This window comes from Ambystoma mexicanum, chromosome 1p, assembly GCF_040938575.1.
Source record: "Ambystoma mexicanum isolate Mex_15411 chromosome 1p, UKY_AmexF1_1, whole genome shotgun sequence".
In the NCBI taxonomy this organism is placed as follows: domain Eukaryota; kingdom Metazoa; phylum Chordata; class Amphibia; order Caudata; family Ambystomatidae; genus Ambystoma; species Ambystoma mexicanum.
The window spans coordinates 822146658-822435015 of NC_090921.1; the positions used below are offsets into that span (position 1 = coordinate 822146658).

At 46.4% G+C, this 288358-nt stretch overlaps 1 protein-coding gene across 2 annotated transcripts; it reads left to right on the top strand.

The window, feature by feature from the left end:
* Positions 1 to 31561: 31561 nt before the first annotated feature.
* HJV (hemojuvelin BMP co-receptor) lies at positions 31562 to 220047 on the top strand. 2 transcript variants are annotated; one of them, XM_069652501.1, is made up of 4 exons: positions 31562 to 32349; positions 182699 to 182881; positions 189837 to 190339; positions 214426 to 220047. In XM_069652501.1, exons 2-4 carry the CDS (start codon positions 182785 to 182787, stop codon positions 215089 to 215091), a joined length of 1266 nt encoding a protein of 421 aa, XP_069508602.1. In that variant the 5' UTR covers positions 31562 to 32349; positions 182699 to 182784; the 3' UTR covers positions 215092 to 220047. The 2 variants fall into 2 exon arrangements, with proteins under 2 accessions (XP_069508602.1, XP_069508599.1); XM_069652498.1 differs by having other exon boundaries at positions 31562 to 32345.
* The last annotated feature ends 68311 nt before the right edge of the window (positions 220048 to 288358 follow it).

Genomic DNA, 288358 nt, shown 5'->3' on the forward strand with positions numbered 1-288358 from the left:
TTCGAAAACGGGGTACACTGCAGCTGGGGGAGAAATTGCAAATTCAGCCACAAGTGTGAAAAATGTAGCAGGGATCATACCAGCGTCAAGTGCACCAGGGCAGCAACAGCCAGCAACAGAAGCAACTAGAATCTGGGGGGAGAAGGGGGCCTCTCCTGTTAAGATTGAAGTGATGGAAAAGTGGCTCCAGGCATTCCCAGATCAAGAGACCGCCACTATGATTAGAACTGATTTTCAGGAGGGCTTCAACATTCCGTTTACAGGACAGGGATCACAGAACACCCCAAAAAATCTGCATTGGAAAACAGAAGGATAGTAAGCGAAAAAATCAAGAAGGAGGTAGAACTAGGGGGAATTGGGGGTCCTTACACACTCCTGCCACTCAGAGACTACATATGCTCACCTTTGGGGCTAGTGCCAAAGAAAGAGAAAGGGGAATTCAGGCTAATTCACCATCTTTCATACCCCAACAGGGCATCCCCTATGGTAAATGATGGCATCCCACAAATGGAAGCAACTGTAATTTACTCAGATTTCCAAGAGGTGGTGGAAGTAGTCAGAAAGGCAGGAAGAGGGGCATGGATGGCAAAGGCAGACATAAAATCAGCTTTTCGACTATTGCCTGTAAACAGGGAGTCACAGAAATGGCTGTGCGTGCAATGGGAGGGAAAATATTTCATTGACAAATGCTTCCCCATGGGATGTGCCATCTCATGTGCATACTTCGAAAAAGTGAGTTCATTCCTACCGTGGTCGCTCACCAAAGAGATGAAGGAGGCCAGGGTGGTCCATTACCTGGATGATTTTTTTTATTCATAGGGCCGCATGGATCAGGACTGTGCAGGGCTTTAAGTGGGGTAAGAAATCGAAGGGGGGCCCTCATTGGGGGCGTGGCTTGTGGGAGGGGCATGGCCTAAAAAGTACGCAAATCGTAAAGGTATGCATACAAATATATATATAAATGTTATATATTTTTATGCGTACCTTACTATGGTTTGTGTACTATGCTAAAAAAGACCCTATTAATAATTTGTTTATCACCTTGGATGTGGAGTCCCTATATTCTAACATCCCCCAAGCTGAGTCATTACCCATCATCAAATTCTTCCTGGACCTGAGAAGTGACCCTCAGTTGGTCCCCAGTGAATTCATTGTTGACTTACTTGAAATCGCTTTGTCCAAGAATTACTTCAGGTTCAAGGAGAATTTTTACTTACAAGTTAAGGGAACTGCGATGGGTGCTGCATTTGCCCTTAACTGTGCCACCTTATTCATGTGGGCCTTTGAAAAGGTCTCCATCTTTGACGACTCCAACCCGTTTTTGAACTCTATTCGTTTTTACAAGAGATACATAGATGACATCATTATTTGGGACAAAACCAAGGGAGACTACGACCATGACCATTTTTTGACATGGATCAATTCGCAGAATGATCATCTCCGGTTCACTATGTCCTCTAGTAATACTTCCATTCCATTTTTGGATCTCAAGCTAAAAATTAAAGACGGAGCCATTGCTGTAGACCTTTACCGTAAAACTACAGACCGCAATACTATCCTTCATTTTGTTAGCTTCCATCCACAATCTTTAAGAGAAAGTATCCCCTATGGACATTTTTTACGAGCCAGACGTAATTGTACTGACAAAAAAGATTTCATTTCTCAGACTAATACCATAGAAGCTAGATTATCTCAGAGAGGTTATCTCGCACCTTCTAAGACAGTCTCATAAAAGGGCGAAACATCAACACCGCAAAGTATTATTGGCCAAAAATACACGCGATAATCTGAATCAATCACGCATGGTGTGTGCTATGACTTATAACACACACCATGCTACCATCAAGAAAGTGATTGGTAAACATTGGCATCTCCTGCAAATGAATATGCCAGATTTGGAACCTCCTATGTATGCCTTTAAAAAAGGTAGGAATCTCAAGAGTTGGCTTTCTCATGCAGATAGATCGCAGGCTCCACAAGAGGCCAAGACGATAACTGAGATGTGGGGTATGGATAAAATTACAGGCCATTATCCATGTGGCCAATGTTGTAATTGTGGCTCTACTTCCGCAACCAACACTGTTACCATCAATCATAAGGCATGGAAACTCAAGAACCATACGACGTGTAATTCCAAAAATGTCATATATGCTGTCACCTGCCCATGCGAAAAAACATATATAGGGAAAACATCTAGATCCATTAAACTTAGGATTTCAGAGCACAAGTCCAGAATTAGGACCCGAAATTCTTCTTCTCCATTGGTTGCTCATTTTTTAGAGCATTTCCACAATTGTGAGGATCTTCGATGGTGGTGCCTGCAACGCATAGTAAGCTCCGATCAATTCGCTACAGCAAACAGACTTGCTGCACGTGAACATTGGTGGATATACAATACACAAAGTCATACCTTGGGCTTGAATGCTCAGGAAGAATGGCAATCTGTATTTAATAAATGTATTGATTTTGCTGTATTTTCTTGTTATATATTTCCCTCTAAATTAATAAATATTCTTTTCTCAAACTATCACATTATTTACCAAGCTGTACATTCGGTATTTTTCATTGATGGCTTCTGTTGTTATTCTTCTTTTTTAGTTTCTGATTGATATGTAGATCCTAGATCTTGCACTTTTTTTGTGTCGTTTATACATTCTAACATGGCGGCCAACTTTGTTCGCTGGATTAGACTAAGTCGGTACATCCACTCTAGTCAATATATTCTCCACCTTTACCTTGGGCAGACTACTATTGAGCATTTAGATATAGCTTTTTCATTGCCCCTCCCCCGTGCTCCATTTGGTGTAGGTCACGCCGTATGTCGTACGTGCGTGGCGTATATCGGGATGGAGTCGGCTCGCGCCGTGGGCAGTCCGGCACTTCCGGCTTTCTCTGCGCTCAAGTCGGGACGGAGTTCGCTTTTATAGGAACAGGTAAGGTTAGAGACTGCTTCTCCTAGTACGTGACGCACAGTGCAGTGCGGTTTCTTGCGTGAATGTTATTCCTTTTGCTCGCAGTCTGTAACACCTAGGTGTGGGTTCGTTAGATATCTCATGACAATGTTGATTTGACACTGTTATTTTGAGCCTTTAACTGAGCCTTACTTTGAGCCCCATGTCAGCATATTAAGCCAATTGTTTATATGTGAATGCTCTTGGCACATTATTCTAAACTGGCTATACGTTAGTTACGCACGCATATGTGAGGTGCACGCCGGAGCCGCCCAGGGACTTTTGGGTGATCCTCCCATTCATCTATTCTTGGTGCACATTACGGGTTCTTTTCATTTTATTTGATTTTATTTTGACCCAGCAATCTGTTCCCATCAGGTTACACTGAGGATACTGGGGACACAGTCCGGATATGTGGTCCATCTGTTCGCTAGGTACACACTTTGTTACAGTGGCTACTGCAGTCCTATTATAAACGGAGTTACCGCCACTGCGCATCTTTTTTACGCCAAACAGTAGGAGACAGCGACTTTCGTTTCTTGTATGATCGACCAGTTTTAGAGGTGAGTATGCGCCTCTCCCTAGTCGGACTATTTTCATTCATATTCATTTTTGTTGTTGTAAAGTTTAGTTCAGTTGAGTTCATTTTCCTTTATTATTATTCTATTCTATTTAAGGTTCCTTTATTGACATCTCCGACAGATTGTGTTAGTTTTTGTTTACTCGCCTAATTATATCACGCGTGTGTTCTAGCCCTACATCATTTGTTGGCCAGATTGATCTCTTTCAGACATGTGGACTTCACTTTAATTCTGGAACAATGTTTGACCATTCTTCTGTTGTTTTTTGACACTTTTGCTTTTCAGATCTTATTCATTTGAGATCTTCTTCCAGTGTGGCTGAGCCGCTATCTCCTGGATTTATTGACAGGCATTTGGGACCAGCCCCCACTCAGGGTTGATATCATGGTAATTACCTTTTCTCCCTCTTATCAGATGACATGTCCTAACCTATATATATGGATACAGTGCTTCATGTTCAGCTTTTCAGATCACCATCTTTTTAACCATTTTTTAACACTGTTGTTTATGATGTCTTTTCTCTTTTTTGATTCCTTCTTATAATTTCTTTACAGGAACACATTGTTCTTGGTGTCTTATTATATACATGAAAGGTTTTTAACTTGAATACGTTCAGAAAAGTATCTTTTTTGATGAATTATCCGGAAAAGATCTAGCCTATGGGAATGCTATGTCCTGATGAAGATGGATTCCATCTGCATGCCTTCGCAAGATGTACTTCTTCCATCGAAACTACAAATCTTTAATGATGCCATGCTCACTTCACTGTGGTCATCCCTGTATGACATCGTAGTAGTTGACGTACAGCATCCCTAATTTGTATTTCCATGTGTATGTTTTTTATATATCTGTGTGTATTTACTCTGGTATTGAGTTTTGTTTCTGGTAATTGGTCCTCTTGTATTTTGGATCATGACAACTGATTTGTGTTATTTTTGAGGATTTGTATTGTCTAGAATGTGCTATTAATATACTTTTGCTATTTGCGCTTTCTAATCACCATTGGGCGACTGTTAGCTCTCCATTGGAGTGATCTCCTTCACTCTTCTGGGGTTACCTTCTAGCCTCCTTTTGTGTTGATATTCAGAATTATTGAGATTGATTAATTTCTTGATGATTCGTCGTAGAGGCTCATGATTGGTACCAGCACTTTACCACTGTATGCACTTTATTCCTTAAATGGTATGATTGAACTTGTTACATTGCACAAGTATTGTAAACTATTTAATCTTTTTTAATGGATTGAAATAAATAAAATTTCTACTAACATGTCATTCTGTATTATTATGTGTTGACTTCTGTATGGTGATCTGTTTAGTGACCAGGAGCACAGTCTCCAGTTTTGTTATGGTGGGACGATGTTCTTGAAGTAAATATGTATTTTGTTTCCGCTGTCTTGACCTCTGTTTACATTGTGTACTATGCTAGCCATCTTTTCTAAACATAGAAATACGTCACATGTTTCTATGTTTAGAAAAGATGGCTTGCAAAGTACACAAACCATAGTAAGGTATGCACACAGATATATAACGTGTATATATATTTGTGTGCATACCTTACGGTTTGCCTAGTTTTCAGGCCATCTTTGTAAACATTTCGGGTTTATAAAAGATGGCTTTGAAAGTACACAATTCAAGCCATCTTTTATAAAGCTTTGACAACGGACAAAATTGTCCGTCGGCAAAGCTTTATAAAAGATGGCTTGAATTGTGTACTTTTTAAGCCATCTTTTATAAACCTCGAAAAATGTCGAGGAATCCCCAGGTTAGCCGAGGGTTAAAGACGCCTCGGCGACCTGGGGAAACAAAGGGACAGTAACTGCCTCTGGTGACCCCTCGTTCGAGGGGTCACCAAAGGCAGTAACTATTGCTGACGGAAGTGGCAGCCAGGCACAGGATCGCTGTGGTTGGCTGCCATTTCTGTCAGCTACCATGACTTCATGGCAGGCGCATCTCCCATCGCGGCTGCGGCCGCGACGGGATAATGCATCCCGCCAATGTTGCAGAGGTACGGGGGGGGGGGCCCGGTAGGGCCCAGGCTCAGCCCCACTTTTAGGAGACGGTCGAACCCAGCCCAGGCAGGCCCCGGCCCACTTAAAGAACAGGGACTGTGTAAGGCGACCCTAAACAAATTTATAGAGCTAACAGGTGAATGGAGCTTCCCGGTGGCAGGAGAGAAAACAATGGGTACAACACAGACAATACAGTTTTTGGGGATAGAAATCGACTCAAGGGAGGGTGTATGTCGGATCCCGGAAGAAAAAGTGGCAGACCTCTTGAAAACAATAAATGACCTAAAGGGAAGGAACAAGGCCACAGTGAAAGAATTGCAGGCACTGGCGGGAAAGCTAAATTTTGCAGGAAGGGTCATACCGCAAGGTAGGATTTTTTCGAAGGAGAATCGAGCTAAGAACAAGAGGGGCCAAGTTGGGTCATCACAGAGTCAGGATAGGAAGGGGAATCAAGAAGGACATGGAAGTTTGGGGAGAATATCTGAGGTTATTTAATGGATCGGTTATCTGGCGCTCGCCTATTAACCAAGAGGGAAGAAGAGTGTTGTTCACAGACGCAGCCGGAGGTTTCGGCTTGGGGCAATACTAGGAATAGAGGGGTGCGCAGAGGAATGGCCAAGGGCATGGCAGGAAGCAGCTTGGACAAAGAATATCATGCTGCTGGAGCTTTTTCCAATTTGGGTAGCATTATGTGCATGGGAAAGAGCTGAATAGCAAGGAAATGGCAGTTTGGTCGGATAACATGGCAGTGGAGCAAGTATTGAATAAAGGGAGTGCATCATGCCCACTGGTTCTGGAGCTAATGAGAGCCATCACAGTCGTATGTTTAAAAAACAATGTATGCATAAGAGCAAGGCACATATCTGGTGAAGCAAATGTGGTGGCTGACGCCTTGTCTCGTTTTCAGTGGGACAGATTCAAGGGGCTGAGGCCGGACGCCAAGAAGGAAAAAACGCCCACACCAAAAAAGGCATGGGTTCCACTGAAAGCACTGGAGGAGAAGGAAAGGTTAACCATGAGGTTAACTTGGAATAAAACAGGAAAAACCACAGGAAGCCGTACGGGTCATAGAAAACCTGGCCAGGAATGCCCTAACTTACAAAACGGGTAAGCAATAGGGAAAACATGTGAAAAATGTATTGGTTGAAGCAGGAGTACAAGATGTGGGGAAGGTTACAACAGCTAAAATGTGTGAATTCTTGGAAGGGGCTTTTTCTAAAGGGAAAAGGAAAAGTTGGGCGGCAGCACATTTAGCCGCAGTTGCATGCACCGCAAAAATAGCAGGGGTAGCAGACCCAACCAACAGCCCGTTGATAAAGTATGCAATGAAGGGCTGGGCAGGGTTGGAGGGAAAAAAACAGATAGTAGGAGACCTCTGAATTTTGGGAAACTGGTGGTACTGCTAAAAACGCTGCAGGACACATGTAGCAGCGAGTATGAAACAACGTTCTTTAAGGCAGCATTTGCACTAGCATATTACGGGGCCTTCAGAATAGGGGAGCTATTAGCCCGGAATACAGAAGCAGGGGATGGCCTGGCAAGAGGGGATGTTAGTATGGGATCCAAAGGCATGTCCCTAATACTGAAGAAAACTAAGACTGACCAGGCGGGTAAGGGGAGAGCGATAGACCTCAACTGCATCAAAGAGAAGGACCACTGTCCCAGGTGCATCACTCAAGCATTTCTCGACATCCGACCGGATGTCGGAGGACAACTGCTAATACACAGGGACGGCAGCGCACTTAGCAGGTACCAGTTTCAAGCAGTCTTGAAGAAAACAATTGCCAAGGCAGGGTGGGATCCGGCAGAATTCGGGACCCACTCATTTAGAATAGGTGCAGCCACGTCAGCATGGGCGGGGGGCCTGACAGCAAAGGGCGTAAAAAAGATTGGGGGATGGAGGTCACAGTGTATTAAAAGATATGTAAGGGAGGAACTGATATGAACCTCTCTCACCCCACTACTACAGAGACGGGCCCCTACAAATCGGCGTGGATTGTGGGGCATTCGTTCGTGACCCAGGCAGGCAGGTGGATTGAGGAGATCGAGCAGGGACTCCACTTCAAGAAGACAATCACGTCCTGGTGGGGCCTCCCGGGCATGCACTGGGAGGACATTCATGACAGGTTGTCATGTCGAAACTGATATAATATTGTTTCGTCTTCATTGTATATGTTGGCCTATGCCCAGTCGCTTGGTGAGAAAATCCGTATTGCAAGGTTGTGACCTTAAGTTAATCAAGCCTCCATTTTAGGTTAGACCGCCATTTTGGTTTATCGTGAAAAGTCACCCTGTGGCCTAAAATGGCCGACCTGTGTCCTCTTGTTTTCACTTTAACCTCTTCAACCTCTGTAGGCGAGTTAATGTCCAACCTGCCTGCAGGCTATATGTTAGGGTCATGTGGACCTTGTCCTTTCTTGGCCTAGGGATCAGGGAATTACTTGAATCGGCGATGTTAACCTACAAGTATACAAGAACAATAATGCTATTTAAACATGATATGCGAAACATCTGTTTGACCTGCATTGAAGCAAATATGTAGAGAGTGTTAAGTCACATCCAGAGAATAGTAGTACTTGTTAGTAAATGTATTAAGAAGTAAACCACATGCACGAGATATGTAAATTAGGAATGAACCTGGCGCGAACCCTAGCCCTGTACATGATTAACTCGTAAGAGGCTGGACATCGTTACGAAGAAACAGTATAAAATATGCTGATGTCCAGCTAGAAATCACTGCTCACATTGAACCTGCTGGTGGTCTCTGTGAAGTACTGATGGCCAAATAGCTATTTGTGTACTTTGTTTTGTAAACTGTTCAGTGTTGCAATAAAGATTCTGGGAATCTTTACAAGCCTGTGTTGGTGTATTTCTCTTTGCATGGTGTAAAAGCCTTAATATTGTATTTTCTGATTCCACAGTCAGACTTGATCGGTTTCAGAGAACCCTCTGAATACCTGGTCATACACCTCGGGGGCAACGATCTAGTCAGCACAAGCAGGGGAAAATTGCAAAGAGACATATGTGAGTTGCTGCAAGACATAGCCCACTGCTGGTGGAAAACTGAAATTTTAATGTCAGAAATGATACCATGTAGAATCTGGTACGGGGCACACCAGAGGCAGGCCGTGGAAACAGCAAGGAGGAAACTGAACAAGGCAGTGAAAAAATACTGCAGGAGCACAGGCTTCCATTTTATAAGGCATGGTTTTTCCCAGAACAACCCTGAGATGTTCCATCAGGATGGGGTGCACCTGTCCAACAAAGGGATTGCTGTTTTTTCAGACAATATTTTCAGGGCACTAGAGGAGCGGGGATGTAGATAGGGGTACTTTTGGGGGGAACCTGAGCGGCCGGGGCAACGCCTACTCAGGTGTGGTGGCACGTGTCCAGGAACAGATGTCTGAGGGTAACAGACTTGCCAAGGAGAAGGATGGCATCTCCAAACCTGGACACAGTGTGCCCAAAAGCACACATGTTGTTATGTCATTTTGGTTGTGTATTTTCTGTAGAAAATAAATGCCTACCGCCAATAAATTTTCCACAACAAAACTGTCTGCAATTCATTCCAGAATATAGGAGGTAGGAACCTAGAGCAAGGGGAAGCCCACACTACACAGCCTATGCCCCAGGCCCCGGGTCATACAAAGTATGGTGCGGTGGAGGGCCTGGGGGGTTAGGCACAGGGTGGGGGGCGATATGGCGCGAAAGCACAAGGGCAGGGGCAGCCAGGTGGCACCCCACCCCAGTGGGGGCCAGGGCAGCTGCCAACAACACCAGGAAAGTTGTGAGGGGAACCAGAAGGGGGGCCGGGGAGAGCCGGCCCCCCACGGGAATAACAAAGGGCTAAGGAAGTATATGTAAGGCCCTGCAAGGAGGAGAAGCACAAACCAGGTAAGAAGCTCACCTCGCTCGGGTAAGCTTCTCAGACCTGGAAGGGAGAAGGAAACGTTTTACCTTATTCATTGCAGCCAAACTTTCGTTAGCTGGGAGAGCGGGGAGAGAGGTTGGTGAGATCCGACAGCCAAACTTGCGTTAGCTGTGGGAAGGAAGCGCTACGGACACCCACCTCATTGTCCAGCTGTGAGCAGAGGCGGGCCTGCAGGGAAGACGTGCCGCGGCCGGGAGCGGACCGAGGAGCGGAAGGCATTGACGCGTGGCTCGATAGCCAGGAGGCATACGGAAGGCGGCGGTGGACCCTTAGGTAACGCAGCAGCGCCACTAAGAAGGCGATCTCATGGAAACCACTTTGTAGGAGGCTCGCCGTAAGCATAAGGCAAGTGCGAGCGGGACCCGGAACAAGAACGGAGAGACCGGCGAGAACCATATTAAGCACCGCAGAGCAAAACAGAACTTTACAAGCAGCCGCACCAGCCTCCACTCCCCAAAGGCGGTCGATGGAGGGGAAGGAAGTGGGGTCCGCGAGGTGGGGCCCGGGCTTCGTGATCAAACACAAACCTTAAAGGAGCAGGGCATCGCTAACTAGGAAATAACGAAGGGAAAAGATTTAAAGGGACAGCAGCCTGTAAACACGGTACAGGGCAGGTACGGAAGGTATTTACTGTGTCATTGCCACAAAACCTTAGGCTTCTCCCTAGAACAGGAGGATCCTCTCTCGGGAGGATAGCTCATGGGCAATGTGCTCGCCTTGGAAGCAAGATGACACGGAGCACCATAGATTCGATCCCCAGCTCCGTGCTTAGAATAAATACCCTATCATATCATAAAAGTAACCTATCATAACACAGTAGCCTTAAATTTGAGATATTGCTGGTTCTAGCTGCTACTTAAGAGACATACACATGAGAAATATTCAGCTTCTTGCCAATGCATGAGCAGTTCATGATAGGAATCTGGATGGGTGCTCTCCCAGAACCCTGGCTACATGAGCTCCAGTCCTCTCTGGGGGTGCTAGAGGAGTTACCATGTCTACGGCGCGGCCATCAGCTTGAAGAATCAGCATCCCAGGTCATGCTGCAGCCTAGCAAAGCTCAATCTCTGCCCAGGCCCTGCACCTCAAAATGCCATTCATCATGTATGTCTATAGGTCCTGTTATCGGGCCATCACCCCCAGGTCGCTCTAGAACAATTTAGTAACCTACCAGTGTAGGATCCCGGCTCATGCCGGACGTGAGTGAGGTCTATGTTTGTGCGGCCGTTAACAGTTCTACTGTGAGAAAATCCTGATCTAATTCAAAATGCTGTTATGGACCTTGTTTGCCCAACTATTTTTTCAGTTTAATACATTTTTATTGAGATTTAGAGAATGAATTTTGCTCTGGTACGAGCATGGGCACATTTCTGGGGGCCAGGACAGGGGGAGCTGGGTACTTGTTTATACATGAGGGGGCCCCCCCTTACGCTATTGTATTACAGCTAGAATAATTGTAGGAATTACATACCGCTATGAACCTTCAGGTATTTGATCACTGGTTAGTACAAGTCTCGGAACAACTACACAGAAGCAACGCATATTGCAGAAAATTGGTCGGTTCCCTTGCCCCTGGTCCGGGGGAGGGGTGCTATGGCTGGCTCTACCAGAGGGGGTTCCCAGGAAAGGGAAGGAAACAGCGCGCATGGGGCGGGGCCGGGGATGGCAGCAATACCTGGTGATCAAACGGGAGGATAGGGGATTTATGGAATGGGGACGCCACAACAAGGGAAAACTAATAGTAACAGCTGTACTAGGGTAGTGCAGGAAACAGTAGTGATGAAGGAGATGACAGCTCAGTTTGGGCCTGTCCAGGGACAGGGGTTTGGGAGAACGGTATAGCGAAGGTGGCCAGCCAACAGCTGAGGGACAAAGCCCTCGTGCCAAAGGGATGGTGGGGGCCACTCCGTTGTGTGTTGCATGGCTCACCATGATTTCTTTCATCCCCCAGGGTATGCACAAAGGATAAGAACCAGCAAGCCAGGAATAATCGCAATTACTACAGCAAACGTTCAGATTTGGAAAAAAGTAACAGGGCCACAGAGCAGCAAGGGGACTGGGCGGGCAGGCAACGTTCAAGGGCAGGGGTTGGGCTACTGGGATTCGCTCGACCAACAAATATTGACAATTTTGTATTTCCTATAGGTCGCCATGTCTCATTCGCAAAGCCCGGACCTGAAGATAGTTGCAGGCACACAATGAGAAGAAGGGCTAGTAGAGGTGGAGACAGCCTTTTCGCCACCTCAGGGGCAGACAATGAACGCGGAGGCATGGGCTTGATACACAGTGCAGGCCAGATCCATAGGTTGGGAAGTTGCTATGGTCAGGATGGGGGCCCCTCAGCCAGCCAGCGAGACTATGACCACACAAGCTTTGATCTCCCCTTCCCCTAACACCAGCTCCGACTCGCAGTCATCTTCCAGTGTGGGGCAGTCCATAAGCTCGCACAAAAGACAAGCAAAAATGAGAGGTGGCCCCAGGGGAAGAAGGACCAAGGAGGAATTGGCTGCATTGACTGCCCACATGGTAGAAGGAAGAGATAGGGAGGCGTGACATCGCCAGCTGGGGAGCGGTCTAACAGATCGGGCCCCCTGGCCCCGAACTATGAGGCTCACGAGGACGCAGGGCCGAGCAAATGGGTTGGGGCTCCGCCGGCGAAGGGCCGTAGCTCGGATGGTGAGATGGTGAGTTGGACTGGGGCACGAAAATGGACCTAATAATGGAAGTACTGCGCAGGGGAATGCCCGGGCACGAGGGAAGGGGACACTGACAGTGGAGGTGGTGACAGGTCCTAGTAGGGTGTGGGCATGTACAGGGAAAGCAACGGAAAAGGGCAGAGGCCCCAGGGCAGGTATGGGAGATGGGATCAGGCTAGGGAAGAGGGGCCCACCCCAGTAGGCAGGCCAGCAGAAGGTCTCCCGGCTATCACGGAGAAAAATTATTTGTGCTCGCACATACCTGATTGCGTGCAAAAAGAGATTGCCACAGGGAGGTTTATTGATACTTTTTCATTATTGGAGCATGAAACTAAAGGGTATGACACTCTCCAAGCCAGTGGGGGCAGGGAAGCTGTAAAAGCCAGGAGGAGGGTGAAGCCTGAGGAGAACCTTCAGAACTGGTTGGCAGGTTTTAGAATAATGGCACAGATAATAGTGCAGAAAAAGCCAGACCAAGGGCCAGCCCTATATAATTACAGCAAATGTGTAATTGAGGAGCATAGGAAGTGGGGAGGGACAGTTTGGCTTTTGAGGGATCAACGGTTCAGAAAAATGATGGAAAACGACCCAAGCTTCAGATGGGAACACAAGTTGGTGGACGATTGGTTGGACCCCAGGCCATTTTCAGCAGACACACTGCTCACAAGGGGAGCTAGCTTTACAGGGCCAATGATGGAGGACACGCGCACGGTGGAGCAAGCACTGCCAGTCGCACCGAAACTTGAACGCAGTGCGGGGTTCCAGACAGATACCGGCGCTGGGATGGGGGGTGGCAAGAGGGATGCAAAACGCACAACAAAGCGTGTACAAAGGAAGAGGGGGCTTAAGCAGTCAGGGTCCTGAGCGCTCTCCCTACCCGTGCATGCCGCAAAGTTTTGTCGGGGGCCAGGGGCAGGGGCCAACCCTTGGCCCCCAAAGGATGGAGCCAGATAAAATCTGTAAAAAAAACAACAACAAAAAAAAAATTAAATGTGCACAACCAATGATTGTGAGTGCCCAGGAGGCGGTCTGTATGTGTACTAATAAAATGTTATCTCTCTTTCAGGCAATACAGTTCGTGTATCATTTGACCTGAGGGAGCACAACGCATACCCAAACAACGGGTTAAGGGTGTCCCGGCAATGTGGTAATGAAAGTTCACTGTATTTGGAGAAGTGGGAGGGCCTGCGGGTAAGGGGTGGATGGTGCAGCGGCGGACACCAATATTGGGGGGAGGATGAAACAATAGGATAAAAGGGATTTACAGACCCTGGGTTATGGGTGTCCTCGGCTCCATGGGTCCATCGCCCATTAAAATTCAGAACCTACTTCCCTGGTTGGGCCGCTACCCCTTAGAGCAGGAGAGGAATACCTTGTTGAAAGTTTTCACCATGGGCTTTGTAATCCCTTATGAAAGCCCCCTGTTGCCGCGAAGAGCGGAAAACTTATCAGCCAAGGCCTTCCCGGAAGTGGTACGGGACAAGATTAACAAGGCACTGGTATTGAGTAGGGTGGCAGGTCCTTATACTGCCTTATACATAACTTGTCCCACCCGAGAGGAGACTCCGTCAATGACTGGCTGGATGAAAGGGTATGTGCAGTGTCTTATGCATCCTTCCATCAAGCTGTCAACGGGGCCAGAAGGGCGGGCAGGGGTGCCTTACTGGCGAAGGTAGATATAGAGGCGGCTTTCAGATTGCTCCCAGTCGACCCCGACAGTTTTCACCTGCTGGGATTTCAGTTCATGGGGGGCATTTATGTGGACAAATGCATGCCAATGGGTTGTAGCATATCTTGTGCATACTTTGAAATGGTCAGCTCTTTCCTGGAATGGGTCCTAAACGAGTTGGAAAGCAGGGGTGCCAAGACTCACTATCTGGATGATTTTTTGTTCACTGGGGAACACGGCTCGGACGTCTGTAGCTCCTTAAAGGACAAGTTCCTTGGACTTGCCACAGAGCTGGGCGTGCCTTTGGCAGCGGAGAAGACTGAGGGCCCCTGCACCCGCTTGACTTATAGGCTTCCACAGGAGAAGGTGGTGGAATGCATTGCCCACATTGACGCAGTCCTGAGTAGCAACATGGCGCCATTGAAGGTCATTCAGTCACTGATTGTAAGACTGAATTTTGCGGGCAGAGTTATCCCGGCAGGGCGTGTCTTTGCAAGGAGGCTGACAGAAGCTACAGGGCAGGGGTGCAAGGGGTGGCACATGGTGCGCTTGACCACAGTCATAAAAGATGACTTGCGCATGTGGAGGGGGTTCCTGTCTGATTTCAATGGGGTTTGCTTATGGAGGGCCCCTTGGGTTAGCGCTAACGAGGCTCAGTCATTTACAGACGCATCTGGCAGGCACAGGTTTGGGGCCATTTTGGGGTTCCAATGGTGGAACTGCCAGAACGCATGGGTAAGAAAAGGCTGGTGCACGAACATCAATGTGCTAGAATTATTCCCCATTGTAGTGGCCCTGCACCTCTGGGCCAAAGATCTGGCCAACAAACGCTAATAATATGGTCAGACAAAATGGCAGTGGTGGTAGGAATAAACCCGCAGGTGGCTCACTGTCCTGCTACCCTGAGCCTGCTACGTCAACTGGTGAAGATAGGCCTGAAGATTAACACTTAGGTCGGGGCTTGGCATATTCCGGGTGTCTTTAACATTGCAGCGGATGCGCTTTCTCGTTCGCAGATGGGACGATTCGGGAAGGCGCTCCCAGGAGCATACGAGAGGATGGTGCCGTTCCACGGTGAGTGGTGGAGCCTAGTGTCTTGGAAAATGATATGAACGTCTTAGCAGCCAGGGCCCTGTCAGGGGGCTCAAGGGAAAGGTACAGAAGGGGCTTCAGGACCTTTCTAGAAATCCCAGGAAACGGAAACGACGAGGATTGGGAGGTTAGGGTTCAATGCTTCATTCTCTGGGCCAGGAATAACCACAAGTCAAAATCCTGGCGGACAGGGCACCTAAGCGCAATCGCGTTCCACAGCCATCTAGCAGGCAATAGCAACCCGACCAAGAGTTTCCTCATCAGGACGGCTGTGAGGGGTTGAGACAGGGAGGAACTCCCCAGCAGGGATGACAGGCGCCCCATACATTTCAACCTGTTAAAAAAGATGCTCATAGGCCTACACCTGGTATGTTACTCCCCTTACGAGTGTCTCCTGTTTAAAGCCTGTTTCACATTAGCCTTCTTCGGAGCCCTGCGCCCCAGTGAGTTGATCCCCCCGCTCCAAACACGATAGAGAATTTAAGGCCCGACTAAGGGAAGACATAAGCATCTCAGAGGGGTCTCTGGGTGTGTGGATAAGGAGTTCCAAGACAGATCAAGGGGGCAAAGGGAGAACGCTGTCCCTTGGGTGCTTGGGGGAGGATGAATTTTACCCAGTTACGTCCATGAGCGCTTTCCTGGGCTCCAGGACATGCGGCCCAGGTTACCTATTTGCACATGAGTAGGGCTCCCCCTTACGCTATTCCAATTCAGAAAGGTAATGGCCACAACCCTAGCAGGCATCAAGGGCACAGAAGGTCACTACACGCCCCACTCAATCTGCATAGGGGTGGCCAGAACAGCCTACCAGGAAGGTATGGGAGAGGATGCCATAAAGAGAATAGGAAGGTGGGACTCGGACAAGTACAAGCTGTACATCAGGTTAGAGGGGGGAAGAAAGGGGCATGCCACATAAAGCAATGTTCAAGGGCACGGGGTTTGGGTACAGGAGGAGGGGAGTCACGCTAGGCAATCAGGCATTCATCAAAACACAATTCATCTCTCCACAGATCACAAATCGGTGTGGGTCATCGGCCACTCATTCGTGGCCCGGGCTGCAGAGGGAACTGTAAAGGAGTATCAGGACACTCAAATGGGTTTTTTACAGACACAAAAGGAGGCAAGAGATGGGATGAGTTGTGGAGGGCGCTGAACAATTGCAGGCAGTACGACGCACGGCCAAACAGAATACTGATCCACCTAGGGGGAAACAACCTGGTGTCCATGGGGAGAAAGGGGTTACTGACAAAGATGAGGGCGTCACTGACTCAGGTAGGGAACAGTTTCCGGGGCACAGAGTTATTATGGTCTGAAATCATACCCAGGCAATCTTGGCGGGGCGCATGCTCACAGAGGGGTGGAGGAGTCTAGGCGGAAATTGAACGCAAATATGGGAACATTTTTGTGTAGCAGGGGCCTGGGCTGGATCAAACAAGCATTGATCAATTTAAAAATGCCGGGTTGCTTTGGGACACACAATGTGCACTTGTCTGAGGTCAGGGTAAGGGTGATGGTGGCAGATTTGAAGGACGCGTTGGAGGGGGTGGGCTGCACATAGATGTGAGTGAGGGGTACAAAGGGGGAGAGGGAACGGCAGGACGAGTTAAAAAAGGTTTTACAATAGGCAAATGAATCAAAAAAATGGCCAAGCTGGGCCCAAAACACCCCCTGCCCCTCTTGGGGGTCAGGGGGGGCTCCAATACGGAACCACACGGTCAAGGGAAGACCTTTTTCCAACACACAACTGCCAGGACAGTTGGCCCTCCTGCAATGGAGTACAGACTAATGGAGCGACAACCTGCAAGGAACGCCGTCACGCAAGGGTGACGGCCAGGGACTGCAGTCCTCAGCACAAATCATCACGGCACCGGTGGAGTCTGGAGGGCCAGTTTGTCTGTTGCGAACTGAATGAATGGGGGTAGAAGAACAGTGTCTGGCTTATAGCGGGGGGGTTTTGTGCAGCACAGGCGACCAGGTGACTGAGGGGGAACTCACTGATGGCGGTTGCCTGCCCCCTGCTGGGTGATTGACAGCCCGGCTGTGTGAAAGGGGTTTTTTCGCTTAAAAGGCAGGTTTCTTGGGCTAGAAGTCAGAGAGTCACCACTGGAACTACAAGGGACCGAAGAGAAGCGGAGAGAACGACGGCTGCTGCAACTACCCCGTCCCGCTGAAGCCCTGCTGCAGTCCTGAGCTATCTTCGCTTCAACGACTCAGAGAAGATCCAGTCCGGAGTCTTCTTCCCTTGAGCTTGGTGGGGATAACCAGCTCATCTTCCACAGCCAGAGGATCCTCTTCCTTGGTCGAAATCGCTGCACGCTGCTGTAGTAGTCCGGATAGCCACATGAAGAGCCTCTCCTTTTTTTTTTAAGGAGTGCACCTTTTATTCCTTGTCGCTGCTGCCGGCTTCATCCCTGTGTGGTGCAGACCCCCTTCCGACGTCCTCCTTCACAGCGAAGCTCCAGGAATTGTGGGTCTGCGGGAAACCAACAGGAATAACTGCCAGGGCATCAGCTGCACCATTGGAACAAGGTACTGTGTTCTACTTGAGGAAACTGCGTGAATCCCTTTTCTTCATTTCCAAGGCATGTCCTTGTCTTCCTTCTTATAACTTTTGCTTCTGAACATTGACAATATCGAAGTACTTTTGGCTACGTTGAATCGTGAACTGTCTGACTGTGTGATCTTCGGCAACAGGCCCTGGTGTCTTTCGACCCTGGCTCCGGCCCTTTGACTTTTGAACTCCTGTCTCTGAGTGTTTCTTGATTCTGCCTGCCTAACCAAAATATTGCCTGTGATTTTTCCCTCCAACCCCCTCTGGGTATCTCAGGTGCTAAGTGTGTTTTTGCCCCGGTAGCATTTCATGTCACGGATACGCGTTTATTTAGTAGACCTAACTGTCAAAAAGTGATCGCAATCGTATTCATGGTAACATGTTTTGTTCGTAACACTGGTTCATTCAACACAGGGTACTTACCCTGAGACTTACTGTACACAGTGAATTAGTTAGTTGTAGTATATTTAACGTGTGGTTTTTATTTGAGTTTAATAGAAGTGTTGTGTTTATAACGAATGGTTTAAAAATAAATGTACTTATATTTTTTTACCTGAAACGTTGAGTCAGTGTTTGCTTGAGTCACAGTAATTGTGGTCCCTTTGTGTAATCTCTGCTACTGCTCATATACTCTTGAGATAAGCCTGGCTGCTCCGCCACTGCTACCACTCTACATAGTAGTACAGGCTTGTACCAAAGGTAGAACTTGTATTGCCACCTGTAGTCTTAATTGTGTGTAGTGGTCCCTAAGGGCACTGCACAGGATTTCTGCCTAACAGGATCTAGCAAGGAGGTGGAAAAGTTGGGGGGAGGTAGATTGGGGGAAGGGGAACCTGGGATGCTGGGTCGGCTGGGGGGGGGGGGTAGGAGGAAAAAATAGGGCAGTTACAAGGGACCGCTTAAGGAGAACACTAGGTAAGGCCTGGGAGGGGGATGCTTGGCAGCTGGTGGGTAGTGGCCTAAGAAGAGCAGGGGGGAGAGCTGGGGAGGACCTTTTAAGCGGTGGGTACGGGGAGTAGGATGGGGTAGGAATGACTTTGGGCTCTGGGGGGTAGGTAGCTATGGGTGGGGGGGGCTTGTGAGAACAGGAGTGCGAAAAAGGGGAACGAGGGGGCCTAATGGGGGTGGGACAGCTAAGGTGGTTTGGTGTTAGGGCAGCCCTGGGTTTCGACGAAAGGGGGGGATTCATGACAGGCTAAAGGTAAACACGTAGGGGGAGCCAAAGCGGTAGGAAAAGAGACCACCAAGGGATAAGGGGAAGAAGAGGGAATTGAGGGGAAAAGGGAATCATGATGAGGGCAAAAGAATAGTGGATGGATCCTAAGAAAGGAGAACAAGAAAACAAGTGAAAACGAAATGGAAATGAAAATGCACTTAAATAGAAATGGGAAAAGAAATGAAAAGAAAATGAAAAAGAAAAAAATGAAAAAATTAAAAGAAAAATTAAAAGAAAAATGGCCAAAGGGTAGAGAGGGACGGATAAGCAGCGAAACAGAACACCTGTCAGTTAACTCCTAACTTTATGTATGTTAATAAAGCTTGCTGCAGCAATTTTACTTCTACTCAGTCGACTGGTCATGCCTCTCATTTGGGCTGCAGGAGGGGGTAGGGGGGCTCACAGGGAGGAAGGTAGCGGGTTCGAAATAGGGGGAAGCAGGGTGTGTGTGTGTGACCAGCTTATGTGATGTGCCCCCACTGAGAGTGTTGGCGCAAAGACCCTCGCTCAGAGGCTGACCGGCCCCCGCAGGGGGCGCTAGAGGGACAGCCTACATAGCGGGCTGTCCCCTCTGGCCACCCCCTTCCGGTTGCTGGTCATGCCTCTCCTCTTCCTCCCCCCCTCAGCGAGGCGGAAGAGGCATCCCCGGGGACCTGGCTTCCGGTCTGGTCTCCCGGGAACACTTATAAGGGCGGGAACTGCTGGCCATCAGTCTCTTGCCCAGCAGCTCCTGCCTTGTGTGAATCGTGCCCTAAATCGGTCGTCGCAGAGGATTGGTAAGTAGGGGAGGGGGACAGGGGTCTGCTCGCCGGCCTCCCCGTCAGCTTGAGCGGACCCGACTTGAGCAAGGGGTATTCCAGCTACCTTTTTCTTTGCTCCGCTGCAGTGGACGTTAGGTGGCCGTCCGTGCCACAGGGCTGGTATTGAGAGGATAAATTTTGTAAATCCGATGGCCTGCTCTAACTAGGATGCAGGGGGGAAGGCGTTTGTTTGTAATATCATGGCTGCCGTGCCGATATTATGGTTTTCAATGGTTTCTCTTTCGCGTATGAGGGTTGGAAGAGTTTGTTTTATTTCGCGGCCGCTAGTGCCCGTCTATTTCCGAGGGCGGGAGCAATGGTTGTGCTGTAAATATGTATCAGGGGCGTTGATTCATGGCCGCCGCGCCATGTGTTTTGTCAACATGTGCATTTTGTTGTTTTGATGGGTTTAACAACGTGTACGTATCAGGGGCGGTGATTCATGGCCGCCATGCCATGTGTTTTGTCAATGGGTGCATTTTGTTGTTTTATGGGTTTAACTACCGTTTATGAGCTCGCTCTGCGGAGGATGCATGTGTGGGGAATTTCAGACGAAGCGTTTCAGGGCCGCCGTGCCACGTTTCATTTTACATGCTGCAAGAGGTCTGCACTAAGCAGCGAGCCTAATGGCCGCCGCACCCCGGTGGGGTTTAGGGATGTGCAGGTTGGGATAGAATGTGGTGCATTTTGCTGTAGCGGCTCGGGATCCAGGGTGTTTACACTGCATCACTCGTGCACCCAAATCCACATACCTCACCCACCCTCCCCCTCCACTTGTAACGTGCCGCGTCTATTTTCCTCGAGGGTACGAACTATTGACGTTGGTGTGTTGAATGTGTTTGCACGGAAAATTAGCTCAGTGGCAACGCGCTTATCTTGGAAACAAGACGACAAGAAGCACCACAGGTTCGATCCCCGGGTTGCACTCAAAGTCCGCGCTTATAAACAACCGACTATCACACGCATTATAAATGCCCACGGGCTGTGTGAGCGCTTTTTAAATGGCCGTATTCCGGAATAATTTTGTGGTCTGGGGTGCGGGTGGCGGACAATGCATACAAAATATGAATAGCCGACAGTAGCCGTCGCACGTAAGGTTTAGATGGCAGGATAGTCACCCTGCCAATACGTTAAAGGTTTATTACGGCGACTATGCACGCGGTAACCTTGAATCATGGGGATCAAAAGAGGAACGGCCACCGGGCTGCTTCAAGGGGTTGTGCATGTTTAAACTGGATAAGGTCTTCAGAGATCGAGAAATGAGCACCACCCGCCTGGGGAAATAATAAACAGCGCTCAGATACCCGATGGTTCTTAGCGCTATACAAAGGCAAAATTGTGTTTTGGGGGAGGCTTGGGAAGAGTACACGTGTTACATTAGGGGCGAGGCCGCCGCACCTCGTGGGGGGTATTTGCTTATTTCGCATATAACGCAGCTAGAGAACACGGGTGGCGCAGGTTTTTTTAGGCCGTTTTGTACCCGTGTTCTGGGCTGCAATTTCAGGTGTTTGGGGGATGTTGGGGGTTTTCGGGGCATGGACAGTTACACCCATTGCTTCTTTCTATCTGCCAGTTGTGGCTTGGTGTTTTTTGATTGCCTTGCTTTTTTCTTTGGGGCCAATATATTTTCCTTTATGATCAGCATGTTTTGTGGGCCTGTTATTTGTTAAAGTCAGCCCAGATGAGGGGCTGTGAGGTTGACATGGCATCACGAATTATGAAGGCGGGCGATCCTCAGGCGCCTTTTGTATTATGGTAGGAGTAAAATGCTTAACTGCATGGTTTTAATTTTTTGAATACAGGTCAGGCAAAGGAGTAGCGGTTAAGAGGATTTTAAAACTATGTACCGAGAAGAAAGAAGAGTGGTAAGGTACAGGCCAAGGAAGAATGTCTTTCAGCAAGTTTGTGAAAACAGCCGTTTGGCAGATGCACTTTATTAGGTACAGCACTGTGTAGTGCAGTAAGGCCGGGTGGTCACGAGAATTTTTTCCATCTTCAGCATAGGATGTCTTGTATTTGTATTTGTATTTATTTTATTTGTATAGCGCAGACCAGGCCCGGAGGCTACCGGGCGCATTTCTTAAGGCAATGGTTACATACGTTGCATAAAATGATGATATATCAACAATAAGTGAGGCATAGAAATAGACATGTGTAGGTGGTACATGGAAAGTCAAGTAATGCATCCTTACTGATATTATTGCAGCACGTTTTAGTAAGAATCTTAGGCATTGGAGGAGGCGAGCCAACATTTGGCTTTGTGTTTGAAAAGGTTGAAGGAGGGGAGGTTTCTGATAGTCAAGGGGACAGTATTCCACAGTTTGGCTGCCAGGACTGGGAAGCTAGACCCACCGGCTGTTTGGAGCTTGTATCTGGGTATCGTTAGGCTCTGATTCAGGGTAGATCTAAGTGATCGGACTGGAGTGTACATCGTGAAGAGAGATACGTGGGGGCCAGATTGTTCAGGCATTTGTAGGTAAGGGCAAGCGATTTTAGTGAGATCCTTTGGGTGACTGACAACCAGTGAAGGTTCTTCCTGGTATCCGAGATGTGTGCAGATCTGGGGATATTGAGGGCTGCCCTGATGGCGTTATTTTGTATAATTTGGAGCTTGTCTAGGTTACACTGGTTAGTGCCCTGGTACAATGCATTGCAATAGTCAAGTTTAGACATGACCAGGGTCCTAGCCAGGGTAGTGCAGTTATGCGAGGAGAGGAGAGGACGACAGGCTGTGATCAACTTGCAGGTATAGGCGGCGGCGGCCGCAACTGCATTGGTTTGTCTGTGAAGGGAGAGGGTGGAGTCAAAGTAGATTCCAAGTGTTTTTGTGTCTTTAGAAACTTTAGTTATGTTTCCATAAATGTTAAAGGAACTAAACATAGGGTTCAGTTTGTTTAGTCTTTGCTGAGTACCTAAGATGAGGAGCTCTGTCTTGTCATCATTGAGACAGAGCTCATGTTGGGCCATCCAAGTTTGAATGACATGGTAGACATCGTTCAAGGCTTTTGAGTCTAAAGTGTAATCACCCGTGATGGGGATGAGTATCTGGGTGTCATCCGCATAATTTGTGTAGGTAACACCCAGGTAATCAAGCACATCGAATAAGGGTTTAGTGAATACATTATAAAGGGTGGGGGAAACGCACGATCCTTGGGGGACTCCGCACGGGACTGGTGCAGGGTCAGCCGCAGAGGTGGGCGAGAATACCCTCATCTGTCTGTTTGCCAGGAAGGATTGAATCCAGTTTGTGGCCATGTCAGAGAAGTGAGCTGCAGTTTTCAGGTGGTGACAGAGGATTTGGTGATTAACCAGATCAAAGGCAGCAGATAAGTCTAGTAGTAGTAGCAAGGCTAGTTTACCTTTGTCTTTGATATCCTCGATTTGGGTCTTGAGATCAAGGAGGGCTGTCTCCGTACCATGCTTCGGTCTGAAGCCGGATTGTCTCATGCCTAGTAGGTTGTTTGATTCCAGATAGTTCTGTATCTGAAGATAGGCTGCTCTATCTAAGATCTTTAGCAGAAAAGGGACCGTTGTGATGGGTCTATAATTGGTTGGAACCTCCGGGTCTAAGGTGGGTTTTTTTAGGAGAGGGATAACCCAAGCATCCTTTAGGTTATTGGGGACCACTCCTGATTGAAAGGAGGCATTGATGAAAGAGGTTATAAAAGGAGCGAGGTCATGAGCCGACTCCTTAATGATTGGGGCTGGACAGGTGTCCCCTTGGCAATTTGAGGGTTTTAGATTGCGGATGATTTTTTCAACCTCCAGAACGGTGAGTGGTGTGAAGCTAAACGGCACCGGGGGGTCGAGGGTTGTTATTTTGGGTGGCCTGGTATTGCTAAATGAAGGGGTGTGGAGGGTGTTTTGTTTGGCGTTGATTTTGGCTTGTAAGGTGGATATTTTGTTAAGAAGGGCATTTTGTATGTTGTTGCACCAGGTGCTGTCCTTAGTGCACGTGTCCGGTGCAGGGGAGGGAGATTCTAGCTCTTTAAGGATTTTGAATAATTCCCTGGTGTTCGATTCTGCCTGGCATATTCGTGTGTTGTATGTCTCCTTTTTGGCTTGTAATATGGCCTCCTTGTAATTAAGAGAGGTGATTAGAAGGGAGGCTTTGTTAGCAGCACTGGGATGGCTTTTCCAAAGGGCTTCAGCTTTGCGCTTTTCTTTACGCATCGCGTTGAGCTGCGGGGTGAACCAAGTGTTCAGGTGGGATTGTTGTTTAGCTTTACGGATTTTTAAAGGAGCTAAGCTCTCAATGGCATTTGTCATTAGGCTGTTATAAATGTCTACTAGGACAGTGGGGTCCTTATCCTTCTGCTGTGCAGCAAAGGTGTTCAAGCAAGGGAGGATAAGAGGAAGCAGTTTCTCCCTGGTGATATCTTTTTTGTTTCTGGTAGGTATAGCGGGGGCTATGGTAGGTATGGGTTGGGGGTTGGTGGCTGGAATGAGGAAGGTAATAACATGATGGTCCGACCAGGCGCATGCATCATTAGAAGTGACATTGGTGTTACAGTTAAGGTCGGCTAGCCAGTCGAGCGTTCTTCCTTTGATGTGTGTGGGATCACGAATACGCTGCTGGAAGCCTAGGTTGGAGAGGGTGGTGTCTACTTCAGTAGCCATGTGGTCCTTGGGATCTGAGAGACCTAGGTTAAGGTCTCCTAGTAGCAGTATCTGAGAGTTGGGCTTGGTGTTAGTCGACAGGGTGGATGCAACCTCATCTGTGAATGAACCTAATGGGCCTGGAGGTCTGTATATAAGGTGGAGTGTTGCTGTATTGGTAGGAGAGAGTGATAGTTTCACTGAGAGAGATTCTGCAGAACTAAATTGTATGAGGGGAGCAGCTCTCATAACGATTTTGTTGCTGTGAATAAAGGCGACTCCACCACCTTTCGACAAGTTGGAGTGGCGGTCGTTTCTGATGATGGTATAACCCTTGGGTAGGGATAGAGCGAGGAGAGGACCAGAGGCGTCATGTAACCAAGTTTCGGTAATAGCTAGGAAGTCCAGGTTCTGGACCGTGATGAGGTCAGCGATGTCAAGGGCGTGTGCTGTGAGGGATCTAGCATTGATAAGGGCTCCCTTGAGTGCTACGATAGGTAGGGTGGATGGTGGAGGGCTAGGCGTTGCTGTAGGGATGGGTAGTGGAAGGGCAGTGCGATTGTGCACAATACTAGGTGGTCTAGGAAGTCTAGTTCTAAGTCTGCTGTTCCTTTGTTGTACAGTACATGGGATGTTTGGGGTGGGTTTGGTGGCAAAGTGCTTGAGCCAGAGGGCTGGGTGATTGAGGTAAGGGTTTGATATAGGCACAGGATGGTAGAGCATGATTGATGAGCGAATAAGTAAGATCTTAGTTATACTTGTGCGGTGGCTATCGGCAGTGCAGGCTGATAGTCCTAGGAGGACTATACATATAAGGATAATGCTGGCAAAGGTTTTTGGCTGCATGTCGCAACTTGTATTTCTCAATGTGCCGAGGATATGGCTATAAGGGTTCAGTGCAGAGTAGTGTACCTCAGGACAATAGGCACAGTCCAGGGGCATCTATATGCGAAATGGCACAATTAGACAGCTAGCAACAGTGCAAGTCAGGTAGGTAGGCACAGTACAGGGACATCTAGATTCGGAAATGGCGCAGTTAGGCGGTTAGCATCAGTGCAAAACGGTCAGTAAGCACAGTACAAGAATAACTAGATGCGAAATGGCACAATTGGACAGCTAGCAGCAGTGCAAATCAAGTGAGTAGGCACAGTACAGGACATCTAGATTCGAAAATGGCGCCGTTAGGCGGCTAGCATCAGTGCATAACAGGTCAGTAAGCACAGTACAAGACAAGCAGCAGTGCAAATCAAGTGAGTAGGCACAGTACAGGACATCTAGATTCGAAAATGGTGCAGTTAGGCGGCTAAGCAACAGTGCACCACGGTTTACTCGGCAAAGTAGAGGCATCTAGGAACAGGGTGGCATTGGATAGGCCATACAGGATATACTTGTAAATAATGGGGATGTAAATAAAGGTCTAAGGAGAGGTGCACGTAAGGGATGCACGAGGTTCAGTCGTGGGAGTACAGGACGTGGTCCATAGTAGTTGTAGCTGTGGGCGAGTGACAAAGGTGACAACGAGGTGATTTGGGGGGTGAGGTGCTGGGCATGGACAGCACATACATGTGCAGCCGTACGGGGCGGCAGCGTTGGCTTACCTGGAGCGGAAAGGGCAAAGTTCCTGGCCCCTGGCTCCTATGGCTCCAAACAGGCACCCAACAGGCCTTAGTATGGCCTTCGTCGTGGCCGGCGTTTCCGCCTGCTGGCGGATGCAGGCCGAAGAAAAGTGAAGATGCGGCCTCGTTGTGGCGCCGCGATGCGCCCGGAATTGCGGGGTCAGGTGCTCCGTTGGGACAAGGTCAGGCAGGCCTTGCTCCGTGTGCCCGCACTCCTGGAACTGGATTCTGGCTTCGAGGGGGAGGGGGGGTGCGAGGGGCTCCTGCCCTCTACCCTTGCTGCAGGTGGAGGGCTCACAGGAAGAAGTGGCCAACACCCCGGGTTCAAGAGAGGAGGACGAAGGGGCCATCTGGGCGTTATTCCAAGAAAGGATGCGCAGTGAGGGGAAGGGTTGGGCTAAGAAAGTGTTAAGAAACTGTTAGCCAAAAAGCAACCAGCGCAACCCAAACAATTGGTGGTGGAGGCCCAGATCTGTCCACCCCCCATGGTAAACACTCCCCCCCCGTGCGCAATCACACTAAAACCCTTACCTGCCAAGAGAAAACGCCAGCAAAAAGGTAACAAAACAACTGAAATGTTGCAGGTGGCGCCTACGGTGCAAACAGCGAGCTGGCGCAAGTTAGGTCAGGGGCTACAGCCCTGCCACCGGTAGCAGCGGCAGGTATTGCGAGTGTGAACGAAGCGCAATTGTGTCCCATAGCACCTCCCATGTTACAGGTTTCGGTTGAGAAGTCAGGTGTGACGCCATCAGTCGGTGGTGCGGTAGGTAATGAAAGGTTTGGGATGATTTTGGAAGAATTATTGTTGTTGGTCACGGGCAATGGTGGCCCTGCTGCAGCAGTGGCTACCCTACCAGTGGCAAGGAGCGTGTGGGAGGGTACCAGTGCGAGCACTACGAATAACATTCTGCCCACTACACCCGCCCTCCCTGCCCCTACAACGCCCCCATGTCCCATCATCAGCACCCCCATCCCTCCGCTTGCCTTACCCTCCGAGCCTTTAGGAGCGGAACAGCCTGTGACAGTTGCCCCCTTGTTATCGGGCAGGTCATCCTTAGCCTGGCATATACCCCAGGACATCAGAGAGCAGGTATGGGCCAGGAAGAATATTGATATATTGAGCCTTTTAGCAATAGAAGATGCCGGCCCTAATGTCACGTTAACTACTGAAGAGAACAATAAGAGGCACCGGAAGTATCATCCGGAGGAGAACATCGCTAACTGGGAGAAAGCGTTTGATATAATGTCAGTTTTGATGATGGAAAAGAACCCCCGAGCACGGACCAAGTTTGGTCAAATACAGGGAATCAATTGTAGAAGAAGCTAGGCAGTACGGTTCTACAGGGTGGATCGACTATGACAGGAAGTTTAGACATATGATGGAACACTGCCCCACAATGACATGGGACCAGAAAATGATGGACGGTTGGGTCACTTTCATGGGGGGTAAGCAAAGGAAGAGTATTGTCTGGACTGATATTTACAAAAGCGGAAAGAAAAATGAGTACGGTAAGCAAAACAATGGTGGTAAGGGGCAACCCTTTCACAATGCCCCCCAGGGATGGGGGGGCAAGAGTCGGGAGCTACAGGATCTGGTACCTCGAATGGACCACAAGAGGATAGGAAGGGAGCGAATAGGGCATGCCGGTTTTTTGATAAAGGCAGCTGTAACTGGGGTCCTAAGTGTAAGTTCAGCCACGAGTGTGGAAAATGCGGGGGAACCATCCCTTGGTCAGATGTTTCAAGCGAGAGGGTGCCTCCGGGGGCAGGGGCCAGCGGAAAGGACAGTAAGGCTCACATCGTCACCCCTCCTCCCCCGGCAGCAAGCACGGCAACACGGAATTTGGATTTGTCTAGGAAGGGTTCCTCCCCAGTCAATTTGCAGGTTTTAGCTGATCATCTAAACCATTCCCCCAAACAGCACGAGAGGGATTTGCTATTTCAGGGTTTCACCAAAGGATTTGTTATTCCTTACAAGGGTCCCCTCACCTGCTGCTTTGCTAAGAACTTACCTTCAGCGAGGGATCTGCCTGGGGAAGTCGATAGGGAAGTAAAGAAAGAACTAGAACTAGGCAGGATTTCTGGACCATTTGATGCCCCCCCCTCCCCAACTTCATTGTGTCACCTCTTGGCATAGTTCCCAAAAAGGAGAGGGGTAAGTACAGGCTCATCCACCACCTTTCTTACCCGAAGGGCGAGTCAGTGAACGACTGGTTGAGCCCCGAAATATGCTCTGTTCACTATGCTTCTTTTGACCAGGCTATGTTGGTGGTGGCCAATATGGGAAGAGGGGCTTTGATGGCCAAGGTGGATATTGAGTCTGCATTTCGCTTATTACCTGTGAATCCAGCCAGCTTCCATTTGCTGGGTTTCCAGTGGAAGGAGGGTTTCTTTGTAGACAAATGTATGCCATGGGGTGCTCAGTGTCCTGTTCCTTTTTCAAAACATTCAGCACGTTCCTTGAATGGGCGGCACGCAGAATGGAGCAGCGGGGGGCAATGGTTCATTATCTAGATGACTTTCTATTCTCTGGCAGGGAAGGGTCCGAGGACTGTGCAATAGCAATGTCTGCTTTTCAACAATTGATGGGAGAGTTGGGTGTTCCCTTAGCTCCTGGGAAAACAGAGGGCCCTTGCAGGGTTCTGACATTTTTGGCATTGAGATAGACACTGTTAAGGGCACTTGTAGGTTGCCCAATGATAAAGTAAAAGGATTGAAGGAGGAAATTGTGAATAATTTGTCAAAAGACAGGACCACCCTTGAGAAAATGCAGCAACTTCTGGGAAAACTGAATTTTGCGGCTAAAGTAATCCCGGCAGGCAGGGTTTTTGCACGTAGGCTGGCCAGGGCAATAGCTGGTGTGGTTCAGAAACAACACCATATTAGATTAAGCACTGCCCTTAAGGAAGACTTAAGGATGTGGTACAGATTCTCAGACAGCTTCAATGGGGTGCAAATCTGGCAAACCCTGTGGGAAACCAACACTGAACTACAATTGTTTTCAGATGCTGCAGGAAGTGAAGGTTTCGGTGTAATCCTAGGGCCTGAGTGGTGTGCTCAGAAGTGGCCACAGCAGTGGCACAAGAAAGGGAGAACAAAGAACATAATGGTCTTAGAAATGTTCCCCATTGTTGTCGCACTGTTGTTATGGTCTACGGTTTTGGACAACAAGAGGGTTCGTTTTTGGTCAGACAACAATGTGGTAGTGCAAGCCATTAATTTACAGTCCGCATCATGCCCTGCAATGTTGAGCTTGCTCAGGAAACTAGTGGAAGTATGTCTGTATCACAACATTGAATTTAGGGCTCGACGTGTGCCGAGCACTGCTAATATTGCTGCTGACGCTCTTTCTCGCTTTCAGTGGTCCAAGTTCCGGGATGCCCACCCGGAGGGCAAGCTGGAGGGAGCACAGTTCAAAAAGGAGTGGTGGCAGCTGGTGGTGTGGACAGGGCGCTCGCCGAGTTGAGTGAGCGCTCACTCACGCCCGGAGTAAGATGTAGATACCAGCAAGGTTATGGTAAGTTCAAGAACGTGATCTCTCATCTGCAGGGTGAGAAACTGACTGTGGAGGAACAGATATGCGCCTTTGTGGTCTGGGCACACACAGAGGGCATGTCAAAGAGTTGGGCGGCAGCACATTTAGCAGCAGTTTCATTCCACTTCAAATTGCAAGGGAAAGGCGATCCCACAAAGGGGTTTTTGGTGCGCTCTGCATTGAAAGGCTGGGCCCTTTCCGAGTCAAGGTCTAAGGATTTGCGAAAACCAATTGACTTTGGGTTATTGGTAAAGTTGTTGTCCACATTACCTAGCATATGCTTCATCGAATACGAAGTGGCGCTATTCAGGTTGCCATTCGCATGGGCCTTTTTTGGGGCATTTAGGATTAGTGAGCTAGTTTCTGCATCCAAGATGGACACATCTGGGAGGGCCATTGCTTTGGGGGATGTATCTCTGTTGCACAAAGAAACGGGCGAGGGAGTAGGTATACTATTAAGGAAAAGCAAAATGGACCAGCAAGGAAAAGGTTATAACAGTCTTACACGGGGCACCACTTGCAGAATGTTGCCCAGTACTCCTTTTTAAGCTCTTTGTACAGTTACGAGCCACCAGTGCTGGCCCCCTGCTAACTCACGCCAACACTTCCCCCCTTTCTGTATTCCAATTCCGCAAAGTGCTGGCAATGGCATTGAAGGCCTTGGGCATCCAGGGTGAAGGTTGGTCCAAACATAGTTTTAGGATAGGCGCAGCTACCACAGCCTTTCAACAAGGCATGTCCCCTCGGGCGATCATGAAGGTAGGGAGGTGGGAGTCGGGCCGTTATCGACTTTATGTCCACCCCCAGCACAGTGCATGCCCAGAAGAATACTAGATACCAAGAGCACTCAGGGGCCAGGGCTGGGAATGGGGTCAATTTGGATACAGGTGAATCGGAAAACTTATGATATGGTATGTTTTTCCCCACAGATGATGCAGTGTGGCTGATCGGCCACTCATTTGTGACACGGGCAGAAAAAAGGGCTAGGCAATGGACGATCAGACAAAACTTGGGATTCAAGGGTACCGAGTGTGTGTGGCTGGGCACTCCTGGAATGAGGTGGCATTACTTGCTGCCGGCCATTCACTGGCGATTACAGTGGAGGCGTGCACCAAGGTGGTTGGTGATTCATTTGGGGGGCAACGATCTGGCTAAATTGGGCCGTGGACGCCTGCTCGCCCAAATACAGGTGACTTTGCGCATTGCAGCACATGAGTTACCAGGCACAGAAATATTCTGGTCAGAAACGGTGCAAAAGCGGGTGTGGAGAGACGCCATCTCTCTGCCCGGCATGGAAAAATCCAGGAAGCGCCTCAACAGAAGTGTTTTGCGAATTTCACCAAAGCAGAGGGCCTGGGCTTTATAGGCCATTGCTGCTTGAGCTCCTTGTCTTCCCATTTTGATGCAGACGGTGTACACTTATCTGACAAAGGCAACAATGTTTTCCTGACGGCTATATTGGGTGAGCTAAGGAGGGCTGGTGGCAGATGAACTAATGGTGAGTATTGTAACAATACGGATGCTAAGAGAGAAGTAAGGGCCTAAGGTTTGGGGGCATTGATGGCAGCGTGAGCCACCATCAAAGCATGGCGGAGTATCGGGGCGGTCCTAGCCAATGAGGGACTTCACGCTGCAGCGGCTCGGGATTGGCCGGGCTCGAGCCGATCCCTCGACGGGCACTGACTCCCTTCCTTAGGGCGATAGGCCAACAATCTCCTGGTCAGTGCCCGAGTGTCCCACTGGTGTACCAGTGTAGCTGGAAGTAACCAGCGGTTTTGTCAGTTTGGCCAGTGGCTAAAGAGGTGACAGGGTTCACCCGTATCTGACTGTGTTGTAATGTGGCTGGGACCGTCCCAAGTTGTCTTGCTCCTAATAAACCTGTGACCTTGTGTTTTCCAAACTTTAAAAGTTGTCTGTGTAGTCATTTCATTGTGTTATTGTACTGACAAAAGGAGGTGGGGATGTCCAATGGGGATCTCTCCGCTATGGTATAAACCCATGGTACACTGAACCCCAGTCAATGACCACACAGGTGAAACCCTGGGAAACTGACCATGTCAACTTTCCATCCCTTTCCTGGACATTTACCTGCATGTTACTAGTGCTTGGGCAGACGAGCCCTGCTCTTCTGCCGGGTGAGCGGGGCCTGATTGAGCTTCCCGCCTGTGAGTACATCTGTCTGTGTTAGTCTTTTTTTAGCGCCCCCCCACCCCCCACCTCCAGGCCCCGTTCATTCTCCCCACCCCCTGCACGGGGCCGGCTCTGGTTGGGACTAAGCAGAAGTCCAGCACAGAGAATGCGTGCACCCGTTTGCCTGCCCAGTGTAGCAGTTGTCGGCTGTGGAGCAGGTGCCCCGGTCTGTTGATTTATCTGGGCAGTGTCATCTCTGGAGCCCCACCGAGAAAGGCCTCACCCACCCTCTAGAAAGCAAGAGGGTGGGAAAAGGCGAGGGGAGCAGATGGGCTGACAGCAAGTCCCTGGAGCACAGAGGCCGCGGCGTTTCTTCAAACCTGGGCAAACTCTGGCCTGAGTCCGACCCAGTGCAGGTCATCGCCCCCCGCCCACGCCACCGGCTGCAGCGGACCCTGCTTCTCGCCCACCTGCCTCGCACCAGGCCCCCGTCCCGGAGGCAATCCAGCAGAGTCATCGGACATGCTCCCAATCTTCAGCTGGACTTCCAAGGACTGAGTTCGCGGATTCAAGCGCCGATGACATCACTCTCTCCGCGGATCTGGAGCAGTTGTTCCGCACATCTGCCGGGGACCTCTGGAGACTCCACTCGGGGATTACAGCGCATCTGGCAAGGCGGCCTCGGCCGAACGCTGGCCAGGCTGTGCGCGCGCGGGGGTTGGGGAACCTTCCAGGGGGTTCCGGTGAATAGTACATAGCGCCCCGACCGTGCACTCTTGCAGAGGTGTGCACCATCAGCGTGGCTTGTCGGCAACCCCTGGTCCGCTAGAGTTCCTCCTGGCAGGGCTTCAGCGCTTGCCAACCGAAAGAGTGGCAGAGGCTGCAAAGAGGACGTGGGATGGAGCAGGACGGCAGAACTGCAGAAATGGCCGTCGGAGGTCGGTGACACTGGGCAAAGAGCACGACCGTAAGTATGTATTCAGCAGTTGTAGTAACTTTTTTATGCTGAGCCCCCACCCCCCTTCAATAAATATGTTGTTGCCTGATGCATTTTGACAATGGGTGAAGGACCGGCTACCCAACACCTGTTATTTTCAAAACGTTTAGGGGTACAAAGTGTGCCCCTCTGATCTAAGCTACTTGCTGGCTTTTCAAATGTACCATTCATTAAAGATAATCTGATTTCATATTTATGTAGCAGGAACCTGAATTGTGCACGCGTCCCCTGGCACTTTTAGTGAGGGGTGCTATTTTACCGGACTAGCAATGGCGATGCTGTGCAGTGGGGGACTACTGACCCCTCTGGCAGGTAAACAGCTCCTGCGCAGGCAAACTGCCTGCTATGCAGAATACCAATACCATGGCCACTTCCCCCTGCGTTCATTTCTCGTGTGGAACTAGAAGCAGAGGCGTTGCTAGTGGGGGGCTAAGGGGCCTATAGCCCCTGGTCTTTTGGTTGTAGCCCCGGATAGAATCTCAGGAGCTACAACCAAAAGGCTAGCTAGCCCCCAGTCTTGACAGTTTTGACATTAGCGTAGCCCCGGGTCTTTTTCAGACCTAGCAACACCCCTGACTAGAAGACTCGGCTTATGAAGCCACTATCTCCGCTTGTTCAAACTGTGTGATCCTGGACAACTGTGCTGCTGGGTCTGTGCTCCCTCTTCTAAGCGCGTTTTATTATTTACCTGCTGCATATCGGAATTCATTGGCTAGAATATGTGTACACGCACGTAGTGTATACAGTTCTTTGCTAATTCTTATCCCTTTTGATCATTAAGGAACTTATTTTTTGTGTGAACGTCAATGCTTTCCACGGCTGATTAGAACATGTCAGTCTTCCCCCCTAAAATGTCGAAAGCGACAGTACTGGAATGCCTTACTGCAGAAGCGCGGGGTGTTTTGAAGGACAGGCCTTCGCAGGGGCTATTTGGCACAGTGTGTGTGAGTGCGCCCTTCTGCCGCGAGCATACCGGCCCCACAACATGCAACGGGGAGTCCGTACAGTACATGCCAGTAATTCTCCACAGGCCCAGGGACAGCTGGGCTTCCAGGACTGGGAGAGCACCTGCCTTTGCCCGCAGGGCTGCTCGCACCCTTTAAAGGGACAGCTCGCGCACAGGGCTGGAGGGGGGCCGCGCACCACAAGAAAGGGAGTCCAGGGCACCATTTATACATGTTTGTAAACGGAGAAACATTCAAGTAATGATAAAGTAAGAGAGATCATTCTAGCAGAACTCACATATTTAAGCAAAAATAGTTGCATTTATTGGTAATTTTATTATTGTAAAAAGAGAACAATTCATACATGGAACATTGGAATAAAATGGAGACATGCAGAGGTGCTTAGGGCAATTGCAACAGAAAATGAAGAGAAAAAAACGTCCAAGGGGACGCAAATATTTAGATCAGTCAGAATATGACTACATTAAATTCATAAAAAACAATACCTTTATAGGCCGAAGAAAAACACACACTCATCCACCATATTCTCAACCCCAAACACTCACCATCATGTAGACCTCAAACACACTTCATCATAGTAATTCACATCCAAAAACAAACAACCTAATCATAAAATGTGAGAATAGAAAATCACAACAATTTGCTGGTACATATATATATATATATATGTATACATATATATATATACATATATATATATATATATATATATATCCCAGCTGGCACCACACATTTAGGAATTGTGCGCCTATACCTTAAACCACATGGCATTATACAGATTTATAGCCTAGGGACATCATTTCACCACAAAATATATACCAAAACGAAGTTCATCTTTCAAATACTACTGCCAACTCGAGTTTCGGCCCCATGGTGTAAATGATTCTTATTGAAGACACCCGGCCTTCATCAGGGCAGACACAAAACTCTTTGTTGGTGGATGGAGTATTCGTGTCTGCAGTTTGCAATCTTGACCACTGTGAACATGGATATTGGAGAACTGACGGGTCCAGGGACGGGAGCAACTACCCCACACTCACTCGGGCCGCAAAGGGCACCAAGACTGGCAATGTACATATAGGTACACAAATATCAAGCCTATAAAGTAAGCGCACCACAGTCATCTCACCGAGGCGTAACATGCTACTTCAATATTACAATCTCAATGGCAGGCGGTCTAGAACAACACCAGGAAGAATGGAATTTCTCTCAATAGACAAAGCCAACCTGGGCTTCTGTTACCTAAGGCAGGGAACTACCTTCTACCTAGTCTACGCCAGTCCATGTCAGCGTCCCATGCCACCATGGTGGGACCGACCAACTTCCAGGTGCTTGCCATTTACATATTGCAAAAACTCCGGCATGTATCCTTTGTCCCTTCTTAAAGGCATTGCAGCCTTTGCTCCTGTCAGCGCAGGTTTTAGCCACCTATATCGCAGTCTCCCTTCTACGACTTTCGCCGCATAGACAGGTGCCTTCACACTACAGCGCAGTTAGAGGCTGGACCCCGTCAGGACCAGTCTCGATGGTCTGGCCCCTTTCAAGGTTTGTTTTCTCACCTATGAAACACTCGTCAACCCGAGTCATTTGAAGTCAAACTCAGATTGTGGGAGGTTCTCCTCTTTTCAGAACAGAGACCTCCTTAGACGAGTGTGGCGAATTGACTCCTGCCCTCCAGGAGTACAAGGATGAGCAGAAGTTAAAGCGCTTACTCAGCCCTCACTCTTCAACAAACCAAGAGCCAACCCGGACTTAAAGGTAAAATAGGCACAGTTAAGAAATATACCTCCCTTGCTGTTTGTGGTAACGTGGACTGGGAGAAGGCTTTACTCTCAAGAGGGGTGTGAATGTGGTTCAGTAGCACCCCAAATAGCAAAGTAGAATAGTCCAAAATAAAGGAATGCCCAAATCAAGGTTCTATACACAATATACACTTTAATCAAACACACCATGTACAATATTAACTAACTGAAAAAAATTACACAAAAACCACCCCTGAGGAAAGAACACAGAATATGCAAAGGTAGCTGATACTGCATTCTGGGTAATGAGGAAGAGGGAGACAAGGCAATTAAAGACCACAATGTTCAAAAAGGATATGTTCTTGGCTGTAAAAGGGATAAACGTCATCTAACCAGTCTCTAGGGTGCAGAAATGGACCGGGCGGGAGCAGTTAGCAGTCAATAGTACATTTTTGTGGTTTTTGGTGGTGCAGCAGCACCGAATTAGACTTTTTGGCACTGTGCAAGCAATTTAGAGATTGGTAGAGTGTAAAAGGCAGCATCAGGGTGTGCTGGTCTAAATGTGTTGAACAATTTTTGAAACATGGCTCTAAGCAGTTAAATGGCAAAACACTAGGCTCCCGGCTGTCTCTGCATTCAGGGTGCTGCAAGTCTGAATCCAGGGGCCCAGGGACAAGATGAGTCCTTTCCTTTTCTCTTGTTCCTAAAAACGGGGGAGGCAAGCACTCAAGGGCAGGGATCCTTCAAAACGATGAGGCCCTGGGTACCAATGTGGCTGGCAGAGGCACAGGCCTTGCTCCAGCAGCAGGTCACTTCTCAGGTTTGTGAGAGTCCCACTGCAGGGACTCAGAGACAAGATGGGTCCTTGTACTCGGGCTCTCAAACACGAGGGAGGCTGGCCCCCAACTGCAGGGTCATTCAACACTGTGGGGTCTTGGGTACCGCTTTGCCTGGCAGAGAAGCAGGGCTTGTTCCAGCAGCAGGTTCAACTTAAGGGACAGAGCACACATCTGCCTTGGAATGCCTGCCTTCAACTCACAGCTGGAGGACTCTCTAAAGGACTGCTCTCCCATCAGCATCCAAACATCAGTCACATTACCTGGATTCAGTTCTTGGTGGGCTGACGCATCAGATCCAGGTTCGTGGTGGCCCTGGCAAGCGGGCATTGAGTAAAGTCGAATGCGGTTGCTCTGTGTGGTTGAACAGAGGTGGTTCAAGTGATGCAGGTCCGGATGGTCCCATGAATGCTTCACAGTTGGCAAGGCCAGGTCGGGATGGTCCCTTGAATGCTTCACAGTTGGCCAGACCGAGTCAGGCTTTGCCCGCTGGGAGAAGTTGGCACGTGACACTCCAGCAGTTCGAGTTGGCAGGCAACTGTCACTGAAGTGGTGGTTGAGGGTGCATCGATGTGCAGTCAATGTAGCGGCGGTCCTCGGGCTAGCTGGGCTGAGTTGTGGTTGTTACCCACGGATAAAGTCTGCGAGAGACCCTCCAGAGATTTGGTTCGGGTTCCGCCGTGGAGCAGACACTTCGAGCCTAGTAGGTGATGTGCTTCGCTAGGACACAATGCAGTGTCAAGCTAGTTTAGATGCAGTGCAAAAGTTCATCTGGTTGGAGGACCGCAGACCCCAGCACCAGCACCCTCACTATTGTTCAGGACGTGGGAAACACGGAGCGACCGGTTCGGTAAAACAGGGAGCTTCAGCTGGTCTGGCTTTTTATGTTGCTTTGAGGCCTTCACCAAGGACTCGAGGACAGGCTTCTCCAGTTCAGGGTCTGCTCGTGTGACACAGACCATCTGTTTCAGAATGGTTGACCCTGATCCACAGCACTGGTCACTCCCAATGTTCCCTGGCAGTGGTTAGGGGACAGACCTTCCTTCTGTCTTGGGCAGCTCCTTCATCACCTCCGGCGGAGGGCTTTAGACAGTGCAACTGACCCAAAGGAAATCCAGGTGAGAATGTTAAGAAGGTCTCTTCGGCCTTAAAGGATCCTTGAGGAACTGAGGTAATTCTGCTGAAGGGGCATGAGAATCCTTCTTTTAAGGGCGCAAGTCCTCAGGTGATTGGTCTAAAGCTGACCTGCTTTAGGGGACCAATCCCCGCTCCTGGCTGGAGTGGAATTTGCCCTGTTGATCTTGCAACAAAAGTGCTTTGCTCAAGAGGAAGTGGAGGAGACAGAAAAGGGAAAAAGAGACTGTGATTAACAAGTTGGTGGACGGCTTCTTCCAGTGTCCAGAACACTCCTGCCTATCCTACGCCTGCACCCTTCTCCCTCACCGACAACAAAGACCTTATATGCAGCACCCTGGTGTGAGACTACTCCTCCTGAATGGGTGTGCTCCTTCAATACCTGGGCCCAGGACAGCTGCCTGCTCCCCAGCTGTCTCTCGGGGTTACCAGCCCTTCAAAAGAGAATCGAAGAGAGGCTTGGTGCCCTGGGTTTCTATCTTGCCATGTGGCAGTATCGGCATGTCTGACCCGAATATACATTCCTTTCCACAGCAGAGCTAAATCACAGGAGTTGACACACGTACAATAACAATTTGGATGTGTCGTCCATTATCATAAGTATCGCCCTGCACTTTGCCTAAACTAAGGCATCGCTTATTCCTAGTGATTACCCTGCCATCATCATGGGGGACTCATTATCATAATAGTTTGTATACAGGGGGCATATCTTAAATGTTTCTGCAGTGACATAGTAGTCGCTGTGGCAGTCGAGTGGGCATCTTTTGACCTTTGAACCTGCTCAGCACCACGAGCAGTGTGGGTGCTGCAGATCAGGCTACTGATGCAGCAGGGCACAAGTGCACTATCTTTTAGCATGAGTTGCGACAAAAGGGGACTTCATTAGCAGATTAACCCTTTGGAGAAGGAATCACCAGCATCATTTTATGTACTAATAAAAATTGAAAAAGCCAGGGCTTTGCTCCTTTGACAGCTGGCAATCCCTCACAGTGATGCATATAGCTGGGGCTGCAAGGGAACGAGGGAATGGAGCGTATCTCACGAGGTAAGCGCGTGCCTCACACCTGGGGCCAGACCACCATTCACAAATTTCAGCCCTTCATTATTTTTCAATAATGCTTTATCATTCGAAGGTGGCATTATGCTCGCTGTATAATTATCTGCCGCAAGTTATTGCCTGAGGCAAAAGTGGAGGGCTATAAGACAGGGAAGGGTAATTACTTCCATGTCCCTCTGCCTCACCCTAATCTTTAGTCATACAGGCCTTCTCCCTTCTTAAGAGTGATTTCAACCTTTTTCTACCAATCCAAATCCTTTTTGGCCCCACCCCTCCTTCCAATATGGAGGGGGCCTGGCCAAACTCCTGTTTTCTTTTATTCTGCCCTCCCCATTGAGATTCCCAGAGACCTGCAGGGATTGTCTCCTATACTGGTTTTCAGTTCGGATCTCACATCTAACCCCTGCAGAGACAGTGGGATGTCTGAAGTCAGGATGGGAGGGCCTCGTAGTGAACTTGAGTTGGGTATTGCTCTGCGAGACCCAAAACCTGCCTCCCCCAATAGAGGGCTCAAATGGCAGTGTGGTTGACTATGGCGGCTGCGCTGGAAGGAACAAAGCAGATCATTAGGACCATTAGCATCCATTCAACAACCCCAGAGATACCCTCCTCACTTGGCTTAGTCCCATGCTCCAGAACAATGGATTTCCCTGACAACAAGTAAGCCCTTTGTAATGGCGAGGACAGGCAGTGGAGGTATCAGGGCAGAAGTGAATTTAGAGTACAAAGCAGGCAAACCTAAACTGACTATCCTCCACCACAAGATGTTATCCCGGCGGTTAGTGTGCATGTCTGCCTGCATTAAATTTAAAGATCTGGCACCCACCCCAGTTTGAGGAGGGCGCAAAGAAGGGGTTGCCTCATCCTGGCTATCTGTAAAAAGCTGCTTACATAATGGAAGGACCCATAGAGGATCGTGATCTCCCATTTTCTGAATAAAATCTACCCTCTGTCAGGGAAGAGGATAAAATCCCCACTTCACTTGTGGTCAGCTCTCTCCTGTTCAGCCTTACAGGATATCCCTCAATGACTTTAGATGAGGCGGCAGTGCACGACCACACCAATCGAAGGTGTATTCCTCCCTACAAAATCCTTTGCAGTGGCCTACATCTTCTTGCGCACATGTAGCAACACCACTAAATCACTGTTGGAGGACTACCAAGATCTTTATGGCTAGTTGGTAGAGGGATCGGATTGGTCCATTTTTATCATAAATATGCACCAAAATGCTTAACTTTTCCCTACTAATGCTTATGATGGAGTCAGGGAGGATGCACTGGCCATGGGCTCCTCCATAGCAGCTAGATGACACAGATTGAAAGATGGATGGTGAACACAAATCAGTGACTCTACACCTACCCTTCCAGGAAATGAGGCTTCTTTACAAGGAGCTCAAGGAGAAGGTGGACATGGTCCTCAGAAAAGATAAGCATGCCGGAATGCTATGCCTTAAATCATCGCCCCATTCCTTATGCAATTTGTCAGCTCATCGTTTCTCTACAATCTAGTGCTTAAAGAGATCAAAGATGTGGTGGTAGCGCCTCTTGTTAAGAAAACAGGCCTGAATCCAAATGTCCCCTCTAATGTGATAGCGATTACTAACACCCCGTTCCTACTTAAAATTGTAGACAAAATAGCGGCTACACAAATGCAGGATCATCTTGTAATATAAGAATCTCTGCATGCAAAATAGCCGGGGAACAGTTGGAAACATGGGACTGAAATCACACTCCTGGATCTGTAAACACAGATGTTAGGTACTATTGAGGAAAGTAAAGCTGGGATGCTAATCTTCTTGGACTTATCTGTGGTATTCGATTGACTTCACCACAGACGCCCACTACATAAATTGTCAGATGCAGGAAACTGTTCCAGAAACGCCATTGAATGGCTGAAATCATTTCTGAGTGACAGAACTTGAAGGGGATGCTACTTCGGAACCAATTCAGTTAGAATATGGTGTACCGCAGGACGCATGCTTGTCATCTGCGCTTTTTAACATCTATATAAAGCCGCTATGTGACCAGATGGAACAGATGGGCCTCGTCTTCTCTAATTACGCAGACGACATCCAAATGGTGATTGCCCTTAGTGGATCATGTGAAAAGACATGTACAATCTGAATAGAACATATGGCTCTGTGGAGAATTGGATGCAGGACAACTGGATGTGTCTGAACAGTTCAAAAACCGAGCTTCTGCTATTTGGTTCAGCACAGGCCAGGGCTAAATTGAAGCCAGAATGCTTTGTTTTTGACATAGAGGGAAGTTCAATCCCTGTGTCAGATGAAGTCAAAACTTTAGGGATCCACGTGGATGCCTCAGTGGGTGCCACAGACCATGTTGAAGGTGTTCTGAATAACTCACATTATTGTCTCAGAGTCTTACGGCAAGTTCAGCCATTGGGGATGCGTAAAAACTGCAAAACACTAGTAAGAGCTGATAATGCCAAGGATGGACTACTGCAATGCCCTGTTGGTAGGGGGTAGCAAAGAATGTCTACAGAGAATACAAGTAGTGGAAAATGATGCAGTGAGAATTGTATGCAATATCTCAAGTAGAAATCACATCACAAAGACGCAAAAGGAACTGCATTGGCTCCCTGTGACTGCGAGGGTACATTTCAAAGTCCTCGTACGAACCCACAAATGTATATACGAGTAACAGGCAAATCATTACGCTCAAGTACTACACAATGCCTCTCGGTCTGAAGGGTAAAAAGAACTTGGGTAAATGAAAGATCATTCACTGTTCTAGCGGCAAAGGTGTGGAATTAATTGAATTAAGGCAGGAGAGAAAACAGGACACTTTCAAGCAACAGTTGAAAACCCTGCTATTTAAATAAACTGCCGGCTATTTGCTGCATGTCCCGTTTCAGAAATCAACACGTTTCTGTGTGGCACCCTGATTCCCTAGGGCTATGGCACGGTAGAAACAAATAAAAATAAAATAAAAATTCATGATCTCAACCTCAGAGGTCTAGGACTGTTCAACCCACTCCCACCATTTTGGAGGAAAAATGCTGGGCAAAATAGGTCTGTTTCAGGAGCAAACATAGTATGCCCATTTATTTCAAGGAGAACCCAACACTATCTAAGAACCAGTGCTCCTGACTGGACAGGATTCCTCAAGTAGGAGCCAGATTGCAATGATTCTTAGACATCTGCTTAAGGGACGTATCATACCTCAGGGTTCTGAAATGGATTTGTCAAAGCTACCAGGTGAGTCTGTAGTCACATCGTTAAGCCATAGAACAGGAACTCTAGGAAGACCTCCTACTGATGCAAATCTGGTCATTGCTCTGGGCAACCCGCCAGACTACCGGTTTTTAGCCTGCCATGCCATTACAGAAGAAGAAAGATCATTTGCAAATCAACTAGACAATCTCCAGAATTCCCACTTGCCCCAGAGCTAGAGGCTGCATGTCTGCGGCCTCTAGGTCTGTGGGAATTCTGTAGATTGACTGGTTGATTTGCATATGGTCTTTCCTAAAGACAGAAGGGTGGTTTGGCTTCCAGGCAACAGATCGAGAGTCTGTACAGGGAGGAGGGAAAACCTACTTATCTCTATAGTCCATGGTCTGGACATTGCTTGGAGTACAGGTGTTCAAGATTGTCACATCTTGGGCACATGACCACCTAAAGCCTCTTCTGTCACACCTACAAAGATGTTGGGGCTCAAGCTATCAAATTGCAATACATGTATCCCGCTCCATATCTCAATAAGACTTAATCTCCGGAGTTCGATGTTTGAAGAATTTGCTAAAGGGATTCCCCCTGAGGCCCAAGATCCAGTAGTTCTACCAACAGGTGACTACTCCCTGTCATGGTGGTCCTTCTTGTGTCCCAATTTAACTCATAGTCGATAGCCTTGCACAGAAGCAGCAATGTCCTTTTCTGGGGACTAGGGTTCTTCACTCCTGAGAGCAGCAGTGAAGCAGTCATTGTCATGACAGAAAAAACCTTCACCCTAGCCTATGTGAGCCATCAAGTGGGCACAAGGTCCAGAGTCCTGTAGAAGACATCTCGGTCAATGGGCAGTTCGGCAGAGAGAAGCCACCTTACCCTCACGGCACAGTTCCTAGGCTGATGGGCCAAAAACCTGCTGCCTGGAGAATGGATGCTCTTTCCTTCCTGTGGTTGAAAACTCATCTACACTGCTATCCCCTCCCCCCAATTGCCTTGATTTCACAGAAAATCAAGGGACAGCAAACCCTGGATGATTCCTATTACCCATGGCCTAGGAGTTCTTGGTTTCCCCACCTGGTGAAGTTGACAGTCACTCCTCCCTTGGTTCTCCATCAGGTCCCCCCTGGCATGAACCCTCCTGGATAGCTCTCAGCTTTTAAAACACTAACAATGGATTGGATGGCCTGGTTATTGGGAAAGCAGGATTGAGATGTTGGGGCTGGGGGGATGGACTGTCTCGTTCCATTCAGGGCTCTAGCAAACCTTCAGCTTTCTGGTCCTACAATCACTAAAAAGGATGGAATAGATAGGCTTAGAAAGGACAATGCATAGGCTCACAGTGAGGCACAGGATAGGATCAGAAGTGGGGCATGTGACAGAATATCCCACGCTTTCTTAATTTTTTTGTATAAGATGATGTGGGTAATTCCAGAAGAAAAATTCCCTTGAGCTCTATTGGGAATACATTATATCTCAAAGCCGTCAGTCATAGAAGTAAAGACCGTGATCGCCAAGGCAGAGGAAAACTCTGCTCTCTAAGCATCCCCAGGGAACATTGGCAGTGACACCGCTGTGAACTGAGGCCTCTCTATTGCCTGTGTACTGGAACCAGGATCCTGCTTCTTGGTGGTGAAGGACCACCATGTAGGTGCAGACAACCTTCCCGGAGTGGAAGTGTATAACTGAGCCCTAGTTTTGTCAACTGATATTCTGGATTTGTCCTCCCAGCTACTGAGAAGCCCAGAAGCAGCTTGGAACAGTGTTCACCACCTCAAGACATCTTCGAACTGGCTAAACTCACTTCAAACTGTTACAGGAGCTCCAGTGCTGCTTTTGGTACTCAATGAACTTTGAAACACTTACTGCTCTTTGAGCCACCCCTAGTCTGTCTCAACCCATTGAACTTGACTGATCGACTCGACCCAAATGCCAGTTCAACTCCATGGAAGCAACCGACTCAAACTCTGACTCCTGGAAGCCATCGACTCGCTTGTCTCGAAAGCCAACTCTACCCAGCAGAAGCATCATTTTGCCTCAGACTCAACTGATGCCTCAAACCAGATGATACCATCAATTTGACCTGTCTTGAATGCTAACTAGATCTAACAGGAGCCAGCACCTCGACTGAATGCTGACTCACCAAGAAGAAAGCACAACACAAAAACTTGACCTTGCGAAATACTTAGAAGTCTGGCTCTATGCTGTTGAGCCCTAAAGACAAGATACAGGATGTATTTGAAGAGGCCCATTCCCCTTGGTCTCCCTTAAAGGACCATAGGGATTTTTAAGCTGTTCATGCTTTTTAGACATATCCTTGTGCATCCTTTCCCATCAAAGTCTGTATTCTCTCTTTTTCCTTTAGTGTAGGGTCTTCAGTTGTGTGTATTTTGTTTGTTTTTATTAAATGGTCTACTTCTCTAGAACCTTGGTTGGACATTCTCTTTTTTTTGGTACCACCATACTGTTGTCCATGTTGTAACTGCATCAGCTCACACCCCTCCTGCAGACTATAGCCTGCCCTCAGCCAGCGCTACCAAAAGAGGCAAAGGAGGTATACCTGTCGGGCTGTGCTTGTTTCACCTTAATGCTTGGGATCTGTGACAAATCCAGAGAATTCATCCCCTCTCCCCAAGGGGGAGCCACCAAATTTGGGACTAGGGAGGTGGGTTCGCTAAGCTTAACACCCCTGAGGGGACAGGGCAAGTGGGATCCCATTGGGATGACCCCCTCTTAGAGGACAGGAACTCCCTAGATAGGGACCTATGTTATCCTCTCAGAAGCACCACCCAGAGTGCCAAGCGAAGATGCGGACAAATCCATAGAACGCACTACAGCCCCACTTGGAAGCAGAAAGGCCTGGTGCCGCTGAGCCTTGAGCAGAAGAGTATGTCGGCTCAGGACCGAGAAGTCGCATTCAGAAACAGATACGGGATACCACATGGAACAACACATTGAAGGGAACTATGTCTCCAACCATCGAGGACCCCAAGGAGAAAGCCGAGGCAGAGAAGCTGTGCCGCCGCACACGAACGCCTGCCAGCCCATAGGAGCACCACTCAGAACTTGCAAGTATGCAGTTGCTCCAGGAAGCTGAGTGGTAGGTAGAAGTTCCCACAAGACCTCACGGCGGAGTGAGAGAAAGCCAATCCCAAGGGAGAGTGACAGCAACCAGACCCCAAGACAGGGTGAGAGATAGACCTCAGGACAGGGTGACAGAAAGCAAACCCCACGGCAGGGGTGAAAGAAACCAGACCCCAAGGCGAGGTGAGAGACAGGCCCCACGATGGGCCAATGTGAAGAACCGGAGACCCAGGAAGAGGTAACAACCCAGAAACAAGCAATTGGAAATAGTACAGCAGAATTCCTAGGTGAGGTGCCCAGCGTAAATCCCTGCTATGGACATAGGAAGCCAGAGGTGTCCCAAAGACTCAATGCTGATCTGGGACTTGGACAGCGGAAGAACAGAGATTATCTCGGCACTGAGGATAAACCCCTAGGAAGGGTGCAATCCTACAGGGGAATTTTGGTGTCCTGAATAGAGCTGTACAGCGGGGCATGGAGCACCTGTCTATTGAGAGAGAGACAGAGGCATTGTGGTGGGGTCAGAAGCCAGCCACCACTCCTCTGTTTGGGCAACTGCCCTGAGTATACTTTTTTTTTTGTTAGTACTTGGGTTATTTACTTTGTATAAAGTGGTAGGGACAGAGGTCCGTAAAGAATAGGTTTCTGGATGGTGGACTTTAATTAATTTGTAAGACTTACTGATGAGCGCTCTTAGTTTTCCTTCCTTTCCTTTCTTTAGTTTAGTGCCAAGGGGTTTAGGGCCAGCTTAGGTTTTTGACAGTTTAAAAATGGAGTACCGCTTAACCAAAAACATTAGTTTGTCCGTCTCCTGATTCTGACTTACCACCGCTCACTGCGAGTTTAGTAGTTGTGTGCTGCGGAGTAGGCAGTTTAGACACTAACCATCCCTATACTCCTGCAGAGCAATGGCCATTTTGACAAATTGTAGCATGAAGGGTCAGAAGGGGAGTACAGCATAGGCTGAGAAGAGGGCAGCGCAAAGGCCCTTAATGAAACCGCAGCTTTCCCAAGACCAAGAGACGTTTAATTTCTTTAACTATAACCTAGCCTTATTATTAGATCACATATATTATTATATTAGCCTTCATATATTATTATATAATATAGCCTTATTTTGACTCCTCAGGCTCTTTCCTGTGATCAGCAGCATCAATAAAGGAAATTAAGTGGCCCAAGTAAAGGTCCAGGTGGAGAAGGGGGAGACTTTGAGGATGTCCTGTTCACGGATATGTCTATCGTCACTCTAAGCTGGTTCAACAGGATATCTTTCAGGTAGAAAGGGCACCTTTCGATTAAGACTGCCCCAAAGCATCCAGTCAAAATACATGTCTGGGTTGGACTCGCCAAGTAGGGCCCACAGCCCATGACTTTTTTTAGTGTCATAATAGACATGCCTTTCTTTCAAAAGGACATAATTAAGCAAGGGCTGTTGCCGTATGCTAGGTGGCATAACCCGGAGGACAGCTGTAAATTACACACCATTCAGGGTAATGGCAGCAAGTAACTCCGCTCACAGCGCATCAGTGGCCGGGGCCAGTGCATTACGCTTTGGGTGCTTCCACCACCATTGAACAGAAAGGAGCCACCTCATGGCCACCTCATTCCTTGTTATAGAGGACAAAATGGCAGCGGTTGGGTCTATGCAACATTCTATAGCAGTTTGACCCCTAAACCCACCGATTGGTTGGTATTCCCATCGAATCTTGGACTTTCGGCTTTGCTATCAGCATGCAAGTGAAACAAAACCCAGGTGCTTGAGTCCCGTCAAATTATTCCCCACATTCCCAATTAGTCCATCATCTCTCATCAGTCTGGCCATGAGCCAACATTTCCAGGCTGTAGTTGACCTTGTAGCTTGCTCTCTGTTCTGGGACATTCAAGGGAGTGTAAGCACATCACTATCTTCATCCACAGCCTAATAAAAAGCCCTTATTTTTTACTTCTGAATCACGTGCGAAGAGACCACAGATTTGTCAATTTCAACCTCTTGTTTACTGCTATTTGATTCAATTATGCTGGGTGTCATTGCGCCTCTTGGCCGCTAGAGACTTGCTTACTCTGTCTTGTATAGGCTTTATGCACTCAATTGTCCAATACATGGCTCATGCAAATGTTTTCTTCTTCTTTAATCTAAGAGAAATATCCCTCACGTACATGTCTTATCCATCCATCTGCCTCCCTTTAGGCCTTGCAGCTATTCTTTAAAAATAGCATTCTTGCTCTCAGGTCAACATAGACGCCTCTTCGTTTTGCACACAAAGCTGTTGTCGAGCCTCTCCTGACTCTGCAACCCTGGTCTGTCTCTGAGGTAGCTGGTTTTAGTCTTAGCATGAGCCTGTGTTCATTTTACAATTATGGCCATGCAAGCCACGTTATATATTCCTCTATAGCAATCTTCTACATGTCTTACCTACTTTGTGTTGCTGCGTATTTACACTTATTGGTCAACAGATTACTTAATCTTCTCTTGTATACATGATTACTCTTATTTTGTATATGTGTCTCTTGTCACTTCAGTTAACATTATCACTCTTAAGTATTTTCATATTGTTTCAGTATGTCTTTGCACATCTTCATGACATCACTCTGCCTTCATCAGATTTCGCAGAGTGCTCCGTGATGTCCAATGGTGCGTGCTGATATCCTTCCATGCGATATCCTTCCATACTCTCAGTGCGAGGATATATTTGATATGGTTGTCTGAGTGCATATTGTCTTTCATTCACTCGATGCGTTATAGGGACAACACATGGAGTCCCATGTAGGGCTCTTCTCCTACTGTTCCAATATGATGGTGGTAAGAGGGTGGGAGTTAGGGAAAATGCATGCACCTGCTCCTCTGAATTCACCCGTCTGGTCAAGTCCACTACCACATTCTCCTCTTCAATCTCCTTCATCTTCTCTTCATATTGTTGCTTCTTTGGGATCCATATCTTTGTCACTCCCCTCAGGGGACCAGCACTCTTTATATGTTAATCCACACTCCAGGTCATGTGACAGCATTCTCCTGATTGTAGACAGAATATCCAACGTCCTACATATCTTTTATTATCCTTGGGGTAGTAGAACCTCTTTCCCAGAGGTGCAAGGGTGCTTTTCTTTATATTCTCATGGTTAGATCTGCTCACCAGTTCCAGCATCTATATCAATCATTATCTTCATCCCAATAGCTTTCTTGGCTGTCTTCTGGCACTTTCCCAAGATGATCCTTATGAGACAAATTCCTAGCAATACCAACACTAGTAATGCTCCAGGTATTTTGAAAGCATTCGCCAACCAGGTTGGAATCCATGACAATAGAAATGAGAACCAGTCATCTCCTGCTCTCATCAGCTTCATCTTCCATCTTTGTATGCAGGGTCGTCAACATAGTTATTGGTTCTGTCAGGGTTCCATTTTCTCCATCATTAAATGGTGTGAATGTGCAGCAAGAAGGCCCAACCTTGGCACACACGCCTCCTTCCATTACTGTAATTATGTCCAGAACATACCTGTTCTGGAGAGTCATCAGCTTAATGGCTCTCAATTCTTCTCCGATTGCATTAAATCCTTTTCTTGTTGCATTGATCGTCTGTAACAGCGCCCATATGGTGATCTGCAGCCACTTGGCGTTTACTGCAGTCTGTAATGCTGGCATAAATATAGATGTCATTACCATTACCGTCTTGTTGAACAGTTTATGCTCATCTGGAATGTCTTCATAGGCCTTTATTGATTTTGACGAGAAATAATTTTCCCTCTTCAGCCGGCTGAGGTTGAGCAATCTCTTCCTCCTCTGATGTTCATTCATTTTAGGAAATCCATCAATGTTGTATCACTTTGAGGAATCACTAATGCTGGAACATGTATCCCCGGGGGGCCCCCTGAGGGCTGTTTGCTCTCGTGCTGGAACCGCTGTTAAAACGACCTGTGGAAGTTAATAAGATTGTTAATGGTGTAATTATTGGCTCCTTCCCTCAATACCAGAAGCAGCTACATTAGGAGTGGGGCGCACGCCTCCCTGGAATGCTCTCTGAGTGCTGTTTGCTGTCTGCTGTCATGCTGGACCCACTGTAAAAACAACTTGTGGAAGTCAATAGGGTGCGTAAACATTCAGACGCTGTAACACTTAACTGGAGACAACCCAATAACCTATTGACATTTGGACTTACTTGACGCTGTTAACAAACCTTACAAGCCTTGCCTTTTATCTATTGTTGCTAGTGTAATTATTGCCTCCTCTCCCACAATACCTGAAGCAGCTACATTAGGAACCCCGCACACGCATCCCCGGAGTGCTCCCTGAGTGCTGTTTGATGGCTTGAGGGTGAGAGAGCTGGAAAAGCAGTTGTGCATTACACCACATAGTATTCTATTATATTGAAAATCTGTGCACAGAGTTGGTAATTGGTAGGAAGCTCAAAGTGAGTAAATGCTGTGGGCTGTGTGATGTCTGATCTGTTTTGTTAATGGCAGGAATCGTAATAGGCACACACTCTGTAAACTGTAAAGAGAGTAAACCCAGGAGACTTCTATTAGTATTCATGGAACACTTGATGTCTAATTTAGGAGTTGTAGGTAAAGTAATCGACAACAATATTCTGGGCCTTGGGCTTGAGCTTGAGACTGCATCAGAGAGAATGGTCTTGGGTCTGTGCCCCGGTGCGACACCTTCCTATACAGCAAAGTCTTCTCCTGCATGTGCATACCCTTTGTGGCATCGTAGAACTTGTGTTCCTAAAACCATTTCTACTCCTGGTAATACGAAGAGGCTGACTAAAATTACTAACCACTATTCCAAACTGGGGGGCCTAAATGTAATTGAGGAGGAAATAGCTGTACACAAGATTGTGTCTGAGCTAAATGTATCATTGCAGTGCCTTGGATCTGAACTAATTGAGAGGGATATTAGCTCTGTTATTGCTGCTGATACCGTATCACCTCAAACATGTATGTTGGTATGTTGGAGATTGAATATGTCGACCCTGGTATAGATCCCTGCGACAAGAGCTTGAATTGTTCCTAAAACGATGTGATGTTGACACAGGGTACATTGAAGGATGGGAATGTCTCAATTGATAAAGATGGAAATGTGTGTATGGCAAAAAAAGATGGAACCTTTGCAGTTGAGTCGGTAGATGACCACTGTTTGTGTGCTAGCATAGATACATTTGTAAGTACAGAAGGTATGATAACTGATAAAGAAAAAGAAAGTGAGGTTTTGGGGTCTTCTGTAACTATAACCTCCACTCCCTTCTATGAGCAACAAGAAACGTGCCAAGACTCGCAATTTGCTTTAGATGTGGCACAGGGGGATTTATCAACTGATAGCTGCCAGATCCCTCTCTTGCCTTTGTTTCCTAATTCCATGCATTTACCCTGCAGTGGGCCTAAAATACAAGAAGAGGTGTGAGTGATGAACTCAAATTTAGATGTCACAAATGACTGACATTAGTATCACTAGCATCTCTTCCGCGGCTATGTTTGCAGTGTTTGACAATTTGCTCATTACACTTGTTGAAAGGTCTGAGCAGTTGGAGAATAAGCTAGATGTGCAGTTCCTTCTATTGCATACAAGTATTAATCGAGGCAGGAAGACCCTTGAAGATCAGGGAACCAACACAAATACTAACACTACTCAACAGTATATAGATGAGGATAAAGAGGCTGAACAGGTACCTCCAATGCATCAGATTGACATCCTCCAGAGATGCATGCCTGTTCTAACACACAAACTCACATCGCCAAATGGCGAGGAAACTAGTGTCCATAGCAAAGATAAAGCTGCTGACTCGGTTCTATCCAAGGAAAATCTGTTGAAAAATGGATGAAAACAAAAATTAACATTTCACAAGCTATAATGCATAGTAAAAAGAATAGATCAAGCATTAATAATATGTGTATCATTGCTGGAGACAATAATGATCTAAATCTTATCAAAGTAGTTACTCGATGAGTAGTGCATTACATCAAATGGAAAGAGGGGCAATCAACTAGTGCAGAGGGACAATGTTGCTGATAAAGCTATCTAGGTCCATTACTGCGAGAATTGTCCCTCCCACCCCCGAGAGGAGTGAAATCCACGAGTGACAATCACAATTATTTGCTTGAATGTGTTACTGAGAGTGTGAAGTCAAGCATTAATGGTGGTATACCAGTGGAGCAGACCAGCGCAAAGCATACAAAAAGAAAAAACGAGACTGCATGCTCGCTTAAAGGACTGTGTGCTGGAAGATGTTCAATGTCCGTTTGTGGGAGGGGACGATTTGGTGGGCACTGTGAGAAACCCAAAGGTGTCTCCCTAGCTAACCCCTGGGTATCTGTCATCCAGGTGGCCGGGAAACGGCCACCTCTATTGGATCCATTTCCTGGGGGTGGACCAGTGAGGATCACCTGGAGTGGGGGTCCTTGGGGAGTGGGAGCAGGACTCTGATGGGTGAGACGCATTATCCCTCTCCTTCTTTTGACACCTTTTCCTCATCCTACCACGTAGGACATTCCAAAACACTGTACCCCCCCTTTTCCCACACAAACACTTTTGCACAAAAGGCAAGACAACAGACTAACGCCAGGGCCGTTTTCCTGACATGTCCCAATACCAGGGTCAGGCAAAGTCAGGCAATAGACCTGAATCACGCACACCTGATGGCCCTTTCCCTTCCACACAGGGATAAAAGGTGGAGCACAAGACGAGTGAGACAGACAGCATGACGAGGCAGCTATCCAGACCCAGCAGTTCAAAAGGAGGATAAAGGCAGCAAATATCAAGAAGCTGACAAGGAGAGACGCGACTTTGCCCCTTTCGACTCCGACCCGCAAAACCTCTGCAGAGGGAATCATAAGGCCGTGAAGAATTGCGCAAGGGTTTTTGTAACAGATGTCAACGGTACACGGAGCGTATCTACACTGAGAAGCCAGAGCGAGGGGAAACTCCTGCTACCATGGTAATGGCCTTGACTCCAGATACAAGGAAAGCCAAGCAGTTCATCACTGCCAGTGAGTCGAAGGGAGAACCAATAAGAACCGAGCTGTGCTGAATGAAAGTTGCAAAAGGGCATGTGAAGAAGAGTTCAAAGAACTGTATAAGTGTTAAGGGAAGATCAGCTGCAGAGGGAACTTGCACCACGTGCGTGATGACTCACGAAACCCTGGTCGATCCCATGCCGAAAGACTACAGATACCAGAAGGCCATAGGAGAGCCGCCAAGATAGGTCAAAGTGGTCATATAGGAGGTTGAGCAAAATTCCTGTACAATCGAAAGTCTTTGACCGACAAACTGTTGAGGAAGTAAGGTAAGCGAATCCTGCATGGTGAAAAGTTAACACATGTACTGTATACCAGAAGGGTCGGCAAGAGTGAATCCTGCCAAGAGAAAGCTGTTTAAAAAGACATTGAGATTTGTGAAAGCGAGAAGTATTATGAGTCAACGGGAAGGAAAGTGTACCCCTTGTCAATTGAGATCTGAGCCCAGTCGAGGGAGTTCCATGGGTGAAATACTAACACCCAAAGATCAATAAGAAAGGAACGGTTTTTGTGAAATCGTTAAAAGCGATATTGTGAAGGGTCTGCGCCTGCAAGAAGGGGAACCAGGGTTGAAGTCGTCACCCAAAGTCTATGTAAAGCAGAATTGTTTGTTTGTTGGATATATCTGGCCTCGAAGGAAAGAGACTTTTTATCATTGAGGAACCTGATAGCTGGAACGGAACTGCTAGCTTGTGCTAAAGAGGCTCAAGGTTGTGCTGTGCTCCAAAGTCCCACCTTGTCCGTGCTTAAAACATGGGGACGGGAGACATCAAGACAATCGTATCCTGACTTATTTGAACACAGTCTTCTTTACTTGGATAGTCTATCCCACACTCTTTCTGTAATTAGTGGTAAGGAATTGGCAATAGGTTTTTCTTAGTATAGGCCTCTTTATTTTGACACAACACCACCAAGACTACCTTATTTTTCATTTGATGGTCAACGCTTGCTCCCATCTTAAATTTAGGTTTAGGTTAAGCGTTATTTTCACCTTGCATTTATAGTTCAATAAACACCCTTAAACTGTGATCACTTGTGTCTGTCTTTACTGTTGCCACCATGAGTACCTTACATATGGTGTCAGAGTGGGCTGTGACTCAATTGAAACGAATTGGGGAACCCTACAAATTCAAAAACATAGTCAAAGAGCCTCTAGCCCTTCCATCACCACCAACTAATCAAGAGGGTTTGACATCTGTAGCAGTAGGGAAGTCTTGGTTTTGATACCCCCTCTGGGGTTTTACATTTGATTAGCCCCAAATTCTGGCCTAGCGTGAAAGTTCAGCATAGACGCCTTAGTAGCTGTTATCAATCCCGACTTTAGAGGAGACATGAAGTTTCTCTTACAAAACCATGGCGAGATCCCTTCTGAGGTACGTCAGTCGGATCAAATTGCCCAGTGGATTTTGGAAAGAGCTCTATTTCCTCAGTTTAAAGAAAGTGAACCAGATAAAACAGAGAGGAGTAACTTAGGCTTTGGGGAAGCCGATGAGTCAGTTGAAGAAAGGTGAGAAGAGGAACCCACCATCTATCCAGAGCTGGCCTTCGCCCAGCAAAATGATCCAGTTCTCGCTGAAGCATTTTTACAAGCAATACCAGAAGTAGAAAGCTCATAGAAAGTGAGTCCTTTTTTCTTTATAAAACAAGGACTGCTTTAAAGAAAAGAAAACTCCCTAGAGGGCATGGTAAAAATACAATTGGTAATACCCAAATGCCACTGAAACGTTGTACTGGAAATTGCGCATTCCCACCTTACCGGGGGGCATTTAGGACATATGAAGTTGGTCCAAGACTTAGTTTGCACTTACATGGCAAAGGCTCAAAGCCAACAAAGGGCCACTTATGTTAAACAATTGAGTCTAAGATCATTCTCTATAGTACAGAAAGTACTGGTCCTCTTACCAACCTCAGAGAACAAACTGGTCTCAAATGGCACGAACCTTACGAATTAGTAGCGAGAATGGGAACCTTCGCATTCAGAGTAGGCCAACCGGATAGGAAACAGAAAATCCAGTAATATCACTTAATCTCTTGAAAGAGTGGAAAGAGAACCCGTCAGCCACCCAGGGCAAAGTACTGGCCTGTCTGGTTTCCGCAGAAATAGATAACTTTGATTTAATTCCATCCAATTTTATATACTCAACACCAACAAGACTTAAAGGATGTAGTAATTTCATTACCCGATGTATTCTCAGAAATACCAGGGAGAGTAAAGAATAGATGCCACTATATCAGAACACCTAAAGGTAAAGTGGTACACTTAAAACCATATCGACTTCCAGAAGCCCGTAAGCAGATAGTGATCGAGGAAGTCAAAACATGTTAAAAGCTAATATTATTGAGCCATCCTAAAGTCCATGGTCCTCTCCTCTCTTGTTGGTCACTAACCTGACCCTTCCTGGAGATTCTGTATTGACTTCTGTTAAGTTAATTTTTTATTTTTTATTTGATTGGCTGATTAAATCAACCTTTCAAAAAGAAACAAGTTTCTTACAGCATATTTCTTACACAACACACCATGAAACAATTACAAAACATTTACACAAATGAAATCACTAATCTTCAATTATATAAAACCTTATTGATGTACAAACTAATTAAAATATTTTCAAACCAAGAATAAGTCAGTTTTAGACAAATTAACATAAATAATACATAACACAGAATTATTGTTAAAAGAAGTTCAAACCTGGAAATCCACATATAACAAATGCACAAATCTCTTATAACACAGAGTCATATGGCAAAATTGTCTTTATGAACTGTGTGAGTGCAATGTGGATAACAGTTCGATTGCTTGTAATTAAAATATTCCAGATTTCAAAAGAAGAATGATCACACGATAATTGCAATAGATTGCGAAAATAAATTTCTCGCAATCTGACAAGAGCAGAGCATTCAACAACTAAATGCATTAGGGTTTCCACTTGTTTGCTTTTTACAAAACCGACAAAATTGTTGGTCTTTAGGAATTAATCCACGTCTTGCCAGGATTTGATTTGTTGAATGCGAATTTAGACGTGATCTTAACATTTCTGCATGTACAAAGTTGGATGGGCACTTTATAAGATAATGGGCCATTTGTTTGAATTTTTCAGGTGGAAAAAGATTTAAGTCATAATCCACATATTTTGTACACAATTGATGTGTTATAGCCCAATTGTGCCAAGTTAAGTTAATGCCATATTAGACTTTGATGCATATCCCATGCCTAGCATTGACGACTTAATTGAAAAACTTGGAGCAGCCACCTTTTTATCTACCTTAGATTTAACCAAGGGATACTGGCAAGTACCCGTCTATGGACCAGATAAGAAAAAGACTGCGTTTTCAATGCCGTTAGGATTATTACAATTTAAAGTCTTACCCTTCGGTCTACACGGTGCACCAGCCACTTTCCAACACCTCATGGATAAAATCCTTCAACCTTATTCTGATTTCTGTGGAGCTTATATTGACAATATCGTCATTAATAGCAAAACTTGGGAGGACCATCTCTTCCATCTTTATACCATCATGAAAGTCCTCAGAAACAGGTTTTACTGCTAATCCAGATAAGTGCAGATTGGCCCAATCAGCTGTAAAATATCTCGACTTCTTCATAGGGAATGGAAATGTACAACCTCAACATGAGAAGGTAAAAGCTGTCTTAGATACACCAACTCATAAAACTAAAAGAGATCTTAGAGTTTTGTCGGGTTAATAGGGTACTACCAAAGATTTATCCATAACTTTTCGGACAAAACAGCCCGGCTGACAGATAAAGTTAAGAATGCCGAACCCCGGAAACTTCAGTGGAATGACGAGGATGAGATATTTTATGACACCTTGAAGCAAATGTGTCAGAACCCAATCTGAAAGGTAGTTGACTTCTGTAAAGAGTTTGTTTTACAGACTGATGCCTCCATTAAAGGATTAGGAGCCGTCCTATCCCAGGTTTGCGATGGTTTAGAACATCCCATTTTGTTCACCAGCCGCAAGCTGTTCCCACGTGAACAAAATGACTGTGTTGGAACTAGTGGCCCTGGTCATCAAGTGGGCCACTATCCATCTTAGTTATTACCTATTAGGACGAAAGTTCACACTCATTACAGACCACTCACACCTCGTTTGGATTAGCCAATGCAAAGAATCCAACCATAGGGTCATGCAATAGTTTCTAGACCTACAACCTTATTGTTTCACTGTGGAACACCGAAAAGGAAAAGATCAGGGAAATGAAGATTTTCTCTGCGGGTTTCCCTGTGAAACAAATGTGGCTACATCGCATGAGGAAGGGTATGTAAGAAACCCTAAGGTGTCTCCCTAGCTTGTTCCTGGGGATCTGTCATCCAGGTTGCTAGGATACGGCCATTGCTATTGGCTCCCGTTCCTGGGGGTGGACCAGTGAGGGAGGATCACCTAAATGGGGGGTCCTTCGGTTGTGGGAGCGGGACACACACGGGTGAGATGCAGTATCCCTCTCCTTCTTTTGACACCTTTTCCCCATCCTACCGGGTAGGACATTCCAAAACACTGCCCCCCTTTTTCCCACACAAACACTTTTGCACACTACGAAAGAAAACAGACTAACACCAGGGCCATTTTCCTGATGTGTCCCAATACCAGGGTCAGGCAAAGACAGGCAGTAGACCTGAATCATATAAAACAAAACCGGTTGTTGCCAAACAGTAGCCCTATGATGCACTCCTTGGAGGACCTATAGTCCCAATAGATTCAATGGTCTAAATTATGGGCTACCCAAGTAGGGTAAGCCCACGAGTGGACCACTACAGTCAGCAGTATAATGTATTGACAGTTACATTTTTTTAACATACATTTAAATGATCACAGGCCATTAAACCAATTCCTATTCAATAAGAAGCTTCAAGAGCCAGAATGATTCAAAGAAGATAACATGTCATCTATTTTCATAAGCAAAAAAGAATCTTTCTCTCATCAGAATTGGAGATGTCACAGTACAAGACATCAAAAGATTGCAAAAAAAATTAAAGTTCTGTAAATAGAAATACAGTGTTATTTGCACCGTTTGTTCCAACATATATCAAAACATAATGACTCATTGAATGAAAACTTGCGTTTACAGCATGCACACGAGTTTATATAGTGGTCCACATCCACTAAATTTTAGATAAATCCAAAATATCTCCTTTTAGATTATAGCAATGCCGACATGTTTTGGACTCTTAAAGATCCACCTTCAGGGCAAGTGAGATAATGGTTCCTACGTCTTGTAGTTTACTCTGTGTGTAGACACCTAAGGGGTTAGAAGTAGAACAACTCAGTAAGGGGAATCTTATGAGTAGTACATAAATCTGTACAGGTACCCACTTGGGGGTACTAACCATCTAACTCATACGATAGTGGTGAAAGAAGGGTCATATCTGTTTAGAAAGAAACATCTTTGTATAAGCCTTAGTGTAGTAACCAGTGTGAAGTTGTAATAACACATCAGTACATGTAAGGCCATAACGGGGTAAGAATTAGAAAAGACTCGCCCAGCTGTGGAGGCAGAAACAACAGCAGCCGGGTAATATCAACAGAACGGTGAAGGAAGCACTGTGTTCACTGGTGCGGGTAAAGAAGTAAAGGTCAGATTGATTTTTACATAAGAGGAAGAACAAAGCTTACAACCTCACAGGAGGTAAAGTAACAATCCCACAAGGTTACTGTCAAAGAAGGTATTACTTAGGGTTTAAATCGCATCACTGTGTAAACCTGATAGTAGCTCATGTGGGTGTCAGACTCCTCACATGTCAAAGATATTTGCTAAATCAACCACACTTGTATTATCCGAATACAGTGTAGGTAGAATGTTAGCAAAGGTATACTGCATGCCTTCATAATAAGGAAAGTAATTCACTATACATGGTAATTAGAGCGGTAAAGGTCAAGTGAATCTCGGGGTGAGGGTCCCCATTATAGTGAGATCGCTACCATAAGCCGCTGTAGAGTTACAAAACCAGTCTATGTGAGCCGTTGTAAAGCATTGCTTGCGTAAAGGTATATCGAGTGGCAATAGTCTAAGACAGGTGTAGCCTGCGTGCGTGGCTGGAATAATCAACGGGGCATGCAGAATGTCAAAGGATTGTACGGCACTTACCAGAGGAGCACGAGGGATCTGAGCCGACCGTCTGAGACGTATGGCCCGATTCCTTGTTGTGTATAAGGTCATCATTACAGCCGCGTGCGCATCAGTGCCACGTCGGGTGTCCACCATCTTGGTGTGGGACAACGCTGTCCTAGGTAACTAGGAAAACCTGAGAGGTCGGTACCTGCAGATTTGGTCCCACAATCACTCGTGATTGCAGAAAGGATACATCAAGGAGTACAAAAATAAATAGGATAAAAACAACCCTTGTCATCAGTTAAGAAGTGACCTGATTAGGAATTATAAATAAAAGATTACAAGATCGTATAGAGGACTCCGAACTCAGCACAAGTCTCGGCGTGTCCCCTAAGTCCGAAGTGAGTTCTGCCCAATGTCTAGTCATGACCAGACTCACATTATGTAATCTCTGTCGAGCGGGTCAACAACCCCAAAGGGATTCCGGGTGTGTCTACCCGGGTGTAGTAAAGTGAATAGGTAAATGGCAGGCAGTGGGGCAAGCTCGCAGACAAACTTCTGCAGGGTGCCCCATAGCTGCTTGGAATTTGGGGCTAGTGTGGGTATTGTGAAGAAATCTAAGGGCAAGGAGTAGGGCAACAATGCGGACAAAGATCCACGGGGTGTCCCACTCCTGCTCGGGTTCAATGAAAAGTATGTAACATGGCTGAAGGGCCTATCTCATAATTAGCCATTGTTAACTATTATCAGGTCAGTAGTAAGTGTCCAGTTCAGTGTACATCCTCCTCCACTCATGGGGAGACAAGTACAAGTTTACTCTCGGGTCCCGGCCCACTCACAGTCTTCACATATCGCTCTACATCGACCGTAAAATTGAGAAAGAGCAATTAGCTCAACATTACTCCTCATGGGAAAGACCCACTAACAATCTAGTAACCACATTGTATAGCCCAGAATTTGACCTGTTGAACCACCAGGTCTGGCACAATGTTCCCGTCAGCCTTATGTAGAGCACATAGATACAGAGTGTCGCCAGGTCAGATGATTTTGTACTCAAACACACTAGTGCATTAGACAAAACACATTAGATCAAAGTCACAATTCATCCCTCTCAAGCTGAGTGAATCCAGCAAGTCAACCCATAGGATCTCTCTGTTATGACTATTATGGTTGTTTAAGAATCGACAACAAATTTGTTCCAAAATACTCTGGAAAAGAAGCAAAGACCACCTACCTGGGATCTTGCAGGATGAACAGGTACCCGAAGAACCCCTGGTGTTTCTACGAATAGGTGTGATCCTTTGAAGAATAAGAGAAATTCTCCTGAGGATTTCTCAAAGGACCTGCAAGAGCTTGTCCTCAGTGAAACCCTGAGGGAAACCCTCGTGGGGAATAAAACCCTTGAAGAGCTGCTGGGGTACGTTGTTTCCCTGTGAAGACCAGGCGAGGAAAGTTGATCTGGGTATTCTTCTGGCTGATTTCCTGCTGATTTAGGCGAGTTGTTTTAGTTACTGGGCTACATGTAGTAAGTAAAAGAAACACAGTTAATCCTGATAGTCTGGTGAAAAAAAGAATACCTATAGAAAGGTTTTAGAAGCTTACCATGCGTCTAACAGGAAGAGTGCGGAGAGGTAAAGGATCTCCGTTGGAAAGTAAAAGGTAAGTGATTCTATAATGGTAGAAAGAGAGAACCCATAAGATTAGGATAAATGAATATAGTCCTGAAATAGCGGGATGGATAAGGAGGTAACCCTACCCTTTCTCTTTCAAGTCTTTTTTGAGCCAGCCTGAGTAGAAAAGAAGCGTCCAAAGAATTCCAACAGGATATCGCTAGAAAGGAAGGATGAAGAATGAAGAGCCGAAGTCTGATCACCGAAAACAAGATGGACCACAGATTGTACCTAGGAACTCACTAGAAGGAGGTATGAAGAGGATTCCGGTTCTAAGCGTGCTTAGATGAAAATCCGATCCCGGAAATGAAAAAGAAGGGTTCCGTAATACCTTCTGAAATCAAAGGGAGGAGAGGAAAACAAGAACGTGAGTATGGAGTAGAGGAATTGTTTGGAAGAGAGAGCTTTTCGTAATTCTAGCAAGCGGACTTACGAAGCGTGTGCCGGCTCCTGTGAGAGTAGCAACGCCTCTTCCTTCTGAAGTTGCTGGGTTATAAGGAGGTAAACAGGAAGTTAAGGTGGAAGATTGAGAGGCTTCCTGGGAGAGAACAACTAGCCTGTGCTGTGCGTTTGCGATGGTTACCGCTGCGGCGGCCATCTTGGAATTGGTTTCCTCAGGATCACGGAGTGGGCGATTTCTGGCTACAGAATCGGCGGCCATGTTGGATGTCGGGTGGAGGATGAGAAACACATTTGGAATCATCACAGTATGCCCCTTTTTAGACCTGCTTCCTCCCGGTTTAGACGGGTGTTTGAGGTGAAATTTCTTAACGAGGCGAGGAGCATGAATTGCAGCTTCAGGTTCCCATGTGCGGTCGGCAGGAGAATATCCCTTCCAGTCCACAAGGTACTGTAGCCGACCCCGATGATATCTGGAGTCACAAATTTCTTTAACTTCATATTCTGGTCCGGTTTTACACATTTCTGGGGGAGGGCGAACCGAGACCACAGGATGAAAAGTACTTCGATTGTCAGGTTTTAATTGTGAGACGTGAAAGACCGGATGAATCCGGAACCAGGAGACCGGAAGTCGGAGTTTAAAGGCAGCTGTACCAATAGTTGAAATGACCCGAAATGGACCAAAGAATCGTGGAGAGAGTTTGGATGGTACTAGATGGCGAGGAAGGAACCTAGAGGATAGCCATACCCAATCTCCTTTTTTAATCACTGGAGCTGGGGTTCTGTGTCGATCTGCAAAATACTTTCTTTTGTTTTGAGAATTTTGTAGTGCTGTCAAGGCTGAACTATGCCCGTGACGTATCTGAAGCATTAGAGAGTCCACATCTGGAAATTTGGTTTCAGATTTCTTCATAGTGGGGAAAGATGTGGGGTTGAATCCATAAGTACAATTAAAAGGAGTTGTTTTAATGGCAGAATGGTATGAGTTATTATATGTGAACTCGGCCATGGGTAGAAGTTCTTTCCAGTTGTCTTGAGCTGCTGATACATAACTTCGGAGATATCCTTCCAGTGTTTGATTAAGTCTCTCGGTCTGGCCATTGGATTGGGGGTGATAGCCGGAACTGAGAGCCCGAGAAATACCAAGATGGGAACAGATAAGCTTCCAATATCGTGAGGTATACTGTGACCCTCTGTCAGAGATGATAGTTTCGGGTAAACCATGTAACGTGAAGATGTTACTGATAAAGATGCGAGCCATCCGTGCTGCCGATGGTAATCCTACAAGTGGAGTGAAGTGAGCCATCTTAGTCAGGGTATCGATGGTTACCATTATAGTGGAGCAACCCCCGGAAGGTGGGAGGTCAACGATAAAATCCGTTGATATTATCTGCCAAGGGCGAGAGGGTAATGGCATCTTTACCAATTCTCCAAGAGGTGCTTTTCGAGGAACCTTGGTTTGTAAGCAGACAGGGCAGGATCCAACATATTCTTTGACATCCTTCCGGAATGTCGGCCACCAGAAATAACGTGACATCAATTCCAGAGTTGATAGGAACCCACGGTGTCCCGCTGTCAATGAAGAGTGACACATGTCCAAGACTTCTTTTTGGAGGGGTCGAGTGGGGATGAAAGCTTTATTTCCATGAAAATAGCAATCATCAACCTTGGTCAAGGTCATTCTATTGGCACGTGATAATTGGTCCTTGGTAATGTGTCTAGATTGAATCTTGAGTCGTGACAAAAAATCTGATGTGGTTTGTAGCCCTGAAGCCGTAAGGGGAAAGATGGGTTCTGCTTTAAATGGTTCGTTGGGAAGGTGTTCCTTGCGTGAAAGAGCATCAGCTTTTGAATTGTCCCTTCCAGGGATAAATGAAAAAGTAATTCTGTATGGAGAAAAGAAATGAGCCCAACGAGCCTGGCGGCTATTGCAGGTTTGTGCATATTGAAGGATCCGAAGGTTATGATGATCCGTCCTGACTTCAACTGGATGTTTGGCCCCTAAGAGTAAATGGCGCCATTCTTCAAAGGCTCGCTTGATGGCAAGGAGTTCTTTTTCCAGAACTGTATAGTTCAGTTCAGCAGGGGCAAGTGTCTTGGATAAATACGCTACAGGGCGTTCTTGATTAGAATTATCAAGTTGAAGCAGAACAGCACCTAGGGCGTACTGAGAGGCATCAGTTTCAACAATGAACCTGCGGGATTGATCCGGTGTCAACAGGATAGGGGCTGAAGTAAACAACTCCTTAAGTTTGTTGAATGCTTGATCTGTAGTAGGGGACCATGAAAACTTTATTCCCTTTTTGAGCAGATTTGTCAAAGGTTGGGTGAGCCTTGAAAATTCGGGAATAAACCTTCGATAAAAATTTGCGAATCCAACAAAGCGTTGGATGTCTTTGCCGGAAGAGGGAGTGGGCCAGTTTTGAACTGCAGAAACCTTTTCAGGGTCCATTTCCATTCCTCTGGCCGAAAGAACATATCCTAGGTAGGTAACCTGAGTTTGATGGAAGGAGCATTTCTCTATCTTGCAATACAAATGATTTTGTTGGAGCCGCCGTAACACCTCTTCAACATGTTTCTGATGTTCTTGGACATTGAAAGAGAATATCAAGATATCATCTAGATAGACGACCATATTGTGGAGTAACAGGTCTGCAAAGATATGATCCATAAACCTCTGGAAAATAGCCGGGGCGTTGGACAAACCAAAAGGCATTACTCTGTATTGAAAATGTCCAAACGGAGTTCGAAATGCCGTCTTCCATTCGTCACCCGGTTTTATCCGGATGAGATGATATGCACCCTTGAGATCTAATTTGGTATAGATGTTGGCCCCTTTGACTGCTTCAAGGATGTCGGGTATTAATGGCATAGGGTATTTATCTGGAACTGTGATTTTGTTCAGTCCACGGAAATCTATGCACGGACGGAGTTCCTTGGAGTTTCTTTTAGAAACGAAAAACAGAGAGGCAGCAGCAGGTGAAGTGGATTCGGTAATCAGTCCATTTTTTAGATGGGTTCTGAGATATTCACGAAGAACCTCCTTTTCGTTCTCAGACAAGATGTACATTCGTCCAAAAGGTAATGGCTGGTCAGGAACCAGCTCAATTGAACAGTCATCCCTACGGTGAGGGGGTAGTTGAGTGTATTCTGAGACAGAGAAAACTTCCTGGAATTTATGATAACATTCTGGAAGACCAGAAACCTGGTTAAGAGAGGTTACCCATTGGTTGTTCAAGGGTACTGGAGCCGAATCAACCCTCACCGTTTGCTGATTCTTGACACAATGGGTGATACAGTATTCAGATCCCAGAAAGAAAGATCCAGCTGTCCAGTTAATAAACGGGTTATGTTTCTTTAACCACGGTAATCCTAGAATTACCGGATGATGGGCTGTTCGAATAATGTCCAATGTAAGAATCTCTTGATGAGTTGAGATGATCATCATGAAGGGGTTGGTATGATCCTTGATGGGCCCGGAAATCAAGGGACTACCATCCACACTTTCCACTGGAATGGGCTCTACCTTTGAGGACCTAGGAATACCGTGTGAAATGGCCCATTGATCATCAATAAAATTTCCGGCTGCTCCACTGTCCACTAGAGCTGGTATGTTTTGAAGCAGACGATTACCAAAAGAGAAGGATACCATGAGTACCACCATCTGAGAATTACTCTGACTGGTACAGAAGGATGAGAAGGATGTTGGAGAGGAACCTTGTTTACATGCTGGTTCCCGTACCGTGGTTCCTCTTACGGCCGGGAGCTGGCGTTTCCCGAACGCCTAGGTGGTGTAATTGGGCAATCCTGTACCATGTGGTTATTCGAACCGCAGTACATACATAAACCCAAGGTCCTCCTACGGTTTCTTTCTTCGGGAGTCAAAGGACCTCGAGCTGTTGTACCCAATTGCATAGGTTCATCGTTAGACTGTGAACGGGAAGAAGGAGCGAACGTAATTCGTGTATTCCTTCCCTTCTTTCTCTCTAGTACTCTTTCCTTCATGCGGTAATCAATTTGCATTACCAATGCAATGAATTCAGATAGTGTAGTGGGGCGTGGGACCCGAGACACCTCGTCTTTGAGGTCTTCAGATAATCCCCTTCTGAAGAGTGTGACTTGAGCGTCATCTGACCATGTGGTTTCACTTGCCATCTGCTTGAATTTGGTTATATAAGCCAAAATGTCTAAACTTCCTTGTTTTAGATCTAGGAGGTGTTCCTGTGAAGCCACACGAATCTCTTGACGGCCAAACATGGTACGGATGCTATTGCAAAATGCAGTATGAGAATCTAAAATGGGATTATTGTTAGTGATTAATGGTGTGGCCCAAGCCAGTGCTGGTCCAGTCATTTGTGCGACCATATATCCCACACGATCTCTATCGGTATGAAAATACGCTGCTTTAAAGGCAAATTGCACAGTACAGGAGTCTAAGAACTCCTTAACCTTATGCGGGTTACCATCAAACTGTCCTCCAGGTAAGGGTCCTGGAGGAACTTCTGAGCAGTGTGGGGTACGAGGGGCTGCAGCCTGTTGGGCCGTTTGCTGTTGGAGTTGTCTTAAGGAATTATTCTCATGTTTTAACTGCTGTACTTCAGTAGTTAAGGATTGAACGGCAGCAATCAGCTGTTGGATTTGCTGTTGCTGTTGCTGCTGTTGTGAATCCATGATTTGTGATTCTTATGCCTCTTGCCCAGCGTAAAAGGAACAAATGTACACTCGGGCGTTGCTAACTGTTATGACTATTATGGTTGTTTAAGAATCGACAACAAATTTGTTCCAAAATACTCTGGAAAAGAAGCAAAGACCACCTACCTGGGATCTTGCAGGATGAACAGGTACCCGAAGAACCCCTGGTGTTTCTACGAATAGGTGTGATCCTTTGAAGAATAAGAGAAATTCTCCTGAGGATTTCTCAAAGGACCTGCAAGAGCTTGTCCTCAGTGAAACCCTGAGGGAAACCCTCGTGGGGAATAAAACCCTTGAAGAGCTGCTGGGGTACGTTGTTTCCCTGTGAAGACCAGGCGAGGAAAGTTGATCTGGGTATTCTTCTGGCTGATTTCCTGCTGATTTAGGCGAGTTGTTTTAGTTACTGGGCTACATGTAGTAAGTAAAAGAAACACAGTTAATCCTGATAGTCTGGTGAAAAAAAGAATACCTATAGAAAGGTTTTAGAAGCTTACCATGCGTCTAACAGGAAGAGTGCGGAGAGGTAAAGGATCTCCGTTGGAAAGTAAAAGGTAAGTGATTCTATAATGGTAGAAAGAGAGAACCCATAAGATTAGGATAAATGAATATAGTCCTGAAATAGCGGGATGGATAAGGAGGTAACCCTACCCTTTCTCTTTCAAGTCTTTTTTGAGCCAGCCTGAGTAGAAAAGAAGCGTCCAAAGAATTCCAACAGGATATCGCTAGAAAGGAAGGATGAAGAATGAAGAGCCGAAGTCTGATCACCGAAAACAAGATGGACCACAGATTGTACCTAGGAACTCACTAGAAGGAGGTATGAAGAGGATTCCGGTTCTAAGCGTGCTTAGATGAAAATCCGATCCCGGAAATGAAAAAGAAGGGTTCCGTAATACCTTCTGAAATCAAAGGGAGGAGAGGAAAACAAGAACGTGAGTATGGAGTAGAGGAATTGTTTGGAAGAGAGAGCTTTTCGTAATTCTAGCAAGCGGACTTACGAAGCGTGTGCCGGCTCCTGTGAGAGTAGCAACGCCTCTTCCTTCTGAAGTTGCTGGGTTATAAGGAGGTAAACAGGAAGTTAAGGTGGAAGATTGAGAGGCTTCCTGGGAGAGAACAACTAGCCTGTGCTGTGCGTTTGCGATGGTTACCGCTGCGGCGGCCATCTTGGAATTGGTTTCCTCAGGATCACGGAGTGGGCGATTTCTGGCTACAGAATCGGCGGCCATGTTGGATGTCGGGTGGAGGATGAGAAACACATTTGGAATCATCACACTCTCTCTGTAACAATCTTCTTTGGATGTCTCCCCCTTTATTCCCCAGTTTTATCTGCTCAAGAATTACACATTTCAGTTGACCAACCGTGTGCCTTGCCTCAGCAAAGTGCATGGCTACAGGTGATTTCTGATTTTTGGTACGAATGTTTGATTTGTGCTCCATCCACCTCGTTTTAGCCTTTCTCGCTGTCATACCCACATAGTAATAACCACACGGGCATTTGAGTCCATAAATAACGTTGGTGGAGTCACAGGTACATGAGTGTTTAAGCCAAATCGGTTTCCCCGAGTGTGGGTGTGTGATACTGTTGCTTAGTATTATGTTGCCACAATTTTGGCAATTCTGGCATGGTAGTGTCCCCTTGAATTCAATTTTTCTTGCGGGCACAGTGGAGAGCTCTGCTCTCACCAGACTGTTACGCGGTGCTTTACTGTTTCTATATGAGAAGGTGGGTGGATGTTGGAACAATTGCTGTAGTTGGGGGTCCATTTGCAGCACAGGCCAGTTCTCCTGTATTATCCTTTTAATTCTCCCACTCTAGGTCGAGTGTGTGGTTAAATAGACCAGAGGTTCTCCCATTTCTGGAGGCTTAGGTGTTAAGTGTCTCTCTGTCTATCGATCTTGCTTTCCCTGCAACACGAGAGATGAGTGTGGGGTTGTAGCCTCTCACTCTGAATTACGTCTGCAATAATGTAGATTGGTATTCGTATTCAGTGGTCTCATTGATGTTCCATCTGTAGTGGAGGAATTGGCTCAATGGCACACTATCAATAGTTCTTTGGGGATGAAAGCTAGTCGCTAGTAGGAGACTTTTTCTGTCAGTGGTTTTGGTGAAAACTCTGTTTTCCAAATTCTGACCCTTACTGTAGATTTCAACATCAAGGAAGTTGATCAATGATTCACTGGTTTGTGTGATGAATTAAATTCTCTGGTGCATTTCGTTCATCATGTCAAAGAATCTCTTTAACTCATCAGATGATCCAGTCCAAATGCCAAAGATGTCATTGATGTAGCGGACAATGATGGAAAGATGACACATCCATCTAGGTAAGGAGAGTATGTGTTCATATTCCAGAAAATACATGTATGTATTCGCATAGCATGGTGCCATAGCGGCACCCATACTTGTACCTGATATTAGTAAAAAATGGCCATCTTAAAACTTAAAAAAGTTATTCATTAAGACAAGTTTGAGTAAGGTCAGTAAAAAGAATCTATCTCCCTGACAATTGTCAGATCTTAGAAATAGCCATTCTACAGCTTGCAAACATGCCTCATGCACTAAATTAGTATAGAGTGAGGTCACATCCATAGTAAATAGTATGTCTATACTCTTAGCAAATTGGATGCCCTTGAGTTTCTGTAAAAAGTGCACGGTACTCTTAATTTACGTTCCGGTGTCTTGAAACAGTGGCTGTAGGATCCTATCCAAGTATTTAGCCAGCTGTTCCAGAAGACTCTCCATGGCCGCAATGATGGGGCAGCCATGTGATATTATGTGTGTTGTGTGTATCTTAGGGAGTATATAGAATACTGGGGTGATGGGGTGTCTATTATCCAGAAATCTCGGAGTCTTCTCCGAGATAACCTCTCTGCTATCAGCCTCATCCGGTGCCTCCTGGATAAGGGAGCAGACTTTCTCCGTAGGGTTGAATACTATCTCCCTGTAGGTTTCAGTGTCCATATGTTGGTGTTCAATCTCATCCAGATAATCTTGTTTGTCCATCAATACTAGAGCTCCCCCCCTTGTCCGCGGGTTTGAAGACAATATTCTTATTGTCGAGTAGACCTGAATCACGCACACCTGATGGCAATTTCCCTTCCCCCAAGGGATAAAAGGTGGAGCACAAGACGAGCGAGGCAGACAGCATGACGAGACGGCTATCCAGACCAGGCAGTTCAAAAGGAGGAGAAAGGCAGAAAATATCGAAAAGCTGACAAGGATAGACGCGACCTTGCCCTTTTCGACTCCGACCCCCGAAACCTCTTCAGAGGGAATCGTAAGGCTGTGGACAATTGCCCAAGGGTTTTTCAACAGATGTCGATGGCACACGGAGCGTGTCTCCACTGAGAAGCCAGAGTGAGGGAAACTCCTACTACCATGATACCAGCCTTGACTCCAGGAAAGCCAAACAGTTCATCACAGTCAGTGAGTCAAAGGGAGAATTTATCAGATCTGGGCTGTGTTAAATGAAAGTCGCAAATGGGCATGTGAAGAAGAGTTCAAAAAAAGTTAAGAAGTGTTAAGGGAAGACTAGCTGCAGAGGGAACTGGCACCCCGGGGTGCTGACTCGAGAAACCATGGTCGATCCCATGTTGGAAGTCTACAGATACCAGAAGGCCGTAATAGAGCTGTCAAGATAGGTCAAAGTGGTCTTAGAGGAGGTCGAGCAAAATCCCTGTACAATCGAAAGTCTTTGACCAACAAACTGTTGAGGAAGGAAAGGGAAGCGAATCCCGCATGGTGAAGAGTTAACACATGAACTGTATGCTGGAAGGTTCGGCGAGAGTGAACCCTGCAGAGAGAAAGACATTGAGATTTGTGAAAGTGAGAAGTATTGCGAGACCAGGGGAAGGAAAGTGTCCCCTTGTCAATTGTGATCCGAGCCCGGTCGAGGGAGATCCAGGGATGAAATGCTCACACCCAAAGTTCAATAAGAATGGAACTGTTTTGGTGAAATCGTTAAAAGGTTCTAACTCCAAGGGGATAATCTGTCCTCCTTCATCATCCATAGGGATTTCTGGTCTGAACAAAAACTCAGGTGTTCTTAATACGGTTACCTATCAATTTGGGTAACCACAATAATAAAATGGTCACTCAATACAAAAATACTTCTGTCTCTAAGGGAACTCCTCGTAATGCCTTCTGGCCTGTAAAGGATGATATCAACTCTCTCACATTCATATAATGTATCCCTGGGCTGCAACACACTATTCCATCATCAGTAAAAGATATTGTCATGTTAAGTTTCGTCATTAATTCACGCCCTAATATGTTAACTGCTGTTTGCCTAGAATATAATAATGGCATTGGCATATCGCGTTCTCCTATATAGATTAGTAATTAGTCTGTGAAAGGAACTAAGCTCATCACCCTAGAGAATCCCTGAGCATTCATGGCAGTAGCCGACATTGGACATTTTCCCTCACGGACACAGGAACGAGTTGCTCTGGTGTCTACAAGAAATGAAAATGTCTTGCCTCCTATCATCACCATGACTCTTGGTTCTTCTTGGGGGTCAGGTGTCACAGATAGTACTGAACACATCAGGTCGCTCTGTGGGCTGTCCTACCGTGGATACAAATTCATCCCTGTACCTGGGAAAGGGTTTCCTCCTACCACAACCACACTCCCTAATGTGGGTGTGGTTGCATGCTGGACTCCTGTAGTCATACTCCATTGTGGTACCATGGCCTGCTGTGTCTGCGCTTGCTAAGAAGTCTGTAACTGTTGTGTTTGCATGGGTACTTGCTGCCATTGCCCTTATGGCGATTGCATTTGTAATGGCGCTTTCTGTATTTGCTGTGGTTGCAGTGCATGTGCCTGGGCCTGTGTGCGATATTGGGCATAATACTCCTGTGGTTCTGCATTATACTGCAGAGCATAGCCCATCACCCCCTCTTGGAGCTTGCCAATTTTCCTGCATGCCTCCTCTGCTTCTACATGTTGTGGATATGTGTCCTATTCTTCTGCAATTCCAACATTATTGCAGCTGTTCACGATTAAATCCTCTGCTTCCCTCAGGGGTTTGAAATCCACCTAGTCCTCCTCCAATAGGCCCATTCCCACGTCCCCTTGGCCAGACATTGTACCCCCCTGATCTGTGTGATACACTGTTGTTTTGTGGCACTGACTGCATCTCCTGTGTCACCCCACATTCATTACTTGTCAATACGGCTCCGTCTATGGCTATTTTTGACAACTTTTTCTGAACTAACTTCACTTCCTCCTGCTTCCAACTCTCTGCCTTCTTATTCTTCTGCTACAACCATCGTCAGTGATGCACGATCGCCAATTGCATTTCTGGCCATGGTATTGCTTCCATTCCCAACTGTGCCGTTTCACTGGGTCGGGCAGTACCAGACATAAAATGTGGTAAAATAATGTCACTGTTTTATCCTATGGTTCATGTGTCTCAAGGTGCCATATCTCTTGAATATCTTGAATATAAGGGACAGGGTTTTCAACCTCCCCCATTTTCCTAGTCATCATCGCACCCATATCTGATGTATTGGATATTGTACTCTGAGCGTCCTTCATACATCTGTTATGCAATTATTAAATGTTGCTCCCTCCTGTGTCGTATTGTGTGCAGTCACACCTGTGTATCCTGCTCACTTCCAAATGTCATCAACTCCCTCTCCTATAATAGCTGCTAGCAAGCATTTCATGTCACCTCTTGCTAACATCATTCCTGATGTCATTCTCTCTAATTCATTAATCCATTTTCCCACAGCGGAAGTTAAACTCAGTAATTTACACCTTAAATTGTCTTTATCCATTTGTAGCCACAGTATATATTGTGGTTGTCCTCCCCTTTCTCTAATAATGGGAATTGTAAAAATCCTGGTCCGTAATCATTCCTGCCTACACTTCTTATTTTCCAGGCGGGCTAGTCTCACCCGTCTGTCTCCATCCTGGTAGTGCCCTTAATCTGCTTACATAAGGCAGAATAAATCCCTTGCACTGCGCGATTGTGCTTGTGGTCGATCAATATATCGTGTTGATTCTGGTGTTCTTTCTTTGGGGTTCTCTTAATATGACAATTTTACCCCTTTTTTTACACTCCATTCTTTTGAATATCTGCATGCGGCTTCGACGCGCTCTGTTTTTCTTCCCTTTCTTTGACTGATATTAATATGGCCCAGCTTGTATGACTGTCATCTTTTTCCGCATCATCAAGATCTAGTATACTTAAAGACAGCGTTCTGTGCTCGTATGTTATGGTGTCATCTGACCTTCCTCCCATTTGCCTTGATAGAGATCCTTCAATATTCTCTTGGGTTTTATACCCTTCCTTACCCCTCATTTGCCAATATAAATCACCAATTATTTTCCGTAAGTCTCCTGTATCTCGCTTGTCAGCCCATGTTAGTATTCTTGGTACTCCTTGCAGCTCCCTAGAGGGCTATTGTGACCTCTCTTCCTCAAATTGTTCTTGTGCTTTGACCGGCACTATACTTCTATGACATAAATAATCTATATCATCATCTTTTAGCCCCCTACTTCTGTTAATTTATTTCTCTCTTCCTAATCTCCCACAATTCATCTTCCTCTTTCGCCTTCTTTGCACCCTACATACTTTCATTCTTTGCGCTTCTACCCTCTCATCTCTCCTTTTCATTCCTCACCTCGTACCTTCTTTGTTCGTCCCTTCGCTTGCAATCTCTTTCTTTCTCTTCTTTATATGATCTCTCTTCTTCCTTTTCCCACACTTCTCTTTCTCAAACCCCATCAATGACCTTATCGTCCAGCTTAAGTAATATTTGTCCTACCATCCATTCATTCTGTACTATTGTTATTCCCTTAACTTTATCCCTTATTTCTTTCTGGTTCCTTGCTTCTTCTTCTTCCTTCATCCGTCTATCTTGCATATCCTTCCTCACATCACACTTTTTACTTTCACAGCACGTTGATATATATTTGCGTTCTATGCTTTTGCTCTCTTCCGGGTTATCCTCACTGTTCTAAGCAAGGGCTGGTATGTCGGATTAACATAACACACCGCTGCTTTCAATTCCTTTTTCACTCGAATACATTTTCCATAACTCTAACACAGGCAACCTTTTCTGTAATTTCTTTCCCTTATATGTGGCATGCAAATATGTCATCATAAGTTGCGATACTGTTTTTAACAACAAACTTGCCTGAGGCCATGGCATAAGTGTCTTATTAGTCATGCCTCTAACCAACTCTGAATGATATTTCCTTATCTTAGCTGTGTATCTTGGCAATGTCCTGCATAAATGTAAAAGAGGAGTGTCTGCCATTATGACAAGTCGATTTCGACTGTTCATACTTACCCGACCTTGTATTCTTCTCTTCATTTTATCAAATACACCACACTGATCAATTTGAGCAGGCACCATAAACCGCTGCTTTTTTATCCGAAAAATGAACTATGTATATTTTTAACCACTTTCAAAATCTTTGCAACAATGTTTTTGCAAATGTATCTCATCTCACTTTTACTCCATCTTGGAGTTTGATACGCACTCTTCTTGTTGGCCTTGCCTCACACATCCTTAACACCCCTATTTGGAGTATTTTTAGTGCGTACCCTTCCGTCCCCTTGGAACCAGTAATCGAGGTATCTATTTCTCTTCTTTATAATCCCCAAAAATCCTGTTACTTTTATATATATATACATATTATTTACAAAACAGTCCCTCCCCCTATTTTTGCCACTTTCAATGTTTTACTTATGTCCGTGGATCAGCTCGAGTCTCTCAGCATCGACAGTCCCTCAACTGATCAGTTTGCTTTCTGTCCACGGGCCACCTGCGGGGACTGGACAGGAATTTCGTTAAAGGGGGACCAGTCAACCGTATCTTCTTACACTTGTTTTTGCACACCATTCTCCACAGGAAGCTCTGCCGTCTTCTGGCTCAAGGAGGTAGTAGTTTATCATCCAGAGGTCTGGGCATGGGTTGATTAGACCTGAACCATCCGCAACGCTACCGAAATATGCACTAGCACCTTAAAGCATCCCTTGTGCTAGATGGAATTAACAATAAAGATCTCAGACCAAATAACCGGACAGACTCAAAGAATATGGCAAAGCACTACTTTCTTCTCAATTTAATAAAGCAGGGCAAACTGGCAGACATCAGACTGATGCTTGCACACTCCCACACAAACTTGATTACACAGAGGTTGTATATGCCAATATGCATTATTTATGGCATCATCCTATGTGGCAAACTGTAAAACCTATTGACGGGAAGGATTGGTTAGGGGAACATATCTAATTATAGAATACATAGGAGTTAGTACACCATTGGCTTTCTCTTATCGGTAAGACACGAATACGTATAATAATGGTTACAGCGAACAAAATGACAGTGGATTGGTCTATGCAACATTGTATAGCAGGTTGCTCCATAAACCCACTGATTGGTTGGGATTCCCACTGATTGGTTGGCATTCCCACCCAACCTTGGACCTTCGGCTTGGTTAGCAGCATGTAAGCTAAACAAAACCCAGGTGCTTGAGTCACATCAGATTACTCCCCACTTTCCCAATCAGTCCATCATCTCTCAGTTTGACCATGAGCCAACGTTTCTCATCTGTGGTTGACCTTGTAGCTTGTCTTCTGTTCTGCAACATTCAAGGGAGTGTAAGCACATCACTATTTTCATCCACAGCCTAATAAATAGCTCTTGTTTTCGACTTCTGAAACACGTGTGAAGAGACCACAAATGTGTCCATTTCGACCTCTTATTTACTGGTGCTTGATTCAATTATTCTGTGTGTCATTGCTCCTCTTGGCCTCTACAGACTTGTTCACTCTATATTGTATAGGCTTTATACACTTTTAATTGTCCAGTACTTGGCTCTTGCAAATGTTTTCTTCTTTAATGTAAGAGAAATGTCTCACGTCCATTGGCTTATCCGTCTGCCTCCATTTGTGCCTTTCAGCTATTCTTTAAAAATAGCATCCTTGATCCCAGGCCAACATAGACTCCTCTTCGTTTTGCACACAAAGCAGTTTTTCCAGCATCTAGCATGGAAGGCGAACCCTGGTCTGTCTCTGAGGTAGCTGGATTGAGTCTTAGCATGAGCTGGCGTCCATTTTCCAATTATGGCTGTTCTAGCCATGTTATATACTCTTCTATAGCAAGCTTCTATATGTCTCATCTACCTTGCATTGCTGCGTATTTACACTTCTTGCTCAGCAAGTGACTTCATCTTCTTTTGTGTACATGATTACTCTATTATTTTTGTTGATTCTCTTGCCACTTCAGTTAAATCATCACTCTTACGTATTTTCATATCGTTTCAGTATGTCTTCGCACATCTTGTTCATGACATCACTCTACCGTCATCAGGTTTCACTCAGCGCTAGATGATGTCCATTGGTGCGTGCTGACATCCTTCCAAACAATATCCTTCCACTCTCTCAGTGCAAGGATACATCCGATACGGTTGTCTGAGTGCATATTGTCTTTCAGACACTCGATGCAGTATAGGGACAACACGTGTCTAGGGCTCTTCTCCTACTGTTCCATTATGATGGTGGTGAGGGGGCAGAAGTTAGGGAAAATGTGTCCACCAGCTCCTCTACAAGTGCATACAGACATGGAGTTTAACCGTTTCCTAGAATTCCATTTTTAAGTGCAGCCAGCAACCCTTGGTTCCTTAATCAGAGCCTACTGCCATATTTCATCCCGGTTTGACTTGGGAAAATGTGCAAACAACTTGCAACCGGTCAAGGCAGTAGCAGGCACTCTTCAGGAGGTTAACATCTCCATATCAATTGGGAATCCACAAACCCAACCTTATGTGACAGGGCGAGTAGTCTGGCCTTGTCAAGAGGGGGAAAAGAACACTCTGGTGTGGGGAAGGGGAATGTGGAGAAGAACCTGAAGTCAGCATTCAGGTCAAACACAGAATCAGACCAGAGGGCCCCAACCTGTTTCATCTCTCGGCACTTGCTTACTCCCCTAGAGTACCAACAACTGACTAGAGTAGGGACAGATAGGCAGTCTCTGACAGAGTTAGAGAGCCAGCATCTTAGGGAATCTTGTAGTCTAAGCTACATTTAGGCAGTAGGGGTTTCCATTCAGTACCACTGATTGAGACATACAGGTGCGTCAGGGAGCGATCCCAAAGGAGATGAGAGAGAGGGACGGATCTAGGGCCCACAAATTTATAATAAAAACCATTGGAACTGTCCTTGGGTCTCAGAGCACTTTGTGTGCTATCTGTGACACAATAAGTGACAATCACAATGCACTGTCCTTTTCAAGACTGCAATCGCAGTATCAGTTTGTGGATTAAACTTTGACCATATATTGCTTTTTGTTACTGACCGTGAATTTAATAGCAGTGTAAATGATAGTTAATACGTTGATGCCCCAACATATATCACCATGCATTTAGCTTAAAAAACCCTTTCACAACAAAAGTTAAAAAGAAAAGGAATTGAAAAAAGGTGGCACAAACTGTTTACCAAGAGGGACGGCCCGGCACCTGGGTCATTTTTATCATTTGATAAAAAACAAAACTGGCATTGCTTGTCAAGGGGTGCCGAGCCTGTGCTTGTCCAGCATTGTTACACAGAGTCAGCAGCCTTGGCCTGATCTCGCTGCAAAGGTAATTCTGCATAATCGTAGATGAGCGCCGGAGCATTCTCATGCCTCACACGTCAGGCGAGCCTTCGGAAGCATTTGTGGATACGGAACTAAAAAGGGCTCCTTATATAAGCCTGCATCAGCTTTGAGCCCATATACCTACAGAATGTATGTTTTTGTTTCATATGTCAACGGGTAAACAAAAGCAACAAAATAAAAGATACAATGCCAATTCAAAAAGACATTGTTAGAGGTGGTATTTGAAGCCATCACTCACAATTGCTTATCATTACGAGGCCAGTCTCCTAGCGACTTCACAATCCAGGACCGCATGCAGGAAGTCCATAGAAGCATAGCTAGGTGTTAACACACACTCATAAGTCTCCATAGGCTTGTCTCGGCCAAAATATTGAACGCACACAAATTGATTTCCATACAGTGTCACACCATGGGGAGAGTAGACAGGTGTAGTTAGTTTCTTCCGACACATCATCAGTGATGGTAAAAAAAAAAAAATCAACCAATGGTCACTTGCTGACGCAACGGTTCTGGTTTGTGGCAAAGGATGCATCCCGTGTTGACCAGTATAACACATTCCGAAAAAAGGTACTGTGACAAAAGGACTTCTGCCCCTCAGGAGTACAAGGACGAGTAGTGCCCATTCAGTCCTCTTCTACCAAACAAGCGAAATCCCAATCATAAAGGTGAAACAGGCGCAGGTAGAAAAAATACCTGCTTCGCCTTTTGTGGTAATGTGTGCCGAAGGGGTGCAAATGTGAAACAGTAGCAACTCAAACAGCAAAGTACAGCACTCTAAAATAACAGTATGTCCAATCAAGGTTCAATAAACATATATATTTTCATTACTTTAATTAAACACACCATATGCAAAAATAACTAAACAGAAGATCACTACACAAAATCCATCCCTGTGGAAAGTACACAGAATATGTACAAGATAAAAAATATGTAATCTTTGTAATGAAACAGAGGTAAAAAGCAATAAATAACAAAATGTTTGTAAAAGGAAATGATCTATTGGACAAGGGGGCGGTTAGGAGTCAATACCATCTCACTTTTCCTGCCGGCTCAGCAGCATAAAACCAGGCTTCTTGGTACTGTGCAAGTTTGTATATCAAGAGAGTGCCAAAAGCAGCAACGGAGGGTCCTTGTAGTTTGAATATGTTGAACGGGCTCGGAATGCATCTCAAAGCAGTTTAGGGGCAAAAATACAGGCATGCTGGCCAATCTGGCGCTAAAGTTGCTGTGAGTCCCAATCCATGGGCTCAGGGACAAGATAGTTCCTTGTTCTCCTCCCAAACTGTGGGGAGGCTGGCAAACAACGGCAGGGGTCTTCCACCTCCCGTGAGGTCCTGGGTACTGATGTAGGTGACAGAGAGGTAGATCTTGCTTCAGTGTGCCCTGGCAATGGTTAGTAAGCAAAGGCAGAGCTTGCCTCTGCCTTGGAACACCTGCCTTCACCTCACAAATGGACGACTCTGGAATAGACTTCTCTTCTAGCAGGGCCCAAACCATTCTTCTAGAAATCCATAGATGAATTAAAGAAGGAGTGGAAGACCCCCCTCGTTTATAAGCAAAAGTTCACAGGTTATTGGACAAAAGCAAGACTGATTTAAGGGGTCCAATCCTTGTTCTTATGACAAGTGGGCTTTGCACTACTGCATCCTTCCCAAAGTGCTTTGTACTAAAGGAAGTGTGGGAGACGGGAAGGAAGGAGAGATACAGAGAGAAACAAGATGGTTAACCCCTTCCCCACTTGTGCTGAGCTGCGTCTGGTTAGACTAACTCCACCCAATTCTAAGACCCATAGCATCAAAGGCCGTTCGAATGCAACACCTTAGTGTGAGGCTAGTCCTTATGCATAGGGTGTGCCTTTTGATTCCGTTTTTAGAGGACAGTTCATGCTGAGCACTTCCTGGCCTGACGGGTAGTGTTAACGAACCTTACAAAAGGAGAGTCAGAGTCTCTTGTCCTGCTGGCTGGCAGGGATAGGCAGTCTGAATACAATACAAATAGCCTTACCCATCTGAGCTGGGTTCACAATGTTATCACGTATATGGATCAGGTCACATGTGGCTTTTATCATGTAAACCCTCCACTACCTTACCACGTGCATATGGCTTATAGTTTCAGATCACCAATCATAGAATTTGGGACAGAGTTGCAAACCTTAATGCAACCTGTGCACCTGGCTGTCACAGGAGCTGTCAAAACAGGGCACCTATGACCTCTGAACCGGATCTCTGCCACTGCAGACCAGGAGGACTGATGCAGAAGGGCACAGGTGTATTATGGTTTTGGCATGGTGCTTACTGAAAGGAGGACCTGATTAGCAGACCACACTTTCTGAGATGAAACTACCCATATCATTTTTATTAATGAATTATCATCAAAAAAGTCAGGGCGTGTTCACCCTTGCCAGGTGGCAGTTCCTCACATCCACATAAAAAACAGAAATGTGGGCGGCCACCAGGGGGCGCACGGATGGGATTACTTTCCATGTAGGCTCCGCGCAAGGGTCCCGAAAGGTGGATTGAGCCCCCACCACGAGACCCCCCCGGCCACAATTTCGGAAATAAGCGTTGAAAGTGTTCAGGACATACTGGGATAAAACCCGGATTGAAATGGAGCTTTTTTTCGTGGAGAAACCCCCTTTGCAAGATTGGGCGCGCAAAGGAAGGGCAGGCCTGCAAGATCCCGCCGCGCCCTCCTGCGACCGCAGAGCCGTGATACGCGCGGAACCAGGGAGAATTCAGCGACGCACACCGCTCCCAGGGTCCACCGACAAGTACAGGCGGGTACGCACTCCCCCACCCCCGTGTGCCGGGGACCCGGAGGGGGCCTGACTGGGCACCGGGTGTGCCCGTGGGAGGACTGCTGTGGAGCGGGCCCAGTTTACGCGGTCTCCGCTGTCGCTTCATGTACGAAGGTGCTCCCCGGTCGCTCCATCCGCTCGAAGCTGTCCCGGCCCTTCACGTGTGGACTCTCCTCCCGCATCACAAACAGGGAAGGCGGCGGGCCCTCTCCCGAGTCGCAACTTGGCTGGGGGGCTGCGCGGGGCACCTGGACCCCGGAGAGAATAAGCAAGCCAATGCGCCTCGGGTCCTATTAAGGGCGCTAGAAGATCTTAAACAGGTCACAAAAGAGGGTTGGGCCCCTGACAGTCAGGGCGTATGCCCTCCTCGGAACCCACGCATACTCCTGAACTTACAAGATCCGGCGACGGTAACCCGTCGGGGGTGCGCTGCGCAGGCCTCAAACTGAAATCTCTCTTCCTTGGGTACTGCCCCGGAGCCTCGTGCTGTCCTACACCACCCAGTTGGATAAAGCAGGAAGATCCAAAGGGCAATTTGTTACATAAGAGGGGCTATCTGTTATTGGAGCTTTTAATAACATCCCCCATCACGCTTAGCCACTGGAGGACAAAGCCCATATACACAAGCGTATACTTCTCAATAGACCATTCTGGAGGGGCTTTCTGTGTATAGCTGTGACCCACGCACCTCGCCACTGGGGTCCCGCCACCCATGGACCTTAAGGGCAAATTGGCGAAATATAGGTTTACACCAACCCACGAATCCCTGAGGCCACCCGCCGAGTCCAAGATGTCGACTATAGGATCTGACGCCGCTGCCACCAAGTCGAGAAGCATGAGAGCAGATATAGGCAGCAAAATCGATAAAATCCCACAAAGAATGGACATAATGGACGACAGCCTTGAACAAGTTGAGCACAACCAAACCTCTCTGAACACGTTGGAGGCACAAATGGATCACTGCATCGCAGAAATAGAACACAGGGAAGAACAAATACGCCTAAAGGTTGACGATCTCAAAAACAGGGAGCGCCCTAACAACATTTGTGTGTTCGGCGTGCCCGAAAAGGAAGGTGTCATGATGCCCGCTCCCGGGGAGCCGGTTCAAGCCCAGCGTCCCCGAAAGCGGACATCCAGTCCCCAAGGAAGGACCCAGCAACCCCATATAGGGGCCCTTTGGACAGTGTCCTGGCGCCTATGGCGTCAGGCTCATTATGGGAATGCTCGGGTGCACTTACCTGATGCAGACCATGCTGCAGGATCCCGGCCTCCTTGAGGCCTGAAAGGAACTACTTTACCTGTGGGACTAATTTACCATCCGGGCGTGGTCAGGGAAGGATACATACCTTATTGGAGGAAGGATACATACCTGGAACTTCTTCCAAGGCTATTTAAACCCCACCCGAACAGCCACACGTGCGTCGCGTTGTTCTGCATCTAGCAGCTGGACGCTCACCGTGTCTGCTCCTGCATCCTGACTTCTGCCACGCCTGCCAGCATCCTGGATCACCTGTAAAGGAAGAGAAGAAGAGAACAGAAGAAGGAAAAGTCCTTACCTGCTAAATCCGCATCCCGGAGACATCTCGGCGACAATCCTGAAAAGAAAGACTTTAATTTAAAAGCTCATCGCGTCGATCTCTGCAGCGCCGCATTCCACTCACCTTTACAGAGCGCCTCCATGTTCAGCAGCGATCATCCAGATTCGCAGTCACGCCCCAGCGCCTAGGGAGAAAAAGACCATAACAAAAGGTGAGAGAGGGAAGGGAATAAGGAAAGCTAAATCTCCATGTTAAAACTTACCTGTTGATTCATTCCCTCTTCATTTCGGGTCCGCGCCGCATCCTGGCATTCCGGACCCTGGCCCCTAAGGGGAAAAAGAGACATCAGCGTTAATGAGCGAATGAAAAGACATTACCAAAAAACGCTCATTAAAGACTTACCTGATTTCTACAAGGATTTCACCTCTCATCTCGGGTCGGTGCCTGTTCCCCGGCATTCCGTACCCCGGCCCCTATGGGGAAAAAGACACTAGCATTAGTACATTAATGCATGGACACAAGGGGAACCTCTTATCAAAAAACTTACCTGGAAGCCAAGCAAGTTTGGTTCTCACCAATCCGAAAATCCAGTGAAGTAACTGGACACCAACGCGCCCCTGCATCAGAAGCAGGATGGAGAGCTTGTCCTTCCAGACCCTAAGGTGAGACACTACGAGAAATCACAGAAGGGTTTCAAGGAGGGTGAGAGGGGAAAGTGGGAGGCCGATTGCATTACCCCGCAGACAGTTAATCCCCTATTTTCGTCTACAGAAGGATACTTCTGCGAGCCAGACAAGCCAGATTTGGGGGCCCGGTCCAGTCTGTCTTCCGAACCCTGCGCATCACCTTAGAAGAGGTCACAGCAGCGCGAACCAGGCCAGCGCCTCCGTGGGAGTCAGGTGAGCGTAACAGAAGGCGAAACCGACCTTGACCTAAAACAAACCCTACACGCCATTCTTAAGCTCCTATTTAGGGATGAATTAGTGGATGAACCCAAAATTGACCGCATCCATAGGGCTGGAGGCAGACCAGGAGGCCCGAGATCAATACTGGCTCGTTTTCACAATTACACGGACAGAGCTAGGATCCTAGAAAAGGCCAGACACGCACCACAGCTTTCAATGGGCGAAGCGAACCTCTCAATCTACCAAGATTTATCATCGCTCACGTTGGCAATGAGGAAGAAATGCTCCCCAATTACACGGATGCTATATGACAAAGGTATCAGGTACCGGTGGGGTTATCCATTCTCACTCACCTTTGATTGGGAGGCCTCAACAACGAAACTAGTTTTGGAAAAGGACATTGCGGACTGTATAGCGGACCTGTTGGGTCCCCAGGGAGAAGGGCCCTCCCTTGCTGAATCGAAAGGAGGTGAGGGTGAGTGGCGTACTAAGGGCCCGCGGCGCAGGAGGATTCAGGGATCCAGAAAATTCCGGAGAATGAACAATTCACAAGACATGGAACATTGACCCGGATTCCACGCTGTCACGTTAAGCTGCATGTGGCAAAGGTACAATGGGGTGATTGGTATGGATGAAGCTGAGCACTCGGGCGCCGCCCACAAGAAAGTGGAGGGTTTTCGGTATGATGGTGGGGGGAGCTCACGCGCAGCATGCGCCAACGGTGCACCCGACCCCAGGGTCAGACTTTAGATCTAATTGTTTAATTTCTGTTACGCATTCGACAAACTGGGGCCTGCATGTTTAGGGTGCCTGGGTGGAAATGTGGGGTAAGATGGACACTGGAACAATGCCTAAGAAGGGGGTCAGAATTAACACTTGTAAGTTGCTTTTGCGGTGTTAAGATTGCACGGTTGGGGGCTCACTGTTAAATATGTTTACGTTAGGATAGGACCGCTTGTTTCGCGGTTTCCATTGGTGGTCCGAGGCCGACTGGGTGATGTCAACCTGGACGGGTCAGACGCTGAATGTTGGGGGGATAGGGGAGGGAGGAAAGGGTGGGCTGGGAAGAAGACACACGATCCATGAGAAGACGGACCTGGGGGGCGGAAGTACACAAAGTGGGACCGTGAAGGGTCAAAGCGCGAATTGGAAGGGTCTCTCCTTGGCCTCTTCAGGACTCGCGGAGACCAGACGCACGAGAAATGAACCATGCATTGCATTATCGAGCACGACACAGACCATGATGCAGACGACATGGTCGCTTAAGCACTCACATGACACTCAAGATGGCGCCTATACTCTCTAACGACACACTACGAATATGCACACTTAATGTGAAGGGATTAAACTCCCCCACGAAACGATCCATGATAGCCAGAGAATTCAGGAGGTCAAACGTAGATGTTCTTTTTCTGCAGGAGACACGATACCAAAGGGGGGAGGAGAGGGTGATTCCATCACATGAAGTGGGCCCTTCCTACTGGAGCTCTGGTATGTCAAAAAAAGCGGGAGTGGGGATTTTAATTTGCAGGGGCCTTCGGATGTCGACTCTTGAGGCTTGGTCAGACAAGGAAGGAAGGGCTCTCGTGGTTGTGGGAAACATTTGAGGCACAATTGTCACCCTAGCCACGCTCTACACACCTAACCAAGGGCAGAATAGGTTCCTCCACAAAATCACTGAAAAGGTTTTTAGCATGGCCAAGGGACACATAGCGCTAGGTGGAGATTTTAATACATGGATGGACAGCTCTGTGGATAGACAGACTAGGTCCGATGCACACGATCCACCCATCTCCCGAGATGAGGCTGAAATCAAATTAACCCTGGACCTATATGGCCTCACTGAAAGTTGGCGCCATTTGCATCCAGCGGATAGGGGCTTCACCTTTCACTCCCTCATGACACACTCACACGCATTGACTACATTTTCCTCTCCGATGGCCTCCTCCGAATACTTCGCGCCGCGAATATACACCACACGGCATGGTCGGACCACGACATGGTTACGGTGGACGTATGCTGGAACGACCTGGCCCCTCGGAATACTAAATGGAGATTTAATGACTCCTTATGGGCAGACTCGGTTTTCAAAGAAACTCTTGAAACTGAGATCGACCAATTCTTCGCCACAAATGACACGGGAGAGGTTGGGAAGACGTCCGTATGGGAAGCAGCCAAGGCCACTTGGAGGGGGGTGCTCATTAGGGAGGGGGCCCGAAAAAAAAGAGAACGTGCCCTGATAGAAAAGAATATTAGGGAGCAGCCCAAAAGTTAGCACAGTCCTCCCCCTGTGAGAGACCCAAGTATCTTGCCGAAGCTAAACAGCACAGAGAGGAGCTGAAAATACTTATCGTGGGCAAAACAGCTCAAACCCTACAATATCTCAAACAAAAATATTATGAAAAAGACGACAAGGCAGACGCCCTCCTGGCGGCTCGTCTTCATACACAGAAGGCAGAGAGGTGGGTCGATCTCATCGAGAGGACTGACGGCACCCTCACAGACACGACAGCAACATCCCCGAAGGCATACAAGAAGCATTTGCCTTCTTTTATGAGGACTTATATACATGTGACCCTCCCCCTCCTCCCGAGAGTATTGACACATACCTCGAAGAAGTGCAGATCTCCACGCTCACATCCGTGGAGGCCGAATCCTTAGACACACCAGTCACAGAAGAGGAAGTCACGGAAGCCATAAAACGCCTGAAGACGGGAAAGGCCCCTGGGGATGATGGTTTCACCCCTGGGTTTTATAAGACATTCTCCGCACTCATTGCCCCCTTCCTTGTATCCTTGTTCAATCACATCTTTGATACAGGCTAAGCCCCCCTGTCCTTCTCTCAGGCCCTGCTCCCTGTCATTCCAAAGGAGGGTAGAGACCCCAAATATTGTAGCTCCTATCGCCCCGTCTCTCTTCTCAACATTGATGCTAAGGTATATGCTAGAGTCATTGCGGCCCGGCTTGAATCACACTTACCTCGGCTAATACACTCCGATCAAGTTGGCTTCATTATTGGGAGACAGGGTGCGGATACCATGAGGAAAACACTTCACCTAATTCATGAAGCACAGGGAATGGGTGGGGATCCGTCTCTAATGTCATTGGATGCCGAGAAGGCCTTTGATAAGGTGTCATGGGACTTTTTAGAAAGGGTTTTGGTCCGTAACGGGCTCGGGCCGATGCTCCGCCGCGCCATCAAAGCACTGTACACATCCCCCACAACATCAGTAGCAGTGAACGGGGGCTATTCACACTGGTTTCCCTTGGAAAGGGGAACAAGGCAAGGCTGCCCACTGTCGGCAATACTATTTGTACTGTCCCTTGAGCCGCTGGCGCAGAGGTTAAGGAACGATGGTAAGGCTAAGGGAATCATAGTGGGTGATCACGAGTATAAACTAGGCCTCTACGCTGATGACATACTACACCTAACTGATCCCCTGAATTCTGTCCCAGCTGCGATCGATATAACCGAGGAATATGGCGAACTGGCCGGCCTGAAAATTAATACTGGAAAGTCTATCCTCCTCCCAATTGATAAAAGTAGAGACTCTGAGTCGGAGCGCTTTGCCCCTCTAGGAGTAAAAGTCAGCCTCTCCACACTCCGATACCTAGGCATCAATGTTACACGCGACTTGGATTCCCTATATGAGGCTAACTTCCCCCCTCTGTCACTTGTCCTTCAAAACGACATCCAAAGGTGGTCCAGACTCACTATCTTCTGGCTGGGCCGTCTAAACGCAATTAAAATGGTGATTCTTCCCAAAATACTTTACTTGTTCCAAATGCTCCCCATCAAAATGCCCCAAGAATACTTTATGGATACTAGAAAGTCCCTCTTAACCTTCCTGTGGCAAAATCAAAAGCCAAGAGTCCCCAGATCTTTGCTCCAGCTTCGAAAAGACAATGCAGGGGTAGGCCTCCCAGACATAGAAACATATTATAGGGCAGCCCAGCTGCGTGTGCTTGTTCCGCATGTCAGGCAGCAGTCAGAACCGCAATGGATAGCCTTGGACAATTACCATCGCCGCCCTTTCATTCTGGGTGAATGGCTATGGGTTCCGGGTCCCCAGCTACGCAATAGTGTCAAAAATCACCCCATTATTGGAACGATATGGGCAATATGGAAGCCAGGCAAGAAAATGGTGGGAGTTACAACATGGCCCTCTCCGTTGGGACACCTCTGGTCGCCAGGGATCCGGGATGCAATCCCGGACCCAGGGAGCTATGACACCTGGTATGACGCGGGACTGGAGAGGGCTGGTCAACTCTGGAGGAATGGCACCTTCATTACTATTCAGGAGCTCCAGGAGGCACTTGGCATAGGCTCGCTTTCGGTTTTCCTCTACCTTAGACTCAAGGGGGTGATGACAAGGGCGATATGGAAAGATCAGCTACAAAGGGACCTCACCCGGTTCGAGAGAATTCTCGACACCTGTACGACCTCTAGGAGGTTTAATTAGTGCAATGTACTCGGTGCTTATTGAGGTCGATATTACACCATCCCTCACACTCAAGAACAGATGGGAGTCAGATATGGGCAGGCAGATTTCATAAAACCTATGGTTACAAATTTGTAGACGAACGGCGAAATCATCTATATCCTGCCAATGCAAATTGCATGCTGTCAAGTTGATGTATAGATGGCAGTATGATCCAATACGGCTGGCTAAAATGTACCAAGGGGTAAGCCCACACTGCTGGAGGGGCTGTGGGAAGCGAGCAGACTATTGGCATATGTGGTGGGGATGTGAGGTGGTCCAAGCTTATTGGTCAGAGGTTCTCAGCTGGATCAAGGAATTGGATGAGGACGTATGGGAGAAACAACCACTCCTGATTCTGTTCGGCCTGGTTGAAACAGACGACACGACCTCGAAAGCATCCAAAATCATACAAGGCCTTCTTATGGCCGCAAGAGCCTGTCTCACCATGGCTTGGAAGAGACCCAAGCTCCCTGGCAAAACAGAGTGGTTGGGGGTTGCACTGAACATATACAGAATGGACAATCTTACTGCGGCCCTGCAGGGGATCGCACCACAGTTGAGAATGCATGGTCTGAATTTCATGCTAAATATGTCACAAACAGAATGTGTGCAGAGCGTTAATACACCCAGAGATAATCTATGTGATGGTTCATGTTGTCTGTTATGTAGATTTCACAGGTCATTTTGTGCTCATGTGTCCCATGTTATGTATAATGGTTCTAATGTAACATCTGGTGTCTTCTAGCCCGTCAGTCGGCGATATGGGAATTGGGGGCATGGGGGCGGGGTGTAGGCAATTGGTTTCTACATTGCTATTGGAAATGTATGTTTTCCGCAAAGACTTTATATGTTCTATACACGGTTGCTGTTTTTTGCAATAATCATTATCTGTCTTGTTGGTGGAAAATGCTTGTATATGATTACCAAACTGCTACCTTTTGAAAACTAAGAAAACTGAAATTTGAAAAAAAAAAAAAAACAGAAATGTAGGGAATGGAGAGAAGCTGAACGGGCCTCCATAGAAAAACGCTGCAGAGTTACAATGAAAGGTGCCTGGAAGAACAGGGTTCCCTAAAGCACAGGCTGGTTTCAAGATGCATTTCAGTGCCCATATTCTGGCATTGAATTTAGATCTATCCACCTACACTTGTGCAGAATCATCGAACCTGATTAGTACCCGGCCAATCAGAAGGGTCAGAACAGGGGCTTTACCTCTGAGCCTCCTCTGAGCTAGAGGCCACCCTCTTCCCTTGCTGGGAATCAGGTAAGTTCACCCCCCCACTCCCAAAATCCACAACCCCAACCCACCCCATACCCTCCCCACTTACCTTGCGTTCCTCTGTGCCTCCATACCCTCCCCACTTACCTTGCACTTCTCTGTGCCTCACTGGTTCTGGTAATATGCATCGTACCTGGGGCATTAACTTCGAGGAAATGGCTGCCATGGAAAGGGAGAAAAGACTATATGTAGTTCCCTTCTCCCAAACCAATGGCAGCCATCTTGTTTTGTTGTTTTTTCTCAAGTTGAGAAACGGTAAACACGTTTCTCAACTTGAGAAAAAAACAACATTAGTACCCTTGCAAATGTGCTGGGGTACTTATAGCAATACAACCATCGCAGTGGGGCATTTCTGGTCAGATCATACACCAGGACTAACGTTAAAGCCCTTGCTTCACTCAGGCTTCTAACTCATGCCCAGGGATATTACCTGACCAGTAATTCCCCCCTGCGAGGGTTACATTGCTTAAATATACTTCCTGAAAATACCATCAGGAGAGATTTCATAATCCATGGCCAATTCTCCCCTCCTAGCACTAGACTGGAACCCTTAACTTCAGCCCTTAATAGTCATGTATACTGCAACCCGGTTCAAGATTCAGAGACTCTTAAAGCAGAATTCTTCAAGGAGGCCTTCTCTCCCAGGCATGTGTGTGATTTCCAGTGGACTCTGCACTACCAATGTTTCAAAGGGAACCTATTCCTTAGAAACTGGACACTAGGTCACTGTCTGATTATCTCTTTCATTGCACAAGCACTTTTCTGTCTGTGAATGGGCTTTCTTGGTTACTCTTTGTGCCAGCCTTCACTTTTCATGCTCCAGTCCAACCACTGAAGCCTCCACATACCGCGTCACATTTCCCAGCACTCTAATTGCGTCATAAGGCCAAATATAAAGCACTAATAAATAAAATAGGGTCTGTCTGGGTTCACTTCTCAGTAGAAGTCACAGAGTCCTACCAGCCGAGGTGGAAAGTGCCTCTAGACCACTCAAGTTAGGGCCACATATGGAATCTGACGTTTAGCTCCCTGACACTTTATGGCAGCATATTTAATTCTCTCACATTAACAGGCCCTCACCCACCAAATTACTAACCCACACAGTAGCAAGTCTGTTGAACATGGATCTGAGGGACCTCCGTCATTCGACTTCAAAGAAATTAGTGAACCCGAAGTAATTGCCTTCCTCAAATCCATTAAACCTTCCCATTGTAAAGGGGATGCCTGCCCTGTGCAGCTTATCAAAGACTGTGCCCCCACCTTGTCCCCTTTAATCACAGCTTTCATTAATGCATGTTTTAAAAAAAGAATTCAGTACAAGGAAAAGAAACAAGGACACACGCATTACTGATAAATCGAACGTCTGAGGACACACTTTGTTAAGAAATGTTATTACACCAGGTTTACAGCTGCAACTAAGCCCTTGCCTTTCAGAAGACCGCTTAGAAATGACATTTGCATCCCTTTATAAGCATAGAGCTGGCTTAAAGAGATCCCCAGGGCGTGTGTTTTGAGAGGAGAGGGACAGGTAATGGGTGTGAATGTTAATCGGGACTAGCATGGACATTTCCGTCAATGAGTGGATAACAAAAGCCAAGCAACACCCACAGGCTCTGTGTCCCTCCTCACATCCCATCGCCCTCCTATCTTTACTTCCCATGCCAATAGTTTCGGCTCATAGACAGCGCTTAAAGTGCCATCTAATAGTCAAACAAAAGTAATCATTTGTGTCCAATTTGTGGCCATAGACTTTTCCCCTGGAGTAGGGGAACTTATTAATTGCAAACGTATTGCCGAAAGGTTGCAGGACTTTTAGTTGCCTTTATAATCTGTGCATTATCATTCCACGTGGGAAAAAGTCCTTCCATGAGTCCTGAGGGCTCACTAAATATGAGGAACACAGAACGCACAATTTCTCCTCTTTTTTAGGTGTCACTATAAGGGTACCATCATGCTTTGCCTTTGAGAACGTGGTGAGACACACTTCTTTGCTCTGCTCACTGCTGAAAAAAAGGCCAACTCCCTGTCAACAGGTGCAGCCAGCATGTCTGGCACTGCAACAGAAATCACTGCCAATGCTTACATAGCACAGGCCCTTTGATGGGTGGCAGCAGATGCCCGCTCCGAGGGGACCAGCTTGCATCACACCCGGAGGCACTGTGCCAATCACACATCACAACTCTGATGGCTTTAAGTCAAAAGTTACTGGTTTTCTAAAATCTGATCCCTGCCTGCCTGTTGGCTTCCTTGGGTGCTTAGCACCTAGCTGCATGAAGGAAGGGTGAGGTGAATGCTCACACCTCACCCTTCCTCAGCATTGTGCTTGGCAGACTGCGTGTCTCTACGACAGGGGGGAGGAGGAGAGGAGCAGAGAGGGGGGGAAGGTTGTGCTGCCCCTCTCCAGGCCTGCTAATGGTAACAGCAGTTGCCCTGCCTCGCTTTCTGAGGCAGTAGAGCATTGGCCATTTTGGAGATTTGGGTGATGTGGAGTTCCATGCTCAAATCTGCATGTGTTGAAAGTATGGTTGGTGGGGGTCCCTGTGTTCAAATCTGCTTATGTTGAAGGCTTGGTGGTGGGGCTGTGTGCTTAATTTGTCTAAGTTAATAATACAGGTGGTTGTGATTGTGGTGTGCGCCCCTTTAAGGTGTTTGTGACGTGCTGTGTCACAAGGGGAAGTTAATAAAAAGGGGGCTGTCCATTGCTAACGAGGTTATCGCACGCACAGTGTCCCAGAGACTACAACTGGTCTCCGTGTGGTTTGTAATCAGGGAAGGCCTCACCAGAGCGAGGCCTCTCCCACACAATGTTGGCAACAAGGCGGTTGCCACCCAGGATAGTCTCCTCGTGGCAGAATCCCACTGCTCCGCCGGCTGCAACGGAAAGCAGCGAGAGCACTCGTTCGTCAGCCGACGCAGGCCGGCCAGCCCCGAGAGGCGCTGTGGGCAGCACAAGGCTCACACGTGCGTCACCACCTTGGTGAGTGTTGCATCACCTAGCCTACCGTTCCTTTTCTGTTACCACCCAGGCCACCAGCTGTTAAGTTGGAGAGCTCTGAGCTCCATAGTGGGCCTCCCAAACAATCCCTAGAGTGAGGCTCAGTCGAGCGACCTGCGAACAGGCCGGCTCTGGCGAGAAAAAAAAAAGTAAATACATTTTTTTGTTCGCTTCGTTTCACAAATTGACATTGGGGCAGATGCATGATCACACGTCACCACGTGCAAAGGACTCATGCTCAGCCACTCAAAGTGGTGACTGGTGTGTCCATTCCCTATTCCTGTCATGGAAGGGTAGAAACTGAGATGGTCTCAAGACTGTAGTGTGTATGCGAACGAATGTTTCACTAAGAAAACAAAACTGCAAATCAGTAGCCCCGCCCCAGCAGGCCCTGTTGATCCGGATCTGAAGAGGGGTTGCAGCTCCCAGTAGAGTGCTTTTGCACCCCATCCTTGGTGCTACTACAAGACAGCACGTAGTGAACCCCACAGGATCAGCCTATACCCTGTCATAGACAGTGCCACCACTAGGCCTGAGAAGGATTGCAGCTCCAGATGGTGGGCGTGTGCGCCCTATTCTCCTTAATTGGATATCAGAGGGACAGTTATCGAGCAAAGACGCATAATGGCAGACGATGCCGGAGGCGCGTCTGCCGGTGCCAGAATGCAGCCCCCCTGGACCTACCTTGCTCCGCTACAGGAGTTCGATGTCAGAGGAGCCCCATTTTCCCTTGGTCCCAGGTGGTCCGCATGGGTGAAGTGGCTAGAGATGTTTCTGGCGGCCACGTGCTAAGGCGACAACGCCACATTAACATTGATATGCTATATTCAGCTGGTCATGCCGTGCACAAAACCTTTGAGACCCTACAGACTACAGATGACACTTTTGCTGCTGCAAAGGTGGCACTCCAGAAATACTTGGTAATGGGGACAAACATTTCACTGGTGCCTGACTTCCCGGGCCGCCAGACTTGTAATGTCCCAGTGGCACCGGGAAGTCAGGCACAAGTAAAATGTTCCGAGCCCGGCAGCAACCCACTGGAAGCACCGGCAGGGTTACCGCCGGACTCGTAATGAGGCCCTCTGTGTTTTATAGTGACGCAGACCTTTGTTGATTTTGCATTTAGAATTTCTTGGCAAATCGTGGACCCATATAGGTCAGGTCATGATGTTTGCTTGGTAGCACCAACCCTGTTGCTTTGGATCATTTTGATGGGCGTGAGGTGTCAGGCTCTTTCAACTTTGTTGAACCCCGGCCACTACCAAGCTTGTCCTACTGAGGAGTGCAAGGGTCAGCCTCCTCAGATTCATTCTAAGGCCTCTCCATCAGTACACGAGTCTTTCTATAACCCCCCCCTAGTCTTCTTGTCCCTTTCTCTTTCTTTCTTTGCTCGGTGTATCTTTGCCTTGTTGCTTGCCCCTTCTAAGCTCTTCTTTACTCGTCTCTTTCTTTGCCCAGCTTGTTTTTGCAGCTAGCTTCATTTTGTTGCTAGCTTCTCTTCTGCTTTTCTCCTGTACCGTCTGTCCTTCCTATTGCATCCTCGCCACTCCTTGTTACCCTTTCCAGGTCTTTGTGGTTCTCTTTTCTTGTCCTTCTCTTCTTTCCTCTTTCTTCCCCACCTTCTCCACCCACTGTGATTTATGATGTCTTCTAGTTTCTCATCCTTCCTCCACTCTTTCTTCATTCCTCATTCTTTCTCAGTTTCCTCCTCTTTTTCACCTCAGCCTTAATTCATGGTCTTCTTTCTCCTTCTCCTCTCTTTACCTCCTCTGGATTTCTATCTCTCCTGCCAACCTCCACTGCGTCTGCATCTATCTCTGTTCCTTACTCTGGTCTTATACCTTTCCAATCAGACTTCTCCTTGCTGTTGTCTCTACTCGCCTGCTCCCCTCTCCCTTGTTAACAGATCTGTACATGCATGAGGCTTGAGATAGTGTGGAGAACAAGAGGCCTCTGGGGCCAACATCATGGAGCGGTTGGTGGTCCCTGGCCCCACTTGTCATCGTACCCCTACACACCCATCTCCTGTATTGGACTTCATCACAGGGTCTACACTCTGGTGGTTGGCTCTATGCTGAAGTGTGGTTATGCTCAAAGTAGGGGGGCTCCTGCTTTAGGCACGAGTGTGTATGATTTCAAGATATTGATGGTGGGGTCTATGCATTAGTGCTCTTATGCAGAAGAGATGTGTGTTTGGAATCTATGCATATGCCAGTGGTACAAGCATTGGGACTAAATGCTCCAAGGTAAAAGGTGTTGGGGGCCCTAGAGCAAAATGCTTATACGCTTCATGTGCTGATGTTAGGCATTACTGGTTTTGTGCATTGGTATGTGGTTTGTGTAATATAAGGATCTGTTCTAAAATCAGATGCGTTAAAAAAAACTTTGCCTCCAGTTAAATCCCAGAAGGCTGATTATGTAAAACAGAGATAGGTATATGTATTTCAGTGTGTGAAGTTCTTCCTTCTGTTTTCTAGGGTCTCCCAGGCGCCATCTTCCAAATAATCCTTGATCTTTTATTCTACACACAAATACAAGCTGCATACACACTCGTGCTTCATCAAGCTTATCTCCCATACTTAAAGCCTCCCCACACATGCATTCATTGTTACAAGGCTCATTGCTGTTATATGAACAACACAAACCATCTACTTTTGCTGAAACCTAGTTCACTTCCTCACAGCAGTCTATCCAAACTCTAATTGAAAAAGAAAACACCACATCCTAAATAGCTTCCAACTGATTTACACTCTATTTCGATGCACAAGTGGTTCTTATCAGCAGACATTTCTCTGTAATAATGGAAGTTTAGAAATGGAACACGGAAATAAGAATACTACAAAAAAGAAAGTGACAAGAAAGACTTGTTAACAGAAACGGAGAAAGTGAGTGGAACTGTATCTATGGTTACCTATGGTCTGCAGCCTGCGGCTCTCAAAGGGTTTTAGACTGCACCTCCCATGATCCCTCACCATTGCCTATGCTGGCCACGACTGATGGGAGCTGTAGTCCAAAACATCTGGAGAGCCAAAGGTTGCAGACGCTTTTTCTGGAAGCAAGAAACAGACATTTCCAGGTAGAACTATGGCTCTATACAGCTCTTGTAAGGTGTTCCGAGCACGCACTTATTTATTTTTGTACAATACATGTTTTCCTTCACATGGTCAATTTTGTGCACAGAGAGGGGTACTTTATATTTTCTAAGAGTGTACCGAATCGCATATTTATACAGCCAAATACCGAACATTTCATTACATATTCTGCCAATGCAGGATACAATTTGATGGTACTCCATCACCCTCCCCATGCCAGACGTTAGACAGGACTCTTCCAAAGGCCGAGTCGGGTGGAAGCAAGGCTAATCACACATAGGAAAGCCTGACATGCGACTAAATCTGCCCAAAAAATATATGTTCTTAGAAGACACTTGCCTTTTGGGTTGTCACTCAATTCCACCAAATCTCAATCCACGTCAAAGTACTATTTGTATGATTAGTGTGTATCATTATCTCGCAAACGTATTTTGGGAGCAAAAACAGTACAGGGCACTGTACAGGTCATAGAGCAAAACATTGGTAGCAAGCATTAAACACATCAAGTAAAAATTCATAATAATAATCAAAGTTTAATTCACAGAAAGTAGTCATCATTATTAGAGTTCAATATACAAGTAAGAGTGTTCTCAAGATAGTGTAGGTCACACCAAGGTGTTGCTGGAAGAGATAGGTGTCAGTTCTTTTCTGAACTGATGGAGCGTTCTGGATTGCTACCAGGATGGCGTTCCGGAAGACAGGATCATGGCATGAACCAGCCTAGTTTCCAGTCTGTTGATGGTAGTACAGCGAGATGACCGGGCACCACCCGATATTTTTATCTTGACAGTCAGGTGGGCCAGCATGCAGGCCGTTGTTGCCCACCGGATCCTAGCTGGGATGGGGAGCCAGTGAATTTGTGCAAGGTGAATGACTATGGCATATCTCTCACGCTTCCGTCCCCTCAGCCCACAATATCAGCTAGTGCTCTCTAGCCCTTTGTTCACACAGAAAGTGCTCTCTCACACACCTTTCCTATTGGGACAGACTAGCCATTAATGCCGTTCAAGTGATTCTCCAAAAAAATGTTTCTTCTAAAATGCCAAAGTGGGTTGGGAAAGAACTGTCACATCTTGTGCTGCCTGACATTTAACTTGCTCATGTAACCCCTACTGACCTAGGAGAAGACGCCTGCCTCTTGGGGAGTCTTCTGATTTCCAAACATCCTCCCGTCATACCAATTTCACCAACAGATCAAAGATCTTTGGCTATGTCCTGTACAGAGTGTCCACGTCAATCTCTCCACACTGTCTGTTGCACACTGACCCACAGGGGATAAACTAGAGAGGCTGCCTAACATGGCGTTCCTATGAGAGGCTTCTGAGGTGGGGGAAGGTCACACTGCCTGACATATAAATTAATACCCCAGCGACTACCCCAGCCCAAATGGGCACCCCTGCCTGTTATGAATTTTTCAGGTTTCTCCATAGGCATTTCCAAAAAGAACAGGCCATGCTCGCCCTCTCGTTCATCCTCACCCCTCCTCCTCTCCGGTATGCAATTTAGTCTTCTATTTAATCAGAAATCTGACAATGTTCAATTCCATTCCCATTTTCAATCTTCACTTGAAATGGCCCTAGTTGATGCATTACATTAAAATGAGAAGGCAAAGTGTATGGCGGAATAGCTTGTGTTCAGCTAGACTTCGTCCGAATACTTGTTAAATGCCAAACTTCGATAAACCACTAATATTTTCAAACTAAAATGATCTAGTAATCTCACCTGGCCAATTTCATAATTATTTTGAGACATTTTTCGATTGAGCAGACATCAGATATTTTTGTAGTACTATCAGAAAGTTATCAAATGGCAATTTTCAAAGATTCCTCTTTTTTTCCAAATATAAACACTTGCAATGTATCCATTGCCACGTGCACATTAGATGTGTGCATGTTTAGAATGATCACCCTACTTGCGCAGCTTTGCCAATCAGAGAGCTTGGGACGCACTATTGCTCCCTGTAAGCTTTCTTTCGGCCACAACTCTTACCTTACTGTCCATTCACCACCGGCTCCCCTTTTAAAAACAATAAATGTACATTGCTTCCGTCAGCGCAGAGGGTCTCTTTCTCCTTCTGCGGACTTCCCCGGTGCCGTACGCTTTTAAGGTCATATCGGACATTATGAAAAACATTATAAAGTGGACAATTTCTTTATAGAAAGAGCTCAATTTTTCTGTTATAACGGTGGCCATGTCTACGTGCTTGTGTTGGAGGAACGCAATGGCATATGTTTTCTCCACAATATGAATGTTTTTTTTCACACCAGGGGTGCTAACAGCAAAAACCCTTTGCAGGGCTACCTACAGCAGCTGGCCTATGCTTCACGCCAGCCTAATAGCACAGGAGCACAAGCTCATACCAGCTGGTACACTCTACCGCCATGGGGATATCGCATCAATATGTTACTAAATACTATAAAGTAGATCTACAGTACATTGGGGAAAGACACACTTGTTTTCAATAGAATTGATGATGTCGATGCTCCTGTTGTAAATCCCTCCACCAGTTCATGTATACGGACACCTTGCCATGAATGTCCTCCTCCCACATAGTCAAAGGCAAATGACTATCGAAGCAAGCTTATGACCGGAACTTACTGGGAATTTCTTGCTCATAGGAAATAACTGCAATTCCCAGCCTCTGCGCCACCTGCATCTGTTGGCACAGGGATGCCACACAGGCAGTGCAGCCCAGCTGCTGCCATAAACACCCGAGAGCACCCTCAACCTGTTCATGCTCAATCTCAAGCGGCTGAACGCTGGTTGACCCTTCGCGAAGATGGATCTCTGCTGCGCGGGTTGAATGTATAATTAGCGTTCAGGTGATTGCATTTGTTATCATAGCTTTGAGACAAATCACTGTCAACTAAAATCTAATTCATTTTGTACTTATTTATGCACATAGGCCTACTTATGAAGGAAAGAACTTTGTGTTCCATGAAGCTACCCTATGGTACATTACGAGGCTAGCGGTAGCCATGACTGTAGTACAAGCACGGCTGCCGCCGGTATCCATTTTTTTCCGGCACCCACAAATGGGCAATTACCGGGTCATGCTGAGTTTGGCAGGCCTGATAATTGCCCCTTTGTGGGTGCCGGTAATGAGGTACTCTCCATCCCCATTCGGCCCCATAGGGCTGAATGGGAATGGGACTTCAGATGCACCGGCACCATTCAGAGTGGTGCCCGTGCATCCGACATGCTGTGCTCGCGGGTGCTGCTCTGCCCGTTAGGCCAGACCTGGCGGGCTGGCAGGTGCCCGCGAGCACAGCTTGTAGTATGGCGGTCTGGGAACTGTGGTACCGGCATGCTTACCGGTACCGTAGTTCCCGGACCGCCATGCTTGTAATGAGGCCCAGTAAATCATATTTGACTGAATAGCATTTTTGTGAAACACAAGCCATTATACTTAGCGCGGAAAGGCTCAAATTTATTTTTGGCCATTAGCCCAAACTTCAGGTATAAGAATACATACAGGCGGGTGATAGGACATTATGTTACGTTATTGGAATTTATAACGTGTTCTGCTGCCATTTGCATGGTCTCCAGGCACTGTGGCAGATCTGAAAGAGAGGGAAAGTTGCTGTTGCGTTGATGAATGCAGACTAGAAGTAGCCCCAGCTTTGGGGGCGGTTCAGTTTTTAGATGTCCTCTATCAAGAGCATTTAGGGATTTGTGTCGGGGATCCGGTGTGCCAGTGGTGTCAGGGTGCATTGGCTAGGACTGTGAAATTTGATGTCTGCTGGAAGTGGTGTTCAATTGTCATGTGTGTGTGGCTTAGTTGCTATGTGCATTGCATGTTTGAATATAGAATTTGAGCATGTTAGCGTGGGGATTAGTCAGAGAACTTGATGGGCAGGTTGGTTAGAAATTCAGACAATCTTGAAGCCGCATGTAGCAAATCATAGCATGGAAACAGCATGCAAATGGCATACAAGTCAAAACAAGCATTAGAATTCATAGCATGAAAAGACACAACAAGGCAAACCACCAGGCAATCCCCAACAGTCCTACCACTGGCCTCTGCATGCAGCAAAGATCCATTTCACTTTCCCATTTCTCTCTCACTAATTCTGAATGCCAGTGCTAATCTGTCTCGCAATCTTAATTCCACTCTCAGTCCTAATCTCTCTCAATGTCTCTCTTATTTCCCTCTCTTTCTTTATGACTCTCTCTCCATCTCTCTGTATAAATCTCTCTCAATCTTGTTCAGTCAACTGTCTATAACGCAATCCCACTCAATCTTTCGCTCCCTATCTCAACCTCTGTATATATATATATATATCAGTCCCTCAATTGCTTCAAATCTCTCTTTAAAACTCACTCCCATCTCCCTTCCTCTCCCAATTTCTCTCTTGCTATCGCAAACTCTCAATCTCTCCTTAATCTCTCTCCCTCGTAATCACTCCTACTCTCAATCTCTCTCAATTTTTCTATGTCCCTCTCTGTCGATCTCCTCCCTCGCTCTCAATCTCTCCATTTTCTCTCGCAATATCGCGTTCTCAATCTCTCTCTAACTTCTCATCTTAATCTCTCTCTCAGTTCCAGTCTCCATCTCTCTCTCTGTTCCAACAGCAATATTGCTCGCTCAAAATCTCATTCTCTCCCTCTCAATCTCGTTATTATATATGTTGGATTTTGTTGCACCATGCAGAGGTATGCCCCTCACCACAATCCGTTCATCCACTGTACACAACTCACACTCATTACAAAATGCAGAGAATTCAAGGGTGGGGGCAGAGCACTAGGGGAAGTGGGGGGATCCTGCAGGCATTAAAATGAATCAAGGCAATGGATGTGAAATGGGGAGGTGTGCCCCGGATACAGTTCGTTTGACAGTAGCTTTGAGACTATATAACTAATTGAAAACTCTTTCAATCTCTCTTGCAATATTGCTCTCTCTCAATATATCTATTGCAATCTCACAATCTCTCAATATAACTCTCAACATCGCTCTCTCATTCTCTTTTACTCTACATTTGTCTTGCTCTCAATCTTAAAACCTCTCAATCCCTCTCACAATTCGTCTCTCTCAATATCTCTCTCCCACTCTACCTCTCCCATCGCTTCCCCTCCCATCACTACCCCCTCAAAATCGTTATCCCCCTAAGAAGGGGCCTATCGTTTGGGGGAAAAAGCACATTCATTGGAGAAAGCAAGCATGGAATAGAAGAAAGTTGGCACATAAAGATGTCATGCTATAAAAATAAAAAAATAGATCATGTCTTGGAGGAAATGTGTCAACCCTAAAGGGCAAGAAGACACTCCTGAAAGGAAACATGGCGTGATTTAGAGGCAAGAGGGCAGGCTTCAGAGGAAAAAGAGCACACGCCAGAGGAAAGAGGCTATACCTTGTAAGGACCAGGGTGTGCCACAGAGGAAAGCAAGCATGCCAGAGGAGTAGGGACACATGCCAGAGAGGAAATAAAGCATTCCAGAAAAGAAACAAAGCATGCTAGAAAGGAAAGAAGGCATGCTGAAAAGGAAAAAGTATGCTTTGGTGGAAAGAAAGCATGGCAAAGAAGAGCAAACGGATGCCAGAAAGGAAAGAAGGCATGCAAGAGAGGAAAAACAAAAAAATCAAAGTGGCAGTAAGGCCCTGAGAATAAAAGGAGGACCAGCCTTCAAATGAAGGCGGCATTTGCTGGGATAAACAGAGAGACTGCGAATAAAGTGGCCACGCCTTCGAATAAAAGCGACAATCCCTAGGAAGAAAGTGCACATTTCATAGTAAATGGGGCCCAGTAGAAAACGGATATGCCTTGAAAACAAAAACACACCTCTGATAAGCAATCGGCAAGTCTTGGAGTAAAGAGAAATGGGGCAAGTCTTTGGAGGAGGTGGAAAAACATTGAAAGGAAAGAGGGCAAGATCTAGGAGGCAAGCTTAGGGGCGGCAAGGCCATGCCTTGGAGAAATTAAAGGAAACCCTTGCTGGAAAGGGAACACGCATTGGAAGACAAGGGACAGGCTGAAAATAAAAGGGGAAAAGCCTTTGAGGAAAGACTTTGCTCGTATTAACTAGGGCAATGCAGGGAGCAATAAGCAGATCAGGACAGTGGTCTCGAGCATGTCCTGGCAGTGTGGCTGCCATCCCTCTGTGCTCCCCTGCCCCAGTTCCATGGTCTATTCCTAGCGCCGCGCACCATGTGCTTGTTTTATTTGGCCCGGTCTGGAGGTCGGGTTAAATTTAGCTTGTTCTATTTCAAACCCTTGCTTTGCTTTACTGGGACTATCTTGATGAATCCGTAACCTGCCGGGAAGGTCAGTGCTTGGAATCGCACTGGTAGGGTTCGATAACTGGTGACAGCTGAGAGTTCCCCACAGTGACAGCTCCGAGTTCCTGGCAGCTAACAATGATAGAAAGTGAGGATAACACTCTGAGGTCACCCACATAACTATCTGTTTAGATCTTCTACGTGGCCCTCATTACAAGGCAAAGTAACTCACTACACACAACCCCCTCCTTGTGGAGCAACGAGTTACTCATGAATCAGCTTATGCACAAGCATTGGACAGGCACATGTTATCTCGATGGGGATTGGTCCATAGCCCAGTGAAAGGTTCTCTTGATGATATGAGCAAGCATATGTCCACCTCCTGTACCTCAAATGTATGGAACTCATAGAAAAAGATCAAACTTTAGTTATTTGATTTGACATCCCAAATTGACATTCTGCTTAGACACTGTACAGGATGAACATATGGGAATGTCTTGAATGCATTAGATCTGTAGAATTAAAATACGGCTGTGGAGGACAGACCTGCTGGCTCCTCGACATATTCGGTCTAAATCTGTTGTGTTAACCATTAGCACATTTTCATGAAATCTTATTAGCTAGAAAAAACAAAACCATTCTGAACTTTGTTGCAAGCAATCATCAAGAGTGGGGGCTGTCTCATTATTAGTTATCCGACACCTCCACATACTCTCTACAAACAGAAGGCAAAAGAGACGGGAACTCCTTATTTCATAGAAGGTCTTGCCGCTGCATATGCCCCAGGACCCGGGCCGCATGAAATGGGGGCCGATGGAGGACCTGGGAGTTTAGGCGCGGGGTGGGGGGAAACGGCGCGAAAGCAGTAGGGAGGGGCGTCCGAATGGCGCTACAAGAAACAAAAACCCAGGAAAGGGCAGGAAACAGCACCTGGGAAAGGTGCGAAATATAACAGCAGGGGGCCGGGGGAAAACCCGGCCCCCAGGAAGGAACAAAAGGTCTGGGGGGTATAATTTAGCCAGGAAAGGAGAGGCGGTACAAACCAGGTAAAGCGCTCACCTCTCTCGGGTAAGCTCTTAGCGCCTGGACAATGGGAAGGAAAAACATTTGCTCTTGCGGGCTCACGACTTTTCCATACTATCTCTTGCAAAAACGTTTGCTCTTGCGGCGCACGGTTCGTTCATACAAACATTGGCTCTTGCGGGCTCATGTTTTTTGCATACTTTCGCTAAGTGCAGCGGCTACGGGTTCGCCTACCCGTGCCGGAGCAGCGTGAAGTGAACCGCCGAGTACAGAGGAGGAGAGGGCAGGAGCACCGAAAGCAAATTGGGAGCGGGAGCGGCGTGGAAATACCAGCCGGCATGCAGAGAAGGAGACGTGGCAGTACGCCGCACCGCGAGGACACAACTGAACAGAGCTCCATCGTCGGGTGCAGGCGAGACAAGAGTCGGGAAAAAGATCGGTAAAATAAGATCAGGAGAAGCAGAGGACACACGGCGTGCAGGAGCAGGAAGGCGTGGCTGACAGCTCGCTGGCGGAGAACGAAGAAGCGGTTCGAGGAGCAGCCAGGGTCAACCCTGCAGAAAGAAGGAATTCAGACGAGAAGGATGGCGGAAGGAAGAGCAAAAAGGGCCCAAGAATTCGCCGAATGGGCAAAGAAGGCGAAGAAGGAATATGGGGCACAATGGGTGCTGGAGATAATGCAGAAGGAAGAAAGGGCAAAGGCAATGTCACCCTTGCTGTTCATAGAGCCTAGCAGCAGCGAAGGAGAAGACGAGGTGCCGCAAGGACAGAAGAGGAGGAGAGAGGAGCCAAGGAGATCGGAGAAACAGCCAGCGGCACCTACCAAGAAGAAGAAAAGAAAAGAGAAAAACAAAGGTACTGTGAATAATGATGTGGGGAATAAAATTGTAAAAATGTTAAAAACATTGCGTCACGGTTTCGGGTAAGTCGCCCAGAACCAATGGCAAGAAGAGCAGAAGTAATAAGGGACCCAGGGAGGAGCAGCAGGGGAATTCTTCAACTGAGGGAGAAAGCAGTGATGACGAAGAAAGGGATCACTTGAGGGCTTGGGTAAAATGGAGAGGGGTGGTGAGCAGGGAGAAGCAGAGAGGGGCAGGGGGGGTAGGGGCAGAACCCAGGGAAACCCCAGTCCCGGCACCACAGGGGGCACCAGTGGAGCCAAACACAGGAGGGGCAACGCAAGGCCCCAACCCACAACCAGTGGCACCAATCGGGACACCAGCGGCACCAGTGGCGGGGGACCCGCCGCAGGGGGCGGTACCACCAGTGGCATCAACGGAGGTTGGGGGACCAATCATGACGAAGTATGGCAGACCAACCATGGGCAAAGATGCACAGGGCAGGTCAATGAAGGCAATGGCCTGGTATATAAATGACAAAGTAAAGGAGAAAATATGGAGAAAGGAATTAATTGATATTTACACATTGCTAGATTGTCAAAAGAGAGGGATGAATGTGGCACTGGAGGACATAAAGGAGGATGAGAAAAGCCTACTACAAAGGGGGCCGGTAGTAAGGAATTTTGACAACTGGATGGCAGCCTTTAATATAATGTCTACAATTATATTACAGAAATTCCCAGAAAACGGGGTAGCATTAGTTGCGTATCAGCAGAGGGTGCTGAAAGTACACACAGCATTCGGGGGAGACGCATGGCAGGAGTATGAGCACGAGTTCAGAAAGGAGATGGACTGCTTTCCGGATATGGGATGGGATAAGGAGAATTTTAATCTCTACATATTTAATGTACTGAAGGAGAAATGGGAATCCAAGGAGCAAAGCGCAGGAGGGCAGCAGAGGAGGCATTATTGGTAGAATGAGTACAAAGCTGATTATAGATACAATAACAGGCGATATGAACACAGCTATGACAGAAATAGAGACAAACATTTTCGGAGCAGAAACTATGGGTCACAGAGGGTGGCAGAGCAGCCTGCCCCCAACCACGCAGGGGGGAGGCAGTGGGAGCACGGGGCAAAGCGGGCAGAACCAGGGTAATGCCGGAATTATGAGAAGGGAGTACCCTGTAGCTGGGGATGCAAGTGTAAGTTCAGCCACAAGTGCGAGAGATGTAAGGGTGACCACAGCAGCTCCAAGTGCATAAGGGCCACAGCTCCAAGCGGCAGGAGCAATGAGAAGCGAAACTAGGAGCTGAGACGAGAAGGGAGCCACACCAGTAAAAATTGAGAGGAAGAAAGGGTGGCTCCAGAAATACCCAGACCAAAAAGCAGCAGATGTGATCAGGCAAGGTTTTAGAGAAGGCTTTAACATCCCGTTTACCGGGCAAGGAGCGCAGAACATTCCCAAAAAACTGAAGTCTGCTACCGAGAAGAGGGATATAGTGACCAATAAAATCCGAAAAGAGGTAGAACTGGGTAGGGTTGAGGGACCTTTTACAGCCTTACCATTTGAAGAATTTATATGCTCTCCACTGGGGTTGGTGCCAAAAAAGTAAGAAGGGGAATACAGGCTAATCCACCACCTATCGTACCCCAGGGGGCCTCGGTGAATGACGGCATTGCACAGAGCGATGCAACAGTATCATACTCAGATTTCGAGGAGGCGGTAGAACTAGTCAGGAAGGCAGGAAAAGGGGCATGGATGGCAAAAGCAGACATTAAATCAGCATTCCGGCTGTTGCCATTCAACAGCAAATCCCAGAGGTGGTTGTGTATGCAGTGGGAGGGTGAATACTTCATCGACAAAGGTCTCCCTATGGGGTGCGCCATTTCATGTGCATACTTTCAGAGGGTAAGTTCATTTTTACAATGGGCAGTCACAGAAGAGATGAGGGAGGCCAGGATGGTACATTACCTGGATGACTTTTTATTTGTAGGGCCCAAAGGTTCAAAGCTATGCAAGGCAACCCTGGATACATTTGTGGAGATAACAAGCGAGTGGGGTTTTCCGCTGGCGGGGGAGAAAACAATGGGCCCAACACAGATTATCCAATTCCTAGGGATAGAAATTGACTCAAGCCTGGGGGTGTGCCGGATCCCGGAGGACAAGGTAATAGATCTACTGAAGACAATAAAGGAGCTACAGGGAAGAAACAAGTGACAGTGAGAGAATTACAAGCGCTGGCAGGAAAGCTAAACTTTGCAGGGAGAGTCATACCACAGGGGAAGGTGTTCCAGAGAAGCATTGAGCTGAGAACAAGAGGGGCTACCATGGGGCACCACAGAGTCAGGATAGGGGGAGGAATCAAGAGAGACCTGGAAGTGTGGGCAGAATTCCTGAGGTATTTCAATGGGTCAGTGATATGGCGCTCATCCATAAACGAGGAAGGGAAAAGGGTGTTGTTCACCGCTGCAGCAGGTGGTCTTGGTTTTGGCGCAATATTGGGGAGACAGTGGTGTGCAGACAAATGGCCAAAAACATGGCAGGTGGCGGAATGGACAAAAAACATAACGCTGCTGGAACTCTTCCCAATCTGGGTCGCCTTGTGCGCATGGGTGGGAAGAGCTAAGAAACAAGGAGTTGGCAGTATGGTTGGATAACATGGCGGTGGTGCACGTGTTAAATAAAGGAAGTGCGTCATGCCCAATAGTGTTGGAATTGATGCGAGCAATTACCCTGGAAAGCCTAAAAATGAATACATGCATAAGGGCGAGGCACACTGCTGGAGAAGCAAACGTGGTGGCTGATGCAATCTCTCATTTTCAGTGGGAGAGATTCAGGGAGCTGAGACCAGACGCCGACAGGGAAAGAACGCCCATGCCGCAGAAGGCATGGGTCCCGTTTAAAACACTGGAAAAAAAAAGAACGGTTGGCTACAAGGTCGACTCTAAAGAAGTGGGAGAAACACGGAGAACCGAACGGGTCATTGACAAACTGACCAGGAACGCCCTAACGTACAAAACGGGTAAGCAGTACGAAAAGCATGTAAAAGATATGTTGGTGGAAGCAGGAGTGCAAGATGTGGGGAAAATTTCAACTGAAAAAATGTGTGAATTTCTGGAAGGGGCATTTGCCAAAGGGAGAAAGAAAAGCTGGGCGGCAGCACACCTAGTGGCGGTGGCATATACCACAAAAGTGGCGGGCATACTGGATCCAACCGACAGCACTAGAATAAAATATGCTATGAGAGGATGGGCTAAATTAGAGGGGAAGAAATAAGACAGCAGAAGGCCACTGAACTTTGGGAAGCTAATAATTCTGTTAAAAGTGTTGGGAAATACATGCAGAAGCATATACGAAACTGCGCTGTTTAGGGCAGCATTCGCTCTGGCATATTATGGGGCTTTCAGGGTAGGGGAGCTGGTGGCCAGTAATACGGTGGCAGGAGACAGCCTGGCAAGGAGGGATATTAGTATGGGAAGCAAGGGGATGTCTATAATGTTAAGGAAATCTAAAACAGACCAAACGGGGAGGGGGAGAGCAAAAGACCTCAATTGCATCAAAGAGAAGGACCACTGTCCCAGATGCATCACCCAAGAATTCCTAGATCTCCGACCAGAGGTCGATGGGCAGCTATTAATAAATAGGGACGGCAGCGCACTCAGCAGGTACCAGTTTCAGGCGGTGTTAAAACAGGCGGTGGCCAAAGCAGGATGGGATCCTGCCGAATTTGGAACACACTCATTCAGGATAGGGGCGGCAACCTCTGCATGGGCGGGGGCCTGGGAGCAAAAGGAGTGAAAAGGATTGGGGGGTGGTCGCAATGTTTTAAAAAATACATCAGGGAGGAACTGATATAAACGCTTATCTCCCCCATTTCCATAGAGGCTGGACCCTACAAATCGGCATGGATAGTGGGGCACTCCTTCGTGACCCGGGCAGGCAGGTGGCTGGAGGAAGTCAAGCAAGGACTACATTTCAAAAACACAATTACATCCTGGTGGGGCCTCCCGGGGATGCACTGGGAGGATTTCATGACAGGCTGTCGGACCTGATAGGTTTCAGGGACCCCCCGGCCCCTCCCCCCCAACCCCCCCCCCCCCCGAGTACCTGATTGTACACCTCAGGGGGGGACGACCTGGTGAGCACAAATAGGGGAAAGTTACAGAGAAACATTTGCGAGTCGCTACATAGCATAGCCCACAGTTGGTGGAAAACCGAAATGTTCATGTCTGAGATAATACCAAGAAGGGTCTGGTATGGTGCACATAGGAGGGACGCAATCGAGATAGCCAGAAAGAAATTAAATAAATCAGTGGAGAAGTACTGCAAGAGCACAGGGCTAAACTTCATAAAACATGGCCTACACCAGAACAATCCGGAAATGTTTCACCAGGATGGGGTGCACCTATCAAGCAAGGGGATGGGGTTTTTTTCCGACAACATTTTTAGGGCACTCCAGGAACAGGGTTGTAGGTAGGGTGCTTTTGGGGGGGACCTGAACGGGCGCGAATATCACCCGCTCAGGTGTGGCGGCATGTGCCCAGGAACGAAGGCCCAGGGGTAACAAGGACTCGGGAGGAGTCTTGGGCAACTTCGAAACTAGACACAAGGTGCCCAAAAGCATATGGTAGTGTATTGATTTTTGTTGTTATGTATTTTCTGTAAGAAAATAAAATGCCTACGGCCTACAATTTTTCCATAAACATGATTGTTCTGTGATGTTATTATTTAGGTAGGGATCTAGTAATAAGAGCAAAGCAAGCCCACACTACTCAGCCTATGCCCCGGGCCACATGAAATGCGGGCCGATGGAGGGCCTGGGAGTTTAGGCGCGGGGTGAAGGGAAACGGCACGAAAGCAGTAGGGAGGGGCGTCCGAATGGCGCCACAAGAAACAAAAGCCCAGGAAAGGGCAGGAAACAGCACCTGGGAAAGGTGTGTCGGGGGGGAAAATTCTGCCGGGGTCGGCCTGGCCGTCCGCAGACCTCCGGGCAGGGAGGCCCCAACTCCTCCCGTATATCCCAGAAGAGATAGAGTATGAGACACACACAAGAAGCAAGGTGACTCTGCTGTTTATTATACAAAAACGGCAGGGATGGGTCAAGGATCGTACGCGTCCGTCCTGACACACACACAATCGTGGGGCTCGCAGGCCCTTTTTACCTTAGTATGACGCGCTACTTGCGTCACCTAAGAAAGTTAGCAAAAAACCTATCGCCACTCTTAATTGGTTGCTCGAGTAGTAGGGTTAGTATAGCATACGTATAGAGAACAATATTAGTGGACAAGGGTTAGTCAGGTGATATATCTGGGTTGTCCCTACAATTAGATACATGAGAATTGTTACATGAAGACTCCTGATGATTGGTTAATGTTAATGGCGTCAGTGATAAGAGCCCCATGTTCTGATTGGTGCGCCCGCTAGCTTCCCAGCTTGGGACCATCGCTGTTCCCAGCTCTCGGTGTACCTGTCATTTGCAACAATGTTTCACTATGAGTACGTGCAGACAATGTGAGGACTTATTCATGAGCTGGAAAGCCGACTACTCCCACTGTCGCAGATGTCCATTGAGCCTTTTAAGTGTATCTGCCTGTGTCTTGTAACGAGGGATCCAGACGCCTTCTTTCTCCTGGGCTTGGCATCCTGTCAGATTCGGCTTGGTCACGTGAGGTGGGACCGTGTTTGAGGCAGAATTCTGCACAATTAATATTGTTTTTCCACTATGTGCCTGGTTTAATTTGCAGGTGTGACTTTAACGTTGGTGCGCGGCGTGCGAGGTTGCAACATCGTGCCCTTGATGGTCTGCTTTTGGAATGTGGGTTTGCAACATTACGACCTTGGCTGTCTGCTTTCGCCAGGCTCATCCTGCAGGATCAGCAACCTGACTCTTGTTCTTTTAACGTCCATGGGAGCTCTTGCTTGCGGCCTACTTAGGCCTGGTGTATAGGTGGAACCGTTTGGTGCACAGGCGCTTTAGGTTATAGTATCATATTGTCTTATGACCAGTATCGTGTCTTCGTTATAGTTCTCATTATGGCACCTGGGTTTAGGAGAAGCGTAAGCAAGCTCTTTAGATGAGTTCATGATGCGTCTTGCGTTTCTGCATTTTGAGAGCATATGTGGAAAATAATAAAGATGCACGTCCGTGAGTATGTCTGTCGCCTACGTCATAGCACTGGGTATATTCTTCGTGTAGATTGGTGCGGGAGTGTCCAGTGTGTATATTGGCACAGGTGTGCTGACCGTTGGCTAGGTCGTCATGGCATCTCTAACGACGTGTAGGTTTTAGTCTAGTTGATCCGTGCCGCAGGTATCGGCAGGGGCAGGGCGGGCTGCTGGGCAGGCAGATGGACACATCCGTATGTTCCTGTACCAGGGTATTTGGTCGTCTGGTAGATGGGCAAACTCTTCTCGTGGCGGGTGTCTGGGCCGTGATCCTTTAGGCCAGGCGCGAGAGGGGAAGGACGGGAGCCTGTTTTTCCATGCTCCCACTTCAGTCCCCCCTCTGGTCGACTTGTCGACCACAAACATATCCTTTTCGTTATCTCCTCTTACTCTCCATATCTTAGTTATTCCTCCTAAAGGTCCATAGTAGTTAACATGATCTTCAAATGACCAATACATATATTCACATGTTCCTCCAGGAGTACAGTATACCCATTTCCCTATGTAACTCCTGGGATTTCTTGGGTTCTCGATCTTCACCGATGGTGGGTCCAGGTGGTTGGTGATGATCTGGTTACGCAATTTCTCTCTCTCTTGTATTATTATGCCTGTGTGCTGGCCGTCATCTGCTGGCATCAATGGGTGCATACCGACCATTTCAAGCAACTCGTCAGTGGTGCGCGTCTTCCGGGCCTTCCAAAATCTTATTATGATCAGTGTAGCTCCAGCCAAAATAGTACAACCAACTATAATTTTCAGTCCATCTGACAGCCAAGATGGCATCCATGACCATAATAGCGAAAACCAGCTCTCATCCTTTTTCACGCCTTTACTTTCATCCATCATTTTGGAGTGCATCTGGGCCAATTGTGAAACTGCTTCAGTCAGTGTACCGTTGTCAGCATCGTTGGCAGGAATGAACGTGCAGCATGATTGTCCTATCTTTGCGCAGACTCCTCCTTCCATGGCTGTGACGAGGTCCAATACATATCTGTTCTGAAGTGCTACCATCGTTATAGCTCGCAGCTCCTCTTTTATTGCGTTGAATCCATTTACTGTAGAATTGATGGTCATCATTAGTTCCCATCTAGTTATCTGGAGCCATTTTGCGTTTGCGTAAGCCTGCAGTCCCGGATGTATTATTGAGGAGAAGAACATTGCTGCTCTGCTGAATAGTCTGTGTTCTGGCGGAATTGAAGTGAGTGCTGTTTCCGACCTTCCCCATAGGTAATTTCCTGTCAGAGGTTCTCCTTGTCTTTTTCTTCTATTTAGGACAGTATTATTGCCGTTGGTCCTGTTTCCTGGCTCCTCCTGAGGTGGTGCAGATCTCGTCTTTCTCTTGTCCCCTTCATCCATTTTGGGAAAGTTCGCCACATTCACATGCTTCTGGGGTACCACTAGTGATGGTACATTGACGTGCACTATCGTGCATACACCATTCCACAGAGGGGGCAGTGTGTGGTATGCCTTTTCTCCACAGGCCCAGTAATGGTCCATTATCACTGCTGTTCCCGCTCCCCCCTCAGGTAACTCCATCACGCTTGCACAGTTGGTGTTGTATCCTACGTCCACCTCTCCTTTATGTTGGTAGCATACCTTAGGCGCAGTCAGCGGCAGTATTGTTATTGGGTCTTCATCCGTCTCTATCCACGTGAGCATGGGCACGTACTTGATCCAAGTCGTCCAACATCTGTGGTTGTGTGCATCGATAGTTGAAATAGTTTCTTTTGTTACCATGTTGCTGCCAATCACTCCTATTTCCCACTTGTTGTCCAAGTACACCTTCCCCGTTATCGTCACCAGTGGCCTCTCCCAGCATCCTAGTTTACCAGGAACTTCAGTGGCGTACCAATCACATGGTAAATACTGCAGTGTTACTTTTTTTTGTTTCCCCTTTTGCAGGACCACTTGTTATGTATCTGAATGCTTCAGCATGTAAACTGCTCTTGTGGTAACTCAAATAAGTCTTGAGGAAGTTGTTTTCGTATGGGTATGAGTCTCGTGTTTTCCACACCATATGCACCACTGTCCCTTGAAATCTTCCTTTAGTTTGGAACAGTGCCAAGTATATTATGCATCGTGCTGTCTTTTCATCTATTTCTGTGGCAACAAATGTTCGAGAAGCGCTCATGGCGTATGGTATTAATGAGCAAACGTAGCAGCTGTCTTCTGTTGTCTGCTTACCAATGCGGGTCATGTGTTGGTACCATATGTTGTTTGAGACATGTGCTGAATCTTGTATATAATTGTCAATACCTTTATTATCTGAGTATGTGCTGCGTTGAACTCTATTTTGTTTGTGCGCAATTTTACTAGTATCACCTGACGTAACACCTGTTGGGGATGGGGGTGGGTTAGGTTTGGGTACTGCAATAATATTGATAGCACAGCTGTACTGCCATACAGAGGTAGCCAAGAACCCGGTGATCATGAAAATCCCTATTATTTTTATTACACATGCTAATTTCACTGGCATTTTGCTCTTACCTTGCTGCAGTCCGGCAGCGTATTCTTGTGACGTTAGAGTTGCCCGCCTGAAAATTCTCAAAAAGGTGGTTATTAAATGTTAGTAGTTGTTTTTTTTTAAGCTCTCCCTATCAAATAGTTATTCAGTGCCCAGGCGAAGAGCTGTTCCCACGCTAATCTAAGCGATCTATCTCTTAGGGCAGGCAAGTATGGGTGGAGGTGGGGCATTGAGTATTCTATGGCCAAGAGGAATGCTGTGTAGTAGACACGTACCTTTTTCCTTTTCAGGTACGTTGGCCTTTTTATTTCATATACAAATTGGTGTGACAATTCTTCTGGGTAGTTATCGTCTGAGGGTACCATCTACTCCTGGGCAGTGAATTTGTTAGTTATCTATTTTCTTAGCAGTACAATAATACGCAGTTCCTGCATGTGCGAGAGAAAAGAAAGCATTCACGTGTTTACATGTGTACGTGTGCGAGACAATGTCCTTCAATTCAGGTATTACTGCAATGGGGGTAGGGTCAGTGGGTGGTGGGCAGGGGGTTTGGGCTCAACTGGCGGAAGTATCTTTACTCTTTGAGCGTGTGACCATGGGGTGGGCAGTATGGGGATCACCCCTTTCTTCTTCAGTTATTGTCTCTGGGGAGTGACAGGGTATGGGAACACTTGGGCCGTTGGCTGTGGTAGAACTTTCTTCCTCCGTTGGTGATGTTGTTGCTGTTCTCCCAATGGACCTGTCGGTGGCGCTGGGGCGGGTCTGTGGTTTGTAGATCTTTACTGATACCTCCTCTACCAGATGGGGGCCAGTGAATCGTGGACTATTCCATTTCCTGTTGAAATTGCGAAGTAGTACGTGGTCACCTTTAGCAATTCTACACAGTCCTTCCTTTTCCAGTTCTTTATCCGCGTCTTCTTGTTGATTGCTGTTAGACCCGCCCCGTGTGCGCTCGAGCTGTTGAGACACAAACACTACACTAGTAATCAAAGAAGACACATATTGGTACATTTCATCACCAAGAACACTCGCTGTGCTTTCGTGGTCGGTAAATGCTCTTGACGTTGGCGTTAGGGGAAGGCGCATTTGACGTCCGGTAACCACCTCGTGAGGGGTGAAGTGGTGGTCGGACCCTGGTCTATTCCTTAGCTCAAATAGGGCTAATGGAAGGCAATATAACCAACTCTTCTTTGTTGTTTGCTGTATCTTTGCGATTGCCTCCTTTAATAGGCCATTCAGGCGTTCACATATACCGTTGGCCTGTGGGTGGTATGCACATGCAAATTTATGCTTGATGTTCAGCAAGGATGTGATGTGCTGGAACATTTCGTTTGCGAAATGTGGGCCATTGTCTGACCTTAACACCTCGCACACTCCCCACCTTGGGAAGACCTCCCTCACTAGGAATTTAGCTGCTCTAAATGCATCTGGGTGTGAACAGGGCCCTGCCTCAATCCACCTAGACAATGGGCATACTACTACAATCATATACCTATTCCCTTGACATATGTTGATCATATCAACATAGTCAATATGGAGATGCCGGAAAGGTCCCTCTGGCCGTGGTATAGTACCCCTTATCACCTTTAGAGTGTGGCCGGCCGTAAACTGTTGGCATGTGAGACAATTACTGATAAAATTTGACACATGAGAATTTAACTCGGGGCAGAACCAGTCTTCCCTAATTCGTGCTGCAATTACTTCCTTGCCTGTGTGGGCTGGATGATGTAGTTGACTCAGGGCGGTGTTCAAAAGTGCCAATGGTATTACAACCTTTCCAGTGCCACCCTGGCGCCATAGTGCGTCGGTCGGTGACATTGTACATCCTCTTTTTACCCATATTTCTTTTTCGGCCATTGGTGCAGCCGCTTGTAGCTCCATAATCTGTGTGGCTGGGAGATGGGTGTACCCTTCTCTTATCAACATCTCCTTAGCCATTCCCCTCCCTCTCCCTCTCTGTGACTCTGGGGGGTTCCATATCTCACCAAAGTATGCAGCGTACTTCGCATGTGCGTCTGCTGCTGCATTCCCCTTCGAGACGTGGTCCTCACCATTGGTGTGTGCGGTGCATTTTACTAAAGCTAATTCTTGGGGGTCATTTATTACTTCAATTAGTTCAGCCAATAAGAGGGCATGTTGCACTGGAGTGCCATCAGCTCTCCTAAACCCTCTTCTTCTCCATTTCGACAGCCCTGAGTGGACAGTGGATATAACATATGCGCTGTCGGAGTATATGGTCACCCGTTTGTCAAAGCTTTCCTTCAACGCCAAGATCAGTGCAACTAGTTCCGCTGCTTGAGCGGAGTAATGCTGTGGTAATTGTACACGTTTCATTGCCACACTCACCGGTACCTCCATCATTTTTACCACTGCAGCCCCAGTTCTCCTTACACCATCCCTTTGATCGATAGTTGATGACCCATCAATAAACAAGAGCTCACCTCCCTCTAGTGCATTTTCTTCAACCTTTCTAGTACATGAGTACATTTCAGTTATTTGCGTACAGTCATGGGCATAATCTCCCTCCTCAATTACTTCTGCTAGGAACCTTGCAGGGTTGACCGTGCTACATCTAACAATTGATAGTTCAGCTCTGGATAAAATGATCTCATAACCTGATGCTCTTTGCATGGTTAGGGTGGATTTAGGTTTATTCAATATCGCAAATAGTGCATGTTCCACAAATAGTGTAGTTGGGCACCCCGTGGTGATTGCTGATGCTTTTTCCACCGCAAAAGCAGCTGCGGCGAGACCTTGTTCGCAAGGGAAGTGGCCTAACATCACAGGATCTAAGTGGCCGCTGTACAATGCTACTGGTTTGTAGCCCATGCTTGTTTTTTGAGCCAACACTGCTTTCATTACTGCTGAATCGCAATGTGAGAATATAAAAAATTGTCGCTCATAGTCTGGGGATGCCAGTACTGGAGCAGTTGATATCGCATCTTTCAATTCATCAAAAGCTTCTTTCATTTCCATCGTCCACCCCAGCTTTTTCTCCCCTTTATTAGCTTCCCTTAACGCCTCAAGCAGGGGTCCTATGTACGAGCTGTAATCAAACACCCATGCTCTACAGTAGTTGCACAGCCCCAGGAACTGCTGCAGTTCCCTCACAGTTTGTGGCATTGGAGTGTTTGAAATGGCCTGTGCTCTTTGTGGTGCAATCTTTCTTCCATGTTGGGATATAAGTTGACCAATGTAAAGTACCTGTTCTTGACAGTACTGTATCTTTTCCATGTCTACCTTGTAACCTTTTTCAGCCAATATTGTCAACTTCTTTAAGGAGTCCTCTCTGCATGTTCTTTCGTTTGTACTGCAAATTATTATGTCATCCACATACTGCAACACTGTGCTTTCCACTTCAATGTTACCCAAATCCATCTGTATGACTCTATTGAAAATTGAGGGTGATTCGCAATACCCTTGTGGCAATCTGGTGTGCTTCCACTTTGTGTTTCTGTAAGTGAAGCTTGTCAGATCTTGTGAGTCTGGGTGTAGTGGTATTGAGAAAAAAGCATTTTTAAGGTCGATCACCGTAAATCGTGATGCTTCTGCTGGAATGCCACACAATATTGTGGCCGGGTTTGCTGCTAAGGGATATTCCGCTTCTACTATGTTGTTCAAGGGCCTGAGATCCTGTATGAAGCGCCAAGACCCCCCTTTAGCCTTGCGCACTGGGTACACAGCCGTGTTACATGGTGATTCTGAGGGGACCAATATACCATTATTTATAAGGGCCGTTATGGTTTCATATATGCCCTCATCTGCCTCTTTTGATAGTGGGTACTGTTTTACTCTGGGGAGTATTGCACCTTTTTTCAATTTTATTCTTACTCCCCCTATACTTTTTATGCACCCCACGTCATAGGGGCCAGTAGTCCACAATGATTTGGGTACCTTTGACATATCCTCCTTAAAGAAGGGGACTGGGGTGCATGCGGGTGCCTCAAGTGCCATTGCAATTTTCTGCGCTACTTGTTTGTAAGCCACTCTTAGCCATATTTCCACACTCATCATAAACACCATTTCACCTTCCTCCTTTTCATCTGAGAACAGCTCCTCATCTGACACCTGGGTGAGCCTACATCATTCTGCTAATGCTAGCAAGGCCCTCCATGCTCTTCCTTCTTTGTCTTGGGCATGTACAGCAATGTAATCAGCTGTTGCAATAATGCTCTCAATGTCCATTAGAACCACCTTTCCTTCCGGTTCATTAACAGGTGTTTCTGGTCTGAACAGATAAGCTGCTGGCCTCCTCCATATTTTCCCTTCTATCCCTGGCATCCATGCAATTGCCATATCTGTTCCATACTGAAATAGTTCGCCATCTACTGGCTCCGCCCTAATCGCTGTCTGTCCGCAGTATGCTTGCATAATCTGTCGTGCTGTGAGCATGTTAATCCCTGGAGTAGAGCAAATTATGCCGTCCTCAGTAAAGGAGATCGTCATATTCAACCTGTTCATTATGTCTCTCCCCAGTATATTTACTGGTGAGGCACTATAATATAGAAGTGGAACTGACAGATCATAATCTCCAATAGATAAGGGAATGTTATCAGTAAAGGGAACCAACCCTCTAGCCCCAGAGAATCCTTGGGTGTTCATGGCTTCGCCTGACATCTTGAATTTACCTTCCCTTATGCAAGACCGGGTCGCCCCGGTGTCAACAAGGAATGATAATTTTTTGTCACCTATCGTTACCTCTATGTGTGGTTCCTCCGCACTATTAGGTGTTACTGACAGGATGGGACACACCAAGGCCGTCTGTGGGCTGTCCTATTGAGGGTACAACGACTGGCCATTTGCGGTATAAGGGTTGTGTCCCAAAACTGTCACCCTACCCAGTTGTGTTTGTGGTGCTTGGGGTTGTTGTGTTATCGCTACCTGTTGTTGTGGCAGTGAATATGTTTGTGGCTGTTGTTGTGTTAATTGTTGTTGTTCATTTCCCTGTTGCAACGTCTGCTGTTGTGGTAGGCCCTGCTGTTCCTGTGAGGGCCTTGGTTGTCCCTGATCACTACATGATGGTGTTCCTGGTCTAACTCTACACGTGCGTGACATGTCCCCCAATAGTCCACAGCTCCAACACACCAGTGGTTCCCTACTCTGCCATGGAAAGCTCCCTGTGTTGTCCTGGTATACTGGTTGCCCTGTGGGGTAGGAATTTCTAAGTCCTCCCACCTGCTGTTGGGTACTATATCGTATCCTCTCCCTCTCATAATTCCTCCTCTCCCCCTGTTATAATTATAATACCCAGCTCCTGCCATTGTATGTCCTCCCCCCATGTTGGTCGTGTATGGTTGTATTGGCGGCGCCTGTTGTGTTATAGCCGGTGAAGGTGGCATTTGGGAGGAATCTTGTGCAGCCACTACTTGTGTGGGGCTTTGGGTCATTGTTGTAGGTGTAGTTATTAGTGCTCCTTCCATTGTATATTTAGTAAGCTTTTTCTGTACTAGTTTAGCCTCTTCCGTTTTCCTGTGCTCTTCCTTTTGTTTCATTTTTCCTTGCCATGTCCTGCAATGATGCACTATAGTCAGTTGTATTTCGGGCCATGGTTTTGCTTCCATTCCCACTACTTTCTTTAGTTGTTTCTGAACTCCTTCTGGGAGCCCTTGTACCAGTATATGGTAAAATATTGCTGGTGTTTTATCCCATTGTTCTCTAGTTTCCATGCGCCACTTCTCTTGGATTTCCTGGATATAATCAACAGGATCTTCGTTCTCACGCATCTTGCGGGAGGTAATTGCTCCTATGTCTGATGTGTCTGGGTACTGTACCCTCAGTGCCTGCCATAGTGCATGTCTGCAGTTTGCGAATGGTGCCCCATCATGCGATGTGTTTGTTATTGTTACCCCATGGAATCCCGCTCTCTTCCAAATGTCATCCGCTCTATCCCCTAATATTGATATTAAAAGGCCCTTTACATCTCCTACTGCCAGTTTCTGTCCTGCGGTGTGTTTTTCCATTTCATATATCCATTTACCCACACCTCCACTTAATGATGGGAGCTTGCATTTTATATTTTCTTTATCGGTATGCTTCCAAGGGACATACTGTGGTCTAACCCCTCCTCTCTCCAAAAGTAGCATTAAGTTATGTCTTGTTTCACCCTTTGTGTTCCATAATATCGAGTCCTCACACCCTTCCTCCTCTTCTCTTTCTTCTACATCTTCAACTTCGTCCATATTTCCCCTGCTCGTAACTCTTTCCTCTCCATCTTTTCCCCTTCTTCCATCATTTCCTGTATTTAATGTGGGGGTGTATATTCGTCTTTCCTGCCTGCGACTAGGGAGGTCTCTAAGCCGACATGCATGGGGTGTCAGTTCGTCTGTGAAGGGCGCTAGTTTTATTTTGCGTAACGAGCGTGAGGTGGTTGAACATGTAGGGTGCGATGGGGGAGGGCATGACGGGGATGGTGTGGCCTCATGTGCCTGTCTTTCCGCTATTCCTTGCTCTCCCTCCTCACTTCTCCCCAGCTCCTCCTTTCTCCTACTGATCCATGGTGAGTCTGTGTTGGTCCGGGTGATATATAGTTTATCTAAGCTTTCCCTTTCACTGTTTCTTCCTTCCTTTTCCACTCCTTCTTCTTCCTCACTACAAAAGCTAGTCATAAACGGCACCCCCCACTCGGTCTTTTTCCCCTTGATCGTTACTGTTTGTAAGTCTATTAGGTCCAGTTCTCCTTTTCCTCCTTCATCAACCGCTCCCCTTTGTGCTGATGTTGTTGCTACTTCTGTGTTTCTACATACATCCCCCCATGCTCCACTCTCCCTTCTCCTACCTTCTCTTTCTTCTTCATTTCTCTCCTCCATCTCCCTACTATTTTCCTCCCTTTTCCTTTTTAATTCCTCTATCACTTCACTTCTCATCTGTTCCAATATTCTTTCATCCTCTTTCTTCCTTTCCCATTTCACCCTTTCTCTTTCTACTATACTCTCTAACACCCTCCCTTCTTTGTATTTCTTAGTTGTTTCTGATAGTAGCCTCCTCTTCCACATTGTCATTTCTTTTTCTTTTTCTTCTTCTTCTTCCCTTTTCTTTTCTCGCAGCACTACTCTTGATACCCTTTCTGCTGCTGCTTTTACCCTTTCAGCTTCTCTCCTTTGCTCCTCAGTTCGTTCCCTTATTTTTTCCAATTCGTTCTTACCTTCTTTTCTTTTCCTCGCTCTCTCTCTCTCTCTTCTCTCGAGCTGCTTAATCAATTCATTCTGCTCATCCCTTAATTTTGCTAGTCGTTCCTCCAAAATCTCTTCCTTTTGTCTTAACAGCTCTTCCGCCCTCATTTCACTCTCCCTGGCATTATCCTCCTCTGTTTTCTTTACTACCTCCTTTTCTTCTCCTGTTAATGAACCTCGTAATTTTAATAATATCTGTGCAGCTACCCACTCATCATTTCCTATTTCCACAGTCTGGTCTTCTCCGGTCCACCCCTCCCCTGCTGGCACTTTCCTATGAGCTACATATGGTGGAGGGCTGTATGCCGGGTTCGAGTATCCCTCAGCCGCCCTTAACAGTCCTTTTTCTATTTCTCTTAATTCTCTTAAAGGGTACAACCCCCTTCCCTCTGTTTTCACTCCCTTTGCTAGGGGTATATCGTTGCTCGGTTCCTGTTTTATTTCATCTGTTTTATTATTCTTTTCTCCTCCCTCTCCTCTGTTTCCCGTGTTCTTTTGGTCCTCACTCCCCTGTTTCCCATCCTCTCCTTCCTCCTTAATCTCTTTGTCTTCCGGTATTTCCCCCATAGTGAACATTCCATTTGGTCCTGGTCGGGACCCCTGGAACATCCTCCATAAGTTAAACACCTCCACGTGGTTTGCCAACTTCTTCCCTTTATATGTATTGTGCAGATGGTTTAATAATGAATGTTGGACATATGGATCGAAGCTACCATTAGGCGGCCACGGTGTCAGCATTTTGTTATCCGTCCCCTGGGTCCATTCTATGCTATACTTAATCAATTTCTCCCTATGGGGTGGCAGTGTTGTGCATATGTGCTGTAGTGGGGTAGTGAGGGTGTTCCCCCACCCTCCCGATCTTGTCCCGTATGACATAGTAGCGCTCCACTTGCTACCCTTCCCCTATCTGGTAGCAGTTTATCTCACTAGTAGTTTACAATATACAGCCTTATATCGTTACATGGCCCCGTAAGTTTGGGGACTTACGATAGTCCGCTAAGGAAAATTATAAAAAATATAGTAGGTTACATTTGTACATTTTCTCCTGTCTTACTTTCTTTATACGACACCCTTACGGCCCCCTGCGGCCGAGGCGCACGTAGCCCCCTGCGGCTGCGTACCCCTTATGACGTTCTTATACAGTCGTCCTAATTTCATGTGCTCCTCCCCCTTCTACACTTGCCGTGGCCGGCGTTCTCTGTGCGCAGCCACGTTCCCTCTTTCGCCTTTCCCCGATCAACTCATTTACCGTTTATCTCCGTTTCCACTCCCTTACCACACTTCTCTTCCCCATCACTCTCAAAACGGAGATACCTTGTGTTCGCAATATCCTATGAAAGCCCTACTTGTGACGTCACCGACCTTTTCGAGCTACTGGTAAGTTCTTCATATATTCTTTAAGTTCAAAATACACTTGCAATCTACCCCCGTTACCCTTACAGCTGTCTTCCTGTCACTCCTGGAACAAGGTAATCAAATCAATAATATAATCGGACTGCGCACGCTGCGTCGCCTCGCGTGTGATACGCCCCTCGACAGGAGGGCTTAACTAGCCAATTATCTTCCGTATTGGGCAACTAACTAGCTACCGCCTACAGGGAAACGTCATCTACCTATCGAGTGTCTTGCTCGAACAATAGGGATCCTCATCTACTCATTGATCAATAAATGCCAAATCGTAGGAAACCACACACACACACCCTTACACGTAGTCGCGACCTAGGCCAATCAGTGTCTACGAGCGGCCGCACGTGATGTTTTCGTGCTCCACCCCCTCCCTTCGTGTAACATAGCCCACTGCCCTCGCACTTGTTCTGCTACCATTCATTCCATTTCCAACAATAAATTGTCAAACCTTCGCCGTGCACCTGTGTAACACCTCCCACCTCCCGTATTTAATTCCTCCTCCCTCCCTCACAATTTCACATTGCTTGTTGTGCGTGGCATGCTCACCAAGTTCTCTTGATGCGGGGCCGCTCGACTGCGTGCACCCCTCCAAGCGGCTCGCCACCTCCCCTCTTCTGGACCACGTCTGGACACTCGCCAACCGCGGGCGGGATACTTCTCAACCGGCTCCCGAGGGCCAATATCCGGATTGCGCTGTCCGGTCTTCTCGCAGCTCCGCGATGGTCCTGTAGTCCTCAGAAGGGGGCGACGGCAGAGGGGGCCGTGCCGCCGGGCCTCCTCGCAACCGGAGTGCCTGGAAAAAGCAATAATAATTAAAAAAAAAATAAAAAATAAAAATGCCGATCTTAAACAGATCTCAGCAGTGCCTCCAACATGTCGGGGGGGGGAAATTCTGCCGGGGTCGGCCTGGCCGTCCGCAGACCTCCGAGCAGGGAGGCCCCAACTCCTTCCGTATATCCCAGAAGAGATAGAGTATGAGACACACACAAGAAGCAAGGTGACTCTGCTGTTTATTATACAAAAACGGCAGGGATGGGTCAAGGATCGTACGCGTCCGTCCTGACACACACACAATCGTGGGGCTCGCAGGCCCTTTTTACCTTAGTATGACGCGCTACTTGCATCACCTAAGAAAGTTAGCAAAAAACCTATCGCCACTCTTAATTGGTTGCTCGAGTAGTAGGGTTAGTATAGCATACGTATAGAGAACAATATTAGTGGACAAGGGTTAGTCAGGTGATATATCTGGGTTGTCCCTACAATTAGATACATGAGAATTGTTACATGAAGACTCCTGATGATTGGTTAATGTTAATGGCATCAGTGATAAGAGCCCCATGTTCTGATTGGTGCGCCCGCAAGCTTCCCAGCTTGGGACCATCGCTGTTCCCAGCTCTCGGTGCACCTGTCATTTGCAACAATGTTTCACTATGAGTACGTGCAGACAATGTGAGGACTTATTCATGAGCTGGAAAGCCGACTACTCCCACTGTCGCAGATGTCCATTGAGCCTTTTAAGTGTATCTGCCTGTGTCTTGTAACGAGGGATCCAGACGCCTTCTTTCTCCTGGGCTTGGCATCCTGTCAGATTCGGCTTGGTCACGTGAGGTGGGACCGTGTTTGAGGCAGAATTCTGCACAATTAATATTGTTTTTCCACTATGTGCCTGGTTTAATTTGCAGGTGTGACTTTAACGTTGGTGCGCGGCGTGCGAGGTTGCAACATCGTGCCCTTGATGGTCTGCTTTTGGAATGTGGGTTTGCAACATTACGACCTTGGCTGTCTGCTTTCGCCAGGCTCATCCTGCAGGATCAGCAACCTGACTCTTGTCCTTTTAACGTCCATGGGAGCTCTTGCTTGCGGCCTACTTAGGCCTGGTGTATAGGTGGAACCGTTTGGTGCACAGGCGCTTTAGGTTATAGTATCATATTGTCTTATGACCAGTATCGTGTCTTCGTTATAGTTCTCATTATGGCACCTGGGTTTAGGAGAAGCGTAAGCAAGCTCTTTAGATGAGTTCATGATGCGTCTTGCGTTTCTGCATTTTGAGAGCCTATGTGGAAAATAATAAAGATGCACGTCCGTGAGTATGTCTGTCGCCTACGTCATAGCACTGAGTATATTCTTCGTGTAGATTGGTGCTGGAGTGTCCAGTGTGTATATTGGCACAGGTGTGCTGACCGTTGGCTAGGTCGTCATGGCATCTCTAACGACGTGTAGGTTTTAGTCTAGTTGATCCGTGCCGCAGGTATCGGCAGGGGCAGGGCGGGCTGCTGGGCAGGCAGATGGACACATCCGTATGTTCCTGTACCAGGGTATTTGGTCGTCTGGTAGATGGGCAAACTCTTCTCGTGGCGGGTGTCTGGGCCGTGATCCTTTAGGCCAGGCGCCAGAGGGGAAGGACGGGAGCCTGTTTTTCCATTCTCCCACTTCAGGTGCAAAATATAACAGCAAGGGGCCAGGGGGGAAACCCGGCCCCCAGGAAGGAACAAAAGGAAGGTCTGGGGGGTATAAGTAAGCCAGGAAAGGAGAGGCGGTACAAACCAGGTAAAGAGCTCACCTCTCTCAGGTAAGCTCTTAGTGCCTGGACAAGGGGAAGGAAAAACGTTTGCCACCCAACCCACCCTACAAGGATAACGGAAGAAGGAAGCAGGCAGGAGCTGGAACGCCGAGTACTCTTTCGGTACATGGTCCAAAGCAAGTCGTAGGCGGCATGTGCCCAGGAACGAAGGCCCAGGGGTAACAAGGACTCGGGAGGAGCCTTGGGCAACTTCGAAACTGGACACAAGTTGCCCAAAAGCATATGGCAGTGTATTGATTTTTGTTGTTATGTATTTTCTGTAAGAAAATAAAATGCCTACAATTTTTCCATAAACATAATTGGTCTGTGATGTTATTATTTAGGTAGGGATCTGGTAATAAGAGCAAAGCGAGCCCACACTACTCAGCCTAAAGAAGGGGTGCGGAGGCTTAGACATAGAAATATATTTAGGGCTTTGAATATTGTAGTATCTCAGCTGCCTCTTTCACAAAACAATTAGACTGATTGGCAAAGCTGGGGAGACTCCAAACCAAAAGGGATGGATGTATTGAAGCTGCAACTTGCTGATGAGGCCCAATGCAACCGAAACTTGTCTGGGCTGCTTGCGGGAGGCAGTCAAATGTTGTGTGGTCTCTTTGAGAGGCCGTTTCATTGTTGACGTAAGCGCACTGTCTAAATAAAAGGGGCATCATATAAAAGTGCTGGCAGTGCACGTGCAGAGCCCAACGCCGATACCACTGTGCCCTCTTTGGTGCAACAGTGCCCTAACACTGTGGGAAAGGACTTGCACCCCACAATATTGGCAACAAGGAGGTTGCACAGCCCTGGAGTGACCTGACCGCCCGACAAACCCTGCGGTGCACTCGGCTGATGCAGATGCACAGGTTGCTGTGGGAGTGACTCGCACGCATGTGTCGTGTGCTCAAGAGTGTGCTGCGGAGCCCCATGGCTTCCAGATAGGAGACTGCCCCCACCCCCTGAGATTGCGGCTCCCCTGACGTTTTTTTTTCTCTCTCGTCGTTCTTCCCTTCTACAGTTACTGTGTGTGTGTGTGTGTGTGTGTGTGTGTGTGTGTGTGTGTGTGTGTGTGTGTGTGTGTGTGTGTGTGTGTGTGTGTGTGTGTGTGTGTGTGTGTGTGTGTGTGTGTGTGTGTGTGTGTGTGTGTGTGTGTGTGTGTGTGTGTGTGTGTGTGTGTGTGTGTGTGTGTGTGTGTGTGTGTGGTGTGTGGTGTGTGGTGTGTGTGTGTGTATGTGTGTGTGTGTATATATATATATATCTCTATATCTCTATATATCTCCTGGAAGTGCTGCACTGGGTTGTAGCGCCTTGAGGGAGTGCACGTGCGCCCAGGGCTGTGTTGACATTGTTAGTGTGAGGAGTTACCATGGTGGATAATGCTGGGGCGGCCCCTGCGGCTGGGCAACTGCCTAAACAGCAGGGCTCATTAGCTCCTCTGGTGGAATTTGGCCCATGCTGGAACATGTGGATGGAGAGGCTGGAACATGTACTTTGATGCGATGGGTGAAATCAATGACCATTCCATGAAATTCACGCTGCTCTACTCTGCCGGTCCCAGGTACAAGAGATTTTCAAAACATTTGGGCCTGCAGACAACTCATACTTGGTGGCCACGGTTGTGCTGAGGGAGTACTTCAGCCAAATGGTGAATATTGATTATGAAAGTTTTGTAATATGCTCAGCCAAACAGAAGGATGAAAAATCGCTGGATGCCTTTCATGGCAGACTGAGGCAGTTGGCGCCATCATGTGCAAAGGACAACGAAGAGGAGGTGGTTTATCAGCAGTTGATACAGCATTGCTCCTCAGGTAAAATGAGGAGGCACATTTTGAGAGAGCCTGACATGCCATTGGCACAAACTCTCGAATTGTGCCGATCACATGAATTGGCTGATGTGTCCTTCGAAAATGGACACTGCTATGAAAACTGTCAGACTGAAAGAAGTGTACGCTATGGGCTGGCAACAAGTGTCCAGGCCTGGTAAGAAAGGTACCTGGCCACGGCAGGACATACGAGCAGAGGTGCTGTCTCATTTCCCACAGTATGGGTATGATCTGCCACATTCCGTTGACTGTCTGGCATAAGGACACGCGCGGAGAAGGTTTGGCATCACCAACCACTTTGTAAGGGTGTGCTGAGCCCTTGTGCCAGCGAGGCCATCCAGAGGCCCAGCCAGGCCTAGACCATCCAGTTCGAGACAACCATAAAAAAAGGCACGTCGAGCACGTTGTGGAGGAGAATGCACAATTGGTTGAAGATGACGAAGAAGATGATTGTTTAATCTCCTGTGTGTGCGAAATCAGCAAGAAAAGGAAACACCAGCCCAGGTGTGTGGTGGGTGTCAATGGGACACATGTCCCTGTTCTCATTGGCCCAGGGGCCTCGGTCAGTATCATGGCCCATTCTCATTACACTACGCTAGGGGGCCCTCTGTCGCTAGGCAGTAACCATGTTTGAAATTTCAAATTTGGTGGTAACACACCCCTGCTACTGGATGACATGTTTGTCGCTGATGTTTCTCATGAAGGGAAAATAATAAAAGCAAGATTTACTGTCACTAAGCTAAGTGGGGGCACACTATTGGGTTTCGCAGCGGCTGAAGCCCTTGAAATTGTTAGTTTTGCATTCAGGGTATATGATATGATAGGTTATTTATAACGCGCTTAATACCCAGATGTTTCTAAGCGCGGACAAGGGGATCGAACCCGTGTTGCTACGTGTCGTCTTGCTTCCAAGGCGAGCATGTTGCCACTGAACTATCCTCCCGAGACTGTGGAGAACATACAGTCGCTGGTGGGAGAAATGTGCAGATGTCTGCTCAGGCATCAGGAAATAAAAAGGGGATGCGGTTCGCCTGCACATTAACACAACTGTACAGCTGGTTCCCCTAAAAGACAGGCGCATTCCCTTCCATCTGAAGGAACAGGTTGAACATGAACTGGATAATCTCATTCAGCTGGGCATCATAGAGCCTGTGGATGGTCCCAACCCGTGGGTCTCCCCGATTGTGGTGGCTCGGAAGCTGAAGCAACTCGACTCTGTCCACATCTGTGTCGACATGCGTCTCCCCAACAAGGCCATCATGAGGGAGAGGCACATAACACCAACGATCGACGACATAGTCGCAGATCTACAGGGTGCGATATTCTTTTCCGAACTGGACTCGAGAGCAGGGTACCATCAGTTGGTCCTTCACCCGGAGTCTTGGTCTATTACAACATTCACCACCCACCGAGGCTTCTGTCGTTATACGAGTTTGATCTTCGGAGTCTCCTCAGAACAGAGGTGTTCCAGAATTCTGTAGGGTCGCGTTGGCTGGAATCCCTGGTGCTCTAAACAAAAGTGACAACGTTTTGGTCTTTGCAAAGTCAGAAGTGGAACATCTGGAGAGATTAGAGAAAGTACTGGAACGCATTTGCTCACTTGGACTTATGCTTCACAAGGACTAGTGTGAATTTCTGCAGAGGTGGCTCGAATTTTTTTGGTTTGTGTTCCAGGAGGGGGGCATATGTGCTGATCCAGCCAAAATGAAAGATGCTAAGAACACCAAACCGGAGGTGCGCAATTTTCTGGGGATAGTGACCTATTGTGGGCGATTTATTAAAGACCTTACCGCGATCTCTGAGTCTCTGCGCAGCCTGACTAAGAAAGACACTCGCTAGCAGTGCACACCTCTTGAGCAGTTAGCGTTTGATGAGACAAAAAGGCACTCACGGCAGAAAGCACAATGGCATTCTACGACCCGGAGAAGTCCTCAGAGTTAATTGTAGATGCTAGCTCACCCAAACTGACAAAAGCAGGAGTGTGAAACCAGTTGTTTGTATTCGCAGATTGAGCGGAAGGCACTTGCTGTACTGTGGGGATGCCGGCATGTCCACCTGTACATTTATGGGCGAACTGTGATTGTAATCACATACCATAAACTACTTGTGCCAATCCTGGCAAGGTCCTCGTCCAAGCCACCTGCAAGGATCGAACAATTGATGCTGGCTCTTTTGGAGTATGCTGTCAGTCTTATCTATTGGCTGGGGAATGAGAATGCCACAGACTATCCACCCGGGAACTCTAACCCTCCAGAGTCTAACTCACCTCAGGATGCTAAAGAGAGAGAGGATTTGGTCTGTCTGCTCATAGAGGTTGCTTCTCCAAACTATGTCTGTGGAGGAGCTGAGAATGGTGTCAGAGAACCACAAATGCTTCCATATGTTGCGGGATGCAATCACAAGAGTAGATTGGAAGCAGGTGTTGGAGGATTTAGAACAATGCACCAATACTGCCAGAGAGGAGCTCGAGCAGCTCTGGCGGGTTAGAATGAGCTTTTACAGAAGAAGGGCTACTACTAAAATGGTCAAAGATGGTTGTCCCATCCAGTCTCATTCCTCAAGTGACTGAGTTAGCACACCATGGCCAACAGGGGACAGCCAAGACTAAGTCACGCCTGAGAATGAAAGGATGGTTCCCGGGGCTTGAAGAAAGTGTGGATGGATTAATTAAATCATGTATTTGGTGACAAGAATCAGCTCCAGTACAGAAAGAACAACAGGTCGAGTCAATGCCACAGGGTTGTAGACCGTGGGAGATGGTCCATATCGATTTTGGGTCAACTAGCAGGAACACCCACTTCTTGGTGATGGTTGATCAATGGTCCAGGTACCCAGAGGTGGAGTTTGTGCCATCTACATCCCTGCCTGATGTTTTACCGGTGAAAGAAAAGGTTTTTGCATCCGTTGGCCTACCCAAGGTGGTGTACTCCGATAATAGACCCCCTTTCCAAGGAGATGGTTTTTCGACATTCATGCAGGAATGTGGGGTGGTCCACAGGAAGATTTCACCCGAGAGCTAATGGGGAGGCTGAGCGTTTTATGAGGACCCTGAATACGGTTTTCCGAATTGCCAATAGCTTGGGAATGTGCCTCAAATGTGCGTTATACCAGTTCTTAAGGGAGTACCACACAACAGCTCAATGCTCCATGGGAGTTCCCCCAGCAGAAACCCTATTTAACAGGTGCCTCTTAGGCCTGTTGCCAGATCCGGAACACCGAGATCCTGGTGTAATTGATAATCAGAAGGCGATGGAAGATCAGAAGAAAGCGAATGAAGAGGAGAACGTACAGAAAGGTCTGCCTGACTATGATCGGGCACTGGGAGACACTGTGCTGGTAAGGTCCCATCACCCAGCTGGCAAGTTGACCATGCCAGTACGAACTTAGCATGCTTGAAGTGGTAGATGTCAAGGGATCAATGATTACGGCACCCAATGTTCAAGACAATGTCACACAAAATGTGTTTTTTCAAAATGGTGGATATGATAAACCACCCCCTGAATCTGGGAGTCAATGGTTCCTTTCCAGTGGAGAGAGCGAAGATGAGGAGAATGGTGCAGAGTTCCATCGTGAAGGGGATGAGTGGTATCCTGAGGACCCTGGTGGAGTAGAGGCTGTGGCTGAACATGCCAATGAACCCACCGAAGCAAGAAGTTATCCCGTGAGGGAGTCGCGAGCCAGTCCTGCATATCTGCAGGATTACATTGTGGATGTATGAATATGGACCCGTGTTTTCCGCATTGTTTGTGTTTACAATACGTTAATTGATATTTTGCTGTTGATGTTAAATTTTTCAAACGTTATGAAATAGGAGGAGTGTTGTGTGGTCTCTTCCAATAGACGGGTAATTGTTGACGTAAGCGCGCTGTCTTAATAAAAGGGGCGTTGCCTAAACGCGCAGGCAGTGCACGTGGGGAGCCCGACACCGATACCACCGTGTCCTGTGCTGTCACTGGTGCGAGAGTGCCCTTCACTGTGGGGAAGGACTTGCACCCTGCAACAAAGTGACTTGCATCAGGTTGGTCCCTGTCTGTCATGGCATAGACGAGCTAGAAATGATGCAAGTCAACGTTACCTAGATTAATAAACTCAAGCACTTTCATCCAGCACCATCTGTTTTTCTCAGCGAGACTCAAAAACTGCCACGATTTTCTTCTTTAGGCCTAAGCTATATGAAAATGCTCACACAATCCAGAGTGACCCAGGCTTGTGCCACCACTCTGAGCGTTCTGGGATATTACAAGTGGAAAGTGTGAACGGGAAGAAACTGCAAACTCACGTACCCCAAAATGTGTATTCAACAGCCATCTTGTTTGACACTGGCCTTCAGACTGAGCCATGTGCATGGCAGGAGCACTGCAATGTACAGGAGTTACGAAATGGCCCCTATGAGCGCCTCTTCAACAAAACTCTTGCTCTGTTCCGCTCGTTATCCATTAACGTGTGGTTTGCTCTCTGCAAACACTATGGTGCAAATGTATTTTGTAAGTTGTTTGCGTCCCTTTGACATCGCCTCTTTCCGTGAATGGGTCTGGGGCCAAAGATATTTCGCAACCACTTCACAATTTAACAGTATGCTGAGCTGGAATAGGGGGTGCTCATCCGATGTGTGGCCTGCAATTAATGTTTGGACAGAAGCACGCATCTTAACTATGCAAAAATATACATCTAGTTGGGACATCATGCGTTCCTAATTATTTGACATCAAGGTTTTGAAATAAGAAAGCTTACTGCTTCGCCCATCTTCCTCATCACAGCCTTTGCCGCTTCACCCATCTTCCTCATCACAGCCTTTGCCGCTTCGCCCATCTTCCTCATCACAGCCTTTGCCGCTTCGCCCATCTTCCTCATCACAGCCTTTGCCGCTTCGCCCATCTTCCTCATCACAGCCTTTGCCGCTTCGCCCATCTTCCTCATCACAGCCTTTGCCGCTTCGCCCATCTTCCCCATCACAGCCTTGCCGCTTCGCCCATCTTCCCCATCACAGCCTTTGCTGCCTCGTCCATCTTCCTCATCACAGCCTTTGCCGCTTCGCCCATCTTCCTCATCACAGCCTTTGCCGCTTCGCCCATCTTCCTCATCACAGCCTTTGCCGCTTCGCCCATCTTCCTCATCACAGCCTTTGCCGCTTCACCCATCTTCCTCATCACAGCCTTTGCCGCTTCACCCATCTTCCTCATCACAGCCTTTGCCGTTTCGCCTATCTTCCTCATCACAGCCTTTGCCGTTTCGCCCATCTTCCTCATCACAGCCTTTGCCGCTTCGCCTATCTTCCTCATCACAGCCTTTGCCGCTTCACCCATCCTTTCATCACAGCCTTTTACATCATTAGGTGAATATCGACTCCCTGAGGCAGACACACCGTTGTTTAAAAAAAATCCTTTTGTACATGATTCGGGCTCCTCCCTTTTAAGGAGGTGCTAAATATTCTCTTTACCTCGGAAACGACAACCTGTTTTTCATCTCCTGTTAGAGGGACATGCTTGCTCCAACAGCCATACTGACCTGGGTGTTGCAAACTGCTTATGTTTACTATTGTGTCTCTTGGGGTGCAGAACCTTAGCTCCTTGTGAGGGCTCTGCCAGTGGTATCTGTGGCGGCAGCCCCTGCGTCGAGGGGGACGTTTGGATTGGTATCTGCGGAGAGCGACATACAGGCGAGAAATGTAATATGCAGAGAAGCAGTGGCAGCAAGAAGGGAGACTGTGGAGTCCTAACACTGGCACTGTGTTCTAGTCTCCAAACCAAGACGACATTTAAGATCACAGGTAAGGTTGGTTGCAGTGGGGTATGCAATCTCAGCTCAGATCGTTGTTACTATTCTGCTGTAGTGATGGAGGGGAACAAATGTAAGCAGAGGAGCCCACCTTCAAAAAAACAATTCCACTATGGCTCCCATGCCAAGAATACTAGGAGAAAAAATCTAGGCACCAAAAACAGTGGAGATTCTGTTCTCCTAGGAGTGCAGAGAAATGACTGCCTGGAGACCTTTAATGTAGAAGGTTAAAGCAACATCATGCATGGCTAAATATTCATCATGGCATGGCTTATTGCTGCTACTGTCAGCTACTTTAGGTCAGTATGTTGGGAAATTCATGAAGATTGGAGGACTTTTTCTTCAAGGAATATTCACGCTGAAAATCAGCATTCAGATAACGAACCCTCATTAGAGAATACCCCAGTCATCTGCTGTACGGTTCCCTCATGTCATAGTTACACAGTGTCTTCTGCTCGCGTCAGCTCAAACCTAAAAGCATTGTTAACCCGGTATGTTTTTTTTATCCTCTTCAATTTCCCTTTTCATTGACTCCTCGTTCACCATAACATAACAATTATGAAAACTGAAAAGGCAGAAAGCACACTGGCACCAACAGGTGCATCAGAAAACAGGCAACTATTTAAAGCAAGTTTGAATGCTACTGTACTTGAGGAAATGTTACATGTACATGCTTCTAGGCAGGCCCTTTGGAGTCCCAGCACCCCTAATATGTAAGCTTGAGATGTAATTCAATCATTGCTGATCTCTGCTTATCTGTAATCACCTGTATTTTCATAAGAAACACAAAACATGGGTTCCTCTTCTCTCTGGGCTTTTGTGTTGTTTGTTTTTTGTTTTTGCATCAGGAGACCCAATGCGGCCACAGTGCATCCTACACATTTCTATTTGTGTTTTATATAGTGCAAACCTAGCTCAGGAGCAGTGGCGCAATGAACCTTGGTTAGGGAGAACAGGATGGGTAACTTTACAAGACCATCATGGAGCGGTTGCGCAGCATCACATAACACTGCACAAAGAAACATAGGAGGTTTGAAAACAAGAACTCGCACTTACCACTGTGTGGTGTTGCATTTATGTGCAGTATAGGAATTAGGCTGGTCTCATAATTCAGCAAAATGTGCCTCAAATTCCAAATCTAGGTCAACTGAAAGCCAATGACCAGGCTGCTATAAAGCACTGCACATGCTATGTTCAGCTGTTCTCAGTGCCCAGAGAAATTCCAAGCTCAAACAGCTCAGCTCAGGCCTGTCGTCTTTGTGTGTATATTATGAATTTAAGCACGTTGAAGTGCAATTAATGTTAGATGGTTGCATACCTAGCATCCAATGGGTAAGTCAGTGTGGCTATTGTAAGGGTGTCAACGAAGGATGCTGACACAAGGGTGGCATAATGGTTCTTAAGAAAACAAAGCCTCACTATCCCTTTCTTCTAAGAGGCGTTTCCCTGCCTCAAACCAATACTAAAAATGGGCTGTCAGAACATCACTCAAAATCAAACTCCACCATCCTGTGTCATAACTTACTTCTATCCCTTACACTACAAGTAAAGAATAAGTCAACAGAAAAGTTCCTTCTCCAGGAGAATGGCTCCCTTCTGCTGGTAGTTAGGTAAATGTTCTTTGGTAAAAAGGATGTCAGGGGGAATGACTCCCGCGCCCTGGCTTGTGATTCCATCAAACCCTTACAACAGTCAACTTTCTGGACCACAAGAATGCCTCCCTGCTCCTGGTATTGGTTCACAGCCTCCAATATAGTTCACAGAAATGTCAGGGGGAATGACTCGCTTCCCTGACGTCTCTTGATCAAAAAGTATTCTCAGTTTCTTCAATTTTCAGAACCAGGAGAATGACTCCTTTCTCCTGGTAGTTCGTTCACAAACTCCAATATAGTTTCTACCAATATAGTTTTTACCAAGGCCGGAGGAATGACTCCCTTTGCCTGGTGTCTCTGGATCCAAAAGGGCCTTCAGTTTCCTCAACTTTCAGTACCAGGAGAATAACCCCTTTCTCAAGGTATTGGCAAAGTCCCAAGTCCTTCACTGCAACAAGGATGCTTTCCTCTGATATTTAATATACTACCCTTCTCTGATGGTCAGCGGACCTTTTGCCACTGCAACAAGGAAGTTCTCCTCTGATGCTTGGTTCACTTGGATTAGGGTCCCAGGCCCTTCTCTGTTGGTCATTGGGCTTGTTGCTGCCACCAGGAAGCGGAAGTACTTCTCTGATGCTCACTATTCTTGTACTCGGGTCCCAGACCCTTCTCTAGTGGTCAGTGGGCTTGTTGCTGCCACTGCAACGAGAAGGTTCTGCTCAGATGCTCACTATTCTTGTATTCGGGTCCCTGACCCTTCTCTGGTGGTCAGTAGTCTTATTACTGCCACTGCAACAAGGAAGTTCTCCTCGGATGCTTGATGCGCATTTCCCAGTTTTTTACTGTTACTACTGGGTCGGCTGAGAGCCTCTTGAGCCTGCCTCTCTTCTTCCCCCGTGCTCCCTCTGGGCATCTCGTACATTCCATTACCTTTGTTCGAATTTTGGTACAGCACTGGGGCTTCCTGGGACTGTGGCGCTTCTCTACGGCTCTTTGGGTTGCTTTTCTCTGCATCTGCAGCAGCATAGTGGCTCTGTGCTCTCCTGGACTGCTCAGCTTCTTCAGCATCGCCTTTGGTTCCGCTCCAGCTGTACCCATGGAGGACTCCCTCAGCACCTCGCCCGCATCCTCAGCTCTTCTGCTTCTCCTGTCAGCCAACAGGGTTCAAAAACTCCCGCTCACACCTGCTGCCTATCCTGGCTGGGCTTGACGAAGTCTTCAGTCCTTCTCTTCCTATAGAATGTTGGCAGTCCGATCCCTGGCAGATTGTCAAAGTCCTTTGTTGTTCTTGGTGGACTGATTGTCATGCATCCTCAGGGCCACCTCGTACCAGTACTAGCAGAGTAAGTAGCATTGTATGTAATTATGTTTATCACCTTGTATGTACTCACCTACCTTGTAACTAAGCTTTAAGTAACCTTGTAATGCTTGCGCTCAGCTACCTGAATGTTTTGGTTGTGCTTTATCAAATAAACAAACAAGTAATCTTCATGTCTCTTGCGCTCTTGTTCCTCCTGGTACTTTGTTGTGGTTATTTCTCCTACACTACAGAAATACATGAACCTACTCTCAAGAAAGTTGTTGAGATGGGGGGGGGGGCTTAGAAACGGCTGGGTTGTGATGTTGGCCAATTGGCTATACACTAGGTGATTGTCCTTATCCTGAGACGGGGAGTTCCTCCCCATGAGGTCCTCCTGTATTACACGATCCATAGGGGGACTAATGGGCAGTGGCCGCACCTCCCTAGCCTCATGAGACAGGGCTCCCCCGTGGGGAGTAGTGACGATAGCTTGCAAATCACACTATTGTATCTTAAGATGTGTGAATGGTGGGTAATGAAAAGTAGGAGTGATGCATGCTGTGTGATATAACAATGACTACACTTGGTGCATGTTCTTTGCTGTGTTTTTTCCAGAGAATATTTGTTTACGCTCACATTGCTTTGCAGCAATTGTAGCCTCCTATTCAGGATGGGAGTAGTAAAACAAGAATCACACTCTCTTTGCCAAACATATATACTGTCAGTTTCAACTGTTAACTGACACCCATAATCGAGGGAGGGGCTCTTTGGGAGGTGTGGCCTCAAAGGGGGCATGGCATAACAGGTGGCCGGTGGTTTAATTAAGTGACTTTGACCTCCGCAAGGGTGATGATCCCCGATGCATCTCTTAATCGAAGGGATGCCTGGCAAGGGTCAGCACTACCATTACCGAAGAAAAGGTGTGGCGCCAACACTCCCAAGACATCCCTTTTACTAAGAGATGCAGGGATCATCGCTCTCACAACCCGGCAAGGGTGTTGATTCCTACATCTCTTAGCGCTGATACTCACCTGGCATTCCTTAAATTAATAGATGCAGCAATCACCCTCCAGTGATCACTGTATCTCCTACTGTTATCGCTGAACTTTGACAGGCATCCCTTTAACTACGATTCGGTCACCACATCTCCTAGTTAAAGAGATGCCTGGTGAGTCCCTGCGCCACCATTAAGGACGACCAGACATTTTTCATAAAGCCTGAAGCTGTCGTGCATGAGCAGGAGCTTCCGGTTTTATATAAAAAATACCTTGGCCTCTACCAGCCTCGGCAGCTAGGGCTAGCAGGGGGACTTTAGGGAGGCGCGGCCAATTTAAAGCCCAAGTCAGGTTTATTTATGTGATTTGTGCATGTTTCAAGCCATCTTCCTAAAACATAGTGGTATTTTGGTTTACTCTTTACACGCATAACATGGCGCTACACATAAACCTGCCCCTATCGTCCCCCCTGTCTTACCAGGCAGAATCTGAGTACTTTTTTTTCCATTTCCAGCACTGCTTCATTATGGTTTATAAATTGAATTGCTTCATTGTCAGCCTGTGATATCCCGGTAGCACTGGGATGTCAGGCGGCAGTAACAGTAATACAGAGTTACCGGCAACCTCGTTATGAGGGCCAGCATCTCTTCATATAGAGCCCAATCCTGGTGATTTGCATAAAAGCAAAAAGCATTATGGGAACATCATGTGCATAATTTTAAATGTTAAACAGTTTTTATAGTGATTCAGTAAGAAACCCTTTTAAGCGAATAATGGACACTTCTGTTTTGTTTGGTCACAAAATTCACCCTAATAAAGAGATGTCTGTAAATTGCAGGACATATACATCAGTTTGGACAGCCGCACCACTGAATGTGAAGCTTTGGTAGTTTTCAAATGAGACTTCTAAAAGCTAGTTGAAGAACTGGCTACCCATGAGTGTAATAATGGTAAATACGTGTGCGAGTCCCTGGGCCTGGGGAAATGGCGGGCGAACGCGCCAGCGAAGGTGGCATGGTGGGCGCCGCCCCTTAGTGGGGGTTGCCCAGCCTACCTCCTCCCCCCACGACTCAATCAGGTCAGGGGGCGGGGATGGGGGGGGGAGAACACGTTAGCCCGCCCCCGGAAGAGGACGGGAGCGCGCGAAACGTGAGGGGCAGGGAACCGAGCGAGAAGCAGGCCCCATAAAGGCACGGGTTTGTTCGGACCCCATCACATTCTCCCTCGGTTTCCTGCCTCACCGGATCGTGTTTTTGTTTTGTTGCAGGAGTACAAGGAGGAAAGTTTCCAGTGGGTGGCCTATTATGTTGCAGAGTGGATATCGTGGTGTGGCGTTTCCAAGGAGTCTGGAGGAGAGTTTCCGGTGTGCAGGAGCAGTTTCTTTGTTCCGGAAAGAGGGCCCCATTCCAGCCGGAGGGTTTTGTGTCGCTGAACAGTGGAAGAAAAGGTACGGCCTTGGACGGAGATAGGAAGGTAAGGGGGGTTTGCGGGTGTTTGTTGTGCGGCTGGGCGCCAGGTATTTAAAGAAGTTGGCGGTGGGTCTAGTAGTAGGGTCGGTGAGGGTACTGCCTTAGGGAACAGCCTTGCGGCGGTAATGAATATGGGGAATAGGTGCATGTGATGCAGAGGATATGTAGTTGATGCATGGGGGCGGACTTAGGCCTCGGGCTACTAACGTTGTGCCGGTAGATGCAGGTGGTGAGGTTAGCGAATGCAAGGGGGAAAAAAAATGCAGGGGCCAAGAGCGAGGGTGATTTGTGGTCTGGATTGCGGACGGTCGCGGGCGGAGTGGGGGGTTCCACTGCAGGAAACTCCATTAACACGGTGCATGGGGGATGCCACAGCCGGGCGGTTATTTCAGCGTCGGTCGGGGGAGTAGATCACCACGGTGCCGGGGGGCAGTCTGACCCAATGGTTATGGGGGCGCAGAGTGGCTGGGAGCAGGGGTGGGTTGAGGGGTGGGGGGCGCAAGGACTGCAGGATGGTGAGGTTGGGGGGCACAGGCAAGGGAGGCACCCCTCCCCCTTCTTGCCCCATAGCACAGGTTCCGGCCGGATCCGAGGGAAGGTGACCAGTCGGTGCAAGGAAGGTTGCTCCAAGAGTTCCAGGGCAGCTGTTGTCGGTTCCGGTCGGGGGTGATAAGGTAACGCATAGGAATTTTAGCTTCGTGTTAGCCCTGTCGGCCGTTAGGATGGACTGCAGCGCGTCGTGGGTGGCGGGGAGAGCTGGCTAATGTGCAAGGTAGCAGGGCGGCTGCGAAGCAAGGAGAGGGTGGGGTATCGGTGGGGGCATCACGGTGTAAAGGTGGGGACAAGGGGACAGTTTAACCCAGTGACCAGAGGGGCCAGTATGTGAACGGGATTAGGGAATTTGTAGTACAATGGGTCGGATTGCAAAAAGGGTGTGGAGGGATCAAATAGAAGGGTACTGGGTAGAACAGAGGGCGGCATTGGTAATACCAAGATAGACGTGTGTGTGGGTGAGCATTAACGTGTTGTGGAGGGTACGTGTACCGCAGTCGCATCGGGGGCTATGGGCAGACCAGGATAGTGGGGAGCTATTGTTTAGGCAGTGTTGATCCATGGTCGCTCACCGGGGTAATAAAGTTGTGGCAACAATATGTTACGTGCGCCAGACTCACACGGCCTAGGCTATACTCGGCCACACCCCCCACCCCCCCGTCGGGAATATGTTTCATAGTTTGTGCGTACGGGCGGGCCCCCTTGTAGGCGGTAACTGTAACTATGCATTGGAGGTATGTGATATGTTGTTGTTATTGCGAGGGCCACCGTGCCACGTGCTACTAAGCCAAAGCATGGTGTTCCGGTGGTGGTTGAATGCAGCAGGTTGTTTCCAATTTCTATGGCTGCCGCGCCAGGCGTTTAAAGCAAAGCCAGTATGTCCGTGCGGAGGTAGTGCAACACGTTCTTTTCAATGGCGATGGCTGGCCGCCACGCCACGTGTTTTAATTGTGTGTTGTAGGGAAGTTACTGGGGGGACCTAGCATGGTGTTTCTTTCACAAGCCCAAACCAATGGCCGCCGCGCCTTGGGTACTAAAGTCGAGTATGGGCGGCATGTTTTCACGGTTTTAGGCTGCCACGCCACGTTTTCATAGGTTCGACTAAAGGCAGCATTTAAGTATGATATTATGGGCGCACAATAGTTGTATTAAAGATTAGGATGCGCCATTCTTTAATTTAGGAATGTCAGAATACCAAGAATTCCCAATTTGTGTAGAGGTATAGGTCAAATGGCGGGTACAAGACGTTGATGCGGCGCTAGCAGAGGGCCCAAAGAAGGATTGGAGAATAGAGGGGTGGGCGTTATCGCATTTGGGGTGAAATGTGGGGGGAAAGGGATTGTAAAAGATGGGGGCAGGGGGAAACCTTGTTGGAGTGGCTACAAGGATCTTGTGGCTGCAGACGCATAGGCTGAGGAAGGCGCTGGTAGTTGCATGCAAGGACAGAAGGGGGTCCTCAAGGCAGCATCAAGGGCCGGTTAAGCGCCCAGAGGGAGTACGAGAATTAAAATTATCAAACTCGGCGCGGCGCAGGGCTTGTGGTGAATTACTTGTCATGGAGATCATTTAGGGGGGCGCGTGGCGTTGTAGGATAGGAAAATGTTATGTCATGGGGGAAGACGAGGGTAAGAGGTGGGGGGACAAAGAGCTGCAATGCCTTGTGGGTAAGTGTTACGACTGAATTAGGTTGACCTCCAACCAAAGGAAATGGACAAAATAATATTTTAAAACAGCGCAATTTCTTTATATATGAATTCAATTTTAAACCACTTCCATGGCACTGATGACGAGTTACTTCACTGTGCGGCTAATAGTTTTGACCAGTGTTGGGGGTAAGACCACAAGGAGCACCACACATTCGCTTCGAGCCCCCTCACCCCGTGCAGAGAGTGGCTGGGGATTGGGGTGCTCGGTCCGGCGAAACAGAGAGTAAGGGGGGCACAATATTAAGGGATACAGAACTGGACATCGCGAATTGGGGGGGGGCAAGGGTAGAGCACCAATAACACATCCAAGCATGATCTGTTGGGCAAGACCGTTCAAATAAACCAACAAGTAAGTATCACAAAGTAACGTGCCGCAGGGGCAAAGTGCGGATTAATGGAGAGGCATCGCCTGAAGGGGGCAGTAGAGAAGTCACGGGAACTAATTTCCAATCCACTATAAATCCACATGGTAAGGAAGCTAATCAATATGCAAACAAACTATATGCAAGGGCATCGCGTATTTATTCGTGGCATCTATGGTTAATAGATCTTTGATCATTCGCTAATGTAACTTCTATAAAGTCGTTCATCATGAAGCAATCGTACTTCAAAGGAAGGTCCCGCGCGAGCACCTGCGACCCGGCAGTATCGTATCCTGCTCCTATTGGTCCTCAGGGACTAAGATACGTCTATTTAAGTAAATACAGTAATACAGCTGGGGGGGGGGGCAGGGACCAGGGTGTTAGATTAGGTTTGCAAGGAGGTGCGAGGAACATTAAAATGCTAAGGCCCAATGCTGATGGTTACGTTATGGTAACGGTACGTTGCGGTGTGGGCCTCACATGGCCCCCCAGAGTCAGGAACACGTTGCACAGGCTGTACGTGCGGGCGGCCTTTATATGCAGTTATATTAATTATGAGTGGAGGAATGCAGCATGTGGTTTCTATTGCGATGGCCGTTATAACGGTATAATCAACGGGACGGTTATTATTGCTCAATTAAGGTGTTCACGGTATGTTAAACGTCATACCGTTACATCCCTACGAGGGACCTGGGCAGCAGGCCCCGGATGGTAACACAAAGCATCACACATTCGCTTTGAGCCCTCACACCCTGAGCAGAGAGTTGCTGGGGAGTGGGGTGCTCGGTCCGGTGCAACGGGGAGCAAGGGAGGCAGTACCGGACACTGCGAATTGGGGGTTGCAAGGGTTAGAGCGCAGATGATGCACGTGAGGGGGTACTGATCGAAAGGGCGTGGGTGGGGGGTAGGGAGTAAAGGGGAGGTAATTCCTCCTCTTACCACCCCCCATCTCCCAAACATCCACACGAACGAGCAGAGGTGGAGGCGCGGGGGCATGCTAAAGCAAAACGAATATTAGGAGGGGAGTGCCCTGTGCAGGCTGGGGGGAACTCTCCGCCGCCGGCAGCCAGCAGAGAGTCTTGGAGGTGTCACAGGTCAATCCCTTTAACGAAGCACTGGCAGACCCATAGGGGAATGACCAGCCAACAGATTAGATTTACGGCGCCCCAAGAGTAATAGGCTCGGGGGAGGCCCTGGGAAAAAAGGGGAGGGACGTAGGGGACTTGGGAGCCAATTCCAAGCCCAAAATTGCGGGGGGGGGGGGAACGAATAACAAACTCACAAACAAGGACATCAAGGGAAGTCGGTCGGGGGGAACAAGAGGAGACTACGGGGGGTCAGGTAACGGTGACAAAATAACAGCAAGGGGAAGTCTTCACGGAAGGAGGGGGGCATGAGGGGGAGGGAGGTGGGGGATCCAAGACAGGGCGGCAAGGGGAATAGAGGGAACAGAGGGGAGGAAGACAGTCCCAAGTAAAGGAAGGAAAGGGGGGGGGGCAAGGACCAAAAGCTGGGGGGACAGGAGACGGGGTACGGATGAACAGGGCTGGGAAGTCTGCCTCTGGGGGGAAATGGAGCTAGGATATGGAGGGGCAGAAACGACAGGGAGGGGGGGTTTGGCGGGACCCAACAAACTGGGGACCTGGTGAGTCGGGGAGCAAGCTTGAGAAAGGAAGGAAGGAGAAGGGATAGGGTACCCGGAAGAGATATTACTATGGCAGGGGGGCACTGGGTCAGACTTCACAGGGAGGCCTTGGGGGAGAGGGACTGGGAAGTTCTCAGGGGCTCGGCAAGACGGAAGGGAGACATGGGGGGCAGCATAGATAGGATTGGGCTTCCAGTACAAGCGGCAATCGGGGGACGAAGGGGGGGACAGAGTAGAGTAGAAACGACTCAAAATAGACGGGCATCACAAAGCGATGACCATATAGGCAGGCAGAAAGGTGTGGGCTGGCACCGGAGGGTGGTGTCGGCCTTAACAACGGATGTGGGATATGTGTAACGTTGGGGTACTTGTGGTGGTGCCGGTATAGGAACCTGAAAACTAGCGAGGCACCGCGTGGCTGCCGGTTTTACCTAGACCCAGACCCAGGACACGGGGTAAGTGTCGGGGTAGGTGGGGGGGCAGGGCATTCCCAACAAAGACCTAGAGCAAAAAGGGGGGGCATATGAAAAAACTCGGTCATGGGAAATCTACAAACGGCCGGGGATAGAGAGAGGTTATTAGCAAGGGCCGGGCTCAACCTGAGGCGTCCACCGGACGAGGACGGTAAGGGAGAGGGGGGAGGGCAAGGGATACCTAGGTAGCCGCACACAGAGTAGTATACCTGTGGTGGTGAATTACGGATCGCCTGTAAGATAACTCCAAGACTTTATGCAAAATAAAGCTGCTGAGGCATTTTAATCTTCCAACTTTACAAAGTGTCTGAGTTGTTTTTTCCAACATGTGATGTATGACATATGCCGAGTTGCATGAGGGGAGGAGAGGGGGGGGAGTGAGGGGCCAGGCATGGAGGAGGGGGGAGGACAAGGCACTGGGATGCCCACGCTAAGGGTAAGCACGCTGTGGGAGTGACCTGCACTTTGACCACCAGATTGCTTTCAGAAGACTAGGCAGTGCTCCGTTACGAGTCTTCTGAAAGTGGTCTGCTTGTTGAGGTGCAAGCTCTGGGACATTCATGTGTGCTAGTCCTTGGAAACAGGACAACCGAAACAAGGGTTATGGGAAGTAACTGATTTATCAGTCGGATATCAGAAGCGGCCGTTCTTGTTGGTGCAGAATATGAAGAGATCCACACTAAAGTTATGGGAGTGCTGACCAGGTGACAAGATACCAGGAGCTCTCATGGCAGGGATTTGGGTTAACATAGGTTCACAGCTCGAAAATGGGCAGGATGTGTGTAAGCAGACATGGGAATTATAGGTGCATGAACATATGGAGCATAGCATTGGGGGCTGCGGTTGTGGCCCATTCCCTGCGCTGGATGCAACATTTACATGGTTAAGTGAACCTAAGTGACAGGTTCGGCGATTTGTTTCCCAAACCCTCTGGAATTGCCGCGCTGCTCGGGCCTGTACATTCCCTTCAAGTCACGACCATCCCCTGCAACAAAGCATTCAAGCACCTTGCAGCTCGAACTATAGTATAACAAATCGGCAACCGTTTAACTAATTTTGGATTTTATGTAGGCCAAAATGGAAAATGTATCTTTTGATATTTCACCCAATTATTGCGCATTCCTATTCAAGCAGGATGAACCCCCATGGCACAGCACTCTGTTATGGAAGTTTCTCAGCCCCGCAGAGTAGCAGCCCCGCACTTAGAATGAGGCATGTTGCTAATTACCCCCAAGGAGCTACGCTTTCCTTCAGGGCTGGACACGAAACATCTGCCTGCGGCCATAAATCGCCTTCTCGTCTCGCAGCACCAGGATGGTTAAAAGCAAAAAGCTGGCGCGCAAAGAGGAAAATATTCAAGAAATGCTACGGTGCACGCCACAAGAATAATCCTTTAAAGTTTCCCCCACGAGCATCACGAGAGCAAGAAAGTGGTGGGGATGGGAAACGTCAAAGGTGTACCTTCTGACTGCGTGCGTGCGTGCCAGCGAGCCTTACCACGCGCAAGGCCTGGGCGCTCCAAGAAGAATCGGCATGCCTGCTGCAGAACATGCCAGTATATGCACCAGCTAAGAACACGCTCTGCAAGTGGAACCGTGTCCTAAAATGCCGGCTTCAATGCCTTCCCCATGACTGCACACATCCATTACATTACAAAAAGCAGTCACCGAGCTGAACTTTACGGGTAGTATAGCTCAATGACTACTACTTGTCTTGCATGCAAGACGACACAGAGCATCATGGGTTCGAATCCCGGTCCGCGCTTAGAAACCTCTTTGGTATTAAGTACATTATAAATAATTATTTATTATTAGTTTGCATAGTGACAATTTTGAACAATTGTAAAACGCACGTCTATGAGATCACTTTGGTGGTTAAAAAAGATAAGTCAACAAATCAAATCCATCCAAGAATTAAGGAGGAAAAATATAGCATTAATTTCCACATGTATATATATTTTTTGATATCGCCAAAAACAGTGCTACCCGCTACTATTTAGGAGCTAGAAAAGCCCAGCCATAGTGTTATCACACATGCTTCTTTTTATTAATCTAACGATGATGGAAGCTGGCACTACCAGGATTGGAACCCGACTAAGCCTGGGTGAACTTTTTTGGTCATATTCTGAAACACCAGAAGACTGCACATTTGGCAGAGTCGAGTTATCCCAAACATTATCAGTTGTTCGGGAAAAATATGTTGAGTGTTAAAGCTAGAATAGTTTTAAAAGAGCTTCGATTTTGGGATCCACCTCATTGGCAGTGGCAGGACTGCTTGCCTGAGCAGTGGAGGGAAAGGTAGACCATTCATATACTGGGGTTGAGGTAGGCATAGGAAGTTGAAATAGAATTTAGTACAGGGTAACAGGGAGAAAATCAAATACTATGTTGAGGGAGAGCTAGAAAAACGAAAAAGGCTAGGGCATCTTGTTGTGGCTATCGGCTACGGCATTCTTGCATGATATTAACACGTGATCATTCTAGTCCAAGTGAGAAGATCACCATAGAACTGTTTGGAGAGATTCAAGATATTGGATTCAGTGTCTGTAACTAAGCATGCAATCTTTTTTTAGCAAGACAATACTATTTGCACAGCTAAGGTCTTATACATTTTTGAAGGCATGCAGACATTGGGCCTTATTACAAGTATGGCGCTAATTGGTAAAATTGGTGGTAAATCCGTTACCACTCCGCCAAAATATGAGGTCGGGCTTCGGCAGAAGCGGTGGAATTACTGCAGCAGAAATTCCGCTGCAGTAATTTCCGGCAAAAAAAGAACACATTTGAGTCCAACAAAAAACATGGGGACTGACACTGCCACCGCCACTTGTAATCCGGCGGTAATTCCGCTGGACCAAGTGGTGGTAACGGTAATTCAGTTGGGCAGTATTCCGGCGCATTAACCGCCGGGATACCGCCCAACCCATAATGAGGCCCAATTATATTTAGTGGCTGTAACTCAGCACACCGTCGTTTTGTGCCCAGACCAAAGAGTTGATGCTAGATGCAAAGAATAACTTGGGATTCTTTGGAGGCTAGAGAGTCATACAGTGTTTTTAACTGGATTTTTCACCGTTTTGTGGCACTAAAAACTTAGTTGCAGAGTTAACACGTAATTCTATGGAGGCAGGAGACTATATTTAGTGGCTGTAATTTAGCGCCCAACACACGTACCATGTACGTGCTAGTAAGAAGGGACCATTTTATTTATTTATTTTTTTCATTTATTAAGTGCACAAAACCGTGGCCGTCGAGGCACTGTTACAGGTAGTAGACATTACATACAGGTAGAAGAGAACATACAATTAGTTACACAGCCAGCTTACATACAGAGGTGAGGCTCCTGGCTAGAGTATACAGGCATTTTAGGCAAAAAATCAGGTTTTGCAGGCTTTGCGGAAGGTCCAGTAAGACTTCAGCCCTCAGTGCAGGAGGGAGAGAGTTCCAATGTTTTGCAGCAATAGATGGGAAACTCGACTCTCCAGCTTTGGGGGCTTGAACTTAGGTTCGATCAATCTATGGGAGTATGGTATTGTGGTGGGCCTGGCCGATTGTCTCTTGGTGATCTTCTGGTCTAAGTAGGGTAGGGCAGATCTGGAAATGCACCTGTGCGGGATTGTGAGAGTTTTGAAAATTATTCTTTCCCTCACTGGGAGCCAAGGTGCCGCTCTTCGTGCCTAAGAGAAATGTTCAGATTTGGGAATGTTCAGGGCCGCTCAAAGAGGTTTATTTTGGATAGTCTGCAGTTTCTTCAGGTTTAGTGCTGAGGTGCCAGTAAAGAGAACATTGCAGTTATCCAGCCTGGCCGTGACCACTGCACGTGCAATAGTTAGACAACTATCTGTGGAGAGGAATGGTTTAACAGTGTTTAACAATTTAGTTGTATATGCTGCCGAGGAGGAGATGGCATTAACTTGGCGGGTTAAAGATAGGCTAGCTTTGAGGTAAACCCCCAGTGGTTTTACCGCTGGGGAGACTGGAATCTGGGTGCCATCGATGGCGAAGGCAGCGTATTTTAAGTTTTTTTAGCAGTGTTGAGGTCCAACATATCCAGAGCACCTAAAAGTCGCAGTGGGAGAGGGAGGCGTGCAGGCAGGGTGGGGGGCAGTTCAGCCTACTGCCTTTGAGGCAGAAGTTGGAGAGGAGTTGCAGATTTTATCTACTCACAGTATAGGAGAAACAACACACAATGCAGAGATGCGGGATGTTTCTGCTCTACTGGAAGGTGCTTTAAAAAACCATTTACTCCACTTTGGTCACAAATTCGTACAGAAATTTAAATTTTTGGGAACTTGGCAAGGGCATGTCGGAACCATTGAAATGGGTAAAGCGCAACATGTCAGGTGCACCAAGGTCTGCTCTGGAAAAGTTAGAGCAAAATGACGTACGTCATTTAAACCTGCTGATAAGGGTGGAGGTGGGATCATTATCATGGATATCGCCCGATATACGAATACGAAATTATTTCACCATTGATTAGCAGATAATTCTATAAACCACTCAGAAATGATCCAACATCCATAATTAAAAGGTGTTCGGAGGGCAGGAGTTAGTAGCAATGAAAGTGAATTCACTCTTAACTGGCTCATTCATTCTAGCTTTGTACATTCTTCCAAAGAATCCAAGGATATGGTGAATCCCCCTGGAAATATCAACCAGTCATGGTCTCTATTTCATTACCAAGATTTGTCAATTTCTTTAATCAACCATTTGTTTATTATGCACCCTCCCATGCAAGAGATTCCATGGATATGGCAAACTTGATGGAAGACAAAGAGTTTCATGGTCGAATACTGGTCACTTTGGTCGTGACCAGTTTATATAGTAATATCCGGCAGAAGGAAATAGTTACAGTAGCATTTGAAACATTGCAAATGTGAAATTACAATAGGTTACTTGCAGAGTACTTTAAAGACATTGTGAGGATTGCCTAAAGAAGAATTATGTTATCTTTCAAACAGAGATATATGCTCAGATTGAAGAGAAAAACATGGGCTTGACATTTCCTCCAAACACATCCAACCTCTTAGTCAAAATATGAAAGTGAGACGGACAGAAATGAGTTCTGCGATAATATCCCTCTTTGCAATTGATTTTCAATGAAGTGTTTACAAGAACTTCAACGGTGCCTGGTGCTTCTGTGAGGAGTCTCCTTACTGTGGCCATTGGGCCCGGCAGGGTCAGACCTGTCGGGCGCAGCAGCAGGTAAACTCGTAGTTTGCCGGTCCAGAAACAAGGGTGCCGATGAGTTTACCGGCACCCTTGTATCCGGACCAGCAAACACTTAATGAGGCCCAATGTCTTATTTGACAACAGAACTCCGTTTTTGGATCTCATAAAACATGAGGGAGGCAACATATATAGACTAGTCTGTTTACAAAGTGTTCAAGCCTAAACTCACTGCTTATATTGATAGCTTTCACCCAGTTAGTCTTCAAAGAAGGTCTGCCTCTCAGTGGGTTCCTCAGGAATAGCAGTGAAGGAATAGCAGTGGAGCTGAAGTCTTTGTTAGTTTATCGGCTTCTATCTCAAATACATTTTTTTACACACCTATCCCCAAAAGTTGGTTAAAGAAGCTTATAAGAAAGCACGTAATATCAATAAAAAAAAATAGTACTCGCATCATGTAAATATGAACTGAACAAGAACATGATGATCTATGTATCACCATTTAATACCAAAAGTAATAAAGGTCTGAGGTTTAATGCGTAATCACTGGCACATGGTGAAAAAAACTAATTGCATAGTGATATGCCAATATTTCCGTTCCAGTGGGGGAAGAAATGTAGGACAAATGGTAGTTGTAGCATACAAAGAGCCTGAGACAAAGTATGGCCTTATACAAGTAGGCAGCATTAGTCGCACGATCGCAATCAAATGGAGAATATAGATCCTGTACTAGGAACAGTTCTATACCAACTAATTTAGTACAACCTTTTGTTCATGGTAAACATGCGGAAAGTTGCGGAAATTGAAGGCTTGATGTCATGAACTGGTGGCTGTCTGAGATTAGGGAAAATCTAGCGTTTCAAACACGAGATGTTTCGGATATTGTTTAATCTTTACCCGTTTTGGTTAGGAGACGAGAAGAAAGTTACATGTCCTTATTAACATTCATCGGGATACGAAAAGAAAAAAAAAAAAAAAGACTTTCACGAAATGTGGTGTGGCAGCCAACTGCTGTATACAAACTTAACTGGGCTAAGGGTTGCCCAAATAGAAACATTTTGATTTTCACATAATATTGTCGAGAGACTGAGGGACAAAGCACGAGGTACAATCTATTCTTTATTGTCCCCTTACCTTAGATGCATTGGGAAAGTTAAACCACAGTCAGATCAGAGTAGCATGGGAAAATAACATTTGCATTTGACCACACCAAATCCTGTATAATAAAAAAGGGAGCAAATTGAATGACTGAGGGTCAAAAAGGGGTTTTCAATTCTCAACTATTTTAAGTAGAACCCATACAGTCATCATCGAGTATGTTCTAGGGAAGATTGCATTTCATGGTATATAGTGTTTTTAGGCTAAATTTGGCTACATGGTATATGTGAATTCATCCTGAAGAAGATAGAAGGACCGTATAATGGAGTTCATTGAAACATTTCATATGAAGAAATCAGCAGGTTTCTCCAATTCAGCTGCAATTTAGCTCTAAAACTAATTTCAATACTATTTTCTGGTCAGCAAGATTCCATTGTGTGGGCCCCAATTAGTATCCACACAAGTAGATGAACATTTCAGAATGCCCAGGATCTCGGCTTCTACTATTATCATTTTTTCTATGTCAGTGGTCAATTAAGGTTTTATTTTCTTATAGTCTATAATGTCTGAGAATCAGGTTTATTATTTAACAGAGTAAGATTTCGATCCTGAATGAGACGATGTTTATGTAACAGAGTGAGCATTACCTCAGACCAATTTCCAAGTCGTGGGGTGGGGGCAGGTGCTAGCTGGAGATGACGGCTAAGGGGTTGAGGAATATAAACCCTGTAGTCTTAGGCAAGGGTCCGAGTATCAAGGTTGTGGCAGTAGGAGCAATAGCTTACTGGCAGTGCGCAAGGCCAGGGGCGTGTCTCAGGGAATTGAGGACATGTAGAGTGAGGTAGCAAAACCAGAGGAAGCGTGACATCTAGCAGAAACAGATTTCCCCGGGTTTAATCTCAACAACACTGTAGAAACATCAATCGGGAGCCATTATTACAGAGTCTAATTGGTTTCCTTGAGGTCTTTGCCCTTCCTAGGCTGGTGATTATTTAGTCTCCCTGTATTAGCCCGGCATGGCTAACTGGGAAGAACTTGGTGACTACTTTCCTCAAGGCAAACATATTAAGGGCATTGCATTAGGGGTCTGTGATAGAAGTGCTCAATCTATAACGCTGCATAGAGAAGGACTTGGCTATAAAGCTTCAGAGCATTTTTCGAAGACAGATTGGTGGGGAGGTAACCAGATAGATTTTCAGTCTTGGTGTTACCACATGTATAACGATAATTGGTGTGGAAAGGGGATGCTGCTATGCAGAGCCATAAGAACTCATATTAAGTAACTTAAAACATGCTGATCAATGGTGATCTCTTGCTGGAATAGCTGAGGTTGTGGTGCCCTCTGGAAAGAGCCATCCAGCATGAACAAACTCTTTTCCTGTGATCATATATGGCTCATTAAACTGTGAATTACTCCTTTCCCTTTATAGTCTTATTTTTTCATATCAGGTTGTGGGATGTTCTGACCCACTAGGCTAAGCCCCGCAACATCAGTGTGTGATGCTTTCTTCAAAAACAACAGAATGGCCGCCAAAAAGCTCTATGCGCTAAAAATCTCTGAGAAGTGCACAGGGAAACCTGAAAAATAGGCCGCCAATCCATTTTGCCTGTGTCAGTGGTGGAACCGGAGACCACACTACCAAAACCTGTCATTGGGCTGCCCACAGAGTGAAATGGAATTACCTGAAAAGGCAGGGTTGCATTGTCAGAAAAACCCAGAAGTGCTTTAAAATATGTTTTTTCTTGGCTGTTGAAAGTGCAAAATCATGGTTCCCAAACATCAGAAAAGATCCAACATCCTTGTTGGGTGTTAAACATCACTTCATTTAAAGAATCCACCAAAGCACAATGTCAAGAGAAGCACATTTCATCACAAGAAAATCCACATTCAAAAAGGTGCTTGCCTGGAAAAATCTGTCAGATATGGGCGCAGTACCGCCGCTCGCCTGTGTCAGAGCCATCATTTACTTATACTGTCAGTTTTAACTTGTACATTAAGATCAAATTGTGGAAAAGAAGAGACTTGCCACAATACAATCTCTACGTTTGAAAAAGATTGGAATGAAGAGATCTGTGGGTATATTTGTTGAAAATGTAAAGTTTATTTTAGAAAAGACCATTTTAAACAGTGTTTTAAAAGTGAACTAATCTTAGCCATAGTACTTCAAAGGCACATTCCACAGTTTGCCCCAAACAAAGGCATCTTCCCCTTGCTCTCTGCTCAGGAACTGTCATTGAGTTGTTAATGGAAGTGGAAGGATATTTTGGCCTGTTCCTCTGAGGAGAGACAAAAGACTCCCTTGATTGAAAAGATATGCAGATTCAACTGTCAACAGAAACTAACTGCCAGCAGGAAGAGGCTAGGAGTGCTCTGGACCCAGCCAAACCTTGGGGGCGGGACTAGACAGATTTGTGTATCTGAAACTGCAGAAAATATCTTTTTGAAAAAAGAGTCAGAACTGTACACAATTTGGAAAAATCTGTAAATTGTGGGTTGTTAACGTGAAAATTCTGCTCACAGTTTGAGACTACTCTGAAATCTGTGCGATTTTCAGAGACAGGACTACCGAAATGTTGATGTTGTAGCAATTGTGATAAGGCTAGAAATATGAAATTTCACAGGATTATGCCCAGATGTCATGCGCGTGTATGTAGACACATTTGTACAGATCTGACACTGGGTACCCCACCAAAAGTGCAAAAAACAGTCAATTTTGAACCAAAACGCTCAAGATGATGGGACTCGGACGGATACGTGCCCTACTAAATCTGTAATGTGAATATGGATTATTAGCAAGTTGGTGATATTGTAAATATGATTTATGTGAAAAATAGATAAAATGTACGGAAACAAAGGGGAGGTACTCCCTGGATTGTAAAATGAAGCATCACTATGACAACAGATTTCCTTCTCAAATCAGATGGGGAAATACTTTAACCAATAGGAATCCTAGAGGGTGTGCTAAGTATAATTCAGCCTACCCACCCCTTTGGGCAATATATAAATAGGGACAGTTTAGGACCTAGAGAGACACAGATTCACTCATCAACTGATCTACTGACAAAGCGCTCTGCAGGAGAACCCAGATCTAAGACTCCAGAACTTTGACAGCAGAGAAGGCCCAATTCCAAAGCTGAACCTTTCTCAGCTGGCCTTTAAAATCTTGAAACCTGATTTTAACCCCAGACTTCCAAGGGGCACGCCAAAAATTGAACAGCCTGGCTGTGCTGTTTCTGCTTCTTGCCAAGAACTCTTGCTAGATCCCAGAGATCCAAACCAGTAGAGCAGAGCTGTAACCAGATAGCTGTAACCCAGAACCAACCCATCAGATCCAGTTCAGAGGCCGTGCAGAGACCAGAGTGCCGAGCTGAGTGCGGAAACGGGTGCCTGAATCCTGTCCGGTGGGCTAGCAGAATTCCAGTCCAAAACCTTTGACCAGATCTTTGACGGGCCTATTCCAAATCACAGTTGTGAATATCTATAGCATAGAATTGTCCAGAGCCAATCTCTTATCTTTAAGTAATCCTATCCAAACTCTTCTATCAAATCCAGAACTGCATTGTAGAATCTTTCGTGTTTTCCTGAATCTTTCTCTCATCCATGTAGTCCTTTGTTAATTGTAGTGATAATATCATCTTTGCGCTATATTTGCTGAAGAAAGATAAGTGTCTCGGCAGGCAAAAGTCAGAACAGAGGCGCCCTGCTCTGGTGGCTGTCTGGTTGGGTATCTTGTGGCTTCATAGACTCTCTAGTGTAAAGAAATTCCTGTTTGTAATATTTAAAAGCGCATCTTTCATTTGAAAATCTTGACTCTTTCTGAGAAAATGCTACCTCTACTAAAACCTTCAACCTTGCATGCTGGAAATGAAATTTAAGTGTCAAATTGTAGCTAACATCCCCAGCTTTCGAACAAACCCAAAATCACATTAACTCCTCATAGTTTTCCCGCAATCGCGTTTCTCGCGCGCTGAAAAGTTTGGCACGGATTTGCATCTGGCTCAATTTCCTCACGTGTAAAACAGCTATTCTTTGCATTTGGCTTTAGAATTCCGTTTTCAATCTGCTAGTTATTCAATCATCAATGCTAGTGTTTACCTGGAACTATATAAAGCGGCTCCCACTAATTTTGAATCCAATTTAGAGAATTAAAGTCATTTTTCAGTGTTTTTTCCAATTCATTACAAACCACATTCAAAAGCATTTGACCTGTTCTGAAATCATTCCTGCCTCTCTGCTTGCTGGGGGGAATTGGGATTGAAACTGTATTTTTTTTTAATGTTTATTCCTGAAACCTGTTTTCTCTCCTCCCATCTCTTTATACTGCATATTGGGGGGGGGGGATTGAGTAGTATCAGGGGGAAAAGTGACATTGCTGCATTGTTTTCCTGTCCACATCAAGTATTATTCCATGCTGCATTAATTTCCTTATCCATACTCATCCTGATTAAAGAGATTGTCGATTGTACCACCACCTATTGGTGATTATTGTATAAATATTAAATAGTGTGATATATATCTTGTTCAAAGTCATAAAAATAAATCTGTTAACTTTGCAAAGCAGCCTGCTTCCTGGTTCAGTGAGACCGGGGGGATTCAAAGAGAGGGGTGCGATATAAGGGTACATCATTCAAAAATAAAAGAACTTAGACAAAAATATATAATTAAGGGTTCCAACTGTGCATCACATGCTAGGCATTGACTTAGGTGGAGTGCCGGGATGAAATCACTTACAAGGTAGTCGTTTGGAAGTCTCCACAATGTTACAGCTGTCTGTGGAGGTGACAGTTTAAATAATTTGGAGCTCATGAGCCGTCAGATCAGTATGATCCAGTCAACTGGGGCGAAGAACTTTGTCCCATTGACACTGGAAATGCATCTCTTCTGTGAGGGATCACTGTGATCCTGAGGCACAGGTAGTTTCAATGACTGAGGTTGGTGGCATTCTAGGCTATGACAGGTTATATGTAGGGAATTTTCAACACCGAATATAAGAGACACTTAGGGCTACTGCTGTGGTCCTTGCAAAACCTGTGTGGACATATTTGGCATCAACATCAAGTAAATGCCATCAGTCCCACGGAGAACACTAACCTCACGCGGACAGTACAACATTCTCCTTTAGTCTTTCTGAAGCGCCCTTTATGTACTGTCGGCGTGGTTCACTGGACACCCAACTACAGTGTTAATATAAAAACAGTAAACACGTATGGGAGGAAATGATATGGAACTCCCCTTAGAGTACTTCTTGTCAGTAGAGGGGGCCTTGGGCACAGAGGCTCCGGAGCAAGCAGCAAGACACAAGGATGATTGCCTAGGAGCAAACACTCACTGTACCTCATAACTCACAGATAGACAAAGCAGTGGGATAAACCAAGTAAAAACATTGGTTACTGTTAAATAGAAACATATTAAAAATACATTAGGCCCTTGACCCCAGCTCCCAATAAATACGTGCAGAGCATAAACGAAGTTGCACCAACATGCTGGTGTGATTTCACCACAATCTTTCTGTCCCAAAGAGTGCACCCTTGGTGCCCCAATTTTAGGCCTGTTGGCACGCTTCAGATGTTGGTGTTCTCTAATGCTGCAGTGGCAAAAACAGCAGGAAAATGGGAATTGCTGTTTAGAATGGAGGGTAGCTTGCACATGTTACTGATGTGCAAATACTGCAAACACACAAGATTCAGAAATTAATCTGTAGCTGGGTTTTGTGTCTTTAAGAGTGTCCGTAGGGGAAAGGGTGGGGCAGAAGGAAGCACACGTGAAGAGGACAGGAAAGGGAGGAGTAGGGGACACTCTCATGGAGTTAAATAAAGAAGTTACTTTTAGTTCGGTGTCTGTGCTTTATTGAAAGGGCATAGTTCTCCCCATATCCATAGCCGGGTTATGGTACAACAACCTGGTGACGAGGGCTGAGGAGAGCCCAGTACACACTGCATTGCGGTAGGAAGCTACAGAGAGCCTCGTGCGTGACTCAGCAGAGCGACATAGCACCAGTCGGCACTTGAAGTCACTGACACTCGGTACGGCCACTAGAGAGAGCAGCAGTTGCGCTGTGTCAACGCAGCGGAGAGGAAAGCCATTTTCCATAGGCTGAGTAGTGTGGGCTCGCTTTGCTCTCATTACCAGATCCCTACCTAAGTAATAACATCACAGACCAATTATGTTTGTGGGAAAAATTGTAGGCCGTAGGCATTTTATTTTCTTACAGAAAATACATAACAACAAAACCAATACACAGCCATATGCTTTTGGGCACCTTGTGTCCAGTTTCGGAGTTGCCCAAGGCTCCTCCCGAGTCCTTGTTACCCTTGGGCCTTCGTTCCTGTGCACATGCCGCCACACCTGAGCGGGTGCTATTCCCGCCCGCTCAGGTCCCCCCCAAAAGCACCCTACCTACAACCCCGTTCCTGGAGTGCCCTAAAAATGTTGTCAGAGAAAACCCCCACCCCCTTGCTTGATAGGTGCACCCCATCCTGGTGAAACATTTCCGGATTGTTCTGGTACAGGCCCTGATTTATGAAGTGGATCCCTGTGCTCTTGCAGTACTTTTCCACTGCTTATTTAACTTCTTTCTGGCTATCTCGATTGCGTGCCTCCTATGTGCCCCATACCAGACCCTTCTTGGTATTATCTCAGACATGAAGATTTCGGTTTTCCACCAACTGTGGGCTATGCTATGTTGCTATGTAGCGACTCGCAAATGTTTCTCTGTAACTTTCCCCTACTTGTGCTCACCAGGTCGTTCCCCCCGAGGTGTATAACCAGGTACTCGGGGGGGGGGGTGGTCCCTGAAACCTATCAGGTCCGACAGCCTGTCGTGAAGGAGTGCCCCACTATCCATGCCGATTTGTAGGGGCCTGTCTCTATGGAAATGGGGGAGATAAGCGTTCATATCAGTTCCTCCCTTACGTATTTTTTAAAACATTGCGACTTCCACCCCCCAATCCTTTTCACTCCTTTTGCTCCCAGGCCCCCCACCCATGCAGAGGTTGCAGCCCCTATCCTGAATGAGTGTGTTCCAAATTCGGCCGGATCCCATCCTGCTTTGGCCACCGCCTGTTTCAATACCGCCTGAAACTGGTACCTGCTGAGTGCGCTGCCATCCCTATGTATTAATAGCTGCCCGTCGACCTCTGGTCGGAGATCTAGGAATTCTTGGGTGATGCATCTGGGACAGTGGTCCTTCTCTTTGATGCAATTGAGGTCTATTGCTCTCCCCCTTCCTGTTTGGTCTGTTTTAGATTTCGTTAACATTATAGACATCCCCTTGCTTCCCATACTAATATCCCTCCTTGCCAGGTCATTTCCTGCCACCGTATTACTGGCCACCAGCTCCCCTACCCTGAAGGCCCCATAATATGCCAGCGCGAATGCTGCCCTGAACAGCGCAGTTTCGTATATGCTGCTGCATGGTGTCCAGTCAAACGATCGAAAAAAAAGGATCGAATGACATTTTGCTCGAATGCAAAAGGATCGAAAAAAAGGGTCAAATTTGTTTAAAATGTATTTATATATTTTTTTAGTTTGGGTTGGTAAAAAAATGTATTTAATAAAGAAGACGGGGGTTGGGGGGGAACCGCCCCATAAAAATAAAAAAATAAAAATTCGACCCTTTTTTTTCGATCCTTTGACTGTCGATCAAAAGGCATTCGATCCCTTTGTTTTCGACCCTATCACTGGCAACCCTGCTGCATGTATTTCGCAATACTTTTAACAGAATTATTAGCTTCCCAAAGTTCAGTGGCCTTCTGCTGTCTGGCTTCTTCCCCTCTAATTTAGCCCAACCTCTCATAGCATATTTTATTCTAGGGCTGTCGGTTGGATCCGGTACGTCCGCCACTTTTGTGGTATATGCCACCGCCGCTAGGTGTGCTGCCGCGCCGCCCAGCTTTTCTTTCTTCCTTTGGCAAATGCCCCTTCCAGAAATTCACACATTTTTTCGGTTGAACTTTTCCCCACATCTTGTACTCCTGCTCCCACCAACACATCTTTTACATGCCTTTCGTACTGTTTACCCGTTTTGTACGTTAGAGCGTTCCTGGTCAGTTTGTCAATGACCCATTCCGTTCTCTGTGCTTCTCCCACTTCTTTAGAGTCGACATTCTAGCCAACCGTTCTTTCCTTTCCAGTGTTTTCAACGGGACCCATGCCTTCTGCGGCGTGGGCGTTCTTTCCCTGTCGGCGTCCGGTCTCAGCTCCCTGAATCTTTCCCACTGAAAACGAGATATTGCATCAGCCACCACGTTTGCTTCTCCAGCGATGTGCCTCACCCTTATGCATGTATTCATTTTTAGGCTTTCCAGCGTGATTGCTCGCATCAATTCCAACACTATTGGGCATGACACACTTCCTTTATTTAACACGTGCACCACTGCCATGTTATCCGACCATACTGCCAACTCCTTGTTTCTTAGCTCTTCCCCCCATGCACACAATGCTACCCAGATTGGGAAGAGTTCCAGCAGCGTTATGTTCTTTGTCCATTCCACCACCTGCCATGTTTTTGGCCATTTCTCTACACACCACTGTCTCCCCAATATTGCGCCAAAACCAAGACCACCTGCTGCATCGGTGAACAACACCCTTTTCCCTTCCTCGTTTATGGGTGAGCGCCATATCACTGACCCATTGAAGTACCTCAGGAATTCTGCCCACACTTCCAGGTCTCTCTTGATTCCTCCCCCTATCCTGACTCTGTGGTGCCCCATTGTGGCCTCTCTTGTTCTCAGTTCAATGCTTCTTTGGAACACTTTCCCCTGTGGTATGACCCTCCATGCAAAGTTTAGCTTTCCTACTAGCGCTTGTAATTCTCTCACTGTCACTTTGTTTCTTCCCTGTAGCTCCTTTATTGTCTTCAGTAGATCTATTACTTTGTCCTCTGAGATCCGGCACACCCCCAGGCTTGAGTCAATTTCTATCCCTAGGAATTGGATAATCTGTGTTGGGCCCATTGTCTGCTCCCCTGCCAGCGGAAAACCCCACTCACTTGTTATCTCCACAAATTTATCCAGGGTTGCCTTGCATAGTTTTGAACCTTTTGGCCCTACAAATAAAAAGTCATCCAAGTAATGTACTATCCTGGCCTTCCTCATCTCTTCTGTGACTGCCCATTGCAAAATGAACTTACCCTCTCAAAGTATGCACATGAAATGGCGCAACCCATAGGAAGACATTTGTCGATGAAGTATTCCGCCTCCCACTGCATACACAACCACCTCTGAGATCTGCTGTTGACTGGCAACAGCCGGAATGCTGATTTAATGTCTGCCTTTGCCATCCATGCCCCTTTTCCTGCTTTCCTGACTAGTTCTACTGCCTCCTCGAAATCTGAGTATGATACTTTTACATCGCTCTGTGCAATGCCGTCATTCACCGAGGCCCCTGGGGGGTATGATAGGTGGTGGATTAGCCTGTATTACCCTTCCTCCTTTTTTGGCACTAACTCCAGTGGAGAGCATATAAATTCTTCAAATGGCAAGGCTGAAAAAGGTCCCTCAACCCTACCCAGTTCTACCTCTTTTTGGATTTTCTTTGTCACTATTTCCCTGTTCTCGGTAGCAGATTTTAGGTTTTTGCGAATGTCCTGCGCTCGTTGCCCGGTAAACGGGATGTTAAAGCCTTCTCTAAAACCTTGCCTGATCACATCTGCTGCTTCTTGGTCTGGGTATTTCTGGAGCCACTATTCCATCCTCTCAATTTTTACTGGTGTGGCTCCCTTCTCGTCCCAGCTCCTAGTTTCGCTTCTCATTGCTCCTGCTGCTTGGAGCTGTGGCACTTGTACACTTGGAGCTGCTGTGGTCACCCTTACATCTCTCGCACTTGTGGCTGAACTTGCATTTCCATCCCCAGCTACAGGGTACTCCCTTCTCAAAATTCTGACATTGTCCTGGTTCTGCCCGTGTTGCCCCTGTGCTCCCACTGCCTCCACCCTGCGTGGTTAGGGGCAGGCTGCTCTGCCACCCTCTCTGTGCCCCATAGTTCCTGCTCCGAAAACTTTGGTCCCTATTTCTGTCATAGCTGTATTCATATCTCCTGTTATTGTATCTATAATCAGATCTGTACTCATTCTGCAAATACTGCCTCCTCTGCTGCCCTCCTGCGCTTCGCTCCTTGGTTTCCCATTTCTCCTTCAGTACATTAAATCTGTAGAGATTAAAATTCTCCTCATCCCATCCCATATCTGGAAAGCAGTCCATCTCCTTTCTGAACTCGTGATCATACTCCTGCCATGCATCTCCCCCGAATGCTGTGTGCACTTTTAGCACCCTCTGCTGATACCAACTAATGCTACCCCCTCTTCTGGGAATTTCTGCAATATAATTGTGGACATTATATTAAAGGCTGCCATCCAGTTGTCAAAATTCCTTACTACTGGCCCCCTTTTTAGTAGGCTTTTCTCATCCTCCTTTATGTCCTCTAGTGCCACATTCATCCCTCTCTTTTGACAATCTAGCAAAGTGTAAATATCAATTAATTCCTTTCTCCATATTTTCTCCTTTGTCATTTATATACCAAGCCATTGCCTTCATTGATCTGCCCTGTGCATCTTTACCCATGGTTGGTCTGCCATACTTCGTCATGATTGCTCCCACAACCTCCGTTGCTGCCACTGGTGGTGCCGCCCCCTGCGGCGGGTTCCCTGCCACTGGTGCCCCTATCCGAGCCTCCGGTTGTGGATTGGTCCCTTGTGGTACCCCTCCTGTGTTTGGCTCTACTGGTGCCCCCTGTGGTGTCGGGACCAGGGTTTCTCTGGGTCCTGCCCCTACCCCCCTGCCCCTCTCTGCTTCTCCCTGCTCACCACCCCTCTCCATTTTACCCAAGCCCTCAAGTGATCCCTTTCTTCATCATCACTGCTTTCTCCCTCAGTTGAAGAATTCCCCTGCTGCTCCTCCCTGGGTCCCTTATTACTTCTGCTCTTCTTGCCATTGGTTCTGGGCGACTTACCCGAACCCGTGACACAATTATTTAACATTTTTACAATTTTATTCCCCACATCATTATTCACAGTACCTTTGTTTTTCTCTTTTCTTTTCCTCTTCTTGGTTGGTGCCTCTGGCTGCTCCTCCGATCTCCTTGGCTCCTCTCTCCTCCTCTTCCGTCCTTGCAGCATCTCGTCTTCTCCTTCACTGCTGCTAGGTTCTATGAACAGCAAAGGTGGCATTGCCTTTGCCCTTTCTTCCTTCTGCATTATCTCCAGCACCCATTGTGCCCCATATTCCTTCTCCGTCTTCCTTGCCCATTTGGCGAATTCTTGGGCCCTTCTTGCTCTTCCTTCCACCATCCTTCTTGTCTGAATTCCTTCTTTCTGCAGGGCTGACCTTTCCCCTCCTTTGTCCTGTGATTATGCAGTAGTGTCCTCTTTGTTGCTTCTCAGCTTGCTTTGTAGTAAGCACAACCCTAGCTTGGATTTTAGTCACAAATTAGGGTCCATTTTTGCTGCCGGCTGCTATTTCGCCTGCCCCTTTAAGGCGAGTTGTGCCTGCTCTTCTCTTTGCTCCCTGTGCGTGTCTGCCCCTTTAAATCTCCTCGCTGCTTTGTGCTTTTCTTCCCTGGCTGCCGTGCCCCTCTGTTAGGCTTGCCTGTTACCCAGGCAATGGTCCGGGGAAATGTATCTGCTTCTTCGTTCTCCGCAAGCGAGCTGTTAGCCCCTCCTTCCTGCTCCTGCTCGCTGTGTGCCCTTTGTTCTCCCGAGCTTCTTTTACTGATCTTCTTCCCGACGCTTGTCTCGCCTGCACCCGCCGATGGAGCTCTGGTTCAGCTGTGTCCTCGCGGTGCGGCGTACTGCCACGTCTCCTTCTTGGCACGCCGGCTAGTTCCTCCACGCCACTCCAGCTCCCGACTTGCTTTCCGGACTCCTGCCCGCTCCTCCTTTGTACTCGGCGGTCCTCTTCACGCTGCTCCGGCACGGGTAGGTGAACTCGTAGCAGCCGCACTAGAGAAAGTATGCAAAAAACATGAGCCCGCAAGAGCCAATGTTTGTATGAAAGAACCGTGCGCCCGCAAGAGCAAATGTTTGCAAGAGAAAGCATGGAAAAGTCGTGAGCTCGCAAGAGCAAACGTTTTTCCTTCCCCTTGTCCAGGCCCTCGGAACTTACCCGAGAGAGGTGAGCTCCTTACCTGGTTTGTACCGCCTCTCCTTTCCTGGCATACTTATACCCCACAGACCTTTTGTTCCTTCTCTGGGGGCCGGGCTTTCCCCAGCCCCATGCTGTTATACTTCGCACCTTTCCCAGGTGCTGTTTCCTGCCCTTTCCTGGGCTTTTGTTTTCTGGCGCCATTCGGACGCCCCTCCCTACGGCCTTCGCACCGTTTCCCCCCACCCCACGCCTAAACTCCCAGGCCCTCCCGGGGCCTGGGGCACAAATCCCGCTCCAATCAGGAAGAGCAACAACTGGGTGGGCGTGTGGGGGGAGGGGAGGTGCCAGTTTCTGCACAGCGTAAACAGAAAGATTGAAACAGACAGATGAGTGCACCAGTGGACACACAGAATAAGCAGAGATAAACCCATCGCCCAACCCTCACTGAGATAAAGTCACGACTTACAGCAGGACAGAGTGAGACCTATACACACTACTTAAGAAGGGCAAACCCTTCCAGGGCATTGCATACAGACCGCACGTAGCAGAGACATTAATACCTACCCACATCCAGGTCGGAACAGTGGGAGGGGAGAACAGCAATACAAATGACTCCACTCGACAATAACATCACTACAGAAAATAGCCACCCTGATGGCCTTACAGCTGCACAGGAAAGGGTGAGTGAGACAAAACTATACTAGATTAACCACACAGATGACATTTGCGATGCAGGAGGAAAGAGCAGTGCACCAAGATCCCCATCTTGTCCACAGAGCTGTATTCTTAAGCAAACCACCTCCATTTGAACTAGTCCCTACAGTAGGCCGGTGGTCGAGATGGACTGAGTGGCTGGAGGAATTTCAAGACTTTATATTATGATGTCGACGACATGATGCGCTTATTTATGAACCTGGCGGGACAGGAACTAAGAGTAGTAGCAAAAACATTGCAGCCAGCAGAGAAAGGATCCTACGCTAATAGATTTGTGGCACAGAGATTATGAACGTTTTACGTTCAATCAGTGCGGCCAACAGGTCCAAAAGACCATGGACAAGTATGTCCTTTGACTCCAGAAGCAAATAAGACATTGCCAGTTCGACCTATTCTCTCAGGAGGAAGCCATCCGACCACAGATAATTGAAGGATGCATGCCATCTTTCTTCCGCAAATACCTCCTTAAGAAACTGCTGCCACTGACAGAAATACTTAAATTAGCACGAATATATGAATGAGTGGACAGCCAAGTGGCAGTAATGGAAGCCCCGAAGTCAGGAGAGATGACGATCGCAGCCCTGTCCGCCAAGACAGTACAACACAGAGCCGTATGACAGACCTACACCACCCTTTAAGAAAAATACATAGCAACGAATGCCTGGGAACAGAGAAACTTGCACTTGTTACAGATGCAGATTCTCGGTCCCGCAGAAAGCCCTCATCCAGACCTGCAGCACATGCATAGGACATTTTCAGTTTGTTTGCAGGAGCAGCCCCCCAATCCCCACCCCACCATTATAAGGGGCCAATTCAAGGAGACAAGCAGTGCAATATATGGCACAGTACGACTAACCACAAAGTTCACAAGGCGACGTTGTGAGAGAAGAAACACCACAGGAAGTACGTGATGAGTATGTAAGGCTAATGGCTAATGCCACAGAAGAGGAATCTGCCACCAAAATAACCCTCAATCTACAGACCAAGCCGAGGTGTTCATTGACACCGGAGTGACTAAATATAAGGGATGAGCGCCAGTTTCACAGGCTCACGTTTCCGCAATTAATGAAACCATCCGCTGGCCGTATATTTCAATGGGGCACATGAGAACCACTCCCATGCATAAGGCAACACTCCCATCGCATTTGCCACAGCGCCACACAATCACAATACCATCTTTCACGTTCTCAGGACACCTTCAATCACTCGCTGCCTACTCTGTTTTACGACGGCGAAGCAGCTAGGTCTCATACAAGTAACTTACAGCACGACCACAGGGCCTGCAAAGACACTACTTGGGGCACCAGTGACAACTGATTCAAAACAGATTCCCACGTCTGATCACAGGGCTCTGAGCATTCAAAGGGCCCCCAATACAACTGCATATCAATGAATTGGTCCACCCTCAACATGCCAGGAGGATCTGATTTTACCTCACAAACATAAAGTAGACAAATAACTAAAACACCTCCTCCAAAATGACATTATTGAGCCGGCTTCTGGAACAATATCGTGGGTATCCCCGGTAGTAGAAGTGCCCAAAGAAGAAGGACGCATTTGCCTATGAGTCGACATGAGAATCCCCAATATAGGGCTGGGCAAAATATTGGGTTTTGGATATAGATTGACATATTTTCAAAATTGATATAGGATGAGACAATATCGTTAACATCGAGATATTTCCATTATTACATATACTACAATTTACTTACATTTTGATATTAACACAGCTGTGTGTATTCTCTAACAAGAAGAGGAACCCTGTATTTGCACTTTATTTTGATCAATGTGTTATAAATAAAGGTGTTTCTGACACCTCACATGTAGTTGGCGGCTTACAACTGAGCATTTAACCCACGTAAACAATATTGAGATATATATCGTATATCACCATTCAGCCCAAAAATATTGAGATATGACTTATGGTCCATATCGCCCAGCCCTACCCCAATACGGCAATTGAAAGAGAATGCCACCCAGGCCAAAATATAGAAGATATGATAGACTAAATTGTGTGGCTAAATGTGCAAAATTGGACCTAAATCAAGGCTACTGCAAACTCCTGCTCTATCCCAAGTTGAGAGCCATTACCACATTTGCCATGCACCAAGGACTATACCGATACAAGAGGCTGAATTATGGGATTTCGTCTGCAGCCAAAATATTCCAAGAACCATATGCAGGGTACTACTCCCTATTCCTGAAGCTTTCAATTACAGTGATTATATCATAATCTTTGACAAGACTTGAGAAGAACCTGACCGGGCTGTACAGGAGGTGTGACAGGCATTAACTGATGCAGGGCTCACGCAAAACATGGACAAACGTTCGATCTTCAAAGAACAGCTGAAATTCTTTGGCCACATTTTCACCAGCAGAGGAATGATCCCTGATTCTGAGAAGGTGTTAACCATCCAACAACTGTCACCCATAATGCAAGTGGCTGAGTTGAGGTTGTTCCTGAGAATGGCAAGATATTGTTCCAGGGATTACATGTGTTAATATCCCTGCAAAAATATTGCGATAAAAAAATATTGCCATATTTTTGCTGTGATTTTGAGCCATGGACCCTGCGGGGGACACCCCTGCAACCTCTGCATTATTTTTAAATGTGCGGGGGACACCCCCGCTCTCACAAATTATCCCCCCAAAAATATTGCCTATGGCGAGACAAACAACCATATGTATGGCAATAGTTTTGCGAATCATATTTAGGGATACCGTACCAGGTATGTTGCACACTATGCTACAATAACAACCATTGGGACACTTGTGAAAAAAGGATGTCCTGTTCCACTGGTCCCAGGAATGTCACACAGGGTTCATCAAAATCAAGAGAGCCTTGGCGGTGGCACACCACCTTGCCTACCTGACCTGGAAAAGGACACAGAAGTCACTGTCAATGCCAGCCTTGTGGGTTTGGGAGCCATTCTGGCACAAGCTGATGCACAGAGGTCTGACAGTAAAATTATTGTGGCATATGCTAGCAGAGTCCTGTCGGTGATAGAGAAAACCTACTCACAAGCAGAAAAGGAGAGTTTGGCTAATGTGTGGGCATGCAAAAACTTTCACCACTTCATCATTGGGAAATGATTTACATTAATGAAGGACCATCAAGACCTCCTCTCTTTCCCTCTCTCTATGGCAATCCCTGTACCCGCAGGCCCCAGCGCAACGAGAGGTGGGGCATGCAACTACAAGAATACGATTATGTCGTTATTCACCGGCCAGACAAGGACCAGAACCCAGCAGATTACATTTCCAGGAACCCCCTGGCGGTTGTCAGGAGCATGGAAGAAACAGCAGGGGAAGAGTACATCATTTACATTGCTGCCAATTCCCTTCCACCTACCGTAACTGAAGAACAAGTGAGGGAAACATCGAGAGAAGATCCCACAATTCAGGTGGCCATTGAGCTCACCATGCAGTGACGTTGGCAAAATTACAAGCGTCACTTAGATTCATGAAGGGATATTCACATAGAGCAAGTTCGCTGCATGTCTGCAATGCACACAGAACTTGCATTGCCAGTCAAAACTTGCTCCTAATGCGGGGCACATTTCTCATAATACCACAGAAACTATGTCACAAACTAACTAACTAACTAACGAGTTTCTTATATAGCGCAATCACTCACCGAAAGGTCTCAGGGCGCTTACATAACAACACAGACAAATAACAAATTGAAAAATAAGAGGAAAAGAAATAGTCGCGATGGCGATTAACACATCCTGAGAGATAGCCAGAGATCTTTAGGGCATACGATGGCGGTTAGATATCAAAAAGAAAGGTCTTAAGACGTTTTCTGAATTGTTGCAATGTGGTGGACTGTTTAAGGTGGAGAGGGATTATGTTCCAATTCTTAGGGCCCCAGGCCCCAAAGCTTGCTTCACCCACTTTCTTCAGAAGGGTATGTGGTTGTGCCAATAGCAAGAGACTGTTTGAGCGTAGCGTACGCTTTGGAATCGCTGTCTGTAGCCTAGTTTTTAGATATTCCGGGGCTTTGCCTGAAAGACATTTAAAAACTATAACTAGTCCTTTAAATTTAAGCCGTTGCTCAATAGAGAGCCAGTGTAACTTTCTTCGATGTTCTGAGATGTGCGTTTGGCGACTTAGGCCACATACAGCTCGAACAGCTCCATTCTGTATAGTTTGGAGACTCCTAATGTTACTTTTTGAGGTGCCTATCAAGAGAATGTTGCAGTAGTCCAGCTTGGTGTTAATTATGGCTGCTGCAATGGATGCTCTATTAGCTTCGGACAGATATGGTCTTATTTGCCATAAGAGATGTGTGAAAAAACTGCAAGATGACTTGAGGTAGGATATGCGCTTCTGAAATGTAAGGTAAGAATGTTGTTACCGCCAATTGCGAAGGCTGTGTAGTCTGTGTCCATGTTTTTGTGCCTAAAAGGTGTACTCATAATCAGCAACTCTGTTTTTTTATCATTGAGTGCGAGAGAGTTGAGAGCCATCCATTTTTGAATGGTATCATAAATTTCATTTACAGTAGCCAAATCATCCTTGTAGACACCAGTTAGTTTAATCACTATCTGCGTGTCGTCGGCGTAGTTAGCAAATTGTATGCCCATTGATTTCAGCAAATCACATAGGCATTTGATGTAGATATTAAAAAGTAGTGGGGATAAGCAAGATCCCTGTGGGACACCACAGGTCACAGGATTTTTTTGAGATTTAAAAGATCCCTTCGCGACACAAGCATTCCTAGGACCCAGGAAGGATTTTAGCCACTGTACCGCCTTGGGAGAGCATAGGCCGGTTTTTTGGAGTCTATCAGCAAGTAATTCATGGTCGACTAGGTCGAACGCAGAGGAGAGATCCAGCAGGAGCAGTAAAGCAGAGTTACCCTCCTCAAGTATCTCCGTTATATTGGCCTTAAGATCCAATAACGCCGTCTCAGTTCCATGGTTGGCTCTAAAACCGGACTGTTCCCTGGCAAGAATGTTATTATTTTCGACAAATTTCTCCAGCTGGATATAGGCTATTTTGTCCAGTATTTTAAGTATAAAGGGAACATTTGTGATGGGACGATAGTTCTCAGGTAGCAAAGGATCAAGATTGTCCTTCTTAAGTAGAGGGGTGATCCATGCCTCCTTTATGCCAACAGGAACAGCAGCTTCCTGAAAGGAGCGATTGACAAGTTTGGTTACCCATGGGTAAGGGAGCTGGTGAATTCCTTAAAAAGTGAAGTGGGAAAGATGTCTCCTTTGCATGATGTCGGTTTTAGGCCCTCAATAATCGCTAGGACCTCTAATTCTGTCATGCTAGTAAAGGAAAAAGGTGTTAGGCTGTGATGCGAAGGTTCTGGCAGATATGGTAGTGATGATTCCGTTAAACATTGAGACTCAATTTTATCCCTAATGCGTCCTTGATGGAGTTCAGTTTTCTGAGTAAAACTATCAAGTATGTTTTGACACCATTCATTGTTTATAGTGATCCTATGATCAGTATTAGGATTTTTGAGTTCGTTAAGAACTGTAAAAAGTTCTTTAGATTTTATTGCGGCTTTTTCAATTCTGTTGTTAAGAGATAGTTGTTTAGCCTCAAGCACAAGACTTTTGTATTCTCTGGCTGTGACTTGATAGGTCAGTATGGTGAGGGGGGATGGGTGGTTGCGCCACTGGCGTTCACATCTCTGTTTGTTTTTCCTAGCAGTGATTATATTGGGGGTGAGTTGAAGTTTGAAGCTTTGCTTCTTCTTCCTTTTTTCCTGATGGAGGGGGGCAAGAATATCAAACGCCTTGTTAGTTGCGTTTCTAAAGGCAGTAGTAAAGTCTTCCAGAGATAGGTTACCTCCTAGAGGTGGTAGCATGGGCTGTATGGTAGTTTTAAATGTATCAGCTGTAATATTTTTTATATTACGTGATTCACTTATACTACTAGTTTTTTCTGGGATAGGATTACATTTCAATGCTAGTGCAAAATGTACCAATAGATGATCGGACCAAGGGCACGGATCTATATTAGTTGTAGTAGGTATAATATTCCTAGTAAGAATCCAATCAAGGGTGTTTCCAGCTTTGTGGGTTGGCTTATCCACTGACTGTACAAACCCTACAGAGGAGTGTGTCTGAAGGAAGGATTGAACTTCTGTATCTTGAAGGTTATTTGGCCATAAGTTAAAATCTCCTAAGACAAGAGCCGCAGTATTAGTTTTACATATACTCCCTATGAGAGCTAAAGTGATTGACTCACAAAGTGATTGACTTGGCCGATGAAGGACACCGGGGGGTGTTAAACACGAAAAGAATGCTTTGCCAATATGCTTAGTTTCCTCACATCGATGTGGCAGTGCAGGACCGCATCATACACAGTGAATTTTGCCAGCTCATGGCAAAGGCCATCACCCCTACACTGTTAGCTGTCAAGGACCTCCCCAAAACGATTTGGCACACATTAGCAATCGGTTTCTACGGAACGTTGCAGTTGATGGAGCATACATACATGAACTTAAGAATCCAAATCAAGCCAAAAAAAACAACTTTGCCATTAGGCACTTCAAGTCCCATAATTCCCCAAGCACTGGGACGAAGAAGAGGGCTAAAGAGGAAAAAGGTTGCAGGAGTGGTCAGATTGTTAATAGAAATTATCCACACCTGAGGGAAACTGAGGCATAAAAGGCATAAAATGCCCCCTTAGGTGCAGGCTTTGTGGAGCAGTTCAAGCAGGGGGAGCAGAGCGAGCAGGGGGAGCAGAGCGAGCAGGAAGAGCAGTGTGAGCCATGTATGCAGCCAACATGGAAAGTGGAGGAGGGAGAAGACGTTGGGACCACTGTTAAGCAGAAAACAGTAGCCGTTCCTGAGAAGGTCTATGCCTACAGAAGCCTTAATTGCAGAGGCTGCACAGTGGGAAGTGAAAGCGAGGGAAGCTTTCCTCACCGCAAGGTTGTCTCTGGTTGCTGGTGAACACCAGAGAACCTCCATAGCAAAGGAAGCTCCTTTCCCAAGTGGCGCGGGCAACGGCGGAAAGGAGTGGCAGTTTGCTGGGTCGCAAGGAGCCACTGAAACAGGACACCTGCGAGCAGCGAGGGGATCGTACGCACATGCCTTACCTGGTGAAATCACCAGCTGATTGTGACCCTGCAGCGCTCTGAGACCCCTTGCATGCTCAAGACAGGCGTTTAAGTAGCAAACACTCACGTATGAGTGGAAGTGTTACTAAAAGTAATTTTGAATACCCAACTATCAGAAAGCAGCAAAAGCAATATCGGTCAATGGTAAATGACTGACTTTAAGCATGTGAGTTTGTTGAGATCCCAGCAAACTGATGGGGCAATATTATTAAAAGCTAATGCAAACAGCCATTGCCCAAGCCAAGAGAAACCAAAAGCAAGGCAATTCAAATCCAACAGATATTGCCAATGGCGGAAGGGGACTAATGAGAGTCCCAAAGGTTGTGAAGCTTGTTGCCCATATTTTGAGAAGAATATAACAAAAACAGATATAAACCCACATTGCCAAAGCCAATGAAGAAGCAGAATAAGACCTTATCCTTGTCAGTATTTGGTTACCTATGCAGAAAGGAATCAAGAGCTGCAAGAAGGCTGCCCTTCTGGAAAAGGTTATTCAGAAGAAGAGGAGCATCATTTGTAGAGGAGCATTAAAGAGCATCAATGTGAATCTTGTTTTCCCTGAAGCATTGCTAAAAGGTTGATGTTGCAAAATAATGAACATTGTGAAGTTGTTGAAAAGCTGTTATAAGTTAACCCTAACCACAGAAACACTTGCTGTTTGTAAATCACTGTTTGGGCAGGGGAGCATAGCCGAGTGGCAAACCTTTGAAGTAGTAGCCCTGGCATGGGAGTAAACCATGTGTGACTGAGGTAGTATGCATGGCATGGTTGTAAACCAGGTAGAAGTTGAAGTGCTATAAAGGTGTGCTGACAAAGACAATTTATGTCGCTTGTTGTGCTGAAGAAAGAACTGTCTAAAAACTGAGTAGAGGAGTTATATTTCTTCAGAAATAATCAGTTGTGGCAAAACATCTTGACAAAGACAATTGTTGCTGTTGATGAACTAAGAAAATCTTCCTTATGTGAGGAGGATAATTTTGAATCTTGCTCTTGCTCAAGGAAGAGAAAGAACCTTCTTTTTTCTTTGTTGAATCACTGGAGTGTTGGAACTTTCTGTTAAGTTGGAATCACAAAGAACTGTATTAGAACCTTGTTACAAACCAGGATTTTCTTGTTTCTTAGGGAACTGTGGAACTGAATCGTGCTTGAATCTGGGGATTGGGATTTCACCAGATCAGGAGAGATTGTTGTCCTATTATGAATTCAATTGTTATATTTGTGTTTCCTTTGAACTGTCATGCATTATTTCATTGCGTTATTATATGTATAAGTGGGAGGGACATATATCCATTGTTAAAGTGTTTCCTTTAGTTTATTTTTAGGTAGGGAAATTCTCGTCAAGATAGGGATAGTGAGAAATGTATCCAGCATTGTAATTGAATACAATGGCATCTTTTGAAAAACCTTCACAAAGTGGTCCGCTTCACAGCAGCCTGAAGTCTTTCATCTCTGCCAAAAGTTCCAAGCTTAAAAACAGCAAGGCCCACCCATTATTGATAGGCCAATACTGGTTACATCTAGTTCATGTATATATTTATGTGCTTAAGATAAGAATAGTTGTTACTGTATTAGCAGCGTTTAGACATTTTGCGTCTAAATCCTCAACAAGTGTTGCAGATCATAACATTTGCTACATTTTAAATGATTACATTTCGGGGCTGTTTTTATCCAAAAAGAACACTAAGATCCAAAGACGATTGAAGGGGTTTTAATTTGATCTTTGTAATGGCCCTATAGCTGCGCCTATCTCTCCCATCCCAAAAAGCATCTTCTCTCCGACACCCAGGCTATTAGCTAGTAAAGAATGACCCATACTGTCTAAAGTTATCCTTCATCTGAAGGGGATTACATAAACTAGTGACTTATCTATCTAGCCTCCCTATGGGACTTCCTTGCTGTCTCTACTCTAACAGTGGCCTGTGGTCTATTTTGGTGTTGGTTTGTGTCTTCTAGATGCTCAGCCTGATGTACACTGATCTTTATCACACCCACGTACTCCCCTCTCCCTTCTCTTTACCTCCGATGTTCCCTTCTCTCTCTTGCTACTCTACTGTTCCCAACTTCACCTTCCTTCACTCAAACTCTACTCTCCGTCTCCCTCTTCTGTCCTACTCATTCCCATTATTTGCCTCCACTATTTGATCTTACTTTTGGTGTTCTCTTCACTTGTATTCTATACTACAAAACCAACCTTTACACTACACCACCCCTCTCTGCACTACACCGCACTTCCCTACTCTAGAACTCCCCTCTCTGTGCTACTACTCCACCCTCCAGATTACTACTCCACCCTCCACTCTACTCAATCACACTGCTTTCCCTCAGTTACATACAATTCAGTCACGCCTTACACTAACAAAACTAATTGCACATTCCCCACTATTACATCCACTCATACAACCATATCACTTGCACTCACTACCTTTGTTTGACCTGCTGAAAAATGGCACCTCCACACTCCTCCTTGACCTCTTTCCTCCTGCTGGTCTCTTGGTCCTTCACTACCACCACCTCCTCTTACCTCACCGGAACAACCCATAACTTCCTGTCCCTCCTTTCATGTTCCTCTCCCTCTCTGGATTGTTTCCATGTCCATGGCCAATCTGACCCCATATTCCCAGCACATGGAGGATTACAGAAACGTAAAGCATTAGATGGCCCCTTAAGCCCCAACTCCCTCCTCCGTGCTGTGCCGCCTCTGCTCAGCAGTGTCCCAGTTCTGACGGAACCTGAGGCAAGTCCTTTTTTGGGCTCGTGCCTATCCTGGTGGTCTAGGGGGGCCCATGCCAGTTCCCACTCGGACAGGCCGTGGTTGTGTGTTGTGGGCATTCAGGGGCGCCACATAGGAGCTGCAGCACTTTGCTCCCTGCTTCTGGCTGCGTGCATCATGCGTGTTAGTTTCTCTGCTGGTATACCGGTGTTCAGTCACTTCAGTACGGCCTTGCTCCCACCAGTGGGGTCTTATCTCTTTGGAAGGTGGGCCGCTGATGTCTCCCATCTCTGTTGGTGTTCTTCCCCTTACCAGAGGTCATCCTGCAAAGATAAGGAAACAGTTGTCCATCATTTTGGGTCACAGATGGGGGGTGATTGATGCACAGAGATACTGCTTGCGTCTAACTTGGCACATGAGGAGGGGAAAATGCTACTCTTTTGGACATGATGGGCATGGGGTTCTTCCAAAAAGAACCTCCACAAGCCAGATGAGGGAGGTCTGTATCCCCTCGTGACAAAATCCGGAGACTGGCCTCCTCACATTTATTAAACACACTGTGGGTAGTTAATAGCGACTGCATAGTTTTCCTGATAAAGTCCTACTAGAAACATTTCGGAATTGCAAGATTCGTTTATTTTGTGCTTTAAAAAATTGATTGGTATGTGGCGAGCACAGTGATTGCATGTCTTGGCTATATGAGTGTCAATATGCAACTCTATTTCAGAAACTATCATTTTTATTACACAATTAGTGAATCTTGGGAAAAGAGTTTGAGGCTGTGATAAACAACAATGTTTCATGTATGAACATGGGCCAGCTGTAGTGAACCGCTGGTACGAGCGTCGGTTCTCTAACATGCTTCCAGAATGGAGACTCAGACACACATGCATGGTTTAAAGCTCTTGTTACCCTTTTGGTGTCCAAACTAAAACAGAAATTGTCAGGACAGTAATACTACTCATTCAGAAAAGTGTCAGGATGATTGGGTCTCCAAGTGTCAGTGTGTGAGGTGAAGGAAGGGGCCATCCTGAACACATTAGGGTCCTCCCCTCTAAAGGTGGTCTGTCAACAAAATAGTCTCATCAAGTTACAGAAAACAATCCAAGCCAAGTGATAGGTGAAAAGCAAAGGGCTCTATACTTCCTCCAATTCCCAACCAAAGATAATTAGTCAAATCAAAAGGTTCACTCATCACAAAGGGTATGGTTCCTCCTATGGTCGGACCGGTGGCGATCTATGCCCCAAGCAAAGGGTTGGAGGGCTGGCCGAATTCCTCCCGCTGTGTACTCACAGTTCTCAGACAGCCAGGTGTTTCAGGGTCCTCCTAGTCAATGCATCCTAGGGGATTTCTGTGAGGCTTCCCTTGTGGGTCAGCAACAACTTCCTGCCAAACTGGCTCCCAGGGTGGCACTTCTGAGAGGGTTTGGTTTTCCCAGTCGTGCAGCGGGGGGCCCCCACTGCCCCAGATGTCCAAAGGGGAGACCTGCCTCAGTCCTTACCATGCCAAGGCTGACTGCAGCTGGTTGGCGGTGTGGGAAGGGGGTGCTCTGGCTCTTGCGCGCATGTCAGACAGCAACCAGAAAGCTCTCGCTGCTTCCTGATTCCAGTCTGCCTGGAGTGCAGGAGCCGGGGCCTGAAATAACAGAGCATCATCGCCACAGGAAACAGATAAGAAACTTTATTTTAATATATGTGTCTGTAATGTATGTGTATGTTATGTGTGCCTGTGTGTTGGATGTGTATCTATGTGTACATGCACACATGCATGTGAATGGCATGTATGGGTGTGAGTGCATGTGTCATCGTGTGACTGAGAATGCAGAGTGTCTGTATGGGTGAATGGCCATAAATGTGAGTGTGTGTGTATATGTTTTGGGAGAACGCCCATGTGGAGAATGCAGTGAAATTAGTCTGGCTGCACGTCACTAAATGCGAGAGAAGGTGTATGGGTGAGTGACAAGTGGTTGAATTGGTATGAATGCGATTGTGTGTGAACGTTCTGGCTGGGTGCGTGTGTGGAGAATGCAGTGTGAGTGAATGTGAGAGAAAGTGTATGGGTGAGTGACTAGTGGGTGAATGGGTATGAATGTGGGTGTGTGCATGCCCATCTTGAGAATGCAGCCTGAATATTCTGGGTACGCATGTGAGTGAATGTGAGAGAAGGTGTTGGGTGAGTGGCTCATGGGTGAATGGGTATGAATGTGATTGCGCGTGAATGCTCAGGATAGGTGCGCGTGTGTGATGATGACCACATTTTCAAAATGAAAAATGGGGACCACTGACATAGAAGTAGGACTACAGTTTCACTGGTTGCAACATAAAAGTGGGACTACATGTAGGTAGCTGACAAACACAAAAGAGGGACTACAAACATAGGGCTCACAACAGCACTCACCATCATGAATGAGGCTGGGGTGGGGAAAGATACAATTATTTCTGTCAAAATGCTGTATTAATGTCCAGGTGTCTGAAACCACTGTTCATATGGCACTGTGTTTTGTGTTTTCATACTGAATGTTTGGGGAACCACCTGCGCAAGGGATGCATATATTGCGGCCCAATAGAATGGGGTTACTTCTACCCATCAATATTTGATTATATAATGAAAACACTTTTTTAAAAAAATACTGATTTTCTGTATACATTTTATTAAGAGCTACTGACCCCCTTGTATGATTGCATGTCAGAAAAGTAACACTTCAAAGGCTTATTGCCTGGAATTTTTGCAACTGGTAAGTTTTTTAGTAATCACAAGAGAACTATGTTTTTATTGCAAAAAAAGTAAAAACTCTATCCATCATAAAAACATAATAAGAATTGAAATAGAAAACATAATACTGAGCTCCCAATTGCTTAACATGTTCCATTTCTATTGATAAGAGTACTTTTCTGATTAATACATTTTGTGAGCACCCTTTTGTCTTTCAGGAGTCTGCTATGAAAATCACAGCAGCTCTAGTTGAAATGAACCCTTAGAATCAACAAGGATTTCAAAGTGCCACTGTCCATTCCGTTTCTTTCATCAGCCCATGTGCTGTTCATTATGGAAAAGAACTGAAACATTATACTTACGTTTTTGAAAGTTATGCTCTGAATTGAAAAATAGGTCGAACCCTCCACCGAACGTTCATCAAATTACTTTTTAGGCTCATCCCGCTGCACAAGTCTGCAAGGAGTATAATTACGTACAAAGCTCAGTTAATCAAAACGCTCTGTGCCATCCAGTTCAAATCTTCCTGATGTTGACTGCACAAACTGTAAGGAGCCCCCTACATCTTCCCAAACAGGGACACTATTCAGGAGGTGTCCAATTCTGAAAAATGTGGCCCCATTCTTCTAAGTAATGAGCATAGATGCCATATAAATGAATACATATGTTCAATTGAGCTTCTTTCATTAGTTACCTTTGCTCACTAAGGGAGTTTAGGAGGCCCTTGACTTTAGTGCTCAAAAACATGCATCACGCCTGCCCCTAATTTTTTCTTTCAGCCTCATCAACCTTTGGCCAACATCAATTGCATTTGAATTTTGCTATTCTAAAAACTTAATTTTATTGTTGAAAACGACAAGCTAGTTCTGCAGAAAACAGAGCCATGTCTCCCTGATAGGATTCTAAAAAAACAAACTAGACAATTGCTATAGTGGCTTTTACTTGTGATATAAAATAAGACTTCAGGGCTGGGTACAGTGTAAGCACCCTGTCAAGAGCTGGCAACAGAGCAAGTGTGTGTTGTTAGTACCAAGGCAGCTCTGATAGTCAATGTCTACAAACTCGCCAAATTCCTACAGTTGCTCTGATCTGAAACTATAGATCTTGAAGTATTTATACAATTTCAAGATGAAGGATTCTATGTCCAAGGGGAGCCCATCAGCATTGTTTTGCACAGTATTATGCACAACGTGTACAGCACAACCCCACACCAATTATTTTATGGGATTGGCTCAACCATACACATGGTTTTTCCCAGCTCTTCTTTTCCCACCAATGTTTGTGGTAGTGTTAACAACACAAAAGCCAATTACCTTTTCTCTTAAAGCATTTTTCTCTAGGGTGTGGTTGGTGTAACTCCCCAGATAATATTAACGAGGTTTACCCAGAGACTGCGGTATTTCCAGGACCTTGAGGGGGTGAAAGTGAAGATTTTAGAGTTTACCTGAGTACAATTGGTATTGGCTTTACCTCTTTTCCGTTGGAAGCACTAACAGAAACTGATACACAGGCAACATTACCCATGTCTGCCTTCACCCCTTGAGCTCCTCGATGGATAAAGGAGCCAGCACCCTTGATATTAAAGCTTCTGCTTTTCTGCAGGCACAGGTAAACTTCTCATCATACGGTTTCCTCATCAATGAAGATGTACAGTCCATTGATCTAAAACTAGGGCTGTGCCTTGCGAGGTGATAAGCAAAAGTACCCTCTGCAGCAGCCCAAAATCTGGGTCCCTGGGAGCGGTCTACCCAAAAAGGTGTGTGATGTTGCAGCTGCTAGCTGCAGACGCCAATCGGCATTTGTGCTTCTTGGTTTGCACATGGCCCTTAGTATCCACTTTTCCACCATCGATAATGGAAAGAGTGGAATTGCAGTGCTTGCAAAACCCCTCACTGTCAACTCCTCGGAACCTACTCAGGAACGGGAAAGACCTCTGCATCTCTTCACTGATGGCACGTCTCCTCTTGGGCATCTTTGGCAGCTAACTGGCTACTAGTTCTTGTGAAAGCTTGAAGAAAAAAAAGTGATAGTGCAAGTGACTTCAATCCAGCATTCCAACTAAGTCAATGCCTAGTATGGGATGCCCAATGGAAACCCTTATTTATATATTTTTATGTCAAAAGTTCTTTAAATCTGGATGATGAACCCTTGTATAACACCCCTCTATTTGGATCGCCCCGACCTCACTGAGCCAAAAAGTAGGTCTGTATTGCAAATTAAAAGGTTTATTTGAAAAATTGAACAATATATATATATCACTTTTATGAATATGAATAATATCTGAATAGCACACTTATGAATATGAACAATGATTAGCAATGGGTAATATTACAATATCAACAATCTCTTTAATCAGTTAGGAGTAGAAATAGGAAGGATACTGTAGCAGAGAATACTTTATATGGATTCAAGGAAATGCAATAATAGGAAAGAATGCAGCACATGAATAAAACTTGATATGATTTCCACAAAAGACAATATGATCACTCTTTCCCCTGTGACTACTCACTCCCCCCACTATGCAATATGACGAGATGCAAATGAGGGCACACAGGTTTCAGGAATACAATCAATAATGCAGTTCAATCCCAGTTCCCCCCAGCAAGCTTAGAGAGAACAAGTATGATTTTAAAACAGGTCAATATGCTTATGAATGTGATTGCAATGAATGTGAAAAATGCTAATGACTTTAATTCGCTAAATGGGATTCAGCACTAGTGAGTTACTTTGGATTGGTTCAGGTCAACACTAGCAATGATTCATGAATGATTATCAGATTGAAAACGAATTTCAGCAGTTACAAACAAGAAACAGCTATTCTGACATGTGGTGAAATTTAACCAAAATGCAATTCGCAACAACTTTTCTGCGTGCGTGAAACACGATTACGGTAAAACTATAAGGATTTGGAGGTTTGTTAGAAAGATTGGGATCTTAGCTTCAAAATGACAGCTACATTCCGGTTCTAGGACGTGCGGTTCAAAAGTTACAGAGGTTCTTGTGAAGGTAGATTTTTCGGAAACAGAATTAAGATTTCTAAATGACAGAATGTGCTTTAAAGATTCAGAATCAATATGGACTTATACTAAGGGGCTATGAAGAAGCAAGACACTCAACGGGCAGCCACCAGAACAGCGGCGCCTCCGCTCTGACCTCTGTCCGTCAAAACACCTGTCCCTCTTCAGAAAAATATCAGCGCATAGATTGATGCTACAATTATCAAGGATTATGTGGAGGAGAGAAGAATTTAGGATAGACAAAAGAGATTCAATAATGCAGTGATGGATAGGTTAGAGTGGTTGGATTAGGTTACTTTAAATTAAGAGATGACTATGGACAATTCTAGACTAGATACTCACTCCTATGGTTTTGGAATGGAGTGGGCCACGTCAAATATCTGGTCAAGGGTTTGGCTGGGGTTCTATCGCCACCGGACAGGTCTCAGCACTGGGTTCTGCTCTCAGCAAGGCACTGCGGTCTGCGCGGTCTCTTGGACTGGATCCGACGTGTTCTGGATACAGCTCTGCTCACTGGGTCTGGATCTGGGTTCTAGCACAGGGTTCTTAGCTAGAATAGCAAAACAGCTCAGCCAGGCTGTTGGATTTTGAGATGCCCCTTGGAAGTTTAGGGGTTAGGATCAGGTTGCAAAAGGTTCTGAAGGCCAGCTGAAAAAGGTTCAGCTTGTGGGTAAGGCCTCTCTGCTTCAAGGTTCTAGAGTTTGGTTCTAGAGCTTGATTCTGGAGTCTGGTTTCTAGATGTATGTCTGGATCTTCCAGCAGGGTGCTTCACCAAGAAATCAGTCCCTATTTATGTATTTCCAGAGTGGGTGGGGAGGCTGATTCTCTATGCCCAACTCTCTAAGGATCTTATAGGTCAGAGGATTACCTGTCCGCTGATTGGAGAAAGGAGCAGCGTGTCATCCTGTGTTATGTTTATGCCTTAGGGGAAAACCCTCCCCTTTGTCCCTGTACAGTACATCTTATTTTTCATAAAACACATATTTACAATATACACAACTTGTTAATACTACATAAATTACATGACAGTTTGCCTAAGGTACATTTCTGTTTAACTCTCACCTTCCTAAGAGCTTTGGTTCAGAAATGACAACTTTTTTGTGCTTTTGGTGGGTTTCTCAATATTAGTTCTGCACCAATTTTTTAGACATGCATGCATATCCCATCTGAGCACATTTCTGTAATTTTTCATGTTCCTAGCATAAACACAGTAGCTACAATATGAATACATTACGGGGTTTAGACTGAGAACATCGCACGGATTCCAGCTTAGTCTTAAACTGTGAGCACAATTTTCATTTTAACAATCTCAAAGTTTCACATTTTTGTCAGTTCGGTACAATTTGTTATAAGCATTTTTCTAAAATATATTTAATTCAATGTTAAATCCACATTTCAGTCTGGTCCGCCTCCAGAGCTGGGCTGACTCAGAGGGTCACGTGTCCTTCTTCCTGCCAGCAGTTTGTTGTCAGTCACACCCGAATGAGCATTTCTATTCAGCCCAAGGACTCCTTTGTCTTTACTCAGGGCAACAGGCCAGGGTGCCACTCCCAGTTCCTTTTGACACCAGCCTGTCAATCTCTTAGCCAAGGGCAGGGGGAAGTTTCCTTTGTTCAGGGAGAGTTGTGCAATTTGTTTGAAGCACAGTGTCCCGGGAGGATAGCTCAGCGCCAGCGTGCGCGTCTTGGAAGCAAGACGACATGAAGCAACAACAGGTTCGATCCCCGGGTCCGCGCTTAAACACCTCTGGGTGTTTAAGCGCGTTATAAATACGCAACTAAGACACAAAAAAAACACAATTACGCAACTAAGAAAAAAAAACAAACAATCCCTGTAACAGCGCCTCGATGCCTGCGGGCTGTGTGAGCGCTTTATAAATGTAAAATAAATTAAATTAAATTAAATTAAATTAAATTAAATTAAGTGTGGGAAACTTTTAACTCTGAAACCCAGTGTCTAAAAACTGTCTTATCTTATAATATAACACACATTTTTCACACATACATCAAACCATTTCTTACTTCAAGCCTTTTCAGAATATAGTTTCAAATGGTATCCACCTCTTAGGCTTCTGATAGCAAGTCTTTCTTTGGCATCATTTGGGTTCAATGTACAACTTTACACAAAATGGTTTTAAATTGCCGGCTTCTGATAGAGGTGAGTAAGGGTATTACACCCATTTTTGACAGCTTTCTTCCAGCAAGCAATCCTCAAAAGTGGACTTTGTTCAGATAACACATACTACTGTGGACCTTATATTTATGTAGATTCTTGAAGTGGAATGATGTTGACCACCCAACAAGGATCTTTTTGGGTGGTTTGTGAGCCATGATTTTTGCAAATTTGACACCAAATAAAAACAGATTTTTGAAACAGCTCTGCTTCTTTTGCAATGATTTTGCTCTATGGGCAGCCAAATGATGTGTTTTGGCAGTGGTCTCCTGTGTTACCACCGACATAGGCGAAAGTAGATGGTGGCCTATTTTTCAGCTTTTCACTGCACACTTTCTGGTGATTTCTAGCGAGCAGCATGCTTTCCAGCGGCCATATCTGAGGTTTCTGCTGCCAGCAATGCACGGTGATGTTGCAGGGCTTGGATTAGTGGGTTAAGACATCCCACAATAGACGGCCTCCTGATAAGGTGAGCTTAGTTTCATGCCAAAGAAAAAGTACTGTGGTGACAGAACCACGGATGCAGTAGCATTTGTTGGAGCATCGTTACATCCTCAGATGTGTCAGTAAGAGCTAATATATTTCTATTCTTTATGATGCAGTACTGTAGTGTGCAAGAAAACAAACATTTGTTAGGGCACAGCATTGGCATTTGACAAACACATCAGTCTTTTCCATCAGCAAAAATACATAGCATGGTGCCTGAAATGCAGCAGGGAATAGGGCAGCCATTACGGTCAAGGGTGTGCAGCAGTGGAACTGAAATGAAACATTTCAAAAAGCAAAGGGAAACACTAGCATTGATTCTTCTGCTATAGCTCCAGTGTTCCATTTGGAATATAGGTTTCTAAACAAGTTAGAATGAAAAATAACTATTCCAAATAGTACACAGAGAGCCATGCCACAAAAGGTCTGCTATAAATTCATTAAAAGTACAAAACTATTGATCTTCAACAACAAAGGGACCTCAGCCTGAACTTTCTCTAATATTCAGCAACTATGAACCTACTAATCTGATGATAGGAAGCAATCAAACGCATACAGAATACTGGTTCATACCCATTCTGCAGGAGCTTCTACTGGGCGCTATACTGAGGGTTACACATCTGACAAAAGAAACCATTCAGTCACTGTTCTTTACAATTTCATATCCCATTTAAACTTGCACAGAAGTTATGTGTTCTCGTAAATGCTGTTTGTGGTATATTTTAAAGTGTAAATTAACAAGGGAAAGAACAGAAGAGCCTGACAAATTATGGTGGTGCCTGCTGGAGAAGATGTACCTAACAATAGGCATGTTGGAGTGATACGAAGCATTTAAAAAAAATGGCAAATATTGCTTGCAGTCCTTCATGTGCTGTTGCTCCTGTGTTTTTTTTTTACTAACAGATTATTCAAAACAGGTTAGACACACCATTTCAAAAGCACTAGCCATATGTCATAAAATCACACACAAAAAGAAATCCCCAACAAATGAAAATAATAATCCAGCCATATGCACAAAATTGTGTTGCAATACTTCGAGCAAGTTAGCTATGGAAATATGGTGATGTATGATCAAGCCTAATCATAGCACAACGACCACCTTTCCACAGGTAAAATGTCGGCCATCTTTGCAAACAAATTCACAACAAAGCTACCTACCTAATGGCTGAAGGGGCAGCGATGCAGCAGATTCGATGTGGGCATGAGAAACTGATGGGTGATCACTGCAGATGGAGCAGCCAATCTGTGAGCGTTTTGCAGTGCTTCCGGCTGAACTTTGCTACAGTAAGCAAGTGCAGCAGGGTCAGGACAGGGCAGTATTCCTCACCTTCAGGTCCCAAGCCGCAGAGCGGAGCTGGTGCAGCAGTCCATAGATGTCTGTTTGCGTCTGTGACAGCAGAGCAAAAGGCCAGCAATTGGATCAGCTGCACCATGCAGGTCGTTGGAGGAGAAAAGAGGATAGAGCCATACCCACAGCTCGGAATCTGGCGCAGTTGTGGCAACATTATACAGGCTGGTGACGCAGATGTGGAGACCGTCCGGAAACAGTTGATCCTGCGAGAGCTGTATGTTTTGTCACAGGATCAATTGTTTCAGGCCAGGTCTCGGAAGGAATGAGACCGCGAGCGTGTGCACAATTTACAACAGAAGTGTGCATGCTCATCCATCGATGCCGGCCCGGTGTCACCATTTTAGACTCTTGTCCCATAAAAAAACAGGACAATGTACAAGTGTTCCCAAAACTCTTGGCCAGGATTTTAATGTAAAAATGTCTCTAGACGGAGGGGAAAAGAGCAGGATGTCTGGTCAACCTAGTGTGTGCAGAATGCGGTGTGAGTGAATGTGAGAGATGGTGTATGGGGGTGAGTGACTGGTGGGTGAACTGGTGTGAATGTGATTATATGAGTTTGTGTTAATGTTCTGGGTGAGTGCCTGTGTGTAGAATGCAGTGTGAATGTTCTGGGTGAGCATGTGAATGAATGTACATGGGTGGGTGAATGTGATGTGTGTGTACATGGCAGTCAGGGGTCCAGACAGCACTTCAGCATTGTTGACATTTCCTTAAAGTGACATGGCAAGTTTTACTATATTTTTGGGGAAACCCAACTTGGGTTGGGTTGTTTGTGTGGAGAAGGCAGTTGTGAGGGAATGAGAGAAGATGTATGGGTATGAATGTGATTATGTGTGTGCGCGTGTGCATTTTACTACGAAGCTAGACTGCTGTTTTGGTGCAGCCAGTCTAGCCATTGCTTTCTGCGTCATGACATTTTGTACTGGGCATCTATGATAAAGCAAGCATGAGAAGTGTTCTTATGTTTCTAGACAGCCCAACATTGGAGCCAGCTGGGACATGTTTTTTATAGTGGCATGACATTTTTAATGACAAAGCCAACAGGAGTATGTTTTTACATGGGAGTACGGTATATATTGGCAAAGGTAACATCGTACCAGTGAGGCTACAAGTAAAGGATGAACCATGTCTTTTTTTAGATAATCCCGAATACAAAATGGCATTCAGCAAAATAGCTACTAAATGTAGCAGGTATTTGCCATTACAACAGAACAGAAATAAAGTCTAAAAATCGCAAAATCAATCGAAGATGCAGAAACTGCTTTCAAAAGTGATCCAGTCATAACAGACATTGAAGAGAATAAATTAGAGGCTATTAATAAGCAGGTAGAAGAGTTTATAACCTTTATAATCAACAACAAAATTAATACATTAAAAAAGAGCACATTTTAAAATGGAACTAGTTTATCCTTATCTGACAGACGATTTTGTCTTAATGCGATGCAATCAGAGGCCAATACCTGCACTATTAGACATACAGTAAACCAGGCGAACAACCCAACAAATTGGCCCCTTTCTCTGACACTTCTTCATCAGGGCAAGATCAAGGTTATCTGGACCATCAAATTTATGGTATGCAACTTATGACACCTATAGACGTACAGTAGACCCCCAGGCTATTTGAGAAAGAGGCAATTTCAGGGCCAGACCACAAGAGCGAGCGATGGGTCCTCCAACCACATGGTTCAGGACCACAGGCAACGTGTTCAGAACCCGCAGACGAGGATATCAGAGATAAATGAACGCACTACTGCAATATTTAACATATCTAAACTACAGCTTACTCAGGCTCAGATCAAAGATCTGAACAGAGGGCTGTCATTTGTTCCAACTCAGTTTCCAACTAAATTCCTTGTTGAGAGCAACATCAGACAATTCCTGTGCAAGATTTGGTTACATGTTTACTTTGGATTGTAGCAAAGAGTATTTTAATTCTTCAACTCCAGCTTAACGGAGTAATTCCAGTTTCTTTCCACCAATAACATAAATGCCCAAAGAGATTCTTACGTTTCAATCTTTAGTTCTCAAGGGCATTGACCAAATACTTTCAACCAAGAAACCTGCCAAAGAAGAATACCTAGCTCTCCGTTCCCCAGAGCAAGATCAATCAGTCGTAATCAAGCTGGCCGATGAGAAGGGGAGGAATTGTCCTACAGGATAGAGACAAATAATGTGCAGCATTATGTTAAACTTACCAAGGACCCCACTAAACAGTTGGAACAAATTATCAAAGACATCATAGAGCAGGCATATATCCAAGGCTACATAAGCTCTGACAAGTTATCTTTTCTTTAATCAACTAAAGAAATCCACGGTCACTGGCATTTTATCTAGTCCCTAAGATCCACAAGTCTTTAGAAACCCCCCAAACCCTGGCAGACCTAACATTTCTGCTTACGGCACAGCGTTAGAACCGGTAGCAAGGATATGACTTTGATGTGACATTTCTAGCACCGCGCGCTGAGCGCTTTAGGCTGGATTCACAGAGCCTTTTCCTGTGGGATTGCGCCATTATAAAATGCTTCTGTGGATCAGGCCCATCATATCTAATTGAAGTGCTGACACTTTGTTATGTTATGTTAAATGAATTTATTGAGCGCACATACACCCGAAGGCATCTTGGCGCCGATTGCATGAAGGGATTTGCGTGTTAGAATGCGGCTAGAACAATGGGGTTTTCAACATGCGATGGAAGTTAGTGGCCACAACTTTGTATGTTTTTGAAGCTTCCTCTGAACACCTCAGCAGTGAGCTTGGCATGCACTTCAATTTGATGCACCGATGCACTTGCCTGATGTAACACACAAGCACTTCACAGGGCAGTTAGAAGGTATAGCAAATGTATGCAAATATGTTTAACAAACATTGTGATTCATTAATTCATTGTGTTTGAATATTTGACCTTTTTGTTCATACCCATACTGCCATATTGTTCTGATTACATCTACCATAATTAGCATCATTTCATTGTGAAGGCTTTTTCGTATGTGCTTACATATTAAACTACAATAAGTATTTTCGGCCATTACATTTCTGCTGTTGCAGATTATCCAGGTTAGGCTGTATTGGGACATGTTGCGGTTATACAAAATTACACCTATGATAAGGGTCAATTGAGTAGGAGAATTACCAGTACCGCGTGTGTAGTTTTATATTATTTCCCTGTGCTGTATGGTGACACAGTGGCTTCCCTGAGTAAGTACACTATATTGGCAGTGCCAGCAGCTTGGACATGTTTTCTTATAGTAATATTACTGGCATTATGTGTAAAGTGAACAGAAGTGGCAATACTGGCATATTCTGGTGCTGCCAGCATGAAAATGTGTGGGCACAACCAGCATAAAAATGTTTTTTTAACTGTCATATTCTGTGGGGAAAGGCATTAAAATGCATTGGGAAATTCTCCTGTGCACTGTTGGTGACTTGCATCTAATAGATTTTTACATGAGTTACCCTACAAATTTGATTGCAGAAATGCCAGGCTTGTTACCCAATTTTACACAGAAAATGTGCTGTATAATGCTCAATGTTAACCAATCATTCAAAACATTTCTCACAGGGTCAGACGGGTGGAGTAGCCCCTCCCCCACCCCCACTTCCCCTGTTGTTGGTTTGGGCTCCCTCGCTACACTCGATCACCCTTGCATACTTGTGGCAAATATTTATGCCCTTCCAATTAAAAAAATTAACCAGCTGTCACTGGTGGCTGGTACACTCGGGAACCAGAGGCCACGCACCGCCCCCTTGTTTCTACAGTAGATGAAAGATTTAACCTTTCATTTAAAAACATAATTCCCTCTTTCACCCAGCACAGTGCACATGTGCCACAGCAGTGGCATGATCAACAGGGACATAGCCATGCATGGTGGTCCCACCCGGCCCACAGTATGGTGGGCCAGGTGCTTTGTTGAGGAGCTTGGGGGCGCTCAAATTTTGTGGTGTGCACTGGTGGGCTTTGGTGGGGAAGTATAACCTTACTCACCTCTGTCCCCCTCTACTCGCCTCAGGGTTTACCATGGGCCCTTGTGCTACCCTGTGCACTCATTGGCTGGCCTTCTTAGCCTGTGCTCTCCTGTCCCTGGCCTAGCCATGCCGTTTTGGTCCTACACCTGCCTCTGGATCAACTTGGTCCTTCAGATCCTCCTGGTAGTCTATATGGCAGGTCTCTCCTTCTCTGTTTTCTCCCTGATGGTCTATGAATCTCTCGATCCCTAGGCTTTCGATCCTTGCCTTCCTCTTTCACCTTCTTTCAATCTCCAACTATCCTCCAACCTTCTGTCTCCTCCCATCTTTTCCTAACAGTCTTATCCTTTTCCATGGTCTTGACTTTCCTTCACCCAAAGGGTATAGTCCCCTCTAATGATATTTCTCCTCGAATTCTCGCCTCTGATATCTTCCTCTATCCTTTACTCAACAATCTCTACAAGTTTTACAACCATGCTGTCTTCCTTACAACAATATTCTTTTCTGTCTGCTTTCTTAAATCCACTTCCTCAAGTACTAATATAGGGCCTCATTCCAAGTCGGCGGTCTGGTAGGAAAGTGCTGGTATTAATGGATACCGGCACTTTAAGGGACTACGGGTTTGTCGGTTGGGCACCTGGGTTACCTCCAGCTAAAAGCTGGAGGCAAGCCAGGCACTCTACTGGCAAGAAAAACAATCTTGTTACCGACATTGCCGTTGCCGGTAAGGATGGAAAATCACCTCATGGGGTCATATGGGGATTTGCACAGCCATTCTGGCACTCATAATCCGGCGCTAATGACGCCAGACCGAGTGCCGGAAATGGTAACGGCATCTGCCGGTATCCTGGCGGGTTTACTGCCAGGATAGCAGCCAGGTTGGAATGAGGCCCATTGTCTCTTCCTTTTTGCAGATGATACCCTTTATTTCACTCACAGGTGGTATCCCACTGTTGACACTCCCCATTACTCTCTTGCTCTCTCTTTTCCTCCCCTTGACTCCAATTCCACCTCTTGCTCCAAAGCACTATCTTTCTTCACAACAAGAGCCTTTCCTTTCTTAAAACAGAATTCCCCTCCTCAAAATTCACTAAATCTCTTTTTCCCAAGCATATATCTTCCCATGCGTCCCTCGCTTCATCAGACACCATACCTGCTTCCAAGGTTGCTCCTTTGGCCTTTGCCTATGAGTTTTCCAGGCTCGGCTGTCTCCTACCTTCTAGCTCTCCCACGGACTGACAATCCCTGTCTGGGATGGCTGCCCTTTAAAGGCCACTCACTCCTCTCCCTGGGTGTTGCTTTGCATCATTGGTTGCGCCTGGGCTGCATGGGTCTGGTCGGCTTCCTGATTGGGCCATGGCATAGTAATGTGGTCTATCAGGGGGCCGGCCCAAGATCATATGAGGGCTGGAAGTCATTATGGATTTAACTTTGGCTGCAGGAGTAGCAGGATAGTTGCCTGCCAAAGGGGACTGTATGCTGCTTGTGAGGCTTTGAGAATTTAGGAGGAGGTCCAGGGGTGTTATTACTTTGTCCCCTCTGCATTGCCAGTCCTTTTAATTATTCCAGTGTATTTGTGGGTCTGCAGACTTTCCCTGCAAGTTTACAGGCTTTTCTCGCAGTTCCATGGACTCAAATGAGTCTGCGTACCTGCAATCCGGACCTGCTGATGCGAGGGGATCTGCAAATCCCACGTATTTCAGATAAATGGTGATTCTAGCTCTTTGGGTTTTCGGCTGTCAGAGGACCCAAAAGGGGTGCCTGGTATGCCCAATCTGATGGTCCCAAGACAATAGGACTGGGACCATGCCACAAGAGCTGTCCAGTAGTGCCACCATTGAACAGTCTCATGATTCCCACTACTTGATTTTCTTGGCCCCTGAAGGGTATACTAGCCTACTCCTGTGAATTCCCCTTCCATGATGATTTGATATGATAGGATTGGTTATTTATAACGCGCTTAATACCCAGAGGTTTCCAAGCGCGTGCCCGGAGATCGAACCTGTGTTGCTCCATGTCGCCTGCGAGCACGTTGCCCCTGAGCTATCCTCCCGATGCTAAGGTGTCCCGTCGCCAGTAGACAATTCCCTGAAGAGTTTGAGAAGGTAAAGGTGATGGCCGTGCAGCGCCACGCCTTTTGCTGAATGGACTCATTGTGGCAAGGAGAAAAAGAGCTTTTAGATGTCCCACAGTCTTCAACTGTTTGTGGCAGTAAGTTGCACTGACAGTGGGACCAGTTGCGCCCACGCTCCCCATGCCATGCGCTGTCACCTCAGCTTCTACTCACCTACTAACTTCTGCTCTTAGCTGTGCCTGCAAGCCCAAGCATGGGGACAGCCAACCCCAACACTCGGCCACCCCCATATTTCCCACCAACGCAAGGTAGCCTTAGTCTCTAGGCATGGAAGAAATGGCATGGTCCCATTAAAAAACGACTAACTCACTCAACGGTCTCATAATATAAAGTTGTTCAAAAAACATACCGACAAGACAGACTGCATGCTCACCAGTTATGTTTCTTAGTAGGACATTGCATATAAATTAGCTGTGTTTTATGGTGCTGAAACCTACTGCTGTGCATCTAAAGGTTAGGCCTGGACAGTGAGGGTGGGACGGTGGACATTTTTGCATGTGCCTGTGACTCAGCTAAATTGTTTTAAAACTAAATTGTGACTATTTTTCCTCAGGGTTCCATGGGACGTTGGCCTTGGACAGTGGCCAGAAAGTGAGAGAGGAGCACGAGGGAGGTCCCGGCTTACCTTAATGGACTGGAATGGGGACGCCAGCCAACAGAAGCCTCCCACAATCACCCGAGGGCGTGCACCCGGTCCTTAGAGCCATTCTCCTGCTGCTGCTCCTCTGCAAACACGGTAAGAGGATATGTACCGAAGTGCAGGCTGTGTGTGCCTCTGCTCAAGTCACTACGATCCAGCGGGGCAAGGTTTGCAGACACATTAGGTCCTTGGGAACACGTGTCACACTTCACAAGACATCACTCCTGGTTTTCATTGCGGGTCCCAGATTTAAATGCAATGCCACACCATGTGCACGTGGTCTTTTTTTAAAAAAAAATTTAATAGCATGGCTTGGTCCTAATCTATAACATCCAACTTATTTGGCCTTTATATGTATGCATGTATTTATGTATTCGATTCATAAAGTGCAAGCCACTGAGAGATGTACATAGGGGGCGCACAAAGGAGTACCTCTACATCCATGCGTGTGTTTGCAAGCTTGCGCTAAGCAGACTAGAGTTGAGGTGGTTGGACTAAAGGTGATATGCATCAGAACAACAATAGTTGAAGCAGCAGTACTGCTTACAACCAATTATGTTCATAACAATCCTTGAGAATAAAATGATATTTTATTTTGGGCAGAAACACTTCATTTAAAACAAAAAATCCCTCTCCCATTGTTAGGTTGAATGTCCTAGCCTGTTACCTGTGTTCATTCCTCGATTCTTTTGCATGCTTTATTGCTTCCTCTACCCCCCCCCCTCCCCCCAAACACCCCCTCCCTTCAAGTCCTCGTCTAAGGCCTCAGTGGTGATAGAACGCTGCCCCTTGTGCTCCATAGGAATCCCGACTCCTCCCATGTCAGGGAGCCATGAAGGCGCCCTGCAGTGGCAGTCCTTTCCAGGGACCCCTGCTCAGCTGGCTGTGTGGTCACTAACGTTGCATGTGGTGCGGCAACCATTCTGCCTTTATGAGGGAACAAAGGAATGTTCCCTGCAGGCTTCCATAAATTGGCAACCTAGTCTTCAATGGGTTATGTCAATGGACTTTGAAGGCTCTGTTGATGCCATGTGCAGGGAACCAAGTGTCTAGCATTGTAAGATCATGCATGGCATTACTTAGGGTCCAGGTTGGCAGCTCAGCACAGCTGTTAGGAAAGATTGTCTTTTTGTCACTTTCCCTCCATTGATACCAATGGAACCCCCAAATATTTTGCTATGATTTGCCTCCTGTCCTGATTTTTGGAGGCAAGTAAAGCTTTTCGCTATACTTTTGTTGCACAGCTCATCTATTTTGGGGGCACTGGCCATTCCATAAGGCTGCCAGTGCAGGGGGGGGTCTTACCCCTTTTGAGAGGTTCCTTTGTTGTTTGTCTACAGGACTTTTCACCCTTCAGTGAAATGCTGCCTCGGTACTTTGTGTACCCTTTTTTTTTGGCTTTGTAACATTCCTGACAGTTTCATGAGGTCTCCAATATGGACCAGTTGCAGCGTATATTTTTCTACTGTGTTTTTCATTCTTCCCCTGTGCACTTTTGCACTTTGCAGCACAATGCTATTTTAAGTCCTTGTACGCCAAATAATAAATAAATAATTATAATTTAGCATTTATATAGTGCTACAAACCCTCAGGTATCTGAGCTCTGCTTATTATTACCCACGGTGTGTGGTGCTCATTTATCTTCCTCGGATGGATGAAAGGCTGAGTTTGGCCCTTGCCAGGATTCAAACCTGTGTTAGCAGGCTCTGCACGGATGTCAAAGCGAGCGCTCTACTCGCTGTGCTATCGGACCGGCTATGGCCCTGTGATGCGTTTTCCGCCCTGTCCTTTGGCCGTGATCGGTGGAGTTCAGCCGCCGGGGTATTTGTGCAAGTTTATGCCGGGGGCTGATGGTTATGGGGCAGGTGCCCAGATCAGATTGTCCCCGGAACCCCCTTTTAAACGCCACGGTGTGCACAATAGGACTGTTCATATCAAGTTGAATCTCACCCGTCTCAGGAGTACTGTAGGATTTCTCCGCTGTTAATTCCAGCCCCCTTGTAGTGACCTCGTTGCTTTGAGTGTGCGCCCCTGGGGTACATCCCCCCTGGACCTCTGCAGTTTTCTAGTATCAGCATTAAAAGCTTCTACAGAGCCACCAATTCGGTGAGGACAAGGGAGCATTTGCAAACATGTACCCTCAGGAATAGGAGCAGGAACGGGGGTAAAAGATATTCCGTGGGGAACTGCACAGGGGGAATTGACGCCTGGCAAATGCCCTTTACTAAAGGGCAGCCCTCGCGCCTCAATTACATGGTAAACAGGCTGCTTCGATGGATTGGAAGACTAATCACAGGCAAAAAAAAAGTCCTCACCTCCTGTCGGCCTGTTTCAGAAACACTTGATATTGTATCTGGGGAGGTGGCAGCTTTCGCTCCCCCTGTGTTACAGGTTGCGGGTGTTTCAGGTGGAACAGGGACAAAATCATAGATCGAAATCACCTGGGGCCTATTCTCAGTCTTCTCAAGCTGGCTCTTCAGATACCGGGACCTGGAAGTGAAAGTAAGCAAGGAGTCAGGTGCCTCGAAAGATGTCAAAACTGTTGGTTCACAGGCCCTCAGAGAAACCTTGTCTGGGGCAGGCCCCCCACGACTCGATAAATCCAGGAAGGGAACATCACTTATCGCAGGGCTGTCTGCAGGGTGAAGCGAGCAAACATTTCCCTGCGCTGGGTGTCACTGCTGCATGGACTTTCCCTTCACCGTGCCGGTCAAAGTTTCCCTCTGTGATGTAGTCACTTGTGTTATTCCCCACAATAATCGGGGCACTTCCCGTGAAGTAATCGATTACATTCATGAAATTATAGGCGTCACCAGTTATCATAATAGGGCTATAGACCCTAAGCTTAGTGCACCTGGGTCAGAATCTAAAGTGGACAAATCCTGCAACCTCCGTTTCACAGATGAGATGTTCCTCTTGGTTGTACAGAGCACATGAGGGCTTTGTGATGGTATTGGTGGAGGGGGCGGGGCAACATTCTCCATATCCACTGCTACTGTTCGCATATCGATGCAGATGGGAAACAATTGGTAAAAAGGCGTGTGTAGCCAATCAGCATACAAAGGCTATAACAGTTCGGGTGGACCCCACCCCCTTTTCGCGCTCCTCACCTTTTCCTGATGCCTTGGTGCAGACGATCTCCTTTTGGTAAGCAGAGGATTTCAGCGAGCAAGCAGCCCCTTCAGTCGCCTAACACCCCTGAGGGAGCTCAACACCCCGCGTCCTTGTCCGCAGGCTTCATCCTGCGGGTGCTCTCAGGTCCTCTTAAGGTACAGGGGGCATGGCCAGGAATGAGCAGCAAAGCAGGGCACGAAATGCACACAGAGTTTCTGCAGGAGCTCAACACCCCGCGCCCTTGTCAACCATGTGGTCATGAGTCATTTTCGCCAGATAAAAAGTCTTCCTTTCTGGGTAAGATACTTGGAAATGTGGTAATGTTACCAATTACACGATATATTGACCATTACTTCCTACTGCATACTTTTCAAGCAGGATTTTATTCTCAACACTGCACTGAGACTTATCAATAATATCTTGAGAATACCTGATGCTGATTGCATTCACCTGTATGTATTAGTAAGTCTCTTTCTGGCATTCAACAAAGCGGAGCATGGCGCTCTCATTTACATTGATGCCCCTTCCATGGGTATGGGGTGGTCGGGTCCTGGATTGAATACATTCATTTCTTTCTGGAAGAACCTAGGCTGTTCAGGTGTGACCCCCCACCACCAGGTCTCCTTCCTGCCAGTTTGGCATGTAGTGTCCCTGGTGCTCATCTCTTCACCCAAACCATTCAACGTAGGTCTGAGCCGCTGGTGGATCCGTCTGCGTTTTGGGCATAAACATTCATTAACATGCTGATGATTCTCAGCTCTCTCTCTGACTGGCACCAGAGAAGGACGCGCGATATCTCGGGAGCTGCCTAGCAATCATCAAATTGCAGATGTTTTTCTTACCAGTTCAAAATGTAATGTCTACAAGACAGCTTTGTGCTCCTCAAAGAATAGAGACAAACTTCCAAGCACGGATGTCAGTTCTCGGCAGAGGCGGCATTGATCCCACACTTGCTCAATCCGCCACATCTCTGGGGTTTTAGCTAGATGGTAAGCTATCTCTGTAAAGGAAGACTTGCCAGGAAAAGCCCAAACTGCCCATCTTCAGATCCATCTTAGAAATATGAAGCCCTTTTGCCACCTAATAGATTTCAATCAGTTTTGCAGGGGCTGCTCGGGGTCTCACGCTGATGGTAGTAATGGCCTTTTTGCCGGCAAGCCTAAAGTGGTACTTCGTCCTTCAAGAGCGGCCTGCCATTTGGCTGCAAGATCAGTTACAAGGGATGGAAAATGTAAGCCCACTTCACCAATTCTGAAAAACAAAATACGTTAGCTGTCCTTGAAGAGCAGGAGTCAGATGAAAATGTTGCAAAATCTCTCAGGTTTGCTTTCGACTTTGACCTTTCATTCAAATCACACACACCACCAAAAAGCCTCAAAGCAAAGCACGGCACCAGCTTGCACTCCACTGCAAAATCAAGTCTTTGATCGCTGCCCAAGTTTTCCAACAGTTGTCCAAGCCCTGGTCATCACCCATATTGATGGTGGCACAGCCCTAGCCTCAGTCCCAGATGCCACCTTGGCCAGTATGAAGCCATCCAACATGCTCAAGCATGCTGCATTACAGGACTAAGAACATGTGACCACATCACCACCATCCTCAAGGAGCTACACTTGTGCAAGACTAGCTGCGTCGCCTTCAAAGCAGTCAAAAACAAAACACTCTGCTTGGACAAGAAACACACCATCTCCAGAGAAACGCAGAAATGCAAGAGAGTCAAAATCAGGAAACAAGCCTTTTCCTGTTATGCATCCGGTCTACACTTCTGGAGGATCCGAAGACTCTTCAAAGAACACAGCGTAAATCACATATTGCACCACTTAACCCTTTCTCTCCTCTTCCCCCGACTGCCCTACCCATCCTAGCTCCTTTGCTACCCCTGGATCCTAAGTGTAACTTCTGCAGGCATCCCATTTGCTACCTCGCTAGGTTTGTGCTTCATAAAGCATAGTTGCAGAGGTTAGAAAGGAGAATGGCCTAGTGTGGCACCAGAAAATAAAGGCAGCCAGCCAAGCAAGAACAATGGAAACGCTGGGATGTCCTGGGGCTTCTCCAGCAAAGGGATTGGCAACCTCATTTGGGACAAAGGTTGTTGGGATAACAGATGCTTGAGCCTGTAATATTCAATCAGAAGTGCAAGACTGAAACTATAGGGCGAGCAATTGAGCAGGAGCTTAAAAAATTCCTAGTGGCTCATTTTGTAAACCCCCATAAAGTACGCCAAATGGGGTCTGTTACATGTGCATGTTGGCGCGAACATGCCCGTTCCACGTACTTTTCCTCATTTGCATGCCAGAGAGCCAAAGGGAAGTGTAAAGTGTAGGGACAATCGCCTTTACGCCTGCTTTGGCACTCCGCCGTGCAAACTGAGTAATCGTCGCCTGCCATTGGTTCATGGCAAGCAGCATTTAGAATGTTTTCCTATTAAATGTGCATGCTTTTCGCTGGTGATAAAAACAGGCAGATTCCATAGGAATGCACAGCAATTCATGTCATGCTGGAGTAGTTGTATGGCATAGAGGACGGGGAAGGCGGAATCGCTAATTACGATCCATGCTCCCTTATCCACCATACAAATATGGTGTGAAATGCATGCATAAAAAGTGTATGCATGCATTTTACGCTAGGCTATGTCGAACACGAGCCACCAAGCATTTAAAGAGCGCACTATGTTGCCAATGTGTGGCTGCACACATCACTGATGGTTGGAAAAGGCTAAAAATGCTGTGTGGGTCAAAGAAGCAAAGAAGAGCAAGATGCAGAGATAGTTTGGGGAAGAGAGGGTTATGGGGAAAACCCCCGAAAAGGATCAGGTCAGACTGGGAGACTTCCCACTTAAGAAGAGTGATGGAGAGAGTGCAGGTGTGGTGTCCTGAGGTCAGCGCCAGCATCGCGTGGGAAGGGAGGGATCTGGAAGGCACGGGGAGCAGGGTGGGTGCAAGGAGGGGTCACTATGAGGCTGGGGAGAGAAGTCAAGTTTTGTTTTGCAGCACCCTGCCGTGTCCGCGCTTCGTTATTGGCGCCGTGTGGGAGCAGTATGGAACGTGAGGTGTACACTAATTCCCCGTGCTTGGGAATACTTCATAGGAGCCATGGTCAGTAACAAGTGGGGAAAGCAGCGTGTTGAGCAACAGGGTAGGTGACCAGACACTGGGCATCCAAACAGCATCAAGCCTAAATAAGACTACTGATCCCTAACAGCAGGAAAGAGGGAGCCAAGAGAATAGGAGGAGATGGATGGCAGCACCGAAGGTAGTCATAAGCAATAGCCAGGGGCCTACTCAACGGTTCTGCAGTGGGGGCCCATCACGTGAGAGCCGGCGGTCTATAGTGGTAATGGGTTGACAAGGGCTCACCCCCTGGTACCGGCCTCCACAGGAACCTAGTAGCTGTGCTTACCTCCTCCACGCTGGTTCTCTAGGGTTCAACTGATAGTTGTAGAAATGAACTACCTGGGGAAAATGTTGCTGCTGACTCGAAATCATTATATACGCAGGATGTTGCATGGTTTATTGTATGGATGGCTATTGCGAGCCACGTCCAGTAGCATGCGTAGTAGGAAGCGCCTTGCTAGTGCTTTGATGCACAAGGCTGGATATGTATTTGTGGACATGGCACACAGCTCCTTCATCCTTCTGGTTGCTTGCTTTCAGTACAGGATAGGACGCCCATCCAGCCCCCAAAAGCAGCCACAGTTCCCCAAAACCCAGAGGAGGTGGTGGCGCCCTGGCGGCACACGAGCAGTTCAGCCAGGGGCATTGTACACGCTAATTCAGGAAGTTTGTATATTTCCCAATTAGAATGTACCTGGCATAATGTAAAGCAATCTCTATATTCCTATTTTATGTGTTTACAGTCATGTTTTTCGACCGTGTTAAAGCGTTTTGTTGACTTTCGTATCACTGCAATGCTGAATTTCTATGCATTTCTTTTACAGTGTCTGCTCAGTGTAAAATCCTGCGATGTAACTCGGATTATGTAGCCGCTACCATGAAGTTGCAGGGTTCCTCGAAAAGCACCGCCTACTGCAATGCCTTGCGCTCGTTTTCCCAGTGCACGCGGAAAACGGCCCGCACCTGCCGAGGAGACCTGGTTTACCACTCTGCTGTGCACGGCATCGAGGACCTGATGATCCAGCACAACTGCTCGAAAGATGGACCCGTCTCCCCTCCCAGGCCCCGCCCCCCACCGCCCAACCCAGAGGCCCCGGGCATGCCCGACGTCTGCAGCTATGAGAAGAACTTCCGCTATAAGCATGGTACAGACCCCAAGTACCTGCACTGTGGTGTCTTTGGAGACCCACACATTCGGACGTTCAGTGACGAATTCCACACATGCAGCGTGAAAGGATCCTGGCCGCTGTTGGACAACAAATATCTGTTTGTGCAAGTGACAAACTACCCAGTGAGCAATGGGTTCAACGCTACAGTGACAGGAAAGGTAACTGTCTGATAGCCATGTGTGCCTGCTAACCAATGCCGCAGCATTCTTCACATGCTGTATACCTGGTACGGTACCAAAAGCGGTGACATTGTCTAGTGTGAGGTACACAAGTGGGCATAGTATGGAAGAAGCCAATTGCACATTCTCAGTTTTTCTTACAATCACTCCATTCATTGCTAATTTAAAGGAGCTATGCATTTTTTTCCAACATATACTGTTCATCACTATTTGCCAGATTTCCAAATCAAAAATGCTCTGGTTATCTTTTTTGTAAAATGTTTCCTCACTTAGATTTTCCTGACATCAAGAGGTAAAACAGGAAGTGACATCAGTGGAGGGCAGAAAGCGTAGCCTCTAGATCCATAATCTGTATACAAGGAAAGAGCAATCTCTGGCTCTGACACTTTATGCATCTAGGGCTAGAGAAACTGTTTGCAAACGCAGTTGGCATCAATTTGGCTACTTTTGTAATATGGATTGGAGAACATATGTTTTGCCTCAATCCAAGATTTTTGTATTGGACCAAAAGGAAAAAGTCTGATTTTGCCAACTACCCCATTTCCTCGCAGGCCAGTTTACTCGAAGTCCATTTACTTGTAAGTATTTTACCACATTTTGCCACAAAATGTAGATGGCATTTGGGTTTCGGTATTTAGAAAGGTGGGGGTTATGGTGGGGCTGCGTGGGAGTCTCCCACGCATGCTTTGTGGTAACAAAAAAATTGGGGCAAATGGGCTTTGAGCAAATTGCAGCAAGGAAATCACACAGATCTCTGAATGTGTACTGTATTTTCTGTTTGGCATCAAAGGAAACAGATTTTGCTTCAAAGTTCCCATCTTTTACACTGGAAAAGTGGAGCAACTTCTTTCCCTTACTCTTTAGACCGAAAAACAAATATCAATTCAGATAGCACAGCAAGCTAAGCGCTCGCCCCTGATATCTGCGTGCAGCCTGCTGTGGCAGGTTTGAGTCCCGGCAGGGTGAACTCAGCCTTTCACCCTTCCGAGGTCGATACATTGAGTACCACTCTGTGGGATAATAATGTCTTCTGTTAGTTCAGCACTCAGAGACCTATGGGTGTCCAGCGCTATATAAGAACAGGGGTGGACTGGCCTTTAGGGAACTCTGGAGATTTCCCGGTGGGCCTCTGCACCCTGGGCCTCTTTTCTGTGGTATTTCCAAATTTTCTCATAGGAAAAGCATTGGGCTTGCTGAAAATGTGTCATATGGGGCCACTTTGAACTTTATTTCCAGGGCCTCTTTTGGTCCCCAGTAATTATTTCCAGGGCCTCTTTTAGTTCCCAGTCCAGCCCTGTATAAGAAATACACTATTATTAGTTTGACTGCTCAATTTTCCTGATTTGGTGCAATATATTGTGTGATAAAATCCTAGATAAATGTGGGGCAAGCCCTACTTGCTCTATGCGGTATTTCAATGGCTGTAAAAAATTTGGCAGAACTGTTTCACTCAATTGCAGAAATCTTCATGCACCATCAAATGGCACAGCACCTGTTTTCTCCATTCTGTTTTACACAAGCAACAACACTAGTGCTAGGCTCTTTGCTCAATCTTTAGCACGAGTTCAAATGAAAGATAGCCTGGCCCAGGTGTCATTTACAGCCATTAAGCCAAAATTAAGGCTTGACATCACACGTGTGGTCCCAGCTGTTCCCAAAGCCAAACTGAAAACAAGATTAAAGATAATTCTGAGAAACTGTACATTGCACAAAAGTCTCCTCTCTGAAAAGCTATGAAAACAAATGGTACACGGCTCAGTCCCTGTGTAAAGATTATACCAACAAGACACAAAAGGGCAGATTCTAAAAAATGAACGCAAATAAAAATAGCATAGAGCATGCGTTTTATAATTTGCGTTAATTGTACAAGGTGGGGTACCAGGGAAGCATGCATACGCATTCCCCCCCCTCACCCCCCACACCCCGTGGTGATTTGGGCCATGCACCCCGGGCAGTGAGTTGGAGCTTGGCAGAGTGCCCCCTCCCAGGTATGAATAGGGTCAGGGAAGGCTCGAGAGCAAGCGACGGTTGGGGGCCTGGTGTCGCGTTGGTCAGGTATAAGGAGGGTCCAGGTTTTCTCCTCCCGTGTCCCGCGCTGTTTCCGGTGTTGGTTAGCTTTGAAGAGGGTCTGGGGGGGTTAAGGGCCCATCATTTTGGTCTGGGCAGCCAGAGTGAGTGGCCGGTATTCAGAGTGTGAGCAGCTGGGGGGGATAGGGGACGGTTATAGTGCAGTGCTCCATGTAGCCCAGCAGGTGGCAGTGCAGTGAACCGGCCCAGTCAAGCGTGAGGCTGCAACCATGGTGGGATCGGTCAGTGTGCCAGACAGGCTGGGGGAGCAGTGCTGCTGTGGGGCATCACAGAAGAAACACTTGGGCCCAAGGGCCTACCCTGATAAGTGGTCCAGCTGGGCATCCCTTGTTTTTCAGTGGGCATGGGGGCATTTGGGGCTCTTTGGGGACAGCCGGGTAAGATTGTTGGGTTAAGGCTAGTTTGATAAAATAAAAAATAATAATGAATACATAAATAATAAAATCAGTAAATCTAAATGGTAATAAAAAGGCAATTAAAGGGTTTGGGGCCTAGGGTGAGGTAGTCTTGCACCAGATGTACAGGGAAAAGAAAGGGTTTTGCCTTCGGGAGGCAGTGTGAGGGGGGGGTGTCATGTCTGAGGGGCTGTACCCGCAGGCCCTGTAGGAGGCAGTGAGCATCATAAGTAGGGTGTCAAAGACGCAGCTGGAGAAGGTAGTGCAAGAGGTCACAGGGGAGAGAGGGCTTAGGGGGGGATAGACCCCAGTGCAGGGTGGCCTTGGATGGAGCCCTTGCAGCAGTGGTGGCTTGCAGCCCCTCAATCTGGACAGAAGAGGATTAAGCTAAAGAAAAGATGAAAGGAGCAAGGAGAAGTAGGGTAGACCTCCCACGGCAGGCCTCCCAGGAATAAGGGTAGTGAGGGCCAGGAGGGTAAAAGTGTTGGGGGCAGGGAGGAAGGTGGTTTGTGGGAGAACGTTGGATGGGGGGTGAGTATTGGGATAGGGAGCAGAACTTGATGGCAGTAAGGTGGGGCCAGGGTAAGAAGTTCCTGCAGAAGACTGCGGGGGGTGTAGGAGGCGGACACCCTCCCCCAGTAGTGGGCGGAAGAGGGGGAAGGACTAGGACGGTCTTCCCAGACAGAGAAGAGCATGGTAGAGGGTGCAGCATGGCCCCTAATGCAGCAGAAGGAAGAGCTGATAACAGGACGCCTTACGTTATATGGGTATCACAATGCTGCTAGCGGCCTATTTAATGGCAGCCACCAAAGAGAAAATGTGGGCGGGGCAGTTTGTGGATGTATTTAAGCTTCTGCACAGGGAGTGAGGGCAAAGATGGGATGGAAGATGGAAGGAGGAGAAGGAGCTGGCATTGAGGCCCAAAGTGCCAGTAATGATTGATAGTTGGACATGGGCCTTGTTGATATATGCCAGTGTGTACTGTGAGAACTACCCGGAGAGGAGTGTGGCGTTTTTCAAATATATGGACGTCAATAGGAAGGCATTTGTCAGCTTTGGTGGTTTCGTATGGGTAAGTTATGAGGAGTAACTTCGAGAAAGGATGGGAGAGGATCAGGTGGCGGTGTGGAGTGAGTTTGACATGGATTTGTGGTTAAATTGGATGCCAGCCACGCGTCCGGTGCCCACTTTGCACACAGCAAGCAGTTTGCCTGTGCCTTTCATGGTCGCCCCCACCTTGGACGGTGCAGAGGGATGAGGCAGAAGGCAGCCATCAGTGGCATGCTGGGCATTCAACAAGAAAGGGTGCTCCAGGGCGGTTCACCCTGTCATGAAATGTTTTGCAGTGGAAGACAGAGAAAGGGGAAGGGGTGCAGGCAGAGGGGTTGTGAGGAAAGGCCTATACTACAGTTAAGTTGTAGAAATTTGAGGAATATCTGTGCTTTTACCTGGACTGGGAAGCATCAAAGATTTTGGGGGAGGGGTTTTGGGAGGGTTTTAGGTTGGGGTATCAGGGTCCTAGGGTAAGGTGATGGCTGGAAAACTTGAAGTTGGCACGGAAGAGACCAGCCACTGTAAGACACAAGCTGGGGAAAGAAGTGGCAGAGAAGGAGGGTGGTGGACCTTTTGTGGACTTGCCAGGAGATTTGGTGGTGCACCTTTGGTGGTGGCACCGGAGAAGGTGGAAGGGGAGTTTAGACTGCTCCAGCATTTGTTGTGGCCAGAGGGCATGTCAGTGAACAATTTCATTGCCCAAGAGGATGGTGTAGTTTCTTATGCCAGCATGGACATGGCAGTGGAGCTTGTGAGGGAGAGGGGAAAGGGGGCATTTATGGCCAAGTGCGACATCAAGTCAGTGTTCAGGTTGCTGCAGGTGTAAGGGATGCAGTTTGAGGACCAGCTCTTTGTGGTTAAGGCGCTGCCTATGGGATGTGAAGTGTCTTGTGCATTGTTTGAGCATTTTAGCTTTTTCCTGTAGTAGTGTTTTACGTACAGATCTGGTTTTGAAGGAGTGTTGCTTTACCTGGTTGATTTTTTATCAGTGGGGCAGAAAGAAAAGAGGATCGTCAGGAGATGCTGGAGGTTTTCCAGGAGTTGATGGATGACTTGGGAGTTCCCTTGGTGGAAGTCACAACAGAAGGGCCAGCAGTAGCCCTGACCTTTTGCGGATTGTATTGGACTTGGTGGTGATGACCTCACACTTGCCGGAGGACAAGGTGAGCAAGTTGGTCCCGTTACTGGAGAAGATGTTGAGGGCGAACAAGATGATACTGTTGGACATGCAGAAGTTGAGGACGCCTGAATATGACATGCTAGGTAGTGGGCCAGGGATGCATAATTTGCAGAAACATGGCAAGGTCTATGTCTGCTGCACCACAGAATAAGGGTGTCAGAGACTCTCAGGGGGGGGGGCTACAGGGTTGGTTTGATTGCATTTCTTGGAGGAATTCAATGGGGTGCCCATGTAGCTGCTAGGCGATCCGGTGGCATGGGAAGTACAGGTCTTCACTGATGCGTCAAGATCAGGAGGTTTTGGGGTGCCTCAAGCTATTTGGGGCAGTTGGGGGGTATGCTGGTCCCGACGGAAGAGGGAAATGTTCAGGGCATGCTTTGTTTGGTTGTTTTCTGGGGCGCTCCGGGTGTTCGAAAATTGGTGTTGAGGCCAGGGGTCAGGGGGGTTGGTTTGTGGTGGGATGAAGTGTTACTGTCGGAAAACTGCCTAGCTAATAAGAAAAAAAACCAAAAAAGATCAGAGGGACAAAGGGCTTTGTGTTTTGGGCACGGGAGGACAGGATGTGTGCCCAGGCAGGGCTGGTTTAACATGGCGAAGTAGATGTGCAGGTGGGGTGGGTTTGGTTTTCGTACATGAGAGCGGGGAAAGAGTGACAACAGGATGGTCCTTTGGGTGATGAGGAGGGATAGAAAACATTAGGATGAGGGGCTGAGGAGTTTCGGATTCAGTCTTTCAGGATAGGAGTAGCATCGTAAGGGATGAAATTAGGTTTGACCGCAGGGGCAATTAAGAGATTGGGGCAGTGGAACACATCAAAATACAAGGTGTACATCAGAGAACTGGGGGAGAAGTTTATCAGCAGGGGAGCCTGTGCTTATTTTCTTTTGCAGCTGCGGCACAAGAAATCCGTGAGGTTCCCCAGATCTGGATCTGCGTCCACTCCATAGTGAAATGTGTGGAGAAGAAGGCTGCAAACAGAGGTTTCGGTACCCAGCTGGGATGCAGTTATGCGGTTGCAGTGTTAAGACGGTTGGGGGTGGAGGGGATCAGTTGCTGCCCATATTGGCTGGGTCGAGGGAGCAGCAAGGAGTGTTCGCAGTGCTGTTTTTGCACGCCGGTGAGAACGATTTGGTCAGGGAGCCGGGTTGGCTCTGATATAGAAGATGAAGAGGGATTTGAGCTGGTCTAGGCAGATTTGACCGGCATTTTCATTTTATTGGACGGAGCTGAGGGGTTGGGGAGGAGCTTTTAAGGAAGGGGCATTGGAGTGCACACATAAGAAGATCAACAGGGAGATGGGGACATTATGCAGGTCCTGGGGAGTGCGTACAGTAGCACCCCAGGACATCAAATACAAGGAATTGTATCTATTCTGGGAGGATGGTGTGCACCTGTCGGTGATGGGTAATGCATATTAATTGCTGGACCTGAGGATAGCGGTGGAAGAGTTGATAAAAATGTAGAGGTAAAAAGGAAGAGAGGTTGGGGCAGAAAGGACACCTTGGGGGAGGAGTTTTTAGGGTGCCTGGGACATGGTCCTTTGGAGGATGGCTGGGGAAGCAAAAAGGGGCTATTAACGTGGTATATGAGGGGGGTTATGATATGATATGGCATTTATTAACACGCCTATACACAATTTTAAAAAATCATGCCTTGAAACAGACAGGCAAGCCCGCGGTGGGGTACAAGAAGGGTGAAGAGGTATGGAAGAAGGAGGGGCATGGCCCTGGGGAGAAGATGGGGAAGAATTGGTGTAAGAAGGGTGAGAGGAATTGAGGGGGAGGGGAAGGGAGGGAACAAAGGACATGAAGAAATTAAGAAATTAATTCATTGTTTTGGTTAATTGTTAACAATCCGTAGTCTGTAAGGGCAAAGAGCCAGGTTAGCGTTTTGTTGTAAGCTGTGGCCAGTCACATTAAAGAAGCCTTTTCCAGACGCGAGTCTGGAGGTTTTCGTGCAGTTTAGCCCAAGGGATCACCCGGGGGGCATGCGTATGCATTCCTCCAGGGTGATTTGGGTGCTGCACCCCAGGCAGCAAGCAGGTGCTGGGCAGAGTGCCCCTTCTCAAGTATAAATTAGGTGCATGGAAGGTTCAGGAGCAAACAATGGTTGGGGGCTTAGTATCGTGTTTCCCGCATTCTCACCATGGTTTACAGGTATCTGTAAGGGTCATTTCTGACGTGGGGGCACAAGTAGAAGAGGTGATTAATGAGGATGATTGGGGTAAGCGAAAGGGGGTATTTGGGTGATAAAGGGGGGTTTAGCGCTGTTTGCACGGACAGGCTAGTCCGACGGGTACACAAAGGCTGAAGAGGTATGGAAGGAGGGGCGTGGTCTCTGGAAGAAGATGGGGGAGAATTGGGGAGAGGAATTGAGGTGGCGAGGACGGAACAAGGGACATGAAGTAATTAAGGAATTCATTAATTCAGTGTTTTGTTTAATTGTTAACGCTCAGTAGTCTGGAAGGCCAAAGAGCCAGGTTAGCGGTTTGTTGTAAGCTGTGGCCTGTCACATTAAAGCAACCTTTCCACTACACGTGGGCCTGGGAGTGTTAGTGCCGTTTAGCCCAAATGCACAGAACACTTTATCCACATAAAGGTGAGTGGCTAATTTCTTCATTTCTTGGCGGGTGTGCTGCAGCGCAAAACATGCGATGACCAGCTACCTTGCATATGTTAGTGTCAGGAGTGCGCTGCCGACACTCATGTATGACTGTCACGTAGCACCCACACATGTGCTGGGAGCAAATTTCTGTGAAAGGGCCTGTCACTGTTATATGCAAAGAAAAACACAAACATAAAAGAAAGTATTTCTACGCATGCTTGAGGGATGGCACAGCAGTGGAAGCTCCACTTAAACAAATGCATAAGAAGGACAGCATTGCCCTGTCATGCAATGTGCATCCCTCTGTACCTGTCACAAACCTACACAGGGAGATGTCTTGGTTTTCTGTGTATTTTGAAGCACATCCAATTTCTGGATGTAGGGTGCACTTTTCAATGCATAGAAGCGCTGCCTGATTTGCACAAAGAGTGTAGAAGAGGGCATTTGAATGACCTCCGAGGATAGAGCACATCTATTTTTGTCTAAAATGCTGAGATGTGGTAGCACATCACATCATTGTACAACAAAGTCTAGAGAATCTACCCCCCGGGTGTTTTGAACAGCATAATCTGAAATATTCTGGTCACTGATTAGCAATCCTCCTTAATCAACATTCAGCAGAAATGTCCTGCAACCTGCATGGCAAATAAAAAAGCATACTGAGCTCCTGCATCCTCTACGATCACCACTTGGGTTGTCTAGTTATCCAAGATAATGTTGCACTGGTAGTTCATACAATGAGCCTCATCGATTGTCATGGTGACACTGGCTGAGCAATCCCGGATTCTGGGTTCGAATCCCTGAGTCGCGATTGCACTTGCATGATCCCACTGCACAAGGCCTAGTATGATCCTTAAAAATGACCAATAAAATAAATACTGTTTCACAATACCTCAGGTCACAAAGACAAGTTTTAATGTTAATTTAACTACATTGCACCCCTTCCTTTTCTGTTTGTAAATAATTATAATTTTAGAAAAAATCAGTGATATCTCACAACATAAATACAATGCTCTGGGTGAGCCAGTGCCATGAACCCAATGCGCCCGCTGATTGGCAGCCATATCCTCTGACTGCAGGAACTCAAGAGAATGACTGCAGAAACTGGCCCTAGCCTTACCCTGCAGGGTCACCAATCTGATACCAAGTGATAAACAGGCACACTATTTCATGGGATATTGCAAATTGGTTCATACAAGTGGAAACATGTTCACCTTATCTGAGGCACGTTCAATTCTCATCAGCAATCCGCTGGCCTTTTCTGACCAGTCTGGTTTAAACTCTGTGTTTGTAGGGCATTTACTTTTCATGACTGCTAGGGAGACAGGCAAGTAGCAGACATCACGCTGCGCGGTGGCGGAAGTGCATCGTTCTGAACACGCAAGCCAGTTAAACCACAGTCACATTAAGCAGTTGCTGCAGGAAAGATTTGCACACTGTGGGAGAATGGTTTACATTTTTTGCACAAATTCAAATTTTGGGGTTTTCTTTGTACTGCTATATGGCATGGTGTCAAATATGTTTAACTTGCTTCAGAATTTTTCCCATTCTGCCTCACCATACAAAATATACACAGAAACTAGACAATCCTCATGGTTCTGGTCGTTTTATTTTAGGTGCAAGTTATTAGTACTCTGGCATCTATTCACGAGACCTGGTGGAAGTAGGGCTACCACATCAGGTACTCCATTTCCTGACCACAAGCCCGGACAGCAGAGCCACCCTCAATTGTTCAATCGGGTGCCAAGAGCAGCCCAACAGCTGTAATCCATCTGTTGGAATTATTTCCACCAGCTAGTGCACTTTCAACACCTGGCGGTGTCTTGGGTGGCAAACTGCCAGATTGAGGCAGGCACGCTTGGTCCCCATCCAACTGTCCTCTCAAGCCGCCCAGGCTTTGCAAGCTTAATACAATCCTCTCTGCTTTGCAGCGCACCAAGCTGTGGGAATCCCTTCAGGCTTGCTCAGTGGCAGACAGGGAGAAGTACCTTCCGCTCATTTCTAAATCAAGCAGCCGCTTCCTGTTCGGTTTTCTTAGGACAGAGAAGAGGTGAGATGGAGCTACCACCAGCAGATCTCCACCATTCCGTGCTGGTATTTTGCCAGCAGGGCCGCAGGTGGAAGCAAGAAGCCGCCTTCTGTCAACCCATAAATCGAGGTCTCTGCTTCATCAGGGCGCACAGTTTAGTTTGTAGAAATATTTCCTGCAGGATATATTGACATCAGTTGTAGAATACTGTTTGCCATGCTCCTTTGGATTTATACTCTGTAGAAATGTCCTCTGGTTTGAGGAGGCACAATACATGGCATCTACCTTATCAACATTTATTTTAGGTTTGCTAGTTCCGGGGACTTCTTTATATGCATCACCATATATTCAATTGGGGATAGTTTATCTTAACTCGTCTTCCCACTTCATTTATCAACCTCAGAAGGATGAATGCCTAAGTCAGCCATGCCACGGATGAATGCCTAAGTCAGCCTTGCCACGGGATTCGAACTTGTAAAGTAAAGGCTGCTTTCATTTCAGCGACCAACACTTTACTTGGGTATCTATCCACTCTTTGCCTGTTAGTGGAGCTGTACACATGTGTGTATGTCAACACATTTTCAAGGATAACTTCTGCTATAGCCCCCAGTGCCTCCGCGAGCTCCAAAAAGAATGCCCTTGTTGCCTCCTGCTTCCCAACACAGGCTTCTCTAGGCATAATTGGTGTAGTCGGTTTACTGACATCTATATGTGTCATGATAGATACATCTTTTTAAGATCTACTCTGCAAAATATGGTAAATTAATTTTGCAGTTCTTGCGATATCAATATGCTCATAAAATGTTTGCACGACTGTGAGCCGAATGCAGAACCCGCTACCAAATCTACACCAGTCATTGTTTAAACATCGCCACTGTGATGAATCCTACAAAGTCCTCACGAAAACCCTACCTAAAGTCTCCTCCCAGGGGGCCAGGGAAAGGCAGACGCTTCCTGATCCTATCCCTGGGGGGCGGTGTCAGCCGGGAGGATCACCTGGGAGAAGGCCCTAGGGAAATAAGAGGACTTCATGGGATGACACGCAATATTTGTCTACCTCACAGAAGGAAATATCCTTAATACTGAAATATGTAATGGCTTGCTGTCAGATTTTATTTTCTCAAACTGTCGGAATATAGATGGAGATAATCATAAGCAGTTATGTTTTGAGTCAGAAAAACACTCTTAAAGTAGCTGACATTCACAGACACAAAATCCCATATGAGTCCCAGAATGTTAAGGAAGAAACATCTTTAAATGTTAACAATTCAAATCCTGAGAAACCATATCTTCTTTAAAGTTAAATAATTAATGTAATCCGTATAGTACTTTGGGAAATATGCATAACATGAATAGTGAATGTGATGATAATTTCACATAGAAAGCCAATTTGGATAAAGCGGACAAGTCCCATAAATCCCAAAGTACTGGGACAAAGAAGCGGACTGCACAGGCACAAGACTGCAAGTTGCAGTCAGTTAGGAATAATGACCCACACCTGACGAGTACTAGGATGCATAAAAAGCTCCCTTAGGTACACGCCATCAGGAGTAGCAGTAGTAGCTGGTGGGGTAGCTCTCCTACCTCCACCTGGCAGCAGAAGCAGAGGTTGTGTGTGAGCAGAGGCGGCGGAACCACAGTGGCGTGTTAAGTCGATGCCAGTCGTGAGAAGGTCTTTCATGCTCAAGACCGTGATTGCAGAACTGGAGCAGCGGGAAGCAGGAGTAAAGACTCTCCCTCGGAGGAATGCAGCTGCAGAGGTAACGCAGCGGAAGGCGCACCTTTTGGTAATGTTCCCTCTCATCTGAAAAGCACCAGTGGCAGGTGAGCACCGACACATTGTGGGAGCCAGGAGAGACCTGCTGGTGACAGCCAAAAGTCGCGGAAGACCGTGGAGCAGAGATTCCTGGACAGCGTGGGGAAAATGAAGTAGAGAACCTGGAGGCAGCGAAACAAACGGACGCGCACTCCAGACCCGGTGAGTTCACTGTTAGATAGTGACCCCGGGAGCACTCTGTAGCTGCCCACTGGCAAAGTCTTGGGGCCGTAAGCATAGAACTGTGATAAATGAAGTAAAACAAGAGAAGACACCTTTTGAATACCAAACTAATATAAAGCAAGTTAATTCTTGTGCTGACATCCAAGCTGATTTAAAAGGCAGCAGATGGCAAAATAAGAATCCAATTGCCAGCCCAGAAGAATGTGATTGTGACATTGTGGGGCATTATAAGAGTCAATAACAGAAAGGGGCAATATATTTATGGGAAAAAAGATACACCATCATTGCCAAAGCCAAAAGAGAAATATACCCAGGTAATTAAGAAAGAACTTGAATTGCCCAAGACAAGAGAAGGCAGTTGGTATCTACAGTTTTGGTAAAAACTATTGCCCCTATGAAAAGGCAGGTCCCAAGAGAGAAGGACAAACCACATTGCCAAAACCAAACAAGTGTGCAATTGAACCAAAAACCGTATCAGCAGTTGGTTAGTAGAAAAGGGAAGAAACCAGAATGGCAGGAAATCTGCCCTTCCGAAGAAAGTTGTTCAGAGGGAGAGGAGCATAACCTGCAGAGAGTGTTGCAGATACACAGGTGTGACAAACAGCACCCATGTGGTTATTGTTTCCGTTGAAGTGTCTCTTACATTCAATGCTGTGGAAAAAAGATATTACTAATCTGTCTTGAATTCAACCTTTACCACATAAGTACTTACAAGTAGTAGCTTATTCTGGCCTGGAAGGGGAGTACACCTGGTCAGAGAATGTTGTAGCATTTGATCTGTTCTGGCAGGAGAGTACACCAGGTGGAAGCCATTGAAGTACTGTGGTATGGTTAAAAGTTGTGGTGTGGTAAAAGTCTTAAAGAAGACCTTTAAGAACCACTGATTAATGCAGAATCATCCTGACAAATTCATATCACTGAAGCAAAGGTTGTGTGAACTGTTGCAGAAGGATTTATTATTGTCAAACAAGTGGTTTTGTGAACTAGTGCAAAATATCCAGACACAAATAATTTTGGTTAAAACCACAGAAGCAAGGAAATGTTCTAAGTTGTTGAACAGAAGGTGGTTTTTCAAATGTTCTTACGAATAACAAAAGGAGAACTTTCTTGAACACTTGCGAATTACTGGGTGAAAGCAAGTTGGAGCTTTGTGTCATCAAGTTGGAACTTTCGCATTTTCAAGCTGGAGCTTTGTATTATCAAAGGTGAAACCAAAAGAGAACTGCAAAGGACCTTTACCACAAGACAGGATTTCCTCAACCTTTTTGAACTGTTGAACAATATTCTAATCGAATCTGAGGAAGGGGAATTCCCCCAGATTATAAGAAGAAGCCGTTGTTGTGATGTAAACTTGACTGTTATATTTGATGCTATTGAACTGTCATACATTGCCCTGTTACATTGTGTATGTTTAAGTGTGAGGGACAGAACACTTTTGTTAGAGTGTTTCTTTTAGTTTAATTTAGGCAGGGAAATCCTCGTCATGGTAGGGCTATTGAGGCTTTTATCCAACCTTTGGAGTTAATAAAATGGCATCTTTTGAAAAACCCTCACAAAGTTGTCAGGCTCACATTTCTGATCCCTCACACCACTCAGTGGCAGATCAGTAAATGGGCGCTCATGAATGCGTACTGTGTGGGCAGTCCTGAATACATGGCAACTTTATTCAGGCATATTCAGTTGTCTTGTAATTATTTAATGTGAGAAGAGTTTCACCATTCCTCTGTACTAAAATGGCGACCACTTATACCCCCAAAATATTTTTCAAGAGAAAATATCGCTTTGCATTTTTGTATCACCAAATGAAGTCTAACATAGCCTATTCAACATACAGTTGTTCATTGGGACTTCTTTTGGAAGCAATATTTCTTGGCGGCCCTCCGTGGTTGCCTTCGGAAGAGGTGGCCATTAAATTGAGTGAGATTCTGTTCCCATGGCAAGCAGCTTTGGTGATCAATAACACTGCGACTGCTGCCCGTGCCAATAGCAGCATTGCCCAATATCATTGCATTTATGTCAGACTCCCCTCTTTTTGGGTGATATCTCCTTATGCTCTGGGGCCTACTGCTGCTGGCACCACTCTTGTTTGCAGTCACAGTTAAGGCTTCCAGATTAGATGTTGACGTCTCGCCTACTTTGTGCAACAGTGGAGCATGAAGATTCGTCTGCGACCGCTGTAGGATTCTACAGAAAGAGTATGGGGAACCTCCTTTTTAAAATATGCACTGCACTGGGTTGATGCTGAAGTCCATAAAGGATCCTATCTTTGAATAGGACAGCACCATGGAGATTTAAGACAGGTGGAAATGTTGGACCCCATTGGTCCCAATCCTGATCTTCCATCACCTGATATCTGAATTCGTGCTGGATTCTGCATGCCATCCTTGCCAGCACCAAAGTGCTGCTTGGCTTTGCGTCTCACCAAGGCCAGGATAGAATTACAAATGCATGTGTACTGTACACAAAAGTGGATACAGATGATGCCAAGAGACACACAAGGGTAAGGCAAGGATGGGAATTGCTGAAGCCAACTACTGATTGCTACATTTTGCCAGAAATGTGTTCATGACAGAGACTGAGCAATTAACAAAAATATGGCAGAACAGGATGCATCTATTTACCGGAGCTTTAGGGTATACTTTTGTATTCACAATAAATACCAAAACACTGAAAGCCTTCCTTATAGGAGGAGTGCAGGGACCATGTGCCGCAACATTCTAAAGTTGGCAAAGTAGTCCTTTGATTAAGTTGCACAATGAGCAATCTCTTTCACGCTAACTTCAGAATATAACACTCCCTCGAACACAACCACGAATTCTGTTAAAACAATGAGTCAAATGGCACATTCATTAAAAAAAGAATTGGAATGGAATGGATGTTAGGCCTTGTAGTTGGAGTGCAGTTTTAAACAAGAGATCATGAAATAATTCTGGACTTTGCAATCTGGAAGACATCCAGAAGCACACAGGTGACAGCTGGTCGGGAAGCCAAGTACTGTGACCCCCTGCCCCCCTGTCCACCCATAGCGCCATTTCGCATAGTTTGGAAAGAAGCTTTGCAGCTGCCTTCCACGTGTATTGACAGGGGCTAAGCATGCCATGTGCGAAGAAGCCCTGTGACACGCAACACTGCGCAGTGCATTCACAGAGTTTTTTTTACATTCATTCTCTGGCAGCCTCCCCAGCAAGGCGCATGCGCATGAACTGTGGGGGCAGAGCACCATGGCACCAGGTCCTCCATGCAGGTACACAGGCTCTTGCAGCAGAGCCTTGTGACACGCCCTCTCATAACAAAAGGTGCATGAACAGAGACCAGAGCACACTTGTACCACCCCAGCTCCCCTGTGCATATACGCACACTGTGGGGGGAGGGGGGGGCGGGCTCCATTTCACGCACATGCTGGGAGCACAGCCACGTGGCAGTGGTAGAAGCTGGTTTTGGTTTATTCAGGAAAATACACAACAATTAAAAACCCTGCGGGGGGGGGGGGGAGTCAGATTGGCAGATAAAGTCTTCTTGCTTCAAAAATACTTTAAAAAAATAAATAAATAACAAAAAGTCTCTCCAGGTCTATCCCTGCTGCTATTCGCGATCTCTAGGTGTGCAGTGGCTGTGACCTGTGAGGTCTTGGTTACTGGTTGGTCCTTCCTTGTTGGCCACCGGTGGGCAGACCCAGTCAGGTGTTTCAGGTGCTTGCGTACAAGTTCGGATGCTGTAAGGTGCCTGGGGCTCCGTCACCTCTCTGTCCCCAGGGTCCAGATCCTAGGATCACAGAACCAGATCGATCTTTGGTCCTCACAAGCTTGACGCTGGGTTGATTTCTCACTTCTGACCCTCAACTGTACCCCTTGCTACTCCGTGGCATGCTACTTCCTCCTCCCACTTCTCCATGAGAAAGGATAGACTGAAATTGTCTTCTCGCCTGACATTCACTGCCCCTGCACCTTAAAGGGACGCCCCATCAGTCTTATGCCCTCACCCTTCACCCCTCTTCCACCTATTAGTCTTTCCTCCTTGCCAGCTATCCTAAGTCCACTCGTCACAAGTTCTGCCACTACCTCTTTCATTTTCCCCCTCCTCCAACCTCTTCTGTTTTTTCCCCTCTGCCTGCACCCTCAGCCCGCTCTGCACCTCCACCTTCTACGTTCTCTGTACCTCCACCTCCTCTTGCTCCTTCAACTCTCTGTGCACCTCCACCACCTCCTGCACCACACTCCACATCTTTCTCTGCTGTGCCTCTCTCCACATCTCCACTTCCTCCTGCATCTTCAGCTTTCTCTGTCTATCCACTGCTCGCTAGTCTACTACTTCCCCCACCCTTTATATAACTGCTGGGGCGTTTATAGAGCTTGCCTCACTCCCCCACCATGCACCAGCTTCCGGTACATGACCTATAATTCCTGGTTTGGCATTGGTTATGCCATAAGACTTAAGGGAACTCGTCTGTTTTTACTGATTCTCTCACTAGGTGTTTCGCTAGGCGAACTAAGGGGGTCATTACGACCTTGGAGGTAACCATGCTGCAATTTGCGGCATGGTTACCCCCTTACCGGGTACCGGGTCCGGGTTCCTTGAATGAGGAAATACCGGGCCATTCCAACCTTGTAGGACCCAGTAATTCCTCATTCAAGGAACCCAGGCCCGTTACATTCCCATTCCCATTCGATCCCCCATAGGGCTCAATGGTAATGGGTAGGGAGCTAACAACAGGCCTGTTAATAACGGGCCCGTTGTTACCTCCCTGGTCTGCTAGCGGGACCCTCTAAGGGCACCTGGTTTTCCCCAGGCACCGTTAACCCTGGTCAGACCACACGTGCAGTCCAGCACCGGCAAGCAGAACTCGTAATGTGGCGGAGAGGTAACAGCGGCAACGGTAGCACTACCGGCGCCGTTGTTGCCTTTCTGACACATTCGTAATGAGGCCCATTGTATTGGCCCAATAATGAGGTGCAGAAGTGCGCTGGATTATTGAAGATAAGGGAACAAAATGAAACGTAGGAGGCACACGAAACCACCCACAAATGTATTAAAAAAGGTTTGATCGTCCATTTTTAACTTACCAATAGGCTTCGACCAGCTGTTCTTCTGAAGCACTGCCCAAATGCTGAACATCTAAAAGACAGAGGGCCTCATTACAAGGCTGGCGGTCTGGGAAATAAATGGCAATCATTCCGCTACCGCCACTTTTCCTGCACTGACAAATTATAATTGTGGGTACATTTACAGCCAGCGGTATTACCGCACAGTGAAGCCGCCGATTTACGGAGGAAAAGTGGAGGATTCACTTCCAATGCTTTTCTGGAGGTGAATCCTCCACTTTACCTCTAAAAATAACGGATTCATGGCACAGTACTTCCCCTGGCAGTATCCATAATACTAAACTGGGGTAAGGGCGGGCACCGCAAATATTTGGAAAAAAAGAAATATATTTTTTAATTGTTTTTTATTGGTTTTTACATGCAAAACCTTTTACCACTTTTTACAGTTCATATCTCAATACTAAATTTTTAAAACATTTTCAAATTTCACCACGATTGTGTACATAATTTTGTGATTTTCTTCGTTATTTCCTGGTCAGCGTTTTCTTAATTTGCTTTGTTAAATATCTCTCTTAGTTTCACCAGTGCTAAAATGAGACTGATTCGCTGGCCGCTACACAATTCCAACCACCATTCTTCATACGATTTTTCTATGTATATTTTAGTGATGTCGGTCATGAGTCTGGTTCGTTTATTTTCTGAGCCCGGGCAGAACATTACTAAATGTTTTAGGGTTTCCTCCGCCTTTGGGTTGTTTGAAAAGTAGATTAACTTTCAGGCGTCCTCCAGAAACCCAATCAGCCCTATCGGGAACAATGCAACAAGCTCAAATCCGGTGTAGCAACACCAGATCTGCGGACGCCTTCCATGTAGGAGAAACTGCTGAGATGGTAGACAGAGAGTTGGGTAGGGTCACACAATTACTGTCTACTCACATTGCACCAACGATATTTTATGGCTATAATGATAATTGTTTGCTGATGTGTACAATATATGCTCTTGTAGAGCCAGCCCTGAAGATCGACCTGCCGCTCCGAAATGCATTGGCTTCCGTCTCTTCATCCTCTGTTGTGAGACTGCAGTGACTTAAGCATTAAAGGATGCCGAACAGGAAAACCTTTCACCTTTTTTTGAAGGGACATTATGTACTGATAGGAATTGTATATATCATAGAAGGCGTCTCCAGATCTGGAGTTGCTACACCAAACTTGAGTCTCCATAATACTGTCTGTTTTGAATGTTCCTGTGGGTCTTAGATACTTCAAGTTATGGTGTTACACAGTACTTATGCCAAATAATCCCCCACGTGGAATCCGGGCCTGCTGATGTAATAAAGGAGGATAGTTCCTTGACTCAATGCCCCAAAGGCCTGGATACACCATGGTGACTACATGGTGGGCCCTGTGGTGTAACCACAGAACATATGACGTGTTAGACATGTTCAAAGACTTCATTGTTGTCAGGATGAACAATGGGATACATATCCATATGTTTTAGGGCATCAATGTTACTGTCTCTGAACAGTCTAGGCAAAAGGTGTAGCAAAGGGTAAAATGTTCCTGTCCAGGAAGGATAGTGGTCTCCTCTGGGCCTCCGGCTGCTTCTGCTTTCTTGTCTAAGGTTTATAGTGCCCTGCATGCTTCTTGCCAGTCCCAGGGCCTTAGTGTCCAGCTTGCATCTTGACAACGCCCCCCCCAGCACACATTCTTAGTAATATTGCGCCAAGCCCGCCTTTTGGCATGTCACAAACCAGTCTCAGTGACATAACACCCAGCATGCTTCCAGGAATGCCCTCAAGGGTATAGTGCCCAACTCCCTACAAACCTATGGATATATGCTTCTGCCTGCTCTTGCAGCCAGCCCAAGATCTTCTCATCCTCTGGTTGGTTGCCCAGTTGGTTTACAAGTTTCAGTGAGCGATTTGATTCACATGCCTGCGTGCTGTATGTCCTAGAGATTTCAAATTATGTGGTGTTCTTCCTGGGATCAAGCAGAAGTCCTTCTTCCTATTTGTGGTTCTATATCTGCTCTTTGTGGGAGTCTGGCAGCTCAGTTCTCTTTGCCCTCTATGTAGTTCAATGTACCCTGCAAGAGCCCAAGTCAGTAAGCAAGCTCCAATGGATCAGCAGTGTTCTTTTCCGTGGTTATTTGCTATGCACAAGCAATGTCACAGGTAACCCGGGTTCTATGGCAGTGAAAAGGAATGAGGTCTCTGATCATGCATGCACCCTCCAAACTTTAGTTTTGGTCTTCCCATTAGATTAAAGGTCTACAGCTTCTGGGCTCATGCATATTTGGGGAACTGAGATCAGAGAGAGTGAACAAGAACCCTTACTGTGATCAGCAAAGTTGGGGGTTTATCCCCTTGTGATAAGGGGCATGGACTGGAAGGAGGACTCTGCAGATCCCTAACATGGTCACCTAAGATAGCTAATGGCACTTTCATTTATGCATTTATGTATTGATAAAGCGCCCAGATCAGAGGGTATCACAACGCTTGTACAAAGTAGGTGGTTGCAGACAGAAGCAGGTCATGAGAATAGGACAAATTATACATATTTGTTAGATAGCCATGTTTTAGGAGTTTTTTTAAAGACGATGAAAGAAGGTTCATTCGGGATGTGATCTGGGAGGTAGTTCCAGAGGCTGGGAGCAGTGACACTGAAGCTAGAGCCCTCTGCTAGTTTGAGGTTGAAGCGAGGTGTCTGTAAGGCAGGTTTTGAGGAGGAGCAGAAGGAGTTTGTCACTGGTTTTAGTGATATACGTGGGATGAGGCATTCTTGTGCAGATGTTGGTGTGCAAATTGAATTCTTGCTTTTATGGGAAGCCAGTGAGCCTCCCTTCTTGATGTTGAAATGTGGGATGAATGTTTTAGGCCCAGGACGGATCTCGGGGCCTTACTTTGCAGGAGTTGCAATCTTTTAAAGCAGGGATATTCACAGCGTTTCCTGTTTAAGAACCGTAATATTACAACATATAGAAAAGACATTGAATACCAGATGACATGAATGGTAGGGTAGCGCCTACCGTGAGAAGAACAATTAGTTGATTTAGAAACTGCCAATAAAGCCAAGAGCCAATTGAACAGTAACAGACTGTAAGAAGTGCGATTGAACACTAACAATTTGTACGCGCAGGGAGAAGATACAAGTCTTCTCAATGTGTGCCTTAATGAAGACCATGTGGAGGTCGAAACACATGTCGGCTATGTGTGTTGATCTGACATTAAACTTACAGAATATTTAGAGGCTGTGTGTGTTAATCTGATAATGGATTCTCAAAATATTTAGATCAAAGATTGCAAAGACAAAACATGGTTTTGAGACAATTTCAGAGTTTAGTGAATGGGAGATAAGGAGTGCATGGATTACAGCTAACCAATCAAATGTTGTCATGTATGGCCTTGGGTTTAGGCCATTTGCAATCATCTGTGCACGCACCATCCGAGCGGCCTAACATTTAAATCTAATTGTTTAAAATTATACAGAACAAACAAGTAGCTAGCTTGACCAGATAACAGCCCCTTCAATATTTGTTATCGATCAAGATCATGGGGCATGTGTGCGGGCTCTTAGGATCCCCTGTGTACTGCCTCCTAGGGTTGCATCTGACAGTGAAAATTCACGAATTGTAATTCATGAATGTAGTCAATTTTTTTCTGAATATGGTGACACTTTCTCCTAGCATCATACTAAATGAGAGTTCTCAAAAAGGTTGTTTGATCATGTCATATTTTATTTAAACCTTTATAGAGCACTTCCCTTACTTCGTGGAGCACTTTACACATTTTAAGAGAGGAGGTGAAAAGAAGCTAAAATGTGTTCAGAGCAGTATAGGAAGATCAGGACAGATAAATCCTAGTGCAGGAGTAGGTCAGGCTGGATAAGTGTGGGCTAAAAGGTACGTTTTTAGGCTTTTCCAGAAGTTGATGTTGGAAGGGTTGTCACGGATGTGGGCTGGGAGGGCATTCCAGTCTCTGGGTGCCCATTAGGTGAAGTCTTGCTTTTGGGCACATGCCCGCTTGCAGAGTGAAATGTGTAGGTGAAGGGTTTCAGCTGTTGTGAAGGTAGGATGGGGTTTTGAAGTGGCTGGCCTTGTATACAATACAGAGTCCCTTGAAAGAAATTCTTTGGGGTATAGAGAGCCAGTGGATCTGGGAGACAACCTGGCAATGTGCAGAATGCGTCTGGCTGCTCTGTTATCTATGGCTTGCATGGAGGCAACAGTGTTAGGGATCCAGTGTGGATTGGGTATCCGTAGTCCAGTTTGGAGAGAACTAGAGCCTGAACTGCGCATGGAAGTCATTCAGGGAAAAGGACGAGTCTTATCCTGCATAGGAGGTGTACCTATAGGTTGGTTGCTTTCTGGACAACAGCTATTTTGCTAGTTAAGGATAGTCAGTGTTGATGGCGAAGGATAGGGGTTTGACTGGTGTGGAGCGGGAGATGTATCAGTTGTCCATGCTGAGTTCTTTGATCCAGGTGGGTATGTGTTTGGGTTTGTGCTTGGGGAGAGGAGGGCAGATGAGAAGCTAGTCCATATTGGCTAGGTTGAGTTTCAGGAAGTGAGTCGTCATCCAAGTGGATATGGCGGAGAAGCACTTATTGAAGGTGTGAAGTTCTGTGGGGGAGAAGATCTTGAAGTACATTTGTGCGTCATTTTAAGATTGATGAAAATGGATATTGTGGCAGCTAACAGACTGTCCGATGAATTCATCATATAGGTTGAACAGGAGGGGATATAGGGAGGATCCTTTTGGTATCCCATATTTGTTTGAGGTGGGAGTTGATTAATAGGGGGGCATGGAGACAAAGTGGCCTGTCAGTGAGGAAGGTGGCACACCAGTTGAGAACAGTGCCTCAGAGTTTCATCCTTTGGTATGGGATGCTTAGATCAATGCTTTTCAAAGCTGGGGGATGAGACCAGGAGAACTGCAAGCACTTTGAATCATTTGCCAGTGATGTTGTGGCAGCCGCGCAGGATGTAAAGTGTCACAGTCTCAGTGATGTGGCCAGAGCTGAAACCTGACTGGAATGTCTTTAGGAAGCTGTTGGTGATGATGTGCTGAGTTGCCTTTTGACAAAGCATTCCATGATTCAGGCAAGGTATATCAGTATTGTCAGGGGACAGTAGTGTTTGGGAAATTTGAGGATACAGGATGGTTTCTTGAGAAGAGGGAGATTTGTCCTTTTTTTAGATAATGATGGCACACTGTGGGGACAGGGTGGTGATGCATGCCATGCTCTGACCACCTCTAATTGCTTCATCCAGGAAGTGGGCTTGTTTTGGCTGTGAGCATGTAGACAGTGTCTCCGTCAATGGGGTGGCATGTGGCACATGCATTGGAGGGTCTGCGCGAGGGGTGGGAGTGGATCTGTGGAGGGGAGGGCCTTTCTGAAGTTGTGTATTTTGGATTTAAAGTAGTCCACAAGGAAGTTGCATACTGCATTAAATGGGAGGGTGCTAGGGGTGGATGGTGCTTTTGATAGTGAATTAATGATTTAGAAAAGTTTGTGTGTGCGATTGGTGGCGGATTGTAGTTCTTGGAGGTAGTGGGTGGCTTTGCCGCTGCCTATAGCCATCTGGTGTTTGGATCAATAGTCTTTGCAGGGTATTAGGTAATAATATCCCTATATATGGTCGCCGTACATAATGTTGCAGGGAAATGTTTGTGGCAACATTATATAGGTGACTATATATATATATATATATATATATATATATATATAAATATATATATATATATATATAAATATATATATATATATATATAAATATATATATATATATATATATATATATATATATATATATATATATATATATATATATATATATATATATATATATATATATATATATATATATAGGGACCGGGGGAGTCCCCCGCATGTTGCATGTAATAATAACTGCAAAAAATAGGCTATTTTCGGCACATTTTTTGCATGGCGACATTTTTGCTGGGGCATTATCACATGGAATCCTTTGCGGGTCTGCCTGGTGAGGGGGCATTGGTTCTTTTGCCAGGCTCTTTCTTGGCATCTGGCTTCCTGTTTAATGGTGAGGAGGGAATCGTTGAACCATGGCTTGTGTTGGTGGTTATAGAGTATCTGTTTTTTTGAGGGTAGCGATTTGTCCAATTGCTTGGATGATTGTGGTGTTATAATCGTTTAGGCATATTGAGAGGGTTTGTATGAAGGGAGGGGCAATGGTAAGAGCGGTACGGCAGCTGGGTTTGTTAGGCATTTGTGTGGGCTAGCTGGAGGTGGGGGCCAGGGATATTTGTAGCAGTTAGGGGGAAGATGTGTGAGAGAGCGAGCGTGAAGGGGATGGGAAAATGGTGTGACCAAGATACCCAGATCGATTTTGTGCAAATGTACTGGTGCTGCAAGCTATGTGTGTAGGTCAGGTGATGTGATGGGTGAAGTTGAAAGGAGAGAATTGTGCGAGGATGCTGCTCAATATGGGTTGCTGTCTAGCTGCAAAGTACCTCTGTTCATATCAACATGGAAGAGGTCAGTGCAGGGAGAGCGGTGGTTCTTTGTAATGAAGTGGGACCATTCACAGTGTACGTTGGAATTGATTCACGAGGGCTGATAAGTGAGGTAAATGTGGGGTGCAAGTGTGATGGAGGGGAGCAGCTAAGGGAACATTCTTCAAAGTATGTTTATGGTGGGTGAGTGACGTTGTTGAATGCGAGTCTGTATATGATGGCAATACCACCACCAGTTTTGTGTGGATGGTCCCCGGCGTATGAGGTAGTCTGGAAGAAGCATGTTGGGGATGATATGTTTGTGGTTGGGTTTCAGTCATGTGTCTGTGAGTAAGAGCATGTGAGGGGAGATGTGGTCAGTGTTTTCATGGGTGTGTGCCAGTGCAAAGTGGCAGTTGAGAAGAATGCATGTGTATGTGGTGAGTTGTCTTTTTCGAGTTGTACACTGAAGTGAGATTTGTATGTGTGTGTGGTTTGTATGTGTCACCTTTGTGGCACCCAGTGGCAAACAAGGGGCACATAAAGATATGTAGAAACATATAGAGCCCTCCCATTAGTCCTGGTGGCCCTTGGTTCAGACCGCCCGGGCGACTGGCCATCCTAAGGAAGTTGCTTATGTTCCCAAGTTGACCTGGAAGCAGTTCCACAGGAAACACATAAAATAGGGAACAAAACTCCAGTACTCAGAAGCAGGAGTAAGGAGCTGCAGGGAGATTGTGAATTGAGCATCCAAGCTGCAAAATGATGACTGGCAAGAGAGATTAGGATTCTAACCCTACCGAAAAGAAGACATAGAAATCACAGCTACAATATGTGTTCAGTTTAAAAATAGCTAAACAATTGTTTATAGGGATTGACTCTATAACGCAACCATGTTATTTGAAGCAATGTGCATATACTATGGGCCTGATAATAAGCTTGCACGAGCACTGCAGAATGTGTCTATCAATACCAAATAACAAGATTTAATAGCCTATTACTTTAAAATGCACGGAAAATGATGGTTACTGTTTTTCTGTCCTAAACTAGTGAAATGGATCCAAGTCTGCAAAGTATGTTCTTTAAAACAAACGCTCCTATTGTTGAAGGGTATAATTTGTGTACACTACATTATGTGGATTTCAGCAATTGCAGGATTCTTTTAACTTGAAATCAACACTAATATGAGATCATTTTTCGTTTTAGCTGACAATTATCTTCAAAAATATGAAGACCTATATCGACCAAAAGGAATACCAAGCAGAAATCGACGCATGCATTGATCAAAAGGTGTACCAGGCGGAATTAGACAATGTTCCAGCAGCCTTTGACGATGGGTCGGTGAATGGTGGGGACCGGCCTGGTGGGGGCAGCCTGACTATCCGCGAGATAGAGTCTGGGCATCATGTTGAGATCCAGGCCACCTACATTGCCACAACCATTGCTGTGCGCCAGCTGGGCCAGCAGCTTTCCTTCTCCATCCGCACAACGGAAGAGGTGGCATCGTCTTCAACTGAAGAGCAGGACTTGCAGCTGTGTGTGGGGGGCTGCCCATCACGCCAGCAGATCTCCAGAACTATGTATCCCTGCCAGCCTTCGGAGGCAGCACTCAAAGACGCCAGGACAATGTGCAAGGAGAAACTGCCGGTGGAGGATGCATACTTTCAGTCTTGTGTGTTTGACGTGATCATGTCGCGGGATGCAAACTTTACGTTAGCTGCCCAATGGGCCTTGGCAGATGCGAAAGCCTTTCACCCAGATGCTGAAAAACTACACATCTTCAGCTCCACATCTCCAAGCAATTGTGTCTCTTTGAAACTTGTACTGTTCGCTACGCTGTCTGTAATGGTGTCAGATGGGATCCTTTATTGACCTCTCTTTATTTCACATCTGACACAAAAGACAAAATGCCACACGCAAAGCCTAAAAATTGATGCATCATTCACTACTGACCCATCAATGCCCTGACTGACATTGGTCTTTAGCTACATACATTTGAAATGTAACCCTCTTTCAAGTCAAAAGTGTTGATTCTGGGCACTCGCCCTCCAGGATTGCATTCCCTTATCAGTATAACATTTAGGTAGGCTTGAAGAAGCCTAACCTTTGCCAGCAGGCTTAGATTACGCAGGCATCCCCTCTCTTCAGTTCTTGAAGTAGGGTCACTCTCTTTCCAGTTTTTTAGCAGAACCACCAGCCAGAAGTAGGATTTGATAGTGTCTACTCTTTTGCAAGGCAGGGAGCATTTTGGGGGTAATCTCAATTGATATGAGCGAACCAGGGTCTTTTTACTTGGAAGGTTTGGGGTACAAGTCTTTGCCGTTTTAGTTATGAGAATACCTAATTCCCACCCCATCTCCCCCCAAGTAGGAAGTCCTGTGCCAACTTGGGACAGTCTATAAATGTTTGGGAATAATCAGTACTTCTCTTTCAGCAAATGTAGAAAATCCCTTGCTTTGTCAGTACACATGGTACCCCCACCCGTGAAGCAGGCTTAGAGTACCCATGCCCAGTCTTTCTGCAAGCATTGAAGAGTAATGCCCCAGACCCTTTGTGATGTTACATTTGAGAGTAAGTAGCTTTCATTGCCTGCCTCTCCTTAGAACAAGCACAGGCAGCACTGCTCCCTACAAAGGCATTAAAACAGACAGAATGCAAATCTAATGTTCTGAAGTCTGTTAAAAATTACTGTGTGCCTAGTTATTCTGTGTGTATCGTAGGTAAACAAAATCAGGAAGCATGCTCATGCTTGTTGCCTGGGTTTGCAGTTTTAGGCTATGTATACATTCACATGATTACCTTCACATATCTTTTTTCAATTATTATACCCATATTATATTTGTACATAAAGACTAGTCAGATATTTAACACTTGTACATAGGAGAGTAAGGAAAACTTCTCGTTTTTTTGTATCTGTACATAGAAGGTTATATGTTACATTTACATGATGTATATTCATAACCGGTGTCAGTGATTTTCCTTAAAAACTTAGGTTTTCTTAGGGTCAATGTCAAATGTGGTCTTTAAAGGACATGTTTGTCATCATATACCAGACTTCCATTTAAACTGCATGTAATCTTTTAGGATATGTATTTACACTTTCATTGTTGATATGAGGCGATTGTCAGCGCCTTGTGGACAATGCTTAGAGTCATCCTACCATAATGCAGGGATGCTGCAGCTGAGTAACATTATATGGTTCTTGGATTTTTTTCAACCAAGTATGTTCTTACCAGCAGATCAATTGGGCCCCATGGAATGTTGCTTGACATCAGTGAGGCACTTGAGGTTGTCCTGTGCGGAGACCAGCCACAGATCTGCCACTTGCATCTTTAAGCCATGTGCTGCCTTCCAAACTTTTGCTTTTGAGTGCCTGAAGGATGTACCAAAAGAAAATCTGGGAGCATCGAAGAATGTTAACAACATTATCGTTGGAAGAGATGTGAATTACTGGGAATCCTGTAGGTTTACAGATATCTCAGACACTTGTGTATATTTCCTTAGATTGAGCCTGAAAATTATTATTTATTTATTTATTTCCTGGTGGGTGCTGGTAGCAATACGTACAACTAAATACTTGAACATTTAGTATGGGGTAGGTTTAGTGATGGCGACAAGAGAAAGCGAGTAAGCTTTGAAATGAAAGTCTGGCGGGGCTATCGAGACAGCAAGGTCAATGTAAGTGTGAATGGAATGAGAGAATAATTGGAGGAGAAAAAAGTGAGCAAGACTCCATAGCTTGGAGAAGATTCTGGTGGTGCTCAGGGGTAATGGGGTAGGCAGGCCCACTATATTATTTTTGACACAAATACGCAGCCTGTGATTGGATAGAAGGAAGAGCATCATTGAAAGTTGATGAAGTGCTTTTGGAAAGTGATTTAAGTTTTTCCAGATATCAGATGTACCTCTTATTATATTGGTTGGAAGGACGCTTTGTGGTTAATGAGAGCTGTCCTAATAGCTCCATTTCCCCCCATTTAGCATTGGTTGGAAGGGTATGGCTGGAGGTAGAGAAAATGCTAAGCGTAGGTGAACAGAGATTTTGCACCACATCAGTGATGTCCTTGCCGGATGAGAGTCACTCTTCTTTGGGATGATTGGAAAGTAAAATCAGCTCTGAGAAGACTTATAAGGCATTGTATAAACAACGTCAGTCATGTCAGTGAAGCCATACTCCAGATGGCAGCAGTATTTGAGCAGGCATACCAGAGGTTGTATAAGGACACATGGGGGGGGGGGGCTTAAAAAAGATATGAAATTAAGTATGGGGACCGATATTCAAGAGGTCCAAGTTTACAATGTTTCCACTGCAAGGAGGTTGTTACAATCTTTTAGAGGAATCTTTCTGTAGGAAAGCAAGGCTAGAATCCATGCAGTGAGGCAGGTGGTGCCCTGTGCAAAGTAGTGCTTGAATGAATGGCTCCTAGATGCATGCAAGTAAAGGTGGGGCATCTCAATCTTTAAATCACACAAGGAATGCTATCCATGCATCCCTCATAGCTTCCTATCCGCAGGCGCTATGTGTCTGTACCCCATGTGGTATACTGGTGTAATAATAGTGTACAGAATATACCCTTTGGACCGTCAGTGACTGCCATGTAATGTCCGATATCATGTAGGTAGAGAACAAACCCACCACAGAGAAATAAAAGTATGATATGTTACTGCTCCACCACTTCTTGCATCCGACTCTTCTTACTGAACCCTCCAGGTACAACAGTGAATCTATTCACACGTAGCCCATCAAGAAGGAGTTGGTGTAGCAGTTTCCTATCACATAATTTCTTCAAAGACTGCTACTGACCTTAAAACCACTTAGCCACACAATGCTCCCAGACAGCAACACTGCACTGGCAAATGGTTGAAACAATGCGACCAGTAGGCGGTTTAGTGTTCCACATCAAGAGGATGAATAAATGGTGCTTGGCCACACTTTGTAAATGCCATGCAACGTAACACTGAAACTAAGAAATAGCTGATGCCCCAAAAATACATCTGTATCCATTCATGCATTCTGCTGAAAACTGTTCTCCCATCAACAGGAGAATGCATCATTCTATTTATCATTCTCAAAGAATCTCTGTGCATTGGGGACTCGGCATATTGTGTGACGCTCTAGGACTGAACGCAGCAAGGCCCCGGAGTGACAGGTGGTGTCTGTTTGGTGGCGTTGTTCCAGGGTTTTACATTTTCTTCTAAACCTGGGTTTATCAGTGTTTATTCATTTTTTCCTTCAAAAATATCATAGACAACTATTTTTCCAATGTGGACAAAAATGTATATTTTATTGCTGCGTGTATATTATGCATAATTCTTCTTAAGCAAGGAAGAAAATCACAAATTATGCTGATGCAACCCTTGCTATCCCTTTGGAATATTGGACTTGTAGTCCCGAATTTACAATGTAAAAGGAAAACTACAAATACTAAAATGCAAAGAATCAAATGAGGAGTTTCTGCGCTCTAGTTACCTGAGATGGGGCATGGTAAGAGCCTGAATTAATTTCGCAGTGAACCCTACCCAAAGTTAATATAAACCATTGTGTACGAAGGTGCGTGAGGGACAGAGGCAAGTTTATCTGTATATTAATTTTATAAGTAGCAGGCAAATCCAATATCTGAGCAACGTTTTTTATTATTTTTTTAACAAAACACTCATGGGCAACTAATCTTCTGATCACACAGATTACAATAAAGACCTTGATAAACATATAAAGTTTGCATTATTTTCTATGAGGATTATCAAATCAATTCTGGAACCTGAAAAAAGAGTTGGATATTTATTTGAATTGGAATTAGGGATTTGAATCACAGACTTTTAATTATGGGAATAGAAGTGAACTTTCCTTGGCCCATTTTCTCAAAAGGAAATGAGCAGACTAGAGTTTCAGCCATGTAGCTTTCGAAACCCAATAATGAACTCCAAATTGCTACTTTCTCCTTAGAAATACATGGTCCATACAATAATTAATTATTAATTAATTATTAAGGAGAACGTGCCATATGGCTTATTTCAGTTTAGAATATATTCAGTACGAAAATAAATTTCCTCTAGATGGCAGTGCTGCCCTTGCTTTAAAATGTCCTTTAATACAGGAATCCATGTCAGCAGTGCCATCTAGTGGACATTTTTGGATAAACCCCTTAAAGGAAAAACTATTTGAGGGGCAGAAATCGGATTTTACTGAAATCCAAAAAGCCTACCTATCTGATTGACATTGACAAACGTTTGCAAACACAGAAAGAGATGCATATTGGCATATGCGAGTTCATACCTTCTGGTTCTGAAATCTCTTCATGGCAAAACACAGGCAATGCACAAATCATATTTAAATATTTTAGATTGTATTTGACACTGGTGAAGCAAAACATACACTGCAAACGACATGGGATGTGCTGACTTGAAGCCAGAACAGTTCTGTTCAGTTGAAAATAAATGTATTTCTATGAAAACTGCAGAGGAAATATTGCTTCATCTTAAAGCCACAATGAGTGTGCAATGAGCAAAATGTTAGCTTTTGCTTTTCTCATTTTATTATGAAAAACCGAGAACTCGGAATTCAAAACATATTGTGGTTGTTTAGTTAAATACGACATACTAGTTTGAAAGTATTCATTGCACACTGTGCACACTCTGGCACAGAACACGTTTTTGTAACACAGACAACTAGTTAAATAACGTTCATTTCAATATCATCCATGTAAATGTGAAATTGGAAAATCTGCCAAATTGTACATTGAATGGCATCAAATGCATGAAATAAAAACATGGTTAGTCATGAATGTCAGCCATAGGCAGTAGATCCTAACTGGCTGCCATTATAATGAAGAGGGTGTGCATGTTCTCTTCTGAAGTTTGAAATATAAACATTTTGTAAATCTTATGTTGTGCTATGGGGCCACAATCTTCACACTTAAGTCCAATTGATCGAGGACAGCTCTTAGCAGCCGGAAATGGGACATTATTGCTCTTTAAGGTGTTTCCAAAATGGGCGACATTTGAAATGTAAACATTTTGTAAATCTAATGTTTTTCAAATAGGAAAAAGACTGCACATTTAGGTCTAGCCGATTGAAACCACTGATTAAATGAATGACACCCACAAGTGAGGACTGTCTAGCAAGAAAACAAGGGTGGCTCAGATGAGCCTGGTGGAGTGAGTTTAAACTTTTATAAGCAGCTGCACAAGACAGCAAGGGACACAGACTAGAGAGGCAGCTGGAGGCCAGGTCCCTGAAGATGCCACATGGAGGCAGAGTTCGGAAACCCAGCCACAAGGCTTGATTGCCTGGTAAGAGAAAACAAACAGCTAATTGTATGCATGGGCCTTTTTAGTAGTTTGCCTTTCGGCCTAGAACTAATAATGTTTCCAAATTCTATTTTTAATGCATGCTTCAATAACTTGGAGGCAAAACTAAATTAAAACTAAATTAAATTACAAAGCTGAAATTCTTTGGTAAGAAGAAGCCATCAGCTTTCATATGCCTTTACGGTGAGACAGTTTTCCATCGTTACATCATAAAGAGACACCATGATGTATTTTTGCAAAGTAGCCTTTCGCCCACATCTGTGCTGGTTAAACATTCCGTTTATCATGATACCGTCACAGCGCAAAACATTCACCTGTGCTAACCCTCATATTTCTTGGTCGGTATAAGTGGATCCATCAAAGCATGTGATTTAATAGAGGAATCCTTTGCTGGAGGATTTAAAGTGCTCAAGCTGTAATGTACATCCATGGCTTTAGATTGCTTTTAGGTTTTCTTAGTGAACTACCCTTAGAACCCATGCACCTATGACTGAGTTCTTTCACCCTTTACATTTAATGTGTTATTAATAGGATAGTATGTATAACATCATCAGTCCGCTGACATGGCAAACCCGACAGCACCACGATTTGAAGTTTTACTGTATTGCTGGTTGGTGGTCACTAGCTTTAACATTGTAGAAGTGAATAGATCAGTAGGATGCTGGGAATCTATTCGACTACTTTACTGCTCATATTGGAAAATATATATTGTTTCACTATACTATTTTTAATGCTCATATTATCTCTACACGAGAATAAATATATATTCATTAAAAAAGAGAGCATTCTTAATATATATATATATATATATAAATAAATATAAATAATATTTCCCCTACAGTTTTTCCATTAAAACAAGTGTTTACACTTTCAATCAAGTGTCCTGTATATATATATCAAGTGTCTTGTGTACTCTATATATGAGTATACAAGACACTTGATTGAAAGTGTAAACACTTGTTTTAATGGAAAAACTATAGGGAAAATATTGATTGCATCATATAGCTGTTCGATAGTAAGCATACAAGGTGCTCAGGTGTAGTGGTTTCTCTTGCACTAAGAACAGAGATCCAGCTCTCTCAAGAGCCTTACATTGAGTGCAGCACTGATCTCTGCCACAAAACATGTCTCAGATCCGGTTGGGCATTTAGACTGCCTTTAGGGTGAACATTAGACTCTAGAATGGAGGGATAATGAAAACCTTGACCTTTCAAAAGCACCATAATGCAGAGTGCAGAGCTGACACTGATTCTGCCAGGGCCCCTGGTATGGAGCAATTTGCATGCCCATAATGTTGCCTGGATGGATAAAGAGTGAGCAGAAGCCAGGCTGAAGACAAAATGCTGAATTAATGGGCCCCAATTGCCTCAAGAACTGCAGTTGTCTTGTCCAGAGTTAAACAATCAAAGGAGCCACAGCATCAAGCCAAAGGCATCATGGAGAGACCAGCTGATCATTTCCTGTTAGCTGCCCTGCAGTGACTGTGAGCCTTGGGTCCCACCACATTCTCCAACAGTACTAAAACACTGGGGAAAGACATCTAAGCCTGTAACCAGAACCCATTGAGAGAAATTGACACGTTGGTAGAAAAGTGTTTTGGCTGAGACTATTGGGGAACTTTGAATAAGCATGATACCTCCCCTGAATTAAGCACATGAACACCTTTATCACATTATTTTAATGCAATGATTAAGAACGAAGAGACAAAATCAAGCCCTGACATAAATGGACAAACAGACAAATACCTTCAACACAGTAGGAATGACTGCTATTGGTGGAAAAGCAATCCTAGAAAATGAAAGTTACATGACTGGATTGCAAGTGATGCATTTATTCTATTGTGAATTCTACACACGCATAACCATGAACAGAAATAAGGAATCATTTTCCTTGTGATACCTACCCTAACTCCTTTCTCCCAGGGGAGGGATTCATTGATATTGATATTTTATTTCTATCGCGCTCATACACAAGTGTTTCAGAGCGCGACAAGGCAAGGGGAACAGAGGAGAAACAAAAACAACGATCTTACTAGGCCCAGTGACATTGACAACACGCAAGTGCATGGTAGAGGGAGAGAGGGAGAAGTGCATGGAAGGGGGAACAAAAGGAGAGTGCGGAGCAAGGAGGAAAAACCCAAATAATAATAAATAAATTAATAAATAAAAAGGCAACAACAGAGGGAGTGCAGCCAGCAAGTGGCAGTGCTGGGTTTAAGGCAGCAGGCTGGCTAGGTCTGATAAGTGCAGGAAGAACAAAACAAAGGGTTGGAGGATGTATGGGTACAGATACAGACCCCAGTACAAGGGGTGGCCCGGAGGAAGTGCGTGCGGGTGGCAAGAGGAGCAGGTACCTGGGCCCGGAGGAAAGAGGGTGGCCAGGTGCATGGTGCCGAGGGAGAGTAGAATCAGCATCCTGTGTGCTTATAACTTAAAAGAGTGGAGACTCTCGGAAGACCTGAGGGGTTCACATAGCTCCTTTGGATCATGTAGGTCTTGACTTTGATAGTTTGCAAAGGCCACATGAGTTTGACTTGGGTGATATAAATCCACCAGACACATTTTTGACGATAATCTGAATGGTATCAAAGCAGTAGCAACCCAGGCAGCAAGGGTAGTGACAGGATGTATTGCCAGACAGCAGTGCAAAAATCAACAAGGAAACTGGCATAGTGTACCCATTCCATAAATATGGACACTGAGTACAGAAACCTCAGGGAGTTTATAGTGTTTTACACAATGAGCCTTATACAGAAAGAGCCAGGATGAGACATGTGGTCAGTTGCATTAACAATGAACTTCCCAACAGAGCATCCTCCGATCTTTGAGAGAATGACTTTATAGCACTGTCCGAGACCTGTACAATTGTGCTTGGCCTACTTACGCGATACAGATCGCTGCCTGTACGAAATCTTTCTATTGCACCTAATAAGAACTGATCCTGCATCTATTACAGACATAACCCCCTGTTCCACCTCTGAGGTGGCTAACCATGCTTGTATGTGATAAGGGGCACGTCGCTGGGCATTGCTAAACCTTGGACAAAGGCTTACACCATTTGTGCAAAAACATAATGGTTCTCATGAGCACGCCAACCATTCAAATCCCTCACACACAGCATCTCTCCAATATGGCTGCGCTTTTGCTCTGTCCGTGTTAAAATACTATCAGCTATAACAATGGCTTGACCAATGCCCTGCATTATTCACTGAGAATGTACTACTTATTGGAATAAGTACTGTTCCATCAAGATACGGGTGTGTTAGCAAATAAGGTAGAGATTTTGCAGACACAAAATTGTCACCAATCAGTCTGCTCCTGTACCCAGGTCTAACACAGTAGTAGCCAGCAGGGGGGTTATGGATGGAGGTATCCACATTAGCCCATTGCTACAGGGTTCCTTCTATGTAATAAGCCTGCATTTTGGAGGCCACTAATAAACATTTTTTTTTTTTTTTTTTAAAAGACTGCCTTTTTTAGACTCCCCTGGAGAAGGAGGCGTTTACCCTCGAACTCCCCATGGCACACGCCTCCGTCTCCTCCTGGCCGCCCACTGCAGGATCTGCTGTGATCAGGGGTGTTGGCAATCTCCTTCGCCTCAGCCCCCATGCCACCTGCTCCCCTCACCCAGCCCCTGTCTGCACGCAACCACTCCAACACAAACAAAAGGTCTTAGGCCCACTCCGCCGGCGGTAGTAGCACTGAAAATTCGGGAATTCTCGAATGGGCCCAATGGGGAATGGGGATGTACTGTTCCGCCAAACCCGTGATCCGGCACTAATAGCCACGGGGGGTTGGCAGTAACACTAATAGCCCTGGCGGTAATACCGCCGGGGATACTGCCCAACTCGTGATGAGGCCCAATCTCTTGTACCAGTGTTTGAGGGATGACCCCAGGTATATATGCTGGCCCGAGTGGTATATCTTGCCATCACTTACAAGGAAATGATTGACAAAGTCATCCCTCAGACAGGGGTATGCATGAATAAGCCTGGACGGACAAACCTACATCCTGAACTGGTCAATTGAACCCATATTTGGGATTCAACATACTTGCAAGTTCTCAAGAGACTTTCCGCCAAACTCTCCCAAACACTGTCCTTGCTAGTTACAACAAAATGGCTTGTTCAGTTACAGCCACTCAATATAATTGCCTGTCTCCACCTAACGTTGGGATTTTCTCCTTCCTAGTAGTCACCAGCAAACATCCCAAACTCACACTGGTGGTAGAGCAACATTGCCCACAGCCCAAACTCAAAGAGGAGTTTGGTAGATCAGATGAGGCAGACAAATGGATATTGTTCAAACTTTCTCAGCTTTATCAAAATAAAAGAAGAACCCTCCCGTAGCCCTATTGCTAAGGTGGAAGTTCCCTATTCTAAAAGAAAATGACAAAAAGGAGCACATCATACACAACTCAAATGTGTCCTCCGTTCGGACCTAAGCTATCTCTCTAACTGACCCTACCACTAATAAACAAAATCAAAACTTAGCCAAGAGAAGTGATCTTACTCTCCCTTGCTTGACTTATGCTGGCTGGTGCATGACATCCTCCAAACAATGTCTCTGGAAATGTGGTCGAATTCCAAATAGTCTCATACAGGTCAAAACAACAAGGTCCTCTGGTTTCAATAAAAACAAAAAGGGTGAACTCCGGTGGCCTCCACCAAGTTTTTCTTAATGGTAAAAGATCATCCCTTAAATGCATCAACTGGATCTGTAAGTCTTTTAGTTGTTCAACTACTGTCTCTCGCTCACCTCTCAAGGAATGTTCAGTTACATACATGTAATAACTGTTTGAGGTCGCACTTGGATCAGCAGATTCTCCTTGGGGTAAGCAAGTCTGATTCTCCACCCTTTCTGAGTTGCTTTGATTCACAGTCCGGACTGGGTCCTTGCCTCTCATATGGTTATTCCTTCCTTGAGGAATCCTTCCTTCAAATACATCCTTCGCAGCGCTTTGTTTCCTTTCTCGCTCTGGTGACCCCTCCTACACTATTAGTGTTCAGTTCACCACGTTTGGGTGGTTTGCTTACTTTCTGGTTTTTAGCGGCCCACTTCTTGGCATGGCTTTCTCTTTCCGCTTCTTTGGGTATCTCTGTGAATCTGTTTTTCTATGGGTCCACCAGGCCGCTGGTATGTGTGATCCGCATTCTGTCTGTCGAAAAGACACAGAACTTAACTGTCCTGCTCTATCTCCGAGAACTGGGTACCTGCTTTTTCACAGTGGCCTTCCTTGGAGGAGACGGTCACGCCTTCCGCGGTGCAACTGGATTTTACTGGTCGGTTCTCTTCTCCTTTCGGGTGCTGTGGTTCAGGCACACCGGTCTTCTGTGTCAGTTGCAGTTCAGTCCCTCTCTTGCAGATACCTTGGAGTTTACAAGGCTCCTGGGCTCGCTAGTGTTGCTTGGGATCTCCACCCACCATTTATGCATTGTATTCCTGCCTCTAGGGTGCGTGGGCTACGCACTGCAGTGGTGGTTTTCACTCTGCCTGGCCTCTCTGGCTGTTCTCAGCAATCAACTCATTCTGCATTGGCTCCTCCACACCAGGTAAGCATATTGTCCTTATAGGTCTATGCCTGCAATGAGAGACACCATTCCATTGCTTCAGGGATTCCAGTTTCAAAGAGTTGTCAGTGGCCAAGCCAAGCATATTTTCAATGTTCCTTTTTCATAACAATGTTATCAGTTCCCACGTACAAAACAACCATTTGGGACATTGGTCTTAACGATAATGTTACAGATTTGCCCACTTGGGAGTTCTTATCGCCTAAGAGGTGGGGATGCGGGGGTCCCCCTAGGTGAGATCCCGCTTGCCAAATTCCCTAGGGAGTGTTTTGCGTAGTGGGCTCACCTCTCTAGTCTCAAAGGGGTTGAGAATCCCCTTAAGAAGCAGAGACAAATTCCCTGCATTTGTTAAACTCCTGTTGAGTTGCTGTCGGAAGTGGCTGCATGTGTGGACAGAGGCAGTGCAGCTTGACAGCAAGGTGATGACGTTAGAACCTTTTCTCTGACTTTCCGAACGCTACAGCAGAGTTGAGGAGAAGCGTTGAATTATTTGTGAAAAGCCGCAACAGACACTCAGCAGGAGGCTGGCACGGCAGACACGCAGCAGGGTGTCTCGGGGAAGTGAAAGCAGCCTTGTGGGCTAGGGGCCTGAACACTAAGGTCCTGTGATTCTGTGAACCTTGCCCTTGCCCTTCCCCTGCTTGAGGGCAAGTGTTGTGCAGAGAGTGCACTCTGTACTCTGCTACCGTGCTGAATGCATTTTTCAGAGCAGCCAGGGGGTTTGGAAGCTTGGAGGTGGCATTTTCCTTAGGATCTGGTGCTCGACTTAGGGGGCCCAGACGAAAATGGGGTTAATCCTTAGTGCTATGGCACGTATTATGGGGATGTACCAGCCCCTGCAGGGGGCACTCGAGGGACGTCCCACATAGCGTGGGCGACCCCCTGGCAATCCCCCCTCCCTCCCTATGGAGGTTCCTACCCCTTCTGCTCGATCCGAGTGGGAGCGGGCGTCCCCAGGGCGGCCATTTCCGGCCAGCCCTGGGGACGGCCAACAAATACGGAGGAGGACTGCAAGAACGGCCTCTTTGCAGTCCTCCTCCATCGAATTGGGTTCCAGCCTTGCCAGGGGTCGTGTTGATGTGGCATTAAACCCAGCTGGGTTTCATCTGTTTGGTGAGTGTGGGGGCTTGGCTAGGATGGAGGGGCCCGTGTTGCTGTGGCCGGCAAGGGCTTGTATGCTTGTTTTACTGCAGTGGGGTCCGGGATGGAGGTTCTTTTTGGTGCGCCATATTTTGACTACTTTGGTGTAGGGAAGGCCGTGCATTTGTTTAGGTCAACAAAGGGTTTAGTTTCGGCTCGCCGGCATCTGATGAATGGGGTGATGTGTTTTCGAGCAAGTGGGTGCGTTTGGAATGGGTATGATCATGTATTTGTCTTTTTCAGGGCCTCCAAGTAGCGTGTGTGATTTGCGAATGTCGGATTGCGTTTAACTTTTGAGTTTTGTGCCAAGCGGTCACCATGTGCAAGCTCAAGGGGCAGGTGGTCGTGAGGGCCGCTGGAGGTGAGGTCGGGTATAGGAGACCCAGAGCACTTTTGTTTAGCGTCAACATGCCCAGTGTGCTGTCCAAGTCTAGTTGTAACTTGAGGACTCATAAGTGATTTTCTTTGATGAGAGGGCCAGTGTCCCCGTGGCCTGCTGCCCAAACCTAGTTTAGCGCAAGGATGCATGCATGGTTTCGTTATGTTAACAATGATTGAGGGAGAAGATGTGGTGCGGGGCTTGGATCGGGCGTTCACCGGTGGTTTTTGGCATTTGGGCCCACGAGAGGTTGAGGACACGCTTGGGTGGGGATAGTGGCTTTCAAGGGGGGCAAGCACATTCGTCGCTTTCGTTCCTTGGAGGGGAGTACAGCGAGGTGCAGGGAGTGCGTTACAAATTGTAATTGGAAACAAAGGCATCGTGTGGGTTGTATGAAATGGAGCATGCCACGAGGAGAGGAGTGGGTTTCTCAGGAATTTGAATGCATCATTTAGAGGGGTAGGTTTGGGGGTGTGCCTTGGCGTGCATGGGGAATTTAGAGGCAGGTTGCCCTGTGAGTTGAGAGTGGTGAGGGGGGCCGCCATGCCTCAAGGCTGTTGCACTGGGAATTGGGGCTGGCGATTGCTCGTGGTTTGCTCAGCGCACCCAATGGTGTTTCAGCGGTTGCAGAGCGGCTCGTGGTCGACCGCCGTGACACATTTTTGCTACGGCACACTTCCCAGTGCGGGGTGGTCGCGGTGGAATCGGGGGCTAGGGCTGAGAAAGAGGTTTAGTGGGAAGGCCGCATTGATGTGGGTTGCATGCCTGCTATCTTGGGTATTGAGGTGGGCAAAGGGGCATAGGTTGGAGTGTGAGACGCAGCGTGGTGCGCAGTAGGGTTATGTTATGAGTTGTTAAATGTCGTGTTCTTGTTTGGTCTACGGACCCGATTGTTATTTGCAGCGGGTGTTCGACCATGGACGGACGCTGTGCCGCATCGGTTGCTTTGTTTTGTTATTGCTGCTGCAGCACATATCCCCGAGCGGTGTGGTTGCGGATGAAGGAACTGAGCCACTGTTTTTATAAATGTATATGCTAGTTTTGCCTAGGACCGTGCCATGGACCGTGCCAGAACGCTTATTTGGTTTTGCATGGTCGGGTCGGGAATGGCTGTTGTCTTCACAATTATAGCCATACACGGGGCTGTTTTATGCCACAATTTATGGGCATGCCAGGTCAATTTGTGGTGTGGAGGTAGTGCCAAGTGCTGTGGGGAGGGGGGGGCAACTGTCTATGGAATTAAATATACTTGTTTCTTTGTATATGCTTTGACAAGTTTTACGAATTGTTACTTTCTACATTTCTACATGCACTCCGTTTCGTTTTGTGATGGACATTAGGAACGTTTTTTTAGGTATAGCTGTTAATAGGTTTAAATGAATGCCCCAGGCCCCGGGCCGCATGAAATGCGGGTCGATGGAGGGCCTGGGAGTTTAGGCGTGGGGTGGGGGGAAACGGCACAAAAGCAGTAGGGAGGGGCATCCGAATGGCGCCACAAGAAACAAAAGCCCAGGAAAGGGCAGGAAACAGCACCTGGGGAAGGTGCAAAATATAACAGCAAGGGGCCAGGGGGAAAACCCGGCCCCCAAGAAGGAACAAAAGGTCTGGGGGGGTATAAGTAAGACAGGAAAGGAGAGGCGGCACAAACCAGGTAAAGAGCTCACCTCTCTCAGGTAAGCTCTTAGTGCCTGGACAAGGGGAATGAAAAACGCTTGCTCTTGTGGGCTCACGCCTTTTCCACATTTTCTTACTCGGCTAAATGCAGCGGCTATGAGTTCGCCACCCGTGCCGGAGCAGCGTAAAGAGGGCCAGAGGAGCACGGGAGCGGTGTGGAAGTACCAGCCAGAGGACAGATAAGGAGACGTGGCAGTACGCCGGACCACAAGGCCACAAGCGAAGAGAGCTCCCTCGGCGGGAGCAGGCGAGACAGGAGGCGGGAGAAAGATCGGTGGAAGAAGACCAGGGGAAGCAGAGGACACACGGCGTACAGGAGCAGGAAAGCGTGGCTGACAGCTCGGCAGCGAAGAACGAGGAAGCGGTTGGAGGAGCAGCCAGGGTCAACCCTGCAGAAAGAAGGAATTCAGACGAGAAAGATGGCGGAAGGAAGAGCAAAAAGGGCACAAGAATTCTCAGAATGGGCAAAGAAGGCGGAGAAGGAATATGGGGCACAATGGGTGCTGGAGATAATGCAGAAGGAAGAAAGGGCAAAGGCAATGTCACCCTTGCTGTTCATAGAGCCTAGTAGCAGCAAAGGAGAAGACGAGGTGCCGCAAGGACAGAAGAGGGGGAGAGAGGAGCCAAGGAGATCGGAGGAACAGACAGAGGACCGACCAAAAAGAAAAAAACAAAAGAGAAAAACAAAAAAGGTACTGTGAATGATGTGGGGGATAAAATTGTGAAAATGTTAAAAAATTGCGTCACGGTTTCGGGTAAGTCGCCCAGAACCAATGGCAAGAAGAACAGAAGTAATAAGGGATCCATGGAGGAGCAACAGGGGAATTCTTCAACTGAGGGGGAAAGTAGTGATGGCGAAGAAAGGGATCACTTAAGGGCTTGGGTAAAATGGAGAGGGGTGGTGAGCAGGGAGAAGCGGAGAGGGGCAGAAGGGGTAGGCGCAGAACCCAGGGAAACCCCGGTCCCGGCGCCACAGGGGGCACCAGTAGAGCCAAACACAGGAGGGGCACTGCAAGGGCTCAACCCTCAACCAGTGGTGCCAACAGGGACACCAGCGGCACCAGTGGCGGCGGAGCCGCCGCTGGGGGCGGTACCGCCAGTAGCAGCAACGGAGGTTGGGGGACCAATCATGACGAAATATGGCAGACCAACCATGGGTAAAGATGCACAGGGCAGGTCAATGAAGGCAATGGCTTGGTATATAAATGACAAAGTAAAGGAAAAAATACGGAGAAAGGAATTAATTGATATTTACACATTGCTAGATTGTCAAAAGAGGGGGATGAATGTGGCACTGGAGGACATTAAGGAGGATGAGAAAAGCCTACTAAAAAGGGGGCCGGTAGTAAGGAATTTTGGCAACTGGATGGCGGCCTTTAATATAATGTCTACAATTATATTACAGAAATTCCCAGAAGACGGGGTAGCATTAGTTGCGTATCAGCAGAGGGTGCTGAAAGTGCACGCGGCATTCGGGGGAGACGCTTGGCAGGAGTATGATCACGAGTTCAGAAAGGAGATGGACTGCTTTCCGGATATGGGATGGGATGAGGAGAATTTTAATCTCTACATATTTAATGTACTGAAGGAGAAATGGGATTCCAAGGAGCGAAGCGCAGGAGGGCAGCAGAGGAGGCAGTATTGGCAGAATGAGTATAAAGCTGATTATAGATACAATAACAGGAGATATGAACACAGCTATGACAGAAAAAGAGACCACAATTTTCGGAGCAGGAACTATGGGTCACAGAGAGGGTGGCAGAGCGGCCTGCCCCCAACCACGCAGGGGGGAGGCAGTGGGAGCATGGGGGCAACGCGGGCAGAACCAGGGCAATGTCAGAATTTTGAGAAGGGAGTACCCTGTAGCTGGCGATGGAAGTGCAAGTTCAGCCACAAGTGCGAGAGATGTAAGGGTGACCACAGCAGCTCCAAGTGCACAAGGGCCGCAGCTCCAAGCTGCAGGAACGATGAGAAGCGAAACTAGGAGCTGGGACGAGAAGGGAGCCACACCAGTAGAAATTGAGAGGATGGAAGGGTGGCTCCAGAAATACCCAGACCAAAAAGCAGCAAATGTGATCAGGCAAGGTTTTAGAGAAGGTTTTAACATCACATTTACCGGCCAAGGAGCGCAGAACATTCCCAAAAACCTGAAGTCTGCTACCGAGAACAGGGATATAGTGACCAATAAAATCCGAAAAGAGGTAGAACTGGGTAGGGTTGAGGGACCTTTTACAGCCTTACCATTTGAAGAATTGATATGCTCTCCACTGGGGTTGGTGCCAAAAAAGTAAGAAGGGGAATACAGGCTAATCCACCACCTATCGTACCCCAGGGGGCCTCGGTGAATGACGGCATTGCACAGAGCGATGCAACAGTATCATACTCAGATTTCGAGGAGGCGGTAGAACTACTCAGGAAGGCAGGAAAAGGGGCATGGATGGCAAAAGCAGACATTAAATCAGCATTCCGGCTGTTGCCAGTCAACAGCAGATCTCAGAGGTGGTTGTGTATGCAGTGGGAGGGGGAATACTTCATCGACAAAGGTCTCCCTATGGGGTGTGCCATTTCATGTGCATATTTTGAGAGGGTAAGTTCATTTTTACAATGGGCAGTCACAGAAGAGATGAGGGAGGCCAGGATGGTACATTACCTGGATGACTTTTTATTCGTAGGGCCCAAAGGTTCAAAGCTATGCAAGGCAACCCTGGATAAATTTGTGGAGATAACAAGCGAGTGGGGTTTTCCGCTGGCGGGGGAGAAAATAATGGGCCCAACACAGATTATCCAATTCCTAGGGATAGAAATTGACTCAAGCCTGGGAGTGTGCCGGATCCCGGATGACAAGGTAACGGATCTACTGAAGACAATAAAGGAACTACAGGGAAGAAACAAAGTGACAGTGAGAGAATTGCAAGCGCTGGCAGGAAAGGTGAACTTCGCAGGGAGAGTCATACCACAGGGGAAGGTGTTCCATAGAAGCATTGAGCTGAAAACAAGAGGGGCTACAATGGGGCACCACAGAGTCAGGATAGGGTGAGGAATCAAGAGAGATCTGGAAGTGTGGGGTATTTCAATGGGTCAGTGATATGGCGCTCACCCATAAACGAGGAAGGGAAAAGGGTATTGTTCACCGATGCAGCAGGTGGCCTTGGTTTTGGCGCAATACTGGGGAGACAGTGGTGTGCAGGCAAAGGGCTAAAAACATGGCAGGTGGCGGAATGGACAAAAAACATAATGCTGCTGGAACTCTTCCCAATCTGGGCCGCGTTGTGCGCATGGGGGAAGAGCTAGGAAACCAGGAGTTGGCAGAATGGTCGGATAACATGGCGGTGGTGCACGTGTTAAATAAAGGGAGTGCGTCATGCCCAATAGTGTTGGAATTAATGCGGGCAATCACCCTGGAAAGCCTAAAAATGAATACTTGCATAAGGGCAAGGCACATCGCTGGAGAAGCAAACGTGGTGGCTGATGCAATCTCTCGATTTCAGTGGGAGAGATTCAGGGAGATGAGACCGGACGCAGACAGGGAAAGAACGCCCACGCCGCAGAAGGCATGGGTCCCGTTGAAAGCACTGGAAAGGAAAGAACGGTTGGCTACAAGGTTGACTCTAAAGTGGGAGAAACACGGAGAACGGAACGGGTCATTGACAAACTGACCAGGAACGCCCTAATGTCCAAAACAGGTAAGCAGTACGAAAAGCATGTAAAAGATGTGTTGGTGGAAACAGGTGTGCAAGATGTGTGGAAAATGTCAACCGAAAAAATGTGTGAATTTCTGGAAGGGGCATTTGCCAAAGGGAGAAAGAAAAGCTGGGCGGCAGCACACCTAGCGGCGGTGGCATACGTCACAAAAGTGGCGGGCATACCGGATCCAACCGACAGCACTAGAATAAAATATGCTATGAGAGGATGGCCTAAATTAGAGGGGAAGAAACCAGATAGCAGAAGGCCAGTGAACTTTGGGAAGTTAATAATTTTATTAAAAGTGTTGCGAGATACATGCAGCAGCATATACGAAACTGCGCTGTTCAGGGCAGCGTTCGCGCTGGCATATTATGGGGCTTTCAGGGTAGGGGAGCTGGTGGCCAGTAATATGGTGGCAGGAAATTGCCTGGCAAGGAGGGATATTAGTATGGGAAGCAAGGGGATGTCTATAATGTTAAGGAAATCTAAAACAGACCAAACGGGGAAGGGGAGAGCAATAGACCTGAATTGAATCAAAGAGAAGGACCACTGTCCCAGATGCATCACCCAAGAATTCCTAGATCTCCGACCAGAGGTCGATGGGCAGCTATTAATACATAGGGGACGGCAGCGCACTCAGCAGGTACCAGTTTCAGGCGGTATTAAAACAGGCGGTGGCCAAAGCAGGATGGGATCCAGCCGAATTTGGAACACACTCATTCAGGATAGGGGCGGCAAACTCTGCATGGGCGGGGTTCCTGGGAGCAAAGGGAGTGAAAAGGATTGGGGGTGGAAGTCGCAATGTTTTAAAAAATACATAAGGGAGGAATTGATATAAACGCTTATCTCCCCCGTTTCCATAGAGGCTGGACCCTACAAATCGGCATGGATAGTGGGGCACTCCTTCGTGACCCGGGCAGGGAGGTGGCTGGAGGAAGTGAAGCAAGGACGGCATTTCAAAAACACAATTACATCCTGGTGGGGCCTCCCGGGGTTGCATTGGGAGGACATTCACGACAGGCTGTCGGACCTGATAGCTTTCAGGGGACCCTCTCATCCCCCAGTACCGGGTTATACACCTCTGGGGAAACGACCTGGTAAGCACAAATAGGGGTAAGTTACAGAGGAACATTTGCGAGTCGCTACATAGCATAGCCAACAGTTGGTGGAAAACCGAGATTTTCATGTCGGAAATAATACCAAGAAGGGTCTGGTATGGGGCACATAGGAGGCACGCAATCGAGATAGCAAGAAAGAAATTAAATAAATCAGTGGAAAAGTACTGCAAGAGCACAGGGCTACACTTCATAAAACATGGCCTACACCAGAACAACCCGGAAATGTTTCACAAGGATGGGGTGCACCTAGCAAGCAAGGGGATGGGGGCTTTTTCCGACAACATTTTTAGGGCACTCCAGGAATGGGGTTGTAGGTAGAGTGATTTTGGGGGGACCTGAACGGGCGCGAATAGCACCCGCTCAGGTGTGGTGGCATGTGCCCAGGAACGAAGGCCCAGGGGTAACAAGGACTCGGGAGGAGCCTTGGGCAACTTCGAAACTGGACACAAGGTGCTCAAAAGCATATGGCAGTGTATTGATTTGTGTTGTTATGTATTTTCTGTAAGAAAATAGAAATGCCTACGGCCTACAACTTTTCCATAAACATATTTGGTCTGTGATTTATTATTTAGGTAGGGATCTGGTAAGAAGAGCAAAGCGAGCCCACACTACTCAGCCTATTGATGTTTGGAGGAAGCCCTCGGTTAGCCGCGGGCTACAGGCGTAGTGGCCATGCTATTAGGGGTTTAATACGACCAGCGTAGCCGGCGGGCGACATGGGGAGTTAGCAGGTTTACAAAGGGGACGACAACCGCGTCGGTCGGGTGGGTTAATAAAATTCATTATGTTTTGCTGTAATGTGGGAATCCTAGGTGCGGTGCAGGGAAGGGATATCAATTGTTTTTATGCCTAAATGAATTGTGGATGGATGTTGCACGTTGAGTCGGGGGTAAATATTTGTTGTTGATACGAGGTGCGGTGCAGAGAATTATAGCAATGAAGAAATGAAATAAAGAGTGTTTTGCTGTGAATATATGGAACAACACCGCGTGGCCGTGATGGGTGGCTAGTGATTGTAGAAGCATTACTTCCCATGTAAAATTTAGATGACATGGATTTTTATAACGCGCTGATACACAAGTGTTTGTATTTTGTTGTGCTGCTTGCACTGTCTAAGGTTGTGATCGCTTTCCCTTGGAATGTGCTTGTGCTTAGTAGGGTTTAAACTGCGGTGCGGCACAGTGATTGGGAACATTGCCCAGGTGCACGGGGATTAGCAAAAAAGTGCTGTTTGGGAGTCCGCGGCTGCTGCGCCGCACATTTGCTGTTATCATTCAATTTGGTGAGGGTTTGTGGTTCTCCTGCGCCTTCTGTGCTCCTTGACATACACCGTGGGTCCTCGGCACCAGAGTGCCACTTTGTTGGTAGTTATTGATAGGAGGTGCGAGGTTGGACACAATTGCGTGAGGCAACACGGCTTTGTAAGGAAATTACATTACCCGAAGTTTTTGTTTGCTTCAAGTGTTTGCAGAGCGTGGATGTCTGTATTTCCTGAAACAAGGGGTTGGCCTGGGATGAGCACGGAAAGCAGGGGGTCCCTGTGCCACATGCAGTGGATTTGCTGTTTTATGAGTAAATAGATGCATGGGGGGCTGGAGATACAGTTCGGCTTAATTTACAGTTTCTCTTCTCCGGATCATAGTCTCAGAGTGAGCACCCACGCCAGTGTGCCACCTACCGCCAGCAGTATCTATAACATGCCTATACACAAGTGTTCCAAGTTTGTGGGGGCGAAGGGTGCACAATTAGCACGTAATGTGGTCGATACTGTGACAAGGTGTTTTTGACAACATATGGGAATAACAATTTTCAATTTTGAACCAAAAACAGGGTGATAAGTCAGCTGCAAAGGACCACTTTTTAGGGTGCAAGAGGTACAGTGGACAGTGCTCATCGCATCGGTAAGGTGTTTTTGTGATCGGAATATATTAGGTTAAAAACAGCTGCACGAAAGGTCTGCATAAACAATCAGGTGCGGGTGTGCGTTAAGGGGAAGCAGGGGGTCAGACCCAAGAAGTGAGTTTTAAGTTGCAGAGAATATCTTAAGCCCCGGTTGGTTAGCATTTATAGCAGTAAGGAGCAGGAAACAATCAGGTTATGCAGCTGAAAGTGAGGAAGGAAATGTATGGTAATTAATGTGTTCTTAATTTTCACCCAGCTCCAGGTTTTTTGTAGAAATGTCTCAGATTGGGTCACCGGACCTGTTTTCAGGGGTAGAGATAGATTTGGACACATCGGCCAATGAATTTGACGAGGAAGCCAGGTTGTTTGCACGATTCCAGGAACAAATGCGGACGAGAGGAAAGGACTGGGCGGAAAAAATGCTGAGTGAAGGACACGGGCCACTTCCCCACCAGAACACTGTGCAAGCACAAGTTCACGCTGTTCCAGACACCTCCCCGCTCACAGAAATACCACCGGCATGTGTCCCAGCTCCTGAGAGGGCACCAGGCAAGGTAATGGGCAATTGGTGGCGCCTGTGATAGAGCAGGCGGGAGCAGGTTTGGGGGTTCGGGTTACACCGACCCCAAAGAAACGGCCGGCTAGGAAAAGCAGGGCGACACAGCCATTGATCTGCCCTCCATAAACACCAGAGGAGCAGCCGGCCCACATGGGCGGGCAGTCGCCAACTAGTGCTTTACGTGTGGGTGAGCATATCCTTACTGCCCGAGTTAATGATTTATTGAGTTCATTACCGGCGGTGATGGCAGGGATGAGCCCTAAATTGAACGAAACACTGGGGGAGATGTTGAAATTATTGCGGGGACTCATTTTTCCACCTGCAGGTAGACCTAGTAATGGGTTAAGGGAAGCATGGGGAGCAACACCATAGCTAGCAAGCGGGGGCATTGCTGGGGGGAGCATGCAACCAGGACCTCAGCCTCGACAGAGCCAGGCAGTATTTGGGGGCACGGCCCTACAAATCCTGCCGGAAAAAAGCAATGTCTCACCAGGGTGTGAGGTTGCAGGACAATTTCAGGTAGGTACGGAGGGGCGTGTCAAGGGTTTTGACCCATGTTGAATCAATAGACTGGGTAGATGTGGGGATGAGCTGTCGCCGCCCATTATTCGATCCCAGAACAAACTAAATCAATAGACTGGGTAGATGTGGGGATGAGCTGTCGCCGCCCACATTCACGCCAGAATCCAGGAGAACTGCGCAGTTTGCGCACACCAAAATGGTCACCTAATCTGCCACCCACCAGTGCAAAGAAAGGTGGTTCTGTTCAAAATCCGTTTTTTTTATGTCAAAAAGTTGCTAAAATCATGGGCACAAGACTACTCTAAAGATACAACCTTCTTGTGGGGGGTTCCACATCACCACTCTACTGTAAGGATGCCATCAAAACAATGTTAAGCAAGGGTCCTATACTATCAAGCAAAAGACCACTCTATTGAAATGCATTAATTCAAGACAGATCCCAAAAATGGGTGCAGTACCAGCTCTGTCCACAAACCGGCGCTAGCGGTCTAAACTCTGACAGTAGGACTGTATCTCAGGAGTGCAAGAGGATCCAGCCTAACTGGGATTTCAAAGCCTGTTGGTTAATTAAAAATCTTAGCCACCTTCTGTTCCCAGAGGCCAAGAGGCTGAGAACTCTTAACACCCCAGAGACTCACAACAGGAGGCAGGATATCACATGGCCCTTCTGAGTGAGAGGGAGGGGGAGGGGGTTTCCCCTTCAGCCTGGAGGAGAGAGACAATAGCCCCTTTCAGTTGAATGGGGTATGTTAATTTTGAATGTTGACTGTAAACAGAGCTCTGCCTGGGAGCAGAGACATGTAATCCCTGACCCACCCAGCTTCAAGGGGCGGGCCAGACTTGAGTGTGGATTCCTATTGCAGCAAATATATATTTTATAGAAACATTGATAACTTATTGTAACCAAATGACAGGAATGTACAACTTTGAGATTCTCAGTATGAAAAATGCCCTCACGATTTGAGTCCAAACTCCAATTTCTACGGTGTTCTAGGACCAAACCCCGCTATTTATTGATATTACAGACACCGGGTTTATAATAGAAACCTAGTAAATAGCTGGAATGTGTGTAGAAGGAGGGTGTACATTTGTGTAATTTTTGATGAAAATCCAATATTGCAAAACCAGTCAAAAAGCGCAAAATGTTGTCATTTTTGAATGCAAGCCCCCAGGAAGATCAGAGTCGGACAAGCATGGAGCATAAGGAATCTGTAATATGTACATGTAATTTCAACAAATTGTGTATCTAGGAAATATGTATTTGGATCAGAAATAGATTTGTGTGCACATTGACAAGGGGACTGTCTTTCTGTAAGCCATAAAGATGACACACAACCCAGCTCCCCAATCAAGGGAGAGGGGAGAACTGGGCCAATGACAAGTGAGAAGGGCAGTCTTAGCTAGGCCCAGGCACACACCCATTTTCAAAACACATAAAAAGTGCCACTGGAACCCAGGTAGGGACATTCACTTTCCACTTTCTTGCAGGACGCTTTGCCGGGAGACTTCAGACTTCACATCCAGAGATCCAGACTTCAAATCCATCAATCTCCAGAGACCAGAAATTAACTCCAGAATTTGTAGCAGAGAGGCCTGTCATGATCTCTGCTTCCAAAAGGTCAGGGTTTTCCCAACTCCCTTGGAAGCAGATCCATAACCCAGGTTCCGAGTGCCAACCAGTCCCAATTGGGACCTTTTGGACCCAGTCCTGGCGCCAGTGGCACCAGGCTCATAAATATGCCCAGTCCCAGCGCTGGAAGCGCCGGGCTCATTATGCTTGGGTGGACTCACCTGCAGCAGACCATGCTGCTTACTTGCCTGCCAGTTGAGCCTCTGATCCTCTTCTGTTTGGAACTACTTTTCCTGTTGGGTGGGGCAGGAGCCACTCCCTAGATTCAGAACACTGGAACTCTTCTGGAAAGCAGGAACTCTTTTCTTACCTAGGCGTGGCTGTGGAAGGAGACACCTAAGCACTACAGGAGGCTATTTAAACCACACCCGATGGATGAATCTTGCTTTGCGTTATTCTGCATCCTCTGCAGCAGAACGCTCATCGTGTCTTCTGCATCTGATCCTGGGCCTAAGGAAAAAGGCTTACCATCCTGAATCCAGTCTTCAGCAAGACCTATAAAGACAAGAAAGAACAGGTTAGCATTACGGTCTTCAGTGACAGCTCTTCACTTACCTGGTCCATCGGCTGTCACCAACGCCTCTCGCTGCATTCCGGCATCTGAAAGACAAAGGCTTACCTACTCTTCGTGCGCTCCGGAGGTCTTCACACTGCATTCCGGCATCTGAAAGACAAAAGCTTACCAACTCTTCGCACGCTCCGGAGGCCTTCGGCGCTGCATCCCGCATCTGAAAGACAAAACAAGGTGCGTTTAAAGACATTGGGAAACTTTAATACTCACGTGCCATTACTCCTTTCCACATCTAACCCAGTGCGTATTCCGGCACCCTGCAGCCGCTCCGAACTTGTACCTGCAAAATAAAAAGACAGTTAGAGCGCATCGTGAAGCAGGCAACAAGCGCTTACTTACGTGCTTCCAGGCGCTTCTATTCATCACACGGGCTCCATCTTCAACTCACTTCAGCCCGTCATCCGCCATCGCCGGAACCCTGCAAAACAAGAAACATCATTACTAAAGACTTTAAAGACATTAGAATTACTCGAAACTTACCGTTCGTGCAGTAAACGACGGACAGCAGTCCTCTGAAGTCAAGAGGCCTGCTCCCCTTATCCTGTGAAGAAACTGGTTACAGCACCCTGCCCCGAGTCAGATGGAGAGCACGGCGTTCACTTACCTAAGGTGAGAGCGTTAACCTTTGGGGTTCTACAGGAGAAGAGAAAGGGAAGTAGAGAGAGACATTCAATAACCCAGTTCCTTAATCCCATATTTTCTATCTGCAGACATTTTACCCTTCGAGTCAAACATACAGTGCACAGAGGTCCAGCCCAAAGAGCCAGCCGTGTGTTACACATCACCTTTGAAGATACGGTATACGCCCAGTCAAGACCGGCGCCTCTACGGGAATCAGGTGAGCGTTACAGAACGCAAAGCCTACCACAAAACTCCCGTCCAGGCGCTATGGAAACCTCGGATACCGACCAGCTAGCCCAGTTACTTGGGGAACTAAGGGCAGAAGTGCATGCAGCCCGTCAGGAAATGAACGCTCTAAGAAGGGAACTGATTATTTCCAAGGAGCGAACAGATGATCTCGCTAGACAATTGCTACAGTCACAAGCCGGACAGACCCCGTTACCCGCATCTGGGGGAAATCTTCCTTCAGCATCCTCTATGAATCCAGTGCAGATCAACCTACCTGGGAATGTACCTCTGGCTCCGCCCGAACGATTTTCTGGTGACCCAAAGAGGTTTGCAGTATTTATCAATCCGTGCCGGTTGCATTTCTTATGCCGGCCAGCAGCCTTTCCAACTGATCAAGCTTAAGTAGCTTTCGTGCTTTCGTACCTTAGTGGCAATGCGGCAGACTGGTCGATCCCTCTAGTAAATCAAGATGATCCGGTCCTCCATGATTTTCAAGCTTTTCAGCTCAGTATGGAAAAACTGTTCGCAAGACATTCACAGGGGCAGGCCTTAGACAATGAGCTTCTTTCGTTGCGACAAGGTAATCAAGACCTTTTGGCTTATATTGCGTCTTTCAACAGACTGATAGTGGAAACTCAATGGCCTGAGGACAAAAGTTTTACACTGTTTTATAGAGGTCTACGTGGAGAGCTCAAAGATGTGTTAGCCCAATTAGTGAATCCCCCACAAGATTGTTCGGACTATATAGACTTAGTCGTTCAAATCGATCACAGACTGCAGAACAGGAAGGCCGATCGTTCCAAGTTTGATGCTCGAGTATTTTCCAAACCGCCAACTCCTTCCAAAGGAGTAGACTCCGGGGAACCCATGCAAATAGGGGGTCTGAAAGGTCCTCTAACACAAAAGGAGCGGGAAAGGAGAAAACAGTTGCAATTATGCCTCTATTGCGGAAACTCAGGGCACTTTCTTCGAGACTGTCCGGTGAAACCTGCCAAGAAGGCAGTAGGAGCTGCAGTTACCAAAGTTACAAACTCTGAGCAGGGAAACGACCTCGCCCAACAAGAATAGAGGTCCTCTTGCCGAGCGTGAAAACCAGTTCCGTGACCTCGCATTTCGTGATACATATGGTCCTCATTAGCCCTGATAATCCGGATCGATTACATGCAATTGAAGCTTACGTCGACAGCGGTGCCATCAGCAATTATGTGGATCATGAAATGGTTTTGAGGATGAATCTAACTCTTTGTCCCAAGGCTGTAAAGGACGTCATTACTACGGTGGCTAGTACGGAGATAGCCTCCGGGCCAGTAACGCATACCACTCAAGAGGTGACGCTAGTAAGTCAAGATGGACACCATGAGAAGATTGTGTTCGATGTGATCAAGGCCCCTCAGTTTCAGATTATTCTAGGAATACCTTGGTTAGAGAAACACAATCCTCTGATCGATTGGCGAGCAAGAACGGTCCAGTTCCCAGAATGTGTCTCTACTTGTCACCCTCCACCTGGTGTTGCACTGGCAGCAATTTCTTCAGAGATTCCCCAGTTACCTCCCGAATACCTAGAATACCAAGATGTTTTCCGGAAGGATCAGGCTAACTCTCTACCTCCTCATAGGTCTTATGACTGCCAGATAGACCTGATACCTGGATCTACTCCTCCTTATAGTAGAATTTATGCCCTCACCGAGCCTGAGAACCTCCACCTTCGACAATACCTGGATCAATACCTGGCAAATGGGTTTATTCGTCCTTCCAAGTCCCCTGCTTCTTCAGCTTTGTTCTTCGTTCCAAAAAAGGAAGGAGACCTTAGAACTTGTATAGATTATCGCTCCCTGAACCAGATCACCGTTAAGAATAGATATCCGTTACCTTTGATCCCTGAACTCCTGGACCAAGTCAGAAAAGCATGCATATATACAAAGCTGGATCTTAGAGGAGCTTACCACTTGGTACGAGTAAAAGAGGACGATGAATGGAAGACGGCCTTCCGCACCAAGTATGGGCTATTTGAATATCAGGTCATGCCCTTCGGACTTTGCAATGCCCCGGCCGCCTTTCAATATTTTATGAACGATGTCCTCAGAGAGCTCATAGATGTGTGTGTTGTTGTTTACATTGACGACATCCTCGTTTATTCTTCATCGGAATCTGAACATCGGAAACACGTGAAAATGGTCCTCGAAAGATTGCGTCAACACAAAATTTTTGCTAAGTTGGAAAAATGTGTTTTCAACGTGACTGAAGTTGAATTCTTGGGATTCATATTATCACCTGGCGGAGTGCGTATGGATTCAAAGAAGGTCGATGCAGTTCTCAAATGGCCATCACCATCCTCCGTAAAAGGTGTGCAAAGCATGTTAGGCTTCGCTAACTTTTACCGCAGGTTTATCCCCGAATTCTTTCGAATAGTCCAGCCCATCACTGCCTTGTTAAAGAAAAACAAACGTTTTGAATGGTCTACCGAGGCGGAACAAGCTTTCCAGGATTTGAAGACTAAATTTATCTCTGCACCAATCTTAAAACACCCTCGCCCCGAACTCCCCTACATCGTGGAAACTGATGCTTCAAGCCTTGCCATGGGGGCAGTTCTATCACAAAAGGACCCGGTAACCAATCAGTTGCATCCCGTGGCATTTTGGTCCCGCAAATTCTCACCTCCTGAAATCAATTACACGATTACTGACAAGGAACTTCTGGCTATCAAGTCTGCCTTTAAGGCTTGGCGGCATTATCTGCTGGGGGCCCGACACACCGTTACTGTGATTACGGATCACCGAAACCTGCAATATTTGAAAACCGCAAAAGCCCAATCCTCTAGACAACTTCGTTGGGCATTATTCTTTGCCGAGTTTGACTTCATAATTACCTATCGACCTGGTACAAAGAACGGTAAAGCTGATGCCCTTTCTCGGATGGGAGTGGAAGAACACTTGATCAACGCTAAACCTGTACCAATCATTCCCGAACAAAGAATTCTGGGTGTAATCGCCACAGAATCCATAGAGGAAGTTAAGGATAAAGCCAGGCAACTTGTAACTCCAGCAGACATACAGAATTGGCCTCTGCAGGGAAAGGACTTTGCAGTAAAGGACAACTTATTGTATTTCCAAGAACGATTATACCTACCCAGCACAGATTTACAGAAAAAAGTAATCTCTTGTTATCACGATTCTTTAATGGAAGGACATCCCGGTATGGCCAAGACCTCAGAAAAGATCAAGCGCTACTTCTGGTGGCCGTCTTGGAAAAAAGATATCAGAGACTTTATAATGTCCTGTGGAGTATGCGCCCAAAACAAGAGTCAAAAGGAAAGACCAGCAGGCCTCTTACGCCCTATTGACATCCCACCTCGCCCTTGGCATACTCTTTCTATGGACTTCATCACCGATCTACCTCCATGCTCCGGATACAATACGATTCTAGTAATCGTGGACTTATTCTCCAAGATGGCGCATTTCATTCCGCTCAAAGGCTTGCCAACAGCAGCAACTCTGGCCCGAGAATTTCTCGAAAACATCGTCCGACTGCACGGTTTTCCTTCGGTTCTAATTTCGGATCGAGGTAGTCAATTTATTTCTCATTTTTGGCAAAGTTGCTGTCGGTCGGCTCAAATTGATGTGAGACTATCGACCAGTCACCACCCTCAGACTGACGGACAAACCGAGAGGACCAATCAAACTCTGGAACAGTATTTACACTGCATGCTGCAACAAACTGAAAAAACTTGGAAAGACATCCTTTGGATAGCCGAATATGCCTACAATAACTCTGTCCATTCGGGAACTGGGAAAACCCTGTTTTTTCTTTTGTACGGCAGTCACCCTCGAACCTCGGAGTTGGATCCCCTCCAAGATCTTGAAACACCAGCAGTAGACTACCTGCATTCTACAATCACCCAAGCCTTTAAGGAAGCTGTTTCTCACCTTCAAAGGGCTAAAGAACAATACAAGAAAGGAGCAGATCAACATCGGAAGGAAGCCCCTCAATATCAAGTAGGGGATCAAGTCTGGTTATCCACCAAATATCTACCTCTAAAAGGGCCACGCACATTCAACCCAAGATACCTTGGTCCCTATTCCATCACTACCATAGTAAACCCAGTAGCGGTCAAGTTGGACTTGCCCCCGCACATGAAGATACATCCGGTCTTCCACGTCTCTCTATTAAAACCCGTGCAACCTCAAACCCGACTAACTAAATCTCCAAAACCTATCCTAGTTGATGGAGAACTCGAGTTTGAAGTCAAAAGCATTCTGGACTCCAAGATCTCCAAATCTAAACTATTTTACCTAATTGACTGGAAAGGCTACGGCCCCCAAGAGAGATCCTGGGAACCTGCTGAATATGTCCACGCTCCTCGCCTAATCAAAAGATTTCACCGAACATTTCTTGACAAGCCAAAACCCCCGGAGAAGCCCGGTTTGGGAGGGGCCTTGAGGGGGGGTACTGTCATGATCTCTGCTTCCAAAAGGTCAGGGTTTTCCCAACTCCCTTGGAAGCAGATCCATAACCCAGGTTCCGAGTGCCAACCAGTCCCAATTGGGACCTTTTGGACCCAGTCCTGGCGCCAGTGGCACCAGGCTCATAAATATGCCCAGTCCCAGCGCTGGAAGCGCCGGGCTCATAATGCTTGGGTGGACTTACCTGCAGCAGACCATGCTGCTTACTTGCCTGCCAGGTGAGCCTCTGATCCTCTTCTGTTTGGAACTACTTTTCCTGTTGGGTGGGGCAGGAGCCACTCCCTAGAATCAGAACACTGGAACTCTTCTGGAAAGCAGGAACTCTTTTCTTACCTAGGCGTGGCTGTGGAAGGAGACACCTAAGCACTACAGGAGGCTATTTAAACCACACCCGATGGATGAATCTTGCTTTGCGTTATTCTGCATCCTCTGCAGCAGAACGCTCATCGTGTCTTCTGCATCTGATCCTGGGCCTAAGGAAAAAGGCTTACCATCCTGAATCCAGTCTTCAGCAACACCTATAAAGACAAGAAAGAACAGGTTAGCATTACGGTCTTCAGTGACAGCTCTTCACTTACCTGGTCCATCGGCTGTCACCAACGCCTCGCGCTGCATTCCGGCATCTGAAAGACAAAGGCTTACCTACTCTTCGTGCGCTCCGGAGGTCTTCACACTGCATTCCGGCATCTGAAAGACAAAAGCTTACCAACTCTTCGCACGCTCCGGAGGCCTTCGGCGCTGCATCCCGCATCTGAAAGACAAAACAAGGTGCGTTTAAAGACATTGGGGAACTTTAATACTCATGTGCCATTACTCCTTTCCACATCTAACCCAGTGGGTATTCCGGCACCTTGCAGCCGCTCCAAACTTGTACCTGCAAAATAAAAAGACAGTTAGAGCGCATCGTGAAGCAGGCAACAAGCGCTTACTTACGTGCTTCCAGGCGCTTCTATTCATCACACAGGCTCCATCTTCAACTCACTTCAGCCCGTCATCCGCCATCGCCGGAACCCTGCAAAACAAGAAACATCATTACTAAAGACTTTAAAGACATTAGAATTACTCGAAACTTACCGTTCGTGCAGTAAACGACGGACAGCAGTCCTCTGAAGTCAAGAGGCCTGCTCCCCTTATCCAGTGAAGAAACTGGTTACAGCACCCTGCCCCGAGGCAGATGGAGAGCACGGCGTTCACTTACCTAAGGTGAGAGCGTTAACCTTTGGGGTTCTACAGGAGAAGAGAAAGGGAAGAAGAGAGAGACATTCAATAACCCAGTTCCTTAATCCCATATTTTCTATCTGCAGACATCTTACCCTTCGAGTCAAACATACAGTGCACAGAGGTCCAGCCCAAAGAGCCAGCCGTGTGTTACACATCACCTTTGAAGATACGGATCACCTTTGAAGATACGGTATACGCCCAGTCAAGACCGGCGCCTCTACAGGAATCAGGTGAGCGTTACAAGGCCTGAATCCACAAGCTGAATCCTCTTCAGCAGGCCTCAAAACCAACCAAACTATCCAACAGCCGGGCTAGCTGTTTGAATTCTTTGCCAAGAACTTTTGCAAGAACCTGTAGCAGTATCTAGAAAGCAGTGCTGTATCCAGAACCAGAGACCAGACGCTGTGAGCAGAACCGCCAGAAGTCCCGTTCAACCTGTTGACCAGATCCGTGACGAGGCCCATTCCTGTCCAAAATCTAGTGTGAGTACCCAGCTAGCACTGTGCCAAAACCAATCTCTTAGTGTAAAATAATCTAATTAAAACTATTTTAACCTATTTAGAACTACCTCATAGGAATCGTGTGTGTCATTCTGTCCTTTTTAAAGCTGAAAACTGTCATCTGCCATTTTGAACTTTTAAATTTCAAATCCGAAAAACTACCTTCACAGGACCGACTTCCTACTCCTCATAGTGCCTCCGTAATTACGCTCGAAGGGCGCGACTAATTTGCCACGATTTGACATTTGCAATCATTCCAGCCACGTGTGAAAATATTTGCCTTTGCTTTCATCCTTGAAATTCGTTTTTAACCTGCTAATTACTCATAGAGCATTGCTAAAGTGAGCTGAACTAATACCAACTAGCTATCACTCACCCTGAACCTCTACAATTTTAGCATCATTTAACTTCATTGCCACCGCATTCAAAGCATTTTGGGCCTGTGTTTTAAAATCATACCTGTTTTTCTCTAAGCCTGCTAGGGGGGGACTGAATTTCATATTGTATTTGATTGCATTCCTGAGAACTGTGTGCTCTCCTTTCCATCTCCTTATATTGCATAAAGAGGGGGGAGTGAATTGTCAAGGAAAAGTGATTACATTGTCTTTTGTTGAAGCCATATCCAGTTATTTTCTGTACTGCATTTCATTCATCATTGCATTGTCCTTGAAGCCATAAAGGCATTCTCTACCACCTTATATTTCTTTTCCTATTCATAAGTAACCAAGAACTGTGCTACTGTAGGATTACCTATTGCTGATTACTGCTCATATTCATAAGTGTGCTATCCATTATCAATTTATTTATAGAAGTGTGATATATATATATATATATATATATATAGATATATATATAGTTTAATTTTTCAAATAAACTTTTAAATTTGCAAAACAAATCTACTTCTTGGCTCAGTGGGGTCAGGGGGATTCTAAGAGAGGGGTGTTATACAAGGGTTCATCATCCAGATTATAACTTGTCATAAAAATATATAAATAAGGGCTTCCCTTGGGCATCCCATACAAGGCATTGACTTGGTGGGATTGCTTGATCGGAGTCACTTACAGAGTGGGGGCTCGTAGCCGGGATATTCTGGATTAGAATTACCACTTGTGCAGCTTAATACAGGGTGTCAACTGACCGGATACACATATCCGGTTAGATCACCACGCTGTTTTACACTCTGAAAGCACCCCTCAAAGGAACGCTCTAAGGAAACGGTCTGTTTTGCAAAATAAATACAAACTTCTGTAAGTCAGGAAGGAACTCAAATTCCAGAATGACGACACTGGTAGACATCAAAATAGCCAGAGAGCACTTCTTACATAAGCTATTTTTGAGAGGTGAATGGTCTGAGCAGGACCAAAATGTATGGTTGCAGGCGATCACACAACAGGTCACTACAACTGGGTCAGAATTGTGGAGAGATCAGGGTCCCTTACATGTGGCCCCGAGTGAACTATATATGGCTTCTAAGGCCAAAGATGAGCACAATAAGATTGCCAGGATAGCGGCATATTTGTATCTATATATGGGAGCCATGCAGGACAAATGTGCTGAAGGCCAAGATCTGGCAAATAGGCACAGATGGTGTTAGAAAAGGCCCAATCTGACCTGGTCTCTTCTGAGCAGAGGCTGCAGAGGAGCAAGGAGTCAGAAAATGATAGTAGGCAGTATATCATTAAAATAAAAGAGGACTTGGATATACTGCAACAGGAAAAGACAGACCAGGATACCACAATTCTGGCTTTGCAGAAGGAGCACCAGGACAGTTTGGACTCCTCACTGCAGAGCCAGAAAAAGCTGGAGCAACAGATCAATTTCAACAGGGCATGCACAGAGCAGGTAGCCACCCTGCAAATCCAACTAGACAGAGAGAAAGAGGAAAGCAATAAATTGATTTTGAAAGACCTGGATACCCAGGCAGAGTTTGATGAAGAATGCCAGAAAGCTGGTGCCTTTCAAAGGCAGAGGGACGACATGGCGTCACAAATGCAGGCTCTAGGTCAGGAAAGGGATACCTTAGGCCAGGAAGTCTGCCATTTAAAAAGAAAAATTGAAGAAAATCACTTGGCCCTCCAGGGGTTGGGTGACCTCCAAAAAGAGCATCAGGGCTTGCTAGATCACACCAGGAGGGTGGAGGAGGCTCTGGCACGAAAGGAGCAGGCCAGTAGGGATGGGACTCAGGAGGTAACCCTCCTGCAGCAGAGACTGGCCCAGTACTCCAGGACCAATCAGGAAGCACAGAGAGAAAATGAGGGTCTCTGCCAGCACAATGATAGGCTCCAGCAACAGGTAGCCATGCAAGAGAGACTGATAGAGTCTAGTAAGGCCTTAACGGAGGAACTGAAAGCGCAGGCTCTTGCATTGCAACAGGGAGCAGGGGCTGATAGAGATGAGGTTAGCTGGGAAAGGGAAACGCCCGAGCATAACCTCAGGAGCCCTGGTACCAGAGGCCTTCATCACTCCCAGTCCCTGGACTCTGCCACCACCATGTCCCCTGGCGCGCATGAGCACAGGGCCACAGGAATGGCAGATTACTATCCAGCCAAAAGTATGTGCTCATAGGCCAGTACCACCCAGGAATGGATGGGCGGGCATCCGGGCATGGGCACCTAAGTACAGTGCAATTTAGTGGGGAACCCCAGGAGAGTAGGCCCACTAAGGGCATCCTGAAGACCTCTGCCCAGTTAGGTCAGTGGGGGGGGGGGTACCCATCAAATCCTGGTAGCAAGGAGGGATCTGAAGACTCCTCTGAGCGTCACAGGACACAGGAGACCAGGTCCACACATTCTGCCAGCTATTCCCAGGCTCGCAGAATCCGGGAAAACCTGGAAGATCAGACGGGCACCGCTGGGAGCAGTGCTTCTGAATCAGAGGATGAATGGACCAGAGTTGCCCGAACCAAAAAGGCCAATAAGGTTAAAAGGGCTTTGCTTAAGGACCCCTTAAAACAGATTAAGGCAATCAGGAGTGTCATCACGCCTTATCATAAGAACGCCAAGTATTCTGTTTGGGAACACTTGGAGCTCTATGAGCAAATGGAGACTTTCCATTTGAAGGACAGCAGTAGCTGCATCCAGTACGTCAAATGACATTCTCCCCTGAATACTCCAGTTTCTTTGCGGGGCTGGAGGACCAAAACCATGCAAGATGGTCGACATATAGGGCGGCCATCTTGAAACATTTTTCTGTACATAGAAATCCCCAAGAGGCTCGCAAGGCAGCCTACAAATTTGCAATGTGGGGAGGATTAGGCCACACAAGAATTCGTGCAAGAATTGAAGCGTGCCTTTGTGCAGACCACCAGAAGAGTGCGCACGGACAGCAGAGAATTCATCAGCACATTTTTCCATGCTCTTCCCAAGTACATAATGACCCAGCTCGTGAGAGATTTTCACAAGAAAAGATCTTTAGACTGGGTCATTGAGCAAGCCACCCGGATCTATGAGGTGCAGAAGCCCATAGAAAATAAAAGTAATGTTCAGAAAAACCCCAAAACCAACAGCACCCCTGCTGCTGCCAAGGTGGCAGAGGTAAAGGTTGCCCCCGTTTTAGATTTGGAGATGGGGGGCCTATAAACCTGCCTGCACCAAATATTTACAGCCCAGAAGGCCCTCGGGCCAGTCACAGACAGGGAGTTGAGGAGGTAGTCCCACAAATGGGGTCCCTCGCTCCCCTGATTATGTAAGTCCCCGCTACAAGGGAAACCGACCCATCCTGGGTTATGTGTGGACTCCTCCAGCCCAAGGGGGGGATCCAGTCAAGCACCTAACCCAGAGAACCTCCCTCCAAACTTCCCACAGGAGGGCAGAAATTCACCAAACCCTGGGCCGAACTTTTTCCCCAGGTATCCACAAGGATTCCAGCCCCAAACTCATCCATCCTTCTTTCCCCAATTCCCTGAGCCCAGACCACCTAATCTGGGAGAGGGGAGGCTAAGGGTGGAGGGGTACCCAAATCTTCCCAATCCGGGGTATTACCAGAGAAGGGATAGCTACCCTTCCCGGGATCAGCCCAGGAGAGAAAATAGAGCCCCGTATCAGCCTGAGCGGGTTTCACAACTTGAGCGCCAGGTCCAAAATATGGCACGGGATCTGGGTCACATACTGAGGGCTCAACAGAACCCTCAGATGAGCATGCCACCGCAGAATGCCCCAAACTCTGGGCCTGGTGCTCCAGAACAATGACGGGGGCAACACCCCGATAACCTACTGGTTCCAAGGGAGGAGGCACAACGGGAAGGGGGTGTAAAGCCTTTGAGGAAGCTTCCTTCCCAACTTGTAAACAGCCCCTGGAAAACCAGGAACCGGAAACAAAATCTCCTACCCCTGAAAGTCTGCCACCCAAGGAGCAGAGAGGGGGTAGGAGAAACAAAGGACCCAAACAGACCCACTTTGTGGAGGAGGTACAGGTCTTCCAATTTGAGGGAGAGGGATCCTCAGAGGATCCTGGGAAAAGGATCTTCTCCTTCAGAGATGGGGGAACTCCTCCCAAGGAAAAATGGGTCCCAAGAGATTCCAATCCAGACTGGACAGATGTGACCTATCCCAGAACCAAGAAAACCAAAAACCCCTGGTTCAAACCCATCCTGGTGATTGCCTCCCAAAAGGCAGGGGCGGCCCAGAACCGGAAACAGGGGAACCTAAAACCGAATCAATAGACTGGGTAGATGTGGGGATTGAGTTGTCGCTGCCCATCATTCTATCCCAGAACCAACAATACCAAAATCCCATGGGTCAAACCCATCCTGATGACTGCCTCCAAAAACGGGGGGTTGGCCCAGAACCTGAAATCATTTCCAGTTGCCAACTTTTTCTTTCAGATTCCCCAGGCTCTCCACAGAATTCTGCCCAAATCTCTTCGCTAGCAATGTCCAAAACCAGAAAATGAGCCCACCAGTTGTCCAAAAATGTGCATTATCTGTGTCCCCTTGAGGAGAAGGAATGAAGATACTATGCCCCGGTACAAGTACAGGGGCAGGGTACAATTTTGGCACTGGTGGACACTGGATCCCAAGCTACCCTTCTGTCCAAAAGGGCCTTTGAGGAACTAAATGCAGGAAGGGGGGAGAATTATCGTATTCCTCTCACCTCTCTTCCTGGACAACTGCAGAACTTTGACGGGAAGGAAATTCCTGTCGAGGGGACTGCAGATTTGGACATCAAAATTGGGCAACACAAGGTGAAACACCCGGTCATAGTAGTGACTCCAGAGGGCACCCCTTGTTTACTAGGGAACGACCTCCTGAGAAGGTTGTCACCCCTAATAGATTGTGTAAACAAGGTCCTCTGGACCCAGACTAGCCGACCAATAAAATTAAAACAGAGTGTCAACCATGTTAGTTTAAATGGCACCTGCCACATGGTTGAACAAAAATCTGACCAAGTAGAATTTCACTTCCAGAACAACCAAATTCCAGATGTGACAGTAATAGCAGTAGGACAACAGACTGGTGATGGGGGGGTCCTCTCTATTTCTGAAAATCAATCATCCTTCCAGTTTAAGGTGGTATTCCACACTGGAAGGAAACACTCTGAAATTCTTTACCAATCCACATTCAGACACTCCCACTCCTATAGTCCAGAAAGATGTGAAATCAGCTCAGAGCCTGGCTGATATTCAGCAAATTGGAGAGCAGTTCATCCCTGTTCAGTTAAATGATGGGAAGGACTCTGTTCTCGCTCGAGTGTGTGTGAACAATGGTAAGAGCTTCATCAGCGAAGCCATGTTCCGCCAACTCCCAAAAGATCCAGCCATTCCCACATTCAAACTGATAGACAAATGGGAAATGGATCTGGAAACACCCAATTCCAAACATCTCCTGCCAAGCAGGTGTATGCTCAAAATCTCCATTGGCAACAAGAGCATAGTCCATAATTGTTGGGTCGTGCGAGACGCCACTGCCGCCTTTTACTTAGGCAGTGACATTCTCAATCGCTTCGTCATTAGTTTGGACCTAATAAACTTCAAAGCTTGGTCCCGATTAGCGGATAATCCCATGGGCTTTGATGATCCAGAAAAAGCATTTAGGTCAGCTCAATTGCTACCTTATGCAGTTGAAATTCAGATTAAAGAGGAAGTCACCATCCCGGAAAGGACCCGACAATTCTCCCTGGAAGTGAAAGTTAAAAGAGGACAAAAATTGAAAAACCCTGATGCTTATATTCATCTAAATGCTTCTCTCCAACAGCAAGGGTTAGGGGTAAACCCAACACCATTACTCAACATAGAACATGACACAATTCCAATAGAGGTGGATAACAGTGACTTAAAGAGTATCACTCTAGCCGCAGGCACCATTATTGGAATGGCGGTTGATGACTGACATTTCTCCATTGATTTAGGAAATGAACTGTTAGGACCAATCCCCAAGGACTGTTTTGACAGTGACAGTGATGACAATACAACACCAGACAGGATTTTCACCCGGCATGGGGGGGAACTTCCTGGTGTACACTTCTTGTCCTTATGTTAAGGAAGATGTGACTTGTGACTTCAGGAGGGATGAGATGATTTTCCGGGTCCATGAGGGCTGCCTTTCCCATCTGAAGCCTCCAGTCCAAATCAGCACTCTGACCAGGGACTTCTCCACCCAGCTGGAGGAGGCCGCTGAGACAGCCAAACCAGAAATCTTTCCAGGCTTCAGGCAGATGGTGGAAGAGAGAGTCAACCTAGCGGATGCCTGTGTGACTCTGGAACAGAAGCAAAAGTTGAAACAAGTTTTCTTGGATTTCCAAGATCTCTTTGCGGTAGACTCATATGACTGTGGTCGCACCGACATCCACACCACAACAATTCCCACGGACCCTGGAATGACTCCAGTGTTTGTGAAGCAATATCGTTTGCCTCTCGCATCCATGGAGTCCCTTACTGAAATAATTAAGAACCTTGAATCCCGGGGAATAATCCGTCCAGTACACAGCACCTTCAATAATCCGGTGCTCGGAATATTGAAGCAAAACGGCCAGTGGAGACTCTGTGCCGACCTTAGGGAGCTCAGCAAACGGGTCCATACTTCCCGATGGCCTCTGCCCTACATTGACCAAGCGCTGGCCCAGATTCAGGGGTCACAGGTATTCACAGCAATAGACCTGACCAATGGATACTGGACCGTGCCTGTCAGTAGGGAGGGCCAATACAAACTGGCTTTTACCTTTGGAGGCCAGCAGTACACATGGACCCGGACTCCCTTCGGATACCTCAACTCCGGCAATGAATTCAAAATGTTCCTACATAAGGCCATGCCCGACCTGGGTGCGAAGGGTAACCTGGCTTATGTAGATGATGTCCTCATCAAAAGTTCATCTGTGGAGGAACACATAGTGGAGATCTGTTATGTTCTGACACAGTTGAGGGCTGCCGGAGCAAAACTTTCCTTTCAGAAAGCACAGTGGTGTAGAACCCGTGTTAATTTCTTGGGGCATGAGATTACTCCTCAGGGTCTGTCCCCAAGAAAAGAAAGTGGAAGCACTCCAGAAACTGAAGGATCCCACAACTCTGCGGGAACTAAGGAGCCTCCTTGGACTGACTAAGTACAGCAGAAAGTTCATTGAGGGCTACGCAGAGATCACTAGACCCCTGATTCATCTCCTGAAGGGGGGGGTCAAGTGGGAATGGGTCCAGAACAATCCGAGGCAGTAAGACAACTCAAGAGAAGCCTCTCACAAGCGCCTTGCCTAGCTTACTCTGTCAGAAACAAGGAGTTCTTCCTGGAGACAGGGTTCTCTAATACGTGCTTGACGGAAGTATTATACCAAAAGCATGACAAGGTCAATAAAGTAATCTCCTATGCGAGCAAAATTTTATCCTCTGTGGAGGAACAATTCAACGATTGTGAGAAGGCACTCCTGGCAACGGTGTGGACATTGAAGAATTACCGCCCATTTATCCAGGGGGAACACATCATAGTGGAGACTCCACACCAGCCTCTGCAATATCTCCAAAGTGACAGAATCCGGGCCGGAAATGTGAGTAATTCCTGAATTACTTCCTGGATTCTGTCAATGCAAGGCTTTCCTGTGGAGGTCAGATATGGCCAAAACAAGAAGAGTCCCCTCGCGCAAGGTCTGGCTGACTTGCATGATTGTGCCAGAGAAAACTGTCTCGAGGACGAAAGTCTAAAAATCAAGGACAACATGGAAGCATACCTTAATTCCCCACACAAAGTCTTTGAAGAAGACAAGTGTGAGGGAATGCCCACTGTCTATGTGGATGGATGCTCGTACCATGTTGACAACAACGGGGAGAAAGAACTGGTGGCCGGCGTAGGGAATGCATGGGTGAAGGAGTTTCCAGAACCCTCCACTGGATACAAAATTGGTCCCCGAAGTAGTCAGGTGGCAGAGTTGATGGCTGTGCATCAGGCCATCCTCACTGCTGTCCAACATCAACTCCACGAACTGGTCATAATCACAGATTCGGATTATGTACGGAACGGGTTCGTGGAGCACCTGGTTAATTGGAAAACCAGAGGCATGTTATGTGCTAATAACAAACCCCTGAAACATGGGAAGTTAATCCAAAATATTGATGATCTGGTCACATCGAATGGGATGACCATCTACTGGAAAAAGATCAAGGGTCATTCCAAAGTAGAGGGACCAGACAAAACTGGAAATGACTTAGCTGATCAGCTGGCCAAAACCGGGGCCATCAAGGGGATCTAATAGAAATAGAGTCCCTGTTGGGGGAAATCCAGGTCACTGCTATCACTAGGTCCCAGACAAATGCTCACAATGATCTTTCAACTGCACAATGGAGTAAGGAGACCCCTGATGCTGATTTGATTACAGCTCAGAAGGGGGATCCAATAATTGGTAAGTTTTACCAACACATTGAGGACCCTGTGAACTTTCCCCTGACGGATACCGATTACATTGGTAAGGAGGACCTAAGAGTGTTGATGAAATGTCCAAAACGGTTCTGAATCCAAGACGGTTTGTTGGTAAGGAAATCCCAAGCTGGCCATGATCAGTGGGTGGTCCCTATCTCATTCCGAAGCCTGATGTTAAGTCATGCCCATGATGCGGCCACCGCCGGTCATAGGGGGTTTCACACAACACTGGAAATCTTGAGAGGTTGCATACTGGCCACACATGGGGCAGGACCTCGACCAATACTTGAAGGGGTGTCTTGTGTGTGCACAATTTCAGCCATCATCCCTCACGCACCGTGCACCTCTCCAAAAGAGGGGGGCGACACTGCCATGGTCAAATTTGCAAATCAACTTCGTAGGCCCTGTAATTCGCTCTTCTAGAGGAAACAAGTACATGTTGACCGTCACATGCTTGTTTACCAAGTGGGTGGAATGTCTCCCGGCCCCAAACTGCAAGGCAGAAACAGCAGCTGCCCTGATGATTAACCACATCTTTTCCCGTTTTGGTCTACCTCAAAGGATTGAGTCAGACAGAGGTAGCCACTTCACCAGTGAAGTAATGACAAAGATGTGGGAGATACTGGGGGTTAAAAGAAAGCTACACATTGCTTACAGGCCAGCTTCTTCTGGGGCAGCGGAGAGATACAACCGAATCATTGTGAGCATATTAAAAAAGTTTGTGGCAGATTCTGGGCCAAGTTGGGATATCCGACTACCTCTGGTCCTAATGGCCATCAGTTCTACCCCTTCATCTGCAACTAAAATGTCACCATTTGAGTAGATGACTGGACGCAAGATGGAGCTTCCCCAGCATTTGCTCTACAGAACCCAAGAGCAAACGTTGATAAATGCCTCCACAACTCATGAGTATGTGGAGAATTTAAGGAAACACCTCCAACATGCTTTTGCCTATGCTCAGCGGAATCTAGAAAGATAAGCTGATAGCATGAAGACCCACTACGATCTGAAAACCACCAGGAAAGTATACGAGGTTGGGGATCGGGTCTATCTATACAATTTCCAAAGGAACCAGGCCAAACAGGGAAAAGTTTTGCCTACATGGAAGGGACTGTTTGAAATTATAGACAAAATCTCCCCTGTAGCCTATAAGATCCGCATCCCCAAAGGTAGTCTGGCGGAAGGGGAAGACAAGTGGGTCCATATTAATCAGCTAAAGTGTTGCCATCCCAGGCACACTCTGCAACAACTGGAGGAGTCCTCTGCAATACCAGAGGGGACCTCTCCAGATTAATTCAGTTCCCATCCTAAAATATCCCACATATAGTCTCTAAAATATTATGATTGGAAAAAAAAAAATGTTTCATATTATATCTTGTTTTAAAATAAGACTGAAAAATGTATCCTGATGTATAAAATGTATATGCCGCCCCACTATATCAATAGTGGTGGAAAAATGTCTATGAATAGGTATTGCCGCTTTTGCTTTATCATCCTAGGAGAGATGAAACCATGGAGACTGACCAAGTAGAATGATCCGGGACCGGGAGCAAAGATCGGAGGGGCCCGGGGTACCGCCCAATCCTCCCATCAGGACCGGCAAGGAGAACCGATTGATCGACTGGAGGGAGGAAAAGATGCTGAACTGTGCCATCTATGGAATTGGAAGAAGATAATGCGGACATCCCAGCGTATGGATCAAAACATCCTTTGCACCCGACTCGCCTCGACTCGAAATCAAAGCGTGGTCGGGTGGGGGGGGCTTGTCAAGGGTTTTCACCCATGTTGAATCAATAGACTGGGTAGATGTCGGGATGAGCTGTCGCCGCCCATTATTCGATCCCAGAACAAACTAAATCAATAGACTGGGTAGATGTGGGGATGAGCTGTCGCCGCCCGCATTCACGCCAGAATCCAGGAGAACTGCGCAGTTTGCGCACACCAAAATGGTCACCTAATCTGCCACCCACCAGTGCAAAGAAAGGTGATTCTGTTCAAATTCTGTTTTTTTTAATGTCAAAAAGTTGCTAAAATCATGGGCACAAGACCACTCTAAAGATACAACCTTCTTGTGGGGGGTTCCACATCACCACTCTACTGTAAGGATGCCATCAAAACAATGTTAAGCAAGGGTCCTATACTATCAAGCAAAAGACCACTCTATTGAAATGCATTAATTCAAGACAGATCCCAAAAATGGGTGCAGTACCAGCTTTGTCCACAAACCGGCGCTAGCGGTCTAAACTCTGACAGTAGGACTGTATCTCAGGAGTGCAAGAGGATCCAGCCTAACTGGGACTTCAAAGTCTGTTGGTTAATTAAAAATCTTAGCCACCTGCTGTTCCCAGAGGCCAAGAGGCTGAGAACTCTTAACACCCCAGAGACTCACAACAGGAGGCAGGATATCACATGGCCCTTCTGAGTGAGAGGGAGGGGTAGGGGGAGGGGGCTTCCCCTTCAGCCTGGAGGAGAGAGACAATAGCCCCTTTCAGTTGAATGGGGTATGTTAATTTTGAATGTTGACTGTAAACAGAGCTCTGCCTGGGAGCAGAGACATGTGATCCCTGACCCACCCAGCTTCAAGGGGCGGGCCAGACTTGAGTTGGATTCCTATTGCAGCAAATATATATTTTATAGAAACATTGATAACTTATTGTAACCAAATAACAGGAATGTACAACTTTGAGATTCTTAGTATGAAAAATGCCCTCACGATTTGAGTCCAAACTCCAATTTCTACGGTGTTCTAGGACCAAATCCTGCTATTTATTGATATTACAGACACCGGGTTTATGCTAGAAACCTAGTAAATAGCTGGAATGTGTGTAGAAGGAGGGTGTACATTTGTGTAATTTTTGATGAAAATCCAATATTGCAAAACCAGTCAAAAAGCGCAAAATGTTGTCATTTTTGAATGCAAGCCCCCAGGAAGATCAGAGTCGGACAAGCATGGACCATAAGGAATCTGTAATATGTACATGTAATTTCAACAAATTGTGTATCTAGGAAATATGTATTTGGATCAGAAATAGATTTGTGTGCACATTGACAAGGGGACTGTCTTTCTGTAAGCCATAAAGATGACACATAACCCAGCTCCCCAATCAAGGGAGAGGGGAGAACTGGGCCAAAGACAAGTGAGAGGGGCAGGCTTAGCTAGGCCCAGGCACACACCCATTTTCAAAACACATAAAAAGTGCCACTGGAACCCAGGTAGGGACATTCACTTTCCACTTTCTTGCAGGACGCTTTGCCAGGAGACTTCAGACTTCACATCCAGAGATCCAGACTTCAAATCCATCAATCTCCAGAGACCAGAAATTAACTCCAGAATTTGTAGCAGAGAGGCCTGAATCCACAAGCTGAATCCTCTTCAGCAGGCCTCAAAACCAACCAAACTATTCAACAGCCGGGCAAGCTGTTTGAATTCTTTCCCAAGAACTTTTGCAAGAACATGTAGCAGCATCCAGAAATCAGTGCTGTATCCGGAACCAGAGTGAACCAGAGACCAGACGCTCTGAGCAGAACAGCCAGAAGTCCCGTTCAACCTGTTGACCAGATCCGTGACGAGGCCCATTCCTGTCCAAAATCTAGTGTGAGTACTGTGCCAAAACCAATCTCTTAGTGTAAAATAATCTGATTAAAACTATTTTAACCTATTTAGAACTACCTCATAGGAATCGTGTGTGTCATTCTGTCCTTTTTAAAGCTGAAAACTGCCATCTGCCATTTTGAACTTTTAAATTTCAAAACCGAAAAACTACCTTCACAAAATCGTCCGTATCTCTGGAACCGGTAGCTTAGAATCTAAGCTTTCCAACGAACCTAGAACCGACTTCCTACTCCTTATAGTGCCTCCGTAATTTCGCTCGATGCGCGCGACTAATTTGCCGCGATTTGACATTTGCGATCATTCCAGCCACGTGTGAAAATATTTGCCCTGCTTTCATCCTTGAAATTCGTTTTTAACCTGCTAATTACTCATAGAGCATTGCTAAAGTGAGCTGAACTAATACCAACTAGCTATCACTCACCCTGAGCCGCTACAGGGAATTAAAATCAAGTTTAGCATCATTTCACTTCATTGCCACCACATTCAAAGCATTTTGGGCCTGTGTTTTAAAATCATGCCTGTTTTTCTCTAAGCCTGCTAGGGGGGGACTGAATTTCATATTGTATTTGATTGCATTCCTGAGAACTGTGTGCTCTCCTTTCCATCTCCTTATATTGCATAAAGAGGGGGGAGTGAATTGTCAAGGAAAAGTGATTACATTGTCTTTTGTTGAAGCCATATCCAGTTATTTTCTGTACTTCATTTCATTCATCATTGCATTGTCCTTGAAGCCATAAAGGCATTCTCTACCACCTTATATTTCTTTTCCTATTCATAAGTAACCAAGAACTGTGCTACTGTATAATTACCTATTGCTGATTACTGCTCATATTCACAAGTGTGCTATCCATTATCAATTTATTTATAGAAGTATGATATATATATTGTTTAATTTTTCAAATAAACCTTTTAAATTTGCAAAACAAATCTACTTCTTGGCTCAGTGGGGTCAGGGGGATTCTAAGAGAGGGGTGTTATACAAGGGTTCATCATCCAGATTATAACTTGCCATAAAAATATATAAATAAGGGCTTCCCTTGGGCATCCCAGACAAGGCACTGACTTAGTGGGATTGCTTGATTGGAGTCACTTACAGGAGCACGGCAGGTATCACAAGACCAGTGTTAGCAGCAGTGGTCCCAGCACCCTCAACGACCACACCCACACATGTGATGGCACAGCAACCAGGGGTCAAAGTCAGCGTGGCCAAAACAGTCACAGCAGTCAATGTGGCCACAACCGTCACACTCACAACCGTCACACCGGCCATTGATGCAGGAGAGCCTGCCATTCAGCGGGTTGCACGCGCACCCTTAATAACTTCCACTCTTGGGGTTGCCTGGCACGTGCCTAAGGATTTCAAAGAAAGAATATGGGCAAGGGAGCAATGTGACATACTGTGCATTCTGGAGACGGAAAACGCAGGACCTGATTTTAACATTAGCAGGGAAGAGGACAGGAAAAGGCAGAAGAGTGTAAGAACAGAGGAGAACATACAGAATTGGGACTTGGCATTTGATCTGTTGGCAGATCAATTCCCAAACGATGGTCAGGCCTTGATGACTTGTAAAAAGGGAATAACAACTATCCAGCCCGTGGTCCCATATTTCCCATGCTCAGTTGTTATTCCCTTGGGCCTTTAGAAGAAGGATGGCCCGGAACCAGAGATGAGATGGGATCACACGGATCACAAGGATATGGATGCATGGATGGAGTTTATGGGAGGTAAGGAAAAGACCAGCATACCCAATGATGTGGGGATCAAGGGAGCGGGGTTGGCCATGGGCGGACAAGTGGGAGGCGAAGAAGGAGTGGCAGCCATTTCAACCATCCCCTCCAAAGCAGGGGGGGGAACAAACCAACAAGGGTTCCATGGAAGGAAAACAGAGACAGGAGGGGGAGGGACCAAACAAACGGGGGATTCAGGGATGGGAAAGAATGTAGGTCATTCAATAAAGAGTCTTGCACAAGGGGAAGCAAGTGCTGTTTCTCTCATCAATGTTCGAAGTGCAGAGGCAGCCACCCAAGCATTTCATGCTTCGAAGCAGAGGGGGTCTCAGGGTGGGGGAGGGGAGGACAAAAAGGGGGTCAATGAAGGGGCTTGGGCAATGGGGCCATCCCCGGTGGACAGAGGGGTGCTTCTAGATTTTCTGCAGGAATACCTGAGTGCCGGGGATAGGGATTTGCTGTGGGAAGGTTTCTCTGAGGGATTCAGCATTCCTTATGAAGGTCCCTTGACGAGACGGATGGTGAGAAATCTCCCCTCGGCACTACAGCATCCTCTGGTGGTCACCCAAAAAATTGCAAAAGAGGTGGAACTAGGCAGGGTGGCAGGCCCTTTTTCCATCCCCCCCCTCACAAACTGCATTATCTCCCCACTAGGTATTGTGCCTAAAAAAAGAGAAGGGCAAGTTCAGACTAATACACCACCTGTCCTATCCCAAGGGGGATTCAGTGAACGACTGGTTGGACCAGGGCAAATGTTCAGTCCACTATAATTCATTTGCGGAGTGTTTGCCGAGTGTTTGGCAGCAAAGGAGAAGGAGAAGCTCTGCTAGAGTCTGTTCTTTGTTTCTACATTTTGGAGCCCTTAAAAACCACCCACAGACGCGGAGCGTAGCGGAGTGTTTGCCGAGTGTTTGGCAGCAAAGGAGAAGGAGAAGCTCTGCTAGAGTCTGTTCTTTGTTTCTACATTTTGGAGCCCTTAAAAACCACCCACAGACGCGGAGCGTAGCGGAGTGTTTGCCGAGTGTTTGGCAGCAAAGGAGAAGGAGAAGCTCTGCTAGAGTCTGTTCTTTGTTTCTACATTTTGGAGCCCTTAAAAACCACCCACAGACGCGGAGCGTAGCGGAGTGTTTGCCGAGTGTTCGCCGATGTGCGAGCAAATGGACCTTGAGACATCAGGAGACATGCACTCAAGAACACGGAGTAAGGTACGTGCACTGGATGAAAATCAGTCTAATAATACACCTTTAGCCCACTCTTTTGCTCCATCTAACTTAAAGACCGGCATAAAAGGCATTGGGAAACATTGCAAAAAATTGACATCAAACCTAAGCCTCATTAGAGTCCACAATTTAACCACAAATGAAAGCATCTCCCCAGCCCCCCCAATCCGACTAAACAACTGCTCCTCACCTTCTCCGGATGCCTGTGCGGCTCCTGGAGGGTCATCGGCATGCTGCGTTGCGGCGTGCGGCTGTCGCCGTGGCTCCGGCGCCCTTTGTGGCGGGGTGTTCGCCGGGGCGGCCAATGGAAGGGGCGGGCTGAGGAGTTCGTGGTCGGGGGCGCGGGAGTGCCGCCTGCGTGGCCCGTCCCGGAGGCGAGCGCCGACATGGGCGCGGTGCGCCTGGCTCCCCGCAGGGGAGAGGAGGTGTGCTGCGATCTGCCCTCCGAGCCCCCATGCCCTGCAGTGGCGTCGCAACTAGCGGTGGCGAGTGCTGTCATGGGCGCAGCCTGTCTGGCTCCCTGTAAGGAGGGGGAGATAGGCTGCAGCCCGTGCACTGAGCCCCCGTGCCCCGCAGCGGTGTCGCATACAGCGAACACGGATGGCCTGGGAGAGGCGGCCGCTGGATTCTGTGGCTGCGAGGAGACGCGCGGCTTGACGCCGAGCGGGGGCGGAGTTGCTCGGAAGCCTGAGCTGGCCTCGTGCATCGCGGACGCAGAGAGAGAAATTAACTCTCTCACGTCCAGAGAAGAAGAAAGCCTAAATGAAAGGCTTCTGCTCACAGAAAAGTACGGGCAACCTGGACCAGCTAAGACAAACTACTCAACCTCACAAATGTCCCCAGACTCATTATTAAATACCCCAAACGAAAACAAAGAGCCAACATTTTCATATGGAAATATATATCCCAAAGTTGTAAAAAAAAGCATTAGCATAAAAAAGTCGGTCACTAATGTAGAAGGCGACCAAGATAAAAGATCTGAAGCTCATGGCATACAAATCCTAAAGAAGCAGACAAAAAAAAGGTGCTACTCTACATCAGAAATCGGCACTCTCAGATGGCACTTTAACGGACAAATCGCGCCTTTAGAAAAAAGCAAAGTTGCAAATTGTGATAAAATCATAACTTCCAGTGCAAGAACTGTGCACAAAGAGAGCAACACATCCCTCATAGAAAATGTGATCACTGAAATAACAGATGATGACCTACTAAACAACATAGTAGAGATCACAGATACACAGATGACAAATCCAATCATAGAAATGTTGAATGATATGGAAAACCAGGAACAATTTACTGCAAATCGAAGTACAGAGAATGAGGCAAATGATTCCTGGTCACCAAAGCGCCCTCGAATCTATTCACCAGAAAAAACCTCTCTGCCTAACACACCGGAGGCCCTTACATACACTGTTAACAAAACAGCACTGATTAGAGACATTGCCACTAAAACAATGCTCGAACCAGAAAACCAAAGACAAAGGCCCTCCAGAGAGAGAGAATCAAACAAAAATTGTGACCTGGAAATAAAAACATTACAAGATAAAATTAAAAACTTCCTACCACATACAAAAAAAGGTCCAACTGAAACTATGACATCAGAGGACACCTCTTCATCCTCTTTAGAGTCCAGTCCAAATGAAAGCAACAGGAAGAAAAGAACAAATATACAGACACATGGATCTGCAAATGAAGTGAGGTGGCTAAAAGAGACACAAGAAGCAATTATAGCATCTGTATCAATAACATTGGCCCCTTTCTTAAAACTCTATGAAGCTCTAAATGAAAACCAACGAGACCAATCAACAATGATTGCCCTAATGAATAGCAAAATGATTTACGTGGAATCAGTCATGGAGCAAATAAAAGAAAGGCGAAGCCGAGAGAAAGAAATGGACGGAGTGGTCCTAAAAACCTTGATTGATTTACTAAAAGAAGCTAAAACTGACAAACATCATTTCCTAGAAGGAATTCGTGAAATTGTTACAACTCTATCCTCTAAACCAAAAAACATTGAATCAAGATCGAGTCCCACGCGGACTCATATACGTGAAGAACAGAGAGAGGCCCAAAGTACTCTTCACATGACGGGTCTTGAATTAATACACCCAGGAGCCTCAGCCACTGTGCCCCCAAATATAAGAACAACCCCTATTCCAATACAAACAGAAAATGAAATTAGTCAAAATCACACACCTGAGACTGCTGAAAAATCGATTGAAAATGAGAAGAAAGCAAAAACAAGTGCCTTCCCAATTTTTGACTCAAATGCAAACAAAAAGTCAGAAGCAGTAAACACAAATAACACACAAAAGAATAACCAAAAATGTTTAAGTAAAACAAAAAACGTGACCAGTAAAGAAAAGAAGAAGCAATGTGGATCAAGGAGCTTTTTACGAAATGTAAAAGACACAGAAGAAAAAGAGCCACCTAGTATTGCCTCATGTAGTAAACTTATAGAGCCACCTACCCAGCCAATCCCTGAAAAGACCATAACAGCTTCTGTGTCATCAGAAGAAGATAGCTCACAAGACGAAAGCATACAAGAACTTCTAGACTGCTCGATATACGATGATGAAAATGTTCAAACAGATCAAATACAGGAACGAATGATCATGGACTTAAATGCATATGAAGCCAAAGAAGTATGCATTGATTCCAAGACTCTTGACGAAGATTTTCTAACATTAAGCGAGAAACTAAAAAAATGCACAGCTAAATACCCAGAATCAAAAGAACTGAAGGGCTATTGCCCTCAAAAAGAACCGCAACTCACCTTCCCGAAAAATGACTACCAAAATGATACAAGAAGGGAGCCTTGGTCCCAAAATGGAAAACAAGGACACTTTAAGAACACCGGCGCGAAGCCCAAATGGAATAAGCAAAAACCAAAACCACCGAAAAATACGGTGGTAACAATAGAAAAATCAGGTAAAAATGCGGATGGACTGACATTAAATCGATCAGCAATTATGAGACTTCTCCAATACATCCCTCAATTAAAAACAATAAAATCGGAAGAACTATTGTCAGTAAGCTTCCCGGATGAAGCGCGTGTTGATTTGGTGGAAATCGTGACGAACTCAGCGATACTTGCCTCAATTATGTTAGAGGCCTACGAGAATTTCAGAGCATTAGGATTCACGATCTATGAACTAGCGGATACCCAAACTACATACGAAGAGCCCAGAACGAGTGAAAAAAAAAAAGAAACTTGTACACTTTGTGAGAACATTCTCTGGAGATGAAAGCCCATATCTCATTAACTCGAGAATTGAAACTAGAAAGACAAATCAAGGAGAGAATTATCAACATGATCATAGCAACATGAGTGAAAACAAAAACAAATTAGGATTAACCATAGATTCTCCATACAGCACAGAGATGGAAAACGGAAATAAAGAACAAATACAAACGCGAGAAAAAGAGCATCTAAATAAAATAAAAATAACAATAAGAAGAAATGGAAATACAAGTGATCTAATAAATACGCAACAAATGACAAAGGAAGACCCGAAATATTGGAATTGGTAAGCAGGCTCTCTCGCAACCAGACCAAAACTGTAGCCACTCAAACAAACTCACACCAACAGATGGAAAATAGGAAGCTGGAACACCAGAGGCTTCCGACATCTTTTCAATGATTTCAATCCTCTTCTGAACGAGCTAGATATTGTATGCATACAGGAATCCTGGCTAAAAACAGCCCCTTTCAAAGAAGGATATACTGTGTTATGCAACCCTGCTAAAGGAAGCTCGATTGGAAGACCATCTGCAGGTCTCCTAACCCTAATTAAAAATGGATCAGGAATACAGGTGATTGAATCAAAAAACGTCAATTTGTACACTCAAGCAATAATCATGCAATTTCAGCTAGATACCCTAAAAACCAATCAAAAAATGTTAATATTAAATGTCTATTGGAACCCTACAAAAAATGAAGACGAACACTTCATAGACCAAGTAATGGAATGCGTAGATGAAAAAACAGAAGCACATAAAGATCTATATATTATCATCTGTGGCGATCTGAATGCGAACTGCTTCGAAGAAAATAAAGCTACTCAAACAGCCACATACAAAAACGACTACAAACGTAAACGTGGCAAAACATGGAATGAAGAAATGGAAACGAGAAGACTACACAGACTCAACGGTAATACGAAGGGTGATATCCCACCTGCAAAGACTTGGTCAAATGGTAATGTGAGTAACATACTTGACTACATGTTTGTGTGCGAACGATTACTAGCAAAGGCACAAACCTTTAGGATATCACCTTCGAACCATAGCGACCACGACCCAATCATTGCTGAATTCTTACACCCGAAGATTCGAACAAATCAAATATGGGACACAAAAATAGAGTTAGAACATGGCCTAAATCACCTAAGGCTGAAAAAAAGAGACTTCGATGTTGTACTAAAGAGCCTAGAAAAGTGGCAATCTAAAGAACAATTGTCCGTAGAATATGAGACATCACTACAGATCTTCAAACAAAGTCATGGAAAAAACATAAAACCAAGAATCAGAAAGTTACATGTATATGATCCAGAAGTAACGTTACAAAAGAAACTCCTGAGAAAAGATATATGTGCTTTAAAAAATGAAAAGAACAAAAACCTGAAAGAACTTATCCAAACAAGGAAACAAAAATACAAAAACTGGCAAAAAGCCCACAAATCACAACTACTTCAACAAGATGCTGAAGGCATGCAGAGAGCAATATCAAACACAAATAGCAGATCCTTATGGGACCTGCTAAATGAGAAACAATCAATGGCAGCTCTTATGAATCCAATACCAGAAAATGTTTGGGCAGAACATTTCACAAAATTATTCAACGAGACAAATATCACGGAGAAGAACAACACCAAAGAAGAACTACCATGTCCATGGGAAATTAAATTCGATAAGGAAGAGATAAAGTCCTTAATCGTGAGAGCAAGCTCGTCAAGAGCCCCAGGTCCAGACGGTTTGTCAAACGCAGTGTTAAAAGAAGATCCAGAAAAATGGGCAATTTTCTGTGAAAGACTCTTTAAGAGAATTGTGAAGCAAGGACAAATACCAAGATCTTGGAAGCTGGCTATCATTGTCCCTATTTTCAAAAAAGGCAATAGAATGGACCCTAAAAATTACCGTCCAATCGCCTTGCTAGATTGTGTCGGGAAAATCTTTGCCACGATTTTGCTAAAACAATTAAAGACCTGGATAAAGGCCTCGAACACCTACGATAAAAGACAATCAGGCTTTGTCGAAAATGTGGGGTGCAATTTAAATCATCTGATCCTAGGCCTGATGAAAAGAAGAGCCTACACAAATAAACAGAAACTGTATATAGCCAGCATAGATCTTCGACAAGCTTTTGACAGTGTGAACAGAAGTCGACTCTGGGAAAAATTGGCCTCTAAAGGGTGCCCCCCTGATCTTTTGAAAGCAATAAAAGAACTGTACGCTGAAACTTCAATAAGAATTAAACTAGACCAAGGTGGAAATTTATCTGAGAACATAAAAACAGCAAAAGGTCTTAAACAAGGATGCCCGTTAGCAGCCACCTTATTCTGCTTTTATATTGAAGATATGCAACAATGTTTTGAAAATATCAGGTCTTTTCCACCGAGATTAAACTGCAAACCAGTTAATCACCTGCTATATGCAGACGACCTGATAATCTTAGACCATACACAAATTGGTCTACAACGCGCATTAAATCAGGTTGAAAAATACATAGAAAACAACGATCTAGAAATAAATGCAGATAAAACTGAGATATTAATAATCAGTGACAAAAGATGGAAAAAGACCAAAAATGAAGAATGGAAAGTGAACGAAACGTGGATAAAACCTTGCGATGAAATGAGATACTTGGGGCTACAAATAAGCGGAATCAAGAATGAAGAACCTTGGAAAAAGATGCTAAAGACAAAAACTAAACGGCTAACAGCCCAAGCAACCATCATCAATAAAAGATACGAAAAATGTTCTCTATGCCCAGTGATTACATTCTATAAGCTAAAAGTAATTCCCACACTAATATACGGAGCAGAAACTGGCACAAATATCCCAGAGAAATTTTGGTCAACTTTAGAAGGTCTTTTTTGGAAAACCGTCCTCTCGATACCAAAAGCGATTCCAATCTCGGTAATCCATCATGAATAAGGCCTAACATCAATATATATACATATACGCTACAACCAATTGATGCTGTACAGAAAAACAATGACCAACCTGACACCCCCCCAATTCGAAATATTGGGTAAATCCAATAATCATGAGGAAAAAGTAATAGAAGATTGGAAAAATGGAAATAAACAAACCCTGATAGACTTTGGCATCAAAATCGAAACACTAACAGAGAAACCAATAGCTGTAAAAAGAGCGCTGTGGGCAGAGGATTGGTCGAACACTGAAATGAAACGAGCTTTGGCGAAAACACACACACTTCTGAAATCCAACTGTGGTGTGATGTCCATCATACCAGACTACCTGAAAAAATTTCCAAGTTCAAAACAAAGAGATCTGTTATTACGTTTCAGACTGAACATCCTACGAAACAAGACGACAAAAGCAAGATATACGAAAGAGAAAATATGTACAAAATGTAGACTGTGTAAAAGAAGCGAAGAATCTCTAATTCATCTAGTGCTATTCTGCCCGGAATTAGGAGATTTGCGAAATCTTTTTCTAGCAAGTAATATCTCTGTCCTATGCGATCTAGATGCGGAGAAATGGTGGAGCCTAATATATACTTGTCAATCCCCAAAAATAAACTTCGCAACAGTCAAATTCTTAGAAAACACCCTAAAAAGACTTGATCACATTGATGAGGAAAATACATCATAAACAATGAACTGGAATGAATGAAAGGTTGTGTTGAGCCAATGTTAGATATTTACCTGTTATTTAAAACTATTGTTCTAACAATTTTATCTTATTCAACATTGTTGGCAATAGAAATTTATTTTAAGTACTCCACCTGATTATGTAGGGAGGTTTTAAATTAATTTAACCTTTTTTGATTTTTAGTTATCCTTGAGTTAATTTGTAGCGAACATTCTGTCACCTTTTCCTATTACTTATTCTGTGAATCGTTTCTTCGTCGAGCTCAATGTGATTGTATTATGACAGATCTCTTCATGAAACGCAATGTTTTACTGATGTGAAAGGTTTGAAATAAACCAAATACACTTAAATGAAAAAAATAAAAAAATAAATAATTCATTTGATCAGTCCATGTTGATGGTTGCCGCCACAGGCCGAAGGGCTCTCTTGGCGAAAGTAGACATTGAATCTGCATTTAGATGCCTACCGGTACACCCAGAGATTTTTCATCTATTGGGTTTTCATTGGGAGGGACTTTTTCACATGGATAAGTGCATGCCAATGGGTTGCTCAGTATCTTGTTCCTATTTCGAGGCTTTCAGTACAGTTCTAGAATGGGCCACCTGCCAGGTTGAGGGGAGCGGGGACATGATACATTACCTCAATGATTTCCTGTTTGTAGGGCCTGAAAAGACACAGGGGCCCGCAGAGGTCTTGACTTTCTTGGGCATTGAGATAGACACAATCCAAGGCACCTGCAGACTACCCCGAGACAAGGTGAAAGAATTGATCGAGGAAATTGGGGCCACTTTGGAAAAAGACAGGAAAACTTTGGAGAGAGTACAGCATTGCTGGGGAAGCTTAATTTTGCGGCACAAGTGATCCCGGCTGAGAGAGTATTCGCACGCAGGCTAGCCAGGGCAACAGCAGGGGTGACAATGGCACACCATCACATCTGCCTTGGGGCAGGCCTGAAAGAGGATCTGGACATGTGGCGGGCATTTCTCAAAGACTTCAACGGGGTCACGTTGTGGAGAGGCCCTTGGCAGTCAAGTGAGGAACTACAGTTATACTCTGATGCCTCAGGGAGGGAAGGCTTTCGGGTGATACTGGGCTGTGAGTGGTGCGCCCAGAGATGGCCAGGCCAGTGGCATAGACAGGGAAAGACCAAGAATATCATGGCTTTGGAGCTATTTCCTATTGTATTGGCACTCATGCTATGGCCGGTGAATTGGGCAACAGAAGGGTGTGATTTTGGTGCGACAACAATGCAGTGGTTCAGGCCATCAACTTGCAGTCAGCATCTTGTCCGGCAGTTTTGAGCTTACTCAGAAGGCTGGTGGAGGTGTGTTTGAGAGTAAACATTGAATTCAGGGCAAGGCATGTACAGGGGGTAGTAAATATTGCGGCTGACTCTCTTTCTCGTTTCCAGTGGCACAATTTCCGGGCAGCACATCCAAAGGCAAACACGGCGGGGATGGCCTTCAGGAAAGAGTGGTGGCAGCTGGTGACGTGGACCAGGAGCTCTGGGAAATGGGGGAGCGATCGCTCACGGCAGGCGTCAGATCCCGGTACCGGCAGGGCTATGGTAAGTTCATCAACATGATTGAGAGCAAGGTCATTATGGGAGGGTTTCTGGCGGAACAGGAACAGTCATTTGTGGTATGGGCGCATAGTAACGGCAAGAGCAGGAGCTGGCCAGCTGCCCACCTGGCTGCCATACAATTCCACTGCAGACTAAAGGGATTGGGGAACCCAACGGGGTGTGGGGGGCTAGGGTTTGCATGGCTTTGAAGGGATGGGGCTGGGCGGAGGGGCCTACACGGGACAGCAGGAAGCCAATTGACTTAGAATTGTTGAATAAGCTAATTGAGGCATTACCAGGAATATGTTTTGATGGATTTGAGGCAGCACTCTTCAGGGCCACATTTTCACTGGCATTTTTGGGTGCCTTTAGGATCAGCGAACTAGTGGCAACAGGGAAAGGTGATGTTTCGGGCAGGGCGTTAGCAGTGACGGATGTGCAAATCTGTCCAGAGGCGGACGGGGTGAAGCTACGGATTGGAATACACAAAAGTAAGATGGATCAGGCGGGGAAGACGGTGATGCTCCATCAATGCAACCATAACAGTAGCTGTCCAGTGCGGTTGTTAAAGAGGTACCTTACCATGAGGCCCCAACAGCCGGGTACGCTACTGGTGCACCAAAGCGGTTCACCACTGACTAACTACCAGTTTAGAAAGGTACTGTCTACAACGTTGGGGGGTCTAGGGAGGAGGGCCCACAGCTTTCGTATAGGGGCTGCCACAGCGGCATTTTTACAGGGCATTCCAGCACCCGATATCATGAGGATTGGGAGATGGCAATCAAACAGGTTTCAGCTTTATGTAAGACCTCAGGGGGCTGCGGAACAACCAGCAGCGGGGACGTAGGTTTGCCGCAGCCATGAGAGAACTGGATTACTGCATGATACACTGATTTATGTTTTTCTTAACAATGCCCTTTTTTCTTAACTCTTTGAAACTTTTTTATCCTCAGATGACACAGTATGGATTGTGGGACATTCATTTGTAACATGGGCTGAGGTCGCAGCCAGGCAATGGCACTTGGGTTCCAACCTAGGGATGGATCAGAATAAAATAGTGTGGTTAGGAACATCAGGGATGCGATGGCACTCTTTTGCCGGCTGTCCATAGGCAGTTACAATGGAAGCCTGCTCCGAGGGTGCTAGTGGTCCATTTGGGTGGCAATGACCGCGCAACCATGGGAAGGGGATGATTATGGGCACAGATCCAAGTGGGCTTACGAACACTCGCTCAGGAGTTACCGGGGATGGAAGTGATATGGTCTGAATTGGTGCCCAGGCTGCAATGGCGTGAGGGTGAATCACAGAGGGCCATGGAGAAATCTGGGCGCAGGCTCAATAAAGGCATTGAAAGGTTTATGCTAGCAAATGGCTTTGGCTTTGTGAGGCACACATTGCTAAACTCACTCCCTTAAGAATTAAAGGGAGCCCTCATCAATGCTAGATCCCTCACGGCCCACGGTCTCGACATCGCAGACCTCATCACTGCCCAAAACCTTGACTTCATTGCCATCACGGAAACCTGGCTACATACTGCCTCAGGTCCACTCCTGGCCCTCGCCACCCCAGATGGATACTCCATCCTCAGAAATGACCGTCAATCCAACCTCTCCAAAGGTGGCGGCGTCGCATTTATACATTGGGATAACATCAACATGAGACTCATTCCCAACACTCAACTTAGCTCTGCCGAATCTCTATCAGTCAAACTTTCTCTATCACCGACCAACGGATATCGTGCCTTTTGTAGTTATCTGCGTGGCCATTAGTGATGGACTGGAGTTGTGGTCGCCTCGAGTCGTACCTGACTTGACAGAGCGTTTTCAAAGGGACTTCAGCGTCATGTTTGTCAGATAAAAATTTGTGGTTAGAAAATGGCCAATGAATGATCTATGTCCACTTTCAAAACATTCAAATCTCTTTGTATGTGTCACCCGTTGTCCCTCTGTTGCAAACCATAATTGCGGTGTCATAGATCTAGATTGCAACCAGACACTGACTATTCCAAAGAATGCTACGAGCCTTTGGTTATTCGCTCTTGGGTTGTGTCCAAGACGACTTCTGACTCGATCATTGTCAAAGCGCATGGAGCCATTGGACAAGTGGTTTTCTGCAGGTATCCTTGCCGCCTGCTCCCAGTTTGTGGCATGCTTAGGTGTGGGGAGCTGTTACCCAGCAGGGACGGTGGCGTTTGTGTCTGTGATTGCACAAAGTGCACTGTAATTACTACTGTGTCTAACTTGCATTAACTACACATAGGTAGTGTTCCCCCATGTAACACACTGAAACAAGTCTTTTATGCTCAAATCGGCTTAGTGTGCTTTAGGCTTGATTTACTAGCATGTGTTACTTGTTATGCACCAGGTGTACAAGACCTGATGGCGTAGTGTGAAGGTTGACTCGTGTCTATCTTCCTTGCTGCAGATGATGATGAAGCGACTCTAGTTGCACTATATCCACAGGTCTGCTGGTGCTGCCCCTCTTCTGCTTGCACATGCCTGAGGCTGCTCGCCACCTCCCTCTGATGGTGCTTTCCCAATGTCTTTGTGACACTTCTGTTACCCTGCACTCCCAACCTTTCAAATGGTGTGAGACAACAAGAGGCAGCTGCAATGTACATTTTGGCCATCTGCAATGGGTGGTAGGCATGAAGCGGTATACCGGTAAACCGGTATAAATACCGTGATCAATGGCATTCTGATCTAATTATTGTTACTTTGTTTGCAATTGAAACGGTTTACCGATTCCGTAATGTTGCCAACAAAGTAACAGTAATTAAATAAGGATTGAGCCTTCCTTCCTTTTAATAGATGTGCGGTGTGCGCGCAGTGTGCTGTGCAGTGCGCAGCGTAGAACGCTGCATGTGCAGTGGGGACACCAGTGCATCCTTTGAGTAATCGCTACATTTAATACCCGATGTGTAGAGGCATGTGACCGACATCTTTTCAAGTACAAAAGCCATTAGGTGCTCGTGTTTCTAGCTAACATTAGGATACACTACACAAGGTTGCGCACCTGCCTGGTCTACCTGTAGTGGATTGGGGGCCGAGGGGTGAGCCCAATATACCCTATACCCCTCATCCTCAATTAAATGTGCACCATGCTCCCTCCCATCTGCTCTAGCAATAGTATTTTGTCATTTACACTTCCCATACTGAATTATTTCTTTTGTCCCACTCTTTAAAAAAAAAAAAAACGTATGACAGATTAAAAAAAACAACTTTGAACGTCAAATACAAAAACAGTAGTAGAGTACGAACGGTGACCCCCATACGTTCCATACTGGGACCTTTAAGCTTAGACAGCCTAGCTATCTTACTGTGTGCTGCCTGCAAACAGGTGTGTTTTAATTGAATGAAACAAGATAGTCTCCATTAAAGGGCATGCACTGTATCCCAGCTGATGTTTTTCAACAAACTCATCCAGAGAATAGAAGTTTTATTTATCTATGGGACCCCTTCAGTTAAAGGCCTCTCATGCCATGTAACAATTTATTACACATGAAATTCAAAAGCTCTATTTTGCCCTTTTAATACATATAGTTAACGTTATGCTCATGCAGAGAAAGTATGTATTTAATTTGTAATGTGAACATTTTAGCGACGTAATTGCAGCTTTTCCTGGTTCCATTGTTCACTAAAACATGCCTGGCTGTGTTATTCTAGGAAATAGCAATTGACTGTTGTTGTAAAGCCTCTCTGTAGTCATCAGCACTCAGCACTCATACACAGACCTGCTGTGGAGTCTAAGATTGGTCCAGGTAAGGCTTTATTATACAGTATGTACAGTATTTACATATTCCAGTTACTCTTAGGTATATACAGTCACATATGGAACAAGACAGGAACATGGATGGGTATTAACAGTACTAACAGAGGAGTAGACCCACCGGCCATCCTATCATCCCAGACCCTGCTCAGGCCCCCAACTGACACACTCAGAAGATTCACACACAGATCAACTCAACATTCTCCTGAGCTGCATTTGTGCATCAACATTCTAATAGCAAGCACTCCTGGCCAGTGACAAGACAAGACCTACAATATAACATCTCCCTTTCATACCAGATCCAACCACAATAAACAACAGCTGTCTTCCCCTCGTCATTGTTTCAACCACTCTCCATGCCAATTGCACAAGTAGACACACCCGAATTCCCTTAAATCAGAGCGAAAGGATGGACGGCGGGGTCCCGGTCTATCAAACGGGAGGAATGTGACAGAAGGCTGAGGGAGCTTGGGAAGAGAGGAGAAGGGTATTAGAGGTGATAAGGAGATTGCATTGGAGGTTGCTGGAGGACAGCAAAGGAGGCGACTGGGACTAAGGAGGATGAGGAGGAGGTGTCTTGGAAGAGAACAGAGAGGTTGGTTGAGAGAAGGAGGACTTTGAAAGAACTTGGAGGCTGTGAAAACACAGACTCAGGATTCTAGCAAGAGAGCCCTAGGAGGCTGGGTGTAGAGAAACCTAGAAGGCTTGGGAGAGTGGTATCCAGGAGGTTGGAAGTATAAAGACACAGGAAGTTGGGAAGAGACAGAGTGGTCCACACGGTTATGGCTAACAGAAAGAGAAAAGTGAAGAGTAACGTGTGAATTTGTTTTGCATTTGGAACCTCTGTCCATACAACTGACAAGCTGACAAGTCACAACATGCAACCACAAGGAATCCTACTGCCAGAGGGCAGGGTATCGAGAGGCCCAGGAAGCTTTATAAGAACCTAACGAGTGGGATACTATTGCCAAGAGCTGAATCCTGGAAGAGACTTAATATAACATCATACTGAAAGGTACTGCTGCAGGCCCTGCTCCGCATAGGGTGCCTGGCCATAAATACTGAGAGCAGTCACAAGGTGGAAGATTTGGTGGTTATGTCCCACAATATCATAGCAGCCAGGGTGCAACCACTCTGGGATTTTGCTGACACTAAAGAAGGCAGCCACCAATAGCCAGTGGTAGCGCAAGTGAAATTAGAGTAACTGTGTAGGGTTGATGCGCCGTAGGTCGAAAAGTAAGTTCTCGCCCATGATGGAACATGCGTGACATACTTAGGGGCATGATGAACACAAGAGCAGCCCTGTGCATGCTAAGTCATTAACTCTCAGAAGACTGCTTTGAACAAACCCTGGCAGACACTTTGAATGGTAAATAATTAGAGCTCAAAGGGGAGCAGGGATGAGTGGGAATGGCCCTAGGGATTAGCATGGCCATGTGCAGTGAATGGATGGGCAAATAACCAAGTAACAACTACAGAGACTGTGTCCCTCCTGATATGTCATTCTTTCCTATCTGTACTCCAATGCGATAGTTTCGGCTTATAGGTATCGCAAACAACACCTAATAGTCCTATCTAAAAAGGGCAGTGCTTGAGCATCGAAGAGTCACGTTTGTTTAAAGAGCGGACTTGTATCTGTAGCTTTGCCACCCAAACTGTATACTAGGAACCAATATGACATGTTTAATGTACAACTGAAGCATAACATTAAGTGGGCTGTCAGTACAGTCAGTCAGGCCGCAACCTAAATACGGTATGCAGTTATTATAACTCATTTGTTGTACCAGACTTATTGAACTTGAAAGAATGAATGGCTGCTAAATGAAGGTTTCTCCATGTATGGGATTCTATGCATGTTGCTACGTATAATAATGTCCATTCATATATATATGGCGAGAATCATGTGTTTAGGATTTAATGCACTTGCACTTTACATCTTTATTTGCTACTTGTCTTGAATTTTAAGGTTGCATATAGGTCTGTTCGAGCTGTGTTCCTATCATGTTTTATATATTATATACTGCCATTATCAGCGCAGATATGCACTTACATTTCTTAAATGTATATCTTGTATATTTTTCATGTGGGTTTTTAATGCACTTTGCATTTTATTGCTCTGTCTAAGCCTGCACTCTTTATGGTTAATGCAGCATGTGACTACACTCTAAAATGGCCGCCATGGTGGCTTGCATGGTTGTGAGCCCAGTTTTGGTGGCAACATGGAAGAAGGACCAATCTGCAATATCTACCTTCATTGTTTACTCGTCCTCCTAACGTGATCAAGCGCTCAGGGAAGCGCGAAAAGCGTCGTTAAGGACACTGCCTAGGCGTCCTGTATTGTCTGCTGTGTGTGCTTGCCTCATATTTATATTTTTGCACTTTTCATTAAACTCGATCTTTTTTTTATCCAGTTGGATTCGAGTTTTTTTATTTTTGTTGGGATTTACTGACTTCATGCATGGAGTGCAGGTTTTTCTATCCTCCATGTCCTAATATATATATATATATATATATATATATATATATATATATATATATATATATATATATCACAAATGTATGTGTCTCTTTGCAACTTATTTTGATGTAAATGTCTGATACATAGACTTCAGTATCAAAGACTGATTTTCACTCACTCCTATGACATCATGTTCTTAATTTTCATTTATGGGGATGTCAATATATGAATGCAAAATTGCAAATTATACCCTTACGTCTTTTAGGACAAAGGGCTATTCCTGTGACCGTCTGGCCTTTAAGGATTCCTGGGTATATAATGAAAGTAAATGCTGTTACTTAGCGCAAAGGCATTCACAATTGTGCCTTTTTTATATGCAAGATAAACTATCAGCAATGGTCGATTCATTTAATTGCACATACGCTCCCCTCACCATCTTCCACTCCAGTCAGAGTAACCAATTTTGTAGGATTTGCCAAGCCCAGTGTGGCAAAAACATGCATGCCCCTCTAATTTAGGATTCATGATAAATGTATGAATACTTATGGAAATCCTTTAAGCAGAAAGAGTATGATTGTAGCTTTAGTCTCTACCTTTTGATTGCATTGAAGCCAAAATGTACCAGGATGGCAGGTAATGTGAACCTTAAGCACCACTTCTGCATTTTACAAGTTTACTTTCAAGACTTCAGACACATTGCAAAATAAACTATTTTGTAATGTCACTGGCATATAGACATTGTGGGATACAGATAGCCTTGGAGCTTGCTAGGAGTATGATGCAATAGAATGTTAAGCAGGCCAACACACAATGGCATCATATAATGCAGTACACAGTGAGAATTACAGGGTCCCAGAAGGATAGGTCTAGAAGACAACACACATGTTTGGGCTTCATTTACGATCATGCGTAAGTCGGGCTCAGCCACCTAATTCAGTCTTCTCAGATATTGAAATGTGTTTTGTACTGACACTCCAAGAAGAGATCAGCAGGCAACTGGCAATTGCAGAGAGCTGTATAATCACCCTTACTGTCTTCAGACCATCTTCATTTGTCTTCTCATAATAATCATTAGTGTGTGAGCTAAGCAAACCCTCAGGATTATCCTCATTTTCATGGACACGTATCACCATACAAGCCGGGATATGGAGGACCCGCACCCCCATATTCTAATACATGGCACGTTTTAAACTTCAAAAGTACAGTACTAAAATTATTCCCTTTTACTCTGCCTTTTCAGGTTCACAAGCCACGACAACAAGATGCCATAAGCCAAGGTTTTTCAAGTCTGCTATCTGAATGAAATGCGCTGAATGAAATGCTCTGCTCCTGCTAAGTTAAGTGTTAGCAAAGGAGAAAAAGCCAATCAATACATGATCTCACAATGATGCGTTCATATGAAAGTGGAGCTTCAAAAAGGAAAAATGTAGAAAGAAAAGAGAAGCATGGTGATCAACAAAAAGTGTCTTCCTTTTTCTCTGTATGACCAAAAACATCAAATAGTGATACTTCTATTGAAGAGCAAACACAATGCAAAAATGAGCATATCGAGGCTCAGGCTGAGTCCATAGAACAGTCCACTGAGGGGGTATTTGTTGTTTCCACTTCATCTAGCAGTGGTCATCTACAAATAGTGGCTGAGCAGCATTCCCCTGCACCAGGAGTAGAAGAAGACGACAACCAGCCTGTAGGAATATTGGAAACTATATCAGTGAGCATCACATATTCTTCCACAGATCCTGCACTATGGGATCCTATCACAAACAAATTAAGGTACTATTGGATTAAAGAAGGTTTGGCAGCCTGTCAAAACCTCAGTCATTTTTTTAGTCAACCCGTGTTTATGTACTTGGTGACAAAAAACAAAAAGATGCTTAACACAAGCAGTATTTAAGCGACAAATGCAGAAAGGCAAACTTGTTAACCGCAAATGGTTGTTATATTCACCATCACAAGGTTCAGTTAACTGCTTTGTCTGACGTTTGTTTTCTAGTACTGATTCCTCATTCAGTACAACTGGTTTTAATGACTGGAAGCATGCATCTCCCCGCATTTATAAACATGAATATGGTCCCGAGCATGAAAAGTGCATGGTAATACTTTTGTAACATCAAAAGGAAACTGGCCGCATTGACTCTGCATTAGCTGAACAGTTAAAACTTGGACAAACCTATTGGCAGGATGTGCTTAATAGAGTTGTAGCAGTTGTAAGGATCATGTCATCGCGGGGTCTAGCATTCTGAGGAGATAATCAGATTATAGGACCACAGCACAATGGAAATTATTTATGGATTTTGGACCTGATCAGCCAATTTGATCCCTTTCTGGACGTACACATCAAAAAATATGGAAATGCTGGTAAGGGAAATCCCTCCTATCTATCAGCAAATATTTGTGAAGAATTCATCAAACTGATGAGCAAAAAGGTTTTCTTTGCTATTATTTCAGAACTGATAGAGGAAAAAAGTATTATTCACTTAGCGTGGACCCCACTCCAGATGTGTGTCACATCGATCAGTTGACTTTTACGGTGCGATATGTAAAGGCACCAAAGCAGAGATTTCTGGAGTTTCTCCCAATTCATGGCCATGGAGAAAAATACCTTGCAGATGTTGTCGTCCGGTTCATGTAAGGGGTAGTTACCCCCATATCAGATTGCCGTGGTCAGTCAAATGATAATGCATCCAATATGGCAGGACAGTACACAGGCTTGCAGGCAAGGATAAAAGAGGCCAACACATTGGCTGTTTATGTTTCCTGTGCAGGACATTGCTTGAATCTAGTTGGTGTCAAGGCTGCGGAGTAAATTCAAGCTGCTCTTGATTCACAGAGTAGTGTTAACACAAAAACAAAAGACACACGATGCACTAAGTCTTCTTAAAAAAATGGTTTGGAATGACATTCTGTTACGTTTCAATGAAACAAGCAAAACTGTTCAGAAAGAAGATATCAACCTCTCTGTTGCAGTAATATCATCCAGTCATTGGAAGTTGTATGTACAAGGAATAAGAGACATTTAATGAATATGAAGTCGAGGCAAAGGCAAAAGCTCCAGAGGCAGATTACAGTGACCAAGGTAAACGTGTGAAACAGCAAAGCTCTCGTCTAACTAGCTTTGAAGGAGCTGCTAGTGACAGTCCTTCAAGGGCGGCAGAAATGTCAACTAGAAACATACTTTCCAATCATGGACTCAATAATGAATGGGTTAACAAGACCAGGTGACGCATAAAAAGATATTCGCAATAGATTTGGATTCCTCATGAACCTGAGAGACGTGGATGGAAAAGAAATAGGTGAACATTATATAAAGCTGGCCTCTTACTGCCACCAAGATCTTGAGAAATCAAACCTAATTTCTGAATGCCAGCAATTTAAGCATTACACATTTGAAAAGAAAGAAAACATGTCAATTTCATGTATTTACAAGGAAATAAAAAATGATAAGCTTGGCACTGCTTTCCCAAATCTAGAAATTGCATTAAGAACATTCCTCTCTATAATGATGGTGACAAATTGCAATGGGGAGTGTTTTCAAAATTGAAGTTGATACAAATGAGCTAGGAAATCGTATGCTTCAAGCCAGGCTGAATTCTTTGGCTCTGTTAAGCATTGAATCTGAAAAATGGTTCAAGAGATAGAATTTTTTAGACATAATTAATGATTTTGCAATACGCAAATCTAGAAGAAAATGTAGTTTAATGTTGGTGGTGTAGAAAGCATATCCTCACTGTCATCTCATTCTTTCTAGGATTACTTGAATTTGTTTGCTTTCTGGACATTAACTGAAATGCTAAGTGAATTGTGATGTTTGTTACATGCTGTTTTTCATTTCTGTACTGCCTTGTCGCTTCATGTCTTTCCAAGTGCTTCATAGGATTTGATATGGCATTTATAACGTGCCTATACACAAGTGTTTCAAGGCGCGACGAGGCAAGGGGGGGGGAGAATCAAAGGGAAGACAGAGACAACAATCTTACTAGGCCAGGTGACACTGAGATTGTGCAAGTGCCGGGGAAAGGGGTGGGGAAAACTGCGAGGGGAAAGGGGTTGGGGCAGTGCAGTACATGGGATCAAACAACAAAAAGTGCGCTCAGCTGGTGGCAAGGGTAAGTGCAGACAGCTGGTGTCTAAAGTGCAGGTAGGGGTACTGTAAGGTTACATAAACAGACCCAAGTGCAAAGGTTGCCAGGGGCAGTGCAGGTGTGCAACTGGCGGGGAAGGGACCTGGGCCTGAGATCAGATGGTAGCCAGGTGACCAGTGCAGTTTCGGTTTCAACCAGGAATTCAGCAGGGGAGAGGAAGAGAGAAGACAGAAGCAACGAGGAAAGACTTGAGGTGCTTCCGGAACCGGAGATGGTTCTCCTCAAGTTTTAGAGGCAAGGAGGCTGTTCCAGAGGGAGGCCCCAGCCGAAGAAGGGTCTACCGACAACTCGTTGCTTGGAGAAGCGACTGACCCTGAGGGAGGCGGAGGAGCGAAGAGCTCGAGTAGGAAGATATTTACAAAGTGAGATTTGGAGGTATTGAGGCCCCAGAAGGCCTTGTGGACAATGCAGAGGGTCTTGAACTTAAATCCTCGCAGCCACTGGGAGCCAGTGCAGAGATTTCAGTGCCAGAGAGATACGTTCCCTGGGCTTGAGGCCAAGGACAAGTCTCACAGCCCTGTTCTGGATGAGTTGCAGAGGGTGGATAGCAAAAGCAGGCAGATTTAGAAAGATGCTGTTGCAGGAGTCCAGCCTAGAGAGAACCAGAGCTCTGGAGACAGTGAGCTTGGGAGCAGGTTTGGCGATGAGAATCTCTGTCTTACTGGCATTAAGGCAGAGATTGTTGGCGGCACACCCGTGGATAGCAGACAGACAGAGATGAGAGAAGGAGAAGAGGCGACAGAAGGGGACCTGAAAACGAGCTCAGTGTCATTCGCATAGCATTGAAAGTTGGGACAGAGAGCGGCAGTGCAGTGGGCAAGAGGTACTAGGTATTGGTTGAACAGCCGGGTAGAGAGGTTAGAACCCCGGGGAACACCAAAGGTAGAGAGTGAGATAGAGAAGAGGAAGGACCCTAGTTGGACCACGGAGGGTCGATCAGAGAGGAAAGAGGTCAGCCAGGCCAGGGCCTAATCAGTGATACTCAGGTTATCATGGAGAAAGTTGAGCAGGATGGCATATTTGACCGTGTCAAAGGCAGAAGAGATATCGAGTAAGATGAGGACAGAGGGAGTATTAGAATCGAGGTTGAAGAGCAGGTCTTCGCAGATGTTCAGGAGAGCAGTTTCTGTGCTTCTGGCTGCTCTGAAGCCAGACTGATGGTCATGGAGGCAACCAACAGATTCTGTGTGAAGATTAAGCTGATAGATGGGCAGCTTTTCCAGGAGGTTGCTCAGGAAAAGAGTGATGGAGATCGGGCGATAGTTAGCCGGGCAGGAGGGGTCGGCTGAGGATTTCTTGAGAAGAGGGTGCACAAGAGAGTGCTTCGGGGGGGGGGAAGGGAACCCTCCATTGGTGAAGGAATGGTTGGAGAGGTCAGCCATGGCAGGAGCAAGGGTGTCAATGTGGTCCTTGATGGTTTTGGAAGAACAGGGGAGAACCTGTTTTGACATGACTTTCATAGATCGGACTTGTCGGGGGAGAACAGAGCAAAGAGAGAAGGTGGGAGGAGAGGTGGCCACAGGGGGGCCACAGGAAGAGCAGAGGGAGGAGGGGGAGAGGACGAGAGAGAGAGGACAGGATGTCCTGAGTTTTAGAGATGAAATGAGAAGCTAGGGCTGTGCAGAGGGTCTGGGAGGGACAGGGGAGGTAGAGACTGTAGCAGGATTGGCCAGCTCCTTGGAGATTATAATAAAGAGTTTGGCCGAGTTTTCGGATGCCGCAGAGACACGGGCTTGGATGTGGGCTCACTTCTTGGTGCGGACAGAGAGCCAGTATTGCCTTTGGAGCAGGCGCCATGCCAGTTTGTCAGAGGATGCACAGGAAGCACGCCATTTCCTCTCAGCCACCCTGTACTTGCGTTTAAGGGTGACGAGGTCTGAGTCAGACCAGGAGTTGCACTTGACTTTGGGCTTCAAGCGGATCCTTATGACAGGGGCAAGAACATCAAGAGTATCAGAGATAGCAGAGTGGAGCATGGAAAGGCTGTGTCAGGATGTGAGTCAGCCAGAGGACGAGGAGCTGGTAAGAAAGTGGTGGCGAAAGCCTCAACTGACACGCTTCATAGGTCGGATAACCAAGAAGGTAGGTGGCACTGTTGGAGTTGGCTTGGCCTAGGGGGTAGAGAGGGTGAGATGGGAGGAAAGGAGAAAGTGATCACTCCAGGAGAGAGGAGTGGTGAAAGGGATAGAGAGGGGAGGGTATGAAGAGATCAGAACATCCAGAGTGTGCCCTGCAGAGTGAGTCAGGCCGGAGGAGAGAATAGAAAGAGGGAGAGAGAGTCACAGAGGTCTCAAAAGAGTCCAGAGGAAGGTCAGGAGGCCTCCAGGTGGATGTTAAAAGTCTCCAAGAAGGAGGAGTTGAGTGGTCGAGGCCAGGAGGGAGTAGGAGAGGTCCGCCCAATCAGAGAGGAAGGAGGAGATCTGACCAGGTGGCCGATAGATGGTATCCACAGAAAGAGAGTGGCCAGGAGAGAGAGAAAGCCTGCAGACAAGGCATTTGAAAGAGGAGTAGGCCTGCATAGGAAAACAGAGGCAGGAAGCCACTCCGGGAAGATCAGGGGTACACCCCCTGTGGAACGGTTGGATCTGGGCACCGAGAGGACCTTGTAGCCATCAGGGAGGAGAGTTTCAAAGCTTGTGACAGAGCTGCCCGTGAACCATGTCTCGGTGAGACCGAGGACATTGAGATCAAGTTCTTCCAGGAGATGGCAGATGTCAGCAGTGTTTGACAGCTGAGTGAGAGTTGAGAGTGGCAATATGGAGAAGGTTGCCATCCTTGAAAGACTTCCGGGGAGGGGTACAAATCAGAGGTATGCCCTGCGGAGGTGTAGAAGGAGCACGAGGGTGCGCAGAAGAGGATGGAGGGGAGGGCAAGGTAGCCAAGGAGGAGACAGAGGGGGGAGGCAAGGATGCAGTGGAAGGGAGAGAAGGGACAGCAGGAGAAGAAAGGAAATTGATGAGGCACGGGAAGCATCTATCAAAGAAGTTTGGCTTGAGGGCCTTGGACCACGACAGTACCATTCAGGTCAATATTAATGATGCCCTTAGAGGAGTGGAAGGGGGCCAGGAGGGCCACCCACTGGGTGCCACCATTAATGGGAGAAGGAGAGAAAGGATAAAGCACAGAGACCATATGAAGATTCCATAGGTCTGGCGAGGGAACGACAAATAGGATGTCAGTGAGGGTTTGTCTGGAGGAATCACTCGCATAGGTGTCAGCGATAGGGAGGCATAGTTGGAGACCAGGATGTCCTTTTTAAAGTTCTTCCTACCAGACTTAGAAGCAGTTAGAAAAGATAGGAGAAACAGAGAGCACCATAGAGTAGGTGGGGGAGAGGAGAGATTAAGAGAGATGTTGGGAGGGTGGGCGGGAGGTGGGGAGACACTAGGAGGTGACACACAGAGGTGTACAAGCAGACGAGACAGAGAGGGACGAGTCAATAGTGGACAATTGACCGATACAACAAGAGCTCAGACTATAGTAGAACAGTTTTCTAGATGAACGATTTGCTAACAAGACAAAAACCACAAACAAAAAGGACAAAGTAGGGTGCAAATGAGAACCTGGAGGAAGGAAGAATGCAGCGGAACACACAGCAGTACAATGTAAGACAGGGCAGTCAGTGAGGCGAACAGAGGGGGGCAAGTGGGAGCGGTGGGAGATGAGGGAACGTGAGGGAAGTGTGCGGAACACACAGTCAGGGAATAGAGGAAATTGCGAGGGCAAACAATCAGTGAGTTGCGAGGAACCACGCAATCAGGGAGAAGTGGGGAAGATATGAGGAGAAGGCGATGAGGAAGTAATGAGAGACACGCGAAGGGTGCAGGAGGGAGAGGGGGGTGCGAGGCAATGCGCAGAGCACGCGGTCAGGGAATAGCGAAGAAGATGCAAGGACACGCGATCAGTGAGTTGTGAGGTACCACGCAGCAGGGGCGTGCCACTGTGTGAGAAACCAGAGTGGAAATGCGAGGAACAACGCAATCAAAGATTGCGAGGGTCTACGTGGGCTAAGGCATGCAGGCTCGAGCGAGGCCAAGAAGAGAAGGACGCCAAGATGCACAACGATCACCGATGTTCAGGGAGTGCACCGACCGAGAACGGCCAAGGATGGAGTGGGTGCTAGAGCACACACGATCACGGGATTGCGAAGGACCACACAAGGGGGGAGGCGAGAAGGAGAGGGCCTGGAGGCATGCGCAGTTGAAAATGCGAGGCATCCCGCCATCAGGGGACGCACAGCATGCGCGGAGGAAGCACAAGGGAGGAGTGTGAGGGGCCATGCAGGTCAGGAGGCGAGACCTGCATGAAGCAAGGGTGGAGAAGGCTGGGGCGCGCACATACAAGCAGGGTTAGGGGTGCAGGAAGAGTCCTAGGAAGTGCAGAGCAGCAGGCAAACTCCCCACTTCTTACCTGGCGGCCACAGACAGGAGGGTGAATCGTCCGCACTCACAGTCTACGCCGTAGACCTCTTTGTTGCCAAACACGAGGGATTTGCCACAGAGGGTCCAAACCTCGGATTTTATAGGCTCGGTAGCGTGGACGCTACAAATGTGTTACGTGGAAATCGGGTAGCGTCACCATACACCTGCGTCACTCAACACTGCAGCCTTGTCGTGCGAGGGCTTGTACTTTGGACACATCCATACAGGAAAAAACGTTCATTTTGAACTGTTAGGTTTTCATTTTGTTTAATAAATGCTTGATTAAAATCTTTTTCCTTTATTTTCTTTCAAAATTAATATATTATGCGAAGAAAAACAAAGTGAAATATCCTTAATATAGCATCCTCTTGGCGAAACAGATCACAGAGATGTATAATGTTTATATTTTATTAACTAGATCATCCATTTAAAGCTTAGAGGAGTATCTGTTGAATTGGACTCGAGATATGTAATCCCTTCAATTTTCACATTGAGAGGGGGCATGGGTTTCAGGGGTGGGGAAGCAAGATGGGTTCGGAGGGGGGTGGGAGTAGAACATGGGTTTTGGAGGGGGGGTCCAAGGCTCTCTGTGCCCCTTGCCCCCAGAACTGTTAAGATGACCCTGGGTGACATAGGTAACTGCTACTGTCTCTCTCTCACCTACTATCACTTGTAGCCTCCCGTTGATTGGTTTACCACAATAGAGACCTCATTCTACGTAAGTTGTTACTGGAATTCAGTTCAACGAGGGGAGTTAAATGCAGGAGTGAGGCTAGTTCTACTCCTGTTGGTGTAGCCCCCGCTTCTGCCACCGCCCTTATCCCATTTCCCCATTTCACTGTTTCCTTCCAATGGCTTCTTATCATCGTCTCCAGATCATTCTTTGGCCATGTTTGAACAGGCTAATGACAGCAGTTCCTCTGCAGTTATGTTTAACGAGACACTGTTAATGGAACTATCAATAAAATGCGAGGCAATTATGGGCAAATTGGATCTACAAGGTAATCAACTCATCTAAAATCGATGGCCTTGTTTGATTTTCTCCATAGGCAATTTAGTATGCAGATGACATCTTTGGCTGAAGTATGTTCCCTTATTTCCTCTTCTTCCTCAACTACTCATCTAGCCAATCATTCATCTCTGAGCACGATCCTGCCCTGTTTCTTGTTGGAAGGTAGCCTGGAGACTCCGGCTGAGGCCTCTGTGGTCCGGCCCACCGTACTTGGTGGGCGAAGGCGTCAGCGAACGCCCATAAGTCAGGCCTCGATGTATGAGCCACTGGCCACTAAAAGCAAAAGAATGAGGAATGTACCTGAGGTTGTAAAGGACATTGTGGGTGATGTGCCTGTGGCGTTATATCCCATTTTTCAACCATGCCTCACCAATGATCCTACGAAAATCTAATGCGTGGGCCCTTACTGTCTTCTAATTGTGCGGTCTACACTGGAGGGATTGAGAGTATTTTGACTTTGGGCCTGGCTTGTGACATCCTCTGTACTAACCCCACCCTTGTGCCGATCACCAAGAAGTACGGTTACCATTTCAAGAAATAAGCGGTTCACCTCAGAAGTCTACAACAGCATTGTCTAGCCCGAATGGTAAAAAGGTCAATTTTATTCCAACCCATTTGTCAAGACATACCTCTGGATTATCCATTGGGGAAGCTGAACAAGACATCAACTTGGAATTGCTGCTTGGTAATCAGACACTGTAATGACTACTATGAGTGCCTCTGCCCAGGCTGACTGGGGACTTGGACCTGGTGTCATTGGACCAGCTGCCATTATTTCCCAGCCTGTGGCAGCTCCTCCAAAGACCGAGGAGCGGAGTGCTGTTCCATCAGCGGCTTCTTCTAAGCATAAAGTTAATAGTAAGGCTCTTCAGATCCAGAGCCTTTTCTGTGATGGAAGTGGAATGATTTTAAATTGTGGCTGTCTTTTGGATTTATCCATAGCATTAATCCACTACGCTATATTCATAGTAGCGACATAAAAACTGTTGATATTTTTGAGAATGCATATAATGCTACATCAATATTCTTTTTTGTGTCTAGTACTTTACCATACAATTTGGATCATGCTGATATTTTTAGCCAACTTTGATATGAGTGTGTAGCTATTGAAACTGAGTATGGCAGGAGATTTTCCCTTATAAACCTCGTTGGGAATAATGATGCTGCTTACCTTCGTAGTTGTGACTCCTCCGCTGACCCTAGCTTGCCACTTGGAGCCGAGACAGATGATGACTCACGAGCGGAAGACACTCACTGGGCCCGATTGGCCAACTTGGTCACACAGCATGGGAATTCAGGACTTTAGCACCTAATGAGGCAATCCCTGCCCATCTCATTAGCTGGAATACTCGTGGGCACATTAATCTATTTGAGGGTGATGGTTTGATGGAGCAAATCGACCAATATTTGGTCATTGCATTACAGGAGACTTGGCTCACTTATCCAATTGTTGTAGATGGCTGGCAATTTCCTCAAAAACTGGCTACCCAGGGCTCTCGTGGACGACCTAAAGGAGGATAGCTGTTGGGCTTCAAGAAACCTTTGAGCTTAGTGGAACTTACTTCAAACTCTCCGAACATTCTAGTGGTTAAAGTCCCGTTTTGTCGGCTGATTATTGTGAAGGAGGAGGTATGAGATAATCATCGCCAATGTATATGACCCACACTATAGGCTCAACCACAGTTTAGTACTCGTGGAAATGGAGGCTCAGATTGACAATCAAATAGGATGCCTTCTGTGTATTCTGTGTGGAGATTTTAATTCCAAGGGAACTTAATAACCTTGATCGGGATGTTACCTCGTCCTCTACAATGGTGGATGGGGACTTGCTCTCATGTTCCTGTAAGAGAAGACTTGAGTGGGCAAGTATCCTTTATTCCTCTGGGTATTCCATGATTAATGGGGCATTTCCATCTGATTCTCCTCCTCAATTTACCCGCATTCGACATAGGTCCTGTAATATCCTGGACTATGCCTTTACAGCTAATGCCCCATCTTTGGTTACTGATATGGGCATAAGGCATAGACTAGAAAGTGATCATCTACCTCTTGTCTTGACCTAGTATGTCCTAGTGGCACCTATTCCTGCTTTGAACTGCATTTCTTAGAACGACCAGCGTTTGGCAGAGGTTACGACTAGCATGCAAGCTGTTCTGTTCTCTTATATCGAACGTAGCAAGGAAAGGGCATCTGAAATTACCCCTAGTTCATCGGTTGAGGCCATTAAGAACTTTGGGGAATCCATTACTGCAATCATTTCTAGGTCTTTTGTTAAGAGTAATACCAGCGCTAGACTGAATTGCGCATTACTATTCGGGAGTAATCTAGATTGGTTCTGGACTCAGCCGAACTTGCTACGAAGGTTCACCTAGCAAAAAGTAAATATCGCAAATGGCTGAGAAACCACAGAAAATATCTACAGTGCACTTGCTGGCGTTCCCTGGTAGGATT

Excerpts from the sequence above, each read along its gene's own strand:
- HJV (XM_069652501.1), top strand. The coding sequence starts at position 182,785 with ATGGGGACGCCAGCCAACAGAAGCCTCCCACAATCACCCGAGGGCGTG. Across the intron at positions 182,882-189,836 it reads GCTGCTCCTCTGCAAACACG|TGTCTGCTCAGTGTAAAATC; the intron begins GTAAGAGGATAT and ends TTTCTTTTACAG. Across the intron at positions 190,340-214,425 it reads ACGCTACAGTGACAGGAAAG|CTGACAATTATCTTCAAAAA; the intron begins GTAACTGTCTGA and ends TTTTCGTTTTAG.